Source organism: Athene noctua, chromosome 15, assembly GCF_965140245.1.
Source record: "Athene noctua chromosome 15, bAthNoc1.hap1.1, whole genome shotgun sequence".
Lineage (NCBI taxonomy): Eukaryota > Metazoa > Chordata > Aves > Strigiformes > Strigidae > Athene > Athene noctua.
This window is the reverse complement of record NC_134051.1, coordinates 6,899,927-7,160,333: the sequence shown is the minus strand read 5'-3', so window position 1 is coordinate 7,160,333 and position 260,407 is coordinate 6,899,927. Positions and strand designations below refer to the sequence as shown.

The following is a 260,407-nucleotide window of genomic DNA, read 5'->3' as shown; positions in this document are numbered from 1 at the left end:
ATGCAGAAAGCCAAGTTCCTGCCCCGAAATATCTCCAAAAGGAGCAGAGTGCCGCTGCCAGCAGCTCCAGCCTCCTCCAGGACTCATTTTCCTCTGTTTATCTTGAAAATATTTCTGCACTGAGGTCCCACCCCGCGCAGCGGAGCCCTGCGAGGCCGCCTTCAGCCTGACACACGGTCTCTTGTTTATCCAGAACGACTTTTACAAATAGCTTATTAAGCCCAGAGGTCTTTTTGCTGGAGGAAAACCTCACGGAGCAGCTCCTGCAGCCCCCACTGAGGCTCCTGCCAGCTGCCCCCCCCACTGACCCCTCTGACATGCATCGAGAGGCTCAGGGCTCTATAGCTGCAGATATCGGTGTCTGCCAGGTTTTAGAATTGCTCAGGATTTTAAAAAATAACAAGTGCGCTGGTGATGAAGCTCCCACCACCCTCATCCTCTCCCTGCTCCCAGGGATGAATGTCCCAGCTGGGATTGCAGCATAGCACGGGGATGCCGTGGCACTGCCAGCTCTGGTTTGTGTCATCCCATGGTGGCAGCTACCAGGTAGTTTTTGATTTTTACAAGACACCACTGCAAAGGCTGCTGGTTTTGGGGTGTTTGCAGGGGTTTGGGTTGCAGGGTGTACGTGTTTCAGGGGTTGCTGGTTATGCTTTGGGGTTGCTGAAAACACGCCCAAACCCATAAGAGATGAGAACAGTCAAATGCTACATATGGTGGTTCTGGCAGGAGCCCAGTGGGATTGTTCCTCAGTTTCCCTGCCTGCATCCCTGCTACCCACCCACCCGGGAGCCCCCAGGATGGAGCTGGGATGGAGACTTTCAGCCTGCAGCAAACAGCATCAGGGATGTCCCACAGGGCCCAAGCCCGACCACAGGCACTCGTGTGGCCACAGGATCCAGCAAACCGGTGCCTGAGCACCTCTGTCCCTGCTGCCCTCAGCGAGCGGGACAGGAGCCTGGCTGCGTCCCCTCCCCAGCCCCACTCCCCACCGCTGGACTCAGCACCGACCTGGAGTGCCACCCCGAGCATCCCCTCCCCAAGCATCACTCCCAGCTCATGCACCCACACAAAACCCCGTAACACAGAGACATTCATAACTTGGCCGATGAGATTAAATTACCTGCCCCTTGAAGAATAAAGGAGGCATTTGGCCATTTCTTTAATGTCTTTTCCCTTGCCAAGGCCAGACACCACAGTGACGGTCACACACAGAGGCAGAGAAACATGAGCCCTCATCTCTCCCTCCAAGGGTGACCCCGATCCGCCCCGCATCCCCCCTTCTCCAACCCTTTAACACCCAGGAGAGCACATGCTTCGCTCGCCCGTCACAAGCTCCCTTATCTTTTAATAAAACCTTTAAGAGCAGAAGTCAGGCAATGCCAGCACAAAGGCAGCTAAACCTCCTCCCGGGACATTAATAATTTTCTTTGACACATTTTGCTAATTAGCCCAAGCGTTTGCCTCAACAGGGGAGAAATTGGGGCCTGGGAAAAGAAAAATAATAAGAAGGGGAAGAGGTGGAAAGGGAAGAAGAAATGGGGGAAGGAGGAGCTGATGTTGCTCCTGTGCCATCCTGCAACCCTGGGCATCACCTCGCTGGGAGAAAACCCAGCCGCAGCCCCGTCGCGAGGTGATCGGGACATGATGATCTGCGACACACATTTTACCTTCCCCATCCCACTACTTATTACCCCAGTTATTACACACTGCAGCAGCGGTGGGTTAGTTGAAACATGCTGTTTGGAGGTTTAACTCACTGCTTTATCTTTTACACGGCTGTTAATCCTCGGGACACATGTTTCCTATCAGATGTTGATATTTAACATACAATAAGTGTCTTATTAAATCGCAGCGATTGGTTCCATGCAGACCACTCCCCCCAAAACCCACCCCAGGGGCACCTCGAAGGCACACAGGGCACCCCAGCTCGGCACCGCTTGTGGGCACGTGATGTGTTAGACCCAATGGGGAGAGAAATACAGTGGGGGGAAGGCTCCTCTGCAGTGGGAATTCAGCCTTTAAATCCAGTCTTTGAGCCTCTGAGCAGCTGCTGCTTCCACACAGGGGGAGAATCCCTTGCAATTCAAAAAAAAAAAAAAAAAAGGGTTATAAAGGTTTTTTTAAAAAGGGTTTATAAGGGTATTCTGGCAATGCCGTGGAGACTAGTGATGGCAGTGATGAGCCCATCCCACGCAGAACCAGCTACTGCCCCAGCATGACTTTTCTTTCCAAGAGTCCAACCCAGTTCTAATAGGACCTAATGGTTTTGGGGGAATAGGGACCATAGAGAGAGCAATCCACAGTGAAATCACTCTAACCCATTGCATTGAAAAAAAAAAAAATCCTGAGGAGAAACCATTGCCTGCTCATGCCTCCCTCCAGCCCGGCCCAGCAAAACATTGCTCCTTCCCCATCACTCAACTTCAGCTCTTCATCCAGACCCCCTCGGGAAGAGCAGGGCAGAAAACCGCACAGCACAATCCCCTTTTGTCCACAAAAACAAGTGTAAGGACCACTAAATTGGGTGACACAACCCCCTCACTGGCAGGGCACCCACCCGTGGGTGTTCCTTGCCCGCAGCAGCTCGGCCGTCCCCATCAATGCGTACAAGGGAGTGAGAGCAGCATCCCGGAGCCAAACCAGTCCTTTGGGTAGCGTTAAAAAAATAAATCACAGCTCTTTGCTCCTCTTCAGCACGAGCTTCTCATTGCTGTGGGATGACACACACCACCCCCTCCAAAACAAGGCGCTTTATTATTATTCTGTTTCTAATTTGGGGGTTGGAAATAATTTTCCATCCCAGCTTCCAAAGTAAACCATCTCAAAAAAAAATCCAAACCAAAAAACCCAACCAAAAAACTAATCTGCTTTCCAAAGAGCAGTGGCAGGGTCAGTGCTCTGTGAGAAAAGGGTGAAGGTGTGATAAGTCAGGCGGGAAAGCTCGTGGCGGCAAGCACTGAGGAGCATCCCTCTCCACTTCCCTTTCCAAGAAAAAAAAAATTTAAAAAAGCTAATTCAGTTAAATATAGAGCTGCCTGGGCTCCCTTTGTGACTGGCCAGGGCTGGGCTGGACTGATCCCCCTGGGAAGGGACCATGCTCCATCCCTGCCCTCTGAAGGACGGTGGGAAGAAAAGAGCAGATCCAGCTCGCTCCCTACAAGGCAGCAAGGAGCTGAACTGCGTGGCAAGGTCCTGCTTCATCCCGTCCTGCCCAGCCTTGGGGACAGTGGGGACATCCAGAAACGCCCAGGTTGACTTACACTCCATCCCCGACACCATCACCCCAGGTTGTGCTGCAAACCTTGCCAAGAGACTTCCAAGGGGGCCTGATGAAGCTGGTGGCACTGGCAGGCATGCAGAAGCCAGCTCGCAAGGAGCTGGCGTGGGGCAGTAGAAACCCTCCAAGCTTCCTCTGCTGTTGTATAAGAGCCACTCAAAATAATAATCCAAAAAAAATTCAACCCTTGGAGCGTGACCGGGCTGCTTCCCAGGCAGCTGACAGAGCGTGGTTTGCACAGCCAGCCCTGCACACATGCAGGGGGAAAAAAAATGCCTTCAGGTGAGGCAAGCTCCGCAGGAAGGTCAGGATCCCAGATGTTTTCATACCAAAGATCTTTAAAAAAAAAAAAAAAGAAGAGAGAATGAGGCATGAAGGCAGAAACACCCATCATGCTGAGCGACCGCTGCAAAACAAGTATTTTTCCGTGAGTCACCGGTGGAAAGACCAGAGCAGATCTCCCGCGGGTGGGCTCGCCCGGAGCTGGCTCCCCGTCCCCGCCACGGCCGGGAGGGCGCTGGCCTGGGGGATGCTGCGTGTGCAGCCCCGTGCACCTTCGCTGCGCCAGCTCGGGATGCCTGACCCTGCCGGGGGGGTCACGCTGGGATGGATTCCAGGGGAAGCCCGAAGCACTGAGGGTGTGGGGATGCATCCTGGTGGTGTTTAGTGTGTAGCAGCGGCGCAGGATTTTCCCAGCCACTGACATTTGACATGGAGACCCAACGTGTGCCCTCGCCGTGGCCTCGGCGCTGCTTCAGTGCTCCGCCGCTGTCCTCTGCTCCTCCGGTGTCCCCCAGAACCCTCGGGGACTGAGGGAGGCAGCGACGGCGGGGAGAAATAAAAATAAATCCAGAAACAGGGAAGGAGCAACCCGAAACAAACAGATTTGATTTATTGGTGGCGGGAAGGAGGCGAGCGCGTTGAAAGGCAGCACAGGAAGTCCCGGGGATCATAAATCCCGGCGGGAGCGGGTAAAGCCGACGTGCTTCCATGTGCTGGGAAAGCGGGAGGTTACAGGCAGGGCGGGCAGTTAAAGTTTAGGGAATCTGGGGTGGGGTGGGGTTTTTTGGGGGGTTTATAAAAAGACAGCGATGAAGGGGAGGCAACGCCACAGCCCCGACCGCCCTCCCCAGGGGAGCGCCCAGGGCAGGGTGCCGGCTGCAGCCCGGGAGGGGACGGGATCGCATCCTCGGGAGGGCTGGAGCTCCGTCCCGTCATCGTCACCCGCAGAATAACAGCAATACTGGCTGTGTTGTGGGTACAGAAACGGCACGTACTTGTTGCTGGCCGGGTTTCCTGGCAGCCCCAGGCAGGATTTGGCTGTGCAGGAATTTGGAAGCTGCCTTAAATCCAGAAAGAAATGAGAAAAGGCTGAGAGCGACTTTCTGTGCAGAGTTCAGCTGCAAATCTCTGCTCGGCAGCACCTCAGAGCGGGGCACCGGCTGCAGCCGCCCTCTCCTGCTCCTCCCAACGCGAGGGGTTAGGGATGGGCTTGGAGACGCGGCTGCTGGGTATCGCATCCTCCTCCACGGGGACATCGAGGAGGGCTCCCTGGCACCCCAAACCCCACCGCCTCCCTCCTTCCCCTCCCCAAAAGGCCTCCTTGGCCACGATGCACCTCAGCCTCCAAGCCTCCATCCCACCTCCCCGCACTGAGACGGCCCCGCCGATCGATAGCACCAATATGAAACCCCATAAATCCACTTCACCTTCGCCCCGGGGCTGCCGGTGGCCGCGCTCGCCCCGCGGATGTGCTGGCTCAGCTGCGGACCGACGCCAGGCTTCACCCTGACCTTGAGATTGACGGGGTGGCGATGGCATTGCTGGAAAGACCCATGGTCAGCAGCCACACTTGCTGCTCATTTGCGGGGATAGCAAGAAGGGATGAAAAAGAGGCAGGAGGTGCTGAGCATTCTAAAAAGCAGCAGCAAAAACAAAGAAATTTAAAAATCAACCTAGAGCCTCTTCTGGATGCTCAGGAAGGTGCTTCCCTACCTCTGGAGCTCTGCACAGGCGGACGTCCTCATTCAGGGTCGGTGCTGGGGTCCCCTCAGCCCCATCAGGAGTCTGGCTCTGGCTCTTCATGCCCCCAAATCCACTTCCAGGGAACTGCCTGCTGCACCCTGGCTTGTCGTATTTGCAGGAAATTCAGAGTTTCTTAGGAAAAACAGGCCCAGCGATGGGGGATTATCTGTATCGGCTCAAAACCGCTCCCCACCCCGAGCGAGGATGCTCCCCGCAGCCTCAGCTCTCCCTGCAATGACCAAGATGCATTTTTGGCTGTGCATGGGAACAGCCACACCAGCTTCAAGCTGGAAATCGATGTAAACCACCACCATTCCCAACCCGCTCCGGTTTCCCAGCCAAAGCTCAGCTTCCCAAGCCACATCCCCGGGTGGAGACGGCGGGGGAGATGGATGGTGCCCACCCCTGCATCACCCGAGGAGGCTCCAGGGTTCTGGTTACCCCTCATCCTGGAGACATGAGGAGGAGCAGCAACGCACTTTCCACCACGGTGATTTTTTATCTCACTTAGGAGAACATTTTTAATTAATATTGCCATTACCCCGTGCACTTGCTGTATAAACAAGACCTCTCCTTGATGGTTTAAATAGCCTGAAATCACACACCTTAATTAAGGTGTCTGTCGGGGTAAATAACCATCCTCACTGTTCTGCCAGAGGGAAGGGGAAGCCCAGGGTGAGGAGGCAGGTTTTTTGCAGGAATGATTATGCTCTGAATACACCCCAAACCTCATCATCTTTGTGTTTCCCAGCTCTCTTCTCATTCAGGGACAGGAACAAACACAGGGACAGCGCACAATGTCACTGCACGTCCTTATATTTGCCCTAAACGGATTTTCTGCCTTTTTGCCTCAGGTCAAGCACTGTCCTTTCCTGTAGCACCTGGGGCACCACAAACATTATTCAACATCCCAGCTAGGTTTTAAATATTAATCCTTTAACTCCCAAACTGGAGCTTGCAGGGGAAAAAAATCAAGAATGAAGGGAATGGGATCCCAGCCACAGCACTCCCTATTTTTCAGGCATTTCAGTCATCGTTTCAGGGGGCAAATGGCTTTTCCATATTGGGCTGTGGCTCACGCTGCCTCTCGCCACCAGAGAAGCCCTTGAGAATCACAGAAAGGGCTCAGCTTTGGTGGAAAGCTGCTTTCTCGGCAAAACCTCAAAAAAACAGCTTGCTGTAAGAAAAAAAGAGATGGTTCAGGATGACCAGTGGATGCTTGTCAGGGATTCAGGGCTGGCTTTGGCCCCCCAGTGCCCCCATCAGCCAACATAGGCACCAAAAAATGCTTTTTTTTCCTAGTTGTTAATAACCCACTGCAAAGAGGAGAGGAGAAAAAAAAATCCTTTCGTGCCCTAACTTATGCACAGACAAGAAAATGTCGTTAAACTAAACCAAACAAACGAATCAAGAAGCAAAGAGAAAAATCACATTAGGCTGAATCATAAATCCCAGAGAGGGGTATTTACAGGCTGAATTGCCAAGTGCATTGAAACTGCAGAGAATCCGAAAAGCAGATAGCCATAAAAGCAGACAACGGCCCTGAAAAAATGCTTTGATTAGGATCTGGGCAGCATTCAGCCCAGATGTTCATTTGTCAATGAAAGAGGGATGGGGGGGAGGTGAGAAAGGCTTTAAATTAATCTTTACAACTAGAAAGGGGCTTGTAATACACACCATATGGGGAGAAACGTCCTTCGAATCCCCTCGCCTTCCCCCAGCCCGGCGTGTTTGGAGTCAGGCTGGGACCCTCCGGCCAGAGCGTGTCCTCCCCGTCTCCCATCACCGTTCAATCCCTCTATTTTCTCCATGCACCCAACACCCCATGAACCTGAACTGCTCAGCTCAGCACCCTTCCACATGTGCTTTTTTTTTTTTTTTTTACCATGAACAAAACAAACTGCAATTCCTCTTATAACATCAGCTCTCTTATTATTTCCCCCCCCTCTCCCCGACCCAGATACCTGCTCCCCCCCTCCCTCCAATATCCACATGTGGTTTCTTTTTAACCCATCCGAGATGGTGGCGGGGAGGGAGGGGGGGCGGGGGGCGGAGAGGAGGGACAAGGCTGTTTATTAAATGCCAACCATTCAAATTAATTCTCCTAATGGACTCGCCGACATCATGGTGTGCATTTAAATGAACGCTTTGTCATATTTCATAGCCAACCTGCAGCTCTCTGCAGAGCAAAACTGCTGGAAAGCCGGGCTGGGAACAGCAGCAATGACAGGGACAAACCTATGAAGAAATAAATAAGAATTAAATACAAATCCCAAACGCAACATGGGAGTGACAAGGGAGCCCAGAAAGCCCTTGGAAATCTCTAGGTGGCATGCAAAGAAGACCCTAGGCAGGGCAAAAAGAGCTCTGCAATGGCCATGGGAGCTTCTTGTTTGCATGGGAGGAGGAAAAACCCTCTTGCTGCCGAGGCAGGAAGGGCCAGAGACCCCTCGCCCAGGCCAGCACGAAGCCACCACTTCCCAGCTGGTGTCTGGGCTGCGTTTGCTCCTCTGAAGCCCTGGGGAGCCCCACCACAGCAGGGACCACCCCCAGCACCCCCCGCTCAGCCACGGGGACCCAGGGAGGACTCAGACTCCCCTCCACCCCCAGCCAATGTACACCCCTGAACCACCGATTTGGGGGTTGACAGCGGAGCTGCCCAGCCAACATCCCTCCTCGCAGCTCAGGCTGGGATGCTGAAACCCAACCCTTCCTCGGCAAGCTGTTACTGCCGCAGAGCCAACCGCCCCGGCTCCTGGCAGAGCATCCCTGCTGCTCTTGAGTAAACAGGCCTCCCCCCGCCACCCCCCCACCCTCGGGACAGCCACAGGTTACTCGCCTTGGCTTCAGTTTCAAGAGCTCCCATCATTTCATCAGCCTGATGGAAAGCTGGCATACACACACACACACGCGCGCGCGCTCTCTGCGAGTACCGGCTCTGTCATGCTCACAACCTCCCCTCCCATCTTGCTCACCCTCTTCTCTCCCATTAAGAGCTCCTGGGGGGGGGGGGTTTCCACAGTTGAGAGTCCTCCTCCTTTTCCCCATTCTGCCCCCTTCCGCTTCCCCAGGGGCCAGAGGGTGAGGAGGGGATGGGGGGAAGCATTGCTGCTCCCCTCCTGTTTGGCACAACAACCTGATGAGGGGGTTGTCGCACACCGTGAGGGCCAAGGGATGGGGGTACAAGCAGCAGCTCTGGCTGAGGGTTTGGCACGGGCAGGAGAGCAGAGGGAGCAGTGAGCACTGGCAGTTGGTTCTCCCTGGTCCTTTTAGCCGCGCTGCAGGCTGAAGGTCACTGATGGCCCAAGGAAGAAAAGAGGATGAGAGCAGGCGCTGGGCAGGGGTCAGCAGGTGGGATGCTGGTGGCTTTGGAGGAGCAAAGCTCTGCAGTTTTGAAGGCAAAAGTTAAATCAGATCAGGCTGATGATGTCTGAGCTCCTGAGATATCAGCAGCCCAAGTGAAATGGGAATCAGGGGCGGGAAACAGCTTGTGCTGGAGGGAACCATGGGAGCTGCAAGAGCATTCCAGCAAGAGTCTGGGCTTAGACAGACACAGGAGCTGGCTCAGGAGGGGGCTGGTGCTGCCGTTCCACACTAGGCAGCATCCTGGGCCATGGCAGTGATTTGGGGCTCCTCAGTCATGCTTGGAGTGAGTGGCTGAGCCCCAATGGGGGCACAGGAGCCGTTCAGACGAGGGCTCACTTTTGGTAACACAGAGATCTCTTCTCTCACCCTGTCCTTTTACCCTTGCACATCTCTGAGCACGGGCACTTGGTGCTGCAGCCCCCGCTCCCAGGGGTCCTGGTCCTCCCCCACAACTCATCCCTGGACCACTGGGGCTGGGGAAGGGAGGGGAGACCATGGGCACAGGGCACTTGCTGCCCATCCCTAACCCAGAGACCTGGGGTAAGATGGAGCTGGCCAGATCAAAACAGCCCAGTGATGCACCTGGATCCAGAGCAGGGGGTGGAGGGGGTACACGGCTTCCCCACGCATCTGTCCGTCTGTCCCTCTGCTATCCCATCAGCACAGCAACCCCCACTACAAACACAGGCTGCAAAAACATTAATAATAATCATCATAACAGCCCTTTCATTTTCTTTCGATATGAAAATAAACCAGCACTGTTTACAGAAGGTTCTCATTTATGGAAACATCTGGAGTCAGCACTTCTCCCCCAAAGGGCATCAAAAGGTTCAGAGGATACCAGTCCATGTGCTGAGGAGGAAGAGGAGGAGGAAGGAGCCGATTCACCCGGTCCCCTGGGGAAGGGACGTGGCACGTTCCTGTACGGTGTCTGCTACATGGCCCTGAGCCAGTGAGGCGCTGTCCCTCCGGGGGCAAAGGTTGTGAACACCCTGGCACCCCGACCAGGAAAACAGCCCCTCCAGGTCCCAAAAGCTGTGGGCACCAAGCAGGTCTTGGCGATGCCTGAGGTCCCCCCCGGGGCCAAGGGGACACCCAGGTTTGGCTGCTGGGAAGGACCTTGGGGACTTGAGGGGACAGGGGGAGCAGGGATGCTCCTGGTCCCCTGGGCTGTGGGTGAGTGGGGAAAAGGGCTTACAGAGGGGCAGCACATCTGGGGGCAGGGCTGGTGTCATGGCCCAGCCAAGCATCATCACCCCTTCTTCAAAGTCCTTCTGGACCTTCTTCCAGGTCCTGTGAGGGCCCCAGGGCAGGAGCATCCCTCCAGCCAGTAACACATTGGGTACAAGTGAAGCCCTTCCTCCCACCCCGAGGGGCTCGCAGGGGAGGAAGGGTCCCATCCCGTCCCATCCCATCCCTGGCAGGTCCCCAGAAACTGGCAGGACACTCAGGGCCAGCACCGGGTGTGTGAGCAGGACTGCATCCCAGCTGGGCCGTGTCCCCCAGCCAGGACAGTCCCCACAGAAGCTGCAGTGACATCTCCTGGGTTCCCATTCAGGGAAACCCCCTGGCCCCCACAGACCCCCCAGCACTGCACAGCCTCAACCTGGGAACCCCCGGCCTGGGCTCCACGTTTCCAGCCCCAAGATCACCCTGATCCTCTCCAGCTCCCGTTCAGCCACCTCCACACCACATCCCCCACTGCCAGCTCCAGGCAAAGCCCCCAGAGCACTGCAGCCAGGGCAGAGGGGCAGCACCCCCTCCCCCAGCACCCATGGCTCTCGGGGAGGGGCCCGCGGGAGTCACAGTGCTCCTGAGAAGACCAAAGAGCTGAAAAACCTCCATTAAGGGAGAAAATGCACAAATTAGGAGCGGGGGTAGGGATCGGGTAGGGGGGAGAGTTGTTTATCTAGAGCTGATTTTGATTTTCTTCTTTCAAATATCAGCAGGATGCTGAGCCTCGCCTCATTATGCAAATAGAAGCAATTAGAGCTCACCCAGGCTCTGCCCACGTGACGGGTTTATGGCACTCGCAGAAATCCTTCCTGCTACATGAGAGGAATAACAACAGCTCCCCTGCGCCGGCTCCAGCCCCGCCACGGTCGGGAAGCCGGGATGGTTTGGTAAGGGAAGCCCCAGAGCCAGGACCAGCCCCCCCCCTTGCCACCCCCCCGAGCCTCTCAAAGCCCTCGGAGAAGGGTTTTCCTAAGGAAGAGTCTTCCCCTCTTCCACAGAGACACCAAGGTCACCGGCAGCAAGTCCTCACCGGCTCTCGGGATGGGAGAGAAGGAGGGATGGAGGGGGAGAGCATCACCAGGAGCGACTCGAAAGCTTTTTTCTCCACCCAGTCAGAAAGTCAGCCCTCAGCAGGGCATCGCTACACTTTGGGATGGACGCCCGCATGGACGTGCTTTGCTGAACACCAGCGGAAAGGGGCAAAGCAAAAATATCTAAATTCCCTGAACTGAGCTTAAAAGGCAAAGAAAAGTCACGCAGACACACCACTCCAGCCCGAGTCCAGTCCCACCTGGGCTGCAGCAGGATGCCGGCTCAGGGGGCCAGTGGTGGCTCTTTGCCTCCCCAAGGGCACAAAGCGACCTGCAGGGACCAGACACAGGAGAGTAAATCAGGCACCATTCCCATAAATCCATCATCTTCCTCCTGATTTACATCAAGGTAGCCGAGAGGATTTATTCCTAATACCTGCCTCAAGTTTCCCACCCACAGAGGATCATGGAGAAAAAAAAAAAAAAAAAAAAAAAAAGAGACAGGCTCTTTTAATATTGATCTTTCTCCTAAATCTTTTTTTTTTTTTCTTTTGCATGCAAATGGAGATTTATGAGCCCAGGCAGGCAGCTCCTCACCTCTGAGGGCAATTTCTATCTGTGTTCCCGGGGGGAGGAAGGAGCAGCGGGATGCCTGTGAGTCCTGCTCTGCAGAGGCCATCATCCGAGGCCAGGAAAGAGCTCCCAGGAACCTGGTTTGGCCTGGAGACACCCTCATGGGCCAACAGACATCCTCACGGACTGTTTTGCAGGGTTACTGTGTTTAAGCTAGCAAGCATCCCACAGCCTGCATCCCTGTTCTGACTCCATCCCTGCCTCCATTCCTGACTCCATCCCGGCACCGGCTGCTCTTTCCAGGGCTCACAGATGGGAAGAGCACCCAGGGAGCCCTTTCCATCTCCCAGCTGGAGCCGCTCGGGCTCACATCGTAAGGCAGCCCTGGAGAGATGTATTTTTGGGGGTAAGACCCTCATACCTGCCCTGAAGGGGTACAAGTCTGACCCAAAGCTTTAGGAGCCACCCAGGCACCCTGCAGCATGGCTGGAGCTGCCTTGGGGTACCCCCATGTTCCTCTCTCTAAAGAGGGAGGGTTGCTCAGAGTTCCTCTACACACTGAAAACACTCGGTGGCACCATATGTGACACCAGACACCAAGACGAGGATCCTCGTCCGTGCCACCACTGGAGGATGTGGTCTGGCTCAGCCTTTTTTCCCCAAGGACTTGATGCTTTCCAGACCCTCTCCCTAAGGTGCAGGCAGAGCCTGCAGGCAGGGGCTGTCACAGGGGCACTGATCCTGCAGGCAGGCTGCCTTAGAGGGACTCCTGCCTGCACCGGCTGCAAGACCCCTGCAGAAAAACACCTTCACCTCCTGATGGGACTCACGCCAGGGCTTGGCCACACCACGGGGAAGCGGGATGGCTCCAGCGCAGCCAAAAAAGAGGGGTCCGGTCCCAACAACCCCAGGACTTGGCACACGGATTCCTCCACCCCACACTTGCGGGCCCGCAGAGGAGCTGAGGAACTGCACAGGGCAGAAGCCAGCTCCCCAGAGCCACTTCCCTGCTGAGCAGTGCAGGCAGGCAGCAGGAGCTGATGGGGAAAGGGCTGAGTCAGCACCAGGAGAGTTGCCCCCAGCCAGGCCATTTGGCAGGTGAAGGTTGGGAAGGAGCTTTTCTTCCGTAACAAGGCCGAGCGAATAATTCATAGCGGATAAATAATTCACCAGGAGTTTAGCCTTCCTCTGGCAGTGGATTGTCTGCGAGCTGTTAGCAATTATCCAGTATTTATTTGCAATCCTGAATTTTTAGTTGAATTATTCAGACAAGTCTTTGCTGGGCTGAGGAAAAGCCTGGGGAAAGGAGGCGATACCTGAAACGACAGGAAAAATCATCGTCAGGATGAGTCCGCATCTTGGGAAGACACGGTGGTTTTATGATTATTTAAGCATATGTAGTGCAAGAAATACCCAGGGCTGCAACGGGCCCTGCAGCTGGAGGTGATGCAAAAGCAAGCGGATGGATGCAGAGGAGGCACCGGATTGTTGGGTTTCCACCACCCAGCTTCATTTACAGCCAAGAGCCCCTGGACATCCCTGGGTTTTCTATTTCCTACCAGCAAATTCTTCTGCTGGGAGATTTGTAGAAGGGGACACTGAAGGAAAGAGAGTGTGAGCAAAATACATTCACATTTCTGTTTGGATGTCTCCGGAATTGTTTTAATGAGGTGTCTCCCTGGCTCATTCAGCAGCAGGTCTGCTCAGTGGCTCTTCTACAGCCACACAAGCCCCCATGGTGGGGACACCCACATGCATCGTAACTCATCCGGAGTCATCAGCCTGAGGGCTTGGTCCTTGCCGCCCGCAGGCAAACCAGAGCTGGCCTGCAAAGACACCAGAGATGGATTTTTTTGGGAAAAACCCCAATATACTCAATTCAAGAGAAAAAGAAATTTTCTTGAAGGACAAAGCAATGTTCTCAGCAGAAAAGAGGAGGAGCAGGATTGTAGGGACACAGGGAATAAGAGCAGCAACAACCTCGTGCTGTGGCTTCTCAGGCTCTGGCTGCTGGACCCGCTCCTGCTCCCGGGGAGGTCTGACTCTTCCCTTGAGCAGAGCAGAAGATCCTCCAAAGCAGCAAGAGCACCAGCTTCTGGCCTTTCCCCAGGCAGCTCTCTCTAGCCCTCATTCCCAGAAGAACAGACTGGTGAAGAAAAAGGATCAAACCATGCAAGGCAGTCTGCCACCTTTCCCAAGACCCAGCCATGGATGCTCAGCTAGTGGTTGGGCTGGAATCATCTCTCCCCAACAAGAAACAGCAATAACCCACACCACTGCAAGCTACGGGACCCCAAACCTCCCAGCTGCAGAGAAAAGCTTGACAGGTGACTCCTGAAAACACCCAGACATACTGAAGAGTCTATTAATAATAATAAAAACAAATACAATCTGATAGTTGGATTTTTTTAAGACCATCTTGAGATTTTTAAGGGTTTAGCTCACATTTATAGGCTCCTCAGGGCTAGTGACCCAGGAACCTGAGTTGTGGGGTGACTGCCCAGCAGCGTGACCAAGGGTCCCTGTCCCTCCCTGTGGTGGAGAGCAGCTTTGGCAGAGCTGGCAACCACTCTCCTGCCTTCCAGGGACACTCCAGGCACCCAGGGACCAGAGCAAACACCTCTCCCAGCTCCCTTGGAGGGCTGATGTCCCAGCCCATGCTGCCACAATCTCCCTCAAAGCACCCCCTGAGCCAGGAGCTTTAGCAAACTCCAATCCTCCACTGACTGAGACTTTGCAAGACTCTAAATTAACAAACCGTTCCCTCTTTGAGCCAACCGCTATAGGCTCCGGATCAATGAAACAGGTAAAAAGAAAAAAAGCAATGACTGTTCCCTGATGGATGTTTCAGTACACAAAAGGAACACATCTCCTCCGGCTGGGCTGAGATCCTCAGCAATAATGAGCATTTCTTGTTTTTTCTTGAATTACTGGTCATGCATTTAAAATTATTTAAAAAAAAAAAAAGGAAAAAAAGTGATCACCTAGAGAGATGCCAACTCAGAGGCACGGTCCTGTGGAGAGGCATACAGGGAAGAAGGAGGTACCAGACCAGTGCAAGCTGCTCTCTGGGCTGCCAGAGCCCACCCAAAGGAGGACAAAGACCACAGGAGTGTTTTTCCTCTTCCTAGAGGGGACACGCTCATGGGTGTCGCACATTGCCTTCCTCCACTTCTTGCTCCTCACCCAGTTCCTGCCAGTCCCCAGGACCCACTCTTCCTTCCTCCACTACCCAAACATAATCCACCTCTTCTCCAAAACCACCATTCCTCCTCTTCCTCTGGGCAAGGTTCCCATTGCACCTGCAGAGCTCCTGGCACCCACTGGGGCTGCAACACCAGGGAGCCAGAGCCCAGGGTCTGAACATCTTCACCCACACCCTGCTTGGAGGGTTGGTTGTTTTGCTCTGGCACTGGCTCTGCAAAGGTTGCTGCCTGCTGAGAAAGCTGCCCAGGAGCGAGGACAAAGCCGTGTCACAAGCTGTGGTAGTGGAGACATCACATCTGCCTGGGGAGAGGGTCAGGGGACAAGACCCAAGGTAACCACAGAGGCAACCTCAGCATCCACCGCATCGCCTGGGCCCTTTCCCAGGGCTGGGGTCCCCTCAAAGGCCTCCCAAGGGTGGAGGCTCCCAGGGGATCTGCTCGGACCCCTGAATGCAGCTGGGTTGGGGGCCAGCACCCGGCTCTGCTCTTCTGCTGAGCGCAGGAGCTGCAGCCAGGCCCTGGCACAAAAATACACCGTCCTGGAAGGAGCCCGAGGAGGATCAGGGAGCAGCCCAGAGCCACAGGGAGACCTGCCCCATCCCATCCCGCAGGAGCTGGCTCACCAGGAATGGCCTGCGTCGGCGCTTCGCCAGTGATAAATAAGGGAGGAATGTGGCAGCTCTGGCCCTCAGGATCTGCCAGGCTTCTCCATCGGATACAAAAAACAAGGGCTCTGGAGATGCTGGTGCCTTCGCCCCTGCCAAGGCTCCCCCTCCACCACTACCAGCCTGGGGGTGACAGCAAGGGTGCCCAGAGCTGCCTTCTTGCTCCTGTCCCTGCATGACCCTGAGGAGGAGGATGGGGTGTGGCAAGGCACCCCAAAACCCCCGAGATGGGAGCAGAAGTACAAATTAAAAAAAAGAGCTTTTCTACAAAAACCAGATACTTCTACCCCAGCTGACATGCAAGGATAGAAAAGGGAGGGGGGACACAAGCAGCAGCCGGGATTCTGGAGAACAATGTAGGGAGAAAAAAGAAAGAGGGAGGAAGACAAGCGCGGTTGAGCCGCCCGCAGTTGTCAGCCCTTTTTGGGGGGAGGGCAGGGGGAAGGTTAGTGATCAGCCAGATCTGAAACCAGACAAACTATTTCCACATGCCAATAAAACCCCAAGCGCAAAGAGTTTGCAGGGCTCTGGGGCCCCCATGCTGCCTCTAAAACAAAACAGAAGAGCTGGGAAGCTCACCCAGGCAGGAGCTGGCGTGTGGAAGGGAACACAGCGATAGCATCTGACCTTTCCTTCCTCATCATCCTCCCCCTCCTCGCCTGCCGCAGCTCATCCCTCCAGCATTGCTTGGTCTGCGCCAAAGGGACGCTTGGAAAAGCATCCGGGCAGCACAGGCCAGTGGTGCTCATGGAGGGACTTTGCCTCCCATGTGGGTCTCAGACCTGAGAACCTCAAACTCATCTCACTTGTGTCTTTGGTAGGCTCCAGCACGCAGGGTTGGTGATTGAAGGGCTCAGAGCATCCCTGCTGCCATGAAGCCCTTCACAGAGATTGAGGCGAGGCAGCCCCCTCCGCGGGGAGGCTGATGGCCTCAGCCCTCCCCATGCTGAGACAGGGACCTTCTCCAAGCCATGGCCAAAGGAGACCTGTTCTCACCCGTGTCCCACCACGTGGTGACCTTGGCTGAGCCTTTAACTTGCCCACAGCTTAGTAACAGCAGCCATAAACCCCAGTGCAATTGCTGAGACCTTGCTGGAGAGGAAAGCAGCTGCCACCCCGAGCTGCTATAAATCACCGCACCAAAAAGCGCAGCACCCACCTCCCCGCTCCCCGGCTGTAAATCTGCAGGAGCAGAAACCAGAGTGGCTTATCGGGAGAGGCCACATTGCCACCCCAGCCTGGCTCAGCCCTCGTGCTGGCCACGTGTGTGTCCCCTCCTGCCTTCCCACATCTCCCCGGGGAGAGGAAGAAGATGCCCGGTTGCTGTTAACTGCCAGCAGCACTTGCAGCCTTATCAGAGGGGCAGCAGGCACCCTGCGTGCGCCCAGCTTCGCACCACCCAACGCTCACCCCCACGCGCGGGGTCAGCGCCACCTCCACAGCCCCTGTACGGGAACCACCAGCTCCTGGCTGTGAACAGAGCCCAGCAAACCCTCAGCATGTCCCCAAACCCTCCACACGCCCATGCTGTCCCCCAGCCCTGGTGTTGTGTCTGTGCCTGAATCTCCCCACCCTTCCTGCCCCTTGGGTGGATGATTGCTGGGACTCAAGTCCAGTCCCTTCGCCTGGAGGAAACCTCTTAATCCTTTGACCCTTTGGCTCAACAAGCACAAGGACTGGACAACTGTGATGTTTCCCTCTTTGCTGCAAAAGTTTAAGAAACTTTGGACAACTCAACCCTGTTGGAATCTCCTGTTCTGCGGTGGGTACAGGAGCCAGAACCGAAGGGCAGGGCTGCCATCCCCTCTGGACACAGGAGAGGAGGCCATCGAGGAACACATCCCAGGACACATCAAATACAGTCTTTGTGTACTTTGGGCACATTTGGAGACTGAAGGGTTTCAGTTCACAAGGCAGCCTGGAAGTCACTGCCACGCTGAGCTGCACTCACGCAATGCCAGTGCCCATCTCCAAGAAAGGTTTCATCTTTGCCATGTTAATTAGCACAGAAGAATTAAGCATGGGTCTGTGCCCTGCCCCATCACCCCATCCCACCAAGGCAAAACCGTCAGGCTCTGCAGCTCCAGGTGCCTGGAGCCACCTCCCAGCCTTCCCCACCCCAGGGAAGCCACAGGTTTCACCAGAAAGCAAAACAATTCATCTGCTCCAAAATGCTCTCCACTTGTCTCCACTCCCATCCTCCTCCTGTGCTCATTACCCAGGTGCTATTCTGCTCAGGTCCTCCTGGCGTGCTCCTCACCGCAGCATCCCCACTGCCAGCAGTGACTAACATCTGTCACACGTTTGCTCTCTCATCCTTGCCCAGAGGCAGGAAAGCGCTTGCGTGTGTGTACACGCACCCTTCAACATGCCAACGCAGCAGCCTCAGGTTAAAGCCACCGGCTCATTTTGGTGTAAATCAAGGTTTTGTGAGGTGTTTGCATCAAAGACGGCGGCTTGCCCCGAGAGCAGAAGGCACTGGCTTAGCTGTGGTCTGTGATCCCAAGGCAGTTTATGCTCTTCCTCACCAAAGAAACATCACCACCAGCATCACCACAGAGCATTTGCAAATGCCTAGACCTGCCCAGCATGGAATCCAGGAGACAAAGTGATACTGCACACACTGCAGTACATCCCTCCAGCCCGGCTCCCCCCACTGCCCCACACCAGCACACGGGTTCGCCACCACCCGCCTCTTCATCCTTCCTGAGCTGGCCTGATCCAGGCTCTGGGCGATGCTGGTGTTGGCAGGGCTCAAGGCAGGGAAGGAGAAAGCAAACTGGGAGTCACATGGCATTCCCAGAGGACCAGTGCAGTGGGGAGACCCTGAGCATCTTGGTGGTCTTCAAAAAAGAAGCAGCTCCTGATAAGGTAAGGAGAGACTGTGTCCTACTGCCAAGAGGCGAGGAGGGCTGCCCGCACCACCTTTGCTCTGGGCTGCTGTAATTTATAAGCCCTTTGAGTCATGTACCCTTAAAGCTTTCTTCCAAGTCTTCTGATGATTTATTTTTAATCCAAGACTGTAAACAGAGCTGAATTTCTGTGGTTAATCCAGCACAGGGTCCGTGCAGTGAGCCCACCTGCTAACACCGCTCCACCAAGTCACACAGTCACCACCACCTCCACATCACTCACCGGGGTGAGCTGCAAGATGCACGTTGGCCATCAGGAGTAGCTGGCTCTTACTACCAGCACCTTGCAGCCCAAAGAAGGTTGTACAGACCCAGAAGGTCCGTATGGACCCCTCCATGGTAAGGTTCTTGTGCAGAAGATCTGACCATCTCCACCTCCAGCCCAGAAGTCAAAGGAGGTGGTTCAAGGAACTGCAGGATTTGAACAGACAGTGTTAGCAAGAGGTGAGTGGTGTCACAGAACAGGCAGAGGGCAAACGCTGTCCCCATCACTAGGAAAGGGGAAAGCAACTCAAGGGAGAATGAAAGACTGCTAGGCCAACATCAGTAGTAAATTGAGGCTCTAAAGCCCACTTAGAGAGATGCTGCGTAAAGCAAAAATACATGTAGGACCAACGTTTTGTCACCTACACCTAAACAGAGTAAGATCATATTTGATTTTCCCAGCATCACCTGACTTTCTTGAGAAAGAAAGATCAGTCTTGGGAGCACAACTAGTCCTGGAACAAAAGAAACATCTGTGGCAACAGCTTTGGGAGGAGCTGGTTTCCTCTGGGAACTGGGTGGCCCTGAGGAGCAGCACAATGGAAGGGAGGTGGCCACCAGCAGCACCATGGGGAAGGTGACGCACTCAGCAAGGAGAAATTTTGAGTATAAGGTGGCAGCCTGCATGGAAAAGCAGGGATGGACCCTGGTGTGCTGGAACATCAGGAGCTGATTGACAGGCACTGATGGATGAAGAGGCAAATACAATTTTAAATTTGAGAAGTAAAGGAATACAAGTGCCATTAAACCAGACACCAGGGGGGAACTTCATCTGAAAGGAAATATTTCAAGGGGAGTAAAATCTTGAGCAGGGCAGAAGACCTCATCCAGCTGAAGGTCAGCACTGATCCAAGAGGAAGGGTACAAACCAGTGCAGCTTAAAGTGGGTAGGAATTTGAGGTCTACTCCTGACCATCAGAGCAAGGAGATGCTGGCACAACCCTGCACAGGAAAAGCAGGCATGAAACACCCAACTGCTCAAGACAGAGCAGGATCCATCCCCTGACAGTCACCAACAATAACAGGAGATGACAGTCAAACCAGAGCCTTAACCCTGCTATAAATGAAGAGAGACACATTCTGATTAAAACGACTGGGCGCCTAGTTAAAGCCTGATTGCAATAGGCTGCTCACACATTTGTTGACCAGCTGAGACGTGCTCCTGCGGAGCTTGTAGGGCAGGGGTAGGATTACGCTGGAAATGGGAACATTCCTCAAAATCATATACCCTGATCCTGACGGAGTCGGTCACCCTCCCCAAGGCAAATGAGCCTGCGAAAGTCAACGGGACAAGAAAGAAAATGGTAATGAGAGATTTGGAGTTTGAAGGCACCGCTGAAAAACAGGTCCTAGGTGCAAAGAAGAGAAATGTTACTCTGAGTTTTAAAAGAATGAAACCTGGTGCAAACAACAGAGCTTCCACAGGAGGCTGGTGAAAGCCCTGCTCTCTCCCAGCACCCACGGTGGTCCTCACTTCCCACCCAGACGAGCTCAGTGATGTGCTGCACCCAACATCTGCAAACCACAGAGACACAAACTACCTCTTCATCACACTTGGGACTATCAACTACCATCATGAATGCGGTCTGTGGAGCTCAACCAGGCTCATGTCCCTTCAGCTACATCAAGCCCACAGGCTTCTGAGAAGAAAGCTCAGATCCCAGAAGGGACCTCAGGAAGCCACCCAGCTCCATCCACACCATGGCAGGATCTGATGCGCTGCAGGCTTTGCTGGCTGGGAAGCACTGGTATGAAAGCTGTGCTGAGCACACTCGTCCTGCACGGTCACTGCCCCCCTTGAGGGAATGGAAACCGCAGCAGGGTTTTATGACAGCATTAAACTCAATGTTCCCAGCACCTCTGGTAGCACAGGACCTGCTCAGAAGGGTTATTTCAGCCTGAAGGGCAGATTTACCAGAAAAAATCCAAATGGAGAAGCAGCCGCAGGGCTGTTTGCACACCTTCTGCCAAGAAATGTTAGGGCCTCCAGCACGACAGGGGCAACAACTTGTTTCTTCCTCTCTCCTTTCTTTTTCCTAGTAAATTAAAAATAATAATAATGGTAGTAAACTTCCCTTGGCTTTATCCTCCCCCACCAGAAATTAGCAGCTTCCCTGAGTGGCAGAGGCATGACTTACTCCCAGGATGGGACGCATTAAGATGTAGGGCAGTGGGAAGTTTCCATTTGCCCCCCAACCAAATTCCCCTCCCCAGTCATTCCCACTGCTGAGGCTCAGACAAGCTTTCCTGCTTCGATTCTTCCGTAACAGGTCTGGGAGGCACAGCCCATGGTTTGGTTAAAGCAGCCCCAAAGACACATTCACCTGCAGGAGCTCACACCAGACTCCTTTCTTCATGCAAAGTGGATGCTATCACCCATCCATGGGATGCTCTCCAAGTCCAAGCATCCCCCAAAACCATGACAGTGCTCACTAGCTCACAACCTGAGTTGGCAGCTGCTGATAGCTAAAGTGTCCCAAAATATCCCAGACCTAGAGCGAATTCCCACGATACTGGTGGTCAGCTGAAACCTTAACGGGTCCTATAAGGGCCAGGCCCCAGCATGGGATGTGGCTGCAGCCTCGGGGCATCCAAAGTACCCAGCTACAGCCCGGCACCATGCCCCATAGGAGGGGAAGCTATCAGCCCTCCCAGAGGACCCTGAAACACCCACATATGGTCCTCCTGCTGCTCTCCGATGGGTTTTCACACCAATTCCCGGAGACGAGCTCCCAGTGAGGGCCACTGCATCTGCACGGAGGCCAGGGAGGAAAGGCAACAATGCTCCATGACGCTCACGTCAAGCCCTCCACATCCCGCAATTTCTATTTGATTCCCTTTTAAAGGGGCTGTAACGCAGTGCGTATTTATACTTCAGAACAGCTTGTTTGTGTAATTGCCAAAAAAATTTAAAAAAAAAAAGACACAAAACAACCCTGCTACAATGACTAATTAGCTCGCTCCTGCCTCGTACCCTGTAAACAAATGTATTTGTAACCAATTTGCAAGCACTTTGCATAAGGGGCCCAGAACACTCATGCCTGTTTGATGCATTTTGACATTAATTTGATAATAGCGGCTTAACAAGGAATCCAGGCTCCCTAGCTATAAATATGCTGCTTTTCCACTTCCTTTTATCTGCACAGTGAAATAATGTTGTTTTTCCCCCTGCTGCAATAACCACCATCCAACCCTTTCATGAATGCCCTTTATGTCCTTTAGCATTTTCAAGGCTTTTCTTTTTTTTTTTCCTCCTCCTGGAGAAAGTAAAAGGGTTTTATTAGTTGTATTTTTAATTCCTGTTCATCGGGGGGAAGGAGAGGAGAGGACAGCGATGGTGCTCTGATAATGCAGCTTCCAGGAGACAAGGATGAGAGACTTGTTTGTTCAGAAATACTTCTCCATCCATTTGTGCTTCATAGGAGAGAGAAAGCTCATCCTTTTCCTCCTCTTCTCCACTCGCTGTAGCTCTACCTCTCCACGCAAGCCTTCACCAACACACCAGAAAGCAAATTCAAGCACAGTGAAATGGGCACAGGACACTGGAGTCCACTCTGATGCCAACCAGAAAGCCACCACGGGCCCCAGCCGCAAAGGGTGGCACTACGGGACCACCCCAGTCCAAATCTCTGCTTGATGGGACAGTCCACCCCACCACAAGAACAATCACGTGTCCCACAGGGATGGCACAAAAAGGGCTGAACCACTGTTTCTCCTCTTCTGGTCCCTCCCAAGACTTTCCACCTATGGCCGTGGTCAGAACCTCGCTCACACACAGGTTCTCACTCACACACGCGTCCTCCACCTCTGCCTCGCCTGTCAGCCCCCGCAGAGAGGCTATAGCTGGGGTCTGGGAAGTAACAAGCACAAAATCAGCACCTCAGAAATTGTCAGCTGCATCCTGCTGCCACAGATGAAGCCTCTGGGACATGAAGCAGTTTGGCCTCTCTTGTCTGTCTCCACCTTGGAGCCAGTGATGCACAGGCTGCTCCCAAACGGACCCAGGGGGTGAGAAGCCGCACTCAGAGTGCACACCTGGAGGACCTCTGTCCTCCTGCCATCCCAGGCCTAGAGACCTCCCAGCCAAGGTCCCAGCAGATGGAGATCAAGCGTCCGCTGCTGTAGCCTGAGACCGAGGGTCTGGGAGGTGTTTTAGCCAGCACCCTGCAGACCTACTCCCTCTGAGGTGATCTCACCCAAGATGCATCAAATGCTGAAGAGCAGCTGATGGGAGATAAGAACTCTGAAAAATAGATCGGGGGACCAGCCCAGAGAGCAGCATTAGTGCTCATCCACACTTCCCATTCTGACCTGCAGTGCTCAGGTATCCAGTAGCAAGAGACTCTGTAAAGGCTGAAGAAGACCCGATCTCCAGGCAGAAGAGAACTGGATCATGTTGTTCATTTAAACATCCCCCCCCAACCGTTAACTACCAGCCTGCTTCTTTCCATGGCTAGATATTGTTATAGATGCTTCACCTCTGCCTCCTCGCTGAATCTCCAGGACTTCTTCACACCCTAAGTGCACCAGCCCCCCATGCTGACCCCCCTCTGCCTGACACACGCAGGCTGCAGAGCTGCAGCATCAGTGGTCACCTCCTGCTTCCCCCAGGCTGGTACTTGCTGCCCAGCAAACCCAGTTAAACCAGCAAAAAGCCAGTTGGGTAGAAAATGGAGGCAGAGAGGTGGTGAAGGGAGCAGGGGACCGCCACTACCCCACTTCGGCAGGCAGGGGAAATCATTAACAACCCAGACCTGCACATACAAGGTCTCCTTTCCCCTTCACATGACAAGCAAAGGCAGGCACAGCCTTGTTCTCCACCAGCAGGTCCCACCCTACCCTCTTCATACAGCTGGGTCTGGAGGACGAGGATCTGGGAACTGCTTTCTGCACATCCACATGCTGCCACAAGCCCAAAGGTCACTGTCAGCCTGGGGGCTATTGAGCGGCTCTGGAGGTGCAGGGCTCCAGCCCATCCCCATCGGGAGACAGGCAGGAGAGAGAAAACCCACAGGGCAAGCCAGTAGCCTTCCTAGTTTTATTTTTTCTTCTCTTTAAACTCTCCCTGACCCCCTCTCACAGAGATCAATACTATTTGCCCAAATAATGGCTGTATAGGGGAGGGCAAAATGAGAAACACACCTAAACATCCAAGCAGTTGCAGGAGATCTCTCCCTCTGCCAAACTGAGCTCTTCACCCTCAGCCTTTTCACACCTCTGCTCCAGTTCCCCCTCCTAGAAACCGAGTCATGTCCCTCCTTGCCAACATATAAGCTGGCAGAGGTCACAAGGATCAGTATCAAATGGGAAGAGGGTTGCTCTTCATAGGCCTTCCCTGGGTTTCCTCTCACCAACATATGCATCGACCATGGCCCTTTCAGCTGTTTCCCCCTTAAGATCTCCTCCAGGATCGTTAATGCCAAAACCCCAAGCCAGTCCCAGCGATAAGTTGGAGGCTTAGCAGAGTCCAAAAGCACATTCTTTCCTCAGCCTCCTCCCTCCTTATCTCTTTCCTCCCTCCCCCAAAACCACATTTAGATAAAAGTTATTGGAACAATAAAATCCATAACTTAAACACAAGCGCAGGAGGAATGGAAGGAGGGTCTCTGCTCCGTGCCCTGGTGAGCAGACCTGCCAGAACAGAAAAACAACAGAGGAGAGCTCATGATCCCCTCTGAAATAAAACCTAGTGCAGGACCTCAGATCGCTGCGGGGAGAGGCAGCAGCACACATGCTCTCCTGTAGTCCCACCACAAATCCTGCATGGACTCACTCACCTTTTAAAAACTGATCACTCATCAATTTGGAGTGATTTCCTACTGCTTCACCTCCCTGGTGTGAGTTGATTTAAGCACATGGGTACATAAGCTGCACCATTTTCCCCCAAGCTGCTCCTCCTGCATGTTCATTTTGTGGATTTTTTTTTAATCCAAAGTAGATGCTGCAAGTACCTGAAACCTGGGTTCCCCATGCATCGCTATCCTGCACCCTAGAAAGAGCAACAGCTCAATAGGATGCACGTTTTCTTTAGCATCGATCAGCCTTTCCACGCAGGCAAACCCAGCGGCTGGCGCTGCTCCAGCTGGATTGTGCACAGGGCTGTGGTCCAGCACATCCATCCCACTCCCCTCCAATATTTGGTGGCAATATGCTTTCAGCCACCACTGCAGGCTCCCGGGATCCAGGGACCAGGCATCTGCCGTGTCTGCAAGGGCAGAACTGCTGCTGCCAGGGCAGGTGAATGCCTGCAGAGCTGCCTTCATCACGAGCAGCACGTGCTGCCGCCTCCCACCATACCAGTGGATGTTCTGCAAGTCACTTTGGTTCACTTACCCAGGGATAACGGTTGTTTTGTCCCATCGCAACATGGCTCAGCAGCTGAGCGCTCAGAGGTCCACAGAGAAAAAGCATTTCCTAAAGACAAAGTAGCTGCTTCTTTAACATGCCACAGAGCAGCATCCGCAAACCTCAGACCTGTGGGAACAGGGATGTGAACCCCATTAGCACAGCTCACCCCAGTGCTCCCAGTGGGTGACGCTTCCACAGCTCCCAGTCCAGACTGGGGCTACACCCAGGCACGTCCCTGCCCACACACACCTCACCGCAGCAACTCATTTCACTTAACCTTAGAGTGTGACACACCAAAACATGCCTTCTAGGAGGATGGCTTTGGTTTTAAAGGGAAGTAAGAGGCAGGAGGCAACAAGAGAGACCCGGTTCAAAATCAGTTTCACTCTTTATTTGAAGTTTTACATGCCACCAGCGTACATGAAAGTTGCACATTCAGAATTCGACTCACTACTAGAACAAAGGGCCGGATGCAAACACAAGTGTCAAACGAGTGCACAGATGGAGGAGCCCGAACCGAGGAGCTTGTCGGTATTTGCAACCAGGCTGCACCGCATCCTGATGGCACTTGAGGTGTCAGAGGCGAACCTGCAGTTCTGAGGGTCACCTCCCTTTGCCATCTCCAGGTTGCTGGCTGTGACTTTTCTCTTAAAGCAGCACCGTTCTCTTTCAACAAGCTAAACAAGCGGTTTTGGTAACATCTCTACCAGAACCAAGGGTGTTTGGAGATCAACTGCCCATTTAATGCTTTTCTGAATTCCCCTTTCTATCAATGCCAGCAGTTTTTACAGTAAGAAACAATTTCTACCCGCTGTTTATATGGAGAGACGACAGAAATAGGGACTCTTACACTGACATTTTATTTTCAAAGAAAGTTTTGATAGAAAAACATTTTCCCCAGCAGCCTTGGGCAGGGAGTTGCAGCTTCCACTTCAAAGGACAAACTTCAAAAACAAATCCAGTGTCCTAATGGTTTTGTGCTACATTACTTAATTGTCATACAGCTAATTAGCAATGCCTGATTTCACATTCTCTGTACATAGATGAAGTTCACAAAAGAAGGGGCTACTTAAAACAATAAATAAAACAAGGCACCAGGCAGCCAGACTCCGACAACATTAACATAAAACGTTACACTTTACTATGTAAAAAACTGAAATAAAAACCCCATCGTGATTAAGCCTATATTGATCCATCTTCCTTCAGATCTCTGAGCTTTGAATCTCTCTGCAAGGAAGGGGGGAGAATGCAACGCAGGAAGCAGGGGCTTAGCGTGTGCATCTATGTATTTCACCAGCGTGCAGCAGAGATCTTTAAAATTCTAATTATTTCCCTATCACCAAGTAAGATCGAGATCAATAGATGGTACAAACTGACCCCTTTCCTCGAGTGTCAGGGGGAAATTAAAAAAAAAGAAAGGGGAGGGCGAAACAAGAGCGTCAGAGGTCAATGCCACAAAACAATAGATATTGATGTCTCCATTCATTTCAAACAGCGGAAAGGTCAATGCCTCCCTTGCTTCATGTTTTATGGCTGAAATCCTGCTGCTAACAGCAACAATGTTAGTAGTCAGACCTCATCCATCCTTTTTTATTATTATGATTATTTCTAACCAGGTTAGCCATTTTGAAAATTTGACGAAAGCTGGGAAGTAGCAGTGGGGGGCAGGGTAGGAGGAGAAGAGGGGAACCTGCCCTGGAAATTAATGGAAGGGATGGTTTCCATTAGTTTTCGAGCCTGCCTGTCCCCCCACCTGTGCTCCAGTTTGTCCCTCGCTGCCCCCTAAAAAATGAAAAGGGCCTGAGGCAACATCTCTTCACTATTAATCATTATTCCCTGTACAACATCCCAATTGGTTTCTATGGAAATGATTCTCCTGCTAGAGTACCTCGGCTGCCTGCGCATCTAATCAAAGAGGCAGGAGAGCTGCAGTGGAAGGAGATTTGCCTCTGCAACACCCCGCCTGGCTCGCCTGGCTGCTGGCATGGGGCTCCCTGCAGACAGGGGAGAGGAGCTTCGGCTGGACACTCTCCGCTGGGACCAGCCAAGGGGGAATTGCATCTCCCTTAAGCAGCCGAAACAACCGTTCCGCACCGGTTAACTCCACAAACAGAACAGCCCCACATTTCTGCAGCCACAGAGGGATATCCCGTCCTCAAAAAGGGCTGCTGGGGGAAAAGCACCCAGCACCCCACAACGCACAGTCCCGTTCCTGTACGTCACCGCAGAACCTTCATGCCTCTGAAGATCAGCAAGGCAAAGGGACGGATCCTGCTGTGCTCCCCCGGGAGTCTCACACGCCTCGGCAGAGGAGGAGGTAGTCATGCGAATTAAAGCGAGCAGGGTCGCTGCTCTGCTACCCGTCAGCCTGCATTAGCAGCCCCAGCCCTGCCCTCTGCTCCCAAGGGAGCAGCACCTCGCCCGGAGGGGAGAACATTCTGCACCCCCGCAAGGTGCCTTGTGTGGGGCGGGTGAGCCCTCCTCCCCTTTCACAAGTGGGGAAACCAAGTCTCACAGTGTGTGTCTGGCTTCCGGTTTGAGGTCCATGGCACAGTCCTGCCCCTCTCACTCCCATCTCTTCTTCTCCTGCCAAACCACCTCCCCAACAGAAAAGCAACCACCGCCCAAACTCTCCTGAAGGGAGAGGCTTTGCCACACAGCCCCCTTTCCAAACTGAGCAGTGGACACACTGCTGTTTTCTAAAGAGACCATGAAATCAGCTTTGCAAAATGGCTGAGGAAGCAATCCTTTAACCTACAGCCCTAAGAAACTTACAAAAACGCTGACGACTTCACCCCACCTAATTCCCCACACCAAAACCACTGTCACTCCAGGTCGAGACCCTTCCAGCCTGCAGGAACCAAATGTCACTTTGCTAAACAAGACTTTGGACATTAGCAGAGCAGCAAACAACTTCTGATTTTACACACTAATGGCACTTTGTCCCAGAATAGGCTTCTCCCAGAGAAGCGCAGACACCTCGTTGGTAGTCAAAGCAAAGATTTCTTCTGCAGTCCCCAAAGATGGGAGGTCTGATTTGGAGCGCAGTAAGAAACACGGCAGCAGGGACTGGGAATCCTGCAGAGGCACTCCCTGCGAGAAGGGCACCGACTGTAATTGAATTCATTTATTTTAGACTATGGACAGTGGCATCAGCAGGCTCAGAGATCACCCTATTAGATGCTCACAGATAGCGGGAGGGAGATTTCTGGAGAGATGGGGGCAGAGACCAAAGAAAAGAAGGGGGAATTTCATATTAAATAAGAGCTAGGAACAAAACACCCATCTCTCTGTTCTCCTCTCCTCCTCTAACGCTGCACGCTGGAGTCTCAGCACTGAGTGGGCTCCGAGTCCCATATATTGCTCTGCTCAGAACATATGGTGCTATGTTTAATAGCCCGGCTCTGCCAATTGGGGACTATTAGGGTGGGTTCTTTTCCCAGTGTAAATGTTGCAGAATATAAATTGTAATTAACACCGATGCCAAAATAGCACTTAGAGAAAATAAGCACATTATTAACATCTGGTGAATCCTGCCTGGAGTGCAGAAGCAGCGGAAATTCTCACTCACCATAAGAGGATTTGTAGTAGAGATATCGAGCATTGGCCCAGAGTTGGGGAGTTGGGGGTGGAAGGAGTTTTTAGCTCTTTATCACTATTTGTGGTGCTATCTTTATTACCTGTGGGTGACCTTTCCTAGCCCCGATTATAACTGGCAGCATTTGCATCAGGACTTCTGACCTGCTTGCGTGAATACAGATGTCTAAACATCATACTCCAGGCAACAGAATAATGGCGTTATAAAACATGCCTGATTGCCTGCCCTGATCTAGCAAGACACGAGGCAGATGGGTATCACTTTGCCAACCAAAAGGTACAGCTTGTTTCATCAGGTTACTCTAACCTCCAAGACCAAAGGGTTAACACCACCATTAAGCAACAGGCATTTTCACATACTGCTGTCCCCTAACCCAGGTTTTCCAGCGGGACAGGAACAGGGTAGCTGGTGGTTCTGCCAAACTCTTGCTGGTGCCACAGCCTCTAGATGGAGGGGAAATCCTGGCTGAGGGTGGGAATGGCCTCACTCCTCAGCACGTAACAAAAGAGGTCCCCTTAGGCATTAGAGAGCTGGTTCCATACCCTCAGTCTTCCCTCTGCACTTCCTTGAGGCACAAGGAGGAGAAAACAGCTTTACTAATGCTTCAAGCACAGAGGAGAAAGCAGCTCTGCAAACTCCCTGCCTAACTCCCAGACAAAAACTAAGCAGAGCTGAAGCAGCCTGAACTGGACAGAGCAGTGGCTCGTGTTCCTGCCAAAAAGTATATCTGATTTGCTGAGGGAGAAGGAGAGAAGAAAGCTGTTGGAGAGAGAGAGAGAGAGGGATTCAAACAGGCGAATAATATGACAAGAGGTAGAAAGAATGACCTCGCTGGGACAGCAGGAGAGAAAACAGTGGCATGATGCCAAGAACAGGGCACCCGCTCCTCACACTCACCGGCACAGTGTCTAACCTGAGGCAGAGTCTCAAATACTTCAGGAGCGATCGCAGCTCAGCTGCGGCCGTTCCCAGAGGAGCACGAGCCGGCCTCACCACCTTGACACCAACTGCAAACCAGAGACCAACCGCTGCTGGCACCCTGGCCTGAGTGGGGAAGAGATAGAAACTCAGGGCAGACAGCAAACACATGCAGAGGTTAGTTTTAGCAACGCTAGTAGAAGACTAACATTAACCTGCTCGTTAACACTGTAACCTATCTGAGCACAAAGGTTACTGCAGTCTGGTTCAAGATTTACACCAGCAAGACAGATTTCCAGGCAGGTGCACACCTGACTGATGGGAAAATAAGGACGGGAAGTCCTCCAAAGCTGTGAGATGCATTTTGCTCTCAAAACTACCCCATCAGACCAGGCTTCCTATGAACCACTGACCGCAGAACACCATTTGCCTCGTGTAGAGAATGCTGACAAGGAGGTGGGGACATCGTCTTTGGACAACACTGGATCTCCCCAGAAAAGCACTGCTCAACACATCAGGGAGCATTTGGATGGAGAAGTTAGACGGTTCTGCTTGATAGCTGTTTTGCAGAAGACAGACCCAGTGTGCTACCACAAAATACTCCAGCAGAAGGGAAATCCGACTGCCACCCAGAAACGTAGCTCCAGGAGTACGTTGCTTGGCTTTTGGTACAGCTGTCTGATGCTTTCAAAAGTGCTCAGTAAATAAGGCAATATGAAAGTGATCCAGACCACTACTAATGCCTGAGGAAGTTCTGTGGAGCAGAGAAGCTGACTGAAATCACACTGTGAAAATACTTCATAACATCTCTAAAATTAGCATGAGCTCAAGGCATGGGATCTAAGGACAGAACTGGAACACTACATTCCCATCTACACTGCAAGACAGACTCCATTTAAATCAGACCAGAGCCTCAACTTACTCACTGCAGGCACCATCTACCCTAGGACAAGGATTTCCAAAAGAGCTGAGAACTTCTTCCACCAGACTGATGGAAAAAGCATCAGCAAGAACATACCATGGTCAAGGTGCTAATGACCTTAATTTGTTATTCAAATATAAAAAAAAGAGTCCTTGTGGTACTTCTCAATCAAAAAAACCTTTTAAATATCTGTGATTGCATGTGTGTGACGACAAATGCCTATCTGTAACATAGAAAAAGATGTGATGCACTTCAACTGAGCAACACATTTTTGTGCCTCTTAGCTGGCTTAGGCTTTCTACTTTGCCAAAAATAGACTGAAGCAAAGAATGATTTCCACCAATATCACAAAGCACACTGCCAAAGTACACAGGGACCCTTAGGAAATACACCAGGCGACACAGGGGGAAGAGCATCGTTAATTCAGTTTTTCTTACCTTTAACTTCAGTAAAATAGCAAAACAATTCATATTAACCGCAAGGAAATACTCATCAGATTCCAGAAACCTTTGAGACAGGATTTTTCAGATGCAAGCAATATCCAATAGATGTTTCCCCACTGCAGAGGGCCATCTTTTTTTAATTTTGCAATTGCACCTATTTAAAGTGATTGTACAGCATCCAGTGAGGTGGCCAGGAGCTGAAGATAGGGAATCCAGGCCAAGAAGAAGCTATTTCATGTGTTCACGCTGACTGTCCTCTCCATGCTGTGACAGTCACCACCATAAGTTGGGAGGTTCCTCTGCCACTCTGCTTTTAAACAAGGTAATTTCATCCAAGTGCCGCATGGGGACATCTCTGATGACCTCTGTCAAGTCCTCATGAAGCAGAGGGAAAATGACGACATTTAATGCCGGGCGGTCCGCCTGGAAACTAAATCAGACACAGGTTATTAGCTGAGGAAAAATACAAATTCTCTGGTGCAGGAGCAGGGGAATGCATGGATATAGATCATGCAGCAGTGGGGGCAAGGAAGGGTTGTTCAGGGGAGACAGGAGGGGCAGCTGGAAGTCAAGGCTTGCCACTCTCCTCTTTATGTGTCTGCAGGGAGTGCAGGTTGGGCTTGCACCCCTTTTCAGCGAGTCTGTTGCGTTGACAAACTCAAATTGGGCCTAACATGGAGAGGGAAGAAGTTTTACAAAATTACAAAATTAATAAGTCACAATATGTAGGTATTTTTAGAGGATCCTCAGAGCTCTGCCCAAGCTGGGCAAGGTGCTCAGAGATAACAATTTAAACCACCTACAAACCAGCAGCAAGTTGCAGAGCCATTAAGAAAATCAGGCCAGAGCAGTGCCAGGCATTCCCTCGGGGCTGAGCCTGGGATTATCACTTCAGGCTGGGTTGTTCCACATGCAGAGTCTACACTCTGCAATTAGAGCACAGGCAAGTTTAGAAAACTCAGATCTGCAGATAAGCATTGAAGTGTGTGAGCACACACACATATGCACTGAAGCCTCCTTTTTAATTCAAGTTGCAGAAAACCTGTCTTGGCACGGCAGGAATTTGCCTTAACAGAACACGGTGCAAGTATCTCCGTTTGCCACTTGAATTTTGGGTTCCAGTTTCTGAATCTAGAACCTCAATCTTTTGGTTCCCCTCAGAGAGATTCGCATTCTCCTCCTGCCCTCCCAGCTTTTCCTGCCAACATCACACCACTGGGTCTGCCTTCTAGGACACATCCCAGACCTTGCAAGCTAGAGGCCTGATATGACAACATGAGAGAAGAGCAGCAGGGTTATAATTACAGAGCATAGGAAGAGAACAGCCAAAGTTAAAGCCATTTATACAATGTAAAAAGAACCACACACACGCACACACCACCACCCCCCCACCCCCCCCACCCCCCCCCCACCCCCCCCACCCCCCCCCCACCCCCCCCCCCCCCGAGTCCCCATCAGCAAGTACTCTACATGGTAGCAACCTGGTGAGTAAGAGAACACGGGGTAAAAGAAATAGTGTTACTCAGTGTAGCGTAACAAGAGTTCAGTCTTTTAAAGCGGGGGGGTAAAGGGAAGTTATGCTATAGCTTAAGATTTACACCCTTAAGATTAAAAGGCTTGTGACTATTAGCCCCATGCCACCAATGCTTCCTCTGAACTGTGTGACAAGGGCCAGTTCATTATCACTCTAAAGGAGGCAAACTGGCAGCATCAGTCCCCTGAGGCTGAACCAAGTTGTGTTGGGTGGAAAGAAGCGTTCACTGCTCAACAGAATTCTCTTATACAAATATGGGCCTGGAAAATTCCCAGCTCATCCTAGCTCTGAAACAGCCAGATTTCTGTCAAACGGAGAGGGAACAGCTGGAGATTCGGCTGCTGGAAACACGCATGAAAATCCCAGGTAGCAATACAGCCAGCTGAAGAAAAGGCCTCGAGAGACTGGCATTTCCTGGGAGACGAAAAGGATGTTCCCTTCCCATCCACAAATGATTTGGAGTAAAGCTGCCAAAAATGTAGTGAGAGAAGCTCCCATGCCAAAGCTAGTTGCTCAGTCCTGGTGGGTTAACTTAATTTGCCTGAAACTAAGTAGCTGCAGGAGTAAGGATTTCCAACAACAAAACTACCCGGGGCAGTGTTATATCTTTCTGCATCACAGACCTGCCCTTCATGCCTAAGGGCTGGCAGAAAAGGACACCACCACCACTCCTTGAGTGGATCTGGGGGCTTGTGTAGGAGCTGCATGGTTTCTTACTTCCACAGCACTGCCTACAAGAAATCAACCAGCAAATAACCGCTGATCTGGGAGGCAGTTGGTAAAGTCTGCAGTGAAATTACATAAAATACAGCAAATGTCTCTTTGATAGTCCCTCCTCTGCCTCAGCTCTTCATGTTTCTTATCCAACACCACAGTCCTGCAGAGAAAATCATGTTAATAGACCAAGTTTACTGAAGTTCAGCTAGGAAGAAACAGCCATCTCCCCAAGGCAAAGAAACCTCTGCTTCTTTCTCTGTATATAGACTCTCCCAAATTAGATCTGCATGCTGCCTTCTCACCATATACAAAATTGTAGTTTATAAGCAGCCTTTACATGTAGCTATAAAAATGAGAACCTAGACAAGTTTACATGACAATCTGCCACCAGGACAACTGAAAAACCCCAACACAGTAAATATACCTTCCAAAGAGGCTGAATTTATATGAGAGGTTTGAACTTGATCTTAAAAAAAAAAAAAAAAAGAAAAAAAGAAAGCTTTGTAATTTTCTCCCCCCCTCAACAGGAAACTGTATGTTACTGCAAACCTTGTAAATTCCATACCCCAGCAAGTTGACGCCGGAGAATTCTTTCCATGTACAATTTGCGTGATTTAAGAAAAAAAAAAAAATCAAATACACATGGTTCACTATTATTCTCAGCTAAATGTGCGTGCAAAGCCTCTCCTTTAACTGCTTGTTAAAAAACACCCTGATTTTAACGAGCAGCTGTCATAATGTTAAACTGGGATTAGCAGTTCCCAAAAGTAGACTCCCTCTGCAATCTATGCCCCTTTAGTCCTTCCCCGGAAGGCAATTCCTTTCTTCATACACCTGTCCAGGTGGGCTAGATTAAGTGAGAAGCACTTAGAGCACTAGTTCGAAGGGCCCCGGGCATGGGGAGGAGATAACAAGAAGGGGAAGAGATTGAGTTAATGAGTTGCAGAATAGCTCCTGTAATCTTCATGACGGTTCTTTCCTCATTCCACACCTGGATGGACTTCAAACTGGATCTACCTCTGCAAGCGCATGGCTTGTAAAATTAAAACGCGAAGGACAGAGAAGGATGTCGACCTGGGGAGACAAAAGAGCTGCAGTTTCAGACATGAAACCCTGCTTTTTTTCCAAGGGAAAGAAGCCAAGGATATGCTTGCTTGCTCTCTCCTACAAAACCTCCAGACTAAACTCATCATGATTAATTAAATGAAAGCAAGTTTTCTAGGCAACTGACTAGCAGCCCCTTCAAAACAGACCCTTTAATCAGAAACAACCACGGGGATAACAAAGAAAATACCCCTCCACACACATATTTTTCAGCATAGCCTCTGGTCCAGCAGACTCAACACCAAACCAACAACCACCCAAGCAGGAGCTTTTACAAGGATGTCTCTGAAGTGTCCTCATTTGGATGTTGGACACATAGCGGGCCTGACTTCAGCAGCTGGCTGGAATCGTCCATGGAGCTGGGAAATGAGCAGCAAAGCGCACCCGGTGTCACAAATTCCTCCTGGCATCAGCAGAGCTATAACCTCACTCTACAGTTAGATCTTGAACGGGTTGCATGTGGCTGAAAGGGTTAACAATGCTGTGTTACTTGCCTCCAAAATTATCCCAGAACAGGTGTGGACTGGACACAGAAAGGTTATTTTCAAGTGAACAGCTTGGTAAATAGCCTAACACTACCATCTCAATTACTTCCAACCAGCATGGCAGAATCCAATATGTAGGTCAGGGACAAAGTCAAAAAGAAAGAAAGTCTAAAGCAAGGCTGCACTTTGATCAGATTTCCTCGATTTTAGCAAGACAAAAGAGTCACTCCCTGGAATGCAGTTATCTCCTGGCGAACACTCTCAGTGTGTTTTCAGACATACCTCTCTAGGGAGGCCAATGAGTCCCCAGGACTCCACCTGCTGATAGAGCTAAAGGGCAGCCCAAAACTGGAGGAGAATCTCACCGTAAAGGCGGATTGTGCCCCACTCCAACTCTCTGCACCACAAACCCCAGAAGAGGATAGCTCCACTGTGTTAGGTGCTGCTCAGACTTACCCTCTCTTACTTGTAAGGAGAGGATAAGGCAGTATTTGGGACTGAAGAATGTATTCCCCCATGAGATTTTCAGAGAAACCTAAGAAAAGCCCTTTGCCAAATGCAGACATTTCAGCACATCCCACTTCACAAATGCTGGTAAGCAGAAATAAGGGCACACAAGGTAGTATAATTAAGCACTGGCAACAAAAGCAGCACACACCAGATAAAACAAGGAAATACAGCAGATCAGGAGTGGATCCAGGCCAAATATTTGAACTCCCCAAACTGAGATGAGCTTCTGGGAAAAGAGGCTCTAGAGAAGGAAAGTAAGGAAGGAAACCAGAAGCTTGATTTGGGGGAACAGAGCACAGAGGGGACAGAGCAGATGCAGACTCCAGTTTGTGTGACTCTCACAAATGCAAACCAATCTCTGCTGTAGTCACACACCTTCTCCCCCCTCCACTTAGACCTCCCCCACAGGCTGGCAAGCTGCTTCTGGAGAGGCACCAGTTTCCCAAGGGAAGAGATTCAGACCAACTCACTTTTTGCCCTTACACAGCTCTTTCATCACCTACATGCACAAAACCCCTGTTAATCCTCTGCCAGGCACAGCCTAAGTATGTTTTCACTGGAAGACTTGCTCACATTTAAAAGTTCGAATATGGCATCTGTCTTGAAAGCTTCAGCCAGCATACCTGAGCCAGGCTGGAAACTCCCATCCCTGAAGCATGGCACAGTGGAACAGAAGAAGTGCCAGGACAAGCTGGAGCAGCTGACAAGTGGCATGACCCAACATACATACACACACTTTTCTCATCTTTTCAGGGAAGGCCAGACATACACTTAAAATTTGTTCCACTGGCCATGCCCTGAACTCAGTACCAGGGAACTGCAAAAGCTCTTCTTGCATACAGTGGTTGCCAATAGCATAAAAAGCAGCATCTTCCAGCCATGCCAAAGAAGCTGCGGGTGGGATTCCCCCAGGGCCTGTTCCTCTGTGAGCAGGAAGGAGCCCTTGCCCCCCACTCATCCCCCAGAGCCTCTCAAGAGGGTTCCAAAGCCTCCACATGCTGACTCTAATGCAGACCCATTCCTTAGGGCCACTGTCACTTCCAACCCTGCCAGACTACCAGCGCTGAGCAGACTTCATTTTCTAACCTCAGAAATGGGCTTCAACCGTTTCCAAGGAAAGGTGTTGTGATTCCTCAGGTTGCTCAACTCCACACAGTGAGATATTTCCTCCATAAAGTGTTTTCCTTTAAGGGTGTTTTCCATCCCCCTCGTGTCTACACGGACAAATTGGCATTCTCCCAAAGCTTGCAATTCCCCGTCACCTTAAGTCCCATCACTACAGTCTCCAACCCGAGACGAAGGGGCGTAGATGGGACTCTGGAAGTCATTCACACAAACACTGCCAGCTCTCCCATTATCTTCAATGCAGCATCCTCTGCCACTGCATCGCGTCACGGGGAAGGAGCAACACGTGTCAGACTCATCTTGGGTAGAGGCAAATTACATCTCTCTACTGTGGTTTCTCTCTGTAAGGCATGAATGACACTCCGCTACTCCTTCTGTAAGCTGAGGTTTATATCAAACACGCTTGCAGACTGAGGTTCTTACATTATTTTGCCGGCTGAACTCTGCATCACTCAAACGTGACCGGACAATTAGAGGGGGAGGGAATACGAACCCAAAGAGCGATGCCAGAGCGCCCAGGACACGTCCTAGGGGAGTGCTCTGCCAGAGCAAGCTGAAAGTTATTTCCTAATCTCTTCCACAAATTAAAAAGCTACTGCAATAACTGCTCAATTAGATTTATTTTACTATGGAAATGCTTTAAAGCTGCAGTTAATGCTTCCGTTCAGCCTTTTACACCCTCATGAAGAGAAAGCACAGCAGTACTATTCCAATATTATTTCTCAGCCAAGAGAGAGAGGACACTCCTTGAAATCTATTTCATGCACAAACCAATATACCCACTAAGGAAGGTTTCAGGACCAAATTCCCTTCAAAACACATGAGCTAGCAGTTAAAACAAGCCATTTGGGTCAACCACAGGAATGCATTTAAGAAGCGGGTATGTCAGTACCCCCAAAAGAAGACACATTAACATGCCAAATCGGGGATGGTCCCACAAGTCATGCTGGCTTGTAAAGTATTTGAACCCACCCATAAACATCCCTGGTAGAAGCAAAGGTGTCCAGGCCACACCTCAAGCAGAGTCAGCCTTTGCCAAGCCCGCCAAGGAATTCTTGGGTAACGCAAGCTGACAAGGATGCAGTTTGTTATTCAGCCTGTGACAGAATGATTCAGGGGTTTCCAAGAGCAGGAAATGAAACAGACAATGAAAGCTGGAACAAGATGCTAATGATTCACTACACCAGCCTAGCGATACATTAAGTCTTCTGCAATCAGACGCAGGGCCTGAGCCCACAACATGCTTAGGCTAGTGGAGGGAGACTGGCAGCTACCACGCTGGCTCCAGGATCCAGGAGAGCCAGCAGTGTACTGAGAGGGACTTTTTCAAGGTCAGAAGGAAAAGAAAGTGGTTGAAAGGATGTAAAACCAGCTTGAAAATCTCAAGTAAGCCCTAGGTGCTAATACCAGGTTTTTGTAGTGTCAATGCGATTGCAGCAGTCAGGTGGGCAGCACAGGAGGGATGCTGGAGGACTCTGATGAATTCAAAGATGATCTTGCACTCGCTTGCTGCCCTAACAGCCCCCTCCCACCCAATCTAACAGTAAAAAAGGATTACCCAGAACAGCCTTTCTGAAGCCAAGCCCACAGTGAGAATTCAGGCAAGAGGAATACTGCTGGGATATCCAGGGCAACAGCAACAAGGGAGGGGGGAATGCTTAGCTCAGAGGTGAGCAAAAATTCATTTGTGATAGTTCAATCCTGCGCTAAATGCCAGGAGAGGGACCGGCTCACTCAGCACTCTCCAAATACTCGGTTTCACCCCCATGCTCCCACCTGGAAGCCCTAATTCTGCAACTGAATCCCAGGAGGGTGCTTCATCCCTTCAGCAAGTATCATGGCTCTCACAGCCACACAGGGCTACTGGAATCAGCAGTTTAAGAAAAGGTAAGATCCAGCCAAGAGTTCCGTGTTAAAAAATGACAATAACAAGCAGGGGAAAATTTAAGTAGTGCTACAGAAGCCTGAACAGTGACATCTAATTCAGACTGAAATAGCTATTCCTGGAAAGTGGCAGGAGTCCTACTGTGAAAGTCACTTCAAACTAAGCAGTGCTCATACCTGGCACAGGCAGAAGAAGGAAGGTTATGTTAGTGTTTCTCTTTCTCTGGGTCTCCCCAGAACAGGCAGACTGTCCTAAAACAGTAAAATTCTCTGCACTTTCCAGCTAATTAAACCCCAGGGTCACCCAAGTCGCACACTCACTTGGCAAAGCCATTTGCTGGAGACAGGTAGCCAGCATGGCTAGGGGAATGGGGCAGAGAGCTTGAGCTAGGACCACCAACTCCCCGCTCCGACCCCACAGCTCTTGGGGGATGTTGCACCAGGATCCCAACCAGCCCCAGCCCTCTGCACCTTCTTCCAGCAGCTACCAGACCCCAGGAGATTGCAACAGCGCTTTTGGGAGACAGAAGCAGCTGAGCCCAGCTACCCACCCACTGCCCTAAAACACACTTCAGCTGCACCATGATCTTTCACACCCTGACCACGCTCTCTACCGTGGCTTAACCTGGATTGCGTTTCTATAAATCACAACTCACCTCTATGCCTTGACACTTTGCCCCTATGTATGAAGAATCCCTAATGATACCACACTTGCAGAGATTTTTTTTTTGTTTTGCTTTGCGTTGTTGGTTTTTGTTTGGGTTTTTTGGGGGGTTTTTGGGTGTTTTTGTTTTTTTTTTAATTGTTGAGTTCTTGACCTCTTCCAAGGTGTTTTTTCAATGACTTTTCACAGGCTTGTATTGCCTGGTCTTGTACAGTCCTTCAAATCATTACAATGATAGGAGATACCTAAACACTTAAGCTAAAACCAAGAAAATTCTGAAGGAATACACTGGAAAATAAAATCTGTCCTTGAGGCCAAGGGGATATTTGCCAAAGCATTTCTCATCCCCTCTTCCAGCCTGTTTTCTGCTGTTAAGCTTTACCAGGAAAGCAACTTCTCCTGCACGTTTGTGAAGTGCCCGCTAACCATGCCATGTAGCTGTGCAATCCTGAAGTCATCCAAATTCCTTGCCCGCAAGATTTCTGGAGCAGAGAAATACAGGCATATAAATACGATTATTTATCATGCAACACAGCAGTAAACAGTGGAACACCTTCCATAGGTCACAGCTCCATCTACTGACTATTTCACAAAATAACAGTGTGGAAACCTTCGGGGAAAACTGCTCAAAGTGAGCCCGGTCTCCCCAGACTGGGCTTTGGACACACGGCTCTTGGCAAGCATTTAGAAAAAATCCCAGCACAGCAGCTCTGCCCAGAAGGGAGAAGTACATCTCCCTTTTCTGCAAAGAAACCTCTTTGCACAGCAACAGGTCTGGAATCATGCTTGAACCTACAACTGTGGGTCCTCGAATTGTGGTATTTTAGTGTTTCTGGAATGACTACTGCAGTGATTCTAACAGAAGAGTTATTTAAACCAAGACAACACGTGCTGGGAGCTAAGCACTTTGGCAAAGTTAGGGTCCAAGCATAAAAGGGAAAACATTGTGTTTGTTAGATCCGCTACTATCTGAAGTGTGACAGCAGCTGAGCACCATGTGATAGGAAAAAAAATGTCATTTTACAGAGAAACTGAGACTAGACCACTGTCACATGTGAAATCTGAGGAAGATCAGGGAAGTGGATATGGATCACTCAAGCCACATCTCCCACTCTAACCCCTCAGCCCTTGTTACGTGCACAGAGTATCTTCCCTGAACCATAAAGGAGACTACCCCTCCCATTCACACAGAAGAGAAAAGAATAAAGAAAAACACTGCAATGATTTATCTGCCCAGAGGGAAACAGTCTTCTCTAAAGCTCAGAGGAGACCTTGCCCTTGCAAGCCTCTTGTTTGCTGATGAGGGCTCCAGATGAGTGCTGTTCTGCTTACTGTGTTTCATTGCAAAAGAGACAGAACTGAATCAGAGGCTTTTTAATGACTTAAATACATAAACTAATCTGTCCCAAATAGCAACAAACTTCAACCAGAAAAATGCCCACAAGAAAACTGGACACCACAGAGCTGTCACAAGACTAACAGACTTGAGAACAACTCTCTTTTTGGGCCAGTAGAAAAGAAATACATAATACCATCCTTATTTTACAGTCAAAGGGAAGAATTTGAGAATGAGTTCAGGCTTTAAGCCACCAGTGTGATGCAGGAGATTTAATACCCAAGCTCCCATCACCACACCCTGTATATACACCGTCTTCCAGTAAAACTCCACAGCTGAAACCAGCCTGTTCTCCCCAGATCGGTCCCAGGCTCTTCTGTGATCCAAACCCTCCTGTGCCTCCACATCCGAAAAAGGATTACACCACACTAGATCACATTTTCAAGCCCTCCCAGCTCTACCACCTGCAGCAAACTACTGGTGCAGGTAGCACCCTAGGCCGTGCCAGTTCCCACTCACATTTCTTCTCTTTTTAGAGGCATTGAGAGAATGGGTGTCACTTTGGCCCCATCTCCCTGTTCGAAACCGACAATCACTGCTCTCAGCCTAAACAAGACCATCTCCACAGCCCTAAAACAGGAACTCTAACCCTTATTAGGACCCAAGGAATATGGATCAGTTCCCCCAGCTCAAGAAGGGGAGGAAAATAAAGGTTCATAGCCTTGCCTTCCCTCCTCTTGCGTCCTCTTTCCACACACTCTCCATGTTTTCCCTGCACACGCAGCATCTCCGTACATTCCAAACAAAAAAACAACAAAAAGGATAAATCACCTTATTTCATTCTGGCACAAGGAAATATAACTTCAAACTTGCTGCCCAATGGGATCTTCCAATTTAAAACTTGGATTGAAGAGACACCAGCAGCACATTTTCAGAGAAAGCCATGCTGGATGAATTAGAGCCTTATCCACAGGTTTAAGCAATGAACTGGCTCACACGCAGATTTTACTGCGCATCTCTTTGCCCTTAGAATAGTAGACAAAATGCAGTCAAGAGAAAACCAATTCCTGACCCTATATGAAGGCACATTTGTGCAAGAAGGAGAATGGGATCACTGGAAAAGTCACGTGATTAAAGACTGATGACTTGTAGAAGACTCCAGGCTTTGCTTACACATCATTTTCTGTATTTTCTTCCGTCCATTTTATTACTAGAGACAGTTGCATGAGAACAGGATCTTTGTTGCTTAGGAAAGCATCTGCTCCCCCTGCTTATCCTCCTCCTGAAGTCATAATCTTACGTGACATCAAAATCATTTCCAGAACCACCAATTACAGTGTCACAGAGGATTATGACTTCAGGTGTAGAATCTGCAGCAGGAGCAGATGCTCTCTTCAGAAAAAAAAAACAAAAAACAAAACAACCAACTTCAGAAAAATCCTGTTTTCATACAAACGTCCCTATTAATAAAATACAAAAGAAGAAAAATAGTGTGACAGACAGAACTGTTTCTAAATATAAAAGATTTTCTCACATTTCCATGAAGCATCAGCTGCTCTTTGGAAAGTTCCCAGGATTTAAATTATTAAGAGGTACAGAATGTAGTGAGAAACTGTCCACAACAGAGAAAAATGGAGAAAATACTGCAGAACAGCATATTTCTGTTCAGCAAGTGGACATTAAAATTTTGGCCAGTGCCACAATAGCATCTCAGAGGGGAGGGCAAGATAAAAAACAGGAATTGCGGATCTTTGGTTCTTTCTAAGGATCCTCAAAGCACAACTGAAATCAACTAAGAAATGTGTTTACAGATATGAAGCCCTGTGAAAAACAAACTCAAAGAATCCTTGTCACATCACACAGAATCTACTTAGATATTTCCAACAATCACTGTTCCAGAAGGACAGAGAGCCTTTTAGAGGCACTAACAAACAATCTTGTGTGAAGTTTGGTAGGTAGCTAATATAGTCATAGGCTCTTCTGGATTTGATCCGCGGAAACAAGCCAAGTGTAATAAGTCAGTTTGAAGCTGGAGAAAGGCTGGGGGGGGAGGAGCACCCTTTAGGATGCAGTAATAATGCCGTGTGATTTGAAATTTTTATTAGAGCTTAACAGGGCAAAGCAACAGTAGGTGACAAAGAAAACAGACTGAAGGCGGAGAAAAAGCCTTACAGAAAAAAAAAATAATAATGGAAAGTCTGTTGCATGGGAAATATTTTGTAAGATGACTGCCACTATTAGAAGATTTCAAAATGCCAAGCGTAATTAAAAGCTCTCTTTTCAAATGCAGTTCACGGCTCCACACAAACGTTTCCCACCACGTGAGCCTCAGAACACTGCGAGGGGCCAAGCAAAATGCATTTAAGAACTGCCAAACGTGCAAAGGCAGTTTGTACCAATTCTCCCCCCACACACATCCCCAGAAGAAAAACCCTTCACAACAACCCTTTAAAGGCTTTGAATTGTGCTGCCAGGGGATTATCGGTAAGTGACATTTACAAGTGATTAGAGGACAGAGAATTATCTTAGTCACTTGTGGGAAAGAAGGAAAGCTTCAAGGTCAAATCTCTCAGTACTTAAAATGTCGGCAGATGTTTTGTTTACACAAAAAGTGTCATTTGATTTATGATGGAGCTTTACATCCAGAACTTCAACCCAGCCAACGGAACTGCAGAGAACATGGGTGGGAATAGAATCAAAAATTCATATACTACCTTCAAATATTTCACTGATTCACTCTTATTAAAATAAGAGGCTAGTTCATGTGCCAAGCGGTTACACAGTACCTATTAGCTTCTTGGAACAAGTGCTCCAAGCCATATAAACCTTGGCAAGCAAGGAAATGGAGATAAATCTTCAACAGCTCGAGAAATCCCACATCAACCTCTTTCCGCACTCACCTCCGGACAATGGATTGCTGGAGATTTTTGCAAACGGTAAGAGATTCTCCCATAAACATGTGGCACATGATGACCTCAAGGCAGTTGGCCATGAATGACATCACTGCGTCAGACTGCAGAGTCCCACTCCGGGAGACGATGCAAAGCCGCTGGAGAGAGGAGCAATGACTCAGTGCCTGGAAGAACTGGGCGCCCGCACAGAAGTACGGCTGTTCCAGCCTGCAAGAATAAACAAAAACAAGTCAATGGGTAATTCATGCTTGGGCCGCTTTCAGGCAAGAGGGAAGACAGCATATTCATGGGGGGCTGGCAGATGGAGCAACTGGTGTCCCCCACTGCCTGTTTCACTTAGACATGCAATAATCTTCTACTTGCTTGTGCCAGCGGTATGGCCTAACAAACGCAACGTTGCAAGCTCAGACCTCTTGCTTGCTAGTTCCTCTTGAACAGTGTGTGCTACAGGACAAGGACACAAATAGGCAGAAGGCCCTAAATAGCAGAATTCTGGCATCCACAGGGAGTAAGCCTGGTTTTGCAAGTTTTCCACAAAGCATGTGGAGTAAGATGGGCCTTTTGTTTGACCAGCAGATCCATTCTGGTCTTAAAACAAGCACAGCCTGGCTTTTGGTACCTGACATCCACCGAGCAGCTGATGTGCATTTAGGGACTTACTGCTCCAGTGCACCAAACACTCATCAAACTGGTTATCTTCAGTTTACTGCCTAGAGAGAAGCAGGCATGAAAAATTCAAAATGATGCAGAACTTGGGCCTCTGAGCCAACAGAGTGACCACAGCCAGCCCTCCCCAGTCAGAGGATGGCAAAGGATCAAAGCTACTGCTCTCCCACAGGAAGAATAACCATCATCAATCCAACCTTTATCTTAAATGCTTGGCCCAGAGAAGAGCGACAGGATCCCCTGTCGTGGTTATCCACAATCTTATGTCACAGCCCAGAGCAGGACATGACACAGTGAGGCCATACCTGCTCAGCAAGGGGTCTGTGTTTTAACTAGTAGCATAATGGATGACACCTTCACAGAGACCAGTCTGCAAGAAGCAGGAGAGTACATGTGCATGGTACAGATTTACTACAGGGCCTCAGAGGACTTGGGAATCCCAGTCATTGGGTCAGCAAGGCCAAGAGCTCCAAGGTTAATCCATTAGGTGATAACAAACTGACAGTCCCAATCTGATCTGGATAATCTCTGCATAGGCTTTTGTAGTACATGGGGGTTTCTCAGCAATTTAATCCTGTTAATTGATAAATTCTGGTTTTGAGTCTCAGCCTATGACTGCTGTTCAGGTAGCACTGCCCGAAGAGATCCTCACAGCCCACAAGCAATTTGGGTAATAGCTTAAGACTAATGTTAAAGACATGGGAAGCCTCTTCAGTTTTTCAACAGCATTATTGGTCCACTGTCAATTTAGGACAAAAAGCACAGAAGTCTCCCACAACCTCAGCCAGCTTCTCTGTGACACGATAGCCACACTTGCAATACTGCCTTTCACTCGCTAGATGACAATGTTGCTTTGGAATATCCCCTTAAACGAGTTTCTCAGGCTGGAAAAAGGGGAGGTAAAAAAAGGGTAGAAGCAGCAGAGCATTAGTCAAATGAAAAGGAAACTACACTATCAGGAGGAAATGCTAAACATTAAAATCCTCTTAAACCTATATAAAACCTCAGACTCTACTCAGGAAAGAACAATGGCAGCTTACATTGAAACTCCTGGCTGTTACAAGGCAACACCCTTGTTCGTCCTTTATTCAAGGCTCTACGCTGCCTCCCATCTTTATTGCTCTTGGCCTCCATTTCAAACTCTCTGGAAACTACAGGGCCTAGACCGAGTGAAGCACCATTGCACACCCAAACCTCCTTCCCCAGATCTTAGTTCTTCCACAGCTATTTAGTCTCCTGAAGGTTAAAGATAGATTCACATGAGCCAAGCCATTAAGCAACTGAATTTCCAACAGCTGTCATGCCTTGGATGAGAGACCAACACACCCCTTGTCAGTTATAATGGAGAGTGGTAGAAAATTAAAACCCTCCTGTGCTATTTTAGCCACCCTGGCTTCCTTCACTATTGCAATGGATCAGGAACATGCACACAAACAGCAGTCTCAGCTGATAAGCAATAGTTTTAGCAGCACTAACTGCCTTTATGATCACAGGAGTGACCTTGCTGTTACTACTGTTTGGCATTTTAGACCCATTTTGTGAACAGAGGACGCCAATGGAACTGACAGGTCTAGTAGTTTCACCAACAGAAGCTGATCTAGGGAGGAAAAAAAAAAAAAAGGAAAATAAAGCATCTTTCTCGAGTAATAACATTTATGTTCATATAGACTGGTGCAAGGAAACAGTTACAGTTTGTGCCCTTTGCTTTCATAAGCACATTTTGGCTACTGTGAAGCAACTTTATGCACCCTTTAGGATCAGATCCTAAAGGATCTGAATATCTAAAAAGGATCTAAAAAGATCTGAAGGATCCTACCAAGAAAGGAACATCACAGGACAAACTCTAAATTTGGAATGCTTTCAATATACTATCAAGAAAAGAAAAAGAAACCAAAAAGTAGGGCAAGATTTTAATACAAACCAAAGGCAGAAAAATATCTAACTGGAAACCTGAGGAAAACTCTATATTATCTAGTCATCTAGAACTCTACATTATCTCTTCCTTCCTGGAAATTTTAGACAAGTACATGTACACAAAGCCAAAAAGTCAGCAAAGGCATGTAGTAGTTAACCTAGCCCTGACAGGCTGCTAGCTCCCAAATATGCAGCATCCACTCTTCCTTATCTAAAAGGAAGGCAGTTGCAGCATAGAGACTTTTTGCTCTTAAAAACTGGTTAAAGGGCATATCCTGAGCCCTCAAGGACAGCATGTGATGCCTCCCTGTTCTCCACAAGTCAGGAAGGAAAATACCCAGTGTTCAAGACATTGCAGCAACTTTTGACCAGAACAGAAACACTTGCAGATTTAACACTAGCCAAAACAAACCATGCACTACATTTCTGGAGATCCACAAACAAAATGGAGATGTTCAACAGCAGGCCCTCACCTGAGATCTCTCAAACACTTGCAGTGTTTCAGCATGTCCATGAGAGCAGACATATAGGCCACTTTCCCCATCATGCCCAGGTTGGCCAACGAAAGAGTCCGCAAATGCTGGCACTCCAATCCAATGTTAATAAGCCCAGAGCCAGTAATAATATTTGGCAGTTGTGCTAAGGTGAGGCTCTGCAAATAAGTCAACTGGCTAATGGCAGCCACCTCTGAATCCCCCACGCTTTGTGCCCGGACACAAGGAGGCAACGAGTTCCGAATTGCTGGCTCGTTGCGGGGCATGGCAGAGGAAAAACTGGACCCAATTATTTCCAAGGTTTCCAAAAATCGGAGGCTTCTCATCAGAGCCCAGAACACTGAAGAGTCTATCTTCTGATTTACCAGGTCTGATAAGTTCCTTGGATATGTCTGTATCCCAATACGAACTTTCCTTCCAAATGTTTGGGGCACCAAATTAGATGCCGAGGGAGGCTTTTCCACATTTGCAGCAACGTCTGTGATGGAGCACACCGGTAGCGCTAACGAGAGCAGGTGCTTTAACCTGGACAGAAGCTGGCACAAGTGATTCCCTATGCTTTCTGAGCTGTGATGGTGAGCTGCAGAGAGGTTGAGGTGTCTCAGGTTGCAGCAAGACACGACCAGGCTTTCCAGAATGCTACTGTCAATGTCATCTTCTGCTTTTCGAAACAAGGACTCCGGAGCCAGACAGTGAACGCAGCCACTGAGATTCAGACTGGTCAAGCTTTTAAGATCCTTCCCACCATTAATAACCCTCTGGATCAGGTGACCACCAGATAAGGTGCATCGGCTAAAGCTGAAGTAGAAAGGGTTGTTGAACTTCAAGTGTTGCAGGAGCCCAGAGCCATTAATCCAAGCTTTGGGCAATTGTAAAGCATCCAGACGTACATTTCGAGCCATAGAGTCCAGGAGGTTTTTAGTGGCTCCTGTCTCTGCAAAGCTACCGGGGGCAGAAATAAGGAAAGCGTGAAGGTTCTCAGGTGTCCGATCGCTCAGCACTGCCAAGTACAGCCTCACCACCTCCTGATTAACATAGCCAGGAGCCAGCCTGGCATAGAAGACGCGGAGATTCTGGTAGTGGGGCACATTGCTCTCACCTACCATTAGCTGCCCAGAGAGCATAAAACCTTCTCGCGAGCGATCAAGGATCTCAAAATAAAGCAGCAGTTTCTCAAGGCTAGTGCAGCACGGAACGACACCATACGACGGCGTGTAAAGGGTTTGCTTCAATTCCGAGACACGGCTAAGCGTGGCTTTACACTCGCTGCTTAGCTGACTGGCATCAAAACCTGGATTTACGTCTATTGCCAGGGAGCGCAGGTGCTGAAGTGTGGATAGCATCTTTGAGAGACGGAGGGAGGTGACGTGGCACCCAGACAGGTTCAGTTTTACCAGGTTCTTGCATCGTGTTACATGATCAATAGTGGAGCTGGGCAGCCAATAGCACCCAGCCATGTTCAGCTGGTAAATCTCTTTTCCGATATCCCTCATGAGTTGCTTCACTTTGTCTTTGTTTACCTGTACTCAAACAAAATCAGACTCAATGAGATATATGGCAATGGTGTGTACTGACTCAGTTCCTCATCTGAAGATGGGGATGAGTGCTTAGCACATAGATTACATCGCTTATCCAAATGTCTGAGGATGCCAGCACAGTCTAAGAATTATTATACTGCTGGTAGCTGGCTCAGTCTGCCATGCTTTAAGAGTCCAACAGTCTTAAAGAGTCCTTTAGCTTCTTAGTCTGTGCAGTCCTGTGTCTTAAGTCTGTTCAGCAACTGAGAGTGGAATGGAGGACCATCTCCATTTTCTAACAGCAAAGCTATTTCAGCAGAACTAGCTATCTATGGAAACTCAAACTGAAAGGAGAACGTTCCCATTCTCCTTCATCCAGTTTCCTCTTTTGGAAATGAGCAAGAGAGGCTTCCCCTTGCCTGCACTTGGTGATACAGTCCTCATAAAATGTATCACCCTTCATTCCCAAACTTTATTTTTGTTATAACATATATACAATTTCTGGCTTAGCTGACTGCATGCCTGACAGCAATATGCACAAGACTTTTTTTGCACAACACGGGAAATGTATTTTGAGCAAATAACTTTACACAACCACTGCTACAAATGGAAAGTCACGTTTACTTTCATTTTAGCTTCAAGAAACACAAAGAATATAGTTTTCACTGACAGTATCTTATATAACTAAGGGAGCACAGAGCTGTTCTAACAAAGCATTCTGGAAAACAAATGCTTTTGTAAAACAGTTTATTGTTTATTTGATATCAGAGTTCAAGAGCACTTCATTTATGCAAACACATTGGAAAGTCCTACTTCTTGGCATTTTTTCAGAAGTCAGATTTGTCTTCATAGCTAACAGAAACAAGCTACTCTCCCCACCTTATAGTCTTTCTGAAGTAAAACTGTATGGGTTAGGCTCTTGTCAAGGCAAAGTGTTGCAAGTTTCCTGCAGGTTCTCCTAACATTCAGGACAAGGTCTGTGCAAGGGACATAGCTGAGGATGTGCAAAAGGATCTCATCTGAGAACTCCATCAAGTTGATGCCATTACTTTCCTCCTCGCTCTCCCCACTTACGATCTCCTAGGGGAAAACAGAAAAAGAAAAAACAAAAAGCTACTAGGTCAGAAACTTCAGCAAATCTTGCGAGAAAACAGACACCTTAAGTCTCATAAGGATTTATAAAGTCAAACCAGAAACACTTGAATCCTGAAGTACTTACATCCGCATGAAGAAATCAAAGCTTTCCCTTAGAAGACAATATGGAGGTAGCGCAAAACTTCACACAAAGCCACAGTACCATCACTCGCTCTTTCACTGTTGGCTACTTTAGAATGCAGGGAAAAAACACTTAGATTTATTCCACTTTTGCCACTTACTTTGCAATCGGAAAAGTGACTGCCTCTGATTCTTTCTAAATATAACTCAGCAGTCTCTTTCTACATCTTTCCTCTAAGCGCCATGCATTTCAATAACCATAAGAGTTATATAACCTCACATATAGAGAGATGTATATGCACAAACAAAACTGCAGTCCAGCATCAGATCACCCCTAGCTCTTCTGCAACATGCTTACACCTTAACCATACAAAACCACAGGACTGACAGCTGGGCTCCAAATGGGGACATGAGAACCCCTTTGTTTGTCCACCCCAAGCTCCCTTCCTTCAACACTGAGGTGACAAAAGGCACCCCACAATCGCACCCCAAACCCACCAAGGACACTTGGCAAGAAGGCGACAAGGTGCACACAGCCTTGCACGGCACAGGGACATGACATGGCCCCCAGTGCAACCCACCGCGATGATGGCGATTTCGGGCGACGGCCGGGACTTTAGCACCATCTATAATAAAGCTCAAGTTGACATTAATGCCATGGCACCCCCTAAAGGGAAGGGGAACGCTGCCCCCACATCACAGCCTCTGTAAAGCCCCCACAGAGGCACCGCAGAGGGCGATTCCGACGCCCGTACCCAGCCCCGTTAGACGGCGGCAGGCCCGCCTCGGGAACCGGCTCCCCGGGACCTCCCCACGCCGCCGGGCAGCCCGGGCCGAGCCCCGCGAGGAGAGGGGCCGCCAGCACGTCCCGGCCCCACCGCCGCCATGAGCCCCCTCACCGCCCCCGGGGCCGGCTCCAGCCCCTCTCGCCTCGCCCCCATCCTCGAGGGGCCCCGGCTCCCCCCAGCCGCAGCGCTGGCAGATGGCGGCGGAGCCTCGCTACAGCCCCGGTTAACGGCCCTCAGAGGGGCCGGGGCGGAGCGGGGGAGGAGGGGGCGGAGGGCGAGAGGAGCCCCCGCCTCCCCGCCCCGGCTCACCTCTCCACAGCGGAACATGGCGGCGGCCGCGCGGTCCCGCCGCCGCCGCCTCCCCCGGGCACCGCTCAAACCGGCCGCGTCCCGGCCTGGCTCCCCGCCGGCCCGGCCGCCGCACGGTTCTTCCGGCGCTGCCATGACCCGGCTTCCGCGGCTCGCCACTCCCCCGCCGCTCCCTCGGCCGCCCCGCGCCGCCATCTTGAGCGTGTCCCGGCGTGCGGCGGGAGGGAAGGGCGGTGCCGGCCGTGGCTCGGCGCCATCTTGAGAGCGGCGGCGCCGCCATGATGGGAGTGGCGGGTCTCTGCTGGGGCGCTCGCCTCAGTCGTGCTGTCCCCTCACAGGGCGAGTGTGTCTGGGGACGCCCTCATTTTGAGGGCGGCAACTCTCTGTGGAGGCGAAATCCAAACTGTTATACGGGCAGCAGCCTGGCTCCCTCACCTCTGCCCCAAGGCCACCAGTGCTGAGGCGTCGGGGACGGCAGGAGCCAGGCGAGCGGCCACTTAGCCTCCTCCACCCTCAGCAGCTCCCAGCCACGGGCCTTCTGCCACCCCAACAGCTGACTCACGCCGGGCCCGCACCCCATAAAGCTCTGAGTTGGCTCCAAAAATGTAAATCCGCCCTGCAAGGAGCCGCGGGGCACAGGAGTGACTCAGCGGGTGAGCAGGGAGCAAAGGGAGCCCCACCGGTTTGGTGGGACACCCCATAGGGCTGCTGTTCAGCCCCAGGGGCAATCGCTGCACTAACTCCCTGGTTTTGCAAGGGAGGCAGCGGAGCATTTGGGAGAACGACCCTTTCCCGGTTCACACTGTGGGTTAGAAGCAGCCAGGGCGTGAAAGACAGGACACTTGTGAGCACGGGCTGGGTTGGGCTGCAGATACCACCCCCTTCCCCCCAGGAAAACCGTAAGGATAAACTTGTCAGCTTCAGGTTCACTGCTCATGTATGGAACGATCATCAATCTGGGCTCTAACCAAGCTATTCTAACTTTGGCTGCGGGTGTGAGATACAATCCTTCACTTCGCTGATGCACAGAGGGCTGTGCAGAAGTCATCCAGGGCTGCTGTGAGCACGGCCATTGCACACAGCGACGTCCAAGGGGAGCAGCTGGCTCAGCACTGTTACTATTAGCTCCACATCCCAAATCTCAAGTACAGACAGGACCCGAGTGCTGGAATTTCCAGTTATGTGTGTGCTTTGGGAATTTTGTTCATAGAAAATATGTTTTAAAGATGACCCACAAAGGAAGATGAATGGGTTGCTGCTTTACTCCTGCTTAATTGTTGCCATTTAAGGCCATGAATTAGATTAGGGGTAGATTGGGGGTTTCTCTTGGAAATAGCAAGTACCTCATGTCTTGATTACCTGTTTTGCTTCTAGGCCTGTGAGAAGGCTCTGGAATTGAAGAGGAAAACCCTTCTTAGCCCTTAGATGAGGGAGAGCCTCGGTAAGAGAACCTGCTTTGTTTGTCATGTGTTTTACTTAAATAGAAGGTAATGACAAATCTGGAGGCCCTTCAGTCAAGACCGACTTGTTTGACATCTGGGAAAAATACCAACCTGACATATTTGCAGTCATCAGGGAAAGCAGAGAGGTGGAGGAGACCTGCATTTCCAAGGCAAATAGTAAATAAAATCATGAGCAAGGCCCATAAGCAGAGTAAAAGTCCTGCCCAGAGTGCTAGATCAGCTGGAGCAGCCTGTATTAGGACTAGCCAAAGGTTCCCTCCAGCCCTGGGGCATACATGGACCAGACAGCAGTTGACAACCCTGAATAAGAATTGGGAACAGAGATAGGTATAAAAGAACCTCCCGAGGAGAAACCAGACTCGCAGCAGTTCGTAGAGCTGCACTGGGACTCATAATCCACCAAATAATGAGCAGTGAGCAATGTGGCTATGTAGATAAAACATGGAGGCTGAACACAAGGCAGCAGCAGGCCATCAGGTGGGTGGTAAAGGAGGAAGGAAAGGAACACCTGCACCAAGCTCTGCCATTTCTCTTGATGGTTGCTGCGAGGTGGCCAGCCAGTGAGAGGAGAAACCCTCCCTGGTGTGCTTTGTTCAGGAATGCTCTTACCAATGTGGGCACTTGGGAGCCTTCTGTGAAGATGGGTTCAGTTCAGGGCTGGGCCATCTCAAGGCAGACTTTGTTCATCTTATGACTAATACACGGTTTTCTTAGTCCAAAGAAGGCAGACATATACCATGCTGTCCCAGTCCGGAAGGGCAAGCAAATTAATGCTTGTATCAAGATATTTTGTTCTGTATAGGACAAAATATCTTAACTGTTCAAGGCCAGACTGTTCTGCGGATTTTATATTTTTCCCTCTGGAAAGTCTTGCTTCATTTCTCTCCTCTGTTTCTTCTTAAAACTGATACAGTCTGGACATCTCATCTTTTTGTCAGCATGACTAAACCCCAGCTGGACTACAGTGGCCAAAACCCTTGGTATGCTTGGGTGAACTGCTAGCTCCGCCGCTGTAAGTGATTTTCAATACTTGATACGGTTTAATACTGTAAGGCCTGCTAAAGTAGATTACAGATGGATATAATACAAGTCAGGGCAGGCTCCAGGTCAGCAATCCCTCCGCAAAGACCAGCTTCAAAGACCAGGACTCCTCCTGCCCCAAGCCCAGCTGATACCCACAGTCCCATCCCTGATCTGATACCCCAGAAGTCCCATTTTCTGAAGGCGATGCTCTGCACCCTCAGAGGGGACTTCTGTGAGGAGGCCACTTTTGTTTGAACGCTCTGGGATTTCCTGGGACTTTTGCTTGCAGCCAGCTGGCACCTCTCCTGAAGCAGTACACACTCGCAAAGGAGAGAACAGGGGCCCCCCAGCCAGGGACCGTTTCTGGTCAACACTCGCTGACAGGGCTGAGAGACAATGAGGCCCTTCAGGGCTAAATCCCAAGAGTCACAGCCGACTCCTCTGCCAAGGACATCACTAATTCCTGGCGGTGGCTTGATTCCATAAGCGGCTCAGTGAGGTGACTTTCCAGGTCACCAGCTAATTGCAGGTGAAGTGCCAGTGACTGTCTCCAGCAGGAGAGAAAGTTGGGAGCTCTGGGGAAAGAAAGGGTGTAAAACGTGTTTGTTCAGCTCCTTTGAGCTGAGCCAGCTCCCCCCAGGCAGCTAAGGGGAGGTGAGAAAGGGCTGGGTGGCTTGCAAAAAGCTGAGCCGCGCAGTCTCTGCAGCCTGGATGATCTTGGGACGCCACCACCACTGAGCCAGACAGGAGGATGCACTCAGCCTGGCCCATGGGTGGTCCTTTTAAATCTCCTGGTCTCCCCACAACCCCTGGCTATTTGTGTGCTGGAGAGGAGGAGGAGGAGGTAGGCAGGGGACTGAATATTCCCTACACATCTTCTCCTTTGAGTCTTGCCCATGGCTGGTGGCTTCAAGAGCCAGCACATGACTAAACCAACTCCCCTACTGCCCTTCCTCTGAGGGGCCCCCCTCAGCATTTCCCCACCTCTGTGAAATGGTGCGGGGCGCACGGAGCTCTCCAAAGCACCGTGATGGAGAAACCGTGGTTAAAAAACAATCCCCCTTCTTCCAGCGCCTGGCGTTCTTGAGAGGAAACCACCCTGGGCTCCCCCCTGCTCGCTGGAGTTGGGAGCAGTGAGTAATGCTCACAGGCTTCCCTGCCCGGCACCACATTCTTTTCTCCAGCATGTAATGGCCCAGAGGAGGAATAAACTGAGCTTTGCTGGAGCAGCCTGCAGGATAGCTGTGCACGCCACAGCCTTGCACCGCAGAGGCATCAGGAAGGGCTGTGAAAGGCTCAGCCTCATTTTATTGGGGGGGGGGGCTGTTTGCCTGGAACAGCAAGTGAAATAGGAAGAAAGGAGAAAAAAAGACCCAGCCTGCAAAGTGTTAGCTAACAGAAAGCCTCACCTGCTGCACTCTGGAGCATGAAAATCATCCTGGCCCCTGCACCCAGCAGCTCTGCACCATCCCCGCCGCTGACACTCTCCTTGTGCCTGCACCTCTCCCCCTCTGAGCTGCTCTTGGCCCCGGCGTTTGCTGCTCTGTGGTTTCTCCCTCACCACCACCACCACCTCTTCTGTTCCTCATGTCTCAACACATTTTTGCAGTGATCAGTGACCATTGCAGGGAGGGCTGAAGAAAGGTGCCCCATTTATTTCCCTATTGCTATCATCTCTTCTGGCCTCCTGGCCTTCTTCCTGGCCCACTCCCACCAGCTCCCACTGCCACTGCCTCCTCCTCACCCCGTTTCCCCAAGACCTCAGGTTATAAGCCCAATTTGGGCCTTGCTCCAACCTGTTTCACCTGTCCTGCTGCGAACTGGTGCTTCCAGTAACTCATCTGCCCAACCCAGTGTCTGCACCTACAGCCCTGCCAGGCTCCTACTGCACCCGGGACAGCCAGGAGGGAGGATGGGGAGATGAATGGCAGAAACCGGCAGGTCCACCCTGAATGCACCACGATGCTGGAACAGGATGAGGCCAGGCAGAGGATTAAAGAGCGAAGGAGCCTGTTCCCTGCCTTTCATCTGCTGTGAGCATGACACAATCACAGCCATTAGCTCTTCAAAGACAGGCAGCTTGGAGGAGCCTGAGGAAGCCGGCAAGCCTGTGAGCAAGGCTCCAAGGAGCGGTTTGCTGGAGTTGGCAACTCACAGCGTCACCCGGCTTTGCTCTTCCTGCGCCCTGACCTGGCAGCCTTGGTCCTGTCTCCTTCCTTCCGCGGCAGCTCCCACTCCTGGGGCTCAGAGGCTTTGCTGTGCACAACAGGGTCCCAGCTGCCAGCACGGATTTGGGAGGGTCCCCACGGTGGCTGCTCCTCGTGAAACTGGGGAATTTGATCCATCAAACAAGGCTGAAGCTTCACAGAAGGTCCAGAAGCCCAGAGGGTGGGGACAGAACCAAGCAGCTGTGCAAATCTCCTTCCTGGCAGGGGCTGGGCTGCAGGCAGGTATCTGCACTGCCCACACCAAGTCCTGGAGCTGTAGGTGTCACCCACCCTGCAAGAGCTTTCTCCCTCCCCACACCCTTATCCCAGCCCCACCCCTGCCCAGCCGTGTGTAACAGCCCACTGGCCTCACTTTCTAGTCAATTTTTTCTACTTCACGAGATTTTCTCCAGCTTTCACCTAAAGGCTGCTCCACCCAGCCAGCAGCAGTTTGCCAGAGAGCATGAGTCTCCCAGCAAGCACAAAGCCGGGCCTCCCTCCCCAGGCAAGCGCAGAGCAGGACAGACAAGCTCAGGTATCTGGTGCAGGGAGAAGAGGGGACAGCGGCCCATGGGCTAGCAAGGGCTGCAGACTAGCCAAAGGAGCCTTGGCAAACGAGCAGGCAGCTGCTTTGGCATGTTCATGGCACCGGCACCACCACCACCCCCCGCTTGCTTCCATCAAGCTGAAACTGGTGGTGCCGCAGCGCTACGGCAGCATTTCAGAAGGTGCAGTTGGATCCCCACTAAGCCCAGCTCCTCCAACAGCTCCCTCTCACCCACACTGGCACTATCTGGAAAGCTCCAGCCCAGAGGGCAGCTGTGGAGACCCACAGGGCTGGCAGGCTCAGCTCAGCCCTGCTCTATCGCCATGAGCCAGCCCACAGCACCAGTGTCAGATAGCCAACCTGTACAGCCTGGCAAGTCTAGATCAGAGCATGGTGCAACTGTCAAAAAGCAGCAAAGGAAAAAATGATCCATCAACACCAGTCAAGCCTCTATGGTGTGCACTTTTATTTGAACTGGTCTTAAGTCAGTGTACAGGTAGCCCCTCCCTCCCCCACATACTGGCACCACCTCTCGTATACCCTGCGGGGGACTGTAAAGCCTTCATTTCACATCTATCACTGGGGAACACAGCCTGCTTGCTTGACAAATCGAAAAGGATCAAGTGTGTTTTGTTTTTAAGGCGGAAAGATACAAAAAGACACTTGTTGGGTTACATAATTTACAGACAAGCAATTATAACCTAACACCAGTAACTGGCATCGGCTCCCTCCGAGCTGGGCTGTTGCCTTCACAGAGGCGAGTAACTTCCTGTAACAATGCATTATAACAATATTTGGAATGACTATTAAAAAAAGAAACAAATGTACAATCAAAGTCCTCAGATGCATTGTAGAACTTTGGGGGCGTTCGCTCCAACATGTTTCGTTTTAAGACTGCTGCTGACACCTTCACCATTCCAGTTTTTTAATCCTGAGTCAAGCGCCAAAAAAAAAACAAATAAAGCCATGCCAATCTCGTCTTGTTTTATGCGCATTTATGGGTTTCATTTCATCACAAGGGTGTGGGTGTTGGTAACAGTCCGGTTTAGAAGCATTTGCGGTGGACAATGGAGGGTCCGGATTCATCGTACTCCTGCTTGCTGATCCACATCTGCTGGAAGGTGGACAGGGAGGCCAGGATGGAGCCTCCGATCCAGACAGAGTACTTGCGCTCAGGCGGGGCAATGATCTGCAGGGAGAGGAACATCAGTCAGAGGCACAGACTCATACAGCACTCGTGGCCCACGCAGGGCCCCACAGGACAGAGCTGCCTCACTCCCTTATCTAGCCTTGGCAAGATACCATGAAGTCCAAAAACAGGCTAAAGACGAGCTCCCACACCCACCTCCCTCCTACCTCTGCAGCCAGTATTTACACTAACCCCATTATTCATGTGCCTGGGTGGATGCCACCTTGCCCAGAGCAACAGCGCTAAGGCTGCACCAGCCACACAAGTACAGTTTCCATCTCTTCTAGCAGGAGTTGATCTTATCCCCCCCTCCACCCGCTCTGCATTTCAGCATGAACAGAGGTGCTAAGAAGTTCCTCCGACTCCATCCTACCTTGATTTTCATTGTGCTGGGTGCCAGGGCTGTGATCTCCTTCTGCATCCTGTCAGCAATGCCAGGGTACATTGTGGTACCACCAGACAGCACTGTGTTGGCATACAGGTCCTTACGGATATCCACATCGCACTTCATGATCGAGTTGAAGGTAGTTTCATGGATACCACAGGACTCCATACCTGTGAGGAAGAAGCAAATCTCAAGTCAGCAAGGGCTCAGACACAGCCAAGAAAACCCAAGGAACTACTACAGGCAACTCAAATACCAGCAGCTCCTTCAGTGGGAAGGCACTAGGAAGCCCAACAGGCTCAACTTCCTGTTCTACTGTCCCAAGCTCCTTAAACAACTTCAGGCTGTGTGGGAAGCGAGTCTGACTGGTGGGACAGCAAAGACCTTGCTATGGACCAGCACCAAATTGGTTAACTGGCTGCCAGTCTCCAGGTCACCCTTTACAGAAAGGAACATTGAGGAGCACAGGGTATCCTAGAAAAGTCAGACTTACCCAAGAAAGATGGCTGGAAGAGGGCCTCAGGGCACCTGAACCTCTCATTGCCAATGGTGATGACCTGGCCATCAGGGAGTTCATAGCTCTTCTCCAGGGAGGAGCTAGAGGCAGCTGTGGCCATCTCCTGCTCAAAATCCAGGGCAACGTAGCACAGCTTCTCCTTGATGTCACGTACAATTTCTCTCTCGGCTGTGGTGGTGAAGCTGTAGCCTCTCTCTGTCAGGATCTTCATGAGGTAGTCCGTCAGGTCACGGCCAGCCAGATCCAGACGGAGGATGGCATGGGGGAGGGCATAACCTTCATAGATGGGCACAGTGTGGGTAACACCATCACCAGAGTCCATCACAATACCAGTGGTACGACCAGAGGCATACAGGGACAACACAGCCTGGATGGCTACATACATGGCTGGGGTGTTGAAGGTCTCGAACATGATCTAGGGAGAGAAAAGAAACAGCTGAGTCAACAGCAAAAAACAGGGTTCTCTCTACAGGTCCACACCAAGTCCATGCAAGTGGTTTTACTTTTGTCCCCACATAAGAGACATCTCTCCACTCCCCCTCGAAGTCCATGCTGCTCTTGCCTGGTCTCCACCCACACCTGCCAGGCCAGAGGCTGAGCAGGGACACCACCACCACTGCAGACCCATCCATGTGTCACAGCAAGGAACAACACAAATGCCAAGTAAACTACAGTACAGTCACTCAAAGCTGGTAAATGGATTAGTGTGTCTAGTCAGAAACAGCAGTTAGACGAGTTGCTAGTTCAGTCTCAGAGAAAGCCAGCTTAGAAGAGCAAACAAAACCTGTCAAGGTCCAGCAAAGAGGAGACTCAGGTCAGGAAAGGAAAACCCTGTGAAGACGGCAAAAAGGGAGAATAGAGGTGAAGGAGGAGAGAGGACAACATGGAAGAGGAGAGCTGGCCTGCAGCAACATCTGCTGTAGCTCCAAGCTCTGGAGTTTTACACACCTGTGTCATCTTCTCTCTGTTGGCTTTGGGGTTCAGGGGAGCCTCTGTGAGCAGCACAGGGTGCTCCTCAGGGGCTACTCTCAGCTCGTTGTAGAAAGTGTGGTGCCAGATCTTCTCCATGTCATCCCAGTTGGTAACAATACCGTGTTCAATGGGGTACTTCAGGGTCAGGATACCTCTTTTGCTCTGGGCTTCATCACCAACGTAACTGTCTTTCTGACCCATACCAACCATCACACCCTGCACAACAAAGAATAAGCAGTTAAGTACAGCTGAAGGGCAAACCCTACTGGGTGGGGGGCTTTTCCCAAAGCTAGGTCTCCAGTCACTGTCCCCACTCTATCAAGAAAGGCTTTCAGCTCCAACAGACACGGCAGAAACACTCTGCAGGAGCTTTATCCCCCACCAGCTGTGCTGCAGTGCAGAAGCCTCTTGTGTTATAAAGTGAAATAAAAGGGCTCTTAGGAGCCCAGTGCCTTTAGGGGAATCGCTTCCACCAAAAACTCCCTCTCTTTTGTCCAATAATATAGACAACCCAGCCACCTACCTGATGTCTAGGGCGACCCACGATGGATGGGAAGACAGCACGGGGGGCATCGTCCCCCGCGAAACCGGCCTTGCACATACCGGAACCATTGTCAACGACGAGCGCGGCAATATCATCATCCATGGCTGGCTGTGGAAGGAGGGGAAAGAAAAAAAAAAAGAGAAGACATGAGCATCACCGATCTCACCCACCAGCCACCAAGCCCCGGGCAGGGAAGGGAAGGCGATGCCGCCAAGGCCTTCCCCACCCATTTCCTTCCTGCCGGCGCGGCACCGCTTCGCCCGGCGCCCGCTAGAGGGTGCGACGCCTTCCAGATCCCGGCGCCGCACGGATTTGGGACAAAGGAAGTCCCTGCGCCCTCTTGCATTATTACCATAAAAGGCAATGGATGGAGCACGCCGCGCCTCGCCCGCCAGTTTTTGGGGGACGCCGGTGGCCACTCCCCTCCCGGCCGGCTGGGTGTGGCCGCCACACCCCAGCACCCCTCCGTGTGCCAGCCAGCACGGCTCGACGCCTTGCCCGGCTCCGCGCCTCTGCGGGTCGTGGAGCCGCCCCAAGCAGCTCTCCCGGAGCCTCAGATGGCCACTGCGAGGAGCCACGGCTAGGGGAGCAGTAGCCACCTCACGCAGCCCGCTCGCCAAGCGTGAGCAGGGCTCTGCCCCGTGGAACGGGTGGGATTAAAGCCAGGGTTTTATGCAATTGCCGCACACCCCGAGGAGGGCGAGCTCAGCTCCGGCGTCTCCGACAGCGCCGGTTTAATCCGCTGGCAAAGCGGAGAAGGAGGGGCGGGCGGCGGCGGCAGCTGCCGGCACATATGCCAGCCCCGCACAGGGCAGCCTGGGACGTGTAGTCCTGCCCGGAGCGGGCAACCTGCCTGCACAAGGGCACTGCCGCTGCCTGGGCACACGGGGGCTTTTCTCCTTCTCCCCCCCTCCCCCGTTTACACACAGCTTTTGTTCCGATGCAACAACCTCGCCCTCGGGAAAGAGGGTGCCGCCCCCCTTCCCCTACAAGAAAAAGCCACCGGGGCCGTTCACATGTACCCGGGCGGGGGGGGTTGAACGACCGCGCCCCTTCCCAGTGGGAGACAACGCCCCCAGGCCCAGCCGCGCCGCGGGCCCCCAAACCCCCCCAACGGCGGCTGGGGGAGGGGGACAGCGCGGAGCAGACAAAGCCCTGCGCCCCATTCCCCCCCCCTCGCCGCTCCCCGGGACACAATAGCCGAGCCGCCCGCTCCTCCCGGCCCCCAGCAATCCTCTTACGAGGCGGATTAACCGCAGGAGCAGCAGGGGGGCTGCCCCCTCAAGTAAGCAGCACCCCCTAACCGTTACTAAACCGCCATCTCTTACTACATCCTTTAAAACACCGCAGCGCACAGCGGGCCAGGCTGCCCCCCCCCCCCGCAGCAAACAAAGGGCGCCCCGGAGCGGGCACGCCATCTTCTCACAACCGGAATTAAACTAATATTAATGAGAGCAGCGATTTAACGGCGGCGCACGGAGAAGAGCCCACAGACACCGACACCCTGCCCCCCCTCCCCGGTCCCGCTCACCTTCGGGGAGTTGCGCGGTCAGAGCCGGGGCGGGTGGCGCGAGGCGGCGGTGGCGGGTGCGGGGCGCGCGCGCGCAGGCAGCAGGCAGAGCTCGCGGCGGCTCCCGCCTACCGCCCGCCCCGCCTTTTATGGAGCCACCGCCGCCACCGCCTCGCCATAAAAGGAAACTTTCGGAGCGCGCGGCTCTGATTGGCCGCCGCCGCCTCCTCCCCTCCTCGTGCCGCCCCGCCTTCCCCTCGGCGCGCGCGGCAGCGCCGCCACGCCCCGCCCCGGCGCGCGCGGCAGCGCCCCCCGCCCTGCAAAGAGGGGAAAAAAAAATGGGGTGCGGGGGGGGGGGCAAAGGATATCTGAGGTGCGGGGGGGTGTGTGCTGCGGGTGCGAACCCTCCGCAGGCTCACTCTGCTTTGCTCAGGAAGGGGGTGGTTGCCCCCGTGCTTGCTCCCTGCCCCCTCCCCGGGGGTCGCGGTGGCCTGCTCCCCCCCCTCCCCCCCCCCCAGGGGAACCGCCACAACCCGCACACAAAGCCCCGCGGGTGGGGGGTCCCGGCCCGTCCAACTCCCCCTCGGGCTGTGCGGGAGGCAGGCGAGCAGCCGCAGCCCCCCAACCCCCAGGAAAGAAAGGGGGTCCCCCCCGGGGGCAGCGTGCTGCAGGACCCCGGCGTGTGTGTGTATTGGGGGGGGGGGGGTGGCTGCTGCCTGCTCCTGCCTGCAGCACTGCCCATCACCCCGGCCTTGGGGAGGGCCTGTCACCTGCACCCCCAGGCGTGGGGCAACCACCAGTGCCTCCCAGTGGGTCCCAGCCTCGAGTGGGATGCTGGGGCCAAGTTCACTGCTGATGTCAGCAGGCAGCGGCGACGCGGCTGCTGCCAGCCGGCTGCCAGGCCTTCGGCCCTTGAACCTGCCTGGGGAACGCCACGGCTGCCTCTGGGCACCGTTAGAGGCCGTGTCCAGCGATACCTGGCTGAAGAAACGCCCCACTGGCTCTGGCTCGGGCGCTGAGTCAAGTGGGGGGCCTGGTACCTGCTCCCCATTCTGCCCCGGGCTGGGGGGGGTCACCACGGGAGCAGTGATTTGGTCAGATTTGAACAATATTTCTTTCTGTCCTCTTTGATCCAACGCTCGCCGGAGCGGGAGACGTGGCTGCTCCTGCTTGGGCTGCAATTCCCTCTTTGGCTGTTACCATCAAATACTGGTTGGAAATAAAGGCGAGGGCAGCGTCCGCAGAGCAGCAGGCAGCAGCAACAAGAGGGCTTTGCATCTCCAGAGCGTGGTGCGAACGCAGGCTGATTAATCAAGTTAATTAAGCAGCTCTGTAAGTAAAGTGGCAACAGCCACTTGCAATCTGTTGCCGGTTGGAAGCACGCAGACTTTGGTGTGGGGACCTTAAATGTTTGATCTCGGCGGTTTGAAAACAGCAATGACAGGGAAAAAAATTAAGATTCCCTGGAAAAAATATGCTAAAAATGCTTATTCTCCACGGGACACCCCTCACTCAGCATCATGGTGGGGGGAGCCAGCCCTGCCATCGGGGTCTTGCAGCCCACACCAGCAAGCTCTTTGTCACCAAGGAGCTGCAGAGATGGCAGTGAGGATGAGGATGGGGTCTCGAGGATGGGGCTTCCTCCCTGAACTGCCAGCTGCCCTCCCCAGCATGGGATCTGGCTGAGGGGGGGACCCAGGCTTATTCCTACCCCCACAGCGTTGCTCTGCACTGTGGGACAAACAAAAGAGGAGAGCAGCAGCAGGAACTTTCAAAAGCCTGCTGAGATGGAGATTTGCATTTACCTGGGGGGCCTGGGGGGTGGGGGGAGGTGGGACAGGAGACATGGATGGGAACAGGAGGAACAGCCCTTTTCCATGGGACACCATCCTCCTCCTCAGGAGCACCTTGTCCAGGAGCTGGTGGACGTGCCCCAAAACCCAGCACCATGGGTGCTTTGGAGGGGACGGTGTGGAGACGAGAGACAGGAGCCCTGTGGCCACTGCTTGGGCCACCCCAGGGCTGTGCCCCATCCCTCGGGGCAGAGGTGGCCATGGCGATGGACCTGCCCTGCCAGCCCACCATGGGACCATGCCACCCCCTCCACGCTGGAGATGGCCATGGTGATGGAGCAGAGAGAGACCAGCACACAGGGACTGTCCCCACGAGAAACCCTCGGTGGGAAGGAGACCCAGCCCGGGCAAGTCGGGGTTTCTGCAGGGCCGTGCAGGAGCAGAGGTGCCTTTGCACGGCCGTTTCCCTGCCACCTCGGGTAGATCATGCAAGATCTCTGTATCACAGCTTCCCTTGCAGTAAAATGGGAGTCATCGCTGTTAATTACCTACCTCACGAGAAATTAATTAATGTTTGTACTCCACTTTGAAAAGGCTGATTATTAATTAGAAGATTATACATCAAATAAGGGGAGCCACAAGGCATGGGTACGGCCGACGGCCCTTGCGGGTGTAAAGAGTGGTCCATGAACATGTTGATAAGGTGTCTGCAGAAAACATCAGCGAGAAAAAGTCCTACAATAGCACTGTGGTGGTGGGTTTGGGATGGGCAATGTCAGCAGGAGGTCAGGACCAGGTGGGAAGGCCACCACGGCTCATGGGGGTCTTGGCCAGCTGGATGGGGCAGCATCAGAGGGATGGGATGCTCTGCTATGCTGCATCCCGGTGAGCCGGTCGGGTGGAGTGGGGCTGGGGAGCCACAGATACAAGACAGCCCATTAGGCAGGGAGGGATATTACCAGGCAATTAGCGTCTCTTGATTATTGGACTGAATCAGAAAGCAATCAATCTGCCAGCATCCGGCGGGCAGTAACACCAGCCCCGCAAATCCTGGCTTGGGGGGGCAGGGGGATTTGGCCTCGGTGGGGATGGCAGGATGTGGTCCACAGCGCACGGCCAGGAGCCACCGCTTCCTCCCAGCCTGAAGATGCTTTGATAGCGAAGCCACCAGCCAGTCACCATGTTCACCACCCAAACCATGCACGGTGTGATGGACCAAGCCGGCTCTGCTGGCCACGGCTCGGGGCTCTCCTCCTGTCTGCTCCTGGGGTGTCACAAGAGCCGTGAGGAGAGAAAGGGGAACTGAGCAAAGAGGTCCCTGGCTGTCACATTACCCTTGGGCAGACATCACAGGCTCCCAAATTTCCCTGTGTTGCTTCACTTCTCCCTGCTTGCCCTTGGTGCTCAGCTCGCCCCAGCTCTGGACAAAACTATCCGGGGGAGGATCCTCCTGCCCTTCGCTGGCTGATATGGCCAAACTTGAATTTCTGCACTTGTGGGGCAACGTGTGAACCCTCCTTTCCACTCGTTTCTTCCAGCGCTTCCCCTAGAGCAGAAGCCCTTTGCTCACTCAGGGATGGTGTCTGCTGCAGATTCGGGGAGAGGAAGGTAGAGGAGGGAAATAATCCCAGCAGCTTTTGGGGCTGGCTTGAATTTCTGCACACCCCCTTCAATTCCTCCATTGCTGCTCTCGCCATGCACTCGGGTCTCCGCTCTCTCCCTCCTGCTGTCATAACAATGAGAAAAGAGGTGGAAACATCTGAAACCAGCCCAGTTGCTTTAAATCACCCTCCTGCAAAAATCATGGAGGTTTTTCGGAGCACTGCCTTTCTCCTCCCTTCTCACTCCCCAAGGGGAAGAGGAAAAAGCACTGGCCACATCCCCTATTTCACAGGCACAGGGACCATCCCAGCGCCTTCCTCTTTTTCATTTCTCTCCTTGCAGCATCAGCTGCAATGGGAATTTGCAGGAGGTAAAATCTAAGCAGGAACCCCAGGCCCATCTCCCGCTCTGGAGATGTTCAGGGGCTTCACTGCAGCCCCCACCTCTCCCTTTATGGGGACACATACAGTGTTAAAACCTGAAGCAAAACAGCCCCTGACATTTTCCTGACTCGTTGCGTTGCATCCCCGATGCTAGCTCATCTCCAACGAGCTGCAGACTCTCCTCTCCCCCTCTAAGCATCATTCTCCACTCTCATACATCCCTCCCCGAGGTTCCTGCTCCTTTGTATCGATCCTCAAGCCCTCTCCAATGTATCAGTCCCTTTTGCAGAGCGAGATGAAAGCCTCTCCCTCTACAGACCTCCATGCGCAAGGGACCATTCTCCCCTGATCTACTGCATCCGCATGGATGGGCTAACAGTACATCGAGCATCTCTCCCATCCACAACCAAGGTAAGTCATTATATTGTATCATGCTGGAAAATCCTGGATAAATTCACCACTTTCCATCTTTGGGGCACCAACAGACAGACAGCCTGTGCCAGGTTTTGATGAGGCTGTTGAAAATGGCATAGGCCTGCCTAGGTAGCAGAGGTGGTAGAAGGGGACACATGCCTTCCCAGAAGGTTTACAGACTGCTGTCCTGGATAACAGGACTTTTCTGGAGGGGTTGAAGCCCTGAGCAGTGGTTTTTCTCCACCCATTTCCCCAGCTGTTCCTGTCACCACTTTCTCCAGCAGCATCTCTCCATTCCCCAATGCCTTCCAGATCCCTTCATTCCGTGCCTTCCAGACTGATCCCTGCACTGACATTTCCAGATCGTGACACTGGCCCCAGGGTCCCCCAGCCCACCCCAGACCACACAGGCAGCAGGAGACCAGCGCTTCTTTCTCAGCCTTGCAGGCAGCTGGGTGAGCAGCCCTCAGCCGGTGCCAGAGCTGGGCATCCTCCTCCCAGCACCATCCAGGCCCCCAGCAGATCCTCCCTGGGCTGAGCTGGCTCAGCCGGAGGAGAGCAAAACCCTCCCTTCCCCCACCAGTGAAATGTGCTGCCGGTGCTATTGTAGTTGACCTTGACAGCAAGAGCCAGTGAGGCCCAAGTGCTGAATTGTTTTCGGCCCAAGGTCATTCCCCAGCACAGTGCGATTACACCGGTGCAGCCTGACCCCCCCAGGATGATGCCGGCCGGGCTCCCAGCCTCAATGATTTTTGGGGTCTGCTTCTCCCACAGCAATGGGAGAGGTATAAGCTAAGCCCTACACTGGCCTCTTCCCGCGGGGATAAGAGCTTCTCTTCAGGGATTTGAGGGCATTGGAGCAGTCTTGCCCCTCCAGTGAGGCCCGACGTCAGCTTCAGGGGATATTTCCTCCAGCTAAAAACAGAAGGGGAAGAGAAAAAGCTGATTCTCCCTGGGCTTTTCTCTGCAAACCTCAGCCCTCTGGCCCCACTCACCCCGCCCCGCATCGCCTCCCAAATGCCACTGAATGACCCCTCTGTGATGCAGCTCCCCGGGGGACACTTTCCCACAAAGAATGTTCCCCGGGGTGCAGTTACCTGACCCACCAAAAGGCTGCTGCACGTGTTACATGCTGAGCCACACAGTGTATTTTTCAACTGCTTCTTAATTACTTTGAGAACTGATTTTTCCCGGTCACTGATGATAAAGGCAGGGAGGCAGCTGGATGGAGTTTTCCGCTCGCACTGTACCTAGGAAATGAAACAGATCCTGGGCTACCTGAGCGCGCCGGGAAATTCGCGCTGGGCTAATGGCACTACCCATCTGGGGACTTCAAGCCCTTGGTGAGGTGACCTGTCCCACCTCAGTGAGGGAGGGAAGAGTGCTGCCTTTGTTCTCTGTGTGGGAAACAGAGGAGCAGAGAACAGGATGCCCGTTGCCCCCGGTCGGGATGGCTCTCCCACCCATGCCAGGTGATATAAAGCACTCCTGACTCTGGAGGCAATTCTGCTTTGGGCTTGGGGGTATAATCCCTGCCATGCTGTGCTGCTGGGGCAGCCCTGAGCAACGACAGATGGGGACCCCCACCCTTCCAGCAGCCTCAGACCCACACCCAGCTCCTCCGCCTGCGGGCACAGGGATGTTCAGGGAATGGGCGGGTGAGGCAGGGTTTGCCCGTTCCTAGAAGGAGGGATGTGGAGGCACCCGTTGGAGCCACTCGGGGCCCCATCCCAGCTCTGTCCATGCCTGGGCTGGCCCCTGGCTCTGTTTGCGGAGCCGGTGCCGAGCCCTGATGCAAGCAGCTCATCCCAGGCGGGGAGTTGGCGATGGAGGAGTGGGACGTGCTCTTGTCAATGCCCCATCCGCTCCCCATGTTCCTCCGCCTTAAAATAAACCCTCAGGGGTTGTTCAGCCTGTACAGAGCACTCAGCCCTTTCACAAGAGCCACCAGAAATGAAACTCAGCTGCCACCCATCTCCCCCCACCTTGATTCCCCGGCAGGGAGCGGGTACAGGGGGGGAGGATCGGGAGGTTTTCACTCAGTGCCAGGCAGAGTGGGCTTGATTCTGGTCCCCATGGCAGGGATAACAGCGGGGTGATGGTGCTCACGACAGGCAGTCGGCAGGGGGAGGAGAGGGCCCGTGTGCTCCACGGGGTGATGCCTCTCCCAACCAGCCCCTCTGATCCAGCTCTCACTGAGATTTACAGCAAACCTGGGGACAAGTCATCGAGCTTGCAACAATATCATCCCTCTTATATCATCCAGAGGCCACTCCGTACAACAGCTGGGGACAAAAGGAAACCACCACCACAAAGGCACCAATCCCCACTGCGTTTTATTACCCTCTCAGCCCATTGCCCCAGAAGTTTCCATCCCTCACTTGAGACAGTATTTCCGCGTGTGCTTTGTTTGGCTCATTTCACACATTCCTGCTGGGAGGAGATAAGATCTCAAGAGAAAGGCAAATAAAAGCCGAGGGTGCCATGTGCTGACTGTCACTCCCCTGACAATGCGTACCCTGCCCACTCCTCACCAGCTCTGACCTGGGACTAGCGAGGACACCCCGATGTTCATCCCACCACAGGCTGGTCCATGGGATGGAGATCTGGAAGGAGAAAGTGTGATGGAACTCAGGTAGTTTTGTGAGTTGTCAAGTCCATCCTGTTCCCAAAGAGGACGGCAGACCTCTGCTCTTGCCTGGCACTGGGGTCCCTTTGCCACCCTTGGGTGCCCTCTCTGTTGTCCCATGTGGGCAGTGTGTGCCTGAGTGGGCATTGAGCTCCTCCAAGGTGGTGGAGGTGTTAGCAGCTCTGAGAATATTTTAAAAATGCACTTAAGTCCCATTAAAACTTCAAGAGCTTGCAGGTGACACTCACCAGAGCAGTGGCACTGCCCTGTAGCTCCCTGCCTGCCCTGGCCCAGGCATCTCCCAAGGAACCTGCATGTGCAGGGTGGTATATGAACACATTTCTCCCTCCTCCAGCCCTTAACGATAAATGGGGTTAAGACTTCCACATTCCTACTCTCTTCCCTTCCCCACACCGCAGCCAGAGCCATGTGGGGTTGCAGAGGTGGCTTCCAGACCTCCATCACTGGAAGACCATGGGCAGCAGAAGCAGCCAAGCAGATACAGGGACCACCAGGGCCATGGTGGGGCTCGGACGGAAAATGGGCTGAGACATGAAGGGTGGCTGCTGTCTCTACAGCTTCTTGGCCCAAGGAAGAGGCAAGCCAGCAAGCAGAAAACCAGGTATTGATTTTCCTACAGGGAAATCTCCTTGGAGGAGCCCCCCTGGTGCCGATACCACTACCCATGGCTGTGAGACAGCTGCAGGGCGCCTTTCACTCTCTGGGAGCTCTTGTTCTTGTTTTGCAAGAGCTTGGGGAGGGACAAGCAAGAGGAAGACACAGCAACCATCTGCGGTGCTGAGAATGAGGAAGCCCTGAGCATGGGGCAGCTCTGGACCCGACACAGCCTGGGCTCAGTCCCGGCAACAGCATGGCAGGGCAGGGGATGTTTCTGCTTCACCTTGGAATCATCTGGCTCAGGTCCCTCGCTCAGGGCTGGTTTGGTGGGGGGGGGGGCTGCCACCCCAGGGTCGGAGCCCCCTGCCTGGATCCTGCAGGCTCTGGGACTGGGAAAGGTTTTCTGCTGTCCATCCAACACAGGTCACATCACCGCTGGACCCAGATCCCTTCCCTTGGCTTTTTCCTCTGCGGTGACAGGAGGAGACATGGGAAGAAGGGAGGTTGGGACGGCGAGGGTCCCACCTCCTCACCTGCGAGCACCCACGCTTCTCTGGGCACACATTTTAATTAACAGAGAGTGGCTGAGGGACCAACCTACCCAGCAGTTCAGCACAGCCACCAGCCTGGGGAAATAAGCCTTAAATGGCAAAACCTGGCCCTGTCTCCACGTAACCAGCCACAGAAAGAGGCAGCGGAAACCGGAAACCAGAGAGCAGCTGAGGCCTGCACCCTCTGCCCCCCCTCCATCGCTTCACAAACCCTAAATTCACCAGGAATACACCTTAGAAATTATCCTCTCCCTCCTCTGCCCCATCCAGGTGGCAGTGGTGAGCTCCTACAGCATGACTGCCCTGGATCACCCTGCATCCCTGTTCCCAGGGCAGGCACGGAGAGGGAAAAGGTCTCCATATTTCCCCTCCTTCGTGCATCAGCTCAAGGAGTAATGATGGACAAGAGGCCCCTCAACCCCAAATTGTTAGTTTTGCCTGTTAACTTCCAGCAGATGCCAGGGCATGAGTTGCTGAAGTGCTGCAGGCCTGCACTTGCTTCCAAGATAACTCTCCTCACTCAGCAGTAGAAATATTTCTGAGCTCCCAAAGTCTCCATGTTCTGGGATGGAAAGGAGCTTGAATACTCACTCATCTCCTGGAGATTTCAAGGCACTGACTCAAGTCCAGCCTGAGCCCCTCTGCAAGGTTGATGTTCTCCATTGGGTTGTGGGCAAGGCGGGAGCCTTGCAGTGCAGGACAAGCCCACCAGCATCTTTAATTTCCTCCCATAAATCACCAGTCCCACCTAATGGACCCTGTACCAGTGCCTGGCAAGTTAGGAACTCCCAATATTTGCTTTGGCCAGTTTATTTGCAATCCCATTTTATTTTCAGATGAGCATATTTCTTACACTCACATCCTGATAGCCAGTGGCAGTGGACTGTCAGCAAGCTGCTCGTGGATGATGCTGGGGTAGAGAACAAGGTCCTTTGCCCAGCTGCTCCCATGGATTCACCCAGCTCTGGGATGTGACAGACAGCCCGGAAAGCTGTGCAATCCCAACACCAAGACTTGCTGCGTTACCATTTCCCAGCACGTTTCTCCAGAAGCGCTCTGCCAGCAGACTCGTTAGCTGTGACATCTCATTAAAGCAACTGTCCTTGGGGGAACTGGCTCCATGCACAGGAGCGTTGGTTTTGGCGTTGCCCTTTTCCTCCCCACCTTCAGACAGGAGCGAGGACTGAGAGGTGGGAGAAGACCCATCCATTGGGCTACACACAGCAACTCCCCTTGCTGCAAGGGAAAATCTGCAAAGGGAAAGTCAGAGGGAGAAGTCTGCACACATCAAAAAGAAATAATCTCAGCAAAGTCACGATTATTTAAAAACCATGCAGACAGTCGCCTTCCTATAGGTCTCATTGAGCCTGCAGAGGAGATGGGTTTCTCCTGTGCCAGGACCGGTTTCCAAGCTCACCAACCCGGTAGGGATGAAGCTTCACCCACCAGCCTTGCTCTGTCACAGGGTCCCCACCCGCCTGGCCAGCGGATGGGGAGTCGCAGCACCCGCAGCCAGTGGACTGGGAGCGTTTCATCCTGGAGAAGAAGTATGGAAACGACCTGGAAACTGGCCCTGGGTGGATTTAATCCTGTCTGATTTCCTCTTCTGTGAGCTTCAACCAAGTCTTTTGAAATTGTTTCCACTCCTAAATAATAAGAGATGTTTCCAGCATGGGATATGCTCTTCTTCCTCAAATAGGGAAGCACCTGCCCCTTCATCTCCCTCTGCAACAAAAGTCCTGAGGCTTAAGTTAAATAGGAAACAATCATCCCTGTTGGGTAGGGACCCAAATCCCATAATTCTAAACCCAATTTTAAACAACAGAATGGGGCTGGGGGAGATCAGCAGAGCAATAGATCTCTGCAGTCATCCAGCACTTTGCTGCGGAGGGCAGTTGCTTCTCACCATTAAAGGTGATGCCACCAGCACCAGTTGGCTGTTGTCCTGCATCACTGGGTCACCTCCAAGCTGATTCCCATTGCTCAATCTTGCAGAAAAATCACATTAAATTGGGCTCTGAGGACAGAGACCCCACAGTCTGTATGGGAAGGGTTTCCTCACCTCTAGCCTGTGTCTCTGCTGTTGATGGTTCAGCACAGGATTTCTGCCATCGGTCACTGTGGCCACGGAGGGCAAGGGAGTCCCTTCCTCTTCACCTTGCCCAGTTGTATCTCCTCTAGCTCCTTTTCTCCAGACAGATAAGGGGAAGGGGAGGTTCCTGGCAGCCCAAGCACTGGGAATGCTCAGCACATTTCTAAGGCAGGTGAGGCTTTTTCCAGCCTACCACAGCTGGGTCTGGAGCTCAAGTCTCCCAGCCCACCTCTACCCTGCTTCATTTCTAATATTTCACACGCAGGGGGTTTGAGCATGATCAGCTCAGAGAGAAGAAAAACAAAGACGAAAAAGTTTTTTAAACCCCTTCATCCTATCTTTTTCAAGCCCCAGAGAAGCTCAGCCCCACTCAGCATAAGCTCCTGGTCCTGGGAGGACCTCATTGTCCATCCAATGCAGGCAGCAGAACCAAGCCATAAATAAAAAAAAGGACTCTGAGCCCCTTCTCCATGGTTTTATTTTTCTGCTGGCAGCTGCCAGGAGCAGTCATGCTACTCAAGGAGATCAGATGGTATTTTTTCCCCATGGGTTGTCTTGACCCAGGGTTGAGCGAGCCCTGCCCTCCAGCCAAACCCAGCTGCCAGCAGCTGCAGCCGGGCCGGGTGCCTGCGGGACTGTCCTCCGTCACACCGTTCCCACAGTCCCAGCCTTCGAAGGTTTCACCTTCTTTGAGGTGGAGCAGTGCCTAATGACAAGCGAAGGATGGTGCCACACCTGCAGAAAGCCATTTTTGGAAGGACACCTGGGGAAGAAATGATTCCCATGTTGCTGCTCTGTAATTAGCATTAATTACTGGGGCTTGTGAAACCTCTTCCCCATTTACTCCAGGCAGCACCTGACGGAAACTGTGGGAATCCCGTCGGGCTGAGTCAGCCGGGATCCGGGAGGGGACCATGGGCCCCCATGGGGTGCAGGGATGAGTTCCTGGGGTCCCTCCCTCTGCCCCCCAGCCCATGGGGACAGGGTTTGGGCTGGGGGACTGCAGGGCTGGTTAATACACCAAAGGACAGCTGAGGCTCATCCACCTCGCCCTTCCTATGAGGTCCTCCTCCACCCTGGTGACAGTCTGGCACATCCTGGTGCTGGGGGATTCTCATGTGCCCCCCTTTAACACATCCTTGCTCCCCAGCCCTATTTCACATGGTAAAGCATGAAGACTGTCCCTGGCAGCACATTTCCTTGGATATTTGCCTTCATCAACACCCCAAGGTGTTATTATAGACCGGGACAAAATCCACCCCAAAAGCCTAACCCCAAGCAGCCGCTCTGTCACCACCAAATGGCAGGGTACCACTGCCTGAGTCACTTCTCCTTTATTATTTTCTTTTTTAAAAAATATACTAATGATTCGAATGAATCAGGACATTTCATCATCCAAAGCCGCTTCAGAGTCATCTCACCCTGCCCCAGTGACTCCTCGGTGGCCTGGGGCTGGGGCCACATCCCGCCTCCCCCCCGGGGGTGGCCGGCTGTTGCAGCCGCACCCCCAAACCGGTAGTGTTTGGCTTTTAAATAAAATGATAAATCCAGAGGAAAAATCCCTCCCCACCCGCAGGGGCTGTTTTCTCCCCCGGTGCTTGCAGCAGCTCAGGGTGATCCACATCCTTGGGGAGGGGGGGGGGTTTTGGGGTGACCCCAACCACCACCCTGGGTGGGGGTCCCAGTGGCACAGGGCATCACGATGGGGGTCCCGGGGGCAATGCCTGGGTGTCCCTCAACTTCCTGCACACCATCGCTGCTGTGACCCCCAGGGGTGGCCACGGACTCCGTCCCCCATGTGGGACCCCCCGTCCCTCCCCAGGGACCCAGGCGTCCCCTCACCCTCCCATTTGACCTAACCTCCTGTCCATAAATGGAGAGGTTTGAGAGCGAGTCCCCGGGGTGGAGGAGGAGGAGAAAAAAAGAGAATAATGCCAAGAATGCAGGACACAACGTGAGGAGCCCGGTCGCGGCCCCCCCGGTGCAGGCTGGGAGCCTCAGGGGTGGCCCCCGGGGTGCCGGGGGACCCCAGACAAATCCTGACCCCAGCCCCATAAGCCACCCTGGCTGCTGGAAGGAAAGGTGCTATTTTTGTTTCTCTTTCACTGTATTTCTCACCAGCTGGGGACTTTCCGAGGCTGGGCTGCCCCGTTTCCACCTCAGCCCCGTGGAGCAGCCCCAGGGTGCAGAGCGGTGCCCTCCTCTCACCCCAAGGGTGTCCCTTTGCAGCGGTGTCCCCTGCAATGCTGTCATCTTCCAGCGAGGTGTCCCTGTGCAGATGATGCCCCCACCCCTGCAGCAGTGTCCCCTTGCAGCGATGTGTCCCTCCCACAGCCTCTCTCCCCTTCACCCCAGCACCCACAGGACCCCCAGCCTGTGGGAAAGCCACGCTGGGATGGGCGTGGGACAGAGGGGTGGCCTCAAAGGTGGGCGGCACGGAGGGTGCCAGCAGCCGTGCGCCCTGGCTGGCACCATGGGCCTGGCCTCCGCTTGGGGCCAGCAGCCAGCTCCTTAAAATAGAAAGTGAAAACATTCGGGTGCCTCATCCGGACAAGGAGAGGGGGGGTCCATCCCCATCTCCACCGGCCACACGCTGCCCCAGCGTCTCGCCACCCACCCTGCTCCCCAGCCACCTCCAGCCACCCTGTCCCCAACGCAGTGGTGCCCGTCCCCAAGGCCAGGGTGGATCCCTTTGGGTTCTCTCGGAGAATTGCTCCAGCGGCTCACTCAAATCCTCCATAAAAGGAAAAACAGCCGGCAGGTAGCACTGCCAAACTTAGTCATCCCCAGTCCGGCAGCACTCGCAGCTCCGGCAGCAGCAATTTCCTCTCCGCGTTCCCCTCTGCGCGGGGGGGACAGGGAGGAGCGGCTGTGCCTTGGCAAACACCGTGCCGAAAGCACCCTGCGCCGCCCGTGACGTGCAGGGCTTGGCCGAGGGCCGCTGCCAGACTCGCTGGACTTGGGGAGATGTTGCCATGGTCCAGCACAAGATCCAGGGACCAGGCCAGGGGAAAGCAGAAAATTCGACACGTGGTGCAGAGGTACCGCAGTCCATTGGGCACCAAAATCTTACTTTCTGCAAAGAATTTGGTCTAGAGGCACGGAAGTGTAAATGCACCTGGGAGCACCTTGAAGCACCTGGAGTTTGGTGGGCGAAGCCTGTTCGCTGCCCGTGGGACAGGCAGCATGGAGCTGCCCGTCCAGCCCATCCAGAGCACAGGGGCTGGATCCTGGTCCCACATCAGGGCTGGGCTGGCTCCACGGGTGACCTCCAAGCTGGCTCATCCTTCCCCAGCCATGCCCAGTGTGGGATATGGGCATCCCTGGGTCCCCACCATGCCACCTCCTCCAGCCCCAGCCCTGCCTCAGTTTCCCCATGGAGGAAGCAGGGCCGATCGCCTGCTCCACCCCGCGGTGGGTTAACAAGCCCTGGAGAAGTGTCTGGGGCTCAGCGCCATCACGGCTCAGCTCATCCCTGCCGGGGATTGCCCGCCTGACACATTCACCCCGGATTACGTCACAGGAACAAACGCCCCAGGGTGTGAGGGAGGAACCCCGGGAGGCAGCCGGGTGTTGGTCTGTGGCCCTGTCACCCGCCCATCCCTTGCCACCTCGCCACAGGGACATGGCTGTGCCCTGCGGTTTGGAGCCTTCCCCAGACCAAGGGACAGGGAGGGGATTGGGGTGGTAGCATCCATGTCTGCATGATTGGGCAAACACCCCAAAACACTGATGGGGAGGCCAAAGCAGCAAAGGGGCAACAGCCAACCCTGCGATCGCAAATTTCAGCTGGGTTCTCACTCCAGAGCTTCCCTAAACCCTGGCAAAACAAACCCACCCAGGATGGGCAGCCCCAGCCCGCAACAATCTGGGCCATGCACCAACCAGCTGCCCCGTCCCCTAAATTCCCCTTTTGCAACCAGATCCCTGTGCAGGGCAGAGGAACTGGTGATGGCCCCTCGGCTTGTGGCTTCTCTCGGGGAGCAAGAACCCCCCATCCTGGCCGTGCTCTGCTGGCACTGGCTGTTCCGAGGCTTTTGCAGGCAGCCTGCCCGCCCTGGCAAATGATTCACCCCAGCGATAAAAGCCTGGGGAAATGTTCCGGTGACGTCCCACAGCATGGAAGGCGTGTGCAGGGCCACGGGGTGTGCAGTGTCCTAGGGGTGAAGGGAGCCCCGAGGGATGGCCAGGGCTGCTTTGGGGTAGTTTGTGCTTTTCTAGTGCAGTTTTCCTGCATGCTTTTGTGAAGGGTGATGGGGTCTGTGCCAGGGCCAGGCCCCCCCCACCCCCCCAAGTCCCCCCAGCCACAGGGAGGAGCAGTGGGGTTGATGCTGCAAATATCAGATGGGGTGAGGGTCTGGGGGACCCACAGCCTCTCTTGTCCCTGTGCTGGTTACCACAGCCTGGTCCAGGTTGTGATGGAGTGAGCAGCTCCACCATCACTCTGTGTAATCACAGCTCGAGACAAACCAGCCCGAGTGATCAGGCTGGAGTCCGATGTCTGTGGCACCAAGCCTCCAGCTTCGCCGGCGGGGATCAGCCGCCACAACAAGGTTCCCCTTGCTGCGATGCTCAGTCCCGCCCTGCACTCAAACCCTGCAGCACCCCCAGCCTGCTGCAGAGTCCTGGTTTGCGTTTGCAAGCGATGCACGAGAGCGAGGGATCTGCTCCCGGAGAGACGCAGCATCCCCAGAGGGGACGGGAGACACTCCCGTGGGCCCCGAGCAGGCAGCAAAGCCTCCACGCTCGCTCCCTTTAGCTGCTTTGTTCGTCTCCACGTTGTCCACCCCGCCGAGGATTTCCACAAGCTGCAACACCCACCCGAGCCGCTGCAGAGCAGGGCCGGGCTGCTGGGTGGCAGTGTTGGGATGCGCAGCGCGCTGCGCGGGGCTGCATCGCTGCATGCGGGGTCACGGCCCCAGCCGCACGCGGGAGCGCGTGGCCTCGCCTCGGGCTGCACGGCCCCGGCGCGGGGAGACGCGGGGAGACGCGGGGAGACGCGGGGAGCCACGTCCGCCCTGCACGGGCACTGCGCACGCCAGCACGCGTGTGGCGCCGGGAACTGCACGCCCAGGCGCACGCTGCACGTGGGATCGAACGTGGCAAAGTGAGCGCTGCACACGGATTGCACACACCGGCACGCATGTGGCACGTGGTATTGCATGCGGTGCATGGGACGGCGTACGCCAACACGCATGTGGCACGTGGTATTGCATGCGGTGCATGGGATGGCGTATGCCAACACGCATGTGGCACGTGGTATTGCATGCGGTGCATGGGATTGCACACACCAACACGCATGTGGCACGTGGTATTGCATGCGGTGCATAGGATTGCACACACCAACATGCATGTTGCACATGCAGTTGCACAGAGGTGCACGCTGCACGTGGGATCGAACGTGGCAAAGTGAGCGCTGCACACGGATTGCACACACCGGCACGCATGTGGCACGTGGTATTGCATGTGGTGCATAGGATTGCGTACACCAACACGCATGTGGCACGTGCAATTGCACAGAGGCGCACGCTGCACGTGGGATTGAACGTGGCAAAGTGAGCGCTGCACACGGATTGCACACACCGGCACGCATGTGGCACGTGGTATTGCATGCGGTGCATGGGACTGCACACACCAACATGCATGTTGCACATGCAATTGCACAGAGGTGCACGCTGCACGTGGGATCGAACGTGGCAAAGTGAGCGCTGCACACAGATTGCACACACCAGCACGCATGTGGCATGTGGTATTGCATGCGGTGCATGGGATTGCACACACCAACACGCATGTGGCACGTGCAATTGCACAGAGGTGCACGCTGCACGTGGGATCGAACATGGCAAAGTGAGCGCTGCACACGGATTGCACACACCAGCACGCGTGTGGCACGTGGTATTGCATGCGGTGCATGGGATTGCACACACCAGCATGCATGTTGCACAAGGAATTGCACACTGAGGTGTACGCTGCACATGGGATTGAATGTAGGAAAGCACATGTGGCAAATGGGATCGCATGTGCCAAGAGGCACACTGCACATGGGATAGAACATGGTAAAGCACATGCTGCACATGGATTGCACACACCAACATGCATGTTGCACAAGGAATTGCACACTGAGGTGCACGATGCACATGGGATTGAACGTGGGAAAGTCCACACTGCACATGGGATCACGTGTACCAAGGAGCACACTGCACACGGGATTGTGCACACCAACACACGTGACACATGGAATTGCACAGTGATGCGCACAATGCACATGGGATTGAACATGGGAAAGTCCACACTCTGCATGGGATCACATGTACCAAGGGGCATGCTGCACATGGGATTGAACATGGGAAAGTGCACGCTGAACATGAGGTTGCACACACCAACATACATGTTGCACAAGGCACTGCACAGAGGTGCATGATGCACATGGGATGGAATGTGGGAAAGTCCACACTGCACATGGGATCACATGTACCAAGGGGTATGCTACACGTGGGATTGTGCACACCAACACGCATGTGGCGCATGGAATTGCACACTGAGCTGCACAATTCATGTGGGATTGAGCATGAGAAAGACCACACTGCACATGGGATTATGTGTACCAAGGAGCACGCTGCACATGGGATTGCACACACCAACATGCATGTTGTACACAGAATTTCAGGCTGAGGTGCACGATGCGCATGGGATTGAACGCAGGAAAGCACACACTGCACCTTGGATTATGTGTACCAAGGGGCACACTGCACATGGGATTGTGTACACCAACACTCATGTGGCACAAGGAATTGTACAGATGTGCATGATGCACATGGGATTGAACATGGGAAAGCACACACTACACATGGGATCACGTGTACCAAGGGGCACGCTGCACATGGGATTGCACATACCAACATATATCTCACACAAGGAATTGCATGCATGCAGCACACGTGGTTGCACACACCAACACGCCAAGCGTTGCTGAGGTGCACAGCGCACACGGGAGCGCACACGGCAAAGGGCACGCTGCACGTGGGATCACGCTGCACGTGGGATCACGATGCACGCGGACGCACACGTACCAAGGTGTGCACTGCACACGGGATCCCACGCACCAACACACGTGTCACACAAGGAGTTGCACGCCCGGAGGTGGATGCTGCACACGAGTGTGCATGCCAACACACACCTCGCAGGAGGGACGGCGCGCGCTGGGGCCCACGCTGCAGGCGGGATCGCGCACCGGCCGAGGACCTCCGCCGGCTCCCACCCCGTGCTCCCCACTCCCCACCAAGGGCCTTTGCTTGCTCCTGCAAAGCCACAGCCGCCCCGGTGCCATCCCCTCTGCCTCCAGTGACCCTCAGGGGACCCGGTGCCTTCCCCAGAGCGCGGGAAGCTCAATCTCCAGCCCAATTGTTGGGGCCCAGGATCGACGACCCGCTCTGCTCCCGCTGTCCCTCCCCAGCCCCACATCAGCTGGAGTTCATTCTCCCGCTTGCCTCCATTTCCAGCCAGGAAGCTCGAGGGACCCCGGGAGGGGGCTGGGGAGGGGGTTACCAGCACCATCACTAGAAGGGGGGGTGCAGAGGGAAGCCAGACCCCCCCACCCCGTCCCCCCCACCCCCACAGGCACAGCACCCCCTTCCCGGCCCAAAGCCGAGGGGCCTCCCGCCTGCAGCCGCCACCGGGCCGGATGCTGAGACCCAGGGCCCCTGCGCAGAGGTTTTGGGTTTCAGCAGCGGCCCCCCCGCCCCGCATTCCTGCCTTCCCGGGGGCCTCCCTGCAGCCAGCCCGGCCGCAGGCTTGCCGAGAAGCCCCCCACTCGCTCCCTCCCCGCCGGCTGGGACTCCCCGTAGCCTTTTGCCGCGGTTAAACCTGGCTAGGCAGCCCCTGGACCGGGAAGCGAAGGCAGCAGTGGGATGGAGGAGTGGGGGAGGCAAAAGCCCCCCCCTCCCAGCTCCCATTGCCACCAGTTTCACACCAGAAGTCCCCAGATTTGCACATGGGGAGTCACACTCAGTTCAACAAGTGGCTCCAAATTATGATTGTTCACACACACACACCCCCCCTACCCCCCCGCCTCGCAGTCCCCACAGGAAGGACAGCCTCCATTTTCATCCCCAATATGGTTTTCCACATGCCAGATGGCAAGCGCAGCTGGGGTCCCTCCTGCCTCAGTTTCCCCACGTGCAAAACTCCCTCCAGCCTCACCGGGGCCCTGTGAGGATGCACAGGAAGCCCAGACACTAAAGGAGATCAGCACGGATGTGCCTAAGGAGAGAAGTAAGGGGCTGCAAGTGTTCCCGGGCTGACAAAGAGCCAAAATCCTGATCTGGGACCATACTGCCTTCCCGCAGGTCAGCGGCCGAGGCAGCACAGCCCCGTGCACCGGCTGCCGGCGGTGCCGCTGAGACGAGCGGCACTGAGGGCTGCAAACCCCCTGTTCGAGGGTGGATGAGGTGGGGGGTTCGCAAGGATGTGAGAAAATGCAACAGGGAGCAGGGTATCAAAACACTCAGGACCCCATTCACCTCTTTCCACCATCTGCTCCATTTCTCAGCCCCCACAGCTCAACGGGAACCCCATTCCCTCCTGCATCCGAAACCAGAGGTGGGGGACGGTGCCCCGAGGAGGCAGGGATGAGCCCCCCCAGCCCAGCGCCCGAAGGAGGCTGGGGAGGGCTGGGTGGGAGGTGCGGGGCTAATCCCCAAAGGCCTGCTCCTAATCCTGACTAATGGACTCTTTTCACCATCAACAATGGAGTTATCCATCTGGAAGGGGACCTCCGGGCCCAGGAAGGCACAGCTGGCAGGGGCTGTGCCTGGGCAGGGAGGTTTGACTCCCCCCATCCTTAAACCACTGCCTCCAGCCCCTTCCCTGGGCCAAAATCCACCCCCACCTGCCCCAGTGCTCCACACTGCAGGCATGGGTGCATGCACTGTTGCTGCCCTGCATCCCACCCCAGGATGCCTGGATGCCCCCAGCAAGGAGTCAGATAACCCCCTCACCAAGCCACAGGCTGTAAAAGTGTCCTGTCCCCCCACTTAACCCTCTCAGCCCTTTATAGGGAACCCCAGGGCTTCCCAGCTGACTTCTATTACTGCTCCCTCCTCCTCTAAAGAGATCGGTCCCCCTGTTCTGGGGGTGTCTGGGGGGAACCCTCTGGTTCTGGTGGGGCTTGGCCTCAGTTTCTCTCCAGACATAGCCTCAGCTCTCTCACCCCACTGGAGGGCTTTGCACACAAACTTGTGCACCCATGGGTGCAGCCCCTGAGGAGATGGGGGTCTTGGCACAGACCCCCTGGAACAGCATCGTGCAGAGGGTGTCCAGACATCCACTCTGAGCCTGCAGCGAGAAGCTGGGGAGATGGCAAACACAAAAACATGAGCCACTGCCTCCTCCTCGTCCCCCATCCCCAGTGGCTTCCTCCCAGCCTCCTCGCCTTGTGCCCTGTTCCTGACATCCCTCCCAGGCACCCTCTGACTCATTTCCAGCCTCTCCAAGGCCTCTCCATCCCTCTTACATCCGTTTTGGGATGTGTCGTGCACTGTCCCCCGGTGAGGACAGAGCTGTTGCCTTGTGTCTGCTCAGAGCAGTGTCATTCTGGGGGTGGGGGCAGCCATCCCAGCCACACTCAGACCTGCTTTTTGGCACACTGTGGGTTTGGAGAGAGCAGCCGTGCTCTGGGAATTCAGGCAGCGCCGTCCCTCTGCCCACCAAACCCTTGGGCAGCCCCGGACGAGGCCATGAGCAGAGGCGTCTCTGGGGCTGTGCATCGGGCACAGCGCACTGATCACGGGGGGAAACATGGATCCGGGCATGACCGAACAAGAATATCGGAACAGAAAGGAGCTGCTGTCGCAAGCTGAGTCACCTGCTCCGCCTGGCACTGCTGAGCGGTTGGGGCCGCGTTATTTTGGAGAGCTGCGTGGGCAGATGCTGATAACACACTTTCTTCTTCCCTGCAAATTCATATTCCATGCTGACTCCGTGCTGCAGCGGGGAATTAAAAGCTGGGACGTGCACTGGGTGGTGAGACTGGCACTAAGTCGTCCTCTTAGCCTCCTGGTTTGGGTTGTGACAGCAGCTTAAGTGCTGATGGGTGCAAGCTGCAAGGCGAGAGCTGAGCACGTGCACACTTGTCGCACCAGCATCACCCTCCTGCCACCACAGACCGACCCGACCCCAGCCCCTCTGCACTGGAGGAGGCCGGGGAGGAGGGCAGCTGGCATCGCCCGCTGCTGGAGCCTCCTCTGAAGTGGCTTTGGGGCCAAAATTCACCTCTGGACTGCGCATGGGCCACCAGCAAGAGGCAAACATGCTGCGGCACTGCCAGCGGGTCAGGACAGGAGGCCCAGGGAAGCACTGCAGAAACCTGCCACCATCACACAGACGCAGCTTATTTTTCCCTCTAAGGGACTACAAAAAGCCCCCAGGGCTCTCACATCCTCCGCTTGCAAAATGTGCCGCATTTTGCTGCAAGATGGGCAGCAAAGAATGGACACGTCCTTATTTTTCCTGGGTTTGTCTTTTTTTCTTTTTTTTTGAACGTCTGGAAAGCATCCCCTTCTAGCTGATTATTTTGGCCCACAAAATGCCCTGCGTCTTTCATCTGCTTTCATCTGGGCACTTCCATGGGGTTACGGGTGCAGAGCCCCCGGGGACCAGGCAGGGCACTGCGTCTGGGACAAAGAGCATTGTCCCCACCACCGAGGTTAATAACCGCTATACAAAAGGTCTTTTAAGCTTTCCCAATAAAATTCATTCTCCTGCTCTATGAACTGGCCTCCATCCCACCTCTGCGGGGTCCTCAGGGGCAGCTGGAGAAAGAGGCAGGTTTTCACCTTAGCTTCTGATAATGTAAAAAACACACCAGAAAACAAGCTTGAGCAGGAAGAAAGGGACAAAGTCCCAGCCCAGACACAGGACTGCCTGGCCTTATGTGCTTTCCTGTCCACTTTCTTCCTTCATTTCTTTGACTCTTGCCTATGCCCAACACCCAACCTGCTTGAAACAGGGCACTTCAAGCATTTCCATCCCTTATAGCCCTCTGGATGCAATTAAATTAGGCTAACAGGATAAAGCCAACTAATAAAGCACCAAGCAAACATCACGACAGGTACCATGACCGCTCCTGATGGCTGCGAGACACAGGGACATATCTGATCCCCAATGATGCTCCACTGCTGTCCCTTGCTTCCCAGGTTGTGGGGCTGAGCAAGCTCTCTTGGGGCAGAGTCCCATGGGAAAACTCCCCCTCCCCGCCCCCCAGCATGATCCTCCAAGCCCGTCTCTTAGGGCTTTGTTTTCCCTGGTGCTGCTGCTTTTTTTTAAATACTGCCTAATACAATTTTAATGAGGTCGGGGCGCCTGCCAACTGTCAGGAGAGCTGCTGGAGAACCTCTGCTGAGCTGCCTGGTGGCATATGGCAATGAGGCCAGGGCAGCCGGGCACCCTGGGGTGGCCCCTGTGGCCCCCAGCAGCAGCAAGGGACACAATGGGGACCCCGGGGAGGTGCTGCATCTGGGCGGGGGTTGGGTCTGTGCCTGGGGCTTGTTCCCAGCCCCGGTCCAGCGGTCCCCGATCACTGGGTGGTTTTGGCAAAGCCCTTTATCCCACTGGAGCACAGCTCACTGGGTTGCAAAAGGTCACCCCATCCTGCACAAGGTCTCCTGTTGTCACCAAGCCCTGCCCTGTGCAGGGATGAAGGTGGATGGAGAGATGGTGACCATCCAGCAATGCAATCCCCAATGCAAGCCCACCACAGGGCGAAGGGAGATACACATGCTGGGGGGGCTTCCCAGGCCTGCCCTGGGCATCTCGCAGCCACTGCCACCATCACGAGGGACACTGACACCCCCGGGATGTCTGTCTGCATGTGCCAGTGACACCGAGCCAGGGTTCACAGCATACTGGGATCCCGGGGGAAGCAGGCAGCAAACAGCCCCCTCACAGCAAGCCCACAAAATCGCTGCACCAAGGACAAGGAGGGCTCAGGCCAGGCTGGCAGCTGAGCCTGAGGACAGTCACGCTTGGGGGGTGACCTGGTGGCACCGGCTCCAGACACCCCATGACACAGCCGTGCCTGAAGGGGCTGTTCGTGCTGGAGGAGAGGAGAGGGAGGGATGGACACACAGCGCAGAGCATCCCCCAACTGCTGCCTTGGGCTAGTGCCTCTGGTTCACACTGTCCCTTCACCCAGGGACATCTCCCGCTGCCCTGGGACGGCTCTGCTGCCCTCCTGGGGGACACAGGGATGAAACAACCCGTTGCACCCCCATAATGCTTCACCAGACGTTGCCATACGCTGCGCTTGCCATCTCGGCCCCCAGCCAAGCCCCTCATGCCTGCTGTTTGCCCCGTGCTGGTGTGCCCGGCAACCCACCCTGCAGCAGCCCCAGCCACCAGCTCCCTGTTCAAGCCCGATTTCACGAGCACGACTAAAAACCCCAGGACCACTCACAGACGAAGCCGAGCTGCAACAAAAAGCACCCAGGCAAGCATGAAAATCCGAGGGCGTTCCTGTGCCTGAGGCGGGCAAGACAAGGGTTACTCCATGACTGGGGCTCCTATTCTCTTTGCTTTTCTTTTTTGGAGCCGGGGTTTATTTGAAGTCCCAGCGGGTGAGTCACGCAGCCCCTCCGGAGGGGACACGGCCGCGCTCCGGAAAGCCCTTGTCATGGATGTCGTGCGCCGGGGATTGGGTCTGCTGCGGGAGCGGCGGTGGGAGGGCTGCGGGGGGGTGACCTCAGAAGCGTTTAGTCACGGTGCCTTGCAAAAACAACGGGAAATGCAATATATAGAGGGAAACCCAGCGCCTTTCTTACTGCTCCAGCGCACCCGGCATGCACGGATGAACTCAGGAGGCAGGTTTTGGCTACAGCATCCCCAGGCTGGGGGGCACTGGTCACCCTTTGCCACCACAGTGACGTGTGGGGATGTCTCAGACAGCATTTAGGGCTCTCCCAGCCCCCTCAAGCCGAGGGTGCAGGCAGGGTGGGTGCAGGCAGGCTGCCCGCTCAGTGAGGGCAGGCCTTGCTGAGCCAGGCAGTGCCAGCCATCCGCTGCTGGGCGGTGGGGAGAAAACAGGGTGGGTTGGTTTTTTTTTTTTCCCCTGCATAATTGCTAATTTTTTTTTTTTTTTGTCGAGTTGAAAAGCAGTTTCTTTCTCAGCCTCACCACCATCTGCCTGCTGCGGCAGGAGAAGGCAGATCTCGGCAGCTGTGGGCCCAGGCAGCTGCTCAGCCTCGTGGCCGGGTCCTAATGCTCGGGTGCTTTTAGCAAGAGGAGCAAAAGGAGTTTGTGAGACAAATGTGGATCTGCCTTGCTGGAGCTGGGGGAGATTTGTTTCCAACCCAGCCAAGAGCCTGTGTGGTTGGTTCTGGTTGCAAGTGGTCTGTCTGTCTGTCTGTCCAGATTTGCAGGGCTGTGTGAAGCACCAGCACAGAGCAGGTCTGGCCCAGGCGTCCAGGAGAACAAACCCCATCCAGGCCCGGCAGGTTTTGCCCCGGGGTGTTTGTGCCAGTGACCCCCAGGGCAGGGGTGGGTGGTTGTGGTGCAGCCGGAGGTGGAGTGGTGGCTCTAACCAGTACGGCCAGTGCAGAACCAGTGGAGCCTGGAGGGCCAGGGGAGATGGGGGCCCTGCCCTGCCCTGGGGCAGGGGGATAAGTGTGGGGAAAGCCCTTGTGCCAGCCAGCTCTGAGTGCACCCTGTCACACTCATGCCCGTGCTCCAGCCCTTCCCTTGTCCCGCTTCAGCTGGGGCCGGTGGTTCAGCTCCCTGATCCGGCTGAAAACCATCCCCGGGGTCCCTCCCATCTCTCTTCCTCCAAGTTCCATTTCCGCACATTTCCCCGGCCAACAGCTCCATTTCCCCCAGCCGGCTTCCCCCTGCAAGCGTGCAAGCAGCCGGGAGGGCTTCAAATCTGCCACGCTCCTCTTTTTCTGTGTTTGCTTCCACACCGTAGACATGAGATGTGTCCCTGTGCCCAGGGAGCCGAGGCAGCACCCCTGGGTTCTCCCTGCGCAGCAGCCAGGCCGCTGTGCTCCCCGTCCGGGGGCCAGCCCTGCCGTGTGTGCCACCGGAGCGTGGCCTCACGCACAGCCACGCTGCTCGCCCCCGCCCTGAGAAACGGCCTCGAAATACCCGCCTTGCGTAGGGATGCCTGTGTTTTCCTTCCTGATTTGCCGGGGGAATGTGGGTTCCCCAGGGCCTAGATGCTCCCCAGCCTCGCTGGTGCCTGGCACGGGGCGCTGGGATAGCACAGAGATGGCGGCGGGGGCGCATGACATCTTTCACCCTTCTCCCCTTCTGTCCTGCAGCCCTGCAGCGTGGCCTGGGGGGGCAGAGGGGTGCAGGGGGGGTTTCTGGTAATGCAGGTGGAGTCTTGCAATGGGATCGGGTCTTGCAATGCAGAGGGGATTCTTGCAATGCAGGAGGGGGACTGTTAGTTCAAGGAGGTGTCTTGCAATGCAGGGGGTGGTCTTATAACGTGGGGCGGTACTGAAATGCAGAGGGGGTCTTGCAATGGGGGTGTGGGTCTTGAAACACAGGGGGTGTTCTTGCAATGTGGGGGGGTCCTGCCATTCAACAGGGCTCTTCCCATGGGAGGAGGGGTCTTGTTATACAGTGGGGGTCTTTCAGTGTGTGTGGGGGGGGTGTGTCTCCTGCAATTCAAGGGGGCTCTTGCAGTGCAAGGAAGGGCCTTGCCACCTCAATGTGTCTTGAGATCTAGGGGGGGGGGGGAGGGGGCTGCAATTCAAGGAGGCTTTTTCTATGCCTGGAGGGGTCTTGCCGTGTAATGGCGATTTGCAGTGTGTGTAGGGGTCCTGCAGTTCAAGGGGGGGGTCTTTCAATGGGAAGGGTCTTTGCATTGCAGTAGGGTCTTGCAATGTGGGGGGGGTCCTGCAATTCAAGGGGTCTCTTGCCATGCAGTGGGGACTTGTGATGTGTGTGTGTGGGTGTCCTGCAATTCAAGGGGGCTCCTGCAGTGCAGGGAGGGGTCTTGCCATGAAGTGGGGATTGTGCAATATGGGGTGGGGGGGTGGGGGGTGTGTGTCCTGCAATTCAGGGGGGCATTTGTAATGCAGGGAAGGGTCTTGCCATGCAGTGGTGGAGTCTTGCAATGGGGGGGAGGGTGGTCCTGCAATTCAAGGGGGCTCTTGCAGTGCAGGGAAGGGTCTTGCATTGCAGTAGGGTCTTGCGGGGGGGGGATGTTCTGCAAGTCAAGGAAGCTCCTGAAATGCAGGGAAGCATCTTGCAATTCAAGGGGTCTCTTGCCATGCAGTGGGGACTTGCAATGTGTGTGTGGGAGGTCCCGAAATTCAAGGGGGCTCCTGCAGTGCAGGGAGGGGTCCTGCAATATGTGTGTGTGGGGGGTGTCCTGAAATCCAGGGGGTCTCTTGCTACAGTAGGAGGGGCCCTGCAGCGATGCGGGGGGGTGGGTCGGGGGTGCCCCGGCGGAGGTCGGAGCGGCCGGAGGGGCGGCGGGAGGGGGCGGGCGGGGGGTCGCGGCGGGGGGCGGCCCCGGCGGGCGGGCTGGGGGCGGGCGGGGGGGGGCGGTGCTGCGGCGTCGCCGCTATAAAGGCGGCGTCGGGGCGGTCGCGGCGGCAGCGTCGGTCGGTGGCGGCAGCGGTGGCAGGATGACGGCGAACGGGACGGCGGAGCCGGTGCAGATCCAGTTCGGGCTCATCAACTGCAGCAACAAGTACCTGACGGCGGAGGCTTTCGGCTTCAAGGTCAACGCCTCGGCCGCCAGCATGAAGAAAAAGCAGATCTGGACGCTGGAGCAGGACGGGGAGGACTCCAGCGCCGTGCTGCTCAAAAGCCACCTGGGCCGCTACCTGGCAGCCGACAAGGACGGCCGGGTGAGCTGCGACAGCGAAGAGCCGGGTCCCGACTGTCGCTTCTTGGTGGTGGCCCACGGCGACGGGCGCTGGTCGCTGCAGTCCGAGCCCCACCGCCGCTTCTTCGGCGGCACCGAGGACCGTCTCTCCTGCTTCGCCCCCGCCGTCTCGGCCACCGAGAAATGGAGCGTCCACCTGGCCATGCACCCCCAGGCCAACCTCTACAGCCTGGCCCGCAAGCGTTACGCCCACCTGGGCCCTCGCCGCGACGAGCTGGCCGTGGACCGCGACGTGCCGTGGGGCGTCGACGCCCTCATCACCCTCCTCTTCGTGGAGCAGCGGTACAGCCTGCAGAGCTGCGACCACCGCCTGCTCCGCTGCGACGGCCGCCTGGTCCCCGCCGCCGAGCCCGGCACCGCCTTCACCCTCGAGTTTCGCTGCGGGAAGGTGGCCTTCCGCGACGGGGAGGGTCGCTACCTCGCCCCCTCGGGACCCAGCGGCACCCTCAAGGCGGGCAAGAGTGCCAAGGTGGGCAAGGATGAGCTCTTCGCCCTCGAGCAGAGCTGCCCGCAGGTCGTGCTGCGAGCCGGCAACGACAGGAATGTCTCCACACGGCAAGGTACGAGGAGATGGGGGACACCCCCCCCACCCCCCTTTGGCCGCCCCTAAGTCCCTAGAGTGTCGCCGCCCCGGGGTGCGCCCCTGCATCCCTCTGGCATCATCATCCCTGGGGCGTCACCGCGCCGAGGTGCCCCCCCTGTAGCCCTCCGGCATCTCCTCCTCACCCATCCCCTGCATCACCCCAGAATCGCCACCTCGGAGTGGCCCCCCTCCCCTGCAGCACTGCCCCCCCCGGCAGCCCCCCACGTCCCTCCTCCCCTCCCTTCCTGCATCAGCAACCCCACGGGGTGCCCCCCCTCATCCCTCTGCCATCACTTCTTTAGGGTCTCCCCCCCCCCCCCCCCCCCGCTTGAACCCCTTCTCACACCCTCCCTCCGAAGTCACCATCTCCCCAGGGCACCCCCTGCACCCCTCCGGCATGGCTGCCCGCGGTCCCTCCCCCAGTCCCTCCATCATCGCCCCCCCGCACCCCTCCCACATCTCTCTCCCTTTCCGCTCCCGCATCGCCTGCCTGGGGCTCCCCATCCCTCCAACACCCCCATTCCTGCAGCAATGCCTCTGGGCGGGGGAGGAACGGTGAGGGGCCTGCCTTGGGGTGCAGGGATGAACGGGGGGGGCGCTGGGGGGGAGGGTGGACGGGGTCTTCTTCCCTTGCCGTCCTTCGCGGAGCTCATTGTTCACCCAACAAAGCCTCCAACAAACTCCCCCTTCCCCCAGCATCGCCGAGCCATGCGCCCTGCAGAGCGGGGCCCTGGGGGGCTGCACTCCCCCCGCTTCCCATGGGGCTGCGTTTTTCCCCCCCCATGGGGCTGCGCTCCCCGGTGGGTGGGGGAGCGGGTGCCATCCCCCTCCCCAGCCTCAGCAGCCTTACAAAAATGGCTTCTCCAAAATGCCCGCGTCGAGCCCTGACCTGCACCCCCCGCACAAAGGCAGCCGTCCCTCCGTGCCCGCCGCACCCCCCCGTCCCCTCCGCTCGCCCAGAGGCCCCCCCCAGCCTGCCTCGAGCCTCGCGGCCGCATGGCACAAGTCCCCGGGCACATGGCCACCCCCTTCGGGCACCCAGCGTGTATCCCACACCCCCACCTCAGCTGGAGGGGCACTGGGGGGTCCCCGCTCCGCAGAGCGGGCGATGCCGAGGTGCACGGCTCCACGCAGCCGGCCGGCGTGGGGGCCCTGGGGCACATCGCCAGCGTGCCAGGTCAGGCCGGCACACGCCAGGCGCGGGATGGGTGCGAGCATGTCTCGCTGCAGCAAACCCTGGAGGAACAAGTACCGGGGATTTTTTTTTTTTTATGTGTATATAAGTAATATTTCAAGGTTGCAGCTGAACCCTCCCATCCATGCCTGAGCAGCTCCTTGCAGGGAGCTCATTGCCCTTCTTTCCGGGAGCAACATTCTGCCCTGCAAAGCACCCTCTTAAAAAAAAAAAAAAGCCTGCAAAGATGGGCAGCGGGGACTATTTGCCTGGCGCAGGGGTTTGGGGAGGAGGAGGAGGAGGCTGGCGATGGCGGGAGGCTGCCGCAGCGCCATGGGGGAAGGGCTGCTGCAGCCCTTTGTCACCGGAGATGGGAAAACCAGATGTGGGGGGAGATGTGCGGGCTGGGGGACCCACGGGTGGGAGCGCGCTGCTGGCGGGCCCGACGGCTTTGTGTGATTCGGCGTGGATGGGGGCTGGGAAGAGGCGGGGGGGGGGTACAAATCGCCCCAGCAACAGGGGGCTCTGGGCTGTGCCCGGCCCCTTTCCAAGCAAAACACAACGGGGAGGGGTACGCCGGGGCTGCACATCCTTGCTTAAGCCCATTTTAGCCGCAGAAGCTGTTTCCACCCGGTTTATCCTGCCCCGGCAGCAGCGAGAGGCTGGGAGCTGCCGCTCTCCGGGGCTTGCCCTCCCTTCTCCGGTCGGGAAAGCGCCTTGTCCCAAGGTTGTCGAGAAGGCAACAGCCGTCGGAGGAAGCGGTTGCAGACAGCCCTTTCCCCTCGTCGAGCTGATAAGATGCGCCGGCGGCCGCCGGGGACGGGGGATGCGGGATGTGGGCAGGCAGCGGCTGCGGCTCGGCGCAGGCTCGTGGGAAAAGGCGGCTGGTGTGGGCATGGAGCCGGAGCGGGGATGGCAGCGGCTGTTCCCCTCCTGCGCCATGGGAGGAGCAGGGATGGGGCCACGGGGCTGTTGTGGCTCCCCTGGTTGGGAGCTGGAGCTGGTCCAGCCTTGGGACAGCGCTGTCCCGCGAGTGCCGCGTCAGCTCCTGGCTTGGAGCCTCCTCCGTGTCCCCTGCACGCCGGGGAACACGACGCCAACAATCCCGGGGGCGGCATGGAGGTGGGTGCCAGCCCTGCCTCCGCACCCAGTGCTGGGGGTGGCCCTGGCACCTCGCCCCTGCCCAGGGAGCCCCGGGCTCCGTGAGACCCCCCATCTCCCATCACACCTTCGAACAGCCGAGGCAGGGTGCTGCCAGCAGAAAGCAGCCGGCTCCCCGGCTCCGTTCTAGCCCGGCTGCGGCAACAAAAGGCCCTTTGTGGGCTCGAGGGTCCCCGGGGGCAGAGCGCTGGCGTCCTCCCCGCGCTCCGCTGGGCCCCTGCCAGCCCCCCACCCGGCAGAGGTGTGCCGCCTGCCTCCCCCACCCGCATGGGGGGAGAGGATGGGCCGACTCGGGAGCGAGGCATTTCGGGAAGGGGGTCCGGGTGGGGGCGAGCGAGCCCTGCGGCCACCGGAGCCTGCCTGGGCATGCTGGGTTGGCGATGGGGAGCTCTGCTCCGGGGCCAGTGGTCCTCCTGCCTTGGGGGGGATCGGTGCCAGCTGCAGCCGTGGCCAGATCCGCCCCCAGCCTGGTTCACCCCAGTGCCACGGTGGGGTGGGGAGCTGCGGCTCCGGGGTGGGGGGCGTGGCCAGGGACACATGGGCTCAGCCACAGGTTTTCATCCAGAGATGCCAAGTGGCATGTTGACACTTGGCAATACCACGAAGCCACAGGAAGTCCATAGGGACGGAGGGGTGGGTTTTCCAGGAAATCCATAGCCCTGCCTATGACCCCCTTGCAGAGCTGCGCCCCCAGCAGAGGAGCTACATGGTCCCCAGGTGCTCCAGGCTTTGCTTTTAAACAAAAACACGCTTGGATTTATGTGTGGGTACAACATATAAGCCCACCCGAAGGGCAGGGAGGGGACAAGACAAATCTTGGGGCACATGTGTGGCTGCAGCATGGTGGCAGGTGCAAGAGCCCTGCAGGGAGACCTGACCTGAGCTGTGCAGGCAGAGCCGGGTACAGCACCCCAAAATCCTGCCCTGCTGCCCATGAGAGCTTGGGGGCTTCTGCGGGGTGCTGCCAGCGTTCCTTGGAGGGAGGCAGGCTCAGGGTTTTTTCCAGGCAGAACCGTGGGTTTTTTTGAAAGGGAGCCTCTTGGCCTCTAGGGAGTTGGAGGATGGGAAAGGTGCAGCCCTGCAGGCCCTGCCAGCTCCCCGCCATAGAAAGGCAGCGAGCAGAGCCCGTGTGCAGGCAGCTTCTGCCTGATGTGTGGGTCTGTCCCCTGTGGGTCCAGGCATGGGGGCTGCTCCAACTGGCTTGTGCCATGGTTGGCCGTGGTCTTCCAGGCTCCCGGCCTCCTTTCAGTGGAGCACGTCCCACTGGGTCTCACCAGCATCCTGATGACTTGTAGGACACCCTCTGCATGAACTTAATATAGAAAGTCTTCTACATGCCGTAAATGCCCCCCATGCCGCGTCTGCGGCCCCTCGTGGCATGGAGGTTGGCACAGCCACAGCAAACTGCTGCTTCTTTAGATGGAGAAGCTTGTCTCTTTGGGAGGTGCGGGAGGTGTGTGCATGCTTGGGGATGGCCACGGGCCTCCGTGTGCATCCACTGGCGAGGGCTGGGGCATTGATCCTGCAAATCCGAAGGGTTGGCGCCGGCTGGAAACCTCGTCAGCTGAGGGCTTGGGAAGCTCTTTTCTGCCCCAGCGCTGGCTCTCCTCCCCATCGCCCTTCCCTGGCTACTCTTGGGGGACCTTGAGCCCAGGGGCTTTGTTTGGGGGGGGGGCCTCTGTGTTAAGAAGCCCTGGGGGGATGCAGGTCTCAGCCTCCCAGCTCCCACCTCTGCATCCTCCCCAAGACCCCCGTAGCGAAGTCACGTTGCAGATGGAGCTGGAGGCCATCCCACACGGGGAGATTTTGGGGGGCACAAGCATTGCCTCCCCCCTCCCCCCTCCCCCCTCCCGAAGCACCGCCCTGCTGCGGTGTGCTCGCCCCCCCTCCCGCCTCCAGCTGTAATTAGCAGCTTCATCAAGGTCAGGCAGAGTCGTGCAGGCTCCAGACTGTAAATTTACCACCAGCGGTAATTAAAGCGTGATTGCAGCGGGAGCGGCTCGGCCGGCCGCTGCGGGAGATGCCGGCTCCCTGCCACAGCCCTGGGCTGCAGCAAGCAGGGGTGGTGGTGGGGGTGGCTGGAGGGACAGCCTCTGTCCTCCGCCACAGGGACACGGGGACATATCTCTTGGACCCGACATGGTCCTCCCACCTCTCAGCCCATGCTTCCTCCAGCGTTTCTCCCATCCTGCCCGGCTCTGGCCCCCCCGCTCCAGCTCAGTTACAGCCCTTCGAAGCCTCCTTCTGCCCCAGCCCTAGTTGCATTCCTTTCTGCTGAGTCGGTGTAACCCAACCCAGTGCCGCTTTCGGGGAGGGGGTGGTGGGAGACCCTCCTGCCGCCGGGGTCTGCGAGGCACTGGGGAGAGCCAAACCTCTGGCACAACGGCCAGAGCGTGGGCAATCGCACGGCAGCGGGATTGGGGGGCTGGTGGGTTTGCTGTGCTCTTTGGTGGGGGGGTCTGGGGGAGAGGGGATGGTGGGAGGCTCCTGGCACTCGCTGTCCCATCTCCAGCCCATCGATCCCGCTCTGCGGCACAAAGCATCCCCCCCCTTCCAGGCTCTCCCCATCGCCTGCAGGTCAGAGTGCTCCTCACCTAGAAACGTGGTGAGGCAGAAACACCGCTGCCTGCTTCCCCCCATGCAAACTGTGGCAGCAGCTCTTGCAGGTTTAGGGGTGCCAGCAGCCTTAGGTGGTGGGTTACATCCCCCAGCATCCCCTCGCGCAGCCCAGTCCCCCTCCGTGAGCCCCCCGGCCTGCCCCAGCGCTGCTTTCCCGGTGGGGTACAAAATCAAAACCAAATGTTTCCACCAAGTGCCAGCTCAGCCCCCGGCAGCGCTGGGAGGTGCCGAGTGTGGGACAACCGTGTGAGCTGAGGACTTGGCCAGTGGGGCTGGGGTTGGTGGCTGTGCAGCACCCCTCTGCCCCCCGTTCTGCCCCAAATACCGCGGGGAGCAAAGCACCGGGGTGGCTGCGTGGCTGCCAGGAGCTGCAGAAAGTGCTGGAGGATGGTGGGTGGGAGAGGGGATGCTGTGAACAGGCAGTGGTGTGAGAGGACAGTTTGGGCGTGGGAGATAAGATTACAGCCAACAAAGCAAAGCCTTCGAAGCCTGATCCCTTTGAGAAAGGTGGGAGACTGAGAGGCAAAGCAGAGGCTGCTCCTGGGGGGGCCACTGGCTTGTGGTTGCCTGCTTCGAGATGCAGATGGGGCAGTGGGAATCAGCTGTGTCTGCAGGGTCTGAGGGAAGACAGCGCCATTTCCAGGGCCTATAGCTGGTGTGTGGAGGTGGATGGTCCCTCCCCAGGTGGGTCAGCACCCGCTGGGTGCAGCTGGTGGGATTTGCTGGTGGCTTTCCAATGCAGAGCTGCAGTCCCTGAAGCTCTCCTGGCGACTGTGAATCATAGTGCTTGAAATCCCAGCAGCAAAGAGACTGGGAGGCAATGCACCGCGGGGGTGCGTGGGGCTGAACACATTTGCCAGCCCCACGAGCAGGTTCTTGGCTCCAGGAAAAGGCAGATTTAGGCGGGAAGGTTGCACGCACTCTTTGCATCCTTTCCAAGACCAGGTGTGTGGTTGGACTTGAGCCTGTAGCACCCATGCAGCAGGGGAGAGACGCGGGTGCTTTCTGCTCTGAAAAACTCATCTGGTTCCACTAAGCCGCAGTCCATATCAGGATCCCCTCCCAGGCTGCTCTCACTGGTTTCAGACCTGTGCCCCACTGGTGGTACTGGGGCCCATCTCCACTCGCCCTAGCTGTAGGTAGGCAGGGAGGAGCAGGGCTGAGCACGATGCCTCAGCTCCGGCCCAAAACCCGCCTTGGCAGCTCAGCCACTTTGCTTTGGCTCCAGGCTACAACTTGTGACTCGCATCCCAGAAGTATTTTTAGGCAGAAATCCACCAAGTGGGAGAGCTCTGGAGAGGATTTGGACCTGCTAGCCCTGACTAAGCAGGTTTGCTTGGGCTCAGTGCCTGTGGGTGGATGCGCATGTGGCCTGGGGGGACCAGTGGTAGCCCCAGGAGTGTGGCTGGTGGCTGCATCCGCCTCCAAGGCTGCTGGGGTAAATGCTGTCTCTTGTCCCTTTGCTGTGGGGACAGGTCATCCCAGCTGGCAGAGCTGAGGGACAGGCTGGTGCTGATGTTTTCTTGGGAGTCAGAGAAGGGCTTGGCTGCCCCAGGGTTTTCCCGAGCCTCCTCTCCCTGCAGACCTCGCTGCCCCAATGGGCTGTGACAATTTATGGATGAAAAATGGTGCCACAGTCCTTAAACATGCCACGAGCTGGGGATTCATAGGTGGTGCGGCGGCCTCTGCTAATGGATTGAATAACCTGGCTGTCACCTTCAGGGAAAAAACTACAGCCCTGTTCTGTGTGAAATATATTAAGTTGGTCCTTGCTTGGTGTTTAATTGTGATGGAGCCGGAGAGTCCTGAGCTGAAGCTCATGGCTGCCACAAGCTCAGTCCAGCCCTTGTTTATGGCCTTAACACTTGAGTAGCCAAATTAAAACCTGGATTTGAACCCAAAATGCCAGAGGGGAGATGCGTGCGAGGGATTCAGGAGTTACCAAAGCTCACCCAGGGGAGCGGGAGCCCCTCTCGGTTGGGTTTCCTGGGCTGCCCCCACACCTGGAACCACTGGAGGTGGGTTGGGGTCGTCCCCCTCGGCGCCCCCCACCTCCATCTGCCTCTGCCCCATAGGGATGGACCTCTCGGCCAACCAAGACGAGGAGGGTGACCAGGAGACCTACCAGCTGGAGATCAACAAGGACACCAAGAAATGCGCCTTCAGGACCTACACTGGGAAGTACTGGACCCTCACCTCCAACGGGGGCATCCAGTCCACTGCCTCCACAAAGTGAGTCCCCTGTCCCTGGCAGCTCGGGGCCATCCCTGGGCTTTGGGGACCTCCCAGAGGAATCCAAGGGGGATTTTTCAGCCTAGGCGCTTGCCCCAAAACACTTTTCAAGCGAAGGCAGCAAATTCCCTGGAGAGCCAGGGCTGGGTCAGGGCTTGCCGCCCACGATGCTCGGGAAGTCCCTCGGGCCACGTAATCCTTCCCGGACAGCTGGGGCTGTCGAAATGCTTTACCCTGCAGTTCAACCCTACGCTTGCTGAGAGCCGGGCGGAAACCCCAAAAGTGCATTTGGCTGGCTGCCTGCCTCCTGCCTGCGGGGCGAGGGCTTCCCATCGGGATGGCCACCGCCATGGGGCTCGTCCCTCAAAACTGTATCCAACTGAGGCCTCCTGAGCCGGCCGTGGCCCTTTCCGAGCCAGCGGGGTGGCACTGGCAGGGTCCCCGTCTGTTGCATCCCACTGACCGCCCTCTCTGCCCCCGCAGGAATGCGAGCTGCTATTTCGACATCGAGTGGTGCGACAAGCGCATCACCCTGAAAGCTGCCAACGGCAAATACGTGACGGCAAAGAAGAACGGGCAGCTGGCAGCCTCCATGGAGACGGCCGGTAAGGGACCCCCTTAGGGACCCCTGCCCCACGCTGGGGCAGCAGAGGACGAGCAAAGTGTCTTCCCCTTCCCCAGCCAGGCTCCTCTTCCAAGTGATGCTCAGGGATGCAGGCAATAAGTTTTCTTAATGATGGTTCCACGTGCTGTGAGATGGGGGGACAGATGGGGTAGGTGAGAAATGGGTGGGGGATACAGCCCACTCTCCTCGCTGCTGCCTGCCAGGCTGTGCACTGCCCTCCCCAGGCCGCTCTCACAGCCCCTCTCCCCTGCCGTGCAGGTGAGACAGAGCATTTTGTGATGAAGCTGATCAACAGGCCCATCATCGTCCTCCGCGGCGAGCACGGCTTTATTGGGTGCCGGAAGGTGACCGGCACCCTGGACTCCAACCGCTCATCCTACGACGTCTTCCAGCTGGAGTTCAACGATGGGGCCTACAACATCAAGGGTGAGTTCCTGGGAATGGGTGTGGGCCGGGGGGGTGATGGCCATTGGGGTCCCCATGGTGGCTCACAGGGCCACCTTGTCCCCCTCTCCCTCTGCCTGCAGATGCCACTGGGAAGTACTGGATGGTGGGGAGTGAGTCGTCCGTCACCAGCAGCAGCGACACCCCTGTGGACTTCTTTTTTGAGTTCTGCGACTATAACAAAGTGGCTATCAAAATCAATGGCAAATACCTGAAGGGTGACCATGCCGGGGTCCTCAAGGCATCCGCTGACACCATTGACGCCTCCACCCTCTGGGAATATTAATGCACTTTAGCGTACCTCCCATTGCCAACTTTTCTTTCCCCTCCTTCGTCCTTTTTTTCTTCTGGGTTTTGTTTCTCTCTGTAAAAGGGTTTTCAGACTGGCTTGCCCTTCCCTCCTGCCATAGAGTCAGGGTGTTATGTGGGAGGTGGGTCTCCATAAATCTCTGTAAGAACTGGAAAAGTGATGGGGCAGCCTGCCTATAGCTTTGTAGAGGGGTCTGTCTCTATTCCCCCGCCCCGCCTCCAGGTTTGCTGGGCTTGGAAACTGCCGTGTCCCCCCCCTCCTGGCCCCAAGCATCACCTTAGGTAGTTCATTTTCCTCTCCTCGACCGAAAAAAAAGGGAATAAGATCACCTCTGTGCTCACTTCTGCCATATCAGTGCTGGCACCGCCTCAGTCTGTGCTGCCAGTGTCCCCCGGAGCACCTGTCCCATCCCGCCCCGCTCCAGGCAGGGGCAGAGCGATGGTGCTGGGCTCAGGCGGCTCTTCCTGGCTCCCCCCCAGCAGCTTCTCTCTGCTCTTGGCTTTCGGGGCAGGATCCATCCCCAGCTGAGCTGTAGGAGGTGACCTTACATATCACAGTATCCCCGGGGACGGGGCTGGCGTGTGCTGGCACGTGTCCCTGCAGAAGAGCCAGCAAGCTGACCTCCCCCCCGCCCCATGCACCTGGAAATGATTTTTTTAGGGTGATCCCGTCTGGAAAGCCTCAGCCTTTCATCTCATGGAGCCGCACACTCCTTGTGTCCCTCTGCCCCTCCTTGTGCTTCTGGCTCTGGAGGAGCATCGTAGACCCAGATGGTGGGTCCAGCTTGGCAGGCGCCTGCCCCGAGGCTGGTCCTGCTACTGTGCCTGGGAGGGGGATGGCGTGGGGGGGACACAGAGCAAGCCTGTGCCAGGGTGGGGGCTTCATCCAGCCCATCCCCAGCACTGACGGGCTTTGGTCCCCGCAGGAGCCTGGCTTGGCCGATGCAACCTCCCCTGGGCGGTGGCTGGAAGCATGAACTGCAGATTTTGGTTTACAGAATAGAAAATTTCCTTAGCAAACTTTGCACAGTCATATTTGCTCAGTACCTTTGTTTTCGTTTTGTTTTTTTTTTTTTTTTTCTTTTTTCTTCTCTCATAAAATACTGGAACAGTGAAGCAAATCACTGAACACCTAATGCTGAATTAGGAAGTGCCCGTTCCTGCGGGCTTCCCCGAGGACGGCAGCTCCCAGTCCCGCAGCTCCCGGGGCACCTGGGCTCGGCTCTCATGCCATCGCAACCCTACTGGAAAAAAAAAAAAAAAAAAAAGAAAAAAAAAAAAAAAAAAGACCAAAACAGTATTTTTGTTAGTCTCTATTTATATATGCTCTCCATGGCACTGTGTTACCAGCTGTTGTCTGTACTAGGTCTGCATTAGAGTATAACGCTGTTTGTAACGGGTGATGCTGACGTGTTCGTTAGGGTGTTGAAAGGCACTTTATCCTTTGGAGCCTTCCCAGGGCTGGTATTTGCTCCCTGCAAACACACGAAGGAGCCTTTTCCCCCACCGCAGGCCCTCGCTGGGGAGGGGCAGCAGTGGTGTTCCCCTCCCCACTCCACACCAAGGGTGCTCGCCGGTGCCAAAACAGGGCCAGTCCCTACTGCCGGAGGCAAGGCAGGGGCTTGTCAGCCTTAAAGCCATGTGGAGGTTAAACCCTCCGTGGGAGCTTGGTGCTAAACTCTCAGCTGGGAGAGCGAGTGACCTGTCCCCTGCCAGGGGGACAACTCCAGGCCGGGGTCCCTCGCCGGTGCAGGGGATCCCGGCTAGGACTCTACCTCGGCTCTGCGCTCACATCCAGGGGCTGCCTGCGCTCGCACGGGCACCGCCCGCCCGGGGACCACGATGCCCCTCAAAGGACCGAGTGTCTTGATGAAGCCCTGCGTGACCCTGTGACTTGGCACACACTTTTCGCTGGCCTTCACCCCCCCCACCTGCCCCGTGTTGCCTCCTCCCCGTCCCTCGTCGCAGTTTGAACCATGTAACTCCCACTCCGGCTTCTTCCGTGTGACACTAGGTCAACATCCCTCCTGTCTCCTCTTATCGGGTGTCGTGACTCTCTGAAAACATCTCACTCCGAAAATACTAAGTTTTGGGTTTGTTCAGTTTTGTTTTGGTTTTTTTTTAATTATTTTTTTGTAAGTGCCATTTGTATAACTTAAAAAAAATAGCTTCAAATGGAGAAAGATGAATAAAAAATAAAACCTGCATTCGGATACAAGCAGTGGTGTGTGGTCTGTCAGGGCAAGCACAGCTGGGGCTGCAACAGCCTTTTAGTGAGAGGAACGAATCTGAGTGTGGAGCGTTTGAGGTGATGGAGCCTTTGGGGGAAAAATTGTTTCACAAAACTTAAGTTGGCTGTAGAGGGCTCAGATGAATTGGTGGGAAGGGAATGGTGACCAACAGACTCGTCTCCACCAAGAAGGTTCAAAGCCAAAGCTGGTTGGAGGCCGGGTCACCTCTCGAGATGCTCGGAGTGGCCCTAAGCCACCGAGCCCATGGGAATCATTGAGGATGTGCATGGGTCAGGGAGCTGCACCAGCAAAACACCTCTCCTGCAAACCAGCTCCTCCTGCTCTCGCAGCCGGGAGCAAAGTCATGCCCCTATTCAGTCTGGAAGCGCTGGCTGCCAGCGGAGGAGTTGCTTTTTCTCCCCCACACAATGGCCCTGCGGGGGAGGTACCTGCTGCGAGGGACAAGCAATAGGATGCTGCTTTCGGGTGCGTGGCATGGTGGGGTCAGCACCAAGTCCCCGCCTCCTCTGCTCAGTGATATGGAGAAGTGGAGATAAAACAAAATCCCTAAAGATGGGAAGGAGGTGGGAAGCCCAACGGCTGCAGCCCAGCCCAGGCCAAAACAATGCGTACGGCTAAAGGAGCTGGGATGTCCAGGATGGGCCCCCACATCTCCCAAGACAGCCAAAACTAGGCAAAACTCAACCCAGTTTGATGCTGGGGCCAACCTCAGTTTCAGGGATGAAGACGGGGTGCAGCACATGCTTTATGGAGGGGTTGGGGGCCCGTCTCGGCACCTGCATGTCACCAGCAGGCTTTTAAAAGCTAAAGCTTGTTAGGTAGAAGTAAGGTTTGGGAAAGGGGGGCTGCCTGACTCCCCCCCCAAATGTTCATCCCCGGGGGAACCTTCAACTTCCGACAGGGGCTGAAGCACCACAGCAAGGGCCGGACGAAGGAAGGCAGGATGTCCATTCTGACCATAGACAGGGCGAAATGTAGGCTGCGCAGGAAATGCTGAGCAGCTCCGATGGCCACGCGCTTGCACTCACTCCCACAGTCACATCTGCCTGGACACGAGCAAACCCGGCTGTGACACCCAGCCGTGACACCCAGCTGTGACACCCAGCCCTTACAAGCGGCTGTGACACCCGGCTGTGACACCCAGCCCTGACAACCGGCTGTGACACCGAGCTATGACAGCCAGCTTTGACACCCGTCCACAACACCCAGCCTGGGGAGGAGGCAGGGTGGGGGTTTGCAGGGCAGCGGCTCGGGAGCCGCTGCACCATGGCAGGGAGGACCCTCGTCCTTCCCCTCTCCCCCCGTTGCCAATACACGTTTCCTTTCGCTTTTAAGACTGGATTCTGCATTTACCATCACTCCCGCCCCCCTCCAGCCTTTCCCCCCACGATGCACACATCCTGGTTTCCATTTAAAGGAACGACTGGAAACCATTTTCTATCCCATCCAGTTTTTCCTTGGCAGCATGTGGAACACATTAAGCTTTTCCAGGAGGGTCAAATGGGCTTTGCCTTGCAACTTGCAGAGTTTTCAACTGCACAGGCTGAGATCTGGCGAAACAGCCCTGCCCACTCACCCCCACTGCCTGCTGCTGCCTGTACTGAACCCCGGCCCCAAGCCCGTGGGGAGGGAAGGATGATGTTTTGGCTGTAACTAAAGCACAGAGGTAAAAGCCAGAGTGAACAAAATTTATTTACAAAAATTCAAATTACAATATAATACAGGAACTTTTTACACACAGAATATTAGAACAGTTTACTACCAGAAGGTAAAGAAAAATATTTTTGGGGTTTTTGTTTGTTTGTTTTTTAATAAACCACCTATTTATTTTCAGCTATTGTTATACAAAGTTGCAGAACATGCACATCTTTACAGGGTTTCTTTCTTTTAATATAATGTTTTGCTAAGTGCAAATACTAAGTTTCTCTCTCCACCTTTAAGGCAAGTAAAATGGAACACTGCAATTAACCTTAAGAAGTACCTGTTCTGGGATCAGCCTGGGCACAGCAACCTCCTTGTTGCCTTTTAAAGGACGAATGGTTTCAAGGACGGCAGAGCAGGAGGAAAAATGGGAAAATGGGTTAAAGACCAGATCACGGATGGCTCTGATGGCTGTGCACTACGGTTTGGGTTCTTTTTTTTTTTTTAAAAAATAAATCAACACAGTTAAAATATATATGTATGCAGATGCAAACGCTATCAGCAACCACAACTCGAGGTCTCTTGGGTTAGAGGGGAGGAGCAGCCACAGGCTTGGCTGTGGAGGAATTTTTGGTGAAATGGGTGTTTCTTCAGGGGGAGAAGCAGCGCTGGGAGCCCAGCATCGCCCCAGGGCTCAGTGGAGGAAGGAGCTCAGCCCATCACAGACCTCCCCACCACAGACCAAGCACCGATTTCTCTCAGACACAAATAAGCTCATGGTTTCACAGAGGACATGCAGACAGCGGTCCCCTCTCCCCCTGCCTCTACTGGGCTCCTCCCGGACCGTGACCGCTGCACCACGGCAGCAGAAGACACTCGCACCCCGAACAGGACGGACCACAGACACCAACCTCCCCTCGCCAGCTCTGCCCGACGCTTCTCCATCCCCCTCCTCACTTCCCTCTGCCACAGCTCAGTTCTCAGCACCTGCACGTCTCCAGACACGCACCAAAAGCTGGGATTAGAGCTCCCAGGCACGTAGCGCTGTGCGACACACCGTGTCTCCTTCGTAGTTTGAGGCACCAGCTCAGCAGCTGAGCTGTGCCCCGGCTGCCCGACCCCCACTTCACACAGGCAGGTGCTGGGGGACAACCACGACCACCCTGATGGAGAAAGGCACGTGCTTTAGAGAGCCTGGAGGGATCATCCAAGGCGGCCCTTGAGCCCTCAAGATCTTGGCTATGAAAACCCCAGGATTCTCTTTCTGTAAGCAGCAGCCACACGTGCTTCTGCCGACCTGGGCCCATTTCCTTGCCCCCCGCCGACGCTGTGAACACAGCCCTTCCCAGACTCACTGGGACACCCTGCTCCTGGCTACTGCAGGAATCACCTGGAGCAAGGCAGGATTTAAACCCGGCTAAAACCCAGCCAGGTAGCAAGCGATAAGCTCCTGCAGCCCCCAGACTACTTCCAGAAATAAACGAAAATAAAAAAAGCAAATGGTAGCAGCAAGGGAATACCACTTGGTTATTAATGCTAGAGACCACAGCACTGAGGAGCTGGATACGGTCAACCCACAGGCAACGCCCAGGAGGGGAGAAATTGCTGACTCAGCTCCAAAAAGCATGGATGTCCCCTCTGGGAGACCCTCCTGGGGACCCCAGTCTCCAGACGCTGTCCTGGGCCGTGGTGGAGGCTGCCTCTCTCCAGCAGCACCCCGCCAAGAGCCCATCGCACGCTGCAGGCCCGTGGAGATGCTGTGCTGGGGGCAGTTACAGGGAGCTGCAAGCAAGGGCTTGGCAGAAGCTTTGAGGTGGAGGCAGGGAATTTTACCTGAAAAACAAATAAAACCAAAAGACACATAGACACTCAAATTCCAGGGGGAATAACAGGAGGGGAAATGCACCCAGCGGGTTCCCAGCAGGAAGGAGCAGGATGCGGCCCAGACCAAACCACTCAGGGAACAACAGCACAACTGGGCTCCTAAAAGCTAGCCCAACATTTCTGGAAGGTTTTTTTTTCCCCACTCCATTTTCTTTTCTAAAGGGGGCCTGTATACAGACAGTACAGCCAAGGGCTGTGGGGAAAGGGCTTTGTGCCAGCACTCCTCCAGCAGCCCAGCAACTACACCCTCTGCTTCTTACAAGGAAGTTTTGCTTTTCCTAAACCCTCACTTCCTCGGCCCAGCAATACTCACGTTTGCCTTTTAACATGCTTTTCCGAAGCCAATTAAGCTGAAACAGACATTTTCAGAAGTTATGAAGCACCGTGGAAGCAGCCAGCTTCCTGCAGCAGGCAGCTTCAGCAGCCCGCTGGGTTGCAGGGGGTTTGGCTAAGGGGGCTCCCCCGTCACCATCACCTGCATGCACGACCACAGGGGTAGTTCCTAATTTTTCTGCCACAGCACACATCACACACTGTCTATGCATCTAACTGGGTATTCGCCCAAGCCATTTTTGCAATGAGGGGCACAGCTTAGGCACCGGGTGCTTCTACCAGCTGTTTGAAGACTGCTGCCAGAACCAGGGGGAGATTTGGGATGCCAGATGGGAACAGCAAAGCAAAGGCCACGTTTTGGAAGCCAAAAGGCACCCAACTCTGGGGGAAAAACCCCCCAACTTGAGCCCTTCAAAGGGGGCAAGTTCAGTTCAGCCAAAGATTAGGGTGCCTGAGTCTTTTGCTACTTGCTAAAGCCCTGAGACACAACATGGCTCTGAGCTTCCCACCGAGACCTCAGCAACAAGACAGCTGCTGTATCCCCTCACTCGCAGAGCGAGAAATGCTATGAACAGTAGATTGACTTGGTTTTGAACAATTTATTTCTGCTGGGAGGTGCTAGCAGGCTACAGGCATGCTGGAGAACATGGGAAGACCAGCCTTGTGCCTCTCTGCAGGCAGAAGGCCAGGGCAGCCAACTCCCGTTATCCTGTTCCTGAAGGTCTTAATTCAGATGCCAGATCTCTCCCCCCTTCCCCCAAGATTCACTTGACTGTGCAGCAGCTGCTCTGGACAGCAGAAAAGTTGGATTTTTGGAAAGTCCCCGAGGAACGGCTGTATCTCTGCTGTCAAGTCTCACTTTCCCTCTCAACAGCTGCCTGAGTAGGCTTTGTCAAATCAAAATATCTGGATGCCCAACACAGGGAGAAACCCCTTGAAAATGCAGCACCAAGCCCTGTTGCCACACAGACTGAAATGTTTGATCGCAAAGTTTCAGAGAAATTCTAGAGAGGGCTGTGGTGCAGGTACACGTGAATCAGAGCAGGTCCCCTTCCAGCTGGTTACACTGAGAGGGGCTGGAGGAGGAAGGGGGGCGATGTTACTGGGGTGGCTTTGCCCTGCAGTGACTCTACACCAAGTGCCGTTTGAACCAGGTCAGAACCGGTGTCGAGGCTGAGGGCCAAAGTGCATAGGCAAGTTGTGCTCCAGCTGGACGTTGATCTGGGGAAAGTCATAGTTCACCCTCATGTTAGGTAACGGGGGGACGTAGGGCGCAGGGATAGGGCCGATGTTGAGGGGGATGTTATTGTACATGGGACGGACAGGAGGGAGCGGGAAGGGAGGGTGAACGAAGGGGTAAGGGGGCATCCGGGGTTGATGGAGGTTCTGAGGAACGGGTCTGGGGATGACTTCAATTCTCTGGATTTTCTCCATGGGCTTTTCTGCAGGAGGGCCAATCCGCTTGAAGCTGTTCTCTGCAGAGGGAGGAGAGAAAAAAACCAGTCGTTCCACAAACAAAGACTCACCAAGCTTGGTCCAGTCTTACATTTGCAGTCAGTGTCCTCTGTCCCCAGCACATTCCTCAGGCACGCTCTCTGCAGCACCACTGCTCGTCCCTTCCACGCTCCAGGCACTGCAGAGCGCAGCACGAGCTTTCCAGGTTGGTTCTTTTCATCAACACAACACCACAAAGGGGGGAGAAGATCTCCTTTTGCAGGGATGTGGGGCAGCCCCTTGCATGTCCTTGTGCCACCCACCACAGAGCACAGAGGTTATTCTGCCCTTCAGCTACTTTACCAACCTCACAGTCCCAGCAAAGGCCTGCAGGCAACAACACTTTAAACCTAGAGCTGTTCACAGGAGGAACAGGGTGATGGCTTGCACTCCACAGCAAGATTTGGGCGATGCCTGGTGCAGCACAGCAATGCATGGAGTAGCCAGGGGGTGGGAAGAGTCCAAGGAAGATCCAGAGACTTGTCAGCAGCTGGGAACCCTATGCTCTCCTGTCGTCCTCAGTCCGATCTCAAAGCGCAGGTACAGACTATGACTTACCTCCATTTTTCTTCCTTTGCTCCTCTTCAGCCTCTTTCTGAATCTCCTGGATTATCTTCTCGTCATCTTCCTAGAAATCACAGGAGTACCAAGAATCAGAGGGTTAAGCCCTGCTGCAGCAACCTTCTATTCTCTCAATGCTGCTTTTCTTTTCAGCATGTTTGCATGGGATTAAAAAGGTAAATTTGGCTGAATTGACCTCATTTGGGGCTGACCTAGGTTTACTCAGAGGCAAGGCTGCAGTGGTGGACTGCGGGATGAGCAACTTGCACAGAGCCAAGCTTACTCCATAGAGTATGACTAAGAAGTTCAGATCAGCTTTCCAGGGAGATCAGTGCTAAAATTCACTGCCTTGATGGAAACCAGAGAACTGCAATGCAGCTCCGCCCATCTGAAGAGTTGTTGGAGAGCTGTTAATCTTTGAAATGGCAATAGTCTATTAAATATTTACATTATGCTAGCACTTCTAGAGTTTTTGGCGCAACAGCCGGAATTAACACAACTTAAATCCTGGCTCTAGTAGCTAAACGGTGCTGTGACAAGGCCATTTAGATCTTATCTGTAACTCTGAGGAGGGCATAATTCACAATACGTTTCTTTAATGTCTATCTAGAGGTTACAGCAAGAATATTCAGACCCGCTGCTCAATAAGAATGCACGGACAAGCCAGAAATTTAAAGTGTCCTTCTGCCTCTCATCATCTTCAGTTTTCTCAACTCAGAGGAGCTGCAGTGAGACCAAACGATGCTGTGAAGCCTCAGGTGGCTGCAGGTAGCTAGAGAGATGGCATTTACACCAACGTTTATTAGATCAAGGGAGCACGGTGGACAAAGTCCTGGAAGAAGACCATGCAAGCTAGGAGAGGCTTGTCTGGAGGGATGGCCAGAGGCATTGACAGCCCATAGGGTCCAGGCAGCTCTCAGGCTCTACGCCAGCCGTGCTCGTGTTGGCATGAAACCAGAGAATCACCCCAAATCATGCTCTAGCATCAGTTGTCCACTTCCAAGAATGGCTGTGAAAAATTAGTTTCTTCACCACACCACAGCATGAAACAGCTATCAGGGTAATAAAGATTACACCAAACAACTAAAGAGACAACTCCCTTTTAGTGCAAGGCAGCAGATGCTTCTGCTGGCCATATGTGCAGCAATGGCCACAGAGGTCCTCCTGGTCTCTGCAGGGTTGCATCTGCTGCTGCTTCATGTCTGTTGGGATGAAACACTACCTGGCACTTTCAGAAAACAAATGAGCATAGCTAAACCTCCCGGACAGCGTTTGTACTCTTGATGTTGGTTATTAGGGAAGAAGGCCAAGAACAGGAGCTGCTGGATGACACACGACACCTGCATCGGGCACTCTGGGTCTACCTGTGTAGGAAGGAGGATTTGGTTTCCTTCAGCAAGCACTAGTGGTGGAGCCAGAGGGAAGCCCCAAGCCCCATATACCCCACAATATGCAAGACTCTGCTTCATTTTATTCATCCTAATTTCAGTACTGCCAAACCCCATAAATTTCTTCCTGAACACTCTTAATGTGGAAAATATCCTCTATTTTGAAGAGTGCTCTGGGACCAAATTTGAAATACACTCCATGTGTGCAGCTACGTTGAAATTACGCTTCTCTGTTCCAATCTCATGGTCCTGCACATGTCAAGCAGCAACGCCTGGGAGCCTTGCTAAAATGTCCCCTTCCTCTCACCACCAGATAAAGTTTCCCTGGGAGACTGAAGTTATCTTAATCTGCAGAAAGCCATCAAATTCAATACTTCTCTCCCTTTTATTATTCTGTGAGTCAATGGTTAAAATTAAGACTTTCCAGGGCACACTTTTTTTTTTTCCCCGAGCAGGCTGCTTCCATGGACTGTTAATTACAGCCTATCTATCTCCATAAAAACTGCCCAAGAATGGCTCTCCTGAGCATATACAGGACTTCTAATTACCCCCCAAGTATCAGATTGCAGCATTCCCTGGCTGGAAAATCACCTGGGCATGATCCACAACAGGCCACCAAACCTCCTTCACTGCCCAAGCAGCACTCTCAAAGGGTGGCCTCAAAGCTTCAAGATTTCAATACTTTTCAGAATAATTTTTGCAAAGCTGTTGAAAATGGAGATAGCCACCTCTCCCATCTTATTGCCACTTACTGGAAGAGACGCACCCAAAGGGGTTTTTTTAGTTATCTGACAAGTAACTGAACAAGATCACCCTATCTCCTTCCCTCACACAAAGGCATAAACCTCACCTTAAAGCCTAGAAACACGCAAAGTCCCTTCTAACGTAAAAAAAGGTTTTATAATACTTAAAGTAAGTAAAGTTTTACTTACTTTTTACTTACTTTACTTACTTAAAGTCTGGGATTAATCCTCTGAAACAGTGCTCTCCAGGGATACTATTGTCCTGCCACCCCCCTGGCGTGGTGCTGCAGCTCCTGCAAACCCCACTGTTGATACCAGTCAGTCCCGCAGAAGTCTGGTGAACGGGACACATCAACAAAGCAATTTTCCAAGATCCTCCTGCAGTGAGCGCTACTCGACCCTCCTAGTTTAAACTGCAGCTGACCTCCATCCACACTAATGAGGGATGGACAAAGCCATCTGCCCCTGGGGCTGGCGGGCCAGCTGCAAGCGTGCAAGGTGATGCTGGCTTCAATTACTGCAGCTCCCAGAGGGCTGGGGAAAAGCGTAACAGCAAACCCCATCTGCCAGATCTCCAAAATGACGTCTGTCTCTCAAGGACAACATAAACCACATCACCTCAGATGAAGCAGCCAGAGATCCTTACTCAAGCCCATCCCCTCTTGGTCTTCAGGAGGGAGGCAAACATCACAGCACACCCTGGATACAAAAAAACCGCCAAGAACAGACCTGGATTGGGACGACGCGTTCCTGACTAGTTCTGCAACTGCAAATCACAGCAGAGGCATATCAAACCACATCTCCAAGAACTGAATTTATCAGCTTTGTTGTTTCTCTGTTGATAAAAGTGTATTCTCACACTGGAAGGTTGAGAAGTATTTGCACTTAATCCTACATACCAAGCCTTAGTTTAGAATTTTTTTTGCAGTGTTTCTGAAAAACTGGTATCTATTAATACAGAAAGAAAAAAAACACACCGCACAATAGGCACCTTCCTACTTAAGAAGCAGACATTAACCTGGCAAGTGATGAATACACAGCACAGTTCAATACCTGCAGTATTTAGGCATGATCCATGTCCCAGATGGAACAAAAAAATTGATGATCTGTGTACAGCAATATAATTTTAGGATATTTGTAAAGAAAAGCTGATGCCACAAGTTACGGCTGCTATATACTGCACTGGCACAGGTCAGAATTAAAAACCAAGTCTCAGTCCTGCAAATATTCACCATGTGCAATGTGATTTTTGCAAAACTCTGCTAATTCTTTGAGAAGCAGAAGCTGTTTTTTTGATTCCACAGTTAATTGGAGGGAGATGACAGATTCATCTAGGGGTAAAGCATCCCCACAAAAAATGAAGTTTTCATTAGCACACTTATGGCTGGCTGTTGTGGTAAGAAACCATTTAATGTCACATGGGGTGGAGGCTGCAGTACAATTTCAAAAGCCTCTTGTGTCCATTTTCTTGAGCGGGTTCAAGTCCCTTAATAAAGGATTAGATTATAATTTTAATAGCCTGTTCACAGGCCGTATGGATTGAAGGGCTTTATCTTGTCAAGTTAACAGTCATCTTCCTGTCAGCTGCCTTGCCTACAGGAAAAAAAAAAAAAAAAAAAAAGTAAAAATCAAGCAAAATCAAACCCCCTGGGGGGGGGTTCACTACTGTCCAGCCCACATGTTTTTTGAGCAGGGATGTAACTTGGCTCTCCTCCTGAGAAAGAAAAATGCAGGGCAATGCTACAGCACGGCCCTTCCCCATGCTCCATTGCATCACGGGAGAAGGGAGGTGGCCAAGGGAAAAATGCAAAGGATCTATGAGATGTATTCACTCCTCTTATCTGCAAACACTGCAGAAAGCAACCGTTATTAATAGCAGCTGCATTTTTAAGTGGCAAACCAGGACTGAGCTCTGCCCCAAACCTCAGAGCAGGATGCTCTTTGTAGGAACCATCATCAATCCTGTAGCCAAAAAAAAAAGAAAATATGTTTGTCCATGGACAGACAGCGCCTGCCCTTGTGATCCCCCACCTGTGAAAGGATCTCGGCATGGAGGAGGCTTTTCCTTTCAGCCCCCTGCCATTGAATCCAGGGAATGCAGCGAGCATGGAGCCAATCACAGCAGAAAGGATGGCTCGGGTCTGTGGATGGATTAACTAAAGAGCTGGGCTGGGTTGCTAAGCGAGGCACCTTTTCATGGCAGGGAGGCCCGTTTCAGCAAGGCTGGTATAGAGAAACCACGTCCAGCATCCACGCAGGGCCCTGCACACACGCAGAAATTGCTGATGGAGAAACAAACAGCCCATCGGGAACAAGAAAATACAGCAGCAAAGGAGATAAAAGCTCCGCAAGTCACACCTCCTCTGCCCAGAACAAAAGTGCCATCCCTGGAGCTTTTGAAAGCTCCGTTTTTATCTACTGCGCCTCTCGTTATCTTTAATTATTAAGTGTCATGGGAAAGTGGCTGCCCGCCTCCTGAAAGAGGGAAAACAAGAGACCTGGTAACTATTTCTGGGCTGTGCAACCCCTCCCCTGTCTTTAGAAAGTGCCTTCACCACCACTGCCTCCCCCTTTCTGGCTTTTTACTGCTTTCTTTTTCCACGTATGTGTGGCCGCAGCCGTTACTAATAAACTTGAAATGATTTTTCACGACGGAGGCTTCCAAAGGACTAAGGGGTTTTGTTTCAAATCATTCCCAGATCAGCTGCGGAGAGCCTGAGCAAGAACAGGCATCGGCTGTCTCCGGCGTGTTCCTCCATGCAGCAGGAAGCAGGGGATAAAAGCGGTGTTGTAACTGGAACAGGGCATCCGCAGTGCTGCAGGAAAAGGGGGGCCAGGACGGGGATGAAGCACACGCTGGCGTTTTAAGAAATGCAGAGTTATTTTAGCAACAGGCATTCCATATTGATGGCTTTCTGTGAATACTGCGGATTAACCGTATGCTTATGATTAAGGCATTTTATAGCATGTTAAAAAAACCCCCAACCAACAAACACACCCTAAATTTCGGGGTGCTTCCCCTCCCTCCAAATCCTAAAGGCAGTGCTGTGTACTTCACGCATTTCCTTCATGCATTTGAAGTTTTACACAGTTTTTGCTCAACATCTTCTTTTTATAATGCTAGAAAGAAGGATAATTGCAAACACCTTATCATGATTAGAGTTCTGCTTTGAACTTTAATGATGGGCCTTTGGGAGTGTTTTAAGAGTTTACTGAAAACATCTTAAACTTTAAAGTCAAAAAAACTGCTATGCAATATAATTGATAGTCCAGAGATGAGTATTAAATTAAAAATAATATATATGAGAGCAGAACCTGGTTTACCAAAACAGTCAGACTGCATTAGTCAAATCGCACCACAGGATTTGTACAAACCGGCTAAAACGCATACATCAGCCTTAAGTTTGCTACAGATATTCAGAAATCAGGGAAAACACAGCCCCCAAGTCCCAGAGCCTGCTGGTTGCAGAGCCAATTCTCACTGCTCCATCCCCAGCTTTGTCTCTGGCAATATTGCATCAGCTCCTCCTGCAGCCAGCAACGTCTCAGCGAGCGGAGCCAAAGCCAGCGCCGGCTGCAGAACAGGCACACGAGGACTTCTGGCCAAGCAGCTTACTGAGAAGAGCTCCTGGCACATGTCTGTATCCTACAGGGGCCCAGGGCACCGATTAGCTCTGGAGGAAATGCAGCGATTAAGCGATTACCGCCTGCTACCCTGGAAGCTGCTGACCACAGCCCGATTGCAGCTTGTCTCTGAGCCAGCAAATGTTGCACCAATATTTTAAAATTAGACTCCAGTCTGATTACAGTATAGGGAAGATTAACTAACCTTTTATTATGGGAAATTTTGAAACGTCTGCTTTACTCTCTCAAGATCATTTGAGACAAAGACTAACAGATGCTGCAGTTCCTAGAGGACTGTCTTTAATTTGTTTTTAACCCAAGCTAATGAATAGGTTTACTTATACTTTTGCAAGAATCATTTCAGACTCAGAAAACGTTAAACATCTGGAAAAGAACCAAGGATCCCTATTTTAAAGAAACCTGAATTTTGCTGTAAATAATAGGGAGTTAGACCCAGCACAGATCCTTCACAGAGGTATGAAATCCAGGAATGGCAAAGCTGAAGTCTACATCTGTGAAACGCAAATGGACAAGATCATGGTACTGTGATCACGCCACTGGTCTGCTGAAGCCAGTTCTAGGTTAAGGCTGTACATAAGTATATCAGAAATCAGAACAAAAGCATCCTGTCACCCTCTAGAAGCCAGGCTTTGGTGCCATGTGTGTGCCCTCCCCATTTTGCAACAGGGCCTAATTCAGGAAAAGGAGTGGCAGCTCCTAAGCAATGGGCTACAAATTTCACAGGTGATGAGATGACCCAGTCTTGTCTTCTCTGTACTTGCACACAGGCAGAGTATGGTTGCAAACATGTGCAAGCCCACAACAGATACTCTCCTCCTATATGTACAGCATCAGCTGTCTACTGACTTCAACAGAAGACATTGAACCAAAAGAGAAAACAGCAGAGTTGAGAAAGGCACAAGAAGATGCCAGTGCAGCAGCCAGCAGAGCCGGGATGGGGTAATCCCTTGGACAGCCATTGTCCCTCACAAAGGACAAGACACTACTGAAACAATGGCCTTTTGCTGTTTCGTAACTCCACATCAAGGTTCAAATTCGTTCCCCCTCTTCACGCCTACCACATTAACTCCTGTTTACATGGCCCATATGAGAGCACAGATCACCCAGCTGGGACTGGGTTAGTGTCACTAAGCCCCTTACGAAGGGGGACAATGCACACAGGTATCTGTCATTCCAGCCTTAGAAGCCAACAGTTGAGTTTCACATTATTCTTTGCACCGCAGCGAGGACAGTTACCCAACTTCACCTCCTCAGCCCACCAGTGCTCTGTCATCCAAAGGAAAAAAAAACCCCATAACACAAAACAAAAGAGCAGGCAGCGCCAGCCCTTTGCTGACGGTGGGAAATTTTTCTTTGCCACAACATTGGTTAATTAGAGAGCTGGAAAGGGCCTGGTGACAGTGCCTTCTTTGTGCTGTTTATTTATTTATTTATTTTTAAGTACAGTATGAGCTTTTTGAGAGGCCTCATGTTTTCTCTGGCTCTGAATAAACGCCATCACCCAGCACAATTAGCAGCCTTACGGGAACAAAGGACAGCAGCGTGACGAACCCTGAATCACATCATGGTGCAAAACAGGGAGGAGTGGGACAGGAATCCAGACAGCGAATAACCAGGTGTTGGAAATGCTACAGGGGTGCCTAGGAGGTGTCTGTGTTTAATTTAACACCCCGCAGTGATAGGATAAGGCAGGGAATAAAGGCAGGTGAGCAGAGGACTAAGGAAGTTTACACTAGTTGGGACACTGCTGGGAGATCCCCAAGAGCCTGAAGGTAGGAAAAGGAGATTTAGAGTGGCTTTTCCTTGGCTCTGTGCAAGCGCAGGATTGTGCACATCCCCTGCAGAAAGAGAGGCCAGTAATCGTCTGGCAAGCTGCAGCAGCCTGAGACAAAGGAGTGTTGGGACAAATGAAGAACGAAGCTCAGACAAGCCCTGGGAAGGCAGATCCAGGTTCATGTTTGCTCCACTGCTTTGCTGAAATCAGGAAATTCAACTCTTGCTCCTACCTACACTCCTTCCGGATTCCTGGTATTGAAGACCTCTATTTACAGAGATGCTGCACTAAGTTTTCCCATGCCCGTCACAGCTACAAGCTGTATTAAGTTACTACAGCTTCCCTTACAGCTCAGCCCATGCTTCAGTTCTCCCTCTGCAGCTGTTGACAACAGCTGTGAGAACAAACCCAACTACAACTCGGGTCCGTGGCCTTGCAGGCAGTTTTCTTGGTGGGTCCATCCACCTCTGCGAAGGGACTTGCAGAGCCAGCAGCAGGATGACCTGGGCACCAAAAAGACACAACTCCCCTTGCTCCCAGATGCAAAGCTGTACCGAAGAGCATCTCAGCTGCAAAACTAGGAACGAGTCCCAGTAATCCCAGTGCCTGCTACCGTGCCTGGTGCCAGCACATGCTCCCCACCAGCTCCTTCCACAAACCCCGCTCCCCACAATGCTCAGAGCGCTTCCAGCCAAAGTCTTCGTCTAACAGGAGCTGTTTTTCCCTAAAGCAACACCAGTTCCTTCCAAGTTGTGGTCAGATGTGACTCTGTGCTGATGTAGGCTTCCAGTGTGTTTTTTAGCTGCCTTGGGAAAGGAAAAAAGCTGTGCTGTCTAAACCCAGCCGTTTTCCTCTGGTGGAAGGCATGTATTTCAACGCGCTGCCATCAAGCAGTAATTGAAATCAGGGTGTGGAATCATTCACAAAAGTCCTTCGTTACTTACTGTGGGATCTGTCCAGAGAGAGCACTTTGCACAGTCCTGGCAGGGAGCCCCGGGCGAGCGGGGGTGTTGGCAGAAGTGGTCGTACCCATTAATGGCAGCCCGGCAGAGGTAGCACATCTGAGCACCACAGCGGCAGGACATGCGGTTGCAACCCTCCGATTTAATTAGGCCAGTCCCACACTTGTGGCATTTTCTAATTCGGGCAGCTGTCATTTTCTCTTCTCTGCAAGGCAAGAGGAAGGAGAAGAATTAGAGAAGGGGAGTTTGCAGCCACCAGCCTGCAGTAAAGTTACTGTTACGCTATCCCAGCAAGGCTTTAACCCCCCGTCCCCAGTGCACCCCTCCCCATCCTCTGTCCTCCTACACCATCCCCGCGGTCCACCGCTATTCCAAGGAGGTCTGGGCTCAGCTCCACTTGGAGCCAACCCATGACAACTCAAGAACAAATTAAGTGAAAGAAAGTCAATCACTGGCTGCGTGCTACAGACCCGATCCTGGTTTCCATGTGAGCCAAAACGCCGCAGCACCAAGCTCTGGCTTGGGAGGAATTTAAACCGTAAGTTGAAGGGCCAAAGGGCATGTGGATGCTTGACTTGGCTTTGGAGAAATACAGCCTGGGAGATAAAGTTCAGGAAAAGCAAACCCTTGGCTGTCATCTCTAGCTAGTTTTATGTTTGTCTGTTGTTTCAGCTACAAAGTTGCCACGACCATTATTTTTTTTTTTAACCCTAGATGATATGCTCCAGATTTGGTTTTTGTTAAATTTAAATCAGTAACTGAAAAATAATCACATCTTTCCCCAGAGAGGCTGGGCTTTCCCTCTTAAGATTCCCTACGTACATTTTCCAGAGGTTATTGCGTTAGGTTCAAGGGACACGTTTTGCTCTAATGGAGCACAAATGGGAATCCAGGACAAAGCACAGTCCCTGTCCCCAAGAGACACCCTGGCAGCAACACGCGCTCCAGTGCAAGGCTCAGCTCGCGGCAATGCTATTTTGGCACAGAAATGGAGGAAAGCCTCAGTCATTTAATTAAAAGACTTAAGAATATAAGTTGTCATCCTAAGGGCCAATTTTCTGACCGCTGGAGATCACATTACAGTTTAATTCACAACCTAGAAGTGAAATCTGATGACAGAAAAGTAAAGAGACAGTGTTTTCACTGAGGGAAGCACAGCTCTCTGGCCGTGCTGACCTGACAGTGGGGAATGATCTTCCTTAACCAGGCATCTCCACCCAACTACTTTAGTGGACCTGAAAAGTCAACACATGTTTGGGAGATGACAGGGAGGTATTTTTGAGGAGGATCCCAGCAGCGAACCAGCACACAGCACAGCCCCACAAACCGCTCTGTCAGCACAACCAGTGGAGCAGGGAATGGCAAGGTGGGAACTTCAGCTGTCTTGCAGCTACCCAAAGCTCCCACGCAGTTATACCTGGCATGAGCTGCACCCAGGCATTTGGAGATATGCTAAGAATAGAGATGAAAAAAAACCAACTTGTGACTGACTTTTCTCTGAGCTGCAGCTGCTCTTCCCTCCGCTACTCAACAGGATGCTGCCGATGCAGATTTTTTTTTTTTTTTTTGGAAACTTTGAGCAAGGCAGGAAGCTTGGCCTGAGTTCCAGCTGTGCTTCCCTTTCCTTATGCAAGGCATCAAAAGGAAGCTTTTATTGTATCAGGCAGTCAGACTCATCTATCCACAGAAACGTTCCGCTAAAGGTTTTGAAACTACTATTTTCTTCCTTATTAGGGACATGACAACTCATTCCTCCTCCTTCTCACCCCTCTTTCCTACAGGGAAAGGAGTGGCAGAGAAGAAAGTCACATCAAATCTGTGAAGATTTTGTTCTGAATCAGGGACTGCAAGATGAGCAAGCAACAGTCATTCAGCCTCCCAGTGGTGGAGCTTTCCAACCTCTACTCATGCCAGACAGACTTAATCAGAGAGGAAAGGATTGGGCAATGTGGGCAAGTCCCACTGGACTGCTGACACGCAGCTCCATGGATGAACCTTCCCTTATTTCCTAAAGGCAAAGGATTTTGTCATTTACTGTAGCAATGAGAGAGATCGAACTTCAAAAGATTTTAGGGAAACACTCAGGATTTACACCTGCATATTTCAAATTGTGACTCCATTCTGTAACAATTCCTACAGACCAGTTAGAAACAGAGACAAGGTTCTGTAAGAAAACACATTCCCTCTCACAAAGCCAGAAAGCAGTAGCTGAGCAAACCACGCATCCCACTCCAGATTTTCAAAGGGTAGTAATGACTTACTGTGACTCAATACACTTCTTTGCCTCTGTGCAACACCTCCCTTCTCCCCCCAAGCGACACTAATGGGGATTTCTCACCTCTGAGAAGGACCAGGTGCCAGCCTGCGAGACACCAGGCTAGCCAGAGGAACAGGCTGGTCTGGTGACAACTCTCCCACGTTCTTCAATTACCAGCTGGATCTGCTGCCAAGTATCTTTCACAGAAAGAAATCTCATCCTGGGAGCCTTCTGACCCCTCAGCTTTGACATGCCTGAGACCTCCCTGATGGAAGGCAGTGACGCCCAGGAGAAGTTTAGGGCCTCTGCTAGTCACAAGAACACAGGGGCTTCTCACTCCCTCCATACCAGAGTGTACTGCCTACAGTATTGCTATTATGAGTTCATCTACCCCCCTATTTTTGCCTGGTTAAGGAGTTTACTTACATGGATGTCCTGTATTTGATGTCATCCTTCTCAGCCAGCTGCTCGCAGGTGAGGTTCATGTGCTCCTTCCACAGCCCCTGGCACTTCCGACATGTTTCCTGAGGAGCATAACAAGCATTAAGGGAAAAGAAGACCCAGCACACCACTAACACCATCCGGAACTGGAAAAATTCCCACCTCTTCCCCCAGCCTGCTGCAAGTTCTCCGTTGAGGATGGGGCTGGCAGTATGGTATAGCGGTCTGCAGGTCTGTCCTCAACCAGAGACCAGAATATGTCCATGAAATAATGAGAGCCAAGGGTTCTTCCAAGGCACAAGAACCCAGGTACAAAATGAGTCCATAAATCCTAGTTCACCTAAACCCCATCGAACAGCTACAAGGTTCATCCGTTACTTCCTGGAGAAGACTGCAGAGATGAAAACATGGTGCTAAAGAATATCAAGTTCATCTGTTTCCTGACCAAAATCCTTCACCTTCATACAAAGGGCTTCTAGACCAGCAGGCAATGAAAACCTTGCAGCTGCATCAAAAACTCTGCTTCACCACGCATACAAGCAAATCCACATTATGCTTTGTGAAACCTCACAAAATAAAGTTAAGGCATTTTATGTGAGTAAACAGCTTAAAAAGGCAGGATGTGGGCAAATATCCATAAAACAGAGGTGGAATATGAACAACCATTTATAACTTTAACCAGAACTGAACTAAACTTAGAGCAAGTGACTGAACTCTCCTGTTCTTATAAACTCTTTAGCAAAAGGCTCTAATCCAGGACTGGTAAAGCTGCATGGAGCTGGGGGGAGGCACTACTGGCAAGGGAACTTGGACTAACACCGGGGACAGGGTTGATTTTTTCGGTTGGCTGGCCAAAGAAAACATAATTTTGTTTTGGGTCAAACAAGAGATTTTCCTTTAATTTGAGGAAGATTAAAAAACATCCAGATCAAACTTGGAAAAAGTACATGTTTCACAATCCAACTGTTTCATCTTCAGGATGGCTGGGGCTCAGGCTTTTAAATCCAACTTTCTCCCCTTGGCAGGAAAACGCACATGGCTGTGAAGCATCCTCTTCCCCTCCACAGCAAAGAAGGTCCCAAAAGAGTTTTGCCCAGCTCTGGTCGCACTATTAGCGAAAGACAATGGCTGCAGAGACAGATCTTCTTTGATTGCATTACCTTCATTTTATTTTAATGAAGAAGTTGGATGTTTATCTGAGATATGATAGAAGTAACTGCTTAAAGACACACGTAGGCAGCAACACTCTTTTGATCGTAAATCAGACAAACAGGATGAAGACCAAAGCTTCCAAGGAAGCCACCCCTAGGAGGGGGGTGGTGGTGCAAAACGTTGATGTGTTTGTATTTGTGCTTGCTGGGAGATGCGTAACAGCTTGTGCTTTCATCTGGAGAATTAAAGCCTCCTCGTCCTGGCTGGTAAGCCGGACATGTTTGCAGACTGCAGGGTAAGGGCTGTAGTAAGAGGAGAGCCAAGTCTGCAACCGTGTCCCAAAAGCTCAGCAGAGGATTTGGTGATCACTTATCTTGCAAATGCACCCTTTGGCAGGCAGGCACTAGTTTTAAAGAGGCAGTAAATGTCTGGTTCTATTGATCCTCATGAATCATTCATCATACACCATGTTTTCCTGCTAAAGCTGTTAAAACAGGCACCATTTTGTGTGCATTTGTTGGCAGGCCACATCTGGCTGTTATCGGCACAGGAGGATCAGACTTGGAGCCATACAGGTACCTCGATGAGGACCCACCTTCCCCTTTCATTCTCGACACCTGGACACATGCCATTCCGAGATCAAAAGTTCCATAGGTTTCAGTTTTTTACATATATCAAGGGTTAAAAACAGTCTTTGGAGCCCTGCTACACAGAACCACTTTCACATGCCAGCAACAAAGATTTAACAGCTTTTTGCCAGAAGGGTTGGCACACTTTCCAGCCAGGAGTCTACTATTCCCAATTACTTAACTCCAGGAGCCTCCTTTGCTGCTGAATTAGAAACGATGCCCTTCTGAAGCAGATGGTGCTGCTTATACTTTTGTACCAAGTACCCTTTGCCTTTTGCTACTGCCACCATCCTTGCTTTGCACGCTGCAACTATTTGAAAACAATGCTCTCCCTTGAGCTGAGGCTGTTATTTGCCAAACAGTTGTCTCCTACACTCAGGAAAAGGGATTTCTGTGCAGGCGAGAAGAAAGGGAAGAGGCTTGGCAACGTAGGTTCCCAAACACGCTGGGATGGCATGAAATGGGAGGTATCCAGTTCTCCACATTACTGTGACCGCTGCACAGCGAGTGCCACTGCAGCTGTGCACATTTCTGGGATCTCTCCCAAGACGTGTTGGCCACAGGGAGCTGCAAACCCATGGAGCAGAAAGAAATGTCTCCGTGGCTTCCTCCCTTCAAGCATCACCTGGTGCTGCCTCTGACCGAGCCACATCCTCTCCAGAACAGATGCAGGGGAAAAAATGGACAATACATGTGCCATTAGCAGAAGCTGATGTGACTTTTCCTCTTGTTCTACCCTGAGACAATGACACAATGTTGGCAGTCACAGGAACCCATGTTGGAACCCTTCACACAAAAGTGGGGAGAAAGCCCGTGGTTCAAAGGTGATGGCTCCAGTGCTATAAATGAGGCCACAGCTCTCACCCAAGAAAAGTGACTTTTTACAATTTTTACTCTTAGTCAAATCCAACCCACTCAGCTGATGAGGGTTTTGCACGTCTCGCATAATGACAATTCTGATCTCTACAATTTCTGTAGGGGGTTCTTTTATTTTAGAAACAGCTTTTTGTTTGATAAAGAAACATACTTTGCCATTACCATATTAATTAACCTAAACACACAGTAGGATAGCTGATTTTTCGCAACCAGCCTAGATTATTTCTATTGTAAGAGCAGCACTTGGCAGTAGGACTGCCTACTGCAATATAAGGCAGCGCCTAAACTCACACAAAGAGGGAACGAGTCCTTCCCAGCCCTGAAATCTTCTACTCCAAGTGTGGCAGCCAAAGAGAAAAAGTAAGTCCACCAAAACAAAGACCCTGCCCAACTTCTTCAGCACCTTGTCCATTAGCAAACCATGGCCAACACACGTACCTGATGTGGAAAAGCACTTTTTGTTTTAGTTTTGACAGTTTTTCAGTTAAATTAATCATTTCTGAATGGTGGAAGTTCCATGTGTTTCTCCCACCTTTCCCCAGTCCACTCCTCCTCCAGGCAGGTACAGCTAACACAGCTCAGCTTTTGGTGTGAGGGGCAGTGTGTTTGCAGAAGCCTTGGCATTAGGAAACGGCTCCAAACCAGGCATGGATGCAGGAGATTAAGTATCTGCTGCCTGTTACATCTGCCCGCGCTTGGCAGGCAGCCTGGGACAGTCCATTAATGTGCCGGGCTGGGACAGCAGAGAGGAGGATGTGATGGAGAGGGTGTTTAATCGCACACTGTAATCTCCTCACTGTACATCTGTTAGAGGTGGTGGCTCCGTTTCCTCTCGCTGGCTGCCAGGAAGCAGCCGGGATTAGCACAAACATGTTTGGGTTCAGGAGGATCCTTTGTTCCCAGGGTCAGCAGTGCGGATACGCAGCTTTCTATGCTCAGGGCCAGCCTGGCTAAGGGTGACCAGTTTGTTTTTAGCATGGGCATCACAATCTCTAAACATCCTTGTTAACTGCTTCAGCACCTAATGAAGGTAGAAGGGAGTGATTTATGTGAGCCTACCACCTTCCTCAGCACTTCTACTGATACTTGAAATGGATGCAACAGTTTTAAAACACAGCCTATACTTTTTTTTCCACTCCACTGTCTGCTAAAAATAACTCTCCAAGGTCCAGCCCATAAATCAGGGTAGTTGGGGGAGAGGTAGTCAACTTCTGCCTGCCAGTCTCCATGTCCTTTTGGCTACAGGCAGGCTGCTGTACACACTGCCAGCAATGTAGATGCATCAGCTTTCCTGGTTTCAACCCAAACAAATGCCACATGGACAAAAACATCAGATGATACACAGAGAAGAGGGACCAACTACCCACGGCATTCCTGCGTGCCCGCTTCTTCTGTAGGAGTTTACACGAAGCCATTTACTGATTGAGCAAAATGCAAGGGGAGGCGGGGGAGCTCAACTTAAACAACAACAGGCATCGGACTAGGCTGTCATCACCGCCCTCCAGCTCTCAGCGGTGGCTCTGAGGAGTCCAGCGCTTGCCTTAGCTCTCCATATGCTGGTTAATTAAATCCTTTCGCCGCTGCGCCGTGCGACTCCCCGAGTCTCCCAGGAAGGGCGAGTTGCACACTCCAGCGGTCTCTGCCGATTGCACACGCAGGGACCTTTGCTGCTGCGCTCCCTGCTAGCAGAGAGAGGTAAAACATACCGTGTATCCCTCTGATGCTCGCTGGGATGGAGCCCCAGTGATTGATTCTCTGCTTCTTCCTGCTTTTAGACACACAATAGCGCAGGCTAACCTCAAAACAGGCCAAGTTTTACCCAAAAGCAGATGTGAATGTAATAGTCTTAGAATAGCACCTCAGGGCCAGTCCATACTTCGCTGGTTTAATTAAAGGTCTCCAATTCCCAACCAGACGAGTTAATGGGAAAACAAAGAACCACACAGTCTTCCTCCCCACAAAGTCTCCACTGTCCATAAAGCTGCACTGACCTTAACTAAAAATGGATGCAGAAGTAGCTAAATGAACACAACCTTTAAGCATGGATAAGCTCATCATGAGCAAACTCCTCTGGGGCTGTTTCTGGGATTTCCTATACGTTAAGCTGGGATAAAGAGGCTAAAATCCAGCCCAAGACAATCCATTTTGGTGAGACCCCTCTTCAGGGATGTACAAACACCCAGCACAGGGAAGTGGGAACCCAAGTCCAAAGGTACCCGACTGCCCAATACAGAGAGTGCTTCTTCCAGCACAAGGTACTGCGGCAGCTCTCCGGTCCTGGAGCCGCTGGCATTGCTGCACACAATGGGCAAGAAGATGGGCAGTAGGTACCAACCTCAAGTGCACAAAATCCACGCAATGCAGAGAAATGAACACCGTGCCCTGGATGGGCGAGGGGGCAGGGAGGACATTGGTGCTGGGGGGGGGTTGCTGCTGCCCCTGGGGGACCTGGGCAGGGTCCCCGACCAACCCTGTTCCCCAGGCACCGCTGCTGCTCAGTGGCCGCTGGCCACAACGCAGCTCCAGGCCCTGGGACAGGAGGGAGGAGAGGGAAAAATAACCCTGAAGTCTCCTCTGCTTAGCATGGCCATGATTTATTCTGGGAGGGGAGAGGTTGCAAGAAGAAATGAAGCATAGGAACAAGCCTTGGACTGTAAGAACGTGCCAGGGTGTAAACAGAGTGATGGAGAGTTAAAAGCAGGATAAGGAAAATACACATTTATATCCAACACCCACAAGGAGGGCTGATTAAAGCTTTTGTGGCCATATATATTAAATCCCATTATCAAAAATTATGACCCCAACCAATGACTCCTGTTTTGCATCCTGTTAAATCGAGCATATTGTACTCCCTCTCCATCTTTAAGACACTGGAGATACGCAGTGGCCTTTTGCTTCCAGAAATGTGCGGGCAGGCTGGTTCCCACATAGGTTTGGGTTATCTATGTTAGAATCTGAGAACCAGAAACATGTGGGAATTCCCGCCCTACGCTTGCCCAAGTCAGTAGGACTATCTCATATCTAATTCAGAAGTTCTCCAAACACATATACCAAACCAAACCAAGCTTTTTCCCTCCCCAGAGCTTGACATTAAAAGGCCAGATCAGTTGCTGGTTTGGGCACAGCTCTTAGAGACCTATAGAGCAGAAGTACCTGCAGTTTCATGCAAAAAAATGCTGCTCAGCATCAACACCACCCAATGGCTGCTCAGAGGTGGAAACTGCTGGCACAAGAACTTGCTTGCTGACCTTGTGTTCATGTACCATAGTGTAATCGGAGTAAGAAAACAGCTCTTTCACCAAGACGGATCAAGATTTAATCTGAACTTGTACAAAACTCTAAAGATTTTTTCATTCTTTAGGATGTTTTGAAACAAGTAGTCTTGTTTCAAAGTTCCAGAGGTCTGAGGAATACATCAAAAGCTGCAGGCAGTAGGTTGGCTGAGTTAAAAAAAAAAAAAAAGTATTTGCATCACACATTCATCTCACCAGGATCCCTTCCTCTAAACTGAGAAACAAGTGCTTCTCACAAAGGTAAGCTTTCCCCCCTAAAATAAAACATTTATCAGAAGCTAGTCTCCTGCCCTAAGCAGACTAACGTTGCACAGAGCATCTCTCCAGCTCAGCACACTAAGAAGTTTGGATACAGGACTTTGTGACCTACCCATCAACTGAGTCAGCTTGCAGTGCAGGTAGAGGAAACCACTGTTAGTGACTTTATAAAAGGCAGGATAAATATAGTCTGTGACCTCACACCAAAGATGTCTAAACCGGTATACCTGAGGTCATATTACTCCTTCCAAGGGCAGAAAACTAAGAGAAATTCAGTACACGCTACTGGAAACACTTCTGTAACTGTTAAACAGTTTTTAGATCTGTTGGACTGATTGCAGATAACAGCAATATGCCTTCCCAGCCAAAGTAAATAATTAAATGCTAGCAAACTAGCTCAAAGCACTCAGCAGCTGACCCTCTTGCCTCTCCTCCAATGCAGATTGCCTTACCCCATTCAGCAGAGGAGATCTAAGAGGTTATCCATTTAATCCTCTGCACAACCTCACACAAAAAGCTTCCAACAGCTGCAACTAACTGATGAAATATAGCAGGGCAAACAACAGTGGCAGCAATTGTGGAACTGGCAGAAACAATAGAGACCTTAGGTGAGGAACAGATTGAGATTTCAAGACAAGCAACATGATTTTTAAAGGATAACTCTGGAAGGTTACTCAAGGGGTTGCACCCAACAACATCAAGAAGGTTAAGGTGTAACAAAAGCAAGGTATCTTATTTACAGAGGTATCTGCTAATGATACATTGTAAGACTGAGAGGAGGAACAATTACTGAAGTTAATTTTGAAACTTCCCCCTTACACCACCACATGATAAACAAATCCCCTGTCACCCCACCCCAGACAAATCCCTGCCCAGGGCTTTCTGTGGCAGGAACTGAAGAAAGCCTTCTCCAGATCTGCCCTATTTTTCTTGTGGTTCTCTCTCCCCCTACTGTCTTCCAGATTTCATTGTATTATGAAAGGATCGCGCGAGGAACTCGGTTACAGATGTCCTCTTCTCCATCAACAGTTGCATGGAGACCCCAGCTTACGTAACACACCTACAACCACTTTTAATGAGTCTCTGCAATATGGCAATTTTGATGGTAATTTAGCAGCATTAACACACCTCATTTCCAGTTTAGAGGTTTTTTAACTGTACTCTATCTATAGCAGAAGTTAACACTCCAGGTCAGTGTAACACCAGCAAGGGATGAGAAAATGTGAACTGCCCGAGCAGAGCAGCTCTGCTGGTAAATAGGTTTAGTCTAGGTACAAATGCACCCTCAGAAACTGGGCAAGCACAGAAATTAAACTCAAACAAGGGGAAAAGCCCAAAGTAAGATGCTCTTAGCTTTAAACTAGCCACAGTAAAAAAAAAAAAATAAATGTTGGGGAACTAGGAAGGATAAAACAAAATGAAAGCAAAGTGATACCTGGCCTCCTTGAAATCTCAAGATGTTCAGATGATTTATTTTTGTAATGCTGTGTGGTACAGAGTTACCTCTTACCTGCTGCTCCCCACAAGAGCTCTGTTCAGAAAGAGGACAGCTTTGCAGCCCCTGAACCGAGCCACACTGCATAAGAACCACAGCAGCCAGCCCTGCAACTATAGTATTTACATTTATAGTATTTACAGCAGATAAACTGAAAATGGCCCTCTGAACTGCTAACCTCCATCTTCAAAATTCACCCAACGTGATAGTGAGTCATCTGCAAGCTCATGCTAAAATAAGCTAGTGGTAAAACCAAAGCTGATGGCCTGCACCAGCAGCCTGCTTAAACTTTCCGTCGAGAAAAAGTGCTGCGTGAGATTTTAAAAAGCTGAAACCACTGAGCAGTGCAGCATGATGGAAGAGTTTACACCTGAGGTCTGCACTCAACTTCCTCCCGCACCACAAAAGCTACTCGAGATGGTTGTTCAAAACAGTAATAATAAAAAAAGAAGGTATCAAGTAAGTGAGTATGCACCAAAATAAAGCAGCGTAAAGTACTGAAAACTAATCAGGGAAATAGATGTGCTGGCAACTCACTGATTCCTCTTTCAGAGTCCTCCAGATGATGTTTCCATTCCCTTCCATACCTAAAGCACCCACCAGCCTAGCCTAACACCAGCTGGGTCTGGGTTTCTGTCTGGTGCAGAGGTGTCAAAGAAGCCTCAAAACGGAAGTCTGGGAATGTGCTTTCAAGTTTGGCCCCACAGCTTCAGTAGATACAGCGTACCTCCCCAGGGCTGCAGGGAGCAGAGGGACACCGGGAAGGAGATGCAGCAAGACACGTGATGTCCAAAACCACCAGGCACAGGCTGCAATGATCAAAAGTGTTTCTTACCCAAAGCACACCTTGCAAGGGGTAAAAAAAACCAGCCTCAGCCCTTGCCAGGTGTACACTGTCACATCCCTGCAGGTCACTGCATGAGCACTGTGTCAATGAATAGGGGTATTTTGCAGGTATGACCATACCAGCCTTAAGGCTTTAAAATAACAGAGGAATGCCCAGAAACCCACAAGCCCTGGCAAGGAGCATGGCAGAGGGGATACAGCAATCCGAGGCCATCATGCAAAATGCCTGCTTACCCCCAGGACCAGTCTAATCTTGACCAAAGACAATCAGCCGCCTTAACTCCTGAGGGAGGGCGGGCAGGTTAATAACAGTGGTGCTGCAATGTGCCACCAAACAAGGGCAACTCAGGACACATTTGTCTTCTAATTAGCCAAGTTGTTTAATAGGTAATCTAATTTTAAATCATGTAATCCGTTTCAAATTTTTTTTCTTTATTTTTCAATAGTCACAGAAACATCTGGGGCTTGAAAACACTTTGGAATAAGACCACCTTGAATCCACAGACATCAAAGCTAAACTGAGTTAGCAATTCCAAGGGGAGTCTCTCCACCTGCACCAGCTCTGAAATGAAAGCTGGTAATCCAGCACAATCAAGTGAGATCAGGCAAGAGACAGCAAAAAAGAGACCGAAAACAACGCCTCAAACCCCAAAACATTTGTGAGGTCCCAGCACTGCACAGAAGATGGCCCATCACAACAGAAGTGAGAAGGGAAGAGTGGACCGCAATCCTCAGCGTTGTGAAATCCCAAGGCAAGCAGTTCCCCTTCTGTTACGCTCACAAACACTGCTCAGAAAGACCGGTTCCCCTCTTCTCCTTCTGCTTCAGTAGAGCACACAAGTTTAATTAAGCACATGGTTCAACTATTTGCATAGCATGACTTGTCTACGAATCAGAGATGTTGCAAGCATACAATCCACCTCATCTCCAGGGATCTGTTTGAGACCCAGCAGTCATTCCCAAGCAGCAACAATCATTTCTGCCATGACCCAACCACAACGGCAAAACTAACCAGAATATTTCATGATGGACAACTGATATAAATTCACTTTTGAGGGAAGAATCCTGACTGGTTCAGAAGTAAAGCCATCCTAGCACACTGGGCCACTGAGGAATGCTGCTTCTGTTGCAAGATGAGGGTTCACTGGGTATTCACCTTTACCACATGCAGACCATCTCCCTCCTTTGACAGCCATACAGTAAGAAAAAATTAAAAGAACTGCAAGGACGGAGTGCTTTGGTACGGCTGAATGTAGGTAAGGATCAAGACTGATGCTTTGGGGGTTACCTTATCAAACGGGTAGATTATTATATTATGCTGTACATGCAGTTCCTCCGAAAGGATTAAGCATGATACCCTCAGAGTGGTATGAACCAAAGACAAAAATGCAGAGTGTGGGATATCAGAAGATTAAATCAATGATTTTGGCAGCACAAGTGAAGTATTTAGAAACAGGGCTGGTTTCGGCCATTTCCCCAGCCTCAGAGCAGCTTACAGATCCTGTTTCTCATTTTCCCAGCATTTGTATTGTAAAGACAAGGAAGGAAAAAAAAAAGGTGTGATCACAAACACACCATCGTTAAAACAAAGTTGAAGAATACATGGATTCTACTGAAAATTTTATCCGCAAATCACTTCCCCAACGTGTGGGGAAGCTTTCAGCTCCTACTGACCAGTTAGTAATCCCAGGGAAGAGGCTTTCCATGTGAGCAAAATCTGCTGCCCTTCCCAGAGTCAACCACCAAGGAATGGAGATCTTCAAAACACCTTCCTCCAAAAGGGAAGCCCCAACCATACACCCGCACCTGGAAGTGGTGATCTAGTGAGGGGCGGCTGGAATTAACACCAGATCCATAATGTACTGAGAGATGGCTGCATGAGCCCATGTCCACTGCTCCCTTTGAACATCCAAATCATTCGTTCAAAGGTGCAAATAGGGAAATAACCATTAGGTTGGACCAGGGTAAGAATGGTCTTTCAGCTGCCTGCCAGAGGAAAACACAGTGGAGTCCGTAAACAAGACATTTTGTTTAGGTCAGCAGCTACTGGAAGCAACAGGGGCTTATGGACAGTCCCGGGAACATCATGATGGTCTCTCCTAACCAGTTACGCTTTTTGTTTTTCCTCCTAATTTCAGAGCTCAACTGCTGAATAAGAATGAAACTTAAAGTGGCGGCCAACAGGTTTTGCAGGGATGAAACAAGAGCTGTACCACTTAAAACCCAAGCAGTTTAACCCATTGCCAAATGAGCCATTTGCATTAAGATCATGAAACAGGATATGAAGCACTTTGTAGCAAGAAACAGGAGGTTCAGTTTATTAGAAAAATACTTTTAAGGTTCAAAGTCATCGAACCATTTGCTGCTGGATGATTTGTAAAAGACTTATGGGCTGACAAAGCTGGCTTCTGGCTTACCAACACCATCAGCAATTACCACCCAGAGGGACATTACCTCTTCTCAGCTAATGAGTGAAGCCAGTGCCAAGTGTCAGGCACAAAGACGACCATTAACTGCTGCAGAAAATGACTCTTTAGGGTCCAGGAAAAAAACTATTCTGAGACATCCATAAGAAGCCAAGAAGTTTCATTTAGTGTTAATCACTGAAGGTGATTGTCAAAAGAAGTGGGCATTGTTCACCCATGCTTACCTAGATTCAGAGTTACCTAGACTCAATCAGACTATCGGAAAACCATCCTGGGTTTTGACCAGATAAACTTCTCCTCATGAAATTAAGGACAGTCACAATTCCTAATTGCTGACTTAAGCAACAGGACTGGAAACCTAAGGCACCCCTCAAGCAAACAAAACCAGCACCTCTGGGTAGATGTTGCAACTTGGTTTATTTTAGCTTAGAATTTACTATGTCGCAAATCACATACCCACCCATTTGGAGTTGGTAGGACCAGCCCCTTCCCCCTGCCTGACTTCTCACTTCCACTTCTGACCCAGAATTTTATTGTAAAGGGAAACCAGCATTACTGGCCATAAAAGGAAAAGACCCATCTGTCACATTTCTGCAAAGGGGAGTCAACGAGGAGGAACTCCAGCAACTTCCTTAAAGCTCCGGAAACACCAGAGGCCATCGCTATTCCCCCCATAAGGATTAAAGGGTTTTTCTCTCACTTCCATCAGGGATGCACGTGGGCAATGACACCAGACTGCAGAGGAGCACAGATGTCTTGTTTTAAAGCTAGACAAAAGGGGAGGGAACAAACAAACAAACAAACAAATAAAGACAGGCAGCATTCAGGGAGCTCTGCCCTGGGCTCCCGTGTGTCTGCGAGGACACTTCGTCTGCACAACGCACCTTGTTACCAGGTGACCCAATATGCTCCTTTTCACACAACCCTACTTACGTGTCTGCTGGAAAACAATGCTTAACAAGCTGAGAATTTAATTTAAATCAGGAAGGCACTTGGCTTTCTAGATAGGGCATGTTTATGTTTGCTTAACAAACCCCTATGTTTCTTCCATCAGATATTATTCCAAATTCCTGAGCTTAAATACAGACATGCTCAATCAAAAAAAAAAAAGAGCAAAGTAATTTTATTCAAGAACAGTAACTTTGCTTTTTTAGTTTTGTATTCTTTTACCTTTACACCATTAAACACAGACATACTTAAACCCACTCATGCACAAATGAAGGCCAAATGACCCTTCGCCATTGCTCCCTAATTGCCACCAGCACTTGACACCTTGCATTTCAGATGTATCAACAACAAAAGCTGACGGGAAAATTTCATTTTTGTTTGGCACTAGTTTCACTTTCAGAATCACATAAAACAATGCAGCAGTGTTGGGTGGAAACCACAAAAATGATTATGACTCCAGGAGTAAAAATTAACCCGAGTTTCAGTTTGTCGAGTCTTATTGAAGGAGATGATGTCTACACAACAGCATCTGGGGGGTGGAAAGTCAGTGTAATGCTCGTAAAGAACATTAAGATTCCAGGACATCATCTAGTGCAGTTTTTTCAGGGGAGCATGCTACTACTGAGGAAACGACATAGTTGGAGTTTTGTGTTAAAAAGCTGCTTCACTCTGGGTATCTCCCATACGTCTCCAATTGCTCTCCAGCAAAAGTCTCACTAGCAGAGCACCCAACACCACTTCCAGCATTTATCTTGAGTTTCATTCAGCCTTGTTCAGGTCCATAGGCTTAACCTTTGGTGACACACACACTACAGCCAAGTACCTTTGTGAAATGGTTTAATGTGGCAGGTTAGATGCTGCCTGGCAGCCAGAGTGAGCAGCTATTGAGACCCTCAACCCTCTCCCCTTCTTTAATATATAAACACTACCACTTGACTTCCCAGGAGCACAAAGAAGATATGCTGTAACAGGAAATCCACAAAAACTTCACTTTTTGGTTTTGGCCACCAATCTGGAAACTTTCCCTTGGAAGAGCAGCTTTTCAAAATAAGCCTGAAAAACACCTTGTCTTATGGGAGAGTCTTGTTACAGGACAAGTGAAGAGAAAAAAAAGTTAGCCTCCCCAAGACACATTAAGCACAAAAACTAAACACAGATCACATAGACATCAGAGAGCTTCAGGCTGCAAGGTTTCTTTGGGTGTATTGTTCAAAACCCTCTTTTAAGCGTTTGGCCGGTTGTGGGTCCCACTGCTAAACCTGGTGTTGATGATCTCTTGCAAGCAAGACAGGTGGCTGCATTAGCTACCCCAAAAATTTCCAAAGCAAATTTAGGCAAGAGCCTCAACACACATCATACTTGGAGAAGTAAAAAAACAAAAAAAAAAAGCAGGTACAATACCTCATTTCACTGTTTTCAGATGCAAAACCTCACACAGCTTTTTTGTCATGAGGATGCTAAAAACAACTCATCCTTAAAAAGTCCTGTTATTTTTATACAGTTGCAAGAATCACTGGATTGCTTCTAATTATCCCATCCTTCCTTGGAATTTCTATTTGTGCTTAACAAGACACAACAGGCTGCCACACCAGTGCAATCATCACACATCTTGAATTATAGGCAACTGGGTAAGTTTAGTTTCTCCTTGTGGACAATTCTGGGAAAATAACAGTTAAAAAAAGGGCCTGTTTTATTGTAGTCTTTGGAGTCTATGTTAAGAAGGGACAAACTTACAGTTAGGTGCCAGATCAAAGTAGAAACAGATCTTCCACTAGCCATGCTTGAACACAAAACCAATCTCTAACATGGATTCACAGCAGGATTAGAAGTGTTCCACCAAAACAGGATCTGCAAGGAGATTCCTAAAAAGCCCCTAGAGCAGGACTAGGTCTATTGGACTTCACTAGCTTCCCTGTAAATACATCCTTACTGCTTCTGGCTTCCAGGGGACATTTACTTTCCCCCAGACAGTGGTAATACAGAGGAATCTGCTCTAGGCATAACAGAAATATAAATAGTTGGCCATCTGCACTGTGCCTGACTGTAGCAGACTGGCAGCTGTATCTTCACTGGTAAGCATGTTATCAGTGCACCATCCCTGCTCTCCCAGTATCTCCCATGGTGCAAGTCAGCAGTCAGCTGTCAGCTATTACTGGAACTCATTACTGTATGTCCAAAATTTGCATGGAAAACTTGCTGGACGCTTACTCATAGGATGCCTGGCTCCTGCATGATCTCCTTAATGCTCCCTTCAGCACCCCAAGGGGAAGAACATTTCCAGAATTAGCACCTACAGCCCCACATTTTTCTAGCAAGCTGCATCTACTTGAAGCTGGAATTTCACATCATATTTCAACTACTATTATTTTACACTAGTTTTGTTGGTTTGTTTTTTCTCCTTTGAAAAATGTGATGCTTTTATCTGAAGAGTCATCTGTTGCAATTTTTATTGTCATGGCAACACAACTCCCTCCCCTGCCCCAAACCCCGTCGTGGAGCCTCACTGTGTTAAATTACCAGACGGGCACACAGCATGCTGCATACAGATGAACAGCACCCCTCCAAGTGGGCTCAGACCTCCTCTCCCTGCAGCTGCACTGACACAGCTCCTGCTACAGGGACAGCATTGCAACAGGAGAAAGGAAGGAGTCTTACTAAGTCACATTTCTCTATTCAGACAATGAAATAAGCTTGATTAGTACAATGTGTTTTTGCAGTACGTACAACTATTCTGGTTGAAGATATCAGGTTCATAACCAGTCTGAGCAATACAAGAAAAGAAATCCCAACATTTAGAGCAGGTGTATTAGGGTTTTGCTAAAGCAGCTTGAACACACTGGTAAAGAAAAAGGAAAGATCGCTCCACAAAGGAGCGTGCTCAAGAACAGGGCTCTGGAGCCCTCTTATGGCAGTTTGCTCTCAGCTTCCTCAGAGCAAAATCCCACGACTGCCTCATAGTATCTACATAGACAAGGATGCAATGTCACTGAGACAGGGTGGGAAAGAACATCATCAGGCTGGGGGTGAGCTTTGATAATCCAAGTATTAAAAATCCACACTTCCAGCTACTTGACTGCTCCCGATTTGTGTGCAAAGACTGGATAACCCTCGTGTTTGAATACGTCGATGAAAGACAGCAAGACCAACCTCCCCCAAAGCTAAAGTGTTGCTTTAACAATAGAAATGCATGAGGGGTGATAAGGAAATTACTAAATCTACTGCTCCAGTACTAACAACCACTCCATAGGGATAGGGATGTCAGGCTGCCCCCTGCCATGCAGCAAGGCCAGACTGGTATCATATCAATCCTTTCCCAATTTCTCCAAGCCAGTAAGGTCCAACAGAGCCGCACAGCTCAGTTACTGATGGGTCAAAATCTCTGCCCAGCAGATGCTCAGTGAGCACACTGTGAGGAGGCAGCTCGCTGCTAGCAGGGAAGAGCACAGCTCCTGGGCTCCGAAGGGGTTACAAAGATTCAACAGCAGGGAAGTATTTATGGAGGAAAGATGCTGAGCTGTGCATGTTTCCCAGGCTGAAGATGGTTTTAATTTACCTCTTGCAAAGGCTGTCATTATTTGCTGCTGGTTTTTGTTGAAAGCAACTATTTCAGGCTCACTTGCTCCCTCTGGTGTCACAGCTCTGCAGCTGATTCAGAATAAAACACTCTCCAAAACCACACAGACTACAAGGAATTCGGCTTTTTTTTTTTCCCCTCTGGGAAAGAGGGGGCAATACTTATAAGCATTAACAATTACCACGGCCCTGGCAGGCACAAAGCATTATTTAACTATAGCACGCTAACGACATTACAAATATCTCCTAGAGTTTAGAGCTACAGCTAGAAAGTATCTTCTCATCTTTTTCCAGCTCTTCCCTTTGGAGACTGGTCTCTGCCTGACTTTAGCTGAATCGCAGCACCCACCATGCTCCTCTCCAGGTTTTCCTCTGCAGCAGCCTCCAAGTGCATGGTTCACACATGTTGATGTGCTGTTATTAAAATCTTAGTTGAAAACTTTTATGAGCACAGAGATTTTAAAAATAGGAAAGTATCTTCACCATTAGCTAGAGGGAGGAAGCCATATCTCAGTATCCCTCTGGTGTCACCCCCCAAACTCCAGAAACCTGCAGAACCCCACAGACAAAAAGGAACCAGTCTTCACCATGATTAAAACTATCGTCTCCCAACCAATACCACCTGCCCAGGCATTTACTAGATGCCACCTTGCTGTACACCTCTCCTGCTTCTTCCTTCCAGCCTCAAGCTGCTTTGTCTTTCTATTTCTTCTCCTTTCTCTCATTACAAAGTTGCTGTATGATGCTGCTACAGCACCAAGGGCAACTGAGACACTGGTCCTCGTCCCCATTTTTCCCTTTGTGAGCTCCAGCTGCTCCTCTCCCCATCCCCACCTGGGGGACGCTACACACCAAGGCTGCATCCCCCCCGCACCCTCAGTAACACCACAGAATCCCTTCAGCCCATGTGAGCAAGGTTTCCAAGTTCTCTTCATAATGCACCTAACTCCACATTTTCGAATACCTACATACCTTGAAGGGAACCATAAATATTTGCCTGGATTTTCTGTTAATCTCACTATGACATAGCTATTAGGATTACTGGAGTGCAGGTTGATAAACAGTGGGGTGGAGTGCTGGAGTGTTTCAGCAGATGCCAGTAACATTTTGCTGTATTTTACTGATGTGGATGCCTCAGTGACCTGTGCTAATCCACTTGGAAAATTACTATGAAAGAATAAAGAGTCTTAAAATATGAAGTGGGAGGTGGAGTGCTGCAAAGAGGAGTTTATTTCCAGACCAGTCTTTTCTAAGTATATGCAATAAACATCTGTATTCAATGCTAAATGAAGAGTCACACAGAAAACCACCCAGAGCAGGATCTTCCCTGCCCACATCCCTGGACGGGCCCTTGCCCACATCCACGTGCATCAGTTCAGCAGCAGGAGAAATCGAGGAACTCTAAGTTTATAGAATAACCTTTGTCTATACGTACAGGAACAACCACCTTCAGCCTGGAACAACAGCTGTTTAACAAACCACCATGCTGAAATGAAGGCTGGTTTGAAGAGTTCAGGTGAAAAGTGGAGTTTTAGATGCAGTGATTACCTACAGCCCTTTTAATATGGATCTCTTACTCCTGAATATTAAGATAGTGCTAGCTTTCTCCACCAGCAAAATTAGCGTGACCCAACGTGGTGTCACGGTGTTGTTTCCAGTATAGGAAGGAGTAGGGCAGGTAGGAAGCACCTTACAGACAGGGCAGGCATGCTGCTCCTGCCTGCTGCTCCGCATGGGCCACAAAATACCACCAATGGTGCAGAAAGTCCATCTAGTGACTCTCTATAAATTTTTCTTCTTTTGAGTTTGTCCTGTGGCCTTTGAATCACACATGTTCCAAGGTTGTCTCTCCCCTGGTAGCGCTAATTAACACAGCACACGATCCCTGGGAGAGCATTACCTATTGAATCCAGGCTACCACTTGCAGTTCTTCAGCTCCTTGGCTGTCAGCCAGGCACGTCTGTTCACACCTAGTCTAGCTTAGCCTGGACAATCAGAGTCTGAAATGGTGGGGCTACAGATCGTAATGATGTTAAAGCAATAGACTTCAACCCAGAATGAAGTCAAAAGTAACCATTAAAGTAGGGAGTCCTATAAAAGCACCTATTCCCTGTATCAAAAATCCCATTTACAACTAAGTCTAAAAATCTCCCCCTGCCTCCTTTTCAATCGAGATATCCAACTTGATCCAAAAGCTCCAGGCTGACTCAAAGCACAGGTTTTCAGTCAGCTTTACCTTTTAGACTTAATACTATCTTATCATTACCTGCTACATTTAAGATGTTACATACATCTCTGAAAGTGTAAATTTACAGACTTATCAAGTGATCTCATAACATCTCGCCTTAAAGAGGTAGCTTCAACATCTTACCATAAGGCAGAATTTCTACACTGCAGAGAATACTTTTAAACTTTTTCTAAGGATCTTCTAGCTTCCTGTTATTCTTGACTAAGAATCAGAACAAAACACTTGGTGTCACTAACACCATAATATAAAGAAAATAAGATCTTTCTCCAAGTCTGCATGCCACAGCATGCAAGTCCAAGGACTACAGCAGCCTTCCTGGTAATTCCATTGCTTGCTTTCACTTCTCCATGGTGATGTGAGGTACTCCACAGGAACTGTCCAGACCAAATGTTAAGGATAGCATCTGTCATCAAGCTTGCAGAAAGGAGCAAGAAGGCCCACTGATACTCCAGGCATAAAACAGAGAGGCACTCTGAACAGAAAGGCATCTGGAGTAACACGTGCAAACAGATCATGGGAATTTTGCATCTTCCTGACAAGTAGTTGTAATGAGTCCATGTGGGAGACAAGTCAGAGGACCTTGGTCTGTTTTGGTACAGCTGTGCAGTTGCACAACTCAATACATACAGGAACAGTCCACCCCATGCACTAAGTAAATGCCTTCCAGTTATACACAGCCAAATCAGCCAAGCCAGCCTTTCCCCCACACCCTCCAACTCCCCAGAGCCTCTGGGCTACTCAGGGTCGGGGCTGTTTATCCAGTCTCACAGGCAATGAAAAAATTAGAGAAAGGGTGTACAGGAACAGCAGAGGAGTATTAATGTGCAGGCACACACAAACACACTAACATCAACACTTGATTTTGCAGATACTTTCTGAGTGCTGGAGATGACAGATACCCATTTCTATAAAAAGAGCTGAAGAATAATACTCAACTTCAAAACAACAATAATTGATCGGTGTCTTAGCCATGGCAACTTGCTACATATAACAGGATGCAGGCAAAGGATAATATGTCTCTTATTCAGCAGCTACTTCATTCCCATTTAACTTTCAGAGCTCACAGGAGGGAATAGAAAAGCTAACAGCTACAGCTAATGCACAGCAGCTTTTGCCTGATCAGGTCAATTCATTCCTCACCCTGCCTCTGCTCGCAGCTGGACTTTAAGGCTGTCCCTCGCAGCGACATAGATCTGAGCCAACCGCAATTTGAGAAAGCGTGTGCAGTTTTACACATACATCCATGCACAGCTATCGCTTGCCAGTCATTTTCCTCTGGTATGAGTCGCCCACGTTGGGACTGAAAAAACTGATTCTATACTACAGGTTTTAATTTATCTACTTATGGAGGCAAAGCAGGGAATTGCAAGTGTCACAGCAGTACATAAGAGTTCAAATTTCAGACAAGGAACCTGATCCATGTGTTTGGTGAGTTCCCGGGGCTTGCACCCCGTCCTTAGGGGATCACCTGCATTTCTCCATGTGATCATCGCTTTCCCTCATTTGCACGCTTCTGAGTTCATTCACAGTGCTTGGATCAGGAAAAGGAAAGTAAATATAATTATATATCAAGCACTACCTTTCAAAAGAGCAATGCTTGTTTTTTCAGATCAGGGGTCAGCTTTGACTAGGTAAAGGGTGCTTTGCTTTCAGAGGACCAGATCAAAACAGCTGTGTTAAGTCTCCTATACAGAACATGGTTTAGTCTGGCAGATGGAGATGCTAAGTCAAACTCATTAATCTGTTATCACTTTCACCCACCCACAAAAATCCCAGTGGTCTGAAGTCATGGTTTTCTGACACAAATCTAGAAATCTATAGCTTATACAACAGCTGCAACCAGAATAAAGTTCCAGGAAGAAAAAAAAAAGCTTCATTTAATTATATGGGTAGGTTAGAGTTATTCAAGACAGGGATCTCTTCCAGTTTTGTACCAGACACAAGCATGCAGATACTTTCAGACACTAATTTCTTTTCCTGTAAAAGTTACCGAATGACTCCTCCAAAATGCCTGTTTTTCACTCCGCACACCTAAAATACACCACAAAGGGTTAAAGCCACAGGGTAACAAAATACTCCAAAAAAGAAGCTTTTATTAAAAAGCACCCCAGCTTTCACATGCAGACAGAACAGCTACAAAACCAACTCTTTGTTCACATAACCTCATCTAACTATCCCCTACCCCAAACACGGGAACGAATGGCAAGGATCAAGGCTGAAAACAACTACAAAGCTGAGAAGTTGGCAAGCTGTTGTTCGGAGCTGGTTGGTGTTGTGCCTGTCTCCATATCTAGAAAGGTTCAATGTGCTCATTCTGGGAGGCCAAAAGAAACTAAATATAGTAGCGGGCTACCAACAAACACCCAAAATGGCACGACTTCCAGCTACCTGAAAGATCCATCCCTCTCTTTGCAGGCCACTCTGAGAGCTGCAATCCTTTCCCTTGTTTGGGGAGAACGTGCTATAAGGAGGCAACTTTCAGGTTTTACTTACGTAGATAATTGCATACGCAAACTTTAGGATGAAGGTAATGCAATAACACCACTGATACTCCCCTCTCACCCCACTCAGGGGATCATCTAGCTCTTTCAGATTGTTTTTTTTATTAAGCCTGACATCCGCTTGCAAATAAGAGGTAGCATCCTCGTTTCACGTGCCAGGAGCCAAGGCAAGGCCTCTTGCAGCAACTGCCTCTTAGCAGAGCAGAGACACCATCCAAGAACATCTGCTTTGTTTTAACCTCTGCCCTTTAAGGAGGGCCCAGAAAGGAAAAAAAAAAAAAAAAACCCAAACCACCTTCTAGCTGCAGACTGGCTTTGTTAGTTTGTATGAGGCTGGATATCGTGGCGAGGCTTTTCAATACAGAAAAGGCCTTGGGGAGAGATGCTCATCTCAGCTTCTGAATGGCATCTCTGCCACTAACAGCCCACGGATATTGTGTTTTAAGCAGCAACCCCCAAAGACAGACCCCAATTTTGAACAGTCTTTGAGATTTAGCTTAAAGGCATGCGTGCTCCCAACACAAAAAATGAGGTCAAAGAAGCTTCTTTTGAAAAAATAAATAGAGCAATAAAGCATTCTTTCAGATTAGCTTCACAGAGGATAAATCTCTGAACAAATACAACCATCTTATCTTGTTGGCAAATGGTACGTTACAGCATCCAGCTTTACAGGAAACATGTTGGTCTGGAGAACAAACTGACTTTTCATTGTCTAGAAAAATGCTGCTCTTTACTTTTCACAAGATTTGTTTGGTTTTTAAAAAAACATATGATCTCTACGCAGTGCCAAGCCTGCTTTGCCTCCTGCCTCTTGACGCTTTCCTGGATGCCTTGGGACTTCCTAGCAACCTCATAGTAGAAACACAATCCATCTCCTTTTACCAGAAGGATAACTTGTTTAAAACAAGATCCCAGCTGCCCTCCTGCTATTCCCCAAATGGGTGGGACGCAGTAACCACAGATCCCATAAATGCTGGGGGGAAGGCCGTGAAGCAGGCAGGGTTCTCCCAGCGCAAGGAGGTAAAGCTTTTCCCAAACCCTCTGTTTTCAGCCTCTGTTTGTCCCTTCTCAAGTCAAACACTAAGAGCACTCACTGAGGAAAGCAGACACCAAAGAGCTAATGGGTGGTTACAGAAATGTCGCTGGCTGCGGAATCCAGCAGCAGCTATGCCTGTTCAGTATTTTGGCACTGATTTATGACAAGTGTACTTGCATTTCCATTAGCTGCGGCTTTCTCAGTTGACCCCTCGGCTCAGAGAAGCAGACTCGACATTAAACTCCCATCAGTTTTCAGTACTGCTGACCTCATCCCCAAAACTCGCAGCCATGTTTTACATCAGCCAGGGCCGACGCATTCCATTAATGCTCCCCCGACTCAGGGAAACATCTGCTCTGTTTACACTGGTAGCAGCATGGAGACCACTTAAGCATCACCTCTGCTCCCCGAGCCCATGGCAGGAGGAGCAGCCACACACGGGCCAGGTCTGGACCTCCTGGCCCGCAGCACGATGACCCAGCCATTAGTTATTCAACAGGGCAGAGGTCGCTTAAACCATCAAGGCACAGGAGAGGTGTTATGTAGTAGCAAAGAAGGTGGTTTCCTTCAGGCTAGAAGTGCAAGCTTGTGAGAGGTATTTGTGCTGACTCCAGCTGAAGATGAGCAGGCTGACTGGAAATACAGAGGGATTAAAGAATGCCAGAAAATCATTAAATTTTTTTAACCTCAATGGTTTTACGGATTCATGTGCTCAGGCAGAGATTCAATGGATACGGCTGATTAATGCAGGTTAGAGCTCACACGTGGAGGGCATCTCACCTCTCTCTGTGCCAGCTCTCCAAATGGGTATCACTGGGGTGCCTGGTGCCAAACCCACCCTCACACCCCTCCAGCTCCATGGCCAGGACAGTGGTACCTACTCACAGCAAAGGGAAGAGACCAGAGACCTTTCTGAAAGCAAAGCACAGTTCATCCAGAACAATCCCCCCAACCCCAAAATGTACCTCAGGCACCACCTTCTACACCACAGCTTACCAGCAGCCACCAGCTTCTTGCTGGGAAAGCTGGACAGCTCTGCAATACCCGTTCATGTAGGGGATGCTTATCTATCAGTACCACATAGTGGACAGTTATGGCAGGTCTCCACCAGATCAAGGGGATGCTACTACATATTTTCTCAAGGATTTTTGACAGCTAAAACCTCTAACAGGCAAAACTCTAAAACACTTGACGCTCCTATTGTTCCAATGTTAGATGTACATTAAATTAACCCCCTGATGTCTTCTATGCTGCTGGAAACTTTCTTTACTATTAACCATCTAGTCAAGGCCGTAGTTGCTAATAAGCCCACGAGGACACATAAAAACAAATAGTAGCCTTGGAATATTTGACAGCATCTGTCACAAACAGAGACAGAGCGTGCCACATATGGGGACATTCAGCAAGGGCTGTAAGTTTTTATTATAACAAAGTCAGGAACACGATTGGCTGTTTCCATCACTGATCATTTCACTGGTACATGGATTTGCTGCATTTTAGATTTTTGCCCTTTTACAGAGCTTTGCAGATCTTGGACTATGAACTTACACAACAGTTAATGCAAAAGGACCACAAAAAGACCTTGATTCTCACAGAGGTCTTCTTGGGTGCTAATACCACTATTGAAATGCCCCTGTAAACAAAGCAAGAAATTCACCCCCAAAACAGTTTGTTTGGTTTTTTTTTAAATTTAAATTGCACACTAATGAAGGCTGGTTTGATTTGGACTGTGGCATGTAATTCAGTTAACTTAACCACACTGATCCTGAATGTGATAGCAGGTGGGAGAAGAATAAAAACTATATTTGCTCTTCTGTGATACGTCAGGGAAGAGTGACATGATCTGCAGAACCAATGCCTGTTTTTCACTTCATTCCCAGTGTCCAAGGTGTCAGCAAGTCACAGCTTTGCCAATTCCACCGCAAAGCTAAAACACTAACTTAAGAAAGCGTTTTTATCTAATCCTCTTTCGGCTAAAGAGATGAAAAATCAGTAGAAAAGGAAGAAGCTGACACTGAATGAGACAATTCAAATTGTCCCTTTCCAGTTCCTCAATTCATATGTTAGGGGACAACCACAGCTGAGAATTTCAATCTCTGGAGCAATTAAAGAAAATTAAATTCAGGGAATAAGGCCTTATGCACTCAAAGCTTCATTAATCCCATCGCCTTTTAATTAAATATGTGCACATGAAATTTTGGACAGAAAAAAGCATTTGCCCTACTGAATGCTCGGTTTTAATGGTAAATCAGTACTTGCCTTTCTAAAAAAAAAAAATAAATGCTGGGGTCGTAAACTCCAGACCTCTCCAGCTCTACAATGGATTTATTAAATACACGGCAGAAATTACTGCCTATCATCAGCTCCCACTTCATGGGAATGTCTGCTCTCCCTCAAACACTCTAAGTTGCACTAGCAAAGCTCTGCTTTGGGCTCGCTTCAAGATAACAGACAGCCCCACCAACACCACAGATAAACACGAGCCAACATTTAGGAGTCCTACACTTAATGTGATCAGTTACTACGGCTAGCTACAGCAGGATAGATTTTTTAGCCCACAGAGAGAGATTAGAGCAGCCAGCCTCTTTTAAATACTCTTCATCCTTACAAAAGGCTTGGGCAGGCGCCAAAGGCAGTGTGTGACCAGGACAGTTTAAAGGATAATCTTTGAAAGGGGATATTGTCAAGTTTGCCCAGCTTGCTTTGTGTGAGTTACCATCTGACTTGCGAGGGAGTCACGCTGCTCATGTGCTGGCCTCCCGGCTTTGTGGAGAATGTAAATGAAGCAGGCTACTAGTTTATCTGGATGCATGACGGCCTAGCAGGGACCGAGCCCAAATTGCTTTGATGCTTCCCCATATTAATCCAAAAGCAGTGTCACCCAACTGATGCATGCACACAGGACAAGGACATCACATGTACTGGGACCCGCAACGCAGAGAGGGAAGAAACACGGTTCCTTGCCCTGTGTCCAAGAGATTTCTAATGAATCTGCCACCTTGAGGCAGCCATCTCACCCAGAGACATACTCTCATCCCCTCATCACTAGGCAAGCAAATTTCTATTTCTGGGAGAGATCAGACTTCAGTTTGCCTGTCTTTTTTTAAAGCATCTTTTGGGGAGATGAGCTTCAGTCTTCTGCCAGCACACAATGATCAAGTTTGTATTTGTGTTTTATTGCTGACCTATGTCTTATCTATTTTAACTATTTCAAAGATGACAACATGTGTTTAAAGAGATTACTTTCTCTGTCACTTACCATAAGAGCTGACACATTTTACAGTAAACGACACTTCCCTTTTCACACTTGCCCCTCTCTCAAGGAGCAAGCTAACATGACAGCACAACTGTTCACACAAGGCCTCCAAGGGATGCCAGATTCCCAAGCGGATGCTCTGCCCAATTGAGTGAAGAGGCACAGCTCCATTAAGCAGAAACAGGCAATTCCTTATGCTTACAGCAGCCCAGCATTCACAGGTTAATTGCTGCATCTCCAAAATAATGTTCTTGTTCTGATTTCATAGCAGCCATATCCTCTTACACTGAGCACTGTTTGCTGCTATAGGATGCCCTTGGTACTACCAAGGACAATCTGAACACATTGAGTGTGACAGGCTCTCACTGAATGCAAAAATAAACGCAGCCACTTATGCTTCCTCAGCCTTTGACACTAACAAGGGAAGGGGCTTCCTACTACAGTGCCAGCAATGAAGAGCACATGAATTTTGTGATGCTTGTAGTGCTACCAGGCAGAACACAACTCACTCCATTCCTCTGCTCTGGGAAATTACAGGTCCATTAACCTTTTTGTGTGTGTGAGATGGTCTTCCCATCTGCATGCAGCAAATAAGTAAGGAGGACACGCATGGTGAACGTGCACAGGTATGCTACTGGATGAAGGAGGACATTTCCAATGCAAACCTGCTCGTACAGAGTTCTGCTCCCCAGTTCTGATGCTATCATTTTATGATGGCAACATTTCCTGACCCAGTTTCTATCTTGCTCTTCATTCCTCTGCTACAAGTAGTAATTAGTAATGTCAGTGTTCTGGCTGGATTGCTACAGTCCATTAATAATGCAAGAGTAGTAACAGAGAGAGAGCAGAAGAAAAGAGGCTTGAAGGTTAAAAACACTAAGAGAATGCATTTTGGGGGGCACTGGAAGTGGAGGGAGGAGGAGGAGAAGAATTGCTGGCCTACTGAGATTATAAACCATGTACTTCAAAACATACCGTTCCTTTCAGGTGGAAGTGGAGGGTGAGTCAGTCATGGTTAATTAGAGGATAATATGCAAATAAGAATGACACACAGAGGTGATTTTTACTAAATTAGAAGGAAACTTCTGTTTCACCTTTCCTTTTCCCCTCTAAACTCGCTGCCTCACCACTTCATGTTCCCATTTCTCCGTTACTCATGTTTCAGAGGTCAGTGCTAACCTGGCATCCAACACATGACGTACACTGAAGTTTCCTCTCTCCAGAGGAACTTCTGCAGAGACCAGCCTGTACCTGCCCATCTACAGCCAAACCTTTAACGCCAGTAATCAAGCTGCTCCTGGTGCACCTTAACCTGAGGCTCTGCTGAAGCTGCTTACGACATCTACTCTGAACCTAAAATAGCGCTGGATTTACATAGGTAACCCAGCATCCCCTGTGCTTCCAAGGCCAGGGAGTCCTCTCCAACACAGACTGCAGCTCCCTCACAGCAGCAGCTTCACCACTGTGTAAGGCACATGAGCCTCCCGATAACGCTGATAACGGGAGCTTGCATCCTTGACTGCATCACTTCCCCACCACTCCCCTTGTCCTGCTAAGTCTAGCATAGAAATAAAAGAAAAAATGAGCCTACAGGTTTGGTATTGATTCCTCAGCTGTTCCTATTGCTGAAGACTCACCTTGACAGTGGAAGAGCTAAACCGTTTCCTGCACCCCAGGAAGGCAGCTTGTTTGGGGCTGACTCTGGTCCAACCCTGAAAAGCAGGCATCTTCTAAAAGGGTTGACAGTCTCTAATTTTCTTAAGGATTTACAAGACACATGAGCTAGCTTTCAAAGGGCATTCAGCAGACCTGACCAGCCTCTTCTCCTTGTGTTTGGCATTTACAGCTTCCTACATGGTAGCAGACCTTGTTAGTGGTGATGTATGAAACAAAACAAAGCATGTGGTCTTTCCATTAGCTGAAACTACACACATATCTCTCCTCCTTGCAATATATATTCCAATGTATCAGCTTAAATATGTTATTTAACTGCAGCATAGCTCTCTCTGTCACTTAAGAGAACTATTCCAAAGTCCTCTACCACCAAGGGCTCAGATGACCACCCAGAAGGGATAAAAAGCCAGCAGGATCATTGAGATGAGCTCATGAAAGAGTTGCAAAGGAGGAAAAAAAAAGCTGGAAAGATCAGCTTCAGCACTGCACTGCTTTTTCAAAGAGACCTTTCAAGTATCACTTCCTCTACAGAGAGGAAGTGAGAGGAGCTGAAGGTTCTTCGATACAAATAGCTTCCCCTCCACGACAATGATATAAAAGGATGGGTGTTTTTAAAGAGAAAAAATAGAAAAGAAAAAAAGGAAAGCAGGCCAGCCCTGAGCACACTGTGACCAAATTAGGAAACAAACTCTACCGACAGCCTCCAAAATGGACATCGTCTGCAGCAGCCTTGTATTAGCTCAGAAAGTCTGATGACTGTGTCATCTGCTGAAATCTGTTTACGTGCAAACAGAAAGGAGAAGCAAAACACCTCCTTGCACTACACATGCCAGGTTAGGCCACCTCACCGCTCTGGCCCGAAGGAGACAGTCATCAGCCGCCCTGACACAATACTATTCAAAACCTCCACCGCTGACTCATGCCTGTCCAAAGATAACTGCCCTGGAAGAGCTAAGGTACAGCAAGATGAGGTGTACACAGAAAAGCAGGGATTTTTTAGTGCATTTTTCTAAGCGGTTCACTGTGGCAGATGAAGCTGAGGTTAGAGATCACTGACTACTACGACAGGAATGTGAGGGGGAGGAAAGAGAGAGGGAAGATGTAGCTTTTTGACTAAGGTCAGAACAATGTTTTTAATTTGACTTTGGAATAGCCTTTTTCCATTCTCTCCAACCTCCATTTCCACTGCAGCAGTGAAAGGATAACTCTGTTCCGATGCTCTGCAAAAACAAGTAGCACTGGGCAGAGTTTTAACCTTAAACTTGCCCCTGCTGCCATAGAGGGTACCTGCACTGAGCTCCCACAGCAGTCCTGGGGCAGCTCAGTGGCATTATTACCTGTTATAAGGACAGAGAAGTGACAGAGGCCAAGTTATTTCGCTGTTTAAAAATCAAACAATCTGAGCACTCTGGTCCATACAGAGGTTTAGTGTTTCTCTCCAGTGTTAGGGCAACCATGTTAAATTACTCCCTCTCTTTTTCCCTGCATGAAATGGAAGCACACCACTCCTCCTTTTCTTTTTCAAAGGGGCCTAAGGAGGAAAAGGCAAAGCATACAGCAGTCTATTCTCTGCTCCACCCTTAGCACAACTACAGCTTTGAGGGTCCTTCCAGCAGCAGCAGTTTGGCTACAGGACCTCTCCAGCAACTTGCCACGATCAAGGCAGCCAAACACCTTTCACACCACCCACCCAGGGTGCTCTTATTCAACCTCTCGTGGAATCCATCAGCTTATCTCCAAAGATGCTCTCCTGGCACGTCTGCACTGAGCACCACAGGTTTGCAGCTGCTCTCCGTGGCTCCGTTGCCTAGATGGCGGCAGGCTGTGCCCGTGGAGAGAAGGTGAGACAAGACACTGAGGCTGAAGTTTCCATCCCCACATGAAGTTGTGTTCAGCTTATTACCTCTGGATCTTTCCTCAGCAAAGGACAAAGCTATGAAGGGAAGACAGCACTGCTACCTCTTATGGACCTGACAAAGAGGTATTCACTGGTCAGTAAACAGTGGGAGAATTGCCTTTTCACTGAATAGATATTGCTATATAAGGGAGAAAGCAAGCACAGGAGTAAGCTTTGTTGCTTGAAATTGCACTGGCTTACACAGTCTATTTTTAAAGAGACTAGTTTGAGTTCTTGCTTTCAGCAGGTCTTTTTTTTTCTCCTCTAAGAGACAGATACCCCATTTAAACTGACCTCTTTCCTCAGGTCCATTTCCAGGCTGGGCTTCGCCCTCTCCTCCTCTGTCAGACTCATTTATCAAGTGAAGTATTTCCACATACCACTGCATAAATAGACTTGACCTTGTAAAAGCAGTAGCACCTGGGCTCCCACTGATGGAGTCTCTCCACCCCACCACAGCAATTAACCTGAGATATTCTCAGAGCTCTTACAGCCCCTTCCTATATGTCCCGAGGAAGGGTGGCAGGTCTATAGACAAGGCAAAGAGTGATTCTGGGCTGATCATCATGCCTCCTCTCTGGAATGGGGCATTTAGGAGCAAGCTACTGCTGGTACCACTCAATTCTTGTAGCTGCTCCTAGCCCAGACCAAGCACACACCAAAAAGCAAACTACAGGAACATGTCCAAGGTGAACAACTCACTCCTGGTCCCCAGCTTTCTTAGATGCTCTCTCTCAGCCTGGAAGCAAGCTGTGGGCATGCACCATCCAGCTTCCTGGGAAGCAAGGATAGCCCCTGGCATGTGGCTTTCCCTTGTTCCACTTGCAGCCCCCCCCCAAAAGTTAAGTAGCTTGCCCAGCATAAAGCTGGGGATGAGAAGATCTCATCACTCTCAGCACTCGCCATGCAACTTTGACCCTACATGCCTCAATGGGAAGGACCATGTGGTTTAGCACACGCATAGTCTTCCTACAGGGGACTGTACTTTTAAGGCTTTGCTGTACCAGGAGCACTCTCCTGTTATCTATCTCCCTTTAGGACTTGGCAATAAAATCTACTGGGGTGTTATCTGCTGCCTACAATGACCTCAACCCCACCTTCGGCCTTGATCCCTCCCCTCCTGCCCATCCCTTTGAGGAGCAATACGGAAATCACCGGCGCTCCTGCTGCAGCACTGCAGGCGCTGCCGTCGATAGCATCGCCGCTCGCCCTGCCTGCGGCGCAGAGCCCCGCCGCTGCAGACGAGTTTCAATGTCCTTTTATGGAAGAAAAATGAAAATCGCCTGCCCAGCCGCCGAGTGCCTCAGCCGAGCTGAGATGACAGACGGAAACTTGCCATTTGTTGTGGTTTTGGCAGTAATAGAGGGGAGCGTGTTCCCATGCGCACCGCTCGTTTAAAAAGGGCGCAGCGAAGGCACTGAGCTGGACGAGAAAGCTGAGAGCTCCGGGGCAGGACGTTTCAGGGATGCAGTGCTGAGGAGGAAGATGGCAGAGTCATGAAAAGATGGCTTAGATTCTTCTGCCAGCCTGGACAAGCAGGAGACAGGCCTCTGGACAAAGGTGTATGCAGGCACTAGTGCTCCATTCCCAACCCCCCCCAGTAAGACACTTATCGAGGTCCTTCACACTGCATTTCCCTCTCTTCCTCATTCAACCAATTCTGCTAAGCCGTATTCACACAGACACAGGAGAATGGGAATTTAAATGCAGGAGTTGGTTCTTGAGGTCATTGCCACCAGAAAGCAATTACAGGGGTCTGCCATAAGCGAGTGCCACCTTTGGCTCTGCTCTCCACTAAAGCTGCGGGGCTAAGCTCTAAGTAACAATCAAATCTAAATAAATAGGCTCAAGGAGAAGCATACAGAGAACAGCAATAAGGACGGCTGAACAGAGAATGAGACGGGGCCATGGGACTTTCAAAATGTTTGCGCTGCTGTCAGGAAGCTGAATGAGACAGCAGACTTCAACAGCTGGGAAAACATGTTGCAAAACAAGGAGAATTAAGTAACTCTCCATATGCACATCCTATTCCGAGGCATTTGGGACAAGCTCAATTTCTCCAACCAGAACTTTTTTTTTTTTTTTTTTTTGTGTTGCACACACACCCTGCCAGTGACAAATCTTGATACAGTTTAAGCCCAAAACCACAGCACATCTGGAGTCAGGCAGGGCAGCTCCAGGCAGCAATGGGCCAGCCTCTAGCAGAGAAGTAATGGGCCCTGTGGTATATGTTGGATGACATCCTTGGAAGGCTCTGTCATCCTGGACACAGCCCAGGCTGCTGGGTACTTGATTACACAAACATTTCCCCTTACACCCTATAAAACACTTGTAACTGGATCATAGGTGGCTGAAGCATTACCCACCTCTGAATCACAAGCAGGTGTGTGCCCCATTACCCCTCAGGTACAGAGATCACAGGCAGTGCCATACACCCCTTAGCTCCTGCTGTAACTTTTAAGTCTTGTTGATTGTGCAACAATTTATTTCAGCAAGGCCACTCGCATCAGAGCTGCTGCAAACCATACAACGCGACTTATGCTTATTAACACAGGTTGTGGATGCAGTGTTAGCACCCTGCTAAGAGAAGCCATGTTCAGACACAGCTTGCTAGGCAGAGCTCTGTACAAGCTTAAACTTGTCTTGTTTCCAACAGAAAATGAAGGTTAAAAGCAGCTGGGTGCATGCATCTGTTTCTAGCCAGCACCTTGAAATCAATCCTGAGATGTTCGAGCAGCTTGAAAAGAAGTCCTCTAAAATACCAAGTCCTGCAAATTAAAAGTACACATGAGGATTGCTGTGTCCAGAGAGAAAAAAAAGCAAAAGAGTGAAGATTTTATCCAACTGACAGAGGCACATCAATGCTCATTTTTCCAGTGTGACAGTTCCGATGGCCAGTGGGCAAACTCAGTCCCTAAACTCGGTCTCACTACCAGGATGCACTGAGGAGCCCTGAACAAGACGGGGGGGCAGCTGCCCCGGCCGAGGGCAATGCAATTTAGCACTACACAACTATACAGCATCCCCTCTCTGCGTCCCATCAGCGCCAGGGCAGGCAACAGCCGTACAATAAAGTAACAACAATTAAACTATGCAAAGGAGTTTTAAGGAAAAAGTCCTGGAAAATCAAGTCCCTGCAATGTGGTCTGGCTAGGAAATGAGTGTTGAGGGTTTTGAGCTCCCCAGCACCAGAGGGACAGCGCTGCTCCCTGCATGCATTATTTCCATGGCAACAGCAGCTTTCACCTCCCCATCTCTTTTCTGGCTGAAAGCCCTGCAGTGCTTTGTGCTGAGACTGCAAAGCGGGGAGACCATCTCCCCCACCCACAACACGTCGCCGGGGACAGCAGTAAGCAGCCTGGGAACAAAAGCCTTGTCTTCACCAACACTATGGGGTCTTGAGAGGAGGGAGGCAGGGCAGGAAGGATGGACTTCCTTTGCTGGTGGGAAACAGTACTTCCCCCAACGTGCAAAAGTGCACGCTCACTTCCCAGTGCTGCACAAGTCAAGAAGCAACATGTGCCCTTCCTAGTTTTATGAGAACTGCCAGCTTTGGTTTGCTGTGTCAGAGCACAGGGAGGAGAAACACGCATCATTAGAGAGGAGAAATTCAAGAGCTGCTTCCACACAGGGATCCCTAAGCAGAATAAGATGGAGGTTGACCAAGCAGGCTGGCAAACCCTGCTGTCACCAGGAAGCCTGGCTCGACGCGTGGTCAGCGAGCTGTTACAGAGCAAAAACTCAAAACTCAGAGAGGTCTGAGCTATAGCTGCCTCCCCTCCAGCACCAGCTCTGGCAGCACACACACACACACACAGAGGAAAATGCATCCATCGGGTGGCTTGGGCAACATTTTTCCTTAGTTAATTAAGCTTTTCCTTCACCCTGCAAGTTCACAATATTAAGATTCAAGCCCTGGCCACCTAACTAGGAGCCAAACTTCACGCCACACAGCTGGAGCCACAGTGGCCCTGGCAGATGGTGTGGGCTCATCTGCATGCTCTCCGAGCAGCCGTTCGGTCGCAGGCGGCGACCGGCAGCTCTGCCCGTTGCTCAGGTTACAATTAGCTACACGTTAGTCCCTGCAAGGTGCAAGTGACTGGAACTACAGGTGAGATGCATAAGCAGTGACCTGGGTATGCCTAGAGCTGCTCTTATTATTGAGCCCAACATACACTTAGAATACATCCATAGATGGCCCAAATATGAATCAACCTCTCTGCAAGATTTAAAGGAAAGCCCGAGAATATCAACATGAACTCTAAAAGCAAGACAAAGGATCCAGGTGATGGAGCATGGGTCCACCATCTGGTCCTCTTCTCCCCACCCTGGAAGAGTCTCAGGGTTTCAGGAGAGGCACATTTTGACCTTTCTACACTTCTCCTCCCTTTAGGTTCAGCTGTGCAAGTGCAGTCCTTCCAACCAGAGCGGGGCTCCTTCCAGGATCAATCATCACCACCACCGAGGCTGCCAGAGGCACTGCTAGCAAAGCCAGTGCATCCTCTCCAACCTCTGTAGCATTGCCTAGATTAGCCCTTTCCTCCCTAAGGGCAACAGTTTCCTGCAAGCAAGAGCATTAACCGAAATTATTCATTCTGGAGAGAGACAAGATAGTAGGAATATGAAGAACCACTGCAGTTGATGCTGTGAGACAACACCACATCCTGCTATCTGAATTCCTCACCCTCAACTTAAAATCCTAAAGTCATTCAAGACTTCTAAGAAGAGCACAAAGCTACTCAGCAGATTTTCAGCTAATGAATCAACACAAGCTGTCCAGGAAACTAGAAATCCAGCCCACTGGAATGCTGCAACCCCAGGGAGGGGGGACAGGCAGTACGCTAGGAAGGAAATGAAACAGCAAACCAGAAGGAAAGGAACATTTCAGCACTGAGCCCTCTTACCACAGTTACTGTGCCGCATCACACATTTTAGAAAAAAAAAAAAGCAATTTCAATTCGTTTTGCACATCGAAGCGTTCGTGTTCTTTGAGCCTGAATTTTGTTCTATGGTGCTGACATATGTACATTTTGAAAACAATTCGGCTTTTGCAAAAAAAAAAATTTAAACGTGAATCAACATTGCCACCTAGCGACTAGCAAGCCTCCTTGCTCATGACACTTGGATGATCCATCAGAATCACTTTTTTTTTTTCCCCAAATGCTAGAGGTTGATGTTAGCAAAACATATCTGGAGTTTAGAGAACTAAAATGGAATTGTGCATCTTTCATAAGCAGCCTTCCCCTGCCAGTAAGTTCAATTTTCATCACAGAATGCAAAGTTCACTGCCGGCAACTTCCATTTTTCTAGACAACAGAATCTGACTTCCCATTACTTTCTCAAAACAGGCAAATGGTGGTATCATGTCAATACAAGAACCCAAAGCTACGGCAGCTACAACCATAAGGTTAATGCACTCAAGAGGAATTTCAGTGATTAGCAGAAATCTCTGCTAGGGGACAGGCAGTTCCCTGAATATTGCACGAGATTTCATTGTTGTGGCTAAAGTTACGCAAGATGCCTTGTAGCTTCGGCACTAAACACTGATACTGTGCTGGCTTCGTCTCACTGGCACCAGATACAAGCAAGGTTCTGCATACATTCAGGAGACTGGAAAACACATTTCTATGCTTCTATTTTTCCCCAGAACAGATGGTGCAGAAGCAACAAGTTTTCCCCGCTCCATCCCCCCGTTGGGCCTGATGATTCTCCTGTTATGGCTATTAACAAACTTTGAGAGAAGCACAAAGATCTTCTGCCCTTTGAATGGCTCACATTTCAGTAAGCTATTCCAACAAGGTTTTTTTTGGTCGCTTCCAACTGAATCTCTATTCAGGCAACAGAATAAGAGAAAAATGCAGATGCTGTTTCTCTTAAGGATAGCCCATGAGGTTGCTTCAGCTCATTCTCCTGAAGTTTCATTAGCTAAAGGATTACAGTTTGGTTTTATGCCTTTTGAACACCCAAACTCCCTGTTCACTTAAAACATTTCTGTATGTACAAGACAGCAACCTGTAGCATACATAAGCTTTTTTAGCCAACATCTTACAAGGAAAGAAAGAAATACTGCTATCCTTATCAACAGTGCCCTGAAATTAATCTGTCCAGACACACACTGTTATAGAACGTCAGTAGGATCCAGCAAATACTTTGACTGCTGTCCCATGCAGTTGCATTAGATATTCATTCATCTGCTACTAGGAAGTGTAAGTTGTCCTCCCAGCTCTCCTGCCCAACACTTCAGAAGAGACCAAATAGCAAAATATCCCCCAATTACCTTTCTGCAGCGGGGATTAGGGCAGCTGAACCGCTTCACATCATTGTCCAGTAGAGCTGGGAAGTTACAGAATGGACACCTGCAGCCCAAAATAAGATGTCATTAATGCGAAGTGCCAAAGAAATCTTCACTGAAAGCAGATTTAGTCAAAGAGCTATGTGGTACTTAATAAGGCTGCCAACCAAACGCCTGCCGACAGGATGTGCTGACTGCTGCCTTTTTACTCATATTTCTTCGATCACTTCCTTGTTTGCAGTCAAAATATTATATGCTCAGCACTGCTTTTGACCATGTAATTTAGAGGATCAGCACAGAGCTGGCAAGCAAGTCTTGGGGGAGACGAGCCTATTGAATTTTAATCTGCTCCTAGTCAAAGACAGACCAACCTGAATAAAAACAGACCTGTGAAGGCAGAAGACTGAATTCATAATACAGCTCTTTGAAAGCTACCTATCTCACAGTCAGCATGCATTTAGGGTTTCAGGGAACAATTTTCTACAACAGTAAGTGCAGTTTGCATCCTCTGCTGGACACTTACCTGACAAGCTCATCTGCACAGGCAGCAGCCACCTCCTCCTCAGCTTTCCGCTCGTAGTATTTACAGAGGATGTTCTCTGGAAGCACTTTCTCCAGCTCGCTGGTAGGGAATGAACATGTGCAACTGCCTTCCATGCAGCTGAGCTCTGACTAGGGTTGGAAGGAGAGAGCTCAGGTTCAGTATGATACTCGCAAAAAGCAAAACTCGGTACCCACAACATTTCCAAATAAACTAAGGCAGAGCCTTGCTTAGAGAGAAAAGGGCTTAAGCCAGCAGATGACTGACAGAATGGGTTTGCTACAGAAAGAACATGACTAGTTGAACAAATCAGGCCTCAAACAAACAATGGGCATGAAGATGCTGTTGACAGCCAGGATCATGGTTCACTCACTCCAAGTCCACTGTGACCACATAGTGGCCCATTATTACTGTACAGTCTCTGCTGAGAATCATCACTCTGCTCACAGACAGAATATTGCATTCTTGTCAATATGATCATATAAAATACAGCTGCCAGTTTATACATTTACATGAAAAATAGATCCTAGAGTACAAAAGCACCCCACAGTCTGATCATCATTTCTTGAGGCAAAGGAGCATGCACACCTCAGAGAAAGTTAATGACTTTATAGCTCAGCTAAGTGCCAGGATAACCGCTAGCTAAATTGGAGACTAAAAAGGTTAGTAGTATCACAGAGGAACCCCAAATTAAGTTGGGATCACAGTGATATTATAAAGGACACTCTTAGCTAGGAGGAGACTGGCCAAGTCAGAGATAAGAGTGTATTCTCTCTACAGATACCATTGGTTTATTAAGTAGAAAACAAAAACCAGATGAGTGTAAATTATTGTTGTTATTATGAATGCCATAGAAAGTTTTCCTAATAATCCAAGTTGCTTAGCACAAAGCACAAAAGATAGATATTAGCAAAACTGAAATCCTGTTCAGCAAAGATCCCATTGTGAAGTTGTTGGCCTCACTTGATGGAGAGACTGACTTCTTGGATTTGGATTTCAGGACACAATTCCATTAAAATATTTCCTGGGAAGTGCAGTTACATCTGATTTAAACAACAACACAACACAAACAGCAATGCGATCTCCCAGTAGCAATTTACCCAGTTTCCCCTCATCCAGTTGGGAAATTCTTACCTTCCCAGAGCCAAAGACTGCCTCCTGAGCATATTTAATTAGGCACTCCTTGCAAAACAAGTGACCATCTGCACACTGAGTTAGCTCTTCAAATGCAAACTCCCCATAACAACAGCGGCACTCTATCATCTGACCATCCTGCAGCCATAAACAAAGGTATTAGCATCATCACCAAAACATCAATATCTATAGCAACATACAGACACATACAACTGCAAGCCATAAACAATGCCAGCATTACTTCTAAAAAAAGAGCAATGGATATACACCATTCCATTACATATCCCATTTGGTGGTCCAAAGTGACTAAGCACAACCAGAAACTCAGTTTTAAGTAACTTAATATCAACATGTCCTGCTTGACAGGTTCCAAAAAGAACATATGGTGTTTAATAATTCTTAGCTCACAGGCAGAGAGGTATCTTGTTCTGGGGAAGATACAGCTGAAGGAAAGCAGCAGAGTACACACCATTCATATGGGAAAAAAAACCAGTCTGCAGATCTGTTACCCTCTAAAGGAACATTTACCCTTCTGCCTGGAGAGGCCTTGTCTTGGCCTTGAAACTGCAGGGTGGAGAAGCTTGCCACTGTTAAAAAGTATACCCATTTCTTCAGAGGTCTAACATCTTCTCCAAAGTTTGAAGGGAAATGGGTATTGAGAAGGAAAAGGTAATCCACAGCTGCTGTTTAAAGGCAAACTCTCTGTTTAAAGGCAAAGACCTGATTTTCAGGTTTTTAAAGAGTTCTTTCTGCAAATGAGGAAGGCCTTTCCACTGGCAGAGCTCCAACAACAGCAAATCTGTTTTCAACAGCCATAATGGTGGTAGCAAGAACAAACTTGGTACTATTCTATTGCAATGTTTGTTCCAGCCAGTGTAGACTCAAGCAGCAGCTGACTGAATTACTATAGATCATTACTACATGCATCAATGCTGTCTTGCTGGACTCCGCTCTTACCTACCTCTTCTAAAAGCCAACACACACTGTGCAGGTTTTGCCAGCTGAGCAAAAGCAGCACAGTGCAAATGCAGCTTTAGAATAGCTCTATTTCAGAAGCCAAAAGAATCTGTGAAGTAGTAAGTGCAAAACAGTGTCTATGCACAAGCTGAACTCAACGGACCACATAGATACTGACCTTCTGATACTGCTCCTCATTCATCTGCAGAGCAAGGAGAAAGTCTGCATGCTGCAAGAGAGACATGTGCATCTGTATTTACAGAATAAAGCAATTTTCCAGCCTCTACACTCTTTTACATTATCTCAGGACTTAAAACCACCATAAAAGGCTCACTGTCTTCTTACAACATCACTAAGCCCACCCTTCCAATCCATTAAGCTATTTATGATTCAGCTACAACAGATGGGAGAAGCAAAGGCAGCAAGAACAAAGAACCGAATTCTGTATTACGGAGGGCTGCTGGTTCAGGTTTCCATGGGCAGAGATGATCTCACCCAACAGGCCCCTCCAGAGAAAGCCCCAAGAAACGTCAGCATTGTGTTTAAAAGGAGACACTATCCATCTGCCTAAGAGACGAGGATCTTTAGGAAGCTACTTTAGAAAGGACTGTAGGTGCAGAGCTGTGAATTCAGCCTTCCCTCAGATAGGAGGGGAAGGCAGCACACCAGCGGGTGTTGCGGGGTTCTGCTTTGAAACACATGGTCCTCAGCAGAGGTCAAGGCATTCTGGAGACATGGGACTGCCAACTTGTGGAAGGCAGTGAGTGGACAGACTGCCTTGGGCCTGGTCATTATTCACCACCAACACTGAGCTGTAATTACAAGCCCTAAAGGGGCAGAGAAGCCTTGCTAACAATTAGAGGAAAGAATTAATTAGTAGAGCTTTTAATACTTTGCAGCAAAAATGGTTGAGAACAGTGTTGGCAAAAGAAACAGCTTTGTTTAAGTAAATATGAAACTCTCTCTGTGTTTGGCTTTTTTCCTTCAAAAGTTATTTACTCGGGAAGTCACACATGTTAACAGGGAGTAAAGGGGCAAAAGCAGTCAGTTATTCAATATTTTGTTCAGTGGTTGAATTTCTCTAAAAGGCAGATTTCCATGTTTAGGGCCAAAACCTCTATAGTAGTTGAAGTAATCTGTACTACAAGATCAAAGTAGCTCCTCCCACTCACCTCTGCCATCTCTTTAACTTTCTGCTCATAGAATTCCTGCTCCAGTAGCACCGGTGGGAGAAGGGAGAGCTTGTCATAGGACCTCCAGTGCCGTCTCTTATTCTCCAGGAAGAACATGCGCTTCTCAATTTTCACATCCCCTAAAGCAGAGTTAAAGGCACAATGAAATGGGATGGAGCTGCCAGAACAAAGCTTAAATCCTTCTTCCTCCACACACTACCAGCTGCGTAACTTCAGCATCTCTAAGAACACTGTACTAAGCAGCGATACTAATGAAGAATATCTCCAAAATAGATGCCAGTGACAGAAACATAGCTGTTTTGGGACCACATCCCTTTCCAAGAACAGTACTTTCTGCTGCGAGCCAGTTCTGCTTATTATAACGATGCTGAGAGGACAACACATTCAGCCTGATATTTACCTTGCTCAAATTTGAAGTCTATATATGAATACTGATTCATTTCTTTCCTCCTTTTTCGTTTTCCACTGGTTTCAGGAGACAGCTCCTGCCATTTTTTGATAGCATCTGAAAAGGCCTAGAAAACAACATACAGACTTAAATCCTGTCTGTTCCCAGAAGAAAGCAGAAGCACATACTTCAAATCAAAGCCCAGTACAAACATGTGCATAAGACTGATCCAAAACTGGAAAGTCGAACACCCCATACAGAGGGAAGTATACCTCCTGCCTTTGCTCACCTTGTTGTTTCATGTGCTCATAAAGCAATCATTCCATAAAAACAAAATAGTTGGAACAATACTTCACAACACTTCAGCTATTAACTCAAATACAGACAGTGTCTACTCTGATACAACAGAGCTGGTTTGGCATTTTTTGTTGCTGTTGGGTTTGGTTTTTTATTTAAAAAAAACTAAAACGCTGAAGCTCAAATGCTCAGTGCTCACTCAAGCAAGTGAAGAGACGAGTTTTTGTTTTAGTGAAGTCCTGGAACAGTAGAGAAAGAAGCTCAAGCAAGAGCAGATCCAAACCACATTTACATTCAGTTTGTTGATACTTAAAACAAGCAGCTCTATTACAGTAGAACTCTTAATGAAGAATATAGGGCTCATTCCACAAGTCATAATAAGAAGAAACAAGACAGTGAGACTAGGGCTTCTTTTCAATTACATGTAGTTAACTAATAGCAGCAGTTAAATGTTTTAAGATTTAGCTAAATATCTAGGCTTTATTGGCAATTATACTGCACTTCAGCAGCAACATACAGAAATGCTTCTCGGTTTAATGCATCACCTACCATCAACTAGCTAGTGTTTCCACAGGTCTCTTATCAGGGAAAAGTAAAAACTTCCTGCAGCGTTCTGTCTGGCCAATAAATTCTGCAAGTCTCTACTAAACGGATTAATACTTCTTAAAAGGAAAGGTTGGGGTTTTTTTTAAAAAAAAGCCCATAACCACAGTCTAGCAGATGATATAGTAAGGCAAACGACATCACACTGCTCTCCACAGACACAGGAGATAACCCTAGGAAAGAAAAAGGACTTGAACTGGAGAACCTTTCGTGTGATTGCATAGTGTCCCTTGAGTTCATGTAGTGCCCACTTAATGTCTTGGCTGCTCAGCATTTTGAAGTCTGCCATAAGGAGGTCAGCTGCCTGAATAAAGCACCGCTGATCAAGTGGGGCAAGTTTGGAAAAGTCAAAGTAATCCACTTTAGGCACCTAAGGAGAAAACATAAAAGATGTAAAAATACTGCTATAAATACACAGGAGAACACCCCAATCCACTCTTTCAGTGATCAGGACCTTCTGCAAGACCACCCAAAATTCAGGGTACATGGCAGCCAGTTCTGAGCACCTATCTAGTCGTCAGCTTTGAGCACAGCATGGGTGTGAAGTCTACTGGTCTATGTGCTTGTGCGGGTAACCTGCCCTGAGCTGCCCCACGCTGCAGCTCTGCTCCTAGCAGGAGCCACGCCACGTTGTTTAAAGCCATTGTGCGTGGCTGCATGAGACAGCAAGGAGAGGATACCTTGAAGTTACTGCAAAGTGTGAACAACTTTATGGGCTGGAGGTTGAGAGATGCTTCCAAGAGTAGAAGGTGATGTTCAACATTTCTCTCTGGCCACACACAGCTATTTCACTCAAAGCACCTCAGAGAGAAATTCTTGCCAAATGGACTTTAAAAGAATAAAATCAAGCAGCTGTAGGGGTTTTCAGTCAGGAGGCTGAAAGGCAATGCCCAAAGGCCACACAAGAGAGACCCGAGGGCTGAATCTACGTCATGTGACAGAATGACCATGGAATTCTTGTATCAGTTATCAAAACGAACACTTCAGACAGGGCAGCTGACAGGCGAGCAAGGCAGATGGTCTGTCTTAAGGCAAAAGAGCAGACAGGATGCAGCTATACAACAGCAAAACGGGAAAGGTCTTGGAAGTCATACTGCAAGCAACTAACTATTGCTATTTAATGCCATTTTAAATGTGCCCAGAGGCCTCCTATGAAAGCAGGGCTCAACCAAGCACTCTACAAATACGCACTAATAGGACCAGACATCCCAAGGTCCACTCAGGTTGAACAGACTGGAAGAGAGGCATGCTATAGATGAGGAAACTCTCACTTGCCTTTGTCTCATCTTGGCTTGCAAGCAGGCTGCTGTTGGGATTTAAAACCATTCTGCCTTCCTTCTTTGGGTAATCTGGATTTTCCAGAAGAAAGTTACAAAGTCTGAAACGATAAGTATAGTTACTTCAGCATTTGGGAGCTCAGGTTCATTATTCCTTGCTTGTCCAACTTTTAGTATCCTATAATTACAAGGCTGGGCAGGCAAGTCACATCTTGTCCAGTAAGAAGCAAGAGAGGTCTTTTTACTAGAGCAAACTGAAAGTAAATGACTGAGAATTAACTAAAGAGGGATCGGCTGTATGATTACAGAAGGAAAAGCAAATACATCTGTCTTTCAATAAGTATGTTTACTTACGAGAAGCTTGTATGGGTGAGCTGCTAACCAGCCTACATCTCTCCATGCTAGAAGTGAACAATCAGGCTTACTTCCCCACACACATCCATGGTTAAAACCATGTAAAGCAGTACCTCCTTTGAGCACATGTCAAATCCTGCACGACAAGTCTGGCTGTACTAACTTTCTGCTGCTCTGGCATTAACATTATGAAGACGATACAAGAAATAACAGTCTAGCATCTTTAACTGAAATCTAGCTGTCAACTACTGCGGTTAATACAAATGCAACTATGGAAAAAAACAGCATACAAACCCTTATAAAACTCGTGGAAGGTTGATGTCTTCCTCAACAATAGATTACAGATTTGAATTGGAATTAAAGCCTCCAGTTTCTAACTACTTTCACATTAGAGCAGAGACAGAAGCATGTTTAGGCCATGTTTACATACAGTATGCATTCTAAATATGTTTCATTATAATAAAGCTTGAAATCACACCAGCATTGTCCAACTTCGACTAGAAACTGGTCTAGTCAAAACAGCATTTAGAAACTAGTCACTAAAAAGTGCTGACAAAAATGCCTACTAGCCTGTAAATGCAGCATACCTGAGGTCCTATCACAATCATAACCGACGGTGAATTTAGTTTAACTGAGTATTTCAACTTAGAAAAGACTCTAGCAAGAAGTTTCAGAATACCCCATTGCTGGAGATCCACAAATACTTCAGAAGCCCTTTTCAAAGGGAAGCTTGCTGTAGGCTATCTGTCTGAATCAGGCTGTCACAGCTTGTTCTCAACCATCACTAACCAGCTGTAACATAAGCTGTTCCTCAGTTTCCCCAGCTGTAGAATAATATCCTTCTGAAAGGAGCTAGGACAAGCAATTAACATTTGTAAAACTTTTTGAATGAGAAGGTGCTAGGTTGCAGCAAAGACATAATTGCAGCTAATTTACATTCCTGATGTCAGAAATCAGTCCCTAATTAAGAAATCTGAACTGGCTTGAAGCATTAACGCACTATCAAGGCATGATTACTTTAGCCCTGCTTTCACATTCAAAGCAGAGGCATTTCTTTTTGTTTAATCAGGTATTGACATATTGAGCCAGAAGCTTTTGACTGAGTGTGAATGCTTCTGCACACAAAAGCTGAATAGATGATACCCTGCTAAGAGGAGCTCCCACATCTTATCTTTCACATCAGTTGAAAGTTTTAAGACCATCATTTTGGAAAACAACAAAATATCTTGGCGCTGGGCATTTAATAGCTTCCAGCCCTCCCCCCTGCCATCCCTTTTGTAGAAGATAACTGTTTTAATCCAACAGAACAGCAACTTCAAGGAGCTCAAATCACTGCAGCTCAAGCGCAGGGGTTTCAGCTGGGGCACAGTCAGAATACATTTGAACTATTCTGCATGTTGCCATTTCAATGCCCAGGATTTTCGGAGATGTTAACCTTCAATGTATGACAATTAGTTAAGTGGGTCCCAGCGCGCAATGCACGCACACTTGCAGCACTGGTTCATTAATATCTGCACCGCAGGACACAGAGCCAGTTAAAAGCCTCATCCCTGCCCAAACCCAGCCACCCTTATTTATTATATTTCAAGCCTGATTCAGCTTGACATACCATGGAGATCAAAGAGACCCTGCCAGCGAGGCTGACCAGTGCTTTGACCCATTTGTTCTCATACAAAAGATGCAGTGACAACTCAAAAGATAGTTTGGTTAAAGGAATAAAAATATGGAGAAGAAATCTTTATCATCGAGTAAGTGGGTAACGCACCGCTGAGCAGACACTGTAGATGGCCTACAGGGAAGCCTGTAAGCACCTTTTCATCTCACTGGGTCTGTGGCACACAATAGGAGAGAAGAGATTTCGGAGCTAAAAGGGAAGGAACACATTAAGACTGATAGAAGCCGATAGTGGGATTTAATTCTATCAGGCTTCGCTAAATCCCTGCAGGACACAATGACAAGTTTTTTCACACAATCTGTGAGAGGGTCCTGCAGCCAGATGCTTAACTTCAACGGCCAGATCACTCCAAGGAATGGCCCTACCAGTCTTCTACACTCTCAACACAACCACCCACACCAAGGTGCTTCAAGTACGTGGTGCAGGCACCTGAAAGCTTCTCTCATGCTGACTACACCACTGCTATAGGGAAAGCACTTTTGAAACACAAGGAAGAAGTTTCAGTCTGATGACTTTCTGACCAAGAAGCCCTACTTTGGAGACATGACTTCACAACACAGGTAAAGACGGTAGAATAGGAAATCTATGCCTAACGGATGGGATCATCCTTAGTCCCTTGCCAGTTAACTTACTTATGGTCCAATAACTAATTCTAAGCCTCACACACTCAAATAATGCTTAATTAGTGCCCTAGTTAACCAGAAAGGGCATCGGATTCATACAAGATAGAGTGAATACTCTGGCAACCAACACCTATTATTCATTCTTGTATCACATAATAACTAGTTTCAAGATCTTTGAGACAGCAGTGACAGCTGCAGAGAGAGAGAGAGAGAAAGAGAGGGGCCACCTAGCATCAGACACAAGTCATGAGTGATTTACTTCAAACCATTCTCCCCTCTGTGTTGCTGGTGCCAACACACGCAATCCCTTGCTCTTCAGCTGTGCAAGCTTTACCCCAAAGGGTCTGGAGATGATGCAACTTATCAATAAGGCTAATGACTTTTTTTTGAACTTTTGATTCTAAGATGACTCCCAGAGTTATCAAGCACAATGAATGCTAAAGTATTCTTGAGTTGCTAATTGGGAAAGCAACAGTCCTCAATGCTGATTTTCCACTCCTTTTATTTCCCTTCTTGCTCAATTTCTGCTCAGTTTGACAAAAATCAGCCCCTCAACAGATATCTACAGTCAATCCTACCAGCCCTGGAATGTGTTTCCTCTATTCTATCTGCAAAAAGTGATGTGAGAGAACTCAAACAGTATCACTGATACTTGATGAACTAAACAGAATAAAAGCCAACATCATGACACTAAATAAGGGAAAACAAAACTGTCAGTTGTACCTGGAAAAATACAAAAGCCAGTGAAATGAGCAGGTAGGAAACTATTTTCTCCAACTCAAAACTCACCAATCCACCTTTGTACCATGTGTTATAGACGTTATCTAAACACCTTAATCCTGATATTCACCCTTTTTATGAACCCTAGTAATAGTTAAGAGGAAATTATATGTAATATCTTTAAATAAGCAAATGATCTTAGAAGCAGAGAAGCTACAGCACAATGTCAGAATTAGAGAGGATTTAAGAAAAGCTCTATTGGAAGGGAAAAGACATTTCTCTGCTCTTTGGCAGTATCAATGCAGTGCTGTCTCCCAACTTGGATATGCTCTAGAACAGCATCATTAGCAGGTAGGGAAACGGAAATGTGACTGCAGCCAGACTGCTGTATGATGTACTCTGGCTTTTAGCTCTATACTTACACATTTAAGTCATAACAGTCCTTGATGCTGATTAGCTCTTCAATATATTCCTTCTTCACATCTGGGAATCTTGCTTCCTACAGTAGGAAAAGCTAAAGGTTACGTAGGTATTAGAGGAGCTCTGTAGCACAACCTAGCAACAGCACCAAAGACAGATTTATAGGTAATTATTTGGCATGCTCCTGAGACAAGGACCAAAATGGATTTCAAGAGACCATTTATATCCATCCAGCCTGGGTACTGCAAGCCGCTGGCTTTCCTTTGCTCCACAGGATGATTGCTAACAGCTCTCTCTCACAAAAGGAGTATGTATAGTGATGTTAATGCCACAAGCAGCTGGCCTAATGAGTGATTCGGGCTGGAAAGAAGACAGGCACGTAGGTATGATCTACAACACAAGAAAAGCTAATATTTACCTTCAGATAGAAGATTAAGCAGTTCCAGATTGTGTGCTGAAATACAACATTCCAAAGCAAAAGGAAAAAACCCAACAATACATATATCCACCCAAAACACCCAGACACACTAACAATGAGGTCAGAACAGACAACAAATCTTCACTGGCATTTCTGTGGAAGCTCTCCCAGCATTAGCCATGTAGCAAAGAGCACCCTTTGCTGCTCTCTCTTGTTGGGTTTCTGTACAGGTATTGCAAACAACTGCACCATATGATATTTTGCTTTGCAAGACTGGACAATGCAAGAATATCTACCTACCCATCTCCAGTCAAGTCACTGATCAACAAGGTCTTACTTGGAAAAAATCAAATTTTGTTGGACTGCTACTTAAAGCATATTTTCCTCAACCCCAGTTTTCCCAAATAAAATCAGACACGGGATGTGGAGGGAAGACTTGGAAAAGATGGGAGCGGGGGTGCAAGATAGAGGCAGTAAAATATGCTTGTTTGCAAAAAGCATTCCATAAGGCATCAAGAGATACTCTTCCTCCCTAGCAATCAAGGGGAGGAATGTGCACTGGAGAGGAAAACAGACATGTGAAGCATCACCACATTTGTTTTCTTTTTCAAATACACACCATGTTGCACAAACTGCTGAATATACCAAAGGTTAAGGAATACCCTCCTTGGCTGTTCAGTTCTTGCAGCTAGTGCTGTTCATGCTATATTTCACATACAGAGTCAGAAAGGAGCGTGTGAAGTTAACATACATGAGCCTTCATGCTGCTTATCCAGTATTCCCTCAGTGCTACTGCTTGGAAATCCACACTGCAAGGGCAAACATTACCCCTGACCACCACGGTAGCCTTAACATGGCCACGGACCAAACTGTATTAGGAGAGTCTGCTTGAAGGCAGCCATGGCCCTCAGCTGCATGTCTCTAAGCTTTCTCTACCCCACCCTCTATCCCTCTGTCAGTGTTTAGTCTCAGTTTCACTGATTTAGCTCTATCCGTTCCTAAACCAGCTCTATAGAGTTGGGTTAGGAATCAGTCAGACAAAAACAAACTAGCAGAGGGTGCAAGCCTTTAAGGAACCGATCCCTATTATTTTATCTCACCGTGCCCTTGAGACCCTGCAATCAGTTCTGCTAAATCTCTCTGGCCAAGAGCCCACCCCAAAGCAAACAGTGCCCTTGAGATCTGCATCCTCGCATCACTTCTGCCACAGCGTTGGGGTTAGTTTTTCAAACCAAAGTTTTCCAAGACAGTTCACTGCATGCTCCTCACATGGTGCACAGCTGAGTCTCAGCCAAAACGAAGAGGATTCGCAGCTGAAGTCAAAGAGCATGTGAAACACTACATACCTTGAAAAACCTGTCTGAAAATAATGCACACAGAAGGCAAACAAGCCCTGAGAATACTTACTGTCTCTCTGATGAGCAGCGCAGTGAGGTCTAGGGCCTGACCAGCAGCATCCTGTTCTGGCACATTACTAGTGCCAAATTCATGAGAACCCTGTGTGGGGAATGCTGGGCCTGGCTGTTCATTGTCAATCGCTGCCTGCTGACCCGTTTCTTCTGGTGGATGTGCTGGCTGGGGCGAAGCAGGCCCTGGAATCCCATCCTGCTGTGGTTCAGGACGGGGGAAGGCTGGCCCAGGAGCCTCCTCTCCATATGCCCTCAAAGATCCTGGCTCTGCTTCAGGCTGCCCTTGCTGAGGAGCACAACCGTTTACCATAGCATGGGGCTCGCCTTCCAACGGCTGGAAGTGGGGGTGATCCAGCTGGTTGTTCTCATGAATCTCCCGGTCTGTGGTAGCTGCAGCAGGTGTTCCTCCAAGGTTTTGTTCTGGCCCCAAATCCTCTTCTTGCTGTCCCTGGGCTTCTACCTTTTCTTCCTGTTGTGGTGGAAGATCTGTGTTCTCCAGACTAATGATTTTTCTGTTAACAGGTGGTGGACTTGTCTTTTTTGATGGAAGCAAACTTGGGCCAGGCTCCTGGTTACTTGTAGGTTCAAACCTGGGGCCATTAAGCTCAGAAGGTCCAGGCTGCTGCAAGGCAAAGTTCATATTCTCATCCTTGCTTGGTCCAGCACTGCTCTCCACTGTGTGATTATACTGGTCTCCCTGGCACAGCAGAGTTGAGACCTCATCTTGCTGATATATGCTCCTCAAGGGCTCAACAGCACTTCTAGATCCTCCTTCTCCCACAGCGTTTGCACCCTGCCACAGAGCAGCAGGTCTGATGACATTGGGACGCATAAGCTGCTGATGCTTTGGGGTCTAAAAAGAAGACAGAAAAGAGTAAGTAGGAGTTCTTGTCTGCATGTCAGAATCATTGCTCCAGATAATCTTTTGCATCTAATCAACTTTCTGATGGGAAACAGATGACAAGTCTGTTTAGCAAGGTGCTTAATATGGCATAAAACTGCAACTCACATATCTTTGTTTCACTGAACTCCATCCTCAGTCTGTCCCCAGGTGCGAAGAGAACATGTAGCAGAATGGGGAATGCACAGAACTTTCAGACTGGAGTAATTTCCTAAACTTACCTCAGTCCTCACTTCCCTCCCAGTACAATAGTCTGGGAAGGAGGAACTAACCGATGGCATATTTGCATTCTCACCAATTTATTTAAACAGGCAGGAACCAAAGCTCAAAGCATTAATCTCTAGCCTTGTTCTTGCCTCTGGCAGACAGACTGCTGTATGCCAAGAGAGTGTCTGAATATTCTCTGCTACTGTTTTCAACTAAAACAGAAAGGTCAGCTTTGTTACCCGTTTTCTCAATGTCTCTGGTTAATTTAATAGAGAAGTGGAATATATTCTTAATATATCTTAGATATGAAATTATACACTTAAAATGTTCAGGGTAAGCTAAAACCTTTGGCCCTCCTCTGTGTGACTGCCTCTGCCAGTGGAGAGAGATTTATCAGGTGGGCTGGTTTTGTAGAATCACAAAAATGTCAGTGCCTGAAACAGCCCAACAAGAGTCCAGATAGCATAGAGGAATACAAAGTATACAAGGTCAAACAAGGCATATTTTGAAAAACTGCCTTCTAAGGAACATCAAGTCCTCTTTACAAAGTGCTCCCTCTCTCTGATTTAGGCAGATAATGAAGGCTGTAGCTTCCATAAAGTTAAGTAGAACTTTAAATACAATGCAGTTTAACAGTCTAGTTCTCCCCTCCTGTGCCCAAGATATGATTAAACACTTAAAGCCAGAAAAATGCCATCATTTCAACATTCATTTCAGACATCCTAAGTAAATTACTGTAACTGGATAGGACTCTCAAAGGAATGCATCAGATATTTGCACAAATTGGCTATAAAGGCCATGAATAAAGCAAGGCAGTACAAGAATGAAAAATTACCTCTGCCAAGATGACTACATCATCGTCATCCTCCTCACGCTGCTGTTCTGCTGGCGTTTCCTGAAACAAAGGTAATTCTTCATCCGACGAATCTGATATTGTGATAAGACCTTCATCCCTGTGGTTTATCCAGTCTGTAGTAAAGTAAGTAAAGTTAGCTATTTGCTAAAGGTAAATAACTGAAAATACAGGGCAGAATCACCAAAACATTGGAAAAAGCAATCTCCACATTTGCATTGCAGCAACAGGGAAGAAGCTCAAAGGTCACTGGTTCTTCTGCAAGTTACTGTTAACAGCCACTCCTACATCCCTGGGCCCTCTGAGCAAAACACCTGCACAGACTACAGCTCACCACAATGGCACATGCAGGAAACAGCCACTCTGACACTTGCACACAGAGGTTCTTCTATCCCAAACTTCAGCACAAGTCAAGCTGCCACAAAAATTATTCTGAATGAGCCATGTAGGAAGTACTTCCTAATTTTTGCAGTGAAGTCCTGAATTTTCAGTATCTCAGGGACAATACATTTTCTTTCATTGATGTGCAGTGCATTCTAGAGGAGAGATAGAGTTCTCCATGCAATTCGGCCTCTTATGCAAGACTGAGACAGGGCCCCTGGCTGCGGGTGCAGAAAATATCCTGCTGTGAGATGACAACCTTGTCCCTCAAGGCTTCTCAGCAGTGGAATATTGATGCTACCGAACACAGCTGCTGGAATGCAGGAGAGACACTCAAGCCAGAAACAGCATTTCTGTGCTGCAGAGACAGTGTACAGCCATGCTTTCTCTGTGATTTAACACAATGTTTTGGCTTGTGCTTTAGCATAAGTACTCCTGAGTATGCATTTACCACTTTTCAGGCACACACAGAAAGCATCATTTTGAATTCCACTCTTGGAGGAACAGGTGTCAATGCATACAGCCCTGCGAGGATCCAACTGCAGAGCCAGCCTCTCTCCTGTGAGGTCTTCAGAAGGGTGGAACACCGCAAGTCCCTCAGATCTGCTGAAATACCTCTACATGGTGTTCCCAAGAAGTGAGCAATCTGCCTTAAGGCGGTACAACATGAGAAAGACAAGAGCCAAATATTTTGCAGGTCTGCATAAAATGAGAAATTTTTCTGTAGGTGGCTGTGAAGTAAGTGTAAGAGAGCAGTGTATGACACGGCAGAACAGACCACTAGCAGGTTCCTGTTAACAGCGTTCTTGCAAGTTTAGTATCTATGAATCCTGCTCTTTGTAAGCAGAGTTTTACAAAGAGAGTTTTGAAAATATGCGTGAACCATTACTCACCTTTCCCTCTGTGACTGCGGAAGCTGTTCAAGTTAATTACTTCTTCCTTTCCACCTCTCTCTGCCATTTTAAACAGCTGTCTCCGAAAGCGTCAATGTCCAGGCATGGCAGTCAGGCTCACATGAGGAACTAGAACACAAAATAAAAGCAGGAGAGAGTAAGGCAAATTCAACAGCACCCTGATGGGGCTTTCCCAAGACTAAGCTGCTAGATCATTCTGGGAGTTCTCCTGGTTCTCCCAGCACAGTTGGTTCACGAGGGTATTTTTCTGTACCACCTTCTCAGTGCCTAAAAGTAGACATATTTCTGTTTTCTTCTGTTTCGAAAATTAAGCCAACTGAAGAGTGCAATCAGGCCCGAGAGGCCTCTCTGGATTAGACACGAAAAAGCTTATAGCTATGCAATCACAGAAAGGGGCAGGGCAGAGGGAGATGCAATTCTGTCCACTCAGGACTCAAACTCTCCCTATATGTGGATCTTCTCACGTTTCCAAGAAGTCAAAAACCTGATGCATTAACTCCCATAGCGGTGTTTCTGCCACCATCTACTGGTGAGAGGAGCAAAAGCGACTTGCCTGAGTGGCCACAGGGCATCACCACATAAATTTGCATCTCAAATGGACCAGTTGATGTCATTACAACCATCCCCTATCACACTTAATGCCGTGAAGTCACACCACACTGCACTGCAGAAAGACAAACACCAAGGGGAACAGTCAATATTATGGGCATCAGACCTGACAGCCTAGTTGAGGAGCTGAACCATGCAGTGAGCTGCACAGCTGAAATGGAGACACCAGCATCACACCTTTAATTCCCTGGGTCTCGTCAAGCTGAGGCACAACTTCAGGGGGACCAGAGATGCTCTGAGCTCACTTCCACAACGTCCATGTTGTTGGCACGTCAGAAGGAAGCTGCACCCCTGGCAGGGCATCACATAAGTGAATGTTTTGTGCCTGCACTGTGAACCAGCACGGAAAGAAGTCACGTCTACAGAGCACGCTTTCTTGCCACAATCTATTTTAAAGAAAAGACTTCCCTAATTTACACCACATTCCCTCCTCAGTGAGGGCTTGGTACAAATTCCAGGATATGCCACCTGCTCTCAAACTGAAAAGAGAGGATGACAGGGATCAGGTTCCTTCACAGGATCAGGCTTTTGGGACTAAAACTTGCTACCCCCACCTGTTCTCAGAGAGGCACAATGAGCCGGCTGGAGGCTCCCGAACCGGATTAGGAGGTCAGAGGAATCACTGCAACCTGAACAGTAGGTTTCCATTTTATGCTCTGTCAGCTTATAGCTCTCAATTCCTGCTATTACAGAGCAGCTGAATACATACGGGAACTCCAAGCACAATTTGATCATTGAAATGAGAAAGGAGGTCTTATTGTTGAGAAGTATTCATCTCATTATTAAAGCACAGAGGAATCAGTATTATTAAATATTTACTGATCCGTAAGTTAGAAGAAGGTGGTGGGTCTGCTGTAAAATCCTGTTTGCTAGTACACAAAGCAGTATAAATTCCTCCTCAATAATTCTACTTAACCTCCTCTGCAGTGAACAGCGTTTGCAGCCAGGACAGCAAAATGAAGAAATCAGTTCAGATGCATACTATGCACTTTTATCTATACCCCCTCCAAGGAACTAGTCATTACCATCTCCAAAATATTGTAATACAGGATAAAATAACAGACATTTAAAAAGTATAATTTAGCACTTTAAAAAAGCCAAAACCCAAGCCACATTTCACAGAGAGCACATGCTCACATGCTGCACAGCAGCGCCCAGTTGGCCAGCTTTGGGCAGGAATGCACCCTCCTCTTGCAGGACACCCTGAGCAGACATGGTCCGCAGCCTCGCACCGCAGGCAGTGAGATAAAGGAGCAAGGCAGTGGCATTTTCCCTGTTTGCAGGACAGGACACTTGCTTAACACAAAGGGTACCAGCAGCACAACTCAGTGCCTGAAGCTGCCTTCTCCAGTCAGAACCTCCACCATAAGAGTTTTCATAGCTGGGCTACAAACAGCCACACTCACCTGGTCCCAGCACTGGTGATGGTCCAAAATTTGAGTGGGATGTCGGGCTAGGGAACTGCAGAGCCCTCTTCTAACCAGCACTACTACAAATATACAACTACCCCTATATTTCAGCCCTGAAGCCTCAGCAGCTCACCTTATTTCCAGTAAGCACCTCCAAGTGTATCATAGGCATACAGATACCTTGAAAACGCTTCAAAACCAACATTTTTGGGTGTGTTTCCACCAGGTTCTTCAGCTTCTGCTTTCTAAACAAGGAGAAATAAATTTTACTTTATTTGCCAGAATGCCATGAAAGCACTGTTTGCATCACTGCAGACAGGTGCTGGAGCGGCAGCTCAGTAGCTGGGTCACTGAGAACCCTGTCCTTTTTAAAAGGTCACATTCACATTATTGAAGTTGTATTTTCCCTGGTACTTGTGAATAGCTACCACCCAGTCCTGCATAGTGGTTTTCCATCCTTAGGTCTCTCAGTACTTTAGAAAACAAGATTAGTATGCTTCTTGCCATTTAAAAAAATGGAGAAAAGGAAGCACAGAAAGGACCAGTGTGACCAAGGCCAGCAAGCAGGCTAGCAGCAAAGCCAGGAGCAGCACGCAGGCTTCTTCAGCTCACATACCCATGCCAACCACTTCTGCTTCCCAGCAGGTCGGTCCTACAAAGCAACAACCAGCAGCCCCTGCATAGCCACCACACACCTTGTCTCAGCCACCTTCACGCAGGCTAACACTCAAAGGAATGTCTTGGCAGGCAAAAACGGCAAAGGATCCCTCCAAGAGTGGCTGAGGAGGAACAAGGACATTCGTGAAAGCCACAAATCAGCCCTCGCAGCATCAAGTGGTGCAGTCAGAGGCTAGCCAGGTGTCTGCTCAGATTTGCTCTGAGCAAAGCTAAGTGGCTTGGATATTTGTCCCCTACAGGGACAGGCAATGTGTCAGCAGAGTTGGGTGTGCGTGTACATGTGGGTGGGTCGACAATGCTCAGCAGTCACCAAAAAAAAAAAACCAACAAAAAAACCCCATCCTTCTTCTCCCAAATAGTTCAAATGGTGCTTTGACCAGTGCTAGCTAAACCACAGCTGTTTACGTCCAAGAACAAGGGATAAGCCACAAGACTAACACGAAGACTGTATTCTCTATAGGCAACTCTGGTTCTGCTAAAGAGGAACTTGCACACTCCAACCTCAAGAATCAACAAAGAGGCACCGGAAATAATCTGAAATTAAATTGGGGATACAGACTGTCTACCCCCCATACGAGATAAAGATGCACACACACCACCAAAAGACACATGGTTGTTTAAAAGCAGGACTATAATAAGTAGCATTAACTGTAGTACACAGTCAAGGCAACAACAACAACAAAAAAGCCAAACCTGAAAAGAACTGGCAATGTACCACTTTTCTATTTCATAACAGACTGCATAAAACCCCAAGCAGCTTAATAAAGCACTGTTTTGAGGGTAAAAGCCAAGCTTCCACCGAGAGCTAGCAATTCATGTTGTCAATACTCAATACAGAGCTCAAGTTTAAACAAATATCTATAAGCATGGGCCAGTTCCATCCAGTAGCATGAATAAGAAGTTTATTCATGTTTATAGCACTAGGGCGCCAAGAACGTGAAAGTAACAAGATCAGTGCCACCCTAGGGTCTTGCCCTACATAAACAACATAATAAAAAGCAAGCAAGACAGATGGAAAGAAGCTATCCCACACTACCTCAGTGCTTTCAGTGACTATTTATAGGCAAAGAATAAGGCCACCTATAACCACGTTCTAACATGACCATCAGTTTTTTTGCACTACAGTCAAGGTCAGGATACTAGAACTGTTTTAAAAGAAAAAGACCTGGCAGCAGCAGACAGATGCACATTTTGCAAGCTTCCCCCCCCCTTTTTCTTAAACTCCCACCTGCACCAGAGCACACATACTGGACTTGGGGCTTGCATCCCTATATAGTATCAGGGTAACACAAAACTCTTGACATGACCTTGTCATCTCCTGTGAAGACTGCCGTGCTGAGGATGCAGTTCCACCAAATCTCCCCTCTGCTTTCCACATTACTCCATGTATTCATGACACTGCCCATCCAAGCTGTTTCACTGCACAGGCAATAAAATCCTCCCCATTAAGGTTTTTTCCTACAGCAGCTTGAGAGGAGAGCAACCCATTAACAGAACAGCTACTGGAAAAATCAGAGACCATCAGGGACTTAGACTGACAGTTGAAGTCACACATACTTCCCAAACAAGCTTCTTATACATGCAAAAATTTAATCTACAAAACCACTGGTCCCAACCACTACTATGAGTTGATGGATCAGCTGCTAAGAGGTGAAGCAGGTCTCAGATTCACACAGGATGCTTATACAAGTATTTCAAAAACCCATTCAAAAATCCCTGCAAACACCACGTTACATATTTTTAGCCTAAACTAAAAATAGCATGCATCGTTACTGTGCATATATTTAAACTCTCGGTACATGCAGGCATTTCTGGACTGCAGTAATTGGAGCAGAACTCCCTCCACCTCACATTTGTGCTGCAATGAGCATCTTCACAGTGCTGAGACCCCTCCTCCTAGACAGAGGGTAATAATGTATTTCCACACACACACAGAGCATTTGAAATCTTTAACTCCCACATACCCAAGACAGGACTAGACTCAAAGTGCTCTTTTCTGGCTCTAGCTCAAGGCAACAGGACTAGACAGAAAGCACTGCAGGGGAGGTAGGAACTGAAATCCCAGCCGAACAGGTGGGGGGAGCACAACTTGAAAGAGATGTCAGCAACATCAAATCATTGTGTGTTTTAGCCTCTCCCCCATACAGCAACACCACTGTTGCTCACTTAAGTTGACAGAAGAGCATCAACTCCTATTTTCTGCCTGCGGGCAGCAAACATGTCTGCTGGTAGCCTGCGAGCAAGGTGAATTTCTGGCTCGTTTCAAGCTGCTAAAACAAAGAGAAGCTACTTAAATAATGCATGGCTTGTGACAACCAGCAAAATGAAAAGCTAAAAATTCAGCCCTTGAAAAAAAAAAAAAAACCAAACCAAAACACAACAGAAGGCAAATAAACCAGCCCGACTTACTGTCAAGCATTTCATTGAAACGTTTCAAAGGGTTCACGATTTGCTGGGGGCTGCTCCTTGTAACAGTCACTTAGCAAAAGCAGGGAGAATTTAACAGCAGTTGATCGTGTTAAGCAGCATCATCCCAACCGAAAATTAGAAATCCCCTGATCATAAGCTCGACAAGAACCGCTGGGCACAAACAAGCCGTTTGCTATGCACAAGGCAGCTCCCACCGCTGCATCACACCTCGCAAAGGAATAAAGCCAGAGGTTAAAATGAGGACCTGCAGCAGGGCTTCTGCCGAGCAGGTTTACACGGGGGACTGCCTATGGCTCAGGCAACGGTGGGAAACCACACCAAAACCAAAACACTGGCGCCAACCCAAGAACCTTACCCTGGCCTCCTGAAGACAGGAGTGTGTCGGCAGTGGCTCACAGGCAAGACCACCTGGTTTCCAGCAGCAGCTTGGTTTGCTAAGAAAACAGTACGGCCAGCTACAGATATCGCACAAAGGCTCCTCTTAGGAGCACAGAACAAGGGTAGACTTACAGCAACTGCATCCATGTAGTTCTGCAACCAATTTTTGGACCTGTAGCACATGCTGAAGAGGAACAACATACCAAAAGATAATTTAGTAACAGAATTGGCTTATAAGTTTTAAAGCACTCCCTAAGTGTTTCACAAGGCATTAGCAGCTGGCTTGGTTTACCAAATGATTTTAAGACAGACATGTCTGTCTTTAGAAGATTACAGTATTCCCGAGATCTGAGAAAAAAAATCAAGGAACAGAAGCTGAAGTGAACAATTTTGTCTCCAATAAGAGCCGAGTAACACAGTCCTACTACAGAAAGCCAGAGAATTGATTTCATCACACCAAAACATAATACAGTGTAACAGTAGAGGCATTTTGTGGCAAGTAAATCAGAACTCAACATTTACCTCCCCATACGTACAAGACAGCCAACACACACATTGTTCAGAAAACATCTCAGAAGAGCGGCCACTATTTCTGCAGCCACACCAACATCACAACTGGCTTCAGAAGCAATGCTCCAGGCTAGAACATTATTAAGACGGACAAGAGGGACAGGAACTCTTCAACTTTCTCTGACAGCAATCACAACTTCTGTTATCTCACAGAAGTTCCCTATTCCTCACCCTCTCTTACCCAAGAAGAAAAGCTGCACTGTGAAATGCACTGAAGCGAGCGATGCCCTTTCCACCAAGACATATCACTGATGCGAGCTCTCCTGATTACTGCCGAGTGCTTAGCGATCACCGCATGGACGAGAAGCAAACTATGAGCTCACTGACACAGGGCCCTCTGGCTTTACTAAACCCCTGCTTGTGGCTAGAACAAGGACCATGTGTTGTAGCTTTGTGCAGAGCTCTGCTGTGCATTTTTACAGTCAATGGCATTACCAAAAACATATCACAAGATATTTTGAAAAGGCTCTGCGTTAACAGGGTACGAGCTACATCTATGTGGCACTGCTCCAGTCTAATGAAAATTGCTTAGTCAGAAGCAATTAAGAGAGCAGATTTTCAGGAATTACTTGGGTTCAAATCCCTAACTAAACTTTCCCCATTTTGCAAGACAGGATTTACAGGAAACATCTTAACTGTCTGTACATCAGAAGACTTCCAAACAACCTCACTCGTGGTTCATCATTCCGTTAAGGTGACAGTATCTCTTAACCATAATTTCTTCAAATACCCAATCTCAATTTTTATTGCATCTGTTAACACAAAGTACAAGAGGAAAGAAACCTGTGCAGTTTTATCCTATTCACCTAACTTAACAGCTGGCCACCTACAATGATCCCAGTTTCCCTGGCAAAACCAATCTCTGCTCTGTGAGCTCTTTTCTAAAATGTACATCTGTTTCAAAATAGTCTTACTTGTTTTCCAAAAATGGGCAACTGCTAATTCAACTCAACTGAAAGTTTCTGATGCCTTCAAGCTATTCCCTGATGACTGGCATCAAGGTCAACTGCTGGACATTTCAGTGCCTTCCCACGATCCCCATCAGTCCTTCTGCTAAATAACAGGGCTCCATATCGTCACATCTCTCTGACCAGCATGGGACGGTTAATTTTGATGTATACAAAAAAATCACATTCTGCACAAGAGATGGGGAGCTTTGGATCAGTATCTGCCTCCCCTATTAAATGGAGTCCTAGAAAAAAAGTTAAATTTACGAAGTCTGGTTAGAAAAGAGTTAATGCCATTGCCTTGAGCAGCTAATTTTAAGAGCAAAGTGCAAATTCAAGGCTTTGAGGGAAGAAGAGGCATCTCTGCAGTTAATTCCTGTAAAGGGTACTACTCTGCCTGCCTCAGGCTTCTGGCATGTGCAACATCATACCGTATAATCCTCAAAAGCCAAAACTTCCCTCCCACAACACTAACACAGGTGCCAGCTTGGCATTTCGTGTTCAAGCAACAGCTTCAGACACTAGCAGCTCAGCACTTAGCTACGACAGCACACACACGCAACACCAACCTCTTTGGGCTCACAGCCTATCTCCCAAACCATCATTTTAAAGAACTGTTTTGTTCTGATTTTGTGGTATAAGGGTGGGGACGAACGGAAGAGCACGCAAAACCATGTGTTTTGCAGCTTTGCCACTTCCAGAGTAAGTTTTACTTCCAGTTTTCTTGCCCCAAATTCACGTGTATCCCAAGAGAAGGGGGCAGAGGCTCCTTTCTCTGAGCAGCACTGTTATTAAACCCACTGCTGTCTGAAAAAGCCAGACTCCGTGGATTACTGGGTGCTGCACATACCCGCCACAGCTCTACGTAACATGAGTGGCAACTGCCCTCTCTTCCCCATCAACCCAGCGGCCACACAGAAAAGAAAAAGGGAAATGCCCTACATGCCCTAGGACATACGTGAAAGCACTCCTCTGTTGCTTGTACTTCATAGAGCTCTCCAGGAGAAAGGACACAGCATTTCCTCTCCAAATCCTTAGTAGTTTTTTTCCTTTTTTTCTTTCCTTTTTTTAACGGATCCTGAATGTCACCTTTAAAAGGTATAAAAGAACAAAGAAAACCAAGTGCAACCTTTTAAGTGGCTATTTAACAAGTTGGATGCACGTCTTCAGGAAGCTTCAGGTTACAATCTTAGCACTGTTTTTCACTGGAGAGGAAACAGAGAAAGAAAGGACTTTAAGAGTAACCCTAGGACAGGCTACGGCACTGACATTCACACAGAGGAGCAACCAGCAGCCTGCTCTGCTTGCAGCCCTGCTTGCTGGGGGCACTGGGAGCAAGAAGGGAGACAGCCTGCACACAACCAGCAAACTGCTATTAAAAGCAGCAGCAAGGGACTAACTAGACCTAAGTCAAGAGGGCTAGAAAGCACAAAGAGTCAGTTTTAGTTGCAGTAACAGCCAGAAGACTTTAAAAACATGAAAGACTGATAGGTTGCAATGGCGTCCTAGATGCTAAGCTGCTGCCCAGCAGACCAGCTCTGAAAACAACCATCTAAGCTGCACTTGGGAAGGTGCGTTCCAGAAAAAAGCGTAATGCACCATCAGGAGCAAATGTGAAAAGGAATGGGGTATTTTTTATTTTGTTTTGTTTTAAAAGTGACCCGAACCTGCCACAAGAAACTCTGCTTTCAAGACAGGCTGCAGTCTACAAAGCACACCTCACCTCATTTCACAAAGCTGCTGACAATATAAAAGCTAAGACTTGACCTTGAGGTGGCACAGAAAGAAAAATATCCTGACTTGTTGCAGTAGCCCACCTTAGCAAAAAGGTTTCTGTGTCAATCTGCACAGTACTTTCAGAGGTATCAACTTAAAAGCTTGCTACCAACAAGTCTAGGTGTCAAATTCCCAGAATCAGGGACTTCCAAAAAAGAATCACTTCACAGGTCACATATTTTGGTTATTACAGCCATACCCTTTCTTTGAGCCATGTTATGCATCTGCACTTGCCATAATTTCAAAGGTCAGTGGCAGCCAGAAGCTGTGGCCTCACGTTAAGAGGGGTTTCACTGCAATACCTGCTTAAGATGATCATGTTTCTACACCACAGCTTGTCGCCTCCTCTCACACTGAGCTCCACCAGCATTTGTTACAGCTTTGAAAAGAAATGCCCTGTAGGATTCAGATGAATCTCCCACGGCGTAAGTGGGAGAACAGAACTAAGATGTTAAAATAAACTGCAAGAAGGGGAAAGATCTTAAACTGCAGTCTAACAGTTGACACTGTTCCTAACTAGCACTCAAACTGTATGCACTCCTAGTCCAAGGTCAGGCACTGTCTCTGAAAGATGCTTTTGCACATTCAACTGAAGAGCTTAAATACATACAAGAGCCAGCTTAGAGCCATATTGAGCCAAGAGGCCAAAATCACTCTGCAGTGAAATGAGTCTTAAACTGCCTTACATACTGAGAATAAAATACCAACAGAAACCTTTCAAGGCATGCACAACACCTGAGCAAGTCCACCCTAAGCACCTATTTCCTCTTGAAAATAGTCAAAAAAGCTGCCCGTTGCACCCAACAACTGGCACACAAGAAGGACTGACACCAACCCACCTGAGGAATGGTAACTACGTCCTTACTGCTCAAGCATCACAGATGACCAATTGTTACAAGGTTTTCAAGCCAGCCAGCGTTTGTAAAACTGCTTTTGTAAAACTGGGTTTAGTTTTGTTTGCAGCCACGCGTTAGCCTTGCAGCCAACCAATTCCGGGCCAGCAAGCAAACTCTTGCTAGCAAAAACTGAGGGCAGCCTTCCAGCCTCACGACAATTGTCCAGGCTGACTTCATCCATGCCACGTGGCAGTGGCCATTGAAAGGTTTAAGCAGAATATGCTAAAATAGCAGAAAAGCAAAGTGGTTGTACTTGAGGTAAGCATACCACTACATCAGAATTGAAAGCAGTGAAATCGGATCGTGGCCAGATTTAGAGATGCTCCACATTCAACATTATTCTTTTCTGAGTCTATAAAAGTTCACAAATGAACGAGTTATCAGTTGGCCAGCTAAAAATCAAGGAAAGAAGCACTACACATTAATTCTCCAGGTCAACAGTCATGCAGATTTAGGAGACCGCAAGGCACCTAACAATTTCGTCCCAAGGATAATAAATATTTTGCCTATGGAAGACTATCAGAACAACTACAGGCCACAGCTAAGAGGTTACACAGGCTGCAGTCAGACTATTTTCTAAGGACACGACTGTATCCAGGCTGCAGATTTGCGTGCCTACCCCTTAGTCATCACAGTCAAGTGTCCAACACTGTTTAAGCCTTCACATAGCAGAATATAAATTCTTTTCCTGGGTGTTGCAACAGTACAACATCAAACAGATTATTTAACCATCTGGGACAGAGGGTCAGTAAAAGCAGCCACAAACTGCTAAACAAACACAAAAACATTAAACTGAGGAGCACTCTTCAGACAGCGTGTTTAAGTGTGAGGTGCGTTCCAGCCCTTGCAAGCTGGTCTGTGCTAGTTGTGGCTGATCCAAGGGCACCTCCCAGTTTATACACAACGAAGCCTGCTCCACTACAATAGGATTCCGGTTTAACAATATAGAGAGGACATGAACTATTTATGCTAGCCGAGTTACTGGTAATGGGTCTTGCCCATCTTGTTCATCTGTAGCTGGAAATCCTAGCAGCAGGGGAGGTATGAAACACCCTACGCTGCTGGTTTCCTGCAAGGGAGAAAAAGCTTCTTTTCCTGCCTCCCCATTATGCTGCTGCTGTCATCTTCCTCAAATTGCATTACAGCATAATACGGCGAGAGGAGGAAAGTCTTCTAGGCAGCATCGCTGCTCTGCTGCAGGCAGCTGTCAACATCGCTGCCTGTTTCGCTCTGCTATCCCACGGTAACACGTTTAGCCAACAACATTTTGTACTTGCCACGGGGATGAGGGTAAGCGCTCCTTCCACTACCGGCCTCCAGGTACCTTCAAGCAAAAATGGTCTGCAAGAAGCATCAGGGAGGTTTCCCTCCCCTCCTTCAAATACAAAAATCCATCACATCTTTGGGATGGTATTTGGAAGTAGAAGCGTGAATCTGTTCCTAACTCTGGTTTTGCAAAGGCTGCAAAAACCTAGCTGCTGTCTTCCTTTTTCCAATTGAAAAACAGCAATAAGAGCATCACCAGCTTGGTAAGAGCATGTCAGTATTGACAAAGCAGTACAGGAGCCTTGTGTGAGAAGTGCTTTAGACAAAATATATTACTTGAGGCCATTTTCCATCCTTATATTCCCCAAGCAAAGATTCTAGCTAGTACAAATCCTCATCACCTTACACTATGGAGTAATATCACATGATGCCTCTACAGATCTTGTCCAAGTGTTTATCTAAATAATGCAAACAGTAGCTTGGCCTCCTTACAGAGGTAGGCAGACAGTGTGAGCAATCCAGCACTCGTCCACAGAAGGCAACTGAAAACATTTCAGGTCACCCTGACACCTACATACACTCCCAGATTTATTTCAGCTCATCAACTTTGTTCCTCATTACGAGTGAGGACAACAGCCTCCAGAAGTCACTTCGTGAACAGACAGGCACCACTGGCATCAGCAAAGGAGTCGGGCTCTCTCAAATCCAGCGAGGAAGTCATGCTTCATTTAAATTTCCCCCAACTTGGGTCAGAAACACTATGAGAAGGCATCATGACTCGGGGTAGCAGTTGCCCCATGTTGAAATCTTTCCCCAAAGCCCAGTGCTTTTTCCACTGACAGTTCCCCTCACAAACATGGGGAAGGAACCACAGCAATGCTGGTAATTAGGAGAAGGGTGTCATTCAGCAGAAACATGATTTCTAGTCCTTGGAAATTAAGCTTTCTCAAGGATCGTTACAAATTTAAAATCACCGCAAGCTCTTAAGCACTGACCCAGAGGAAAAACATCACTCCTGAGAGATTCCAAAATAAACCTCAAATTCTATAAGTGACATGAAGGCTGCTGAGAACAAGATTATCCCAGTTCAGTAAAACACTCCCTGTTATCTCACATCTCTTTGCTTTGACAAGAATAACTTATTCAAGCCACCGGGACACTGCTAAGTGGCCCTTTTCTTTTTTTCCTGTTCTCCCTGCCTATCCCTCCCCTATTTCCCCTAGACTTTCCCGACCCAGTAACCTGCTTAAAACAAAACTACTCTACTTCTCCTCAGACTAATGCTGATCAGCACATTATTTAGCTTTAGCTCCATTTCAAACACAGGAACTACCACATCAGTACCCAGATAACTATCTTCCAGTAGGAGTCCAGGAGATAAGGTTAAGTGTCACGACTCAGTGGCATGTTTCACACCTTCCACTGCTCACTGTACTAAAAAAAAAAAAAAAGGCACCTACTCCACCAGGAATAGATCCTACTGAGATCAACTGAAGTTATACGTAACAGCTTGAAAAACCCACCCATCGACTAAGGCAGGCAATACACAACACTATCATTTTAGTGCACACAGACTTCTGAGATTACTAGTGCCTCTCCTTTAAATAGTTGTCTGAATTAAATAATTTAAATGGAGACTTAAAATATCTCCAGACCAAATCCACGTGCAAAAAACCCCAAGCTTCTGACGGGAGGAATTAGTGGCGCAGTTCTGACTGTCCCCAAAAAAATGCAGCCGGTGGCAAGTCCTGACGCCCATCGCTGTGCCGAGCTGCCAGCATTATGACACAGTAAACCACTCACAATGACTTTAAAAAGAAATAAATACAAATAAGACACCCATTCCAAATTAATGAATGGAAGCTTCTTCCAGCAGGCACTAAAACACACCCAAAGGGCTCCACATCTCTCGCACTTGGTTTGTGCGACTACTCAGGCTTGCTAATCAGGTCCTGGCCCCTGAGATACACTTCCTGCCTCTCTCCAGCTACACCAAAGTTGCTGGAGTTGTGTGCTCGCTCCACCTATTTTTGCCACAGGACTTTTTCAGCAATTTGTGTTCAATTTGAAAGCACAGCCACACTGCCAGCGGCAGTAACGCCCACTGCATTCTCAGGCAGACAAAGCATGGTCTACCCAGGAATTTGGACTTCCAAGGCAGCTTCTGAAACACAAGCCCAGGAACAGGCTGCCAGCACCCTGCTGGAAACCAGGGTGTACCTTATCATCGGTAAAGCCTGCCCCAACTGCTCTTCCAGGAACTGTTATTCATGCCCTGACTTACACAGTTGCCAGAGAAGTATGCCTGCAGCCAGGCTGACAGGAAAACGTCCTAGGAAGGAAAGAAAAAAAAAGAGATGGAAGAAGGCTCATTACCAAAATGCAGCACTACCAAGTGGGCTGAATGTCTCTACAGATCTTCTTCAGGAAGTGGGTCTGAGTCCTTTCCCAAGTCTCGGTATTTCAGGCACAAACTCCTGTCAAGATGACTGTTTATTAGCATCTAGTCACACCATGCAGACACCCAGCACATGAAATCTATTAAGATGTTTACAATATCGAAAAGCCTGATGTAAGGCAGTGGAATTTTTGCACAGCATTCGTCCTAGAAATGAAAAGCTCAGATTAAAGCCGTAAATCCCACCGTTCTGTAATTAAAAGCTGTCCCTAGAATTCTACTAGTCCTAAAGAAAAACGTGTTCTGCCATACAGTTTGGGCTGCACACTCCTATGGCCCAGTACCTGTACAGGGACATACCAGAACCTGCTCAAGGTGTTGGTCTGCAGAGTGATGGGTCTCAAATATCCCCCCTCACTTTCCAAACAGGTCACTGGAGGGAAAAAGCTCTTATGACATCCTCTCTGGAAAGGGGAAGAGCTTGCTCTATAACTGAGCATGCAAAGCCCAGCCTATCAGCCTGATGGAGGATACCCGCCTTCTGCTCCATCACTACCACCAGAAACATGTAACAGCTCCAAAGTATGTTGCCTGAAATAGCAGAAGTTGTAAGAAAGAGAAGCCAACCACCACAGAGACCGAATAGAGATACAGGGCTGTGCTCGTCGGTCTTAGCACTAAGGCTGCCCATGCCTTGCAACCACCAAGGCAATTAGCTACTGCTTTTAGGATTGCTGCCTGAAATACAGCTACATGAGTCTGCTGCTCTGTGTGGCTGTCAGTAAGCTGGAAAAGAAACACAAGAAAAGATGCTGTGAAAAGCACACAGACAACTGAGTTATAGTCCCCGAGCATTACACCTCAATAATGGAAGTAAAAGCGCACAGCAGCAATACCAGCTTTTTTTTTTAAAGCATAAGAGATCTCAAACCAGTGACTGAACTGTAACACTTCATGTAAGAAAATGAACTTTGCTTGACAAGCAGTAAGAAGCTGAAAAGAAATACCGACAACTAAACTTATTCATAGGGAAACTATGTTTCTAGTATTTTTCCGTAAGACTCTAAGATATTAGAAGACATTCGAAGACACCACTTCAGGTCATAAAGCAAAGGTGAGATGAAAAGAAAAACTTCCTGGGCCAGACTCGCAGGTGCCGTTATCTGCCCAAGGGCCATGCCAGGGTTCCAGCGAGCACAGCTGCAAAGCCAGCAGATCCACGAGACGACAGCGACTTTTTAAGCTGACCTACATTTCGCCCATCCCAAACCAGTGTGCAGGAGCGCTGCCCGGGTGAGCTCACGCTCCTCTCCTCACACGCACGCTGGAGTTAGCTATGGCTCTTCAGCTTCGTCATACTTCAGTGAAACCCCGACCTTCCTCCACCCGTTTGGGGGAATGAGTGCAGCTCCAGAGGCAGAAACACCCACAAGGCACCTCCGTTACATAAATGCTTTGTACATTAGTGCTTACAGAGTTTGCTCTCTCCCACCAAGCTAAGCTAGCACTGAAATCAAAAGAGGAGGGAAGAGGAGGAGGAGGAGAAGGATTCTCTCTTACACAGATCCCTCAACTTTCAGGACAGCTGTTTTGGGTCTTTTTTTGCAGCAGCTCCCACAGCAGATGCCTGAAATGTCAAGATGTCCCAAAGGTACTAAGTGTTTCCACAACAAGACGGGGGTCAGAAGAGAAGAGCAAGCTTATCTCTGCTTTTCACCACCAGCTCCGGAGCCGACGCTATTTTTCTTCCCCAGTATAAACACACAGCCCAGGGTACCTGAAACGAGCCGGTGAAGAGAGCCCACGGAGAGCAGCGGCAGAAAATTGTACCTGGGTACCCCCCAACCTCTTCACCTCCCTACAGGGGGGCACACGTGGGACTTCAGCATGAACTCAGAGCCGGAAGGGAGGGGAGGGCCTCACCGGGGCCAGCCACTCACCCCGGCCCCGAGGAGGGGGAGAAAGGACCGGGGCGGAGAAATTCAGCCCTGAGGGGAAAGGGGGGGAAAAGGGACCGGCCCTGAGGGGAAAGGGGGGAGAGGGAGGGGGAAGGGACCGGCCCTGAGGGGAAGGGGGGCAGGGAAGGATCCCAGCCAGGAGCAGTGACCGACCCCCCCGCCGAGGGAGCAGGCGAGGCCCAGGGAACGAAGCGGGGAGCCCCGGCGGGAGCCCCGCGCCCAGAGACAGCCCTTCCCCCGTCGCCCGGTTACCGCCGCTCTCCCCCGCCCCGCCCAGAACGCACAGACCGCACCAAAGCCGCGGCGGAGGGGGGAAAGGCCCCCAGGCAGCACTCACCGGGCCCGGCCACCCCCGCGCCACCCCTCCGGCCCCGCTTCATTTAACCGCCGCTGCCCGGCTCCTTCCGGCCTGCCCGCGCCACGTGACCGCGCCGCCCCGTACCATAGAGAGGAGCGGCGGGGAGCGGGGAGCGGCGAGGGAGAGACGGGCGGCCCGAGCGGTCCCGTCTCGGCAAACCTACCATAGAGGAGGGGAGGGGCGGTCCTCCAGGCGGCCCCGCCCCGCCCCCTTCCGGGCCTTCGGTGTGCTGGGGGCGGGGCCTGGGGCGGGGCGGGGCCGAGGAGCTGCACGTGTTTCCTAGGCGGGGGGGGGGCGTCCGTGTTTCCTATGCGGGTGCTCTGCTGTGGGAGGGGGGACGCTCGTCCCTGCAGGGTGCTGCACCCCTGTGGGGGTGCTCGGCCATGGGGGGGACGGCAGGTCCTCCACGGGGTGCGGGTGCTCGGCCTTGGGGGGGACGGCAGGTCCCCCACGGGGTGGGGGTGCTCTGTGGGGGTGTTCTGCCATGGAGGCGGGGTGAGAGTGCTCTGCCTTGGAATGGGGGGTGCGAGTGCTCTCTCGGGGTGCTCTGCCATGGTGGGGGGGTGCAGGTCCCCCATGGGGTGCAGGTGAGCAATCCCGCTGTGGCAGTTCTGCTGCTGGAAGGGAAATACGGGCACAAAGCCCGGCCCAGCCCCAGCAGCCCTCATCTGCTGGGGGCCAGACCTCAGGGTGATCCCCCCGCAAGGGCTCTGCTGCTTTTACAAGCGTTAAGTTGTAGTTTTGGGGTGCAAAGCGGCTCTAGACCAGAGCTGTGGGTATCTCTGCATCCTCAGTGCCTGCAGACCAGGGCAGGTTTACTTCCTCCATCATCAGTGTTGCTAATCCAGGCCTAAAGCATGGGTGAAACCAGGAGCTTTCTGTTTCCCCCAGGTTTCTCACAGGGACCCAGGCCAGTCTGTGGATGACTCTTCTCGCCTTCCTGGGACCCTCGAACTGCCTCCTTTCTGGCACCAGATCAGTGGGGGCTGGTTGCCATCCCTAAAACACCCTCAAAAATCCAGGAACCCTCGTCCCCACCCTGCCCAGCCACGGGACAGAGCAGCTTTAGGGACAAGACACCACTGTAAATTTTTGAGAATGTTAATTTCTCCTATGATACCTGGTTAGGGGACCCCCCAAGGAGGGTGAGGGCTGGGCCACATCCCGCTCCCCCAAAGCTTCCCAGCCTGAGGCTGAACCAGCACCACACAGTTGGAGAGACCTGGGAGATGGGGAACAATAAAAAAAGCACAGTAATTAAAAACAAATCTCAGAGAAAATTATATGTCTGCAGTAATGCATGTTATGGAAGGAGCGGGGCAGGTGCCCAGGGGCAGTGGGAAGGGCTGGGGTGTCCTGGCATTACTGCTTTGAAGGCAGAGTGACAAATTCCACCTCCTCTTAGGCTGGTCCCCTGCCTCGCCGTGTGTGGGCAAAGCAAATGGCTTTTCCAGGCAGTGCTGGGGAGAGTGGCACTCGCTGGAGCAGAGAACTGCTGCCCCGTCCCACTTCTGCCCCCCTGCCGGGACAGCTCAGCCAGCAGCTTCCCTTCTGCAACTTGGGATTTCCTCCAGAAGAGCACCCGAGGCAGCTCTTGGCAAGGGAGGATGGAGCCAAACATGTGCATCTCTGTGCCCTGCCACCCCAAAAATGCCACCACCCAGCCCAACACCTCTTCTGAAAGCACCACTGACCTCTTGGTCACCTCTTTGCTCAGCTGCATCCTGGCCACCATGTGCACAGTTGGGGTGGTGCGAAACATCTACACATCGGTGGTCACCACCACCCCGATGAGGTGCACCAGCTCTGTGTACGTGTACAGTGTCACCTGTGCCCTGGCCCATCTCCTGCACTTACCCACCATCCTCTGCGTGGTCTGCATGTACCTCGTGTGGGACTGGTACTTTGGAGACTTGGGCTGCAGGATCCTCTTCAGCCTCAGCCTCCTCACCATGCACACCAGCATCTTCACCCTCACCATCACGAGCACCGAGCGTTACCTGGCCGTCACCAGGCCTCAGGACACCCTGCGCAGGTCGAGTGACCACCAGCGGGCAGTCACCTGCCTGGTGTGGCTGGTGGCCTTCCTCCTCACCCTCCCCACTGTGATCCTCACTGACCTGCGCACCAGCCACTGCAACGGGGTGACCAATGACCATCCTCTTCAACACCTGCATCCTCACCCCAGACATCATCTGCTGCTGCTTGCACACCAGGCTGGCTAGGACCTACTGAAGGTGCCAGTGGGATCTTGATCTCAGCACCAAGGAATCACCCGATGTCCCCAGCAGAAGGTCCTGTACATGGTCTTCAGCACTGGGTGTGCTTCCTGCCCTTCTGGCTGTGGCAGCTCTTCTGCATCTCTTGGTACAAGCACGGGACAGATGTGGCACCACCTTCATCTCTTCCTTGAGACCTGCCTGGCCTACAGAAACCCTTAACCCCTTCCTCTACACACTGCTCTCCAAGAATTAGAGCAAGTACCTGTGGAGCTGGCACCGGGCTGCTGTGAGGCTGCCTGGCCCCACGTGTCCTCTCATCCCGGCCATCGCCTGGCTCTCAGGGGGGCTCTGGTCAGGATGGGTGCTCCCTGGGAAAGCTGGGTGTCTGTTTCCCACTGGTGTGCCATCAGGTTAAGCCCTTCTGCGGGGAACACGGCGCTGCTGCTGCCTGTGTAAGGCCAGTAAGAGATACTGAGTACAGTAATAAATAAAAGGATAAAAGTCAGCTTGCCTGCAATGGGGTGACTCTGATCACTGAACTTGCCCTCAGCCTTATGCCAGATCTCTTTCTAGCAGTGTAAATTTTTATCTAGGAGCTCTACTGAAAACTAGTTTATTGCCAGATTAGTCTGAAAAACACTTTCCCAGAGGGAATCAGGGCTCTGGGCTCCCACTGCAAGTCCTCTGGAAACTGCTTTTCCAGATCGTTTCAGCCAAATCTGAGATGAGCTGTTCACTGAGGACTCCCACGGACCACGCTCCCACACTGCCCATATGCCACCAGATCTCCCCCATACTGCAAAAGGGGGATGAAACTTCAGAGTCTGGGAAGGAGGGGGAGATCCCTTTGGATTTCCACCAGAAAGCAAAGGCATAAGAAGCCACAAAGGGTCCCTGCTCTGAGAACTGCATGTGGGTGCTGGGGGACCCCACCTTGTCCCCCCCCCAGCCATCAGTGCTCGTGGAGGTAAAGTGAGTGACATGGAGACACCCAAGAGGTTGCATTTCCCTCCTGGCAGGGGTGGGCTCAGCCCATCCGTGGCTGCAGGGGGTCAGCCCCGGCCCTCCCAAAGCCCAAACACGGGGCTGTGTCAAAGGACAGCACAGGCACACGGTGACAGTAAACACAGCCCATGGCAGGCAGCAGGGACCAGTCCCTTCAGAGAAAGGACAGTTGCTCACTCCCCTCCTGCAGAGCCAGACCAAGCAGATCTACCCCTCAGAGCATCCAGCCCAGATCTGCATCATGCGGACGTGTCACACCCCGCCCCGAATCCAAATCGGTACTGAAACACACAGCATCAGTCTCACCCGTCCTTGGCACACCCAGGAAAAGCTGCCCAAGCCAGGCATCACCAGCCACCTCCCCTCGGGGTCAGCAAGGGCCAGACATGCTCCTGGACCGGACCCCTGCAGGACTTTGATGTCGGGTCTTGCCTGCCCATGTCCAAGACTGGCATCAAGAGAAGCAGGCAGGCTCATTTAATCACCATCCAATTAAAATTTAATTTCAAAATCTCCCAGACCAAATGCTTTATCAGCCCAGGAAGATTAAATGTACCTCAGCTCTCTGACCAAGGCTACCTTTGTGGAAGAGGCCAGGCAGGACCAGCAAGATTCACCTTGCTCGCTTCTTTTCCGCCTCATCACCATACCCAGAAGGTTTCTCTCGTAGATCTTCTCCTAAAACCTGGCCAAACACCACCACCAGAGTTTCCCCAGCCCTCCAGGAACATTCCTCCCCCTGGCCCCTGCACAGGGACCCATGTGCCTCAGTGCTTTCCAGCCACTGACCTTGGTTTCAGGTGCCAACTGCTTCTGAATCCGGGACAGAGATCAGCAAACTTGGCACAACGCTCCAGCAGCCGGCTGCAACACCACTCTTACCTGCCCCTGAAACACCTCTCTTCCACAGGCCATAACAGCCAGGTTGTGGTGCAAGAAAACGTCTGTCCTTCTCAACCTGCTGAGGCTTAACCTCCTACTCACTGTCTTACATCCAACTGTGAGCTTGCCAGGCAGATTTTCTTTTATTGCATGTTTGTGCAAGACAGGAGGGTCCTGGTCCTGTGTCAGGGGCTCTTGCTCTCTAGAGGGCTGTAAGTAACACAGTAATGCTCTGGCCAAGGCTGGGAGGGTCAGCAGGACAGGTGGGCATTGCATCATCCATCCAGCAAGTAGTTGTGAGATTGCAGAAGGGGGTTATAAAATTTAGGGTTGACCTTGTTTCAAACTAGCAGGATCAGAAAGAGAGGCGGCAGCCCCTCCTCCTGCCCTCCATCCCCCACCACACCTGAAAGGATTCTGTCCGTGACAATTTATTGGCAAAGCTTTGGGGTTTTTGTTTTACCCTAAGAAACATGTGAAGAAAGGCCGAAAGGGGAAGCCAAAGGGAGGGTTTAGCTGGGGCATCAAACTAAAGCTCGAACAGAAAATATTAATTCACAAGCAAACAAATTTAAGTCCATTCTTCTGTGCCTTTTTAAAGCACATGCGAGCGGGCAGGGGCTGTCTTTCCCCCAGCCGGCAGAGTGCCCAGGACGCAGGAGCACCATCATAAATCAGAAAAGAAATTGTCACTATGAGATCAGTGCTCCTGCTCAGTCTGGTTTTGTACATCCCGCAGAAAAGAGGCAGAGACTGGAAAATTTAACTTGAGGAATTTAATTGACTTGCCAAGCTTCCATAAAAGAGACAGTCAATTCCTTGAGCTCTGTAAGATTTCCTAGGAGAACTATTAATTTTTTATCATGTTTTCAAAAAGTTCACACAGTGCAGAAGTCCTACAGCAACCCCTCTACAGCACACCACATCCACTGGAGCAGGCTACAGGAATCCTCCTGTTAGCTGTGTGCACGTACCAAGTGTACCAGAAATCAGGAATATTTCCCAAAAATTATTTATTAAAGAAAACACAAAGCAGGAGCAATGTTTGACAGAGCACTGAAGGACTGACAGCATTTCTTGCTCCAAATCATCAGGCAAAAATTGTTCAGTCCCTGCTACTGGCTGAAGTGAGGGGGAGGGCAAAACCAGCTCCCCAGTCATTTGCTCATTATATATTAGTGCATTTGATCATATTGTTAAGTTACTCAAAGAATAAAAAACATTATTGAATTGTATGTGTCCCTGTTGTTTTTTTTTTAAAAAAAAACCCACAACAAAACACTCAGATTAAAGACATCCCAGCTTTCAGCTTTACAGGGCAGGCTCTGCTGCAACGGACACCCCGATACCAAGCAGTGAATGGTCACTACCAGCACCATCCTCAAACTCGTACCCATCTTTCTCCACTTGCAAAACCACCACTAATTAGAAAAAAAAAATCCAAACAGGAAAGCAGAAATTCATCAGCATTAATGATTCTTTCTCCAACTCTCATTAAGAGGGGGGGATTATAATTTCTTTGCTGAAAATCGAAGGTTTGGAAAAATAACAGGACAAATAATAAGAAGGGAAAGAGATAAAGGCTTCTTGATTAATTAGTCAAAGAATGAATGAAATGAAGTGCTATACCTGAAAAGGAGAAGTTTTATCTGGGCAAATAAATCTGTTAAATCAGGTGCATTTCCATACCTTGGCCCGAGCTGGCTACCACAGCCACAGTCCCACCGCAGAGGTGCCGGTACTCAAAGCAGCATGAGCCACTTCTGTGAGCAAACAGCGATGCTCGACAATCAGGAGAGACCAGTGCTAACAGCAGGACAGCTTCATTATATGGAACTCTGCCTCTGTCAAACAAACTGGAATTTTTTTTTCACCTTACTCGTTATTTTGTAATGCTACACCATTTTCAATTAACAGCAATACTTTCCTTTTGTTGCTGCCTTTTCACTCTGCCTTTATCCTCCACCCCATCTCCAGCTAAGCACCACCACAACTCTTTAATTATGAGCGTATCAATTTTCCTGTGACTTCCATAAATATTTTAACAAATAAAATAGTGGATACCAAGAATTTAAAGTTGTGAGTTTATTGCATATGTAACAAAAATGAACATGACCTCCTGGGTCCAGCCTACTATACAATCACTGTTTATTCCAGCTGGTTCCATAACCACATTAAATAGAACTAGTATTTCTTTAAATACTTTGATTTAGACATAAAATGAAACATTAGTGTACAACTTTCACAAAATAAATCTGCAATAAAAACAGTGGGAAGAATAACAAGGATAGCAGCAATACTTAAACATGACATTACAAAATAATAAATTAAAAAAATACATTATAAAGTGGTTGAGGAACAAAAAATTAACAAATTAAAAACAGATCCATACTGTGTTTCTGGGAACTTGCTGTGCCACACAGCCCTGAATCTGGGCACTGGCTCCAGAGGGCCCGGTGGCTGGATCACTAATTTACAAAATCTGTTGGATTTCATAACCACCTCGACTTGAACTAAGTACATACTGCTGAGCAAATGCTGATTTCACCATCTGGAGCTTCGAGCAGCCTTTTTGAAGCAGGGTCTTGTCTAACATAATGCCCAAGTTAACGCTAACATTCATAAAACAGTCTCGTTTCTTCCCGATTTAAAACACGAGCAAAGTGGTGGTTTCCTACATCCCTGAGCATATAGTATAGGCTGATGAGCAGTATCAGGGCAAGCACTGAAGGTCTGTGCCAATGGACCAGCTTTTAGGTTTGCCTTTAGGACAGGAACAAAAGACACACTGTACCTTGTATTTCCTTCTGGTCAGATCCCAGAGTATCCGTGTACAAGGTGGAACGTGTAATGACATAAATGAACACCAGACTTGATGTTATTCTTTGGGCAAGTTTGAGAAGTAACAACCAGTTCAAGTGCTGGCAGACCAAGTGGGAATGAACGTACAAATTCAGACAGCTGAGGTTATCCGAACAGCTCCCGAGACCTCAGAGAGTCAATGGCTCAAGCCAGGCAAACTCCCGTTTGCACATCATCCTTCCCCAGCCTCGAAACCAGCCACAGGAAGAACAAGCCATCGCTTAGAACCCATCCCGCCTCACTTTATTTTCCTCCATCCACCCAACCAGCTTTAAGGCCTGCTGCCTCAAACGCATGTACGGAACAACAGAAAAACATGTCTTCATTGTCACTGAAGTCGCACAAAATTGCAAAGACAACACGATGGGAGAGGCGGTGAAGCTGTTTTAAAAGAGAACTGAAATAATTAAAAAGACAGTGCCCTATTCTCGTTACTGTCAGCATGGAGGAGGTACCCTGACAAGGGCTTTTAAATACAGCAAAAACAGACGGACTTTTCAAAACAACAATCCTTGTCTATTCTTATTTTGTGCATTCAATAAAACACTGACCTAGCAAAGACATTAGGAACTATCATATGTCAACTGTGTCATTGACATAAAGCTACTTGACCTATAGGTTTCCAAATCAAGGGCCTTGACCTTCACCTCACTTGGTTTTTACCGAGCCAGTTGTGCTGCATGTAGAGCTTACGTGATAGGATTTTTGTTAGTGGTGGGCTTTAGTATCTTTTTTTTAAACTTTTAGTGAAAAATCCACCTGAGACTGCATGCAAAGCTTTTGGGCAATAATCCATTTTGCATTTTTCCTATCTGACTGGTTTATTGCACATTCAAACGTACTGAAAGGATTAAATACACTCTATGAACAGGTACAACTTCACAGCCATTTTGAAAAGCCAGGGCTGTGGGGATTCTGCTACTCAGCCCAAGACTGTACAGACGCTTGTCTGCCGACAGTTGCATTTCCTCTCTTTTCTGCAAGAGAGTCACGTAGTTTCATTTACGTCCCAACAACCAGTACTGCAGAAACTGGTCCCCAAGTGCCAAAAGATTCCTACAGAACATGGGTCTAAATATGCCTCTCCTGTACAGTCTTGCAGGACGAGCACCTTTAGCCACCCCGTGCAAATCTCACAATATGGTACAGTTTTACACCTCCAATGCAATCCTTACTTCCAACAACAAATCACAAGAATTATGGTCAATGGAAAAAAGAAAACCACAAACAAAACAGAGGAAGATGTCAGGGTTTTGACAAGTGTCTACTTTGTGTCCTATCACAGTTTAAAGCTATTATCAAATTCAATTAAAAAAGACAAAATAGAAGTATTCCAGTAGACATCTTCTAAGAACAATCTCTTACCCACAGCTGAATTTCAATGCACTATTCCATAAACATAACATCTGTTAAATGTTTCAGTAATGAATCTTCTCTAAAAACCAGGCTTGCCAAAGGGAAAAAAAAAAAAAAAAGTCCTATACAAGCAAGTCTGCTTTACTTAAGTTTAGACATGTTTGATAGATAACTGGGTCTTTCTGAAGCTGTGTTATTTGCTAAAATACTGTCTCATCTTGGTGTGCAAACTGGAAAAAATGTTAGTGATTCAGGTATTTGATTTGCTTTTGTTTCCCCTGGGAAGTCATTTTAGCAATGTGTTAGAGAGCAAACCTTTTAATATTAGTTTCAGATATTTGAAAAAATAGCCTTATATGGCTCTCTGGAGAAATTTTCATCCCTACAGAACTAAAGTCATAAATTCTTCCAATAGCTTTCCATAACATTTAAAATGTACTCACTATATAGTTACCCTTGTACCTCAACCTCCAAATAAACCTTTCCCAAGGCCAAAACCTTCAGAACAGAAGTCTGCTCTGTTAACTTAGCTTTCAGCCATTTCCATGTGAGTCTTAGCATTTGAAGTCACACAAACACATCTTGGGTAAAACAGTGTGGCACAGAAATCACAGCTTTAGGATTGAATAGATTTTTATCCTCTGTCTCCTCTTCACGAGGCTTCTCTGCAAGGTACTCACATCTGAATGAACTATGGAAAGTAATTCTGCAGGAGGAAATAATTGTTTTCATGTGCAAAACAATTAGATTTCAGCCAGGACAACCAAAAAGAAATCATACAATACCATTTAAGCTGTCTAGATTCCTTCACTTTTCTCAAGGTGAGCCACAGCCTCCACTGGGAGCTTCCTGCTAAGGCAAAATTTGGATTTCTTTACCTTTCAGTTAAGTGTTCATATGGAGGTATTTTCTGCTAGAAGTTTACTTTTTAAACAGGTGTTTAAAATGTGCAATGCAAATTCTAGTGCCAGTCAGACACTCTGCACCCGCCGGACTCTACAAAGGCTCAAGCTTGATTTAAGACAAACTAACCAGGTACACCTACCAGTTGCAAGTCCTCAGCAAATTAAGCTCATTCTTAATTACACTTTGATTCTCCTATTAAAAAAAACCCACAGGTCACTGACCCTATCACAATATGTGTTACAAATCTAGCAGAATATCCTGTGTAACCAAAGCCAAATGCTGAACTTGGCTGCATTTCATTTTATGGGAGATGGAAGAAGAGGGAAGGGGTTATTATAACAAAGGGGAGAAAATAGAGTTGGAAACCACCAACAAAAGCCCCTACCCCCACCCTCATCCACCAGCGGCGGAAGGGAAACAGCCCCATCTCTAAGTTGTCTAGAGTTCCGATGCTTCAGACAGCTTAGCAGGAAGTTCACAGCAAGCTTCTTCTAGCTTTTGATTTGGTGGTCCATGAGCTAGCATCTGTTTCCTTTGGTTGCTTTTTCACTCCACAGCAAACCCACATGTCTCTTCCACAGCTGTCAACAGCTTCTCATAAAGCTTCTCATATGACTCATAAGGCGGAATGTCAATCCGGTTAAAGCTAGAGGTAAAATAACAACACATTGCAGTATATGAATCTAAAATATTTATTGGTGAAAAAAAAAATCTAGATCAGCTACACACAGATAAAATTTATAAAAATGAAAGAAAGCCTCAGCCCCTTTAGTGGCCAAAGGAGACAAGATAACACACAGCTGTACTTCTGCAGCAGGAACGCATGACTTAATAGAGCAGCGTTTGGGAGGAGGAGGCAGGCGGAAGAGGCAGGAGACTTGCAAATAAAGCAAGACATCAGACAGGCCTACTCCCTGGCTCTGCCTGCAGACAATCTGTGTGGCTGCTGAAATGATTTCCTGTCTCTGATAGAGTGAGACTTCCGTACAAGAGCTCAGTTCTGCACCTATACTGTACCAACAAGGCACTGTTCCTACATTGTACATCTGAAAACTATTCTTTGTAATCCTGGATGAGAACTCGTTGCTGTGAGTCATTTCTTGGTGAATACTTTTTCTGAACATGTGAAAATAAAATTACAGACATCTCACTATCCAGAATAATCAACTCTGGGATAAATGAAAACCAGAAATACTACAGAAGACAAATCAACTATAAGAAGCGAAGTCGATTATTTTACTGGCTGCAGAGTACAGTTATTTCCAAGCTAGCAGAGCACACGTGGAGTCATCCATGCATATCACATGGTGAATCCATACCCAGGACAGACAAGAGATGATTCCTTTAAACCAAGACAAAGGGAAAACAAGCACCGACATGCAGAATGTTTTCATCTTACCAAGTGTGGGCTTTTGGAAGGTTGTCTGTGTTTGCATCTATTAAATGGATGGTAAACAGTCTGGGTCCTGCAGCGCCTGTAGAACCTTACAGACAGACATTCTAGTTAATGCACTTCAACACAGCATCATTCATGCACACAAATTTTGCTACATATAAAAAGGCAAGAGAGACAATCACAGTTCCAGCTGCAAACATAAGTATGTCATAGGCTAAATCTGCACATCAGATTTGCAGCTGATGAAGGGATGGCTGAAGCAATAGGGCTGTTCATGACGATGAATTTGCAGACCAGTATTGTGGAAAGGTGCTAAACTTTTACATTAACAAAGTTGCACCTTCAAAAAGGAAAAGACTTAAGTGCAGGAACGTTTTCCTTGTAAAACAGAACTATGGATTTTAATTTTGAACAGCAAGCTACCGTAGGGCAATAGATAGAACGTTATCAGGAGAATCACAACTGCCTAGAACACCACCACCTCTTCTGATGACAAAAACTGCAATTGTCAGGAGGTTGGTTTAGAGTCTAATGGTTTGCTGCCAACCAATGAAGGGAATACAGTTTTCATGTGAAAAAGCTGTGTGGTCAGCTCTAAAATCACATGCACGCTTGCATGCAATGATTTTAACATCAGTCCGCAGAGTTGTAGGAGAGTGACAAGCTAATACTGACACCAGTCAAAGCGCTACACAGTGACAGATTTGCCAGCTTCTATCACTATTGGCAACAGCTGAAGTGTTCACCATCAGCAGAGCCGCTGACAAATGAAAAACTGCTCTTGGGGTCTGAAGTTTGTAAGTACTTGAGTTATCCAGTAATATGCTGATATTCTACAAGGGGCTAGTAAATACCACACGATTTTTATCTCTTTCTCCCACCACAGATTAACTCAGCCTCCACATCAGTCACCTTGTAAAGCCTTGAAACCCTGAAGTGGGACACGCGTCGAACCCGTCACAAACTGCAGCAGTCTTGCCCTTCTTTCTTCATCAAATGTTTCCACTGCTTGCCAGAACCACTTCACAATATTGCTATCTGCCATGCAGTGCTTTAGACGTGTGTTTGACTTCCAGTCGTTCAGGTCTATCTTATCCAGGCCTCCTATGATTAGCTGTTAAAGGATTAGAAAAATGCTTTAACATTCAGAGTCATTTCAGGTTTGCAGCTATAAAAACATACACCCAACTATTTCACGAAGCCTAGCATTCTTTACATGCTGGAGTCACTTTTCTGATGCATGGTAACACTCCAAAACAGTTTAGGACAGGCAGTAAATCTCTCCATTTAAACTGCAATGAAACTGAGGCCAAGGAGTACACTTACCAGAACTAGAATTTTCATAGGAAACTAGAATCAAAAGACCATTCAAGACCTGCTTTGTTAATCCTATCCTACCTGAAAAGCACAGCTTATCTTTACAAGGGTACAGCACAGACTTGGAAGAAGGCATGTCGTCTGCTGGGCTACACAACATCACTGTCCTGGTGCAGGTTTGTCCTAGAGGTGGCAATACCAACCACAACAGAATCCTGTTGAGTTTGTGGTAACATCCTAGTTGGTTTGTCATTCTACAACAAACTACAAAAATTTTGCACCTGTTTTCTGATGCCATTTGTGAGAGGCTCTGACACAGACCAGACATATTACTCCAATCTCTTTTCCAGATGACACCAGGTTGCAAAATACTGTAAAAGGAAGTCACTGCTGGCCATGAATCTAACAACCTCCCCTGGCAACAACAAATAAATGGCATGGAGAAAAACCTTATCACTCAAAACAAAATGTGCGTCATATTCTAAATTTCCCCGGGGACAGCACCCACTTACATTCATTTACATTATTAGGACAGTTGTGACTGTTCTGACGCAGACAGTATTGAAATATTGAATGGATTTTTAATCTGCCTTTTCAAGCAGCTAGCAAATTAAATGAGATAACTGCATGGGATTAATCAGTACACACAAATGACTAGCACGAAGCTAGTGCTTCCAATACCCCAAATGGTCCATATTCCACAGGTTGCCATTTTTTTGAAAAGGCAAAAACAGAAGAAAAATTGCTATAACACAAATTATTTTAAGAGGTAACACTCTGCATCTCAGGTTTAAATGAGAAAACAAATCGATTTATTTTCTGTATGCTTTACACTTCTATTTTAGTTCCTGTAAAACATGCCCTATGTCCATACAGAAACAGCCATGTATGAAAACAGTTACTAAAGAAAACAAGTTCTGGTGTAGATAACATGTTAGGTCTTGCCAACAGTTACTCAGACGTGCAGGACTCCCTGCCCAGACCACCTGCTTTGAGCATTAGTCCTTGGTTAGACAATGTGGTGTATTTGTCTCTCCCTGTTTAAGTAGCTCTCTCAGTAATGTTAACCCAAAGAATGCCTAGAATAAATGAAAAAGGGTTTGGTTAAACAAATACACAGCTTTCTGGTATGTAAACTGGATTAAGATTCATGGGTTTGGTTTTTTGTTTGGTTTGTTCTTTAAAATCTGTGCTTGTGGATCAAACAAATTACAAAACTGTATAACATGTGGATAAAACATATACCTCAAGTTCCTTCTGGTCGAAAGGCTTAAGGAGATGTTGAGGAATTAGTTCGTTAAAACCTTTCTGCAGAGCCAGGAACTGTGCCTCTATTCCTCTCATAAATCGCCAGTTTACATACAACCTGGGGGGAAAGGAAAGAAAAAGTCAGGGATGATGAGCTAGATAGGACTGGACTTTTTTTAGCAGGGCTGTAAAATGCTCATTTTACAGAGGAACTTGTTGTAACACACACATTTTGTATTATGAAAGAAATGCTTCTCAGTTCCTTTTCCCATGAGCAATTAATTATTGCACCATCAACAGAAAAACCTAAATATAATTGACAGCTTCATCTTTCCACGTCTTACAGTAGTGCATTGTGTGAAAACACTCGTGTCATTTATGACCCAGGTATTTCCCCCAAAATTTCATTTTATATTTCATGTAAAAAAAATTTCATCTGTTAACTACCTTCTTTCTACTACATTTGCAGGATATAATTTTGTTCTGCAATACCTGACATATTCTTTCTTGTTCTCTTCTGTCACTGGAATGTTCCTACCATTTGGTTTGAGTTCATGCTGTAAAATCCGCCCAAAAGCATTGTGTTCCACACAAAATGTATGGTCCAGAACGGGGGTGATGTCGTTCTCTCTGACAACGGAAAGACAGAGAGTAAAACTAGTATTTTGGTATTTTGGTAACTCTCAGTAATGATGCTGACTGTTTATTATTTGAACACTTAAGTTAGTCTTCAGGATAAACCTCTTAACTAGCCATCTGCATGTCACACCACTCGAGGAATATCACCACAGTCACCAATGTCTATACAGCTTAATGGATGCTGAAGAGCCTGATCAGTTATGGGTCATCCCTGTAATTCTAGTCGTACTCAGGATAATGAATAAAACCTTATATGCACAAAACCACATGCACACATATATATATACACACAGCAATAATCTGATCTGCTGTCATGTATCGGTGTGAAGCATGGAAGAGATCACATACAGTGAACATCAACAACATCAGTAACTTTAAATACAACATTCAAAACAGCATTTCAGAAAACAAATCAAGATAATGCAAAGCAGTGCTGAAGAGTCTCAAAGGCACACTGAATGTTGGGATTTTGTTTTGAACTGTAAGCATACAGAAGCCCAAATTACTTCCATTTTATTTCCTTTTTAATCAAAGTTGGTTTTCTTTTGAACAAGGCTGTACTTCCCCTCAAATCTCTGTGCTGAGTTTGGATTTTGATACTGTGATATTCTACCATACCCATGCAATGTTTAATGATTTAGTATCTACTTTGCTGCAAGGAGACCTAACCGAGTTTGCCATAAAAACTCTTCCTCAAGTACCTTGAGCTTTTTGACACAGGAACAGTAGCTAAATAATTTTGTACAGATCTCTACCATTACAAGGTTTTTGCAAACACTTTCTATAAAGCGTTATCTCACTACCAGCACACTCTATCTCATCTTCTCTACAGCAAGACAATTGATAAATACAGTACTTACAAGATCCAGACCAAACTTTTGTGTAATTCTGGGTCAACAGATTCCAGATCAGAGAGCTGAATGGGCTTCCCCAGAAGCTGTTTGTAAAAGGGAACTGTGAAACCCCCATTGATATAGTGTCCATGGAACACAGCCAAACCCATTATCCGACCAACAAAATGGAAATAAGACAAATGGTCCTGCAGGGAGAGAGGAGAGAAAATCAGGCAGCAGGGAGACACTGACATCTTGTGGTTATATTGGCGCCGTCCGTTTTATGTTCAGCACAAGTTATCTGCAACCCTCCGGGCAAGAGGAGCCACCATTTTTCCTCATAACATTTTCCTCATTTCCACCAAGAACAGAAGCATTTAATGATTAAATGCCTCAAACAAGTCTCTGTGCATTACCTGACTAATAAACTGGATAAAATTCCTCCAGACCTCTCAAAGGGCAAAACCCAGAAAATTCTCAAGAAAGCCCCAGAATCCAAGGAGCTATGACAATTCTAAACAGATTATTCTTTGTTTAACCATAAAAATCTTTTTGCTCTTGAGGAAGCAGGCCATGTGCTTGTTTTCTTCATGTCTTTCACACTGCTTATAAACTGACTTTCAAAACCTGAGGCATAAGTCCTATTGTTGAGATTCTTCCAATCTCCCCCATCTCATAGAGCAAATGTCAGGAAATGTCATGTTAGAAAAAAGTCCCCTTCTAATACAGAATTGCTTTTCCTTTTAAGGTCTGCAGCAACACAAATTCTCCAGTAAGGAAAAAACCCAAGCACAGCAGCTTATTGAGAAATGGCAAGGCATACAAGCCCCCTAGTCATGGGGTGAGCACTGCTCAGATGCAACGTCATTTACACAACCACTTGCATTCACAAGGGAGATGAATTTCACCTGTGTATCTCCTGAGAATCACAGTGCATCCCAATCAGTACCGAGGAGTCTCAAAGATAGCAGATACTTATCAAAGGATACCTCCTGTCATGTTTTTAGTTTCTGAACAAAACCCCTCTGTTTCATATTATATCCAATATAAGACTCCTTAACACATTCTTCTTCTGCTTTACCCTTCAGTTTACACTCTTGTCATGGAAGAACAGCTATAACAAAACAACTGCAGGGGACATCTGTTAAAGTAGGTATGTCACTCAGAAGTTAATACTTACAGGATTGATAGAAGAGTCTGGATTGATTTGCAGCATGTAAATATTATCTGTGGAGTACTGGAAGAGTCCATAATAGGGATTCAACATTTCATGGCACAGTAAATACAACCATTCTCTGCCCCAAGGTAAAAAAAAAAAAAAAAAAGGTATTTTAGAAGGGTGCAACTTCTGCTTAAGTTTCAGACAACACAATTACTGTGAATCATCACTTATGAAATGCTTATTTCAAAATCAGATCGCCTTGTACTGCAAACTCAATTTGCAGACCAAAAAGGTATGCTTAAAAACCCATAAACCGTCTTACTCCCTTCACAGGCAGACTTGTTTTAGTTTAGAAATACTGAAGGGATTAACATCAGTTAGAGAAGCTACAGCAAGTTGTTAGACAATGCCATCAACAAGTTGAGTCTGAACAAGACTCAATTCCAAAAACATCTTGACTTTGTACAGAGTTCAGATTTTTGGAGACTGAGAGATCTGCTCCTCTGCAACCTGTACAGTATATATATAAAAAAATTTAAAAAACTGTTGTTTAAAATCGGCTCACTGGAAGTCTTTAGAAAAGCTGTCTTTCTGCAAATGCTTGAAGACTAGAGAATCTCTGCTTTCAGCAGACAGGTCAGAAGGGGCAGAGAGACCAAATGCATTAAAAGAGGAGGGGGTAGGTAAATTCTCTCACCTCAGTAACAAGAATGAATGGAACTAAAGCTCTGTCTGACCTCCCAACTCACCATGACAAATAGCCTTTTATTATTAAATTTGGACACCCATCCCCGGTCCAAATGTTGTGAGACAACTGTCAACTTTAATGCTTAGAAGTGGAGCCATGCTGATCTGAAAGAGCCTGTTGCAGCAAATGGGCAATTATGAAAACCATCAGGGCAACAGGATGCCAACAGTGGAGACACTCAAGGTTGCCTCGGGTAAGGCAGCTCACAATGTTCCAACTTCTTTCTTTTGTCCAGCGATGGGTTACTGAAAGACACCTAAGTGGGTGATGCAGCCTTTGTGGATTTGAGAAATTTCTCCCTGAATTTACACAATGCATCTGAGTCTCTGCAGAGACAGGCATTCTGGTGATGGCTACAATCGGCTCCAGAACTTCAGATCTGATGCAACCCACAGGGAATTATTATTATTTTTAAGAGGGAGACAAGTCATCTCTAAAATTTTAGCCTTTGTTTAGGATTAGTTCATCTCCTCTCCTGATCCAACAGATCAGAGGACTCTCCTGAATGTGGCCGAGACATAACAAAAAGGAACCCCCTATTGTCTTGCAATCCATTCGCTGGAAATCAGACAGGGATATTTAACAAAACCTTTGCTGTGATTTGGATTTTACTTCAGAGTCTATACGCTTCTTGAAAGACCTCACAATTTCAGCTGATCACACTTTGATTTATGAAACTGAAGCCTGTTGCTGGGATCAGCACTTTCTGCAGTAAGATCAATAGCTTAACCTAAACAAGCTTTCACACTCAATGGCTAATGGTGATGAAAACAGAGTACCTATGGAGAAGAGGGGAAACAGAAACACTTCAATCTCACATTAATTCCAGTAATGTTCCCAAATACAAGGCATACCAAGTCATTTAGTACGGGCCTTTGACACCAGGAGGGCTGCAGGACAACTGTACATCACACACTTCTGCTTTCTCATCTGCTACGGTATGAAGACTGAAGCTACAACCACTTTGTGATAAACTAGATCACAAATAACTTACACATACCATTAACAGATAATTTAAAAGGGAATGGTATCAGCCATGGGACACTTTAAGGACAATTTTACAGTTAAAAAGTGTCAGACAACCCCCAAAATCTCACCTTGCTACTCCTCCATAATCCAGGCCTTCCTCTCCTCGGAATTTCACCATAAGCCTCTTTTTCAAGTCTTTTGGCCTCATCTTCATTATCTGACGGTAGGATTCCTATATGTGTATTTTTACAATTAGATATTTTATTTTCTTCCTGTAATTAAGTCTACTAAGATGCATTACTGTAAGACATAGATAGTTACTCAACTACAGAAAACACTCTGTTAAAGGGTCAATCTGAAGCAAATTTCAGTGACAACTCTGCAACACTTGGTGGTACTCACTACCACTCTGGTGAAACAAACTTGCTATAATCAAAGATCAGTTTTACTTAACTCCTGAGTGACAAAAGCTGCTTTTAGTAGTATAGAATCAATTAAATACCTCAAATATTTCCTCCCTGGATACTTCAATGCGACAGTGACCAGCCTGTGGTTGCTGAAGAGAGAGCTCATGTCTAAGAACTTTCAACTTTTGTACCAAGTCTCTTTCATATCTCTGTGCAGGCAACTCCTCACCGTCTTCTAGTGATCCCTCATTTGGAGCTGGCAGAGGCTGCTGGCTGGGCTCTTTCAGTTGGCATTGATGGCTTTTAAAGAAAAGTGAAATATTTCTTCTAGAAGCATAACAATAAGGAATATGTAAAATGATGGAAGAACTGATCAAGCTTCTCTAAGAGGAACCTGGAGTGAAATGTGTATTCAGCTGGGTAACTTCTATAACATCATTTGCCTATATTCAGGAGTGTAAGGAATACAGACATTTACAACAGAGTTTCAGCATTTTTCAGCTCAGTTTTTATATGGTAATACATTGTGGCCGGCTGTAGAGCATGATCACTGAATGCTGACTGAGCAGCAATTAGAAAGTTTTTGTGGTATTTCTCCCATGTAGAGACAACTTTCAAGGGTATAACACAAAACCAGACCTCTAAAGGAACAAATAACAGCTTTATAAATGGAACTAACAACTGCAATGACTTTTATTCCAGCTCCATGCAAAATAAGGCTGGGGATTCTTGACATTGTAGAAGTACTGCATCTATTGTTATTACAAGAGAAAGATGTAACGTGTCCCAAATAGTTGCAGCTTTATACATTCAACTATCCTTATCCATCATTGCTTTGATTGGGTTGTAGAGCAATTATTTTTTAGATACAGAGATTCCCAGCTGGCTTCAAGCACAAGACAACTCAGATCCAGAAAAAAAGTCTGATCTTGGACACAACAAGCACTGCCAGGCTGCTTCCAGGGTCAGTTCTGTAACAGTTCAGCTGTCTCTGCATGATGCAGAGCCTGAGCTTATTAAATCCTGCTAAACCCGAACTGGCTGTGCACAGCACCAGGCAACCAGACTCCAGCTGGCTTTTTATTCCTGTTGTCTGGAGCTCAAGGGAGCACAAAGCCAGTTCAGGTCTAGCAGAGCTAGTGCAGAGCTAGAACTGCTAATCCAGACAGGCATGGGCTGACTGCTGTGGAACCACCTGGCAGACCCTCTACCCCACACCCCAGCATTTCCAGAACTGCAGATTGGCTCCAGCACAACTTGGGGCAGTTTTGTCAAACCAGCTTATGTTGTGCCGAAATAAGCAAGCTCTCTTTTAAACCTGAGGATGACAAAGCATAGTAAAAACATTTTTAAAGAGTGTCTGCAAAAAGCTTAGATAAAACCAGCACTGAGAACCAATGCTTGGACCCTGACTAAAGCACTAGTTTCATCAATTCCCCAATATCATTATCATGCAGGTTTTTCAGCCCCTCATGACTCCCAGGCAGTATTTAAAATTGGAGAAAAACAAAAGGTTTAAGAATCCAAACTTGACACAAAGTATTTATCAGGCAAGGTTCTTACTTCATGATGTGATGTAGTCGTGGATCTGTGAATTGTGTAGTTCTGTTGTTATGATCTACAAAATATATTCTTCCTGAAACTGTACTTCTAATTTCCCAACCTGGAGGCAAAGGTCCTAGTTCATCACAATTCACACTGTTAAGGTCTCTGAGGAGAAAAGCAAACAAAATGTTAAAAAGCGCTGCTGAAGTTAAGATGAAACCAATTTATATTCAGGGGAGGGGAGGACTGAATCCAGTGCTCAGTGATCCTAGGCTATGAAAGTCTTAGGAAGGACAGAATAGCTATTTAATGCTGGCTTTTTAGAATCCTCAATCTAAGCAGTGCAACTCCCTATGTATGCGTGGTACATGCAGGAAAGGTGCATCAGCAAAACACCTTCAGTCTTTGAAAGGCTTTCAAAGTAACAAAGCCATACAGCATAAAAGTAACTTCAACATGCAACATCATCATTTAGGTGATGACAAAGCTTCTGAAGGGTGTAGAAGGAAGAGACATTTTATCATGCAAAAATTTCACAGGAAATTTCCCATTAACACTAATGTAATCCATGTTTAGAAAACCAAACAATTAAGCAAAGGTCTCTGCACCAACCACTGTCTCCAAACACCCAGTAAGTTAAGAGGCTAAGACAGTCAAATACTAAATAAATTTAAAAAAAAAAAAAAAAATCACCTCTTTAATTAGACAGAATTAGAATGCTAACTATTTGACTGATAAATCATTGAGAGTAAGGCTTTACTAGTGCATTCAGCCCTTTCACCCTAGATGAATTTTGGGTATCATTCTAGGTGCTGCTAAAAGTAGTCACTCACTTTCAGGTAGTATTTGAATTCAATACATAGGATGTATTTACACCTAGAAAACTGAAAACATTTAGATCTCCAGCCACCTAATTGAGGAAAACACTAAGAGTAGCAAAAAAAGGAAGGAGGGAAACCTGTTTTTAGACAGAAAAGCTATTATTAAGTATTCCCTAGACAGCTGGCATGGATTCACCTATTATCCAGGGTTGAAGACACCACTCTATACATTTCCTTACCTAAATGAAACCAAGCAACATCCGTATAAATGAGTAAACTGAGAGGTTTTAGAAAGATAGAAACACTTTGTAGACCAAAGGCTTCATTAGTGTCACAGTGAGTATAAACCAGCAGGGGATACGCAGGCAGACAGACAAGCCTGTGTTAGGCTCCTTAAAGAAGATTATGGTTGTAACCATTTGTTCTAATCAGCTGTGCATCTGAAAGTACTGTAGAGATCTGATTACATCAAGTTCTAACCTACATCTGTGCTAAATGCCAAGGTTAGGTCTTTGCACTCCAAGCTGGTAGTATGAAAGCCACCTTTAACTAAAATAAGAGTGACCTGTGACTCACAGGACACTGATGTGTCCACTTACATCGCTGGTCCTGAAAACCTGGCTCTAAGATTTGTTGAGAGAAGCAGCAATACCTTTCATTAGGCCAACCAACATCACTTGAAGAGACAAGGCTTTCGGCACACAAGCCTGACATGAGTGACATGAAGAATGAGCACTGTCATTTCTTCCAGCGATAACAGCTAATCTAACATCAGCTATTTTCTTTCTCTCAACTTTATTTTTCATATCCTTCCATGTACTGTGCTTTTATCAATACTTTTGCCTACACTATATCATTTTTCTAATATCCTGTATCACATTCATGTATTATCCAGCCAGCATGCAGCACCTGAAGGAGTTAGAAACTTTGTGTTTCACTCTTTAATCTGATGTGCTGGTGGTCCAATGAAACAGCCCAGATTCAGAGCTCCTCAAGGAAGAGCACGCGACCTTAGTCACAAAGACTTCGATTAACTGCAGGTGAAGGTTTAAAGAGGCTTTACTAAATTAATCATGTGGAGGACTCAAATTTTCTAGCTGCAAATCATTGGTCTAATGCATAAAAAACCACAACACCTCTTCAAGTTTAAAGATGACAAGTAATCTCTGCTTCAGTTATACAGGTGTGAGAACCATTAGAGCAAAGATTACAAGCTCAATACTCAGGAAACAATGGCTTTAAGAAAGTAGTCACTTTTTTCTTCAATTTGCAATCCAAACCATTTTCATTAAAAAGAAAATTTTTATAAGATTAGAAATCTATAGCTTCACCAAAAAGCAAAGTCACATCAACAAATTAGGAAGAATCTGTCAAATGGGAATTCCTGAAGGACTACATAATTTTTTCCCTTTTGTTTTACATGATTCACAAGTGAACAATTCTTTCTTTCAAAAAGAGCAATCCTTAATGTTTGGTGAAGAGGTAACTAGAAAGATTCAAAATAATTCCTCTGCTTATATTCCTCTCCCTTTGAATTTAGACGGGCCATTTCGCAGATTTTTGCTCTTGAAGATTCCGCTTACTGCCACAGACACACAACAGAAAAGCCTGACTTTGTAACTATAAATACATACCTTGGTATCCTAGGGTCATGCCATGTGCTAACTCCAGTCTGTGTGTGCAAAAAATAAACCTGTCCCTGTACCGTCGTTCTTTGTTCTAGGAAAAGGAAAAAAGATTATTCTTAATTACAAATCTGAAAAAAATCAGACTAAACAGTTTGTTCAAAGCCATTAGCATCATCTTTTTGTCAGATCTAGGAGAAAGTACCTGAGCCATCCCCTTGATCTCTTGCAGCATAGACTGTTTTGTCCTTAAACACTGTCTTCACAAATTTACTTGACTACACATTTCAGTGGGTTTTTTTTTAACTCACAAATCCATGCACCAGTGTGTTTTAGTTTGCATTTTTATTTTTAGATTTTGAGACAGCCCAAACCCCCAAACTGGATTTCTTTACTTTTAGATTTGGTGTTTGCTTTCCCAAGATTTAAATTCTCCTTAATCTTATCCTCCCTAATCTTCTGTACTACTGGCTTCGTTGTTGCTTTTATATTTTCCTGATCTTTTCTCAAATGTGGGCTCAAACCTACACAACATTCCAAGGGGGAAGGAAAAAATAGCATTACTGCTCTAGTTTAAAGAGCTCTTTACATTCGTTCTCCCTAGATACACAGCCAAGATTAGCAGTGAATTTTCTGTAACAGCATCATACCACAACCTCATGTTTAATTTACCATCAACCCCTCAGTGTATCCTGGCATAGCCAACTGCTAATTAGCCAATCTCAAACTCCCATCTGCACTGCATAGTTTCTTTTCCAAAACCCAGACCATTAGATGCATGGGGATGCTGCATGTTCCAACAGGTAAATCACATCCATATATTAAAATGGGAGACATTTTCTCTGAAATCTTTTGAAAAAAAGTTCAATTTTACCATTCTGGAAAACTCTTACCGTAGCCTTCTGGTAGGTCAGGTGACTGGTGACCATGTGGTCTGTTCTGAGGTGTCTGTACATGACCTCTGACTTCAGGAGTCCGAAGTCGCTGGGCCTGAAGCCTCTGATCTTGACTGGGGGACTCTACGAAGCGACAGTTGCCTCCGCCAGCAGCCCCTGTGGTGTCTGTATATGGTGCTGGTTCTTCCATAAAACAGCTCAGTGGCCTTCCCGGTCCGGAATCTTCATAAACCGTTCTGAAAATGGGGAAACTTCAAGAGTTTCCATCACAAGAGAAGTGAATGCAGAAATGACTGTTTTTCTCTCTCTCTCTCTCTCCATTATTTCAAGTACCACAACTTTTAACTTAATATTTTTATGCTCTAAATTTCTCATGGAAGTGCCAGAAGCACTGGTAACAAAAAATATCAAGTCCTACCCAGTTTAGCTTATTTTCAAGTATCCAGCTATAACCTTCCTTCCTGATACATATTCCCGGACAATGTATTAGTCACACTGATACTTCATATTTCTAGTGTTAATTGCATTATTTTCACATATAAACCATTTTTCTAATTAAGTGTAAAGAAAATAATCCTTACCCTTCATTCTCCAAAAGACCTCTACAGTCTACTACAGAGCCTCCTGTGCCTATTCTGTCCCGTGTCTGTAAACTGACTGAAATAAAAAAAAAAAAAAAAATCAAAAACCCCAACAAGTTAAAAATAAAAGAACAAGTGTTTCCTTGAAAACAACATGAAGCCAAACAACCCACATTTATACAGAGTAATACATTAAGGAAAGCTTTATCCTACACACAAGAGTGCACCACTTACCAAAACTCCTTCTATAACTCTAAAGCATTACTTACTTTTTAAAAGGAGAAGAGAAACCAGAGGTATCACCTCCTCAAAACTCAAGCTGAGTCTATTTCTGTAAATATCAAACATGTCAGGCTCTACATCTGTGTTTCATGAGGATCCAGAAAGCTAAACTGGAAAGAAATTACTCACCACTAGATGTCATCATTACGGTGAGAATTTGGGGTTTGCCAAATATATTTATATATCAGTGAAAAGCTTGGGTTGGGTGGGAGGCAGCAAAATGTGGTAAAATGGGGTAAATTAGCTGTAAAACTAGCACTGCCTTTCTGAAATTTGGAAGTGGGTTACATGAGTCGAAGATATTAAAACAGCAATTTTAAAAATTTCTTCTAACTCCTCCGGATCCTCTTTTCCATAGAAGATTCTCTTTGCCTGTCACCTTGGTCCAAATGCAATCATTTCACAGCAACATTCACCCTTCCAGAGCTGCATTAGAAATCTTGCCAGATGCATTCCCTCTTTTTAATATTGTTTCCCATTATCAACTGAGAGAAAACAAACTCCTACATGGGAGTACAATGAAAATGTTCGTTCAGGTTATGTCATTTAATGCCATTAAAATCAGAAGAAACAACACAGGAAAGTCACAGAAGCAATTACGACTACAGGTTTCTTTTTTAATACGGCATTTGACCATATAGTATATTTACCCAAGATGATGAAATTTTAGCCGAGAGTGTCCTTACCCACTATTTGGCCTCGTACAGCATCAGTATCTGTGGGATTTAGTTTGCATAGATCCAAACGCTGGTCTGCAAATGAGAATAGGAAAGATCAACAAAACACTGCAGGGGGGTGGGAATACTATTCACTACTAAGATACAAGGCACCAAAGGTTCTTAATTGCACCAGGTAAGAATTGCTCTTACATCCAGTATCTTTTAGCCTGCTGATGGCATTGGAGAGGAGTCGGACACACCCCAGGAAGCCAGCTCCCTGTTTCTTGTGGATTTTTTTATGGTTCCATACACTGATGGTTATGGAATCTGTCTTCCCAACATATCTAGAAAAATACATATTAGAAGAGTAATTTTAGAAAAAATAACCTCTTTCTACTCCACAGAATTTATGCTTTATTTGTTACAAATCCTGATACATTTTAGTGCATTGGTCATGCTGCTTTATCATAAATACAGAAATGCTTAAGCCTGAAACGGTGTTATTAATGAATTATTGCACTATGATTTCACACAGCATGTTAAATTGATATTGCTGCAGCATGAATTTAACTACACACAGCCTCATTAAAAGCTATGCAACAAGCTGATTAATGTACAAAAATTTAAAATTTATATTTTGAATAATTGGAAGAAAATAAATCACTATAACAAAGACAATTTTTTGTAAAAGCTGGACTGCACTGCTCCGGTAGAGCTGACTCTAAGCAGTTGTGCTGTGTACCTGACACACAAATATTTCCAAATTCAAACACCAAAAAGCAAAGTACCACTTCTTCATTAACAGGTAATTTCTCGTTGCAAAAAATCAGTCCTCCTCAGGAAATGTGACTTCTTGCTAACACAAAATGAAGCTGCAGTGCTAACCCTTGCATTCCATTTACTAGATAAATCCCGGGAATATTTTTTCTTTATGAACAACTCACAGATCATAATGCTGGTTCCATTTGGGGTCCAATGTGTTCTTCACAGTGTCAGTTGAATGGCACTGACCTGACCCATCAACAACTATTTTTGCAAATGGGTCAGGAAGTCCTGTGGAAGGGAGAAGGTGCTATTAAACATAATACTTTTAAGGTTGTTTTTTCCAATATAATGCTATCCATAAGCTCCTGCTTTTATCACTCCCCAAGAAAGGAAAGTTGCTATTACCCTAAAACTATTTTAGCAAATCCCAAATAGGTAACTTGACTTCCTAATTAAGATAATGTACTTATACAGATTTCAATCTGCCATTAATTGTTTTAAGTTTTTAGAAAACAAAAGGTTAAACGTGCTAAATTTAACAGTGCTTAAATGACCCACGCATACTGATAAATAGTAATTTTTATTCAGTCCCTAACATAATATTGAGACTGAAGCACTGGGATATTTTACTCATATCCTTAACATGTGTTACAAATAGAGCCGTCTCTCAGATGGATGCTCTTGGTACTCCCCAACACAGCAGCAACCTGCTTGTGGTCTCAGGAGCCAGGCTTTCAACTAGAATTTGTGAGACCTCGGTCTTTCTAACCCTAGAGTCTATGCTATCTAAATACAATTCATGGTAACGTGTACTCATGTAGCAATGCAACGTTACTGCAAGAATGGAACCACAGAACAAATGACATACATAGATGAGCCACGACAGTAATGCACAATCTACAAATAAATCTGATTAATCAAGAGCAGAAAGTTACACAATTAGGGCATACTTACTGAAGAAATCTTTCTTTGCAAGATTCTTGGCACATAATACTGCAAAACAAGATATCAGATAAAGAAATCTTAAAACCATAAAAAAACCTTTCCGGCAATCGTAGCAGCTACAATACTGCCGGATCATAATTCATAAAAAAACACCCAAATATTAAATGTGAGCATTGTTTTCTTTATCTGTGATTGGAATATGGATTTACAAGGAGAAAAAAATCCTTTGCTGCTTTTGTTCTATTGTTACAATGCACAGAAGATTAAGTGAACGTCCCTTTGTGTTAAAACCTCCTAATTTTCTACACTGTGTGCTTACACAAATACTAAATCAGATTTTTGTTGTTGTTGTTTCAGAACGCCCCCTTTTTAGAACAAGGACTAAACCGTTTCTGAACGAAGAACGGTTCTGGGACTCCTGGAAGAGACCTCTATGCCAAATCCCATCAAACACAGTGCAACCTCCTGCTCGTTGCACACAAAAGGTACGTGATACATCATAAAACAAAACATGGGAGTATGCTGTAAGAGCGTAAGCAGTTTGCAAATACAAAAAGGTTTTGTGGTTAAGTATGACAGGACTTCACTCAGGAGAAAAAAAATATACTGAAAAAAATTGCATCAAGATGTTTTCCTTTGAAAGGGCCACAAATGAGACATCATTTCCCTCTCTCCAATTCTACTAAATAGCACAGTAGGTTTAAGCAAAAATTAGATCAGGAAACTCACATCAATCTCCATTTCTACTAGGTCTATTACCAGCTACAAGTCTAATTTTGCTTTTCAATAAGGACTGTTCAGTAGGATCTCAGCGATCCAAGTTGTTCAGTATCCATTGAACTCTTATAACAGGCCAGGAAAAATAAATACAGAGCCAAAGTTGAAAATATTAGCACTCTAACTTACCTAAAACTAGGATCCAAAAGAGGAAGATAACTAAAAAAGACCTAACTATTTCTGAGGTAGTCTCTTTCCCACCCCGTTCTGATCTTTCAGCATGAGAATGTTCAGAATACATTCAAATGGCCAATTACCCTGACGTGGACCATTTCTCCTTCTCATTTCTGTCACCTTGCTCTTGACTTACACTCAGTCTCACCTTAACTCTATATTAGGCAAAATGAACATGCGGTAGCAGAAGTATAGGAACAAATTTTTGTTTTGTTTTGTTTACAGTTCTACTAGAATTCCATCTCTCAACTCCAGAGCAACGTTCCCCAACTAAATGCAGCTAGAATAAAAACTGCCTCACCTCACATGTTAAGCAAACAGATCAAAGTCATCCACTGTTTAACCCAGACGTTCATGGAAAAAAATACACAAATCCTCTGTCTTAGTAATAATTAAAGCAGCCATACCAGGAGACTATTTTTAGAATGGATTAAAAATTACTTATTTCTTACACTGGCAAACTGAATAATCAGAGAAAGCTTCTCATGTGTTTTTTTTAAACAACTGACCAAAAAAGAGAAGTCTGCAGGACTATGGCAATTCAATTTGAAACAAAACAGGATTACAGAATCACAATTCGCTGTTCTGTGGAAGCACGACAGAGCAACCTTTAATTTCCTCTTCCTGTTGAGAGTGCTTCAGAGGAAAAAATACCAGAAAAACAGGGAATGAGTACAGGTAAAATCAGAACTTGTATGTTCTAGTACAAGCCAAAAGAATTTTCAAGTTCCTGTGAGCGGTGGAGCTTTTTTTTTTTTTAAATCAAATAACTCATTTTACTTTCTCATCCCCAATTTTAAGAATGCATCATCAAGCTGGAAAAGTGTGCCATCTGTAACTATATGCATACAGTCTGACTATATAATTATTACATTTATTCTGTATTTCAGGTGTGCTTTTTAGAGCTAACCAGCAGCCCAAGTTTCTGAAGCTATTATTGAAGAATTATATTTTTTCATTTAACTCTTTTCCCCCTGCCACAGGCTTTCAGTCTACAGTAAATGAGCACAGCTGCCAATTTTCCAGTTGCAGCCTGTGAAACCCTCAATTTTAGGTTGCAAAAATCATTACACTTTCTTCTAAGAAAAATATTGGCACAACAGCTAATAGCTGAAATAAACCTTTATGGAGCAATCTCCAGAATCAGGCTGCTCGAGATGGACCATTGGCTCTGTTCCACTATTTGCATATTAAACCCACTAGAGCAAAAAATATTTTCAAGTGCTCTATCACTTAAAAGCCATAGATTTCTAAATTCCAGTAAAGAAACAGGTGACAAAGGTCAGCAACGGGAGACTTGGACATGAAACCATGCCAGTGGCGGAGCAGACAGCCCCTCCCTGCTCTGTAAAGCTGGGTATATGCCAGATTTGCTTCTGAAACGCATTGTCTCCAATAAGACTTCAGCAAGACTGCTAGCAGGATCTGACTGCTGCTACTTCAAGCCCGTGAACTCGGGTAGATTTAGCTACGAAGGTTTAAAAAGTTATTAATTTTATCCCTGCATCAGAGGCGGTGTAGAGGAACGGGACGGATACTTATCTGCAAACCAGGCAACTGAGATGCACTTCGCACAAGCTTTGTACAAACCCTGCCTCTGCCTACTTTCCATCTTTCCAAAGTGCTTTTTCTTTTCGTTTTTCTTCCTTTTAAATAAGAAAGGTTTAGGGCTTGTCAGCAAGAGCAATCTCCCTGCATTTGTTGCAATGTTACAAAAGGTACTAATTCTCCTGACTAGGGCATTTACATTCTGCCTTCTCAGAGTCAACGGACTTGTTTCAGCTTGACATAGTATTTGTTTATACTCCGCTCTGGATTGCTGCACAGCACTGAGCTATTTTTTTTAATACAACAGATCCCAAACAACACTGAAACAATGTCTTTACATCTAGATTATAATATTTATAAAGGGATGGGAATGTTTTTTTAAGTACCTGACATTATTGAGATAATTTCAAAGGCCAAATTAGCCAGCTGCGTAAAGTACTAGTGTGAAAGCATATTTGGCAGGAGGTGAAGAAAGGATGAGCCTTATACAAAGTCAGTATTCACCCTGGGGATGTCTTCAATGCAGATGTAACTTGAGCAAGTTGAGTGGTTCTTCTGCCAGCCCCCAGTTGTCCACCCTGCTTCCAAAGCAGAAATGAATCATCTGCTGTGGTTCAGGAGGTGCCGCAGGAGCAAACTACAGACGGGTGTAGTAAGGAAGGCAGAGCGGCACCAATGTCTGAACAACCCAGCGGGAATTGCATCAGAAAGGTGCTGCTTCATCACCGAGCCACCTATCTCTGCAGCAAGACCAGCATTTTCAGAAAGGAGGAAGAGAAAGGCAGCCTGGGTGAGCAACCATTTCAAACATCCCCAAGTAAACAGACCCAGGCTTCGTGTGCAAGTTCCTCCTTCTGAATTGTCCGCAGGAGAGTCCTCACATTGCTGTCTCTGCATCAACACCACGTTTATTCACATACAACACACCCCATCCCATAGCACTGTGCTAAGATGCTGCAACAGTTTTCAGCTGCACAGTGTAAAAACAAGGTAGTTGTATTTTGAGATCGGGGGGGGGGGGGGGGGGGGGGGGGTAGCGGTGATAAAAATATTCCATAGGTCCCAGCCTGTACCAGTGCAAAACAGCAAGCCAATTGCACCTGGGACTGCATTCATTCACACTTTTTGAGTTAAAGTTAAGAGCCTCCCTGCTCAAATTACGGACTTTTACACATTAATAGGATCTGAGCTAACTGTGGCCTTCAATTTAGTCCTCAAATTAATTCTGAAGACAAGACAAATCAGCATTATGTCCATACCTTCCTTAGAAAAGGGGGGGAGGTCATACTGAACCACGGCTTTTCAGCCATCTTTGGCCCTCCCTTTGATATTCCAAGTTAATCATTTGTGCTTGTATAAACAGGCAGCTAGATTCCAGGATACATTCGTTTTACTTTCTGACAGAAAATAAACACAGGCCAGCAGGCTGATGACGTTGAAAGGACTTGACTTAATATTTACTTCTGTGTAGACCATCTTTAATCATAGAGATATGCAGCATAATCATTAAAAGCATCACAGGTCAGTTGGTTTGTTTTAAGATAGAAGCAAGAAACAAAGTAGAACAATGAGGCTTTGGAGGAGACATAAAATGAAACTAAAGTTACTGCATACCACTGAAAAATAAAAAACGCTGCAAAGGTGGTCAAATATGATGCATCCAAGTAATGGAAATATCTGTTGATGCTTCAAAGTCTGCTTAACTTTTGATTTGTGAAGCTGGTAACCTGTGTTGGAGGTGGGGTTGCTGCAGCTCTGCTGTATGACAGCAGGACAGCCCCCTGTTCATGCTAGCTTACAGGCTGGTTTCCACAGCAAAAATTCTGCCATCCTGAAAAACAGTTTTCAGAAGGCTGCACGGCAAAAATAATGTGCCTGAAGTGTAAAAAAGTCTCAAAAAAAAAAAAAGCAAACATCAGCTATTTACCACATGCTGCTCTAACGCCCCAAAGCGCTGTGGCCCACAATTAAAATCTTTGCTGAATCTGTTATGTGAAATCACGTCTCGTCCAAACAGTTCGGCGTATTTTATGGAAAATACTCTGAATACCACAAGCCACCCCTTCTGAACTGCCTTTACGAATGACTCTGCTTACCGTTCCTAGTCTCTGCACATAACTTTAAATGAGACTTCACTGCAGATAAATGTCTGTTTTTATTTCTACTACTAGGCAACCCATGGAGGTTTTAAATGCTCTGGTTTTTTTTAAGGGTGACAATCATTTATATTTTGTAGGGTACAAGAGAAAGGGTTTAATGGGAAAGAAAAGATGGCTGAAGGCACCAAGCGTGTAAAAACGCAGCTTCTTTACAGCTAGCCACATCACTGAGCTGAAATATACCACTTTATTCACAAATTGGAGTTTAAATTGTCACCACAAAGGCCACGGTTTCTATTTTAGTCCTCTTTTTGTTTGCTTTAGGAATACTTTTGGTCTTGCTCTTCGTCTGCTTGAGACTGAAATGCATAAACCCAGGGACTGCTTCAACTTCTCAGTAACCGAATCTGAATTGCTGCAGCGCCTATCATGCAGAAAAAGATAAAGAAAACTGAAGTCTTCTGTTACATTTGCCAAATAAACCAATTAACTGTACAGAACTAATTTTATACAGACGTGTACACTGAGTAGCCTTCCCTAACGATCTTAGGATCATGGTGTCAATGACATTTGTGATCTGATACATAAGCCAACCAAAAAACCCCTGAGACCCCTCAGACTTCAGGACCAGCATACATCATGCCCTGACATTGGGAGACTCTGCCTGAACTCATGCTAAACCAGACCTTGACTACCAGATTAAAGCAATGCTTCATTAAAAAAACCTCAGTTCTCAAAGAGTTGCTAGATTTGATACACGAAGCCTTTTTGTGGCCCTTTTGTGTAGGCTGCAGTAAAAATCAAAGCCTCTTTTCAAGGCATGCTTTCCTCGTGGGTTGGAACTTGGCTTCATGTAGCCAGTTGCAAACACTAGACAACTTTGAAGAGATCTTCAAAAAACCACACACCCAGAAAAAGCCATTTTTATTAGTCCATTAACATGTCATTAAAGTATCTACTTAGCCAGGAATCAAAATTCCATCCTACCTAAGCAGAAACCCGTCACGAACGAGAGTCAGTCCTCGTAGTGCAAACAAGACCAAGTTGACAAAACAGAAGAGTTTCATCTTCAGGATTCCTAAGAATTACGCAAACTGAAAAATCCTCCTGGGCACTGACCAACAAAAAGTCTTCATATACACGCCAGAAAGGGCTGATTTAGCCCTCAAGAACATAAATCATTAAAAAAACAGCACAGGACTATTGGAAGAGCAAGACTCATTAAATTTCCAGTTACCTGAGACTGTGTGCAACACAAGACCAGTAAAGCAAGTTTAAGAATGAACTGAGTGAGGCATAAATCTTGGGAGAAACACTAAGAGTTATGGAATTAGTTGAAGAACTTTGCAGGGGTAAAAAAGGGAGATCAATAGGAAGCTGAATTAATGCTGATGTACAGAATCAGAGAAAGACACACTAATCAGAGGTGGAACAAGCATATCCAATTATCCCTCATACTAACTTCCCTTTCTCTTCTTCCTCCTCTGCTCACCCATAACAAATGCCTGAGATAAAGGCTACCTCCCAGATTAAATCTTTCATTAAATCCTAGCTATTACATCAGTTTTCTTACAACTTTGCTATGCCTTCCTCTAATCCAAGCCAAGAATCTTCTCACAGTCTCTACACAGTCTCCTATTTCCTAGATAGACACAGACTCCAAGCATCCCTGACTGCTTAAGTCTTACAGACATGCCCTCAGCCCAGCCTCAGCTCTGAAAGCAGAAGCTGCTCATGGGATTTATTAGCCACAGGGCAAATTCCAGCTACATTAAGTTCCTATTTCTCATACAAATTGTACTTCCAGGGGCTTTTTTTTTTAAAAAAAAGTTCATTTTTTACAGCAAACCTTTCATAAACTGCTGCTTCACCACCTTCAGCTAATTATTCTTCTTGGCCCTACAGTGACTGCTCAGCTGTAAGAAATTCAGCCGAGACGCTGGGGCAAGAGTGAGACCGTAACTGGTGAAGCCTCCTCTGTCATCAAGACGCCCTTGAAGCACCGTCCTCTCTTACATACCTTTTCTTTGCAAAGTGTCTCCCAGCATGTTCAAAGCACAACCACTTCCTTTGAGAACTGGAATTCAAGAGGTAAGTCAGTTTTTACTATCGCCATTTTACAGCCAAAGACTGCCATTTGCAAAAAACACCCTATCGATCAGAGAAAACGTTAACAGAACATCACACTATTTATATCCAGTGTATGATTTTAAAGCTCAGTCCTCCGCCCCCACCAAAACATCTGCCAGAACCACAATCAAGTAGAATAACAATGTTGTAGAGAGAGATTTACCAAATGCAGTCAAGTTCTCCCCTTGTTAAAGCATCCACAAACGGTCTCCCATCTCTCTGAAACAGAGTATATGCTCAGTCTTCAGCTACAGTGTCAGCTTCTGTACACACTAGTAAGAAATAGAAATATCTGGAAAGAACTCAAAATTTCTGTTAAAACCACACAGAATAATATCCTGTTTCTCAGGGCAAATACAATCTCTTAGCTGACAGTGAAACAAAACAATTTCAGCAACAAAATTCCTACTGCAAATACAAAATGGCATTTTACATTTACTCTACACTTCATTGTGCAAGTTGTAGTTACTGGGATCAACACAATTCTGGATTTCTTCCCTTACATCTCTTGTATCTCCAACCACGTGCACTTGCATTGAATAATTCATATTTTCAAGCAAGTAGCGTCTATCAAGATAGGCTTATCTGCACGGCTTGCACATACTTGAGCTCACATTTTTAAACAGACACTGACGTTGCACTGTGCGACAACATCGCCATAATAAAGTTAAAAACACGCCATGAAACTATGCGGCTCAATTTTCATAAATTACATTAAAACTAAGGAATAAATCCATGCTGAAGTCTTAATACTTAGCTTTTACAGTTACCCAAGCCCTGAAAAAGCATCTGGAAAAAAATTCCTAAAGCATGAAAAACATGTTCCTCCACCCACATGCACTCATAACTCAGATTCCTAACTGAATTTTACTAAGATTGCCAAAAATATTTTACACTTTTAACACTTGGAGTTTTCAAAGCACCTTTTTCAAATCTCTACAAATGTCAATACCTAACAGGACCACATCCTCAACCTAATATTGCTCACAACAGGTCCCAGGCAGAGCTGGGGATCAAGCTCAAACCTAGCCCTACTCCTATACTCTAGTAAACAAAGGTCCTTTCTAGAAATACCGTCCACATCTTCAGACGTATATGTTTGTTTCTCTGGAAAATGATATATGAACAACAGTCATTTGCTAATCAAAGACAGGAGAAAAACCCCCAAACACTCTAGATATTACTTAGGCAGAAAATATGTGTTAAATAGTTGACACTCCTGTAACGAAGAATGAGAGCCCCTGTGCAGCAGAGCCTACCGCTCAGTCAGCATTTAATTTAGGTGTGTTTAATTTAACATGCCTCTGATCTCCACTTTCCTACGTGTATAAAGCACTAAACATCTTATTTTCATTACCAAAAAGAAGCTTATAAGGACTCTCCCGTGCAGCTGATCATTTGCTTACTAATTCAGTACACAAAAGGCTTTTCCAATAAATATTATGTTCACCATAAAACACAGAAATTTAGATCCCCTTCCTCCCAGATATTCTCTATGGGCCTACCCATACCACTACTACAACTATGGTTTATAACCAGTTGTTTTATGTTTTATAAACCAGAGTTTGTGAGACTCAAGTTACAAGTACATTTCTGTATTAACAGCAGTTTTTTTCCCCCACAAAACACGATCCAATTAATGGACTTAGAGCTTTTACAAGACATTCATTTCCTAAATCCAGGAGGAAAACCTGCACAACTGCTCTCTGCTGCTTTATAAAGGAGGAAAAAGTCCCGAACAAGAGACCAAAACCAGAAGCAACACATTTGCGGATGCTTACCATACACCTAGAATTAGTAGAAAGCCCAAGCAATCACACCAATTAAAAGAGATTCAGCCTTGGGGTCCCGTCCATGGATCAAAACATTTTTAAAATCATAGGAACAGAACACACAACTTTTGTACTAACACAACACTACCTCCAGTTCTCTTCATATACATATTGTCTTGCCTCAAAATATCTGCCTGTTTTGCAGAAAGCAGAAAAAAGTCTGACCTTCCGCTGCAAAATACGTAAAACCTGTGAAAGCAGAAACCTTGGTATTAAAAATCTTGGCAAAGTTAGACTAGGTACAGCCAAGCAACTTTTCAATAGAAACACTGAATTTCTGTCAAACAGTAAAAGGTCTAAAACTTCCAAGCTAAAATGAAGCAGATTTTTCAGTTTAAAACGTATGTTTTGTATCTCCAGAGAGTGGCTGGTATTTACATTGCTTCTTGAACAGGTAGTGTCAGTATCTCAACAAAGCGATTTGAATGTTAAACACTATTGTAAAGGAGGAAAAATGAATGCAATTTAACACATTCTCAATCTCAATTTAAGAACTGAGATTTGGTTTTCCAGACAGAACCAGTATTCAACTTCTTTGATATCTTACTGCAATTAAATAAGGTACAAAATCAACTTTATAGGCAAAATTTTCCAGTGGGGGTATTTTAATAAACAGTGCAGAATTAATGTCTGGTTTTCATCAAGCACTAAGGAGATTGCTTAAAAGCAAGACCATTGTTATTCAAAAAATGAATGGCGTTAAGTTATGTGTAAGTAGTAAACTATGTAAACTATTAGTTCATCCCGTGAGGGCTTAAATGTATCACTAGAAGAGTTTTAAACAATTCACATGGAACATTGCCTTAAAACTAAATATACAGGTTTGTCTCTGGTCAAAGTAGGACTGCTCAACTTAGTGTTAAACTAAAGCTGCACTAAGAACCAAGAACAAGAAGCTGGCAAGAGAATTGCTTAAGTGACCTAGGACACTGCTGCTGGTGAAACTAATTGCCAGCAAAATGGAAAAAAAAATCTTTAAAAACATTGAAAATAAGTAATTTTTAGATGTTGCAATGCATAAAACACTGTGGCCACCATGGTCACAATATTCAAGAATCCACATTTCTTTGTTCATTGTGAAACATCTGAGTGAATAATCTCCAATACAGAAATTCCACAGAAAAAGAAATTTAGCCTATAGAATATTACATATATAAAAAGAAAAACCCTCAGGAAACATAGTGCACCAGGCTCAAGCTGTTTTGGTAAAACTCAAGACACATTTTACATTTCTTTATTAACTGGACAACCTTATAACAAGCAGTTGCTAGAAATCTGCTGCAAAGAATAACACTTACCAAGCACCTCTTCTAACATTACTAACAACTTCAGTAACTGCTACCAGAACAAACTCCAACAGGTACTGGCTGACTTTACAAGAGGCACAGTCAACATCCCAAATTTTTTTGCAAGTAAATGAAAAGCATTCTTTCTTCCAAACAAGGCATCAGTACCATATCACTGCTTTAAAACCACGTACCTCAGGTGAACAAATGACATACAAACTTCCCCTAATTTCTAGTGCATTTAGTTGTTTTCCATGCTTGTATTTTAACTGGGGTATGCTGAATGCTTTTTGGCATGTTTGGACAGAAGCATAAAAAGCTTCAAGTCTTGTCATATAAAGCTTTTCAAAGCCATGGGCCTCACTGCCAAAGAAACTTTTTCATGCTCTTACAGCTTTTGCCTTCTTTATTCACAAATCTGTTGTTCGTTTTGCAGTAAGTATGATAACAAACAGATGAGATGGAGTAGTACTGGCTGAACAGACTGAGAGCAAGCCCAGATTTAAAAATCAGGGTGGTGAAAGTCAATAATCAGTGAAGAGTTAACAGTGTACAAAAAGCCTAGAGCAATGAGTTCATTTTGTTCTAGGCTACTTAGCAAATGGACAGCCAAAATTGAACCAGCTGGAATTTATTCAGAAGTACTTCTTTCTTCCTGTAGCTCCCTGGGCTGTTGTTATCAACCTGAGGATAACAAACATACAGATCATCAAGATCGAGCTGGTGCTAGAAAGAAGTGGCATAGCCTAATAGTCCATAATAAATGAAGTTTTGATCCTGACTTGGATCTTAGTTACTGAGGTATAAATGCTTTTAGTGTCTTGTGTGAAAAAGTGTAGGATTTGCCCAAGCTAGATGGAATTAAAACATTCTACTGACTCATTTTCTTGATGATTACCCCAGATCTTGCACATGTAATGTTTAGTGAACAGTTTTAACCTCCACTCTTTTGCAGGGTTTTAGTTGCTACAGAACAGACAGTATAGATTATGAAAACGGGAAGACTGCATTTGTTTTAAAATAGTCAAGTAAAGGTATTACTGCAAAAAACCACCATAGAGTTGTTCAGAACACCACCTGGATACCTTGCTGTACCGAATCTGTACTAAAAAAGGAGTTGAGCAGTTTTATTCATCACACACAACTGATACCGTATGCTGAGAACAGAGCAGGGTTTCAAATAACACACTATCCAGTATTTTTTCCAAGTCTGTTCAGCCAGGCTGAGCAGAGCTTGGTTGTTGGTAGCGGCACAGCCACCCCCCGATCAGCACGGAGGAGGATCGCCCTTACAGCAGCCACCATCAGACGGGTGCTCTGCGGGAACAGTAACCACGAGCCTGTTACAGCAACAATGTGTACTGACACTGGGCAAAACACAGCCACACATCTATTTTTGTCTTCCTTACCATTTCATATTCAAATTATATCCATCAGGTTCAAAACCATTCAAGAGGCACATGCAAAAAAACTGGAAAAATGACACCTTGCTTTCCAGGTAAAATTTAAAAAAAATAATTCAGACTGATTACCGAGCTACAAAAAGGGAAAAATTACTTTAGTAATTTCCAGTACAAAAGCTAAAATAAAGGTGCAAAGTTTAAATTCAGGAAGAGGAGAGAAAAATCCTGTTTGCCCAAATTAAACTCTTGGCATCACTTCTAATTTTGAATAAAGTGCATCAGCTGTTTTAGAATATTAATTCCTGGAAATTTTCAATTCTAAAATCTTCAGTAGTTTGCTTTGTGATTATTCGGCCTGTTGTAATCCCTTCCAACATCCGCTGGAGAGGTTACAAATTGCTCTCCACTTTCTTTATGCTGTTTTTTTTCCTTTGTTCAGAGAGCTCCCTTAAACCCTTCTTGTTTACAAACGAAAAAACCCAGGAAGCACCAAACACATGACTGTATTTGTGAAGGGCACCGATGCTAAAAGGTGAGCAGCAGCGACGCTGGATATCTGCCAGTCAATAAGCTGCCTCGGCTTATTAGCCTGGGCCCCGCGCCAGCATCGCTGAACTCGCAGGGGGTGTGTGGGGCGGGAGGTGACAGTGGAGGCACCAGTTAATGCGGAAGGAGGGAGGTGTATGTATGTGCAGGAACAAGGAAGCTGTGGCAGAGGGGAAAGGAGAACAGGACAGAAGCAAGGCTTGTTCCAAAAAAAGATTGCAATTATAAAGATATTCATAGCTTTTGGAAGCCAAATTTTTATTATTCATTCACCTGCTTTTTTACTATTAACCCCAGTACAGAATCACTATTTTCTTCTACAAGACATCTGTCCGTCTGTTGCAGGGAGAACATCCCTATGTAACAAACTTTCTTAGGAATTAGTATGAAAGTTTTTATGTAGAGAAAACATGATTTAATAACCCATCCTATCTGAAAGCTACAATGAGAGAATGATGCATATGAGACTTTTTCGATGCTGCCTTTGTTATATGGTAAGTCTTGTCTACAAGAAGCACATACACACACTCTACAATCTACCTAATCACGTATTAGTCACACAAGTGGTAAATCCCTAAAAGCACTTTGGCTCGGGTCATGCAAATGCTGGATGAACCAAGTTAGATCAGTTCTCATCTGATTTCCAAGCAATGAGATGCACGTGACCGCTGCTCTGCCCGAGGAAATGTGGGTCAATACACGTGCATCCTACTGCTGAATTTGCACGCTCTCTAGAGACTCCCAGCAGTGTGACTCAGGAGCACCGGGCTGTCTGCAGGCGCACGCTGCACATACATTAATGAGATTATCGCTGCTCCTTGCCGGTGCGTTTACACTACATCGCCCGTCGTCTGTAATGGATCTTCAAGGAGTCCAACACATGCAGCAAAATACTCCGTGTGTCTTACGGCCATGCTCCATCTAAAATGTTAAAATGATTTAGAAGGCTGACAGGCACATCACACAACAGTAGCCATTAAAAGGAAACATCTTCCTTCAGAAATAATTAATCACCCGTTGTGTTTGAGTATAAACATCCAGATCTAACAGGCATGTGTTTCTCTCAGCTGAGCAGCAGCAAGATGGACAATCAAAAACCATGACTTCTTCAGAGCTAGATGTAATGCTGCTCGCTTGGAGATGAAGGCAATACTAAGCAGTATTCCTCCCCAAGACATGCTCTAGCTGGATGTGGTTAACCAATAACCTCACGTTAGCACACCCTCCTCCCAAACACAATTTCCAATTAGTATCAAAGTTCAGCAGATCCGTGTTGTATCTGTCCTCGCTCTCTTACACAAGCAAAGCCATCCTCTTCACTTTAGGTATTTTTAACAAAATGTCTAATTCTTGCATGACCTACAGGAGGCACAAAACTGAGAGTTGAATAGCACCAAACAAGAATTTCATGAAAAGAAGGCTTTTATTCAGAATAAAGCTGTATCAGCCTATGTGTTACTCCCTTGTTCTAATTATATAGGACAGCATCTATTTAAACTGCCAAGTTAATGACTTCAAATTTGATCAATAGTCTCTGTTTATTCAGCCCAGTGCTACTGACAGTCACCAGAGATGAACAACAAAACAGAGTGGTCAGAGCCAATCTATGGTTGAGCAAGAAAAACCAATCTGTGATGGCAAACACCCTTCGATTTCATTAGAAGGTGGGGAGGGGAGGGAGGTCTGTCACCTATGGACATTGACACAGTCCCTTTCCTTTGTGCCCATAAAACATTTATCCACATTATTCTGCTAACAATCAACTCATGAGTTGAGTGAGCTCAAGCAGAACTAACATCATGGATACAGAGTGACTCCAACACTTATCTTGTACCATCTAGCTATGTTAAATACTTAAATTTGTTTTCAGATTAAGCATGGTAGGACATGACAACAACAAGAGGACGTCACTAAGCCTCTGGACCATAAGCAGTGTCTTCCCTCATTGTCACCGTACCTGCAACAGAAGGAAATTTCCTTTGGAGCAGCTTCAAGCAAGGCTGGAACCATCTTCTTGAAAGCAGGATGAAAAATGTACTTGACTAAATCTCCAGCCAAAAGACACTAGGAATGTTTTAGTCACAGACTGGCTTCAGAGAGCAAAATAAAAATAGAGTTTAGAATGAAAATGGATACCATGCAGTATGCATGTAGCATTCTAGCAAATATTTTTTTTTTAATTAAAAAAAATAAACACTTTCATTGCAAAGTCAGTTTCTCAACAGTGGCTTAACAGCAACCTATGTGGGCCTCCCCCCACAACTTCTTTTAAGAACAACTTGCAAGCTACTCCATAAAGGAAACCCCCTTTCTAATGCCAAGTGAATCCCCAGTCACAAAGACTGGAATCTTGATGAAAATGTTTTAGTGCATTATTCTGACCAGGATGTTTGGTTACAATTTTTTCAACATTATACATTCATCACTTCACCTGCAACAGCAACTGTTTGTATTTCCCCTGTACAAAATGTCAGTATCCATTACATCAATAAATTATAATCCCACTACTGCTCTGAGATACTTTGATCAAAGCTATTACATAAAGAAACTGGAGTTTGAGTGAAAAAATACCATGCCTCTTCCTATACAATCTTAACGTGTATGTTTCATATTCAGACATAGGATTTTATACTCGGCTACAGGATCCTGCAACAAAACAGATGAAGAAAATTCTCCTAGACAAAAAGTTCCTTATCAAACTCCTATATTAACACATCTAAAGTCCAAAATATAATATCAAAAAAAAAAACCAACATGAGAGCAGCTGGTTCAGTCAAAGCCTAAGATGTTTGCTTTCCATTTTAAATTGATTAAATAGATTCAATACATTACATTTCGCATGGATGGTTAACAGTGCTAATATTCCAGATAAAATGAAATGCTGTATGAGGAAAATTCTCACTAGGGCTAGCTCTCACTGGATATATTACTTGCTCTCACAGTAATTTAGTATAAGGGAGGCTTAACAATTTCACTGAACAGGATTACAAAAAACATCTCTTCACAGTTCATGACACAGAAGCTCCCAGAAATATCTATTTATTCACTACCTTCTCAACACAGGGAATGCACTTGAAAACAGGCTAATGCTTGCTTTGTGGAAACCATAAAGTAATACAATGTTTGTTGGTATGGGCTTTTTAAGGAGGTGATTCCTATTTATCAAATTGTTGAGATATTAAAAGCAAGCCTTTTATTTGCATTCATATCACTAACAGGACTCACACACCTAGGAATCAGATATTGTCCAAGCACTGAATGGCAAGCTACTGGATAAAACCAAAAGAGAGCAAAATTTAATAAACAATTTTCATGAGAGAAAAGCCTTTAAACACCATTTCACTCCTTACTAAAATAAGCTATGTGGCACTAATTTGAAGTGATAGTGCTGTTCTTTTAATTAAAAAATGCCAGTAGGAGGTTGACGCATTGGCTGATGCTGTAAGCGACATGCTCGCAGGACAGATGAATCTCTGTGTAAGGAATTAACACACAATTTCATCTGGGTTAAAAAGCAAAACAAAACCCTTAAGTCAAAACAAATGTATAGAGAGTGCTATTACAGGTGCTTGATAAAGTCATCTGGATGTTTCCCTCAGAGAATGTTGTTAAATTCTGGGGGAAAAAAAAAAAAGAAAACCAACATACTCAATCTGGTCATGGAATTAGGAGTTTCATTCATGAAGCTTGATTTACTTATAGGTGCATGGTGGACTTAATACCTATATGTCCGGTGGACTTAATACCTGTATGTCCCTCCCCTTCCTACCTCAGAGCTCCTCTCCCACTCTCCCAGGTTGCTCCTTCTACATCTAACCACAGGGCTGGAATCGGGACTGGGCATCCCTCCTTGCCCCCTCTGGCAGCTCTGGCGGGCCACGGGAGTGGGGATTTGTTCTACCAAGCTACTCATCTCCACGAGTCTTGGAGACCCGCTATGCTTAACATCTCTGCCCTTATCAAATTTGACTGAAATCAGATGAAGAGCCAAAAATTAGTTAGAGAATGACAGGTGTGATCCCTTATTCAGTCTGGTAATTTTTTAGTCTGGAAAGAAGATTAAGTTTGTCACATAAGTTTATCCATCAACCTGATGGGCAACTAAGGCAGCACCATCTCCTGAAATCTGTAGACAGCTTCTGTATGCCAGGTTTCACGGCTGATTTGTAAAACTACCAAAAGCCTAGAAAACTGATTAATATCAGCTTTCCAATCCAGAAGAAATTCCTGCAAAAATACTTGCTGGATCCTCTTCCCCTTGGACTTGCAACATCTTAACTCCACCACCCCAGAGGAGGCTGGCAGCCACGACCGGGATCTCCTGCATGAGTTGTTGGTTGCTGCTATCATAAACTAGTGTCTGGAAGCATGACCGTCCTGAAACTGGCAGCTGCTCCGCCTGATACAGCCTCCCTGGTGAAGAAACATCACAGAAACAAGCAGGACATTTTGTCTTTACTTGGTATACAGACTATCAAAGAGAAGTCAGTTTATCCAAAGACTTCTAGTATATTTACTCACCACTCCTACAATGACTATTTCAATCACGTTTACACTACCAGCATCATCTCAAACATCACAGATTAATCTGTTTCCTTCTGGTGTTTCAAAGTCTGTTTTCTCTCTGAACACTTGTAGGATCTACATCCTAAGGCAATGATAAAAAAACATGGTACTACTTTCCAATGGGGTTTTATTTTCTCCCTACTCCCCCCACCCCCCCCTTCTATCAAAAATCCTTCTCATCTATGCTCTAGTTCAATTTGGAAGTAGCACATGGAGGCTTGATAAGCATCCTGCGAAGGAAATGCCTTGAATTGCAGACTACTTACAACACATTTTCCCATGGAACTTTTTATAAATCCCACTTGATGGCTGGTTTGCTAATTTCTATTGAAGTTTATAAAAACATTATTTGTAGAGAAGTCAAATTACTTCTGTGATTGAACAACAACAAAAAAAAAATCACCATGAGTGCAAGTCTAAGCCAAGCTATTGGATTATACTAAAGCATTATTTACCCTGTTACCAGATAGACCTTTAACTCTGAGAAGGTATTTAATTTTAAACTAAAGAGCACAATACAGAAAAGCGCCCATTTACATGTTTCTTTTGTTTGCCTAAGTCTCTTTGTAGACCACGTAAAAGCACTACTAATAAGAGCTGATGACAGCGTAATTATTGGAACTGATTATATTACCCTAAGCAGATCTAGGGGTTGCACGCTGGTATCAGTCTGGCCAACTGACTCTCATACCTGTGCTCATTTACTGTGCTGTAACAGACACATCTAATTAATACATCTCAAAAAAAGTCACATTCAATTCCCTAAAAATCTTGGAAAGAAGGAATTAAAAGACGTAGGTGCTCCTATGGTGGCACGTTAGCTGTACATGTAGCATACTATATTTTAGTTAATTATCGCACAACATGCAGAAGTCAGTCTTACAAAGAGCCAGACATTTATTCCTATAGCCTGTGCTTTTACAGTCACAGATTTAATGTTGGATTACTTACTAAATTATAGGATCTCTGGGAAGAGGGGCAGGGGCAGAGATTTTAAACCCATGTGTGATTATATCACACCACTTCCAAGTCAAACAACTCAGACCCCTTCTCTGACTCCAGTACATGCACGGGTTGATGGACCACGCCGTGTTTCAAACATTGTGCCACTCGCTGGCACCTACTAGCTCCCTAACTTCACTTATGCCTTTTAACCTTATCTCACCTTATTTCAGCACTCATCTGTGAAAAAGGGCCCTCAACAGAAGTATTTTCACTCTGGTTAAAAACAATTTCAGGAGTGGGTTAAATGTATCAGCAGATCGCAGCATAAAAACACTTCATGTAAGAAATAGCTAGGAGATGAAAAACTGGATACACAGAAGTTCTCTGCAAATTCCAAAACCCCCAACACTTCAGGCATTTTTTTTTTTTTCCACCAAGCCATTTCTGTTCTCTCTGATCTGTTGTTTAGTAGGGTATTTACAGACACATGAAATATGAACATGCCAACTGCACGTAGCACGATGGTTACCTGTCTGCAGGTGTTTTTGAGAAAGAGATACAAGAGATACTGCTTAGAATTTCTATTATATATAATGGTGAAGTTAGTGTCATTTCAAGAGCCCAGAAAATTCACCCAATTTTTTTTAAAGGCTGCCATAAGACCTTTAGCCTACATTCACCTACTCAATTCTGAACCCAAAATTTACCAAATCTAACCGATTCTCTTCCCATTAATGCTTAAAGAAGCCTTAGACTTATGCTTGTAGAATATGACACCTGTGCATTTTAATTCTGAGTTTAAACTGAAGTTCCCACATGCATATAAAAATGTCTGCACATGTGAAAAAACCCAAACCACATCAGTTGCAAGGATAAAGAACAAGGCTTCCCCTGGAAGCATATCAATCACTGCAAGTCTGAATCGAATTGGAATTCCTTGCTTTTCTAAATTCTGCACTTGTGTGATCAAAACAATGATGTTAAAGCAACAACACAATCCATACATGCAGTTAATTTTCATATGCACCCTGGACTGTTTTATTTTCCTCTTTTGCTCCTCAGGAAAACAGAGAACATGCATTTCAAGAGATGTTTCCTTTTCAATAAACTTTTGGGGTCATACACCCTGTGTCCTAGAAGATGTAAAAAAAATGACCACAGGGACTGAACTTTGTGCTGTAATATCCGGTTTGCTTTGGGGATGCAATACAGGCCACATTCAGGGTGTGAGCAAGAAAAGTCAGGACCATGAAAAAAAGAGCATTCAGACTCATGTTAGTAGTTGCCTTGAATTCAAAATAAATAGAGTCAACTATCTTTGATGGCTTTTTATCCTTTATTTTAAGGAGAAAAATACAAAGGAGAGCTTTTAATATAGTGTCCTGAAAACTGGAGAGCTGGATTAGAAGACTAAATTTTAACACATGCAAATTTAATTTGCCATTTTGTGAAGTAAACAAGAAACAGAAACTTTAAATTTATAAGAATATATGCATTTTTAGTCCAACCATTAGAGGAAGTAGGCAAGTTTTTATGGAAGACAAAAATGCAAACATATTAAAAGGTCAAAGAAAATGTTATTCCTCTAATTCACTCATATGAAAAACATCATTTTACTCCAAATAATAAAATGTATCTAGAAAGACCTCATCAACTCGAGGAAAAAAGATTGCATCCTATTGAAAACATTTCTTTGCCTACTACTGGTTACTTGTAAAAGCAAAAACTTCTGCAAGAGAAAGATAATACAAGGTTACCTATAAGGGAAAAAGAAACAAATTTTATTTTCTTCAGCAGGGCCCCTTTATAGCTACCCAGTTGGGAAAGAAACACCTACCATTCAAAAAACTCCAACCATGGCTAAACCTGCACATTAGTGAGGACATTCAGGGACATGTAATATTCCTGGAGTCTTCTAGTGGTCAATAATACTTGAAGTTAATAGTGTGGTTTAACATTGCCCTTTATTCCTCAATGGGCTGCTGTATATTCTTAGGAGAGAATCAGGAACCAAAGTGTAAAATAGAAAGCTATTACAAACACTTAATTCCACAGGATTTTCCATCATTTCTTATGGTCATAACAGCACAATTGAGGATTATGAGCTTAGCCCATTTGAACTGCTTCATCACACAACAGCCAACGTAAAGGGCCGGTGCTCACCGGGACGCGATGCTGGAGCCGGTGCTCGGCCAATGACAATTCCCTCCAGCTGTGGCAGAGGTGAGCACAGCTGGAACGGCGAGCAGCATGCAGCACCACGCAGTCACTGGGGGGATTGTGCATTATTTCTGCATTACTCCCAAACAATAATGGATTGTTTTACCCACAAACAGATGAACAAACCTTCCATTTAAATACTTTCTGTTAAATTGTATTAGTATGCATAATAGTGTCCATATCCTCAAAAAAACCCAGGAAAGAGGATTTTTTCATGGGGGAGGGAAGGAAAAGTAAACCATGCTCTGCCAGCTTTATCTATCTATGCTGTGAATTGGGTAGCCTTGGGGATTTTCGCCTGCTGTGCTTAGTGTCCTTGACAACAAGCCAGTTTGAATTTTGGCCTTTAACTTGACAAAAATGACTTACTGAAGAGGAAGGCATCAAGCCATTACAGCCCTGTGGAGAGATTCTTTCTAAAACAGCATGCATGCTTATTCTGCCAATTCAACTAGAGTATAGTCAAATTTATCATCCAGCTCCTATACCCTCAAATATACCCAATATAGTTGCCAGTTCAAGAGAAAATATTTGAAAGAAAAACTTTTAACATTTTTGCTATGTTTTCCCATTGCATTTCAAGACTTTCACAAAGAGATGGAAAACAGAAAAATATCCCCAGGGATCCCCTCTCAGAAATTACTGAACTCCCCTTCGAAGAGATGTGAAACAAAGTTTAAAAACATGTAGCATCTTAACCTGTTACCGACCTACTGACTCTCCTTTAGCAAACATACGTGCAGGTTTCTTCCTGTATTACATTAATACTTAAATAAATCTTTCATAAATTGATATATACTAATAAACAAGCTCTAGCAAAGCTTGCTGTGTGGTTTAAGAAATCACTACTCTCTCTTCTGTTTTTTTCTTCTCCCCAAATCAAATGGCCAACAGAAGGTAACACATGCACATACCTCAGCTTTTTGAAGTCCAGCAGCTTAGGTTAAATTCTCGAGCTAGGCTTACATGGGAAAGCTGAATTTGTATTGAAGCAGCTAAGGATGAGCACAGGTTTTCTTCTACCAGTCTTCTCATGGTGGGTGACAAATTTTTGGCAATGGTGGTCAGCAGACTAGCAAGGAGATAACATCATGAGTACTACAGCAGTATCTGCAGGAACTCATTTGTAAGCACCTGAAACATCAAAATCTGAAAGCAGTGCAGCTTCCTCACCACCAGCCATAACACAAGTGCTCGATGTCAACTACATGCACGCTTAACTGCAGGCTTTCCAGTATACATGCTAAAGAAGGTGAGATGATATCAAGGTAAAACTAGCTGGAAGTCTTATCAACTGTAGTGTTGTCCTCACTGTCAAAAGAGGCAGCATCCTCGTGCTGGCAAGAGCATCGAGGACTGTAAGTGACAACTTGACACAGACAAACCCTAAAACCTAAACAGATCCACAACAGGAGAAATGATGTGGTGGTTGTCAACAACTATCTTGAGACTCAAGGTATCACCAACTCCTTTTCTTCCCCTCAACTGATGGTATAGGAAAGAACAAACCATTTTCAGTAACAGCTTGTTTTACTCTGGAAGAATAAATCAGCATCAGCTTTCATGAAAAATATCAAAGCACTAATACAGGCAAAAGCTTTCAATGATATTCCAGGATTTGGTCCTTTTCACAGTAGTATTTTGACCATTTCCAGAGGAATCATAATGGGAAAATGTAACAAAAAAGATACAATTCCTAATTCAGGGAAAAAGATGGCTGATGGAACTATCTCTCCTAGCTTTTTTTTTTTCTTTTAATATTCTCTTCATTCAAGTCTTAAATGAGTTGCTCTGCTGTGTATGTACCTAAACTTCACCGACAGATTTACCTGCATCTTTTCCAAACCACTCTGCCCTATCACCTTACTTCAACCAACGTGGCCCAAACCAACAAGGCAGCTGAGTGAGTAGTTAACTCTAGAACCATAAATAGCAGCAAGTAATCTAACCAGATTAATCCAACTTTAAGCGTGTCAACTGGACTTACTTCAAGTTGGGCAGCAATCCAGGTAAACCTCCAAACACACACAGAGGGATGGTATTTCCATACAGTACTTCACTCTGTGACCCACCAAGCACATCTCCAGCCAGCTACAGAAACAACTGAGGGGTCTCGTTTATCTTTATTTACAGTGGCAGTTTTAGCAGTCTCTGAGTTGCTGTCAGTGAGAGGTCAGCTACCCGGCACACATAACACTGTGGTGTAAAATCAACTTCCTCACTGAGAAATTGGAAACACTGCTTATTTGACCCTGGGATTGATGCTTAATTTTGCAATACACACAGAAGTTATGCTGCTACAAAATTTTAGAAATGTGATAAAGCCGTTTAAGGAAATGGATGAGAAAACTCTTCTTACGACGGTGGACGGTATGGAATAAAAAAGAAGAAATCATTAAGTAACTACACAACCACATCCCAAATTGCATTTCTTTATATGAAGACATTCAATTTGAGAAAAGAAAGTTTCAAGTTAGGAATAAAGTAGTTATTGTTTCTACTTTCCCTGCCTGAGGGGGATATTCAAACAAACTCCTTTTGGAGATTTAATTTACTTCCACCAGGACAATGGTGCTGGCACAGCTTTGACTTACTGAGAGAAACAAAAAAGGAGACTCGCTACCCATAGCCTGCCCAGAGGAAAAGGCTGCTCTTTGGATTCCCACTCCGGCAGCCCAAAGATGCCAGCTGGCTGGCTGCAAAGGCTGCACTCTCCACTTCCCCCCATGAAAGCAAGATTTTATTTTTTTTGTTGAAGTCCCCGTAGTTATATGCCCCAAGCCTCTCTGCCATCCCTATCAAAGGGGCTCTGAAGAGCCACAAATTTACCTTCATGAAAATGCTAATTCTTCATAACACAAATGGGGAAGAGAGGCAGAGAGAGATTAAGCGCCTTGCTCAGCATCGCACAGGAAATCTGCGGCGAAGCTCAGCGTCAAGTTCCAGCCCAGCGCTCCAACCACAACCAGGCAACCCGCTCCCAGAAGACGTGGAGTAGAGAAAAATCCGTCCGAGAAGAAAATAACGAGACGTAGATTTCGACATACTCCCAGATTACCATGCAAAATAAATTTGGAGCTACTAAACTGCCGCTTCCCACTGTGTTCCCCATTGCACAAAACCGGCTCAATATTAAATTGCAAATGCCAAGGCAGGCTGGGCTGAGCGGCCAGTCGTCTCTGCCTTCTTGCACCACTGCTCTTAGCCCGTAACCCATAGTCCTTCTAATGTACAACCATAAAACTACAGACAGTCTATGAAGTATTTACGACGTCTGATGGAGAGATCCCTACACAGATATTCATTGTTTCTGAACACTGGACATAAAACTGCCCAGGTCACCAATATTAGTGTTGCTATTGATCAGTCAGTTAACTTTGCTGCATCGATCAATACATTAGTCATGAAAGGGAAGCAAAATATACTGACATTTGTGACACGTTTTAACCTGTGCCTTTGTAACAATCCTACGAGAACACTGCTCTTAAGGCAACATATATCTTATTTTTTACTTGAAGTCGCTATATTCTTTTCTGTATTCCTTAAATTACAAATGCTTCTCTGCAAAAAGACCCAAAGCCACCCATTTAACAGCTACCAACTGGTCAGGTTTTGTGGATGGGACTTCCCTAAACCGCGCTGACTACAGCGAACTGACATTGGCGTTCAGGATACTGGTCTGCATCACCTCTTTCCTGTTCTTTGCCACTGCTCAGCACCATCACCTTTCCTACAGGAATCAAACTTGCCACCGACAAACCCCCTCTGACTCCTCACCTCACCAAAACCACCCCTTCCTCAACATCTTCCTCACCCCTCCCTCCCTGATGCTGCCGACACTGCGCTTTCCTCTCCCTCGCACCTGGGAGGGTTCTCACCTTATACCCTCCCTCCTTATACCCTACCCACAACCAAGAGCAGCCCAGCACCTTCCCAGGCCAGGTCTGCCCAGCAGGAACGCATTTTCACAGTCCTGAGCACTCTGAACCTCACTAAGTGAGGTGCTTGGAGACGACTATTTGTGTTCTCCTGTTATACCAACTCCTGCTTTTCTGTTAAAGAAACTGGTTTTGCCATCAGCCCTCGATACGGCCATCTGACCTGATACATGAAATCCTCCCTGCTTCCTCCTCCATCTATGAAGTGATCCATAAAGTTTAAACTAATGCCTTTTCCTTCCCAGTCTCTTCTCAGTTCCACAATGGCACCAGACGCCAGCCAGCTTTTAACACCTCAGCTGAAGCACTGCTGAAAAAGCCAGTACTGATGAAGCCAGAACACAACTTTCAGCATTTTTTGGTAGAGAAGCTGCATGTTTAGTCCACTTCTTCATAGTTTTTCCATCTGCAGCCTTCGCCTGCAAGCTACCTGGAATAGGAACATCTCCGATACTCAGCACAATGAGACTGCAGTTTTCACGAGTACTTCTGGGTGATATAACAGTATGAACAAGACACGTAAGCCTTGGAGATGATGAACCCTTTGGAACTTCCCCAGGGAACAGTGACTGCAGCAGCAAACAAAGGTTTCAGAGAAGCACATCAGTAAAAAAGGAACACGTGCTCTGTGAAGGTCCCTTGGCCTGTGGGTCGTGCTCCTCCCTGACCCAGCAGATCCCAAGCAGACTTTTTGAGCACATCCACTCACAATATAACTTTATTATTTCCATCCCTGTTTTGGTAATTCCACCACCATTGCACTACCCTGATGACAGGATGGATACGAAGAGACCACAGACTTAACAGTAAGTTTTACCTTATGTTGCCTAGAACTGCTCCAAGCAGCAAGAAACAAGGCCATGAATGTCTCTGGCTCAGTAGTGAAAGCTCCAGTGGAAATAAGAGAAACAGGCTTTTGGAGAAACTGAGATACAACGCGAGATTAGCATGTTTGAGATCCATAGGACACAAAGTCATTTTAACCTGCCATCTAACTTGCTTGCTGATGTTGTTGTTTTTTTGTTTTTTTGTTTTAATATATATTATTTGCCATTTTACTTTACTATGATTTGTAGCAGGATAGGACCGACACCATTCTGTGTAAGCTGGAAGATGATTTCTGATAATCATCAGAGAATCCAGAGCTTTTAGATATATTCACATAAATAATCCTAACATGATGCTGATATAAATACCTTTCCAATATATGAGGAAAAAAAAGCATGAAAGATTCTACCACTGTTCACTTCCCATTTAGAAAGTAATGCTCACAGGCATCTTCAGACTAAGTGGTATTTACACAGTGATTTTCCGTAGTGCAAAACATAAATGGTTTCTAATCACGAGAAACACAATGCAGGTAGTAAATCATAACAGAAAAGGTCCTCTCTCTTGATTTAAATCTGCTCAAATCTCCCAATAGCGAAACAGATGAGAAGACAAAAGCCACGCTAGCTACAGCTATTTGAAACAGGTAAGTCAGCACACTAGTCTCCAGCAAAGCCAAGAATACAGCATCACCTAATGATTCTAAAGCTAAACCTCTCCCAAAGCAATTTATTTTTTGATTAAATACAGCAATTTCTGTCACACCACCCAGGTTTCTTGCTTGTAAAAACAGAAGATGTGTTTGAGCAAGCAGATTTTTTCAATATAGTTGAAAAAGGAGAGTAAAAAAAAAAAATCCATGAAGTTGCTCAATAAACTGAAACTTCAGTCTCTTCCAGAAAATGTTCTCAGCTAGGAGAGAAGACTAGTGCACGCTAAAAGTAAAAAAAGCATTTTGATGCTGCATTCATCCTTTAAAATTAAAACCAACAGCTTCTCTCTGTTATTATCATGATATCCTCCAGCTCAGAAGAAGGGCTATGACCACGACGTTAGGTAACTTAACTCACAATAATTTTATTGACTGACTTGCACAAAAATAAGCCACATTAATGACTGAGTTGACAGCACACATTGCCACAAAACTAATTTCAGATAAAACATCACCCATACAACCTAAAAATATTTTCAGCATTCTCACGTCCAAGGAAAGGATTTTCAGATTTACATTATCCTCACAAACTTTGCTCTTCTAAAGCACAAGCAGTGCAGAATCAAAAAAAAGGATTAAAAGAAAACCAGGATTTTTTTTTTTTGAAGAGCTGCTTCTGATTGTGTTACATGCCAGAAGCAAGTTAACCTGTAACTGAAGTTTAACTAGAGCTGTTTTCTTATTAATTGACAATGTTTTATGCACCCATGGAAACAACTCTATATAGATCAATGCCAGTGACTCGAAGTAGCACCAAGGCTCCTTTAGCCCAAGAGATCTCCAAGCATCCACCTGTTGCCTTTGAAAGACTAGATTGGACCTTATTTATTAATAATTCATCCAACAGTCTCACAGAGCAGAAGCTGTGTCTCTTCCCATTAAAGAAGCAGCTTCGGCATCAACCGGAACAGCTTCCAGACGACTTAATCCAGATCTCTGAGGATGCAACATGAATTGGCTCATCCATACGTGCACCCTCGCAGAGGCCTCGTAAGGAGGCACGACACACACCGCTTTTGGTGTCACCTCTCGCTCGGGGAAGGAACTTCAAAAGTTGAATGCACGATTTGCCAGGCGAGAGGAAGTTGCGAGGAAGGAGGGAAAAAAAAAACCCCTACTTAAAAAAAAAAGCTAAAAGCAACTAAATGCACGTTTTCTCATTAGCAACCGAGTTCTCCTCCCCGACCAACGGGAGGCTGGGGCGGGGGGGTATTAATTAAGACGAAGCAAAGCAAATTACCAAAGGCTTTGCTGAAAGCCTGTCTGTGGGAGAGGTGGCCCTGGAAATCCTGGGGAAGGTTCAGAGGACACCCCAAGAATGGGCAGGGTGGTCTGGCTTGCTGGATGCAGAGGGAGGGGAGTGTTACACAGAGACACCCCCGCCAAGAGAAAGGTGCAGAAGAGTCCCCAGGAAGGAGCAAGGAGCTCTGGCTTGCTGGAAGAGGGGGACACAATGACACCCCCCCACGGGGAAAGTACAGAAAAGCCCCCAGGAAGGGGCTGGGTGCCAGGGGAGGGGATGGGAGTGGCGGGGAGTATCACAGGGTCTCCCCGAGGGGGAAAGAAGCAGAAAAGACCCCAGAAAGAAGAAAGGTGCCCCAGTCTCCTGCAAGGAGAGGGGGAGACAGAGACACCCCCGCCCTCAAAAAGCACACACACACACACACACACCGCCTTCCAAATTTGTTTCAACCCAAGAGGGCTGAAGCAGCCGGTGGAACCCACACCGGATCGGGTTGGGAGGAGGGGGGGGGGGGGGGGGCGGGGAGGGAGGGGATAAGAAAAAAATATAAATAAATAAGAATTAAGAGAGGCTCTGCCGGGCCACGGAGGTGGAAGCGGGACCAAAAAACAGCGGATAAAAGTTAAGTAACGATCGGAGCTCGGTCCCACGGCCTCCCCTCACGCCGCTGCCCCCCCCTTGGGCCCGGTCTCCCCACCCCTCACGCCGCCAGGCCGGGGAGGGGGCGGCCGCCCCCTCCCCGGCCTGGCGGCGTGAGGGGTGGGGAGACCGAGCCCCAGGAGATGAGGAGGGGAGGACAGACAGACACACACACGCAGAGCGTCGCCGCCGCCACCCCGTTACCTGTGAGGCGGATTTTGATGCTGGAGCCGTTCCGGCGAGTACCGGGATTCGACATCGCGCCGGGAGGCGGTGGCAACGCCGAAATCAACCGGCGGCCCCACGCAACCCCCCCATACGGCCCCGCCCGCTCGTCGCGATGCCGTCGAGCCCCGGCCTCCGCGCTCCGCCGTTCGCCTCAACCGGCCCCGTCGCCGCCGCCGCCGCCGCCAGACCGACGCGCCCGCCCGGCCCGGCCCGGCCGCGGAGAGCGCGCCTGGCCACGCCCCCACCCCCGCCCCGCGTACGCCGGAGGGTGCTGACGTCAGCGCGCAGGGCGGCGCGGTCGCGCCGAGCCGCCATCTTGGGAAGGTCGGGGAGGAGAGCGCATGCGCCGGAGGCTACGCTGTGAGGGGAGGCGTAGCGCCCCCTGGCGGGAGGAAGGAGGCTGGGGTAGCATGAGGGGTGGTCGCGGGGGGCCACAGGGTGTCTGGGGGTGCAGGGGGGGTGACATGGCATAGAGGGCGTATAAGGGGTCCTGGGGGTGACATGCAGGCTGGGATGGAGGGTGACTAGGGGGTTCTCAGGGGTGGCCTGGGTGTGACATGCAGGGGGGGTGGCCTGGTGGGGGGGTGGCAGCGCCTGGAGGTGCCGTGGAAGGTGGCGTAGGGGTGACATGGCTGTGGCACGGATGGTGGGCTGGAGGGTGTGTGGATGTGTCCGGGGGTGGCATAGGGGTGCATGGGGGTGACATGCAGGATGGTGGTGGTGGGGGGGTGGCATGGGGGTGTATCAGGGTGTCATGCAGGGTGCACAGGGGTGCCTGGGGGTGGCATGGAAGGTGGCTGTGGCATGGAGGGTGACATGGAAGGTGGCAAGGGAACGGGTGTGAACACGTGCGCATCGAACATGTGGAGTTTCGGAGTAATATGGCCACAGCCCTGGGCAGCTGGGGCCACCGGCTCAGCCCCAGGACCTGCCCTGAATTGTCCCCATGTCCCCCACCTTGCAGGCTAACAGCCGCTAACTTCAGGTGCTGCTGCACGCCAGCTCCACCGTGCCCCATCCCTCCAACCTGCTTGTGCCCCAACCCCACTATTGATTTATGAACTGCCAAAAAAACACAAACCCCAAAGCATCCCATAAACCAGCCCTCCCACTTTCACCAGAAATTAAATTGCAATCAATGGGAAAAAAATCCCTAAATCCTGAACCCCTCCAGCGGCACGAGCAGCCTCCCAGCTCCTTGTACAGAGGAAAACCTCGAGGCCAGCCTTGCTTCACAGCAGGCAGCTGAGGCTGGGCTGGGCTGCCTGCCGAGGGTACCCACGGCCCAGCACCAGTAGTAAATACCTGGCATTTGGTTTTTTTCTCCGATCACCCCTTCCAAGAAGAAAAAGGAGGAAGAAGCCTTTCCCCATAAATTCCAGGGAGAAAGCAAAATAGCGATGGGGAAGAGGAAAAAGCTTCAACAATTTATGGCCAAGCATCAGGTGCAGCAGTAGACCTAGAAGCTTAGATGGTGCTTTTCACCATCCAAATTCTTCTTTAAAATCACCCTCCCCAGCCTTCCCCTGCTCCGCAGCACTAACCTGGCTTGGTCCCCACACAGGGACGGTGCCCATGCCAGGCAGACCCCTGCCTGCTGCCCAGCTAAACTTGCCCAAAGCCATCTCTCCCAGCTCTTCTTCCTTCTCACCAACTGTCGGGTTTTGGCTCACATAGTTCCCCCCAGACTGGCTCTTGCAGGTTCTGGGTTTGCAGCCTCAGAGACAGGCACAGAAACCCCCTTCCACCGGCTCCTGCAAAGCCAGATCCAGGTAACGACTCTGCATGGTGCTGGGGAAGCTGTGGGGTGCACTCATGTCAGTAGGAAATGAACAATGAGGCATGAAAATGCTTTGAAGAGCCCCTGTTTCAAATGTATAAATTAATTTAGTCTTAATTCAGGGCAAACAGGCCACCATGGGCACTGGCAGCGCCTTTTCCAGCTCTCCGGCTATGTGGGGATCAAGCAGCCATCACCATGCTCCTCTGGGACTAGGACACAGGATGCTTTAATTAGAAAAACGACTTTTTTTGTGCATCTCTAGAGGGAGGTTTTGCTGCTCCGGGGAAACAGCACGGCAGCATCTTATCCTCACTGGTCCCCACAGATGCCCCATCCCATCCCACCAGGAGAAGCAGGTGGCTCCAACACCCCGGAGCAAAGCACCAAAGCCAAAATTGCCACGGCGGCTGCTGCCTGTGCCCTGGGCAGGGGAGCTGAGGCTGGCAGTGATCAGAGAGCAGCTCCAATTAACCAGGCAAGCAGACGCCTGTAGGTCTCTCACACGCCCACGACGCAGCGGCAGGCAGGTACGGCCCAGCAGCCTCACCACTCTGGCAGGCACCAGCCCCACTCCTCCAGCCGCTGTGGGACCACAGCAGCGGTGCCACCCCAAACACCTCCTCCGTTTTGCTTGCACAGAACAGTAGGCACATATCAATACTCTTATAAGAAAAGGGGCACATTTCCTCTCCCTTGCAGTCAGGGCTACAGGGACACTATTTTATTGCAGCTTAAGGACATGACAGTGGAAGCAAGAAGCTTTGGTCCCAAGTCACTGCATAACACCATCTACCACAGGCTTGTGTCCAGCACACGCAGGAAAAAAGTCAAATAGCTCTGCCCTTTCCCTTTTTAGCTTGCTTTTAGTCATCAGAGCATCAGCAAACAGCAACCCTGCTGCCCAAGTGCCAGTAAGGGACAGCCCTGCCTGACTGTGGGAAAAACCACATAGGATGCCCTGTGCTGGACCACAGTCCAAAGTCAGGGCAGCTGCGTGGACCCCAGCTCCGGTCTGCATCTCCATTTACACTGAGGAAGCACCTGCCTCAGATTCATTTTACCTAGTGAAATCTGACCGTTTCCAGATGCCGTATCAGCCTTGTCAGCAATGAGAAGGTGCACACAGCCGAGCCAGAGCCCTTTGTGTGAACCCATGGGCACAAACAAAGGATTTTCACAGGCACTTGTTTCAGCTGCATGTTCAGGCATTGCTTTATCACAGTTCTAAATACATAGTTTTGGATCCAAGAAATAAAATTCAATAAACACTTTGCAACTCATCAGTTCCAGCACTTTAATATTAAAGAAGTGATACCCAGCTCTGGCACCCATGATCTCCTTACAGGGCATGGAGTACAACCAGACTTCAACTACCAACTCCCTTCTTCCTAGGTGGCCTAGAGGAAAAATGCATAAATGCCCTGATGAACAGATCCAGGGTAGAAGAGGAGGTTCTGCTTCCTGGAAAGATTTTTCTCTTCAGCTTAAGCTACTTGTCACATCACCTCCCAGTGCATCTGAGGAAGCAAAGCTCAAACATTTTGAAGAGTCAAACCCCCCAGAGCAGAGAGGAAGAAGCTGCTATCCCCCTCTTGCATGGAGCAAGATATCTTCAACACCTGGGGACTCAAGGGTACTAAGCAGAACCTTCCACAACCCATCAACGCTATAAGAACAGAGCTGCATCCAGCAGCTTGTTATGAACCTGCAGCATGTAACATTTGTGCAATACCTCCACGAGCAGAGCAGTACATGTAGCTGCAGGGATGGACACAGGGCACCAGAGCTTGCTGCAAGCTGGACTTGAACACCACATCACCTCAGTCCTCACCTTCTGCTCAGCCTGCAGCTAGAGACCAAAGTTGGAGGGCTTGGAGAAAGGGAAAACTCCTCTCAAAGGACAGTGACATGCAATGGAAACCTGAAATACAGGTCCTCAGTATTAAAGGGCAGCTTTAAGTAGAGCCAGATCAGTGGGCTCCAGGCTAGTGGATAGCATCTGGGAAGCTGCAGTGGGAGGCAAATTGCTCCCAGTGCAATAGTTGCCTCTGACACAGCCTTCTTGAAGGACCAGCACTTACACAGCAGCTCCTGTGTCCAGACCCCAGTGCTTCTGTGGCAGGGGTGGAGTAGCACACAGAGGGGTGACAGTGACCCACCTTCCCCCAGACAGTGTCCTTCACTGCTTGAAGGATCTCCCCTCACACAGGGGTGGTTTTGCCTGCAGAAGGGCAAAACACCTCAAGAATCTCTTTTCAGATCTCTGTCTGCCATTCCAAGTCAAGCTTAGAAATTTCAGCACAAGCACTAGGACCCAGCTGGATTTGGTGGTAATATCCTGCTCTCCAGCAGCTTAATACAGTTAAAGTTTCTGGCTCTGCTTTCCACCCAGAAAACATGCCCAGGAGCTCCAATACATTTCTGCAGGGCCTTAAGAAGCTATTGAAAAAAAGTCTACACTGTTTGCAACAGCAGTTTATGAGGGGGTAAAAAAAAAAATAAAAAAAATCAAAGGCAACAAGTACAAAGCCAGAGTGCAATTTATTGACAAGTTTCAAAAAGTAAAAAGACTCAGCATCTTTGCTCCTTTTGGTTTGGATGTCTGAGTTCTACCAAGATACCACCACCCACCAGCTCAGAGCCATGTAGTGCTTTATCTTCAGAAGTTGAAGTCTTGCTTCTCCACTGAGAAATCATATAGACCATCTTCACTAGTCCCAGGCTGCAGATCTGGATTTTCCTAGGAGGAAGTTGATAGCCATCAGTTAGAGGTTCTGCATCTTAATAGGCCTAAGCTTTTTGCACCAGAGTTTGCCTGAAGCTTTTTACAGCAGCTTACTGTTTTATTCTTGTTTTAAAAAGAAATTCTGCTGCTTTAACAAGCTGTTAAGGTCAGCTTGACTCTTAACAGGAAGACCCTTGGAGACCAGACCAAGACCTCCTGTTCTTTACAGCACACTGAAAATGCACTGTCCCTGCATCTCACACAAAAAGCAGCCAAATCTACAGGCTCAGATACCAGAGGCAGAAGAAAGGAGTGGCAGAACTCACTCAAATTAAATAGCCTGCTTGGAACAGCAACAAGCCAGGACTGCTTTGGAGAGATGTTCCCCCTGGCATCCAGCCCCTCAGGCAGGTGCCAGTGTGTAGGAGAGCTTCCTCCACACCCTCTCTCAGGGCATCCCGCAGACCCTCTTCTGGGCAAAGGACTAAAACAGACATTTGCTCCCTGCTGCTGCAGTTCACATCTAGACCAAGCCTCAGCTCCAAGATCTGCCAAACCGCTAAGCCTCTTCCCTGATGTTTCCCCATCTGTGAGACTAAGGCTAGAACCAAGCATGGCGTCTGTGACGGTCATGAGACTCTTGCAACTGCTAGCTGGTATCCTATCTTTTTTCCATAAGTTTGTTGCACGAGAAGGGTCAAGTAATCCAAATGCAACCTGATCATGGTTATCAGCTGAGTAGGAGGCTTCCATCCATAGTGACAAGCTAGCTCAGCTCAAAGGAGGAAACTTCTCCACATTTGGTATTCATATCAGCAACTGCAGTAACTCCAGTTGATGCCAGTTTAAATTCCAGCAGCAAGATGCTATCAAGGCATCCATATCTGCTGTGTATCTGTAGGAGCTTTACAGACCTTTAAAAGCAACTGGAATGAGCTGCAAAGACTACTCTAATCACGTACAGGTCTCTTCCAAAAACCTATTTCAGCATCCTTAAAGTCTGTGCTGCATGCCAGTGTGTAACAGCTTCATATTTTCAGATGAGAAGCAGCAGGAGCTCACATACCTCACCAGAAAAGTATTTCTCTATGATATTCAGTGCAGCTCGGTAGACCATGTTGTTGTCATGGGTTTGCAAGGCTTCAATTTTCTCCAGACCATCAAGCTCTTCCACCAGCAGACACAACCTTTCTGTCTCTCCCAGCTTCTCAGCTGCCTGTAACATCAGATAACCCAGCAGGAAAATACAGCCTCACATCAGTAACAGGTCTGAGATGGTCTTTACTGTAAGACCCTGATCTTAAAAGACAAGTCAAAGGACCACAGTGCCTACCTCATCCCAGGGATATGACTACTGTGTCTATGAAACATCAGTTGCTGCTGGGATTACTGCCCAGTGGCTCAACTGCCAACCAAACAAGCTAACCAAACCCTACTCAGTCACATCCACACACCAAGCAGTGGGTGTGACCTGCCACCCACTATTTCATTTGCAAAAGCCATTTCACTGGTTCAAAGGTGAACAAGGCTACAGGAAACAGGCTTTCGAGCGAGAGACACATAGATGCCAGCTGGCAGGGAACAGAGTTGAAATGCCTCCAGGACCACTTCAATTCTCTGCAGTTGTATTTCCTCAAGACCTTCACCTCTATCCTGCTTGGGGATTAACACAACCTCTTTTCCTTTCCAGAAGGAGATAAAGTCACAGTAAGTGAAGAGGAACACTTCCGGAACTTAATCTTGTCAAGACCTTTGGACAACCCAAGTGTCCAAGTTAAACAACATGAAGTCTACATTTTACTCCTGCAAGATCAGCAGCTACTGTTCTAACCTCACAATGTGAGCATGCAGCTCACACCCTACTGCTCTTTTGGAGAAGGAATGCAACAGATGAGATCTTACCAGGAAGATATTTGAAATGGTATCCAGGATGACAAGGATAGTTTTGCTGTCTTTGGCCAAGAGCAGGTTAAGCAGAGGTTTGAGGACCCCAGAATGGACAAGCTCCACCACCTGTTCCACAGTGCCTCCTGTTGTGAAGTTGGCCACAGCCCACACACCTTCTTTCTGAGCTTTGAAGTCCCCCTGAAAGAGCAGCACAGTGAAGGTACTCCCAAGCTTTAGCATCCCTCTAAGATCAATGTGAGGCAAGGATAGCCATTCCCCTTGTATTCCATTTGGGCTGACACACCTTCCCCAGCACTGAGTGATGGGCAGACACCCAGCAGAGCTGCCCAGAGCAGCTCCAAGCCATGTTTTCACACAGGTGTAGTGACAAGTCCGAGCGCCCAGGCTGTTCCAAGGATCAACAGCTTTGAAACAGATTGTTCAGGTGGGCACACAACAAGTGCTTTGCAAATGAAGGATCATGGACCTCACAAACTTTGCTTCTGCAACAGCTGTATGTGCAGTGCTGCACCCATCCCTTACCTTATCAAGCAGTTCTACCAGTGGTGGCAATAGCCCACAGGTGATGAGTTGCTGGATCTGCTGGCAAGGCCCTGCTGCAATGTTACTGAGCGTCCATGCTGCTTCCTTCTGTATAGCTGGCTTTGAATGTTGCAGGAGATGGGGCAGGACAGCCAAGACGCCAGCGTCAATAGCTGCCTGGGTCTGCTCATCAGTCCCTGTGACTACATTCCCAATAGCACGGAGAGCTGGAGTCTAGACAGAGATTAAAGGAGATGAGGAGAATCCTTACCTCAAGGGATACAAGCCAGAGAGCCCCACAAGATCCCTCACTAAGTGCTTGATCCTTCAAATAAGGAAAGCATCACAGGTGATTACTGTTGTATTTACAGACCTATCGTCCTCCTATTTTGCTCTAAGCAGCTTTACAGTCTCTATCCAGTCTGTTAGCCAGAGCAAGGTGGAAGAGAGCAGTGGCTTGACCAACAACCAAGTAGTGCTGCAGTCTGAGGAGAGAGCAGACCACTCTAGCTACATATAATAAGGAGACATGCCTTCCCTCTCCTTGGATGTTCCTACATTAAGGGACCAGAGGCTGGAGATTACCAACAGTTTCTTACCATAACAATCAACTCTGGGCTGGCCATGAGTTCCACCAGCCTTTTGAGAACCCCCGTATCCACCACAATTTGGATGCGATCATTGGAGCCATCAGTCAGGTAGGAAACAGCCCAGCAAGAATCAGAAATTATCTCCTTGTCCTCATGTTCCATGAGGCAGATGAGGACCGGCAGCATCTTTCTCACTGCATCCAGTGGAGGGTAGGGATTCTTGTTCCTACAGAGGTTTGATAGTGTCCATGTGATGTTCCTCAGGAATCCAACCTGAAACACAAAGGAGGGGTAAGATCCTCACTGCATAACAAGTGAGGAAGAAGGAGCACCCTGCTTCTGGTCCTACAGCTCAGAGACATTATCCAGTAGCCAGAAGCAGCCTCCTTAAGGGCTAAGGCTTATTTAAAGAAGAGAGATGAAACAGGTAAGCAACTTAGGCAGTAGATTCACCCCCTCACTCCCCAATATTAAGTTCCAATAACTTTAGCTCTAGTGGTGTGACAAGCTACTATGACTGATAGAGGTCCAGACAGCGTATTTGCTGGGTCCTTGGACAAATTAGAGCAATCTTCAGACACCATCAGAAATTTGTTTATTAGCATTAATAAATATTAGCAGCTCATTGTTCTAGAGTAGGGCACCAGGAGGTTTTAAGCTGTATCATTCAGCCAGTTCATCCTAGTAAGGACACTCCCAGGAGAGCAGTGGAGCTATGTTCAAAGCATTGCAGCTACTAAAGGTGTGTGTATGTGACAAAACACCAGTTCACATTCCTTCCACATGACCCCCCCCTAAGAGGCAAGGGTGAGCTGGGCTAGGGATAGAGCAAACAGAAGAGTTGGTTGGTTTTAAAAAAAAAAAAATCTTGCAATATAAACTCACAGAAGGCCTACAGGGTATTTTCTTAACACCAGCCTGAAAGGCCATACTTATGCCTCCAGAAAGCATACAGCTTCCCTCACATCCAGGGATGGGAAATCTGGAGGCGCTGTTACAGCCCCCAAGCACTTCTTAGTCCACCTTATGCTTCTCTGAAGGTCCTTCTCCCAGAGACTGAGAAAGCAGTGGGGCAGGGACCATTGCAGAAGGGCAGAGATAAGCCACAAATCCTGCAGTTTAGAGCTACCCAAAAAGCGGTAGGAAGAAGCTTGAGGAGCAAGTTCATCCCTTCCACATGCATATGCAAGTTATGTCGCACTGGTTTAATCCTATTCTGAGTTTGAGATGATCAAAGCTATATAGGAAAACTAAGACTAGAAGATATCACATTGACTTGAAGACTGTCTGTTTGGCATCCCCAGCTTTGTATATAGCTGGGAGGTAAGGTCATTAAAAGCAGTTTAGAACAGGGTCTCATTAAATTATACAAACAGCTTAGAAGGTAGATGTAGATCACCATTCACCCATTATCCAAGTGATTAAGAGCTGTTAAGTCAAGAAAATTAAGGTTATTTACTGGAGTTACAGGTGACACCAGAGCCAACAAGGGAGGAATCACATTGCAGTTGATAAGAGCATCTCTGTATAGAGGACCATCACCTGTACAGATGAAAAAGGGTCATTTATTGCATCTGCCCAAGTCACAAGACAGTCAACATCAAATAGCAATCAGACCTGCAGGCCCAGGCCGGGTCTGGGGGACAGAGCTCATTCATTAGCCACACAATTATTTTCAGGTGGGGAGGATCTACCAGGTAGACTGGAGTGCCATCATGGCTACTTTGTGGCAGGCTTACCAGACATAACCCATTCTGTTCTCCCTGACAACACTAGTGGATTAGACCATCCCAGCAGGATGGAGTTTTGCACTTGGCTTTGGTCAAAATCCTCTTGCAGATCCAACACAGAATCTCAAAGGCCACCAGGCCACAGGAAGGTGGATGGACTAGATAATCTTCAAGGTCTTTTCCAACCTAGATGATTCTGTGAAGGGACTGAAGGGTTAATGGTTTCAATAGGGGCAGCAGCTTGGAGATAAAGCTGCAGGGAGACAAGACTGTCTTGAGGAACATCAATTAGTTTTAGTTCCCCAGCACTGGTGTGCACAGTGACCCTCCATGTGCCCCCGGACCTGGAGACCTCTGCTTACCCGCAATGTTGCCCAGCGCCCACACAGACTGCTCGCTGATGTGCATGTGTGGGGAAGACAGAAGGGAGATGAAGGCTGTGATGGCACCTCCCTCCACCACTGCCTTGGTGTGGTTGGAGGTGCCAGAGGCGATGTTAGTCAGTGCCCAGGCTGCTTCGAACTGCAGAGGAGCATTGTTAGCATAGCTCAGGAATTCAACCAGCCTGGGGATGATGCCCAGCTCAATGATCTGATTGATGGGGGGGTCCTTCTGCCTGGACAGCATTCTCCTGCAAGAGAGGACACCACACAGCCTGCCATGAGAAACCCCATGTGGTGCCATGATAGGACCGTGACCCTGTGGCCAGGTACAAGGTTGTGGCTTGCAATGGAAGCAGCACCTGTAAGAGATGCTTGTTCAGCATCCCAGGTCAGCAAATCCCCCTGCAGGGGAGTCGACAGAGAGAGGCTGCTGCGGCAGACACGTCTAAGAAGATGCCAAAGCAACAGCAGGGTGTCTGTTAGACTGAAATACTTACATATCCTTTTAGGACCATGGCAACATTATTCCATTGCTCCCCACCTTGCAGGAGTTTGAGACAGTGAAAAAAAATCAACATCTGCAATTAGTTTTTACAGCCTGCAAACCTGCCTCTGCCACTCCCCAGCACAGGGCCACTGGCCAGCCCCACACAGACCAGAGCTCACATTTAAAATGAGGTTTCCCAGACTGCTTTTCCAGCTAAAAACCAGAAATCACCAACTCCCCACTGCTGTTTCCTGCCTCACACCAGTGTAGAAGCTTGTGCAGCTGCCAGGGAGACGGGATCAGGGAATTGATCATGTCAAAGAAAGCCAGAATAAAAGCAGCACTTTCTGCTTCCCAGCCTGGTTTGCTCAGCAGCAGTGAGTGCTAGCAGGGAGTAGCATGAGATGTGAGCCCACAGCTCAGAGCTGCATTAGTACCCCACCATGGCACGGTGTGCTGAGACGGCACTCCAGGTGCAGGCAGCAAACCAGCTCTGCACAGCACATTAGGGAGCAAGTCATGACTTGCCCCTTCAGAAGGGTCTGCTCTAGCCTGCCTCCAGTTAACACCTTGGGAGCAAAGCTTTTGATCTGTTCACCATGAGCAGATGTCCTCACAGCCACTGGGAACAGCACTGGTCCCCCAGCACACAGGCAAATTGCTGATGTGGCAGCTCAAGCCAGCCAAGGAAGAACCAGAAGTGATTCAGCCTCTCCTGGACCCTCAGGAGTTATCTCTGCTGGCAGCTGGGTGATGATGGCACCCTGTGATCCTTCCTACCCCCACCCAGGTGGGGACAGCCCTGATCAGCACTGACACTTACAGAGGCAGGCTCTCCAGCCCTTGTCCCACCCAAGCCTTTGGCACTTCATTTCTTGTGGGATCCAACACAATCCCTGCCCCAGCACAAGCACAGCAAGGGGGGGAGCTCTGGGAGGCACAGCCAACCCCTTGGTTTGGTTCAACCACACGGGACCTTGCCATGGGCACTGCTCAGGACTGTGATGGAGCCAAACAAGGCACATAGGGCACAAAACAGACACCAGCTGAGGTCCCTCAGGGCCGTTTGGGTTACCAGGCTTCTTCCCACTTTGCCATCTCTTCAGAGAGCTCTTCAGACAGGAATAAACACCTTCTGCCCCACTGCAGCTCCATCAGCCACCTCCTTCTTAGCATGGAGCAGCAGGGCAGCATACCTGGTAGCCTGTGTGGCCTGCAGCTGCAGCTTGGTGTTGCTCCCATTCACAGCTTCAACGATTTCCTCCAAGGACAGCTCAATCTGTGTCACAGGGAATGATTCAGAGTCAGATGGCAAGCCAGGACTCCCTCCAGTTTAATCTCCAGAGTCAATCAGCCGTCTAGACCCGAGTCAGTCACCACTTCATATCTAAGCAATGTCTATTCTTTATGCAAGGCAGTTTCGAGATGAGGCAGAGGAAGAGAATCCACAAAAGCCTTCGAGGCAATTAATCCTTGTAATCAAGCACTGAAAGAGTCACTGACACTCTAATGGGCCTAGAGCTCAGTAATTAACCCTCACCGCGCAGGGAGCCAGACAGGAGCTTCGCCAGCTCCCAGCAAGCTGGAGCACCAGCCTGTTCTACCTGCCATCATGAAAAGCCACACGGGACATCATCTCCATGCAAAATAACACAGAAAAAGGCTAGGCAGTCCAAAGCACTCTGACAGCCAGCACGGTGATCAGCAACAGCAGTGGCTATGTAACCCAGGTCACCTGAACTGGACTTGGTAGTGGTCCAAGTAGAGGATACATACTGCACAAGCTGCAGCACCCAGCACTCACCTCATTACTTTTGTCTTCTCCCAGAGAGACACTCTCATCCATCAATCTGAATAAAATACTCCTGCGCTTTAGGATCTGCTCATCCTTCTTGGCCTTTCGCAGCTCAATGTTCACCTCCACTCTCTGTCTCCGCAGGGCCTGGAGAGAAGGACACCATCCCACTGGTGTCTGCATCACCTAATTCTCCAAGGAGCTCATCTCTAACTCTCCGCCCCAAGTTTCCTACCTGAGGAGTGCAGAGAGCCAGTATCTGCTCTCAGGCAGCTCCTTACTGTGGCCTGGAGGGTTATGTAGGAGATAGGACAGAGTAAAAACCTCTCAGTTAGTGCCTCCCGAGGACATGGGCTGCTGGATGAACCAACAACCAGTGGGTGTTTTTAAAAGTAGATTTGCTGAACCTGAAAGGCAAACCCCCTCATCTCCTCTACTGGCTTAAAGCAAGCTGACAGATCCCATGGTCTGACATCCCACACCAGCCCCCTCTCTGCAGGAATAATGGCTGCAGAGAGCTGGGCAGGCTGAGGCTGAACCATCTCCCTTGCCCAGCAGATCCACCAGCACAGCTCAGTCACCCACACAAAGCTCATGTCCCCTTACCTGTGCCACCACACTCCCTGCAGCCCGGCCAGCTCCACACCACATCTCAAAAGCTAACTGAACATCCTTGCTGGCAGAGCCATCCCCCCTGCCCTCTGCTACCCCATACAGGTAGACTTAGGGCAATTAGCCTTTAGAAGCTTTCACATCAGCTCCTGCCCACAGGCAAACCCCCAGCTGGGGCCACTGTCCAAAGGGGAAGACACAGGCAAATGGTAGAGATTGGTACTTACAGCTGAGTCCTTGCCCTTGTTCTTGAACTTCTTCATCCGCTCACTGTCCTTGCCCACCACTGGCATCTTGGCAAGTTTAAGAGGTGCCAGCTGAAAGCCTTCACATGCTTTTGGGGTTCAGGACAGAGCAGGGTCAGGTCACAACTGCACAGCAACATCCAGCTCCATCCACAGAGGGGCCTAGGACCCTCTACACTCCCACCAACAGCCTGTGCCACACATTTTCTCCCCCACCTCCCCAGTACAGGAGATGCTGGAGGTCCCCCACACTAAGCAGAGCTCAGTAGGATCCTCACACACTACAGCAAAGCCACTGCACTAAATGCAAGCACAAACTACCACTTAATATCAGGATACAAAAGTTACAGATGGTGCTGTAATCTCATGAGGAAGCTGGACACACCACTTCTCATGGTTAAAGAAACACCACCTTCCTCCAGTTCTGATCCCATGGCTTTTAGATTTACTTAAGACACAGAGCCCAAACCTAGCAAGGCCTCCTGCCTCCAAAAAAGATCAGTTTAATGTCTGATGTAAGGGCAAGGAGCCACACCCAAGCCTACTCTCTCACCCCATCATGCAGCCCAGTTTAGCTTCCTGTACCAGGGTCCCCCACTGGGAAGACACAAGGCCACATGCAGTGGCATGAGGTGACCAAGTTCAACAAAGCAAAGAGTTCTGGAAACTCAGGTACTAGTAAGGATTGCCAGGTAAAACACATTAAATAGGGACAGGTAAAAATTTCTAAGCCTCTCCTGGTAACCAAAGACATACAAGTAAGCCCAAGTGCAGGCCTTCAGACAGATTGTCAGAAAAAGCAAGGCTTCCACCCAGCAGAAGCAGAGGTGGTTTCAGAGCAGCCAGACACCCCCAAGAGCCCCCTAAAGCCAGGCTGTGCATAAACACACTCAGGAGCTGATCACACACAGGTGGTGCAACTTCACCTTCCCTCCAGGCTTACAGCCAACACTTGGGGCTCAGAGCAGCCTCCAAGAGCTCCCCTTATGCCCTCTTTCTGAGTTTAAGTTTCTGGTGGTTTTTATTTAGTCCTCTCTCTCCCTATTTTCTGCTCCAACAATCAAGGCTGGATACCAGCAGCATCAGCTTTTTATCCCAACACAGCAGCCAGCCACCAAGCTGCAGACCTCCCCCAACTCACAGAGGAGCCAGGATGAGCCACCACAAGACAATTATAGCCTTAAGCCCAAAACTCAAACCTCAGGAACTGCTTCAGCCTCCCTTCTTCCCCTGTTTCCCCTTCAACAGGGGACCACAGTAACACCCCAAAAGGTCACCTCTTCCATGGGAGCTTCCTCCACCCCCATCTCAGCAGAGCTGTACCACAACCCACACACTGACACTAGCCAAGCAGGAGACCCAGCACAGCCCCAGAGAGCAGCATCTAACCAGCAGCCCCATACTCATCAGAGAGTGGAAGGGAACAACCCAACACTCCAAATATGAGGAAAACTACTCACCCCAACTCTCTCTCATAGCCCATTACCCTCAGACTGCCTCTTTTATTGCCCCCATGGAGCCTCATACCCCCTGACTCCCTCCCACGATTGGCTCTTCCAGGACAGCCTCCCCATTATTCCCAGCTGTTCCCTTGCCACGGCCATCTGGATGCACCCAGAGGAGGATGGATGGTGATGCCTTCCCTCCTGAGCTGTCCTCCTGCCCGGGCTCTCCTGCTCATCCCTCCCACATCCTCCATACATTTACACTTCGGCCTCATTTGTGGCCAGACCCTTTGTGGGAGACGCCAGCCTGTACCTGTAGCACAGGGAACAGTCCAGCTGCTGCCTCCCCACCTGTGTGCAGGGGATGGGCAGTCCAGGGATGCCCATTTTTTGTTTGGGTAGCTGGAAGGTCCTTGTGGGTGGTGATACATGCCAGGAGAGCAGCTGCCTTTGGGTGGCGACGACTGGGATGATGGAGCCAGGCAGTAGCTGAGAGGAATCAGCCAAGCGGAGGGTGCGAGCGGGATGAGCCAGGATTAAGAAATTTGGAGCAGCAGCAGGCGCTGAGCTGCTGGCTGGCACAGGCGGGAGCCCGGCGGGGCTGCGGCAGAAGGTAGCATGGAGAGAAACCCAGCAGGAACCTATTATCTTCATGAGCCCTTTAGATTTTGGCCAGGAGCTGCTGGGCAGCTCTTCTCACTCTACATTATGTGCCTATCACAGTCTCCATCAGCTTTTATCAAGAGATCGTTTGCATTTACGGTGCCCTAACACCAGCTACGCACCGATGCTCGGGCTGCTTATGCAGCTTGTCCTCCTGCCCGTGCTGCTGCGCCAGCCAACAGGGACAACAGCATCCCTGCCCTCAAAATAACCACTCACAGCAGGGCTTGGCTATGCCACTGCGGGCAGTTTTGGGGACTCTGAAGTACTGAAGGCATCCTGGTTTTTCCAAGCCCTCCAAGTCATCACCCTTTTTAGCAAAGCCCCATAAAACTCACTCTGTACACTGTTGTATGCTGAGGTGCCAGCACTGTGTGGGGAGGAGCAGTGTTTGCCAAAGGGGTAGGGAAATCAGCTATTAAAATATTTAATTAAAACCTGATTTAAAATTACTTAACATCTTTTTCTGCAAGGGAGGCAGGAAGCAGAGTAATTCAGAGCAGGCGCCCAGGCTCGCTGCGGGAAGGCGGGAGCGGGTTGGTGCTGGGAGGCAGGGGGGAGCAGCACCCATCGCTGGGCTCTGCACCCTCCACACCCGGGGAGCACAGCCTGGGCCTTTGTACACTGCCAGCCGTTTACCACGGGAGCCATTTCAAACTAAATTATATGAATTACAGGGACCTTGTTCACTGTGTGGCTGCTTCCAGTATGGATACCTATGGAAATACCCTGTGCAATACCCAGGCTGCTTTAAGTCATGGATTCCAATCCTGGTGTCACACCACTTCTCCCTTTCAAGGCAAATGAAATGAATTGTACAAAGCTTTGTGTGGAAAGTGATGGAGGGGAGGTTTGAGAGAAGACCTTCAGATAAATCTGTTGTTTGTGGGCAATAAAAAGCCAGTTGTGCTAATCCTAGATGTCATATTTTTAAGCTTCAAGTGCCACCGGTTGCATTATCTTGTTTGTTGGCTGCTTGACACAGGAAAATTACATTTCAATTGCTTTTTAATTCAACTTAATCTGGTGCAAAAGTTAGTATGCACCCTCTAATTTTGTTTTCTGAGTGGTTTGTTTCAGCTAATTCCTAATCAGCCAACACTAAATCAAAACAGGCCTGGCTCAAGCTGAAATAGATGAGTCCTCGCAACCTTGCCAAGCAGTTTAATTAAATTGGCTTAAAATCACGCCCCAAGATAAGTGGGGGCAACCTCCTGCATAGGCCAACCCCCAGCATTTGCTACTTTGCCTGGAGAGCTCTCTCACCTAAGGTGCTGCAGGGTATGGATGTACAACAAGGCTGCAAGAAGTTTATCATTATCCTGGGCTGCTCTTTCCCTCTCTGCCCTTTCCATTCCTTCCCCACCTGCCAAGCACAATCAGACCCATCCTGTTCAGTGGCTGTGTCACTGCCAGTGCAGGGAGGGAGAGGATGGGGAGAGAAAAATACGTGCGAATTGATTAGTAACCCTCTCCTCAGCCTTTGCTTCAGCCCCTGACGGCATGAGAGGTGGCACTGCGGAGCGCTCGGCCCCGCGAGCAGGCAGGGGATGAGCAGGGCTGATTTTAACCTGCACCAAGGACACGGGCAGATCGATATTTGCCCAAAGGGAAAGGGAACAACCACTGGAGGTTTTCAGCATAATAAGAGGGTATCACAGCTAATGGAGAGGAAAGGAGATAAAACCTTAAATCTACATGACACTGTCCCCTGAGCTCAGCCTTGTGTGCTCAAGCTGAAAATCCACATCATGACAGGTATGAAAAGCTGCTGTTCCAGTTTAGAGGTTTTCTTTGTGACTGCTCTCTCCCACCCCACCACCCTTCACCCCGTGCTCCCAACAGGGCACTCGGGTTAGTTAGACTGTGACTGGTGGCAGATTTGAAAACACCAGTTTTAAGCCCCAAGATAAAAGCACTGATTTTTTCCTCCTCTGTTTTTTTCATGATTCTTTAATAGGTTTACCCTCACTGCATGCAGAGAAAGGTGCAGGTCAGGAAATATGTGAGCACGTCGCATCTCCACGGTGAGGTTAGACTAGGCAGAAAAAGCCCAGACTCCATCAATGGGAGGTTGCACAGCCACAAAAGCTGGTCAGAGCAACCCTTCTGCAAAAGGAAAACCTCACCTGGCAGCGAGTGAGCAAAGGTAGGGGATTCCTGCCAACACCCTGAACGTCTGCTCTCAGACAGCATATTGTCTCCATCAGCTCTAATGTAGTCTATTAAGTCAACATCAACAATTTTTACTTATTAGTTACAGTAACACCAAGGAAATATCCATGTGCATTCCTGAACCAGCTGCTGAGGTAACTGCTGGTGGATGCGGGGCAATTGCCAAGTGTGGCAGGGATGGAGCCTGGAAAATCCTCCTCTTTTGGTTGGGATGCACCCCCCTGGCACACGATCCCATAGGCAGACAGCACTAACTCTGCAGCCTCCACCGGTTCCTCCCGGGAAGGCAGACGTCAGGCAGCTGGTGACCTCCCCACTGCCAGCCATTAGATTCATTTCAGTCCTATTGTTCGTGCAGCAGCCGCGGGTTTGAGTCGGGATCAGAGCTGCGTGTGCCAGGCACTAAACAAGCACATAATAAGTGACAGCCCCCGCCCGTTACAGTCTATCTAATCAGGACATGCAGAAGGTGGGAGAAGGGATTTATTGTTATCCCTGTCTTACTGATGAGCCAGAGGCAAAGCCAAGCACCACAGCTGGATATTCCGAAGGCCAAGGTGCAGCTTGTTCCTTCCCCTAATTTAGTGTAGCAGCCTCAAAAAAGTGGTCCTGCTTTTCTCCCCCTCCTCTGCTTTTCTCCCCCTGCTCCTCTGTAGCTGTGGAGTGGAGCTGTGGGGAGGCATCGGTCCAGACAGCTCATTCAGAGGGAAAGCAACGCATGAAAACAGAGAAAGAAGATGGTTTTCCATCACTGTGGTTAAAACAGCTCCTGCTGTGGCCATGGGATTGTTAGAGCTGGTAGACAAGGAGGAGAGGTGTCCCCGAGCACAGCATCGCATCTTGCATCGCCGGCAGTCAGGGCAGGTCAGGGCAAACCGGTCCCCAGCCCAGTGCCTTGTCCCTGCGGTCGTTACAGGAACCAGGGCTCTGCGATGGGGTGGCATGGAAAGGAGGGAAGCCTGTCTTAAAGGCAGTTCAATTTTCTTCCAAATACCTGAGAATTTGTCCCATTAAAGTGGGTTTGATAAATACCAACTCTGCCAGGTCCCACTGCACTGTGGGACATCTCCATTCCTGTGATACTAGTTCAAGTTTGCTAGGAGTTTTTATTTGGTTGAGCAAACAGACTATTCATGCCTTCTGTGAGGTTACATGGACCAGAAAAATTGCCCCTCTGTGTGGTGCTTTTTCAAGGCAAAGTGTTCTTCAGTGCCTTTTTCCAGCCAAGAAACGGGATCACTCCCTCAGCAATGTACGTGCTGAAAAAAGGAAGAAAAAAAATCACCTTGCTATTATACAGAAGAGATCTCTATTTGTTGATAAAGAGGCCTGACAGAGCTGGGAATTCCCTGGGAATTAGGGAGAAGGCAATTGCTGTGTGGGAAGGCAGCTGGATAACACAGTGAATTGTAATACCAACTGAGGATCACATCAGCAGGGCTGGAGCCTGTGGGAGCTGCTGCCGAGCTGACTGAGCCTGGGAGGGAGATCAGCCGACAGTGTGAGGTTGTGGGAGCTCTTTCCCACTTGCCAAACGCAGCTGCTAACGTCCATTAGGCAGCCAGTGTAAGCGGATGCCCCAGAAAACCAGCACAGCCCTGGAGGGCCTGTAACTCCACACCACGCTGAACATTAAGGAACTAATTTTAACTTCTAAGCAGCATCCTTTCTGCCAGCCACGGAGGGATTAGAGTAACAGTTTTTGAAATTATTTAAAAATAACATCAGACTTAATCATAGCTATTTATTAAATCCATTATCCTCTGTCAGTTATGGGACACTGATCTATTCAGCTGCAGAAACTATAATCACCTATGGCCAAAAATCTTACTTTTTTTTTTTTTTTTTTTTCCCTAATGGGGCCCAGTAATAGTTATTCCTTTAGTCCCTGTATCTATAACTCAAGGAACTGAAACAGAGACATCTATGGTGATTTTGGGGATGAGACACAATGGAGTGATGGAGAAACCTTGGAATTATTGAAAAAAAAACCATAATTCTGTAGAAATCACATGTGAACTTGCTCCATGGCACCTAGTAGGAAAAAGGCTGAGGAGTGGAGTACCTTGTAGGGGAGAGAAACCCCATGCAAACACCAGAAAACCCACATAAATCATGAGGTCTTGAGCCTCTGGATGCCACTTTGCTGTTAGGGAGTCCATGTGCAGCTTAATTAGATGATGAGGAGATGAACCTTCCTGTTCTCCTTGCTCTTCCTGGGGTTTCCTTGGCAGGGAGAGCTGCCAGAGGCTCCTCACCTTGCTTCAACACCTCTGATTATCACAGCTGAGGACAGCATTTCAACAGAAATTAGTGTCTTTGTTTAAAATGTGTATTTACAGGCCTTCGTTTGAAAGCCATGCTTAGGAAATGCTAAAAAGACATGCATATCCCACCTGATCCTAGGAGCTGAAGATAATTTTTGCTAAGCCCTGGGGGCAATATTCATCTCTGTTTCAACTGCTTCACATCTCATACACACAGAGGTTTGTTAATGAGCTTTCTGCCCCCCCCCCCAGTAATTACATCTCATTGTGCCATCTCCTTTGTGCCACTCCACTGCTCTGAGGTCTGTCCTGGACAAGGCGGTGGGAGCAGCTCCCTCCAGCAGCCCCTGGGCAGCACTGTCCTGCTGGTGTGATCCTCCAAGCAGGTTTGTTTTAACTGGGGCGTCTTGTGTTCAGGGATAGATGGGTAAAAATATGCACTCAAATTCTGCATGTCACTCTGAGCAGGTGGGTAATACTGTGGTCCATTTTTTCTGAAGCTGAGGTACACAACTCCCCAGGAAAAAGGGCAACAAGGGGAGGAAGGATGGCAGAGCACCCTCCTGCCTGCTCCATCTTTATTCTGCTCCTGAATGTGACAGGCAGGGTGAAGTGAACAGCACGACTGGAGCATTCCAGCAGGTGATTTCCCAAACACACACACTGAAGGCCCTGCAGACCTGCTCGTGAAGCTGCTCATTGCTTATGTTGAGACCCTGGCAATCAGAGCCCATGGCTGTGGTTTTATTGGTGTCCTTGTCCAGGGCTGTGGATGGTAGGTCTGTCCTCATCCAGGCCTGTGCTGGAAGGGACTGACTCAGGGACAGTCTCAGGACAGGGCTGAGATTTGGGGCCCTTCTGTGGGCTGGGGCTGGGAGACAGTCCCTGTCCAGGCTGAGGTGGTGGATCCCAATGGTTTCTGGCTAAATGTCAGGATTTGGTTGGTGTTGGTCCTTGGCCAGAACTAGACACAGAGCCCTAAGGCTGACAGCTGGGGCTAGAGGAGGACTAACTGAGGGATCTGCTTCAGTTTTAGGGTGGGCTTTGAGGGTTTTGGCTATCCCTGACCTCTGTGTCAGATACTTCTGGAGAACTAAGGTAGGACAGACAGGAAGGCATGGGCAGGGGCAACTAGCTGTTAGTCCTTTCCAGATCTGGGCTGAGACCTGTTTTCTGACTGTTGACACTCCTCTGCTGTTGGCAGACACATCTAAACCTGGTGGAACAGTTTTGGCTTAGCCCTCTGTACAGCTGGTTCACCTAGTGCAGAGACACTCGCCAGAGCTCTGTGTCTCTCCATGAGCTCAAGTGGCCAAAGTCTGTGCTACGGATTAAAAATTCCCAGCCTTGCCAATGGCCTGTGTGGGGTCAGTTTGATGCCACATGCCAGAAGTTTCGGGGGATTTTTGGCCCTCTTTTTCCTTTAAAAAAAACCCTTCAGAAGTTTTGGGGCTGTTTGTTTTGCCTCCATAATTCTTTGCATTAGAAGAGTGCTACAGGTGAAGAGCTGAGCACTGAAGAGTTAGATACCAGAAAGACAGACTTGAACCTTGCTTTCATGTGCATGCACTTCCCTGTAGAGTTTTTGATCATATAACTGCACAGACTGTCTTCTGCAGGACCCATGACTCACCGAGCACCTGGTGGGATTTGGAAGTACTTGGCATTGTCCCCCACAGACCCTTACAAGCAACGATCTGTCCTTGTTTGGTTAGAAGACTGGTTGTGTCTCCGTACAGCCAATACCCCTCCAGCCCTCACAGGAATACACTGATCCTCCTCAAGCAAGCAAGAGATGACAGCTGGGAATGAAGATACAGCTTTGATTACAGAACCAGCATTATTTTTTAAATGACTAATAAATGCAAAAACATTTTGCAGTCTCCTGGGCCAGATCTTTATATAACCCTATGATCCTTCAGCAGGGCTTTCTGATGCAGATACCGTTTCTCCCCTAACCACCAGAGATCAGTTTGCTGCTGCTGTCGCTACTGAAATGCAACCCCAAAAGGCAGTTCCTCGTTACTCCAAGGCTCATCACTGCAGCACAGAGGCTGAGGCTCCACAGCAAGCTGTCAAAAGCAGTTTTGTAATCCCTGTCCCTCACCCTGCCCTCCTCCATCTACAGCCTCCTTCTTTGTAACTGGGAATGTCACTATGGACACCTGGGTTACTGTGTTGAGCCTGGGATTCTGGGCAGCACTAGGAGGGAGAGACCAGAGCCTTTCTTCCACATGGTCTGTGTTGTATGGGCTGATTTTCCCCTTATCTGAAGACCACTTTTCATTCAGAAACATACTTATGCTCTCCATCCCCTCAGGCGAAAGGCTGGACTCCTAGTTTCACTGTAACATGATGAAGAAAGCTGTGTCAGGGCAAGAAACAGCCCACACTGAAAGAAAACATCCTGCCTAGCAGACAACTCCCGCCCCGTGATCCACCGTCTGCAGAGCTCACCGTACAGTGCTACCAGGACACTGCACAGTGTCTCCTTCATTTTCTAAGAGAACCTTCAAAAACCTCCTCACCAGGTAATATAATCGTTGTAATGGGATGTGGCTGGATGAACCAGTTGCAGCCCAACCCGGGCTGTTGCAGCGGGTTTTACAGTGTGGTGAGGTGCTGGAGAACAGTGTGGCCAGGGATGATGCAGGATGGGGCCTGTGCTAGGGAAACTGCAATGAACTCAGCAAGAGGCATCCTAGTTACTCAGGAAGCAATTTGGCTGAGTTCTAGCTGTTGCTGATCTGTCCATGGGCTGAGAGAACTTGTAGCTATTTAAGGTTTGCCATTTTGACCTGTATCACTTCATGGAGAGATCCGATTGCTCCCTTTGCAGCTTATTCCTCATATGCAGTCAGAACAGGGATTTATGCACGTTACACATCAGTGAACAGGTCAGAACCCATTATTTATTTGATGCATTTCACGTCTTTCTCTAAGATGTTTGTCTGAGAACTGCTTGCAATCTTCATTCAGAAATTCAAAATTTAAAATGATTACCTAAAAAAGCCCAGAAAATATGACTTGCTCCGGATACATTCCTGAGAAGTTAATCACAATTCTCAATATTCAAGAGTCAGGCTGACCACAGTTTCTGTGGTACTATTCTGCTCCTGACAGGGCATGCTGAGTCCTTAGAATCAGATTTTCAGGGTGAATAGTCAGTTACAAATTCAAGAGGTGGGTGTAACATGAACTCTCTAATTTTCACCTCAAAGGGGCCGTTTATCTGAATCTTTCTGCATGGAAACCCTATCCCAAGCAGCAGTATTCACCCCAAACACTACAATGGCAATACTTGCAGAGTAACCACATCCCCAAGGCTCCAGCTGAGGCAAATACAGTGGAGAAATACCTGAAGCTGATAAAGAAGCAGTTGTGTTTTGGGGCAGTCCACATCCACTGAGCAACTGAAACAAGCAGGACTGTAACACAATAGACTTTATCCTCTCTGCTTGTAGCAAACACACAGAATTTATTCATCATAAATATGGGGCCTAGAAATGGTTTTAAAATGAATTTTAATTCCATCACCAATGTGGCTGCTCCTGCCAAGGATTCCATCTGAGGTTTGTCTGCCAAACATGAGCTCCTCTCACTGATGAAATCTGCCAGTTCACCTTGGCAGGAAGGGCACAGCCAAAGAGGGGACTTTGAACAAATGTTTCATTCGATGGTCTTTCTATTTCAGCCTCTTGACACTATACTCCAGCAGCTGAGGTCATAAAAGACCCTGTAAGGAAAGGAAAGACAAGGAGAAATCCCCACAAAACAAAGCATTATCTGATCTCTCCTGAGGGACCAAAGCTTTCCCAATCAGGCTCCCAGCACTATGGTCAGCTGAATTTATGGATAAGGAATGTGATGTCTCTTTTACAACATAGGTGCTGGCTCAGGCCCTTTGGACAGCTATGAAAGAGCCTGGCCAGCCCTTGTAAACACACATCTTCCAGCACCATGGGTTTAGCTTAGTAGGTACTTGCCATGTGTGATTGCTGGGAGGAGGTGTGGGGTGGAATCAGGAAGGACCATGTGGCTGAAACTGCAAGCAGAGGCAGAAAGAGGAAATCACAGTGCCTGCAGGTGTATGTGAAGCCTGTCTGCATCTATATTCACTGTGATTTGTAACAGAGAGATGTGAACTCACAGGTATTTTAACCATAAGTTTATTATATTCCATGTGATTTCTGGGAAATGAAATTTCAGAATTTTAACTCACCACTAATTGTTGGCATGGCTTTACCATTTCCTTGACCTATAGCTTTTGGGACTTCATTTATGCCTAAGCTTTTAAAAACATATATTGTTTCTGGGTACCTAAACAACAAAGTTGAGAGCTGCCTTTAGAGAAGCTAAGCACCAGTCACTCCTCCTGACTCCAACTGAAAGGCCAGAAGGTATTTAGTCTGCCAAAGACTGGACAGACAATGGGTGGACAACTGAAGATAGTTGTCATCGTGCTGTACCTCAGTTTCCCCAGCTGTAAAAGGATGGTGAGGCATAAAGACTTTGAAGTTCCATAAAGGTCTGAGACTTGCACCCAAGAAACTCTGTTTGATGCAAGTATGAACTATTTTCAGTCACATGCATTTATCTTCTGTAGGTGTTTGGTTTAACATTTCGTTGATCTGTTTCATACAAGTCCATGTATTTCAGGAAGGTGCAGAGAAAGTGTAGACCTGAATCAAATCTCAAATATACATTACTAATCTGGGCACCTAAAAGCTATGTAACAAATCTACATATTTAAACACAGACTTAACTGTATAGATTGAGAGGAGAAATGATTCCTGAGCTGTTAGAGTTCCTTCTCTCTGCCTGATCAGAAGTGGAAATGGCCAGAGGAAAGCTTCTCCTTCCTGCTTTATGGTGAAATTCATCCCAGAGCAGCAGATTGCCATTGTTACACCAGGACCGTCTTGAGCCCTGAAACCAGTTTCCAAAGGTGCAGCACTGCTGCCCTGGAATCCTTGCACACATATAATTTTAGACCACCAAAGTTTTAGGAGGATGGTGTGGAAAATGAGATCACCAGAAGGGCCAGCGCCGTCATCGTCTCCAACTAGTGCCAAGCTATTCTGACTTCAGGCCAAGCAGTAGCCTCTAAAACCAGACCCTGCTGGCAAAGAGTCCCCCACCCACCCCCGGGCTTCTCCCACTTACCCCAGACTAACTCCTGTGCAGACAGCCGTGACTCACAAGGCTGGCGTGAAGCATTGTTTGGGGCTGTCATCAAGGGGGCTGCAGAGGTGGAACGAGAGCAGCCCTTGGCCTGGGCAGTGTGTCCGCACTGCGAAACAAAGCTGCAGCATAGTCCATGTTCCCTTTAATCTAAGTAATGCGTAGTGGTGGTGAAATCAGCATTGCCTCTGCGGGAAGCAACAAGTTGAGCAGGTATCGTGGGCCCCCAGGAGGCACATCTTTAGGTAGCTGGACACTGACAGACTACTCACCATCAGCAGTTTGACTGTTGCCTTGACAACATTAAAGCTAGTTCAGATGTGTGGGTGAGGGAAGGAAAACTGCCTGGAGTGTGGGACATAGTCTGCTCACAACACGGAACAGGTCCCAAAAAATGCAAAGCCTTGGGACATGAGTCATGTCCTTGAACTCCCCTGTTCCCTCCTATGAAACGGCTTTGCCACAGGTATGGTCTCAGGTTGTGACAAAGGTGGAAACCACAACAGGTACATAAAGTGGATATACCATGGGCTCTCCTGGATGATCCTGGTGGGTTTTGGTGGCTGAGGACAGGAGCTGATGAAACAGGTCCTCTCAGGTTCCTCTGAACCCTGTTTACAGTGATGCCTGCATCTGTGTTATTTTGGACACTGTTGTGGCCTTTCACACTAAGAGGGTTCATGCCCATACTGCATGGGAGGCATCTGCAAGGGGTTGCCTGACCCCAGGGAGGGAATGAGAAGCTCTGTGGTTGCTCTGATTTACAGCTACTTCATGGGTTTCTCTGGCAACCACTGAAAACCACCAATACCCTCAGCACTTCCGAAATCCCACCGGCACCCCCCATCCAAGAACTGCCCTTACCAGAATAGGGCCTTAGGGTCTTAGTTTTCAGGATCAAAAGATGGGAGAAAGGCCCCCCTTCTCAACCCCAGGCAGGATCCCAGTGGCCCAGCACCGCACAATGAGGAAGGCTGAAGAGAAAGTAGGAATATTCTCCCTATTTCTCACCAGTTAATCTCTCGCTTTCTGGCCCCTCTTAGGAACCACCATCCAGGTTTGGGATGTTGGCTTGCCTGTTCCTTCTGCTGCAGGTTCCTATTGAACTGGAAGGTACTGCTGGTATGAACAGGACAGCACTACAGGAAATTCCAGGCTTCTTCAATCTGCTTTCTCAGCAATGTGGGAAGCACTGTGCCTCTTCTCCTTTCCTTCCAGTTTTACCTTCTGCCTAAAAGAGAAGCCAAGATGTTTGATGGTTATAAGGATGAGTGTGTGACTGATGCTGACCCCATGCAGTTCCTGACTCCTCCTGAGAAAGAGAAAACTGAGACCACAAACAAGCCCTGTGACACCCTGTTGGGTGAAGGATGAGAACGGGAGTTTCCTTGCTGGGGACATCCAGTGTGAAAAGGATGACAAAGTCATGGTGAAGATGGTTATCAACGAACTGAGCTCTACTTTATGGGTTCAACAGGAAAGCCATAGCCTACTGCTCCCAGAGGAAGTGCACCCACTTCTGAATCCAGACCTGTTTTGCTGTGTGGGTCAGCTGATTTGTGGGACTCCTTTCCTGAGGCCACCAGCCAGGGACAGTGGCAGCTAGAACAAGACTTGAAGCGGAAGCATGTCCAAGAGAGAGTCTTCCCATGTGGTCCACGGAGCCCTGTTTGGGATAATATCACCTACACCCTGTTCCCCAACACTGCAGACCATTATAGTGAAAAATGATGGGATGGGATAGTGGATGATGAACCTGCCCAAATTCAGCCAGATTGATGACATGGCAGATGTGACCTTCCTGAATGAGGCCAGTGTCCTGGACAACGTATGTCAGCACTACACCCACAGCAGGATCTATGATCTGAAAGGGCAGAGGGGAATGGCAAAGCAGCATGTGGTAATGGCAGGACTGGAACCAGTCCTGACTCAGAGGGCCAGCCCGTGCTGCTGTAAATTGTGTGTGTGACTTAAATCTTTGAATGCCAGCTCATATCCAAGTCTCTTTTCCCTGCCTGTCTGTCACTTGTTAAAAGCAAATGGCAAAGCATCAGGACATTTGAGTTCTCTGCTTTGCTCTGCCCTGTCTTCAAATTAATTCCCTGCATTTCTTTTTTCCCATTCACAAAACAGAGGGTGATATTGATCTGTGGCTGCAATGAATCCACCCTCACACAGAGCTCTGGGGGCTTGCAGGTGGTCTGGAAACTGGAATAAATAGCAGTGGGAGGAATAATCACAGTATTTGCAGAGAGCATGGAGATTCTTGAGAGAACAGGACTGTAGAGCCGCCTCAGGGATCCTCGGCCAGGTGGAATTTCCCAACACTTTATTTCCTGCCACCTGCAAAACCAAAACATCGTAAAAAGTGTTTTATCTGGCGAAAGAAGCCCTACATGCTAACGGCTGCTTCAGCATGCAGAGGCATTGCAGGTTCTCCTCTTCTCTTCTCTCTTCTCTTCTCTTCTCTTCTCTTCTCTTCTCTTCTCTCTTCTCTTCTCTTCTCTTCTCTTCTCTTCTCTTCTCTTCTCTTCTCTTCTCTTCTCTTTTCTCTTC

General features: G+C 48.6%; 7 protein-coding genes and 1 pseudogene across 16 annotated transcripts in view; 3 read left to right on the top strand and 5 right to left on the bottom strand.

Annotated features, from left to right (window-relative positions):
• Positions 1-12,765: 12,765 nt before the first annotated feature.
• FBXL18 (F-box and leucine rich repeat protein 18) lies at positions 12,766-50,086 on the bottom strand. Of its 3 annotated transcripts, none has more exons than XM_074919273.1 (5): positions 49,962-50,086; positions 48,529-48,729; positions 46,112-47,652; positions 43,047-43,265; positions 12,766-12,827 (listed from the first exon to the last, which is right to left on the bottom strand). In XM_074919273.1, exons 1-5 carry the CDS (start codon positions 49,977-49,979, stop codon positions 12,776-12,778), a joined length of 2,031 nt encoding a protein of 676 aa, XP_074775374.1. In that variant the 5' UTR covers positions 49,980-50,086; the 3' UTR covers positions 12,766-12,775. The 3 variants fall into 3 exon arrangements, with proteins under 3 accessions (XP_074775374.1, XP_074775372.1, XP_074775373.1); XM_074919271.1 differs by lacking the exon at positions 12,766-12,827 and adding an exon at positions 25,252-31,217; XM_074919272.1 differs by lacking the exons at positions 12,766-12,827; positions 49,962-50,086 and adding exons at positions 25,252-31,217; positions 48,869-49,656.
• A 5,557-nt stretch (positions 50,087-55,643) lies between these two features.
• On the bottom strand, positions 55,644-60,455 carry ACTB (actin beta). The gene is made up of 6 exons (XM_074918828.1): positions 60,340-60,455; positions 58,788-58,916; positions 58,241-58,480; positions 57,269-57,707; positions 56,764-56,945; positions 55,644-56,390 (listed from the first exon to the last, which is right to left on the bottom strand). The coding sequence occupies exons 2-6, from the start codon at positions 58,908-58,910 to the stop codon at positions 56,247-56,249; spliced, it is 1,128 nt and encodes a 375-aa protein (XP_074774929.1). The 5' UTR covers positions 58,911-58,916; positions 60,340-60,455; the 3' UTR covers positions 55,644-56,246.
• Positions 60,456-86,001: 25,546 nt separating this feature from the next.
• Positions 86,002-97,646, top strand: FSCN1 (fascin actin-bundling protein 1). The gene is made up of 5 exons (XM_074919543.1): positions 86,002-86,852; positions 93,905-94,061; positions 94,545-94,666; positions 94,945-95,112; positions 95,214-97,646. The coding sequence occupies exons 1-5, from the start codon at positions 86,030-86,032 to the stop codon at positions 95,414-95,416; spliced, it is 1,473 nt and encodes a 490-aa protein (XP_074775644.1). The 5' UTR covers positions 86,002-86,029; the 3' UTR covers positions 95,417-97,646.
• Positions 97,647-99,371: 1,725 nt separating this feature from the next.
• On the bottom strand, positions 99,372-180,225 carry RNF216 (ring finger protein 216). 3 transcript variants are annotated; one of them, XM_074919304.1, is made up of 17 exons: positions 180,132-180,225; positions 164,459-164,587; positions 163,167-163,300; positions 161,222-162,076; positions 159,399-159,475; positions 155,603-155,705; positions 154,533-154,697; positions 153,440-153,554; positions 153,019-153,158; positions 152,025-152,075; positions 150,890-151,027; positions 149,738-149,886; positions 149,200-149,278; positions 114,800-114,897; positions 112,099-112,321; positions 103,602-103,671; positions 99,372-103,024 (listed from the first exon to the last, which is right to left on the bottom strand). In XM_074919304.1, the coding sequence occupies exons 2-17, from the start codon at positions 164,523-164,525 to the stop codon at positions 102,705-102,707; spliced, it is 2,784 nt and encodes a 927-aa protein (XP_074775405.1). In that variant the 5' UTR covers positions 164,526-164,587; positions 180,132-180,225; the 3' UTR covers positions 99,372-102,704. The 3 variants fall into 3 exon arrangements, with proteins under 3 accessions (XP_074775405.1, XP_074775407.1, XP_074775406.1); XM_074919306.1 differs by lacking the exon at positions 180,132-180,225 and adding an exon at positions 179,614-179,682; XM_074919305.1 differs by lacking the exon at positions 180,132-180,225 and adding an exon at positions 166,631-166,743.
• Positions 180,226-181,771: 1,546 nt separating this feature from the next.
• On the top strand, positions 181,772-182,789 carry LOC141966698 (urotensin-2 receptor-like; annotated as a pseudogene).
• Positions 182,790-186,345: 3,556 nt separating this feature from the next.
• Positions 186,346-233,493, bottom strand: SMURF1 (SMAD specific E3 ubiquitin protein ligase 1). 4 transcript variants are annotated; one of them, XM_074918928.1, is made up of 18 exons: positions 233,314-233,493; positions 206,233-206,271; positions 205,458-205,566; positions 204,724-204,857; positions 204,541-204,606; positions 203,573-203,648; positions 202,989-203,242; positions 202,105-202,189; positions 199,668-199,814; positions 198,200-198,404; positions 197,826-197,929; positions 195,999-196,113; positions 194,846-195,024; positions 193,839-193,976; positions 193,344-193,464; positions 191,694-191,895; positions 190,785-190,869; positions 186,346-190,031 (listed from the first exon to the last, which is right to left on the bottom strand). In XM_074918928.1, exons 1-18 carry the CDS (start codon positions 233,366-233,368, stop codon positions 189,932-189,934), a joined length of 2,214 nt encoding a protein of 737 aa, XP_074775029.1. In that variant the 5' UTR covers positions 233,369-233,493; the 3' UTR covers positions 186,346-189,931. The 4 variants fall into 4 exon arrangements, with proteins under 4 accessions (XP_074775029.1, XP_074775030.1, XP_074775031.1 ...); XM_074918929.1 differs by having other exon boundaries at positions 190,785-190,860; XM_074918930.1 differs by having other exon boundaries at positions 202,989-203,227.
• A 4,253-nt stretch (positions 233,494-237,746) lies between these two features.
• On the bottom strand, positions 237,747-246,165 carry KPNA7 (karyopherin subunit alpha 7). Of its 3 annotated transcripts, XM_074919082.1 has the most exons (11): positions 246,100-246,165; positions 245,266-245,407; positions 245,201-245,205; positions 244,662-244,738; positions 242,958-243,226; positions 242,325-242,407; positions 240,875-241,138; positions 240,276-240,509; positions 239,748-239,930; positions 238,912-239,061; positions 237,747-237,860 (listed from the first exon to the last, which is right to left on the bottom strand). In XM_074919082.1, the coding sequence occupies exons 1-11, from the start codon at positions 246,163-246,165 to the stop codon at positions 237,780-237,782; spliced, it is 1,554 nt and encodes a 517-aa protein (XP_074775183.1). In that variant the 3' UTR covers positions 237,747-237,779. The 3 variants fall into 3 exon arrangements, with proteins under 3 accessions (XP_074775183.1, XP_074775181.1, XP_074775182.1); XM_074919080.1 differs by lacking the exon at positions 245,201-245,205 and having other exon boundaries at positions 244,662-244,744; positions 245,264-245,407; XM_074919081.1 differs by lacking the exon at positions 245,201-245,205 and having other exon boundaries at positions 244,662-244,744; positions 245,270-245,407.
• A 13,436-nt stretch (positions 246,166-259,601) lies between these two features.
• Positions 259,602-260,407, top strand: part of MYH16 (myosin heavy chain 16) — a 26,985-nt gene continuing 26,179 nt past the window's right edge. Inside the window, 1 exon segment of the mRNA XM_074919702.1 lies at positions 259,602-259,751. Within this exon segment, the coding sequence (XP_074775803.1) occupies positions 259,602-259,751 (150 nt within the window).

What these genes read in the sequence shown, in the direction of transcription:
- FBXL18 (XM_074919271.1), bottom strand. An exon ending in TACTTCAGAAAGACTATAAG is followed by an intron (nt 47,653 to 48,528) that starts GTGGGGAGAGTA and finishes GTTTGAGTACAG; the next exon opens with GTAAACAAAGACAAAGTGAA. An exon ending in CAGCAATCCATTGTCCGGAG is followed by an intron (nt 31,218 to 43,046) that starts GTGAGTGCGGAA and finishes TGTCTGATTTAG; the next exon opens with TTTCCAGGCGGACCGCCCGG.
- ACTB (XM_074918828.1), bottom strand. Translation starts at nt 58,910, where the DNA reads ATGGATGATGATATTGCCGCGCTCGTCGTTGACAATGGTTCCGGTATG. An exon ending in ACAGAGAGAAGATGACACAG is followed by an intron (nt 57,708 to 58,240) that starts GTGTGTAAAACT and finishes TTCTCTCCCTAG; the next exon opens with ATCATGTTCGAGACCTTCAA. An exon ending in CTTCCAGCCATCTTTCTTGG is followed by an intron (nt 56,946 to 57,268) that starts GTAAGTCTGACT and finishes TCTTCCTCACAG; the next exon opens with GTATGGAGTCCTGTGGTATC.
- FSCN1 (XM_074919543.1), top strand. Translation starts at nt 86,030, where the DNA reads ATGACGGCGAACGGGACGGCGGAGCCGGTGCAGATCCAGTTCGGGCTC. An exon ending in GAATGTCTCCACACGGCAAG is followed by an intron (nt 86,853 to 93,904) that starts GTACGAGGAGAT and finishes TCTGCCCCATAG; the next exon opens with GGATGGACCTCTCGGCCAAC. An exon ending in CAGTCCACTGCCTCCACAAA is followed by an intron (nt 94,062 to 94,544) that starts GTGAGTCCCCTG and finishes CTGCCCCCGCAG; the next exon opens with GAATGCGAGCTGCTATTTCG.
- RNF216 (XM_074919304.1), bottom strand. Translation starts at nt 164,525, where the DNA reads ATGGCAGAGAGAGGTGGAAAGGAAGAAGTAATTAACTTGAACAGCTTC. An exon ending in CTAATCCCCGCTGCAGAAAG is followed by an intron (nt 114,898 to 149,199) that starts GTAATTGGGGGA and finishes TATGCTCCTCAG; the next exon opens with GAAACATGTCGGAAGTGCCA. An exon ending in CTCTCTGGACAGATCCCACA is followed by an intron (nt 103,672 to 112,098) that starts GTAAGTAACGAA and finishes TGTGATTTCTAG; the next exon opens with GAAGATGACGAGAAGATAAT.
- SMURF1 (XM_074918928.1), bottom strand. Translation starts at nt 233,368, where the DNA reads ATGTCGAATCCCGGTACTCGCCGGAACGGCTCCAGCATCAAAATCCGC. An exon ending in CCAGGGAGGAAATATTTGAG is followed by an intron (nt 197,930 to 198,199) that starts GTATTTAATTGA and finishes ATACACATATAG; the next exon opens with GAATCCTACCGTCAGATAAT. An exon ending in GGGTTTCAAGGCTTTACAAG is followed by an intron (nt 190,870 to 191,693) that starts GTGACTGATGTG and finishes TCTGTCTGTAAG; the next exon opens with GTTCTACAGGCGCTGCAGGA.
- KPNA7 (XM_074919080.1), bottom strand. Translation starts at nt 246,165, where the DNA reads ATGCCAGTGGTGGGCAAGGACAGTGAGCGGATGAAGAAGTTCAAGAAC. An exon ending in TGGTGTCACCTGTAACTCCA is followed by an intron (nt 241,139 to 242,324) that starts GTAAATAACCTT and finishes TTTGTGTTTCAG; the next exon opens with GTTGGATTCCTGAGGAACAT. An exon ending in CCATTTCAAATATCTTCCTG is followed by an intron (nt 239,062 to 239,747) that starts GTAAGATCTCAT and finishes CTGATGTTACAG; the next exon opens with GCAGCTGAGAAGCTGGGAGA.